Genomic DNA, 288,358 nt, shown 5'->3' with positions numbered 1-288,358 from the left:
CCTACCAAAGAACATCTACCCTCTCATGGTTGAAATTTATGCACTACCCCACTATTGCTACTTTCTTAATAGAATATATCTTATTATTCGTGGGAATTTGTTTATAAATGACTTGATTTTCTGGCTTGTACTTTGATGATGAAACTCAAACTTTTTAATTATATAATTTGAATTGAGCGATGATTTCAAATGGGTTCATTCAAATATTTTTATGATGATAATATCAATGGATTAATATGATATATTTGACATAGCCAACCCATATGAATATGACACTTTGAAATTAAAATCTTGGATACATTACAGATGCTACTAATGGTTTCTTAGTGTGACAAGAAACCACACGTAAATATTGATTTGATATAGTGTTAAGATTATATTAGACTCCATATTAAGTTAGGGTTTCATGATATGGTAAATAATTAATTTTATGCTTTGATTGTGATTATGGAACTATTTGATGAATTTATTGGAGTGTGTACATGCACAAGGAACATGTTTTTTGGTTGGTCCACATATGGGTAATGGGGTTGTATGGAAGTGTATGGGGTACCATCAAGGAGGAAAAAAAATACATGTTTCCACCTATTCTCACTTTGATCTAGGTGGATATTCGTGGCCACCCACCTATTCCACTTGGACCCCCACCATTGTACCATTATTTTTTTCTGTTTCCGTAATTATAGTACAATTTACTATTTTTGGTAGCTTTTCAGGTCCTAAACTTTCAGAGCTGTTTTGAGGCCCTAAACGACATTTTTTTTGGAAAACGAGCAAACATTAGTCTTTAATTAAGGATTCTAGTCAAAATTTATATTCCTTGGATAAATATTTCTAACGAAGTATCATGCACGTCAAACGAAGATCGTATGCCAAAGTTACCACCCCGGGAAGTTGATGTATCAATTTACCCCAGTGAGGCCCATAGTTTCGGTGCTTCATCTCCTAGGGTTATCTTTTTTTATGTTTATGGTTTCCATTGTTTCTCAATAATAAATAGACCTTCGAGCCTCATTGTAACATAGTTTAGAGAAATGTAGCCGCCACATCTCTTCTCAGAGACAAGCTACCATCGCCCGAGCTAGTTTATTTCCATTCTGTATGTAAGCATATTTTAGTTCTTTGATATTAATGAAATGAAATTTTATTTCTACTACATCTATGTGTTTATGTTTATATTTGTATTATTTTTCATTCCTGCATAAGTCTAGATCAGTCATATCAAAACGATCTTCTATTTCTATGTTTTTCTTTGCATGTCCCCAACGAGGTCAGGGTATAAGGAGTTAGGGCTCGAACTGGTTGAACCTTTGCAAGACCAGCCTCGCAAACCCTGATGACATCCCATGGCAAAAGAAAATAAAGACGAGGGAGTAGGAGATCCCTTCAAAATATTTCTCGAAGAATCCATCGAGTGACAGAGGAACGCGATGATGGAACACTTTGCCCAGATCCTTTCGCGGATGCCCACAAGCGATGCATCTTCATCCGACAACCACTTTGGAGGCATCACTCCCTTCAAGGTAAAAGTCAACTTCGACATTCCCATATTTGAAGGCCAGATAGATGCAAACGTCATATATATATATATGATTAAATCTATTGGAAGGGTATTTTTTGGTTCATGATTTTTCCAATAGGGAAAAGATTACTTTTGCACTCCTTAAAGTTTCCCCCCATGTCAAGGATTAGTTGGAAACCTACTATGAGAAGAAGGGCGAGAGGGAACCCTGATTATTTTCATCCGCACCCACTTTGAACCCTTTCCGAGATGCCATCGAGGATCAGTATTACCCTGTCGAGAGCTATGAAGATAATTACATAAAGTGGACCACACTGTGACAGGGAAGGGACCAAGATGTGTCGTAGTTCACAAATATTTTTCATACCCTTCGCACAAAGTTGGGTATCAAGGATTCTGAATTGCATATGGTACTCAAGTACTACGATTTTCTCCACAAATACATCTAAGATGAGATCCAGTTCCTAAACATCTCCTCACTTGCTACCACCTACCAATAAACTATCAATATCGAGCAGACGTTTCAACAGAAGAAACGATACTTTAGATCTGTGAATCCAAAGCAAGGGAAAGGCACCCCCAAACCATAGAACAAAGGAAAAATCCAAGGCAGGGTAACCCACGATAACCAGTCGAATCTGCAATCAAAGAACAACACCATGAAGACAAAGAAGGACACAAGAAAGTGGTGTGAGTTCCATAAGAGCCCCACTCGCAACACAAGTGAGTGTCGAGCTAAGCAGGCAATGGTGGCCAAGCTGGAGGCTTCACAGTTAGATGCATGTTCTGACTCTGAGCTAGAACCCAACATAGGAATAACAAAGGGAAGAAAATTATTGATGCGGAGCCCAGCGCCACTGTTTCCACCACCAAGATCCAGAAGATTGAGCTCGAAGATCTAGAGGAGGGGGAGCATCTCTTCCACTCACAAATGTGGGTGAAGGGTTTGTGGCTGCAATTCATTGTCGATGGTGGGAGCCAAAAGAATCTCATTTCAGCAGAGGTCGTGAAGTGGTTGGGCCTACTAACCACACCAAACCTGCAGTCGTACACCATCGGGTGGCTTCACTAAGGACGATATCTTCGCGTCAACCAACAATGTCACCTTCCCTACAACATCAAGCCCTTCACAGATGAGGTATTGTGTGATGTTTCTACAATTGAAGTTTGTGATGTATTATTAGGCCAACCATACTTGTAGAAGTGTCATGTTGTGTATGAGTCGAGGCCTCACACTGTTATTATTTATTTGGGCAATAAGTTATACAAGATACCATAGGTGGCCCGGCCTACTGTCATCTCTTTGATATCTGCTAAGAAATGCACTAAGATCATCTCCTAGACCAAAAAATTTGTTTTCTTTCTGATTCACTCTCAAAGTAAGGGGAAGATAGTGGCCACATCCATGGCCCCTAGGAAGGGTTCCTCCACGCAACAGAAGTAGGTGGATAAGGTCTTAGAAGAATACAGGGACATATTCTCATCACCCACAGGGGTAACCTTGCACTGTTAGGTAAAGCATTCAATCGATCTAACTCTCGGAGCATCTCTACTCAATGAGACAATATATCACCACTTCATTATAGAAAATGAAGAGATCAAACGACAAATCCAGGAGTTTCTGCAAAAAGGGCACATCTGACCAAGTTCCTCGCCTTGTGGGAGCCTAATTGTATTGGTATAGAAGAAGGATGAGACCTGGAGGCTTTGCATTGATTATCGAGAACTAAACAAAATTATTGTTAGGAACAAGTATCCAATCCCATCGATTGATGACCTCCTGGACCAAATCAAGGGGGGCAAGTATTTCAGCAAGATCGATCTGAAGTCTGACTATCACCAGTTTCCAATAGAGCCCGCAGATTTATGGAAGACCACCTTCGAATCCAAGGAAGGCCTTTTTGAATGGTTGGTTATTCCCTTTGCATTGGAAAATTCCCTTGCTACTTTTATGAGGCTAATGGATGACATATTATGGCCCTTCACCAACTCATTCGTGATTTTTTATCTGGACGACATCCTCATCTTTAGTAAGATTTGGGAAGAACACTTGCAACACATTCGTTAGGTCCATCAAACCTTGCGACAACACAAATTGTGTTTCAAATTGGAGAAATGAACCTTTGGCATGAGCCAGGTCTAGTATCTAGGTTAAATCATAGATGAGAAAGGTCTGCATGTGGATCTGACTAAGGTACAAGTCATTCAAGATTAGCCAACCCTTACCACTCTAACTGAGCTTCACAGATTTGTGTTCCTTGTAAATTTTTATTTAAGTTTCATGTTGGAATTCTCCCATATCACTTGGCCTTTGATTTAGATTACCAAGGGCGAAGCGAAAGCAAATTTTTCATGGTCTAAACCCCAATAGAAGGTATTCGTTGATTTGAAGTGTCGCCTCTTCTCTGCACCAATACTCACATTACCCGACTTGTAGCAGTGATTTGAAATTGGCAAAGACGCCTCCAACTATGTTATTGGTGCAGTCCTCACCCAGCACAAGCATCTAGTGGCATATCATATTAAGATACTTTCCAATACAATTCGGAAGTACCCCACCTATCATAAAAAGATGTATTCCATCATGCAGGCTTTCCAACAATGGAAGCATTACATTATGGGGAAGGAGATGGTCATCCACACCGAGCACTAACCTATTTAGTTTATACATACACAAGGGAAGTTGTAGAATGATCGCCATCAGAAGTGGTCTACATATTTGCAATAATTCCACTTGAACATTAAATACAAAAATGGAAACACAGATCATGTTGCAGACTGCCTCAGCCAACCCCCGGTTTCAAAACTAGCTACTATTCTCAACTGTTATGGCCACAAGACCTTTGGATGGCTGCAATTGTACAAAAATGATCCTGAGTTTGCCTCCACGTACTAGATGCTAGTGGATGGAAAGCAAGTTCCTGATTTCCACCTCCAAGGCCGCACATTATTATGCTACATGTGTCACCTTTGTGTTCCTTCAATCGAGTGTGCCAAGCTCAATCGGGAGGCGCACTACAGTCAGTCGCATGACACTTTACTATGGAGAAAACTATGGGCGTACTACAAAAGTACTTTTATTGGCCAAAACTCCAACTGGATGTTGGGAAACATATCAGATATTGCATTACCTGTGCCATCACCAAGCCAACCATCAAGAAGCAAGGCCTCTACACTCCTCTGACTACTCCAAGCCAACCTTGGGAATCCATCTCCACGGACTATTTTTCTATCCTCCCTTCTACCAAGCATGGTAATGACTATGTATTTGTGGTCGTGGACATATTTACGAAGATGGTCATATTGGCACCATGTAAGAAGAGTATCACAACAGAGGACACTACCAAACTCTTCTTTGAACGAGTGTTGGTACATTTTTTTATCCCACAGACCATTATATCAGATTTGGAAAGCAAGTTCCTGAGCACATTTTGGTCAAGCCTCTGGACACTATTGGACACCAAGCTCACGAAGTGGACTGCATTCCATTCCCATACTGATGCCTAGACAAAGTTCATCAATAGGATGATAGTGCACATACTTCACATGTACAACTCCAAGCATCCATGAACCTGGGATGAGAGCCTTCCCTGTGTGCAATACAATTATAATAGAGCTCTCCATAGCTCGACTAGTCGCAACCCCTTTCAAGTGGGTCTAGGATTTCAACCATTGTGTCTGATTGATGTTTCCATGCCTCATGCGACTACACAAACAAAATCCACACATGTATTGTCCGAGGTTGATAAAGCCACCAAATTTATTGAATGCATCCAGCACATCCACCGGCAATTTCACAACATCTTGGAGAAGTCCAATGCCAAGTACAAGCAGTGACATGATCAACATCAAGTGCCACACAAGTTTAAGGTGGGCAAAAAAGTTTGGTTGCATTTGCAGAAAGGACGCCTTACCAGATCCCATAGGAAGCTCAAACCACTCTAACATTGGCCTTACACCATTACCAAGGTTGTGGGTGAAAATTATTTTGAGCTTAGCATTCCCCTATTCCTTGGCATGCACCCAATGTTTAATGTGGACTGCCTTCAACCATACTTTCCACCATTACTAGACACATCAAACATTGCAGAATGACTCACACCAACAGAGCTAAACCCAGACTACATGGAACAAGCCACAATTGATCATATCATGGACACACAGATCAATAAGACTTGCCAACATAAGATCCAACTGTATCAGGCTGTCAAATACAGCCAACTCCTGCAACAAGGAAAATGGCTCACCAGGGACCAAGTTCAACACAAGTTTCCCCATCTCATGGAGGCACTCAACACAATGGGATCCATTGCTTCCTAAGGGAGGAGGACTGATGTAGGTGGATATTGGTGGCTACCCGCCTATTCCACTTGGACCCCCACCATTGTATCATTATTTCTTTCAGTTTCCGTAATTGTAGCACAATTTACTATTTTTGGCAGTTTTTCAGGTCCTGAACTTTCAAAGTCGTTTTGACGCCCTAAATGACATTTTTTTGGAAAACGGGCAGATGTGAGACAATGTTCGTAGTTTAAAGTTATATTCCTTAGATAGATCTTTCTAACGAGGTATCATGCGCGTCATATGAAGATCATATGCCAAAGTTATGACCCACGGAAGTTGATGTACCAATTTACCCCGACGAGGCCCATATCCTATAATTTTGACGCTTCATCTCCTAGGGTTAGCTTTTTGGATGTTTATGGTTTTACATTGTTTCTCAATAATAAATTGGCCTTCGAGCCTCATTTTAAAACAGTTCAGAGGCATCTAGCCACCACATCTCTTCTCAGAGATAAGTTACCATCACCCATGTTAGTTTATTTCCATTATGTATGTAAGTATATTTCAGTTCTTTAATATTAATGAAATGAAGTTTTATTTCTGATGCATCTCTGTGTTTATGTTTATATCTGTATTATGTTTCCTTATTTCATAATTCTGGATCACACTCCTTTTCTATGACCTAGATTGAAAATCTAGTGACATTTTTACTTAGAGGTTGCACATCGTCATAATAGTGGGCTATGTATTGTGCCACTCATGAGGTTTAATTGAGATGCACAAAACAGGTGAGATCATTATTCCTTAGTGATCATTAGAGTCTCGACAATGGTGACAAAGATTGAATTAATAGAGTCTCAATAGTTGCACAATTTTCTTCACCAAGAAAGTTGAATGCTTGAAGGACATGTGTAAACATGCAAACTTGATAACAATTAATAATTATCAAGTGTACATTGAAAGAAGATTGATTAAATAATATAAAATATTAAACTAATTCTTTTAGTAGGAATCAAATGAGAGAATTTTTTGGCTGACGCGTTTCGAACCAATAAGTGTGGTTCATCATCAGGACCAGATGAAGAGGCAGAGCATGGCAAAGGCTTAAATAGAGAGCAATGTAGAGACATAATTTCAAGTAAGGACCATATTTGAACAATAATGTTTAAATTATAATATTAATTTATTAATATATTATAAACAAATATTATTAAGTAACGGCTATATTAAACGGCTAGTTTTTGAAAAATAATATTTAAAATAATTTATTTACATATTAAATATTATTTTTCAATAACTAGTAAATAAATTAATTTAAATATTATTTTTCAAAAACTAGCCGTTTAATGTAGTCGTTACCTATTAATATTTTTAATAAATTAATGAAATAATATCATTATTTAATTTTTTTTCAAAAACTAGCCGTTACTTAATAATATTTGTTTTTAATATATTAATAAATTAATATTATAATTTAAACATTATTGTTCAAATATAGTCGTTACTTGAAATTATGTCTCTACATTGCTCTCTATTTAAGCCTTTGCCATGGTTTGCCTCTTCATCTGGTCCTGATGATGAACCACACTTGTTGGTTCGAAATGCGTTGGCCAAAAAATTCTCTCATGTGATTTCTACCGAAAGACTTTGTTTAATTCATTATGGATCACAGAAGCTTGAATACAGAAAATATAAAATATGTTCATCTTAGCATGCACATTTTATTTAATAGGAAAAAAAATCATATAGTTCATACATTTTAATATAAAGGGAAACAATTAATTAAATGGACAATAGTATGATTGTTCATAAAAATAGTTTAGTCTCTCATAGCAATAAAAATGATTATATATCCTCCCCTTCTCCTTAGAAGAATGGATCAAACTACCACACAAGAGAAGGAAACAAAATCTCGGTAATTTGGAAAGTTGTTTTATCCTCCTTTTCAATGATGGAAGAAGGTTTGACGTGGAAAATTGGTAATGGGGAAAAGGTGAAGATTGTCATTGATCCTTGGGTGTGATGTAGAGAACAAATTCAATTGCCTCATGAGTTGGTCAACTTTTTAAATACTATGGTAAAATTACTCTGAATCGGGTGGCTGATAATGCTCGTACATCATTGTGGGCCCAAGGTTGGATGAATACACATTAGCTCAATCTAAAAAGATAACTTTGTAGACCTGTGGCATAATTAGACCATTGGTTTGAACATATCCCATGTCCATCTTAGAGATAGAGAAGAGTCCCTAACATAGGTTCACTCTATGTTTGGAGAGTATACACCCAAATTGGGTTATTTGTTCATTATAGAAAATTGGAGACTTGAGGTGATGACCTAGTGGTGGAAGAAACTATGGAAGCTTTGTTGCCTTGTGAAATCTCGCCTATTTCAATGGTTCTTAGTGCAAAATAAGGTCCCCACTAGGGATAACTTAAAAAAAAAAAAGGAATATGACAAGCCCCAACTAGTGCATTCTTTGTAAATATGCGAAGGAAACGATGGATCACCTATTACTTTTATGCCCTTTTTCGGTTGGAGTATGGACCATGATCAAAAGCAATTTGGGGTTTGTTACAAATTGGGAGGGGGAGAACATAAATGATGCTTGGAATTTACAGTGGGATCAAGCTTCCCCAAAGGAGTATAGAAGGATTCCACCCATCATAAATTGCGGCATATGGCTCTCCCAGAATAATGGCATTTTTCAAGACAAGTCTTCCTCTCCTAATATTGTGGCGACATAGGTTTTGGCCATCCTTTCTCTCTTCCCAGATTTTGAGTCTGTGCATATTCCACGTGATGAAATTCATAGTGGATTGGGAAGAGGCTCCAACAATTATGCTTAAATTCTTAGTCTAAAGCTTCTTCTGTTATTTGTCATTGAGAAAGAATGTCATCATATACAATTTTTTGTTGATTCTATGATTGTCATAAATTGGTTCAATAAAATTCAAAGATGTCAAGTGCACACATTGTCTCCTATTTTAGAATAGACTATATGACTAAAACAAGCTTTTGATCGGATATCTTGTCATCATATATACAAGGTAAGAAACACTGCAGCAAATTCCTTATCTAAGGAAGAAGTTATACAAGTTATGGGCACTTGGAAGATCATTGAGAAGATAAGAGATGTTGTATCTAAACTCTATCACATGCCCTTCATAGAGAGCTTGTAGCTAGAGCAACAATAAGACTACATTATATTGACTTCCATTTTATGTTATTCCCTGAATAAAAATGAGGCTATTGTATATAATGATGCATTTTCATATCTTTTTGAGATAGGTCAAGGACATGATAAGGCCTCGTTAGGGGAATTTCAAGGTCTAAAATGGGCCTCCTAAGAAAAATATACAACCAAAATAAACTTTATAAGAACCAATAGGATTCAAGATGATGATGTCAACCATGGAGGATGATTCATCATTTTTGGAGTAAAAAAGTAAAAATAATAAATAATAATAAAATAATAAAACTACTTTTTCAACTTGTATTTTCAACTTATCTCCCCAAGGTTTTACTCAAATTTCGAGCAGGAGTACTCGTTGGATGAAAATTTTAATTCTCCATCCAAGGGGTACCCATGTTGCATACTTTTGATGGACCCTGCTACATGAAAAATGAGAAATACATTAAAAACGTGATTGCAATCACGTGTTCCATGTATTTCTCATTTTTCGTGTAGCAGGGTCCATCAAAAGTATGCAACATGGGTAATCCTTGGATGAGGAATCAAATTCTGCATCCAACGAGTGTTACAACTCGAAATTTGAGTAAACACAAAGGGAAATAAGTTGAAAATACGAGTTGAAAAAATAGTTTTTTCTTTTTTTCCCTCTAAAATTTGATGATGTAATCTAATCTTATTTTATTATTTTACAATTTCCTTAGGAGGCCCATTTTAGACCTCATAAATTGCGGCATATGGCTCTCCCAGAATAATGACATTTTCAGGACAAGTCTTCCTCTCCGATATTGTGCTACCATGAGTTTTGGTTATCCTTTCTCTCTTCCGGATTTTGAGTCTATGCATATTCCACGTGATGAAATTCATAGTGGATTGGGAAGAGACTCCAACAATTACGCTGAAAGTCTTTGTCTAAAGCTTCTTATCTTATTTTTTATTGAGAAAGAATGTCATCATATACAATTTTTTGGTGATTCTATGATTTTCATAAACTAGTTCAATAACATTCAAAGATGTCAATTGCACACATGTCTCTTATTTTAGAAGAGATTATACAACTAAAACAAGCTTTTGATCAAATATCTTGTCATCATATCTACAGGGTAAGAAACACTGTAGCATATTCCTTATATAAGGAAGAAGCTATACATGTTATGGGCACTTGGAAGATCATTGAGAAGATAAGAGATGTTGTATATAAACTCTATCATAGGCCTTCATAAAGGGTTTGCAGATGGAGCAACAATAAGACTAAATTATATTGACTTCCATTTTATGTTATTCCCCGAATAAAAATGATGTTATTGTATATAATGATGCCTTTTCATATCTTTTTGAGATAGGTCATGGACATGATAAGGCATGTAAATCAAGCCTTTTTATTTTTATTCTTTGGGGATGGATGTCAACGTACTTTTTGAATACACAAGGTGCATATATTGAATGTAATTTCCATTGTGATAGTGAAAATTACGATTTTTTCTTCGAAAAAAAATAAAATAAAAATAAAAATAAATAAATAAATATGATTTGGTTAATCAGAAGTCCTTAAAAAAATATTTTCTAGGATGTACATGTAATAAAAATAAAGTAAATTTAATTAACTAAAAAATAATTCAAATAAAAGTGAGTTAGAAATGGATAAAGAAAGTTAATAAATAACTAAAGTAGTAACTCCATGTGCACCCATTCAAATAGGAAATGAGTAAGAGGTCGAGGGCACATATAAAACTGAAAATATGAAATGTGTGCGGAGTTGGGTGATGAAAATTTATTATTTTGTATTTTTAAATGAGTAATTACTTGTTGCACTTGTGCATATTTTTTTTTTTCAGAGAAAGAAAAAACCAATAAATTTTCATTAAAATGAAAATTGTTTTGGCATATGTCTATAATCATCACACATAACTATATATTCAAAAACAAAACATGTATGTTGAATGAAGGACATATTACAGCATTTCCATGTCTATGTGACGACACAACAATAACCACAATGAAGCATGTAGATAAACAAGAAGTATTATTATCGTTATATGGAAAAAAGAGACACTAATCCTCTATCAATGAGGACCTATTCCTTGTATGTTGCACTAGTGCATATGAGCGATGGGTGGGTGAATAATATGATGAAGAATCAAGGGCAATTAGGTGTAGAGTGATTCTTCTTGATTTGTGTTGTGTTGTACAACAACCCCCCCTTTCTTAAAATTTTTCTTTAAAATCATAATTTGAAATGGGTCCCTTTTAAACATAGATGTGTGAATAAATTGGTATTAACTCATTATTAGAAAAACCCTCATCAAAAGGTCCAATAGAAACGATATATTCTAAAATAAACCCTTTTGAACAACAATAAAAATAGGTCTTTTAAATAATCAAAGCTTTTTATTATTATGATAAAGCGATCACAAAATCGCATATCGCAATAATAAGAAAAACATATATGAAAGGCCCATTGAATCACTCTGATCCGAAAAGGGAAATCGCTATCGGATATCGGGGAAAGGCAAAACACATCGTGTATATGAAAAGCACCTCTCCCATTCCTCCGATGAGATAAAAGGTATCGCTATCGGCAATCGGCCGTAGCAACTAATTCATGAACTGTGACACCTTCAAATCTTCTGATGCGATAAGGCGTATCACCATCGGCGATCGACAATTTCGCAATAGCATAAGTAATGTGACCTGAGGCCTTTCCTGATTGCGATACATTAAATCAAGGCGCGTATCTCGAAGCATATTAAAGATGGGCATGCATTATACCACCTTTCGTGATTGAACAATATTTTGGACTCTTATTAAAACCTTCCCGCTCACGTCACCAATCATAAAATGCGATTATCCGCCAAAAATATAAGCCACGCTTGAATCGATCATTCACCATATAAACGTTATGATGGATATTTAAAAGCTCCCTTATCATGATTGACAGGTGAAGCGGCCAATTAATGAAGCAGTTATGCCGAGATTTTCCACTTAGATTCTACCTGTGGCAGTTTCACCATAATCTTTGATTATTTTCTAATAGATATAACTCTTTCATATTGGCGCATGCTACCTATTTCCCTGTATCACTCTGGTTTTATTTCTTATGCAGAATTCCATCGAAATAACAAGTTTTAAGCAAATGGGAAAGAAATCCAAGAGATCCGCAGCAGCAGCGGCCCCTACAGTAACAGTCCAACCCACCAGTGACCCAAGACCGAGTAAAAAGGGCTTAATTTCAGACACTACATGTCTCGGTCTTGGAAATACAAGCTGGCAAAGCATCTATAATTTAATTGAAGCGGAAGAGCCTGAGGAAGTGTCGGAAGAAGCTACTGCGGGCTCGACTAAGAAATCAGAAGCCTCCCTGAAAGATTTAAGCCGACTCATTTTTGCACAGGATAGCAACTCGGGAGAAAATTCTTCCATACACTGATGTAGTCAAATGGGTGGTTGAACAAATTCCAGTTTCAAATAGAACATTTTGCAAAATTGATGAAAGAATTTTCAGTTCATTTCAGCCTGATGACTTAAGGAAGATGTATCATTTGCCCGAACCTGAAAAGAAATACAACAAAGCTTTTCTGGAGAAATTCGCAGCTGAGAACGAGACGAAATCAACCCCGATTAGGCAATGGAGACAGAATCCCGCAAAGCACAAACATGAATCATCGGGTAAGTACTCTGTGGATTCCTTGCCATCTACATACTGTTACGTTGGGGCAATGATGTGTAGGATATGGGGAATGCATGATTCAGCAAAGTTTACTATCGAAATGGTTCCTTTAATGGAAGCGGCTGTTGCTAGCTATGTCATGGATTGGGCGAATATATTGTCTGATAAATTAGCCTCTGCAATTCTTGATTTTAGATTCAATTCACGCAAAACCACCAGGACCGTTCCCCCTTTCTATTACAGTGCTTATGTTATGGATATGCTTTGCTTTAATTCCGAATACCCGGTACTTGGGTGGAGATGGACGCCACAGGACCCTAAGCCAATCCACATTTATCATCAGATGTTATGGAAGGCGCATTATAAAGACCACTTGTATCAGATCTGTAATGGTTTCATGTTACCCATCTATTATGCCATTTTTGATAAGCCTGCCCCAAGGATTTCCGAGGAGGCAGAGATTGACTTGACCGCTGTGGGGAATTGGTTCGGGGAAGACAAGTTCACATATATAAGGGTGTATGGTAGCCTCACAAGACCCCATGTCCTTCCATTGTATGTACCTGATAAGTTGTTGGCGCGAGAGTTAGCTTACCAACTAACAACAGCAGGAACATCCAAAACTCTTAGGACTTCTAAAAAGCAGTCTTGGCCTATATTTCCTTTGAGATGCGGTGTTTATACTCTACATGATTACAAACATGCGGAGAAGGAGACAGGAAAAATAAATATGCTCAATCTTGCAACCATCCCTAATAGGCAATTCGATCCACGGAAGGTTGCCTATAATGTGCTTGAACAAGCCAAACTTACAAAGTTTGATCATGAAAAAGATGAATTTGACGACCTGTTTTCTTCAGCAGAATCATTGTCTCAGGTGAAAACATTGGCCAAGATGAAATATAATGATGAAGGACTGGTAGAATTCAATAGGCTCAGAGAACAGAGGTTGCAAACTCTGCCTCTGGACTTATTGGCTACTACACCAACAACTAAGTCAAGCGAGCTTGAACAGAAGATTATTGACAAACCTCCTGCTACAGAGAAAATTCCCGAAAAGGGAAAAGAGCCAGAAAAGGAAACAGAGCAGGAGAAAGAGAAGAAGCAGGACAATGAAGTTATTGATCTAGAGGCTCAAATTGATCCCAAACTCCTCAAAGAGTGGCAACAATTTGACTCTATTATAAGCAATCCTGAGACTTCACAAGGATTCGGCACACCTCAAGTAACAGTCGATCAAGAAATGACAACAACTACGATTCCAATTAAAGGGACCAACGGCCTATCCATTAGCAAAGATGCAGAAATAATTCCTAAAGATCCATCCGATCAGATTGTTTTGCAGATAGAAGACATACCACCATTAGATGTCTTTTACAGTCCCAAACACAGGGCTGTGGTGAAAAGACAGAGGAAAAGGAGGAGACTTGATCAATCTTCCCTTTTACCAGACCAAACAGAGATGGCTAATGTGGTGTGGAAGGAGGAATTTAACCCTTCCGATGACCTTACAAAACTTTCTCAGTATGCTGGAGCTTATTCGGCAGCCACCATGGATAAGCCTCGAAAGTAAGCAATCTACTTAAGGAAAAAGATCAAACATTTATTTTATTGCAGTCACAGGTGTCTGAAGCACAATAGAAACTATCAATACAACGGCAGACAAGCAATCAATTAAATGAGCAATTGTTCAAAGAGAAGCAGAGAATAGACTTGAGCGCAGTACAGAAACAAAAGGAATTGTATGAAGCATTGTCCAGATTGAAGGCGATGAATGAACAAATGAGCAAGACCAAGGATGAGCAAATCGCTCAATTGTCACAAGAAGTAGAAAAGTTCAAGAATATTCCTCAGTTAGCAGAGTTCAGAACCGAAGCTCTACAAATCAATAAGGCATTGATTACACAGCTAAAATTGCTATGTCATAACATTTCTCTGGTTGAGCCTCTTTGTGAGATTACTACATCAATAATTGATAAATCAGTCGATGCCAGGCAGGATTTAGAACGGGCCGACGAGACCCTAACCAGCTTTCTTGCTTGGCAAGACACCAGTGAAGGACAAGCCGCAAATCTGCCCAAAATTCTAGAGTCACACAAAGACATTCTTTTCCTAGAATGGCAGTCACAACTGATGAAGGCAGAGAGAGAAACCTCAAGATGTCGATTATCTACCAGTAATTTAATTGAATTGGTCAATGACACTCTTTATCTATCTAACATGATTTCACAGTGCAATCCAGGTAAATTGACATTGACCAAAGCCTTGGAACAAACATGCAATCAAGAATTGGAAAAGAATGGAAGACTAATTGTTGGCATCCAAAGTTTAACTTGGGATGCCTTTTGGTTTTTCTTAATTAAACCATAGAGTCAGAGAGCTGCACTCAAATGTTTAACCGATGCCATCAGTTGCATGATTCCCGAGATCCATGATGCCACATATTCAGCCCAACTACATTCTCGTCTAAGTCGCCCTCCAGAATTGCAACCGATGCTTGCTATCTGCCAGCTCAAGCCAAAGGGAGATCATCCGAAACAATGAATCATGTTTCAGACTGAAGACAAGTCGATTTTGAGGAGATATTCATAATTTAGTTGTACCAATTAATAGCATTTTTATTTTGTAGTTAGTTAGCTTAATTAGTATTTATAGGCCCTTTCATGCATTTAGAAAGGGTCCTCAGTTTTTGTATAAACTCAAATCAGTAAGTCACACTATTGTGCTTCTGATTTATTTTTTATGAAGACAGGGCCAGCATTCTGAATTTTATCGAAGAAAGCTTTGATGACATGTGCTCTATTGCCTTTTGTGGAAGTGTTTCTAAGTTAGAAGAAGGAATTTGAATGCGATTGATATCGAGAGTGACCCAAATAACATATGGTACTATTATCTATGCTCTTGTGTCATTCTTTTATGTGAATCGGCATTTGTTTAATCTTGCTATCATTGGATATATGTATGTGTTTCAACAGCAATCCTTGTACTTTTCACCATTGAATGTCTAAGGATTGTTATTCTTTCAATCATATTTATGTCTATGATATATATGAAGGATAGTGTAATAATGCTTGCTTAATTTCTTTATTCAACTATTTTAATTTAGTAATTATCATATGAATAAATATCTTTGTTTGCCAATAGAGTCATCTATATGCCTGTTTGTGAATGAAGACTATCAAAAGTTACACTAAAAGCAGAAATTTCCCGGGATAGGATAGTTGTTTATAATTTTACTTTTAGATTAAATCATTCATCCATTATCATTAGATATCATAGAATCAACCACTTATCCATCTTATTTACAAATCATTAGGAAACTGGTCCCATTATTTCCAGTCGGAGCCACCACACCAAACGGAAAAGGAGCTACCTTTAAGGTCCGGACCAGGTGGTTATCCTTGATGTTGTTGCAGTGATTTTCAAGGCATAAACATTTTTGGCGCTAGAAGGAGGGCTTGAACTGTGAATGGCAAGCAAATCCAAAGCTATAACCCATTCTGAGAGTAAGTCTCCCTCCACCTCACCTCGGACCTCCCGTTTGCATGCTGGAACTCCAGTGTTCAAACGAGAAGAAGAGGAGTCAACTACCACTGCTCAAACCCACCATACTTCGGAACGATTAGATCCTGGGTTTCCTGATTATCCACAAACTTCAAGGCTTTTCAATATCACCACAGGAATCTAAGGTATCTCAAGGCAGTGAGACTTCGTAATTTAATCTACCTCACCCTCTCACCAGACTTCAGAGCGGAAAGCTCGGTATTGAACCTACTGAGTTGCCTTTACCGAAAAGGAAAAGGGAAAAAAATAATATTGAAGGATCTGAAAGTGAAACTTTCTCATCATCATCCTCCATCTCATCTTCTCCAGTGCGAAGTCAGCCATCCACTCCTCCATTACATATTGTTGTTCAATAGGGATCAGCAACTTCAACATCCCAACCTAGTCAATCCTCAATATCAACTCCTTCCCAAACATCTGGAATTTCATCAGCAATATCATCTGCTATTAGTTTTTCAATGGCTCAGAATCCATGTAATAGTCCTAGTGCGGTCACCATGCCTGCACCATTACACCCATTGCCTGATTCTCCTAAAAAATGGTTACCAAAATTTAATCCAGATGTTGGAACACAAGCCGAAGAACATATCAATAGTTTCTTGTTATCAATTAATTTAAAAGGAGTGATAGAAGAAGATGTTGTCATTAGGCTTTTCCCTTATACCTTACAAGGATCAGTGGGATCTTGGTATTTTTCCCTACCCTCTGGATCCATCACTAGTTGGAACATTTTCCAAGAACAGTTTCTTACTAAGTATGGCGATGATAGATCATTAGCAACATTAATTAATGATCTCTCGAATCTTAGGATAGAATCTAAAGAACCTATCAAGGAATTCAACTCACGATTTAATAGACTCTTGAATAAGATTCCAACCGCCTCTAAACCAAGTGAGAAAATCAGAAGCGAGTGGTATATAACAGCCTTGCCTTCAAATATAGCTATTTTCATAGACAGGGCTGCAAAACCAACTTTAGTTGAAAACATGAAAGAGGCACTTGTAGAGAAATGCATTATTGCTTTAGAAAAGAAGGCTGCTCTTGAAGATAGAAAATCCAAAAAAGTTTCTTTCAAAGATGATTCAAAGAAGAAAACCCCTAAAGATCCATATGATATGGAAGGTTTACAGAAAGTCCTCAAGACTATGTCAAACGAAATGGTCGAAATCAAGAAGCAAGTAGCGAAAACTTCAACAAAAAGGCCATTTAGAAATTTTAAGAAACCTGAACCAAAACCACCAAATACTATATCCAACACAGACTTAGATCCCGAAGAGGAAGAAGAAGATGAAGCAGTATTGTCATCCACAAAACCTGAAGAAGAAGAGACTGTTGAATGCCATGGGATGTGGGATTTTATTTTACCCAACTCCGATACAGAAAGAGAACAAGAAGCTTTTCCTGTGACTACCAAATGTAAAGGTACTCCTGAACCTCTTCAGACAACTTCAAAGAAAAGGAATGTAGGTACCACTACTACCAAAGAAAAGTTCCCACAAAGAAAGCTGCACCAATACCATCCCAAAATCAGCCATCGTCTTCAAATCTACCTTCAACATCTAAGACGTTGGTAGTTACAGATTCTATGGACTACAATATTATCGAAGATATGAAGAAAACTAAGGCAAATATTACCATGTTTGAACTTAGCAAACTCAAGCATCAATAGAAATTACTTTTCAAAGAGTTAAATGTTGTGCCTTCTTCACCTCTTCCTAATGCTATGTTGTCCAAAGCTGATAATGATTCAGGCCAACCACCTCCTGGTAGAGTCGAAGCTACTGATGCGGTCTTAATTGGGGATAGATCAAATTCTCATACTCCTCCTTTCCTCTTAACCTATAAGATCTATAATAGAAATCTACACAATTGTTTGACAAACTCAGGGGCTTCCTCTAATATAATGTCAGCTTCAGTTTGTTCAAAACTGAACATTGAACCCCAAAAGTCTGTAATTCATATTGTACAGTTGGATAGAACTAAGGTCCAGGTTTTAGGGGAAATCAACTCAGTGACTATCAGGTTATCAGCTGATCCTAGAGTGGTTCAAAGAATTGATATTTTAATCACTGATATACCTGAATTCTATGGGTTGATTTTAAGTAGAGATTGGTCTGAAAAACTCCATGGTTATATTTCCACCGATTGGTCCCATATGTGGTTACCTTATAAAGGAAATCCAAATCAGATCAAGATCGATCGAGAGAAACACATGACCCATACTGTTATTGAGTTTGAACAAGAAAATCAACCAATAGCATTTAATAACAATATTTTGGGGAACTATTCATCTGAATCATTCTTTGGCAATTTCATTGCCCAACCATCTCCTTTCCCAGTTAGTAATTTCACATCTCAGATCAAAAAATTCTCACAAACAGATAGGTCAAGATGTGTTAATATTGCTGGGGAAACTGTAAACAAAATTGTTGATAATTCTTTATTTTGGTCACTATATTTTGACGGGTCTAAATCCAGTGAAGGTGCAGGAGCAGGATGTATTTTAGTTAGTCCTGAGGGAGAGAAAACTATGTTATCATGCAGATTGGAATTTGAATGCACAAACAATACAACTGAGTATGAGGCCTTGGTTCAAGGACTTTACAAAGAAATTGGTCTCAAGGTTCAATATTTGAAGGTGTTTGGTGATTCAGAAATTGTTATTAAACAGGTTAGAAATTCAATTCATTGCCTTTCTAGTCATCTCAAACACTATCAGTCTTTGGTCCAGGAACTCATATCTCAATTTTTGGCATTCAACATTTCTCCCATCCCTAGGTCTCAAAATTCAGCAGCAGACCTACTAGCCAATGTTGCCTCCAAACTCCTTCCATCTGAAGATTACAGCCCAGATAGATTTTCAGTAGAGTTAATTTTTAGACCATCAATTCCCGATAATGTCACCAATTGGCGAGTGTTCAATCATGATGAAGACATTTTAAACTTCTTGACTTCTGACAAGTCCTACGATGACCAAATCATTGATGAAAGTGATCATGACCTTCAAATGAAAGAAAAGCAAGAGGAAAACTCAATACCAAAACCAGTGGTCAAGCTTGAAGATCTTTATGATATTAAAGACAGGTTTAAACAGGTGACCAATTCAAAACTCCAGAGTTCCACTTTAAGATTTGAATTGATAAACCTAGGTACTGAGGAAAACCCTCAAAACATCAATTTAGGACTAGGACTTTCATTAGAAGAAAGAACAACATTTATTAGACTGTTAACAAAAAATAAATATGTCTTCACTTGGAAATATGATGATTTGAAAACATACGATGCATCAATCATTCAACATACTATTCCAATGTTTTTTGAACAAAAACTAGTGCAACAGAAGTTAAGGAAGATTCATCCTAACCTAGAGAGTCAAATAAAGGCTGAATTAAATAAACTCTTGAAGGCTAAGATAATTTTTCCTGTTAGGCATTCAAATTGGGTATCCAACATGGTGCATGTTAGAAAGAAAAGTGACAATATCAAGATTTGCATCGATTTCAGAAATCTTAATAAGGCAAGCCAAAAGGATAACTTCCCTTTACCTACCATGGAGCAGACACTACATTCGGTAACTAGTTCTGAACTAATGTCCTTTTTAGACAGTTTTCTAGGATATAACCAAATTTTGGTTCATCCTGCTGACAGGCTTAAAACTACCTTTAGAACTAAGTGGGGAACTTATGCTTACCAAAAAATGCCTTTTGGACTTATCAATGCAGGAGCTACATTTCAAAGAGCCATGGACATAGAATTCAAAGGATTTCTCAATAAATCAGTAGTTGTCCATTTAGATGATATTACTGTATTTTCCAAGAAAATGTCTAATCATTTACATGACTTAAAACAAATCTTTCAACATTGTAGAAGGTATGGTATCTCTCTTAATCCAAAGAAGTCATTTTTTGCTCTTAATCAAGGAAAGCTTTTAGGCTTCATTGTTTTAAAGGATGGTATCTATATTGATCCAGACAAAATTAAAGAGATTCCTGAAATTCCATTCCCTCATAATATAAAATCCATGCAGTCATTTTTGGGTCAAATTAACTTTGTCAAAAGGTTCGTTCCAGATTTTTCCCAGATTATTTTACCATTGCAAATGATGATTAAGAAAAATTCGGTGTTTAAATGGGGACCTACAGAAAAAGAGGCATTTGATTCCATTAAACAATCAATAATTAACGCCCCTGCTTTAAGCACTCCCAATTTTTCAAGTCATTTCATGCTATATACCCTCGCATCCGCTTCGTCTTATGCAGCCGTGTTGACTCAAATTAATGATCAAAACTTCGAAGCACCAATTTCGTTTTACAGCTCAAATCTTCAAGGTGTTGAACTAAACTATTCGGAAGTTGAAAAACAAGCATTCGTTGTGTACAAAGCTATTAAACACTACAGGCCCTTCCTCTTGAAAGCTCACACAAAAGTTATAGTTCATTTTTCAGCAGTAAGACAATTACTAGTTCAAAGGGAATTAGGAGAAAAGAGAGCAAATTGGGTCACAGCATTACAAGAAGACGACTTGGAAATCAAGCCAGCAAAGATTGTCAAAAGCCAAAGTTTTTGTAGGTTGTTAGAAGGAGCATCCAACATTCAAGAACCTGAAAGTACAAAGGATACTGAAGAAATCAATCAGATAAGTATCACAAATCCTGAATCGCAATATGCAGATCTGATTTTCTATTTAAAAAATGGGTACGTTCCTTCTAATCTCTCCTATAAGAAAAAATGTGCCATTAGATTAAAAGCAAAAAACTTCACAATTGTAGATGATGTATTGTTTAGGCGAAATTATGATTCAATTTTATTAAGATGCCTAGAAAAACCTGAAGCACAAAAAGTTTTGTAGGAACTACATGATGGACCAGCAGGAGGACATTTTGGAGCTGACACAACAGCTCACAAAATCATTCACGCTGGGTATTATTGGCCCACCTTGTTTAGAGATACTCATGAATATGTAAGGAAATGCCAAAGTTGTCAAACATCCAGTGGGAGACAAAGAAAGCCAGCTTTCCCTTTGCAACCAGTCAACATTGAAAAACCTTTTGAGCAATGGGGATTAGACATCATTGGAGAAATCACTCCACATTCATCCAAACATCATAAGTATATCCTTACTGCCACTAATTACTTTACTAAGTGGGTTGAAGCAATTCCTTTGAAGACAACGAACTCTGAGGCAATTATGGAATTCATAGACCAATTCATTATTACCAGGTTTGGTGTCCCAAACGCTCTTGTTTTTTATAATGCATCTTATTTCTCTGGAAATTCTATGTTGAGTTCGTTATCAAAAGGGGATTTAAATTGAGGTATTTTACAAATTACTACCCTTAGGGTAATGGTTTGGCAGAATCCACCAATAAAAACCTTATTATAATTATTAAGCAAACTATTGAGCAGAATCATAAAAACTGGCATAACTCTTTGATATTTGCACTATGGGCTGATAGAATAACACAAAAAACCTCCATAGGCACTTCTCCATTTAATCTAGTGTATGGAAAGGAATCAGTCATACCAGCAAATCTAGTACTTCCATCTCTAACTCTAGTGCAGTTTATTGAAGAAAGTCCCTCATCTTCTATTCAACTAAGACATGACCAAATTTTAAAATTAGAAGAAGAAAGGGAAAAAGCTAGGATTATACATGCAAAACACCAGCAAATTATCAAATCATCTTTTGATAACTTCAACTAGTTCAAAGTAATTATAAGTTGGTGATCTAGTTTTGAAATGGGACAAAACCCATGACGATAAAGGAAAACACACTAAGTTCCAAAAAATGTGACTCGGACCATTTCCAATCAATGAGAAGATAGGCCCTTCTACTTTCATATTGCAATATCTATTAGGGAAGAAAGATTCTCTTCCTGTTAACGGCCTTATCTTGAAAAAATTCTTCAATTGAGGAGGTAACCCCTTCTCCCTTTGTAAATATTCAATTTTCAGCAAAATTTCTGTATATAGCTTATACTTTTTAGGATTTTAGAAAATAAAGTTGTAAGAAGCTTTCCATTGGTCTTTGCTATATTGAAAAAATTTCTCAAAAGAAATAGTTCTGATATTTGCTTTTAAAGATGGAAGCCTTAAACGAAAGGAGACTTTCTAGGAAATTAGGTAAATTTAGATTCTGAAACCCCATTTTATTTTTGTGAAATCTTCTTAAGATTCAGAATTACTGTAAGTCATTTTAATGTTTGTAAGTAGCCTAAAAATGGTTATCAATACAAAATAGAAACCGATTCAATCTTAGCATCTTCAACTCTTATCCTGTCATCCATCTTCTCTTAAGGAGAAAATTGTTCATCCCATGCATCAAAGTTTATAATTACTCAGAGTGTAATTCTAAAATATGTATGATATAAAAGATAAGAGGTCTTATTACAATCCTGTTTACCATGATCATAGGGAAATAGTTCAACTGACATTATCAATACTGCATATCGAAATAGGGTAATGGCTTATAATAATAAGACAAGGGGTCTCATCACGAGCCAGCTTGTTCAGTTAAATTACAACCAGTGAATGGCATTGTCAAACAGCTGGCCATCAAACTAGGACAATGGCTTTTTATCTTACAAAATAAGAAAAAAGGAAAAAATGATACAAAAATATGAAGACATATTTTTGGATTCATTCTTTTTAATTATACTCTGAAATGGATGGAATAATGAACGATCGAATGGTTAAAAGGTATCCCTGTCGAGACTATGGACGTTCGCTGGCAGCAGAGGCTCTACCTATGACAGAGGAGTCATTATAAAGCTAAGTTAGAAAAGTTTTTGTTTTATCATTATCAACCAATTAAGGCTAGTTTAAAACATAGAATGCATTTAATTGAAACACAAGAAGAAAATAGCAGAAATAGTTGTCATTACATTCAGAATTTATGATTACCTAGTTATATTAGAATTTTTCGCTCAGATAAGATTTTCAGATTAAGAAAGTTTAAATATCTTAACATTTCTTAGAGATAATTGTTTCTCCCAGTGAATCGCCAATTGTTGTGTTGTACAACAACCCCCCATTTCTTAAAATTATTCTTTAAAATCATAATTTGAAATGGGTCCCTTTTAAACATAGATGTGTGAATAAATTGGTATTAACTCATTATTAGAAAACCCTCATCAAAAGTGTTGGAAATAATACTGAGAGGGGGGGGGGGGTGAATCAGTATTATCACATTAATAAAACTTTTCCATTTCCATAATCAGATTCATATATGCTACTTACACAACTCCTTATGATTAAGTTAATTAATCTTCAATGAGTGCATTAGAACTTTATCAACCATATTATCAGTTAACAAATGCAGTAACATAGAATAGATCATCACACATAAGGCACACACATGAACACCATGATATAAGGTGGAAACCCAATGCGGGAGAAAACCACCTGCTGCAAGTCATCTCAATCTTCTTTAATAAGAAAATCCTTTTACAATATTTTGTACTGGTGCAGTCTTATACCAGTACGGGAGCTACAACCCCCTTTGCTCTTGTACTAGCCGATCCATTTACTAGTACGCAGGCTGCTACCTGCTACAATGCTCCAAAGATCTCCCTTAGCTTTTGTACTAGCTTAGATACTAGTACGTAGGCGCTGGCCTACAATCTTCTCTCCTCCAGGTACCACGTTTCATCAATTTTCAGACTAGATACACTGAAGCACAACACATAATCTGAAAGGCCACATTTCATCTGATTTTCATACTGGACCCAACAACAACTTTGAAGCTCATAATCAAACAACCTTCTGAATCACCCAATCATCAGATCCATACATATACAATGATATTATGAGAGTTATCAACTAGATCTAGTACATCAGATCACATGAAGATAAGTCATTTTAAACCGATCCATTCATCCAACAAAACTGAAGTTAATCATAATCATTCACTCAATTAGTGCTGTTATTTGAACATAATATCATAACCAAACATCACTTCAACAACCCAGATCATAAGAATGATAAGCAGAGATTTTAAGAGAAGTAAGCAGCTTCACCCATGTACTGCCTGCTTACAGTAAGCACCCTGCTCAACTGCATGCCTGCTTACGTACTCACCCTGCTCAACTGCTCGCCTGCTTACATACGCACCCTGCTCAACTGCTCACCTGCTTACATACGCACTGTATCCATTGAACTGCCTGCGGACCTTCGCACCTGCAACCCTTCTGTGCCTGCATACCAGCGCACCTGAAACGCTTCGTTCCTGCGTATGTACGCACTTTTTCTTTCACTGTACCTGCGTACCTCTGGGCATAGATGATTTCAAGACTTCAAGAATAACCCAGACAGTCAGATCTACATATCTGATCATGCGCCGAAGAGATCTCAATCCATCAGTAGATTCGCCTTATTTAGATCTAGACATTGCTCCCAAGAGATCATAATATTTCAGATCTAGCTCTCATAAGATGTTCAACCCAAAACATGCTCAAGCCAAATGATCTCCTTTGCTTTATATAGGAAAGCTCTTCCTCAAATCATGGATCAATACCACGAGCCGACACCATAATAACACAAAACCGTCGGCTAAATACCAAAGGTTAAACATAAGAAACCCCACGTGTTCTTTTCTCTGCCTTGAAATGTGTGCACTGGGGGTACGCACCTCCTGAACGGGATAACTGCGGGTATGTACGCACTTTATGTAACACCGACCTGCGTGTACGCACCTTATGTAAGGTGTACCTGCGTACCCCTTATTTTCTTCAATATTTGATAGCTGATCATCAATCTCTGCTGCTGACTTGAAGTACAGTGATCTATCACCTGAATGGGTTGCCATCAAGGACAACACTTTAGCCATAATGCCAACAATCTCCCCCTTTGGACTTGATGGCAAAGCTTACTAAGAACTTGCCATTTGATTCCTTTGAGCTGTCTTGCATCTATGTATTATGTCACATCTGATATCTCTTCTGTAGATTCATCTGTATGAGATGATATTCTATGAGAGGGTTGCCATCAAGTACAACACATGCATCATAATGCCAACAATCTCCCCCTTTGGACTTGATGGCAACAACACCAAATCACTCTCCCCCTTTGACATCAAGGGCAAAGGGTTATGCTCCCCCTAAGAACATGCTCTATAAACCAGATCTGCTGAAGTCTCTGAATGAACTCCCCCTTTGTATATGCCATGGTGCTCCAATCTGATAATGCTCTTTCTGAGAACAAGCTGAGATGTCTGCTCTGCTATATAGTGTTGTTCATGCTCAAGCTCCCCCTGACTGCAAAAAGATGTTCTACAAGAAGAACATGACTCTATATATCATAAATGACCTTCCTATCACCAAAAGACTCAATACATACATTCATTACAATGGTGATACATCAAAAGTTTACATATGATATCATTCATCCCAGGCATAGTGGGGAAACAAAGGCCGTTACATGACCTGAAGAGATAACTACAAAAGAGACACACTATTACATAAAGACCAATCACCTAAGATAAATATCAGCAATCAACACTGTATGATCTGCTTCATAGTATCTGTCAACATCAACTTGCATTAGTGCATGAATCTCCAAGGTATGAGAAACACCATAGCCATCCAGATCTGCATGAACTAAGAGTCATCAAATGGGAGTATCTGCATCAATCAACATATGAATGAAACCTATCATCATATAGGTAAGATCTCATCATCATCATGTCTCCAACAATGCAACTTTGAATAATCATCCATGTATCCAGCCAACGATCTTCATCCATATATGTGCCAAGAACAATAAAGACTCCATGCAAGCACCATTAGAGAATCAACCACAAATCTGATCCAAGAACCATGTGACCAACTCATAACCATAGCAAGATGAATCATAAGCATCATCACCAAGGACCATAATGCCAACAATGCATTAAGAACATATGCTCCCCCTAAACTTGTGCCATCTGTCAGATCTGATCATGCATATCAATAAGAAGTATCAAGACATCATCAATATCAAGTTAGAACCAAAACACTTCTATCCATCATATCCACACATCATTATTATTAACTAGAGCAAAACTGATCCTTCTCTTGAATCTGTCCCTACTGCCTTTCTTCAAACAATCATATACGCGACTGTGCAGTAACTAACTCGCGTATATATGCAACTTTCCTTTATGGAGTTTGCATATAAGATTCAGGACACTGAAGTTTTGTACTTTCAGCTCCCTCTGATTCTGGTATGTCTGTACGTTGTGCAGTGCCGCCTTTTTCTGACTGTACTTCCTTTTTCCTCCATATCTTCAAGCGTGATGATGACATTTCCTCCTTTTGATATGGTGCCCACACTTTGTTCCTGCATTCCTTAGCTATATGTCCAATCTTGTTACATGCATAACATCTTACATGTTTCATATACCTCCTGTAATAATCAGCAACTTTGTGACCAAACATATTGCAAGCAAAGCAATATCCATAAAAGTACCTTGAATGTGATGATCTTTTTGCATAATGGTCTTGAACCCTTCTTCTTCTACATCTAGCTACAACATGTCCAAGATTATGACATACATAATATTCAACATTATTCATAGGAGGAGTAAAGGATTTTCTTTGAGGAATCTCTTTTCTTGGTTGATGATGAGATTGATCTTTCATTTCTTCGTTGATCACTTTAGATTTCTCTTTAGAATTCCTTGCCTCACCTTGTGAACTAGATTCACCTTCAACAGATTCATGGAAACCAAGACTAGTCTTTATAGCAGGAGACCTTTGACTACTAAGAATATCATCCAAGACTTTAGAACTATCTTGAAATCGTAAAAGCTTATCCTTTTCTTCTAGTTTACCTTTCAAGATATTTACCTCAACCTGAAGCTGTTCTTCCTTTTCAAGAGATTGCTTTTTCAAATCTTCTTCAGCTTTCCTTCCTTCTTCCATTTGTTCCCTTAGTTTGAGAATATCCTTTTCTTGTTCTTCATTCAGATCCTGCGGCATTTGATGAACTCGGAAGGCACATTCTAGTTGAGATTTTAAGCTGGTGACTTCGTTTTCTTGTTTTGCAATAGCTTGGAGTAGATCTGTATTCTGCTTCTTTGATTCTTCAAGATCTCCTTTTAGTGAGAGGATTGTAGCTTCAAGATTTTCATAGTAGCTGGATCTATCTTTGAGTTTCTTGATGGTTGTGCTTCTTTCGTTGACTTCTTTTCTTAATGATGTCACTTCATGCTGCAATTTTTGACATTGGTCTTCCTTGTCCTTGAGTAGCTTTCTTACCTTGTTTCCTTCTTCTAGTTGGGCCTTTAGTTTGGTAGCTTCTTCTTTGAAATCACATTCCCTTTTGCTCAATAGATCTTGTTGATCTCTAATTTTGTCTATCAGCCTTTTAAATTCTGCCTCTATTTGATATCTTTCTTGTTCACCCATAAGAGCAAATTCAGTAGTTTCGCTATCACTTTCATCTCTTCCAAAAGGAAAGATAGCTGGAACATCAGAGGATAATATATGCATACCTGATAATGATTCTGAATCTGAAGAGCTTCTTATACCTAATCCCCAATCGATTCTCCCACTGTCATAGTTCTTCTGAGATGACTTCTTTTTCTTAGGTGCTTTCTTCTTAAGCTTCTTTCCCATTGTTCCACGGATCTCCTTCAAGCGATCAAGCTTCTATCAAAGGACCTGCTCTGATACCAATTGTTGGAAATAATACTGAGGGGGGGGGGGGTGAATCAGTATTATCACATTAATAAAACTTTTCCATTTCCATAATCAGATTCATATATGCTACTTCCACAACTCCTTATGATTAAGTTAATTAATCTTCAATGAGTGCATTAGAACTTTATCAACCATATTATCAGTTAACAAATGCAGTAACATAGAATAGATCATCACACATAAGGCACACACATGAACACCATGATATAAGGTGGAAACCCAATGCGGGAGAAAACCACCTGTTGCAAGTCATCTCAATCTTCTTTAATAAGAAAATCCTTTTACAATATTTTGTACTGGTGCGGTCTTATACCAGTACGGGAGCGACAACCCCCTTTGCTCTTGTACTAGCCGATCCATTTACTAGTACGCAGGCTGCTACCTGCTACAATGCTCCAAAGATCTCCCTTAGCTTTTGTACTAGCTTAGATACTAGTACGTAGGCGCTGACCTACAATCTTCTCTCCTCCAGGTACCACGTTTCATCAATTTTCAGACTGGATACACTGAAGCACAACACATAATCTGAAAGGCCACATTTCATCTGATTTTCATACTGGACCCAACAACAACTTTGAAGCTCATAATCAAACAACCTTCTGAATCACCCAATCATCAGATCCATACATATACAATGATATTATGAGAGTTATCAACCAGATCTAGTACATCAGATCACATGAAGATAAGTCATTTTAAACCGATCCATTCATCCAACAAAACTGAAGTTAATCATAATCATTCACTCAATTACTGTTGTTATCTGAACATAATATCAGAACCAAACATCACTTCAACAACCCAGATCATAAGAATGATAAGCAGATATTTTAAGAGAAGTAAGCAGCTTCACCCATGTACTGCCTGCTTACAGTAAGCACCCTGCTCAACTGCCCGCCTGCTTACGTACGCACCCTGCTCAACTGCTCGCCTGCTTACGTACGCACCCTGCTCAACTTCTCGCCTGCTTACATACGCACTGTATCCATTGAACTGCCTGCGGACCTCCGCACCTGCAACCCTTCTGTGCCTGCGTACCGGCGCACCTGAAATGCTTCGTTCCTGCGTATGTACGCACTTTTTCTTTCACTGTACCTGCGTACCTCCGGGCATAGATGATTTCAAGACTTCAAGAATAACCCAGACAGTCAGATCTACAGATCTGATCATGCGCCGAAGAGATCTCAATCCATCAGTAGATTCGCCTTATTTAGATCTAGACATTGCTCCCAAGAGATCATAATATTTCAGATCTAGCTCTCATAAGATGTTCAACCCAAAACATGCTCAAGCCAAATGATCTCCTTTGCTTTATATAGGAAAGCTCTTCCTCAAATCATGGATCAATACCACGAGCCGACACCATAATAACACAAAACCGTCGGCTAAATACCAAAGGTTAAACATAAGAAACCCCACGTGTGCTTTTCTCTGCCTTGAAATGTGTGCACTGGGGGTACGCACCTCCTGAACGGGATAACTGCGGGTATGTACGCACTTTATGTAACACCGACCTGCGTGTACGCACCTTATGTAAGGTGTACCTGCGTACCCCTTATTTTCTTCAATATTTGATAGCTGATCATCAATCTCTGCTGCTGACTTGAAGTACAGTGATCTATCACCTGAATGGGTTGCCATCAAGGACAACACTTTAGCCATAATGCCAACAAAAAGGTCCAATGGAAACGATATATTCTAAAATAAACCCTTTTGAATAACAATAAAAATAGGTCTTTTAAATAATCAAAGCTTTTTATTATTACGATAAAGCATCGCAAAATCGCATATCGCAATAATAAGAAAAACATATATGAAAGACCCATTGAATCACTCCGATCCGAAAAGGGAAATTGCTATCGGATATCGAGGAAAGGCAAAACGCATCATATATATGAAAAGCACCTCTCCCATTCCTCCGATGCGATAAAAGGTATCGCTATTGGCAATCGGCCGTAGCAACTAATTCATGAACTGTGACACCTTCAAATCTTTCGATGCGATAAGGCGTATCGCCATCGGTGATCAACGATTTCGTAATAGCATAAGTAATGTGACCCGAGCCCTTTCCCAATTGCAATACATTAAATCAAGGCACGTATTTCGAAGCATATTAAATATGGGCATGCATTATACCACCTTTGGTGATTGAACGATATTTTGGACTCTTATTAAAACCTTCTCGCTCACGTCACCAACCATCAAATGCGATTATCCGCCAAAAATATAAGCCATGTTTGAATCGATCATTCACCATGTTATGACGGATATTTAAAAGCTCCCTTATCATGATTGACAGGTGAAGCGGCCAATTAATGAAGCAGTTATGCCGAGATTTTCCACTTAGATTCTACCTGTGGCAGTTTCACCATAATCTTTGATTATTTGCTAATGGATATAATTCTTTCATATTGGCTCATGCTACCTATTTCCCTGTATCACGCTGGTTTTATTTCTTGTGCAGAATTCCGTCGAAATAACAAGTTTTAAGCAAATGGGAAAGAAATCCAAGAGATCCACAGTAGCAGCGGCCCCTACAGTAACAGTCCAACCCACCAGTGACCCAGGACCGAGTAAAAAGGGTTTAATTTCAGACACTACATGTCTCGGTCTTGGAAATACAAGCTGGCAAAGCATGTATAACTTAATTGAAGTGGAAGAACCTGAGGAAGTGTCAGAAGAAGCTACTGCGGGCTCGACTAATAAATCAGAAGCCTCCCTGAAAGATTTAGCCGACTCATTTTTGCACAGGATAGCAGCTCGGGAGAAAATTCTTCCATACACTGATGTAGTCAGATGGGTGGTTGAACAAATTCCAGTTTCAAATAGAACATTTTGCACAGTTGACGGAAGAATTTTCGGTTCATTTCAGCCTGATGACTTAAGGAAGATGTATCATTTGCCCAAACCTGAAAAGAAATACAACAAAGCTTTTCTGGAGAAATTCGCAGCGGAGAACGAGACGAAATCAGCCCCGATTAGGCAATGGAGATAGAATCCCGCAAAGCACAAACATGAATCATTGGGTAATTACTTCGTGGATTCCTTGTCATCTCCTTACTGTTACGTTGGGTCAATGTTGTGTAAGATATGGGGAATGCATGATTCAGCAAAGTTTACTATCGAAATGGTTCCTTTAATGGAAGTGGTTGTTGCTAGCTATGTCATGGATTGGGCAAATATATTATCCGATAAATTGGCCTCCGCAATTCTTGATTTTAGATTCAATTCACGCAAAACCACCAGGACCATTTCCCCTTTCTATTACAGTGCTTATGTTATGGATATGCTTTGCTTTAATTCTGAATACTCGGTACTTGGGTGGAGATGGACGCCACAGGACCCTAAGCCAATCCACATTTTAACATCAGATGTTATGGAAGGCGCATTATAAAGACCACTTGTATCAGATCTGTAATGGTTTCATGTTACCCATCTATTATGCCATTTTTGATAAGCATGCCCCAAGGATTTCCGAGGAGGCAGAGATTGACTTGACCGCTGTGGGGAATTGGTTCGGGGAAGACAAGTTCACATATATAAGGGTATATGGTAGCCTCACAAGACCCCATGTCCTTCCATTGTATGTACCTGATAAGCTGTTGGCGCGAGAGTTAGCTTACCAACTAACAACAGCAGGAACATCCAAAACTCTTAGGACTTCTAAAAAGCAGTCTTGGCCTATATTTCCTTTGAGATGCGGTGTTTATACTCTACATGATTACAAACATGCGGAGAAGGAGACAGGAAAAATAAATATGCTCAATCTTGCAACCATCCCTAACAGGCAATTCGATCCACGGAAGGTTGCCTATAATGTGCTTGAACAAGCCAAACTTACAAAGTTCGATCATGAAAAAGATGAATTTGACGACTTGTTTTCTTCAGCAGAATCATTGTCTCAGGTGAAAACATTGGCCAAGATGAAATATAATGATGAAGGACTAGTAGAATTCAATAGGCTCGGAGAACAGAGGTTGCAAACTATGCCTCTGGACTTATTGGCTACTACACCAACAACTAAGTCAAGCGAGCCTGAACAGAAGATTATTGACAAACCTCCTGCTACAGAGAAAATTCCCAAAAAGGGAAAAGAGCCAGAACAGGAAACAAAGCAGGAGAAAGAGAAGAAGCAGGACAATGAAGTTATTGATCTAGAGGCTCAAATTGATCCCAAACTCCTTAAAGAGTGGCAACAATTTGACTCTATTATAAGCAATCCCGAGACTTCACAAGGATTCGGCACACCTCAAGTAACAGTCGATCAAGAAACGACAAAAACTACGGTTCCAATTGAAGGGACCAGTGGCCTATCCATTAGCAAAGATGCAGAAATAATTTCTAAAGATCCATCCGATCAGATTATTTTGCAAATAGAAGACATACCACCATTAGATGTCTTTTACGGTCCCAAACACAAGGCTGTGGTGAAAAAACAAAGGAAAAGGAGGAGACTTGATCAATCTTCCCTTTTACCAGACCAAACAGAGATGGCTAATGTGGTGTGGAAGGAGGAATTTAACCCTTCTGATGACCTTACAAAACTTTCTCAGTATACCGAAGCTTATTCGGCAGCCACCATGGATAAGGCCTCGGAAGTAAGCAATCTACTTAAGGAAAAAGATCAAACAATTATTTCATTGCAGTCACAGCTGTCTGAAGCACAGCGGAAAATAGAACAGTTAGAACAGAAACTATCAATACAACAGCAGACAAACAATCAATTAAATGAGCAATTGCTCAAAGAGAAGCAGAGGATAGACTTGAGCGCAGTACAGAAACAAAAGGAATTGTCTGAAGCATTGTCCAGATTGAAGGCGATGAATGAACAAATGAGCAAGACCAAGGATGAGCAAATCGCTCAATTGTCACAAGAAGTAGAAAAGTTCAAGAGTCTTCCTCAATTAGCAAAGTTCAGAACCGAAGCTCTACAAATCAATAAGGCATTGATTACACAACTAAAACTGCTATGTCATAACATTTCTCTGGTTGAGCCTCTTTGTGAGATTACTACATCAATAATTGATAAATCAGTCGATGCCAGGCAAGATTTAAAACGGGCCAACGAGACCTTAACCAGCTTTCTTGCTTGGCAAGACACCAGTGAAGGACAAGCCGCGAATCTGCCCAAAGTTTGAGTCACACAAAGACATTCTTTTCCTAGAATGGCAGTCACAACTGATAAAGGCAGAGAGAGAAACCTCAAGATGTCGATTATCTACCAGTAATTTAATTGAATTGGTCAATGACATTCTTTATCTGTCTAACATGATTTCACAGTGCAATCCAGGTAAGTTGACATCGGTCAAAGCCTTGGAACAAACATGCAATCAATAATTGGAAAAGAATGGAAGACTAATTGCTGGCATCCAAAGTTTAACTTGGGATGCCTTTTGGTTTTTCTTAATTAAACCATACAGTCAGAGGGCTGCACTCAAATATTTAACCGATGCCATCAGTTGCATGATTCCCGAGATCCATGATGCCACATATTCAGCCCAACTACATTCTTATCTAAGTCGCCCTCCAGAATTGCAACCAATGCTTGCTATCTGCCAGCTCAACCTGAAGGGAGATCATCCGAAATAATGAATCATGCTGCTAACTAAAGACAAGCCGATTTTGAGGAGATATTCATAATTTAGTTGTACCAACTAATAGCATTTTTATTTTGTAGTTAGTTAGCTTAATTAGTATTTATAGGCCCTTTCATGCATTTAGAAAGGGTCCTCAGCTTTTGTATAAACTCAAATCAGTAAGTCACACTATTGTGCTTCTGATCTATTTTTTATGAAGACTGGGCCAGCATTCTGAATTTTATCGAAGAAAGCTTTGATGACATGTGCACTATTACCTTTGTGGAAGTGTTTCTAAGTTAGAAGAAGGAATTTTAATGCGATTGATATCGGAAGTGACCCAAATAACATATGGTACTATTATCTATGCTCTTGTGTCATTCTTTTATGTGAATCGGCATTTGTTTAATCTTGCTATCATTGGATATATGTATGTGTTTCAACAGCAATCCTTGTACTTTTCACTATTGAATGTCTAAGGATTGTTATTCTTTCAATCATATTTATGTCTATGATATATATGAAGGATAGTGTAATAATGCTTGCTTAATTGCTTTGTTCAACTATTTGAATTTAGTAATTATCATATGAATAAATATCTTTGTTTACCAATAGATTCATCAATATGCATGTTTGTGAATGAAGACTATCAAAAGTTACACTAAAAGCAGAAATTTCCTGGGATAGGATAGTTTTTTATAATTTTACTTTTAGATTAAATCATTCATCCATTATCATTAGATATCAGAGAATCAACCACTTATCCATCTTATTTACCAATCATTGGGAAACTGGTCCCATTATTTCCAGTCGGAGCCACCGCACCAAACGGAAAAGGAGCTGCCTTTAAGGTCCGGACCGGGTGGTTATCCCCGATGTTGTTGCAGCGGTTTTCGAGGCATCAACAACTTGATAATAATTTGTGGAGTCTTTTTACTTTTCTTGTTAGCTTATTCTTCTTCTTATTATTATTAATGCATGTGTTTGTACTTCATCAAACTGCTACCAAAAACATAAGAACAAGGACACAAGATGTTGACTCTCTTCTAGGGCCAAAACCTCTTTCTCTTGAGAGGAAAATCCTTTAGTAAGTTTCTCTTATTGAAGCTTCTTATTAATCAATGCCAAACCCTGGACCCTTGACTAGAATGTCCTCCAAGCACAAGTCAAGTCCTTTCTCCTTTCTACACTTTGTTCCTTGACACTTCCTTCTTCTGGCACTTTGTTCCCTAGCACTTCATCCTACTCGTTCTGGCACTTCGTACTTCTTTCAACTGTTGGTACACCTTGTTGCACTTGCTCTAGATGAGATGCTTCTCTTCTATACTTAGAGATATCTTTCACTTATGTAGACACCTTCCTTCAAATGAAATCCTTCTTGAGATGTAGGTGTAGACTGAAGTGATTGTACAACAGCCCTAGATTCTTGCATGTGTGGGAGGTTTACTTGATGTTTTATACCCTTCTCTCCTTCACTTGAGTACCCTTCTACGCTTGAGTAAGAGGCTTTGTACGCCTAGATTTAGCCCCAAACAAAGAGAGATAGATGATTGTTATTTGTTGTTGTCATAACCGCAATGACAACTCTTTGTTTCCTCGCATATGTGACTGCAGTGGCCCTAGAACAAACCTCTTAAACTCGGTTGTGTACCCTTCTTCCTCGCTGCACTTGGAGACCCTTTTCCTTCACTCTTTTCCACCCTTTCTAGCCCCTTTACTTCGTTGATTTTAAAGAGGATTGCTTGAAATTGTAATGGAGTGGACAACCTCTATATATAGAGAATTTTCCCTCCTTTTAGGCCGACTAGAAGACTGCAGGCCAACTTGTCATTTATAATTCAGATTGCTTCTTTTGTAGGTGTCGTTGCATGGAGGAGACTTGTTGACTTTTCTTGGAGGTATTCTCTTGACTCTAATACATAAACATACATGGTGTAACATGCCCTTAAGGTCTTCAATCATTTTCTTTTGACTCCTTGACTCACCTATAACACTTAACATGTGCCAGACCTATTTCAATGAGCAAGAAACTCATTGACATATATTATAATATTTCTTTTCTTGAATAAGTACAAATATCAAAAGTACATTTATGAAGATTGAACCTAGTTACATTTCCTTCAATATAATAAATTATTAGTAATTTAGTAAATTATAATTTTGCATGAATTGGACAAATGGATTGAGCCACAGAACCAATAAGAGGAAATATTTGGCTAAGAGGAAAACACTTTTTGGCACCATAATGTTGGAAGGTCATTATAACACTTGAACTTTGTATTGGTGATTATTGAAGATTTTGGTCTATTAAAAAGTGTTATGAATTGGGGATTTCTTCTCAATATTAGTGGATTCACTTTTATCTTATTGCTAGATTGATAACTTCTATACAACCCCATTGCAACTTGAAGGCTCTTGGAGAAGAAGAAAACCCATTGGAGTTGGTAGGGTGGTGAACTGATGGACAAATTTCTAATCAATAAGTTGATGCAAGGAGGAGCTTGAGTACAAGATTAAAATTATTGATGAAGGGATCGATATCAAGGAGGCATGCAATATGTTGAATTATCTTCATTCATAAATTTGGAAATTCCAATATATTCTCTATATTACAATGAAATTAGCAATATGAATTTACATAGCTTTGAAAATTACATACATTGTTAAAAGAGCTTTGTTAAAAGAGCTTGGTTAATAGCCTGATTAAAAACACATTTTATCCCTATATAATTAACATTTTCACCATAGTTTCCATGTGTTGGATTGAATACTAACCATTTTTTTTTTAAGAATTACCATCGAATTCTCAAACCTGTAGAATATAATGCCTATTAATGGTATTATGTTCAATACACAAATGCCATACATTTGTTGAAATGGAAATCAAGGTACCATACTTTAATCCTTTGCAATGAATCATTGTTGTGGACCTATATACAACCATTTTGATTATTGTAGTGTTATAAATTAGTATATTTATCTTATTTAACCTTGTATACCTCTATAGGTGGCGTGCATGACCATTGTAGCTTAATCTTTGTGGGCAATGCACATGAATGCTATAATAATTAGCTTTTAGGATTAAGTGCATGGATGTTGTGGCCATTACCTTTGTAGGATTTGTGCATGGATATTATTGTCTTTACTCTTATTGATTGTTTGCATGGCACTATAACATATATTTTTGTAGAGCATTTGTTAAATTCATAAATAGTATATAATAAATTTATTTTTTGAAATTATTATTTTTTTGTTTTTCTAAAATACTTTCAGTTTACAATCCAGGTACCTTTTTCTCTCGGCTTCACTTTGACCAAATTTTTTAAGGAGAGTAACGCAAAAACAAACTATAAATTGTAGTTTTTTACATGCTTTCTAGAGGCAAAAAAAACCAGACAGAACAAAAATCTGTTAAGACTAAGAAACAACCAATAGATGACATTTCAATGAGGAAAGGGTGGTGCATGACCAGCACCAGGATCCCTTGGAAGACCATGGTATTCATGGATGTGGAAATCAATATGCGTCAGTCGAGCTTCTATCGCATCCAACCTTTGGGTAGAGCGGAGTTGGGTTCTTTGAGTGGAAATTAATCGACCCACAATATCAACCTGACTGAACTAAACATTATTAATGTATGCAATTGTTTCATTACGATCTTCATATCTCTGTTAGTGGATCTCTAAGCTTGTTGAGATGTGTCACAACCGCTCAACAATGGAAGCCAGCGTGGGCGGTTGTTCAACATGGCCCGATGACTGGGCGCGAGCCTGAGAAACTTCGCCCTCCATGCCTACTCCACCAGCCATATCCTCTTCTATATCCATCCCGTGGTCGACTCTCCTCCTAGGCTGGCCCTGAGGGCCTGCACCGCACCTAGCTGGTCACCGGTGTCTCAGCGTATTCCCTGTCATGCTAGGCCACCAGAACTCCCAAGAAGAGAGAACACTCAACCTACACCCAAAGCTTTGGCCTCTCTAATATGCAGGGAAAGACGCGAGCACCCAAGAGATGGTGATACCACCCCCACGACAAAACCACCAAACACCATTCTAATTACCGTAAAACCTCATAGAGGGATCCTCTGCCAAATCGGCGATGGGAGGGTCTAATGCGTTGTAGCCTTCCCAAACTCCTAGAACATAAATTTGACCGAGAACAACACACTCCCAAGAAAGGAACAGTGCCAAAACAACAAAACCCAGACCAAGAAATAAATATAGGGGGTAATTGAAATTTGCATAAAGACCAATGCTTACCCAGTTACCACTTACGACCTGGTGTCGCCACCCAAGCCTGAGCACTTTGGCGAAACTGTTCACATCCCTGACTACGTTCTGAAACTCAAACACATCCAAAATGCTCCTCCAAACCCACTCTCTGGGATCCAACACAGTCCTAATCTTCACTCGAATAGAAACCCAACTGCAAGCGTACTCACCCTGGCCAATTCCCCTAGTTGCAGAGCCAACCAAACTGGCAGGCATGTGTAGGTGACAAGCCTGTGCATACTCATTCGAATTGAGACCGCGTTCCCTCGCTCCCATACCAAGAAGCACCATGATGCGAAATCTGCCGAGATGCACAAATAAATGGAGTATAACCTTCTCGAGACTTCTAACTAAGTGGCACCATTTGTCATGGCTTCCCTCCCACCGGCCATCCCTCGTCATATATCCCAATTTCACCTGCCGGAAGTCAGAGCCCGTACCTTCTGGTCTTCCACCCCCATCTGGGTCCTCATATCTTCTTCGATAATATGTTCCACTTGGTCAGACCATTCCAAAGGCCTAGAAGAAGGCCAATCCATAGAGATTGAGAGGTTATGACATGACTACCCCAATTCACAAGAAAATACGCCACTTTATTCCCAGCTCTCATCAAGTGGGATGTGATGACGTATGGCAAAGAAAGCACCAAAGATTGGATCTCATGGGAAAGAAGTTCTAGCCCCGAGATTTTGATAACCTTCTGCACTGGGGATCCATTCAATAAATTCTTGACTATCGAGATCACCAACATAGAGTTCCCCTCTAACTGGACTCTACTGTATCCTTTCCTCAACGCAATGGATAAGCCTTGGGCCAGAGCCGAAAATTTAGCAATGTTGTCGCTTCTATGGCCAAAATAACTTGCGTAAAATCACAGGGGCGCCTGACGTCATCATGAAATATTCCTCCACAATACGCAGGGCTTGGGTTTCCTTTGGAGACCCCATCAAAATTGAGCTTTGGTAAAACCACGGGGGGAGAGAGTGAAGATCTTCGGTGAGTTGCCCCTCATCTCATCGACCTGCTATAACCTGAGATTACATGAGCCTGCAAAACTTCAAGATCTTTTAGAATATGGGTTTCAAGCCCCTCCGCCTTCCAATCCTCCTCAGCCCAGATCTCAAAGAGCATCGTTTCTTTGATGTTAAACCTGGTTTGATCCCAAATCTCATCTCCAGAGCTCTTGATGTCTTTAAAAACAAGCTTGTTCCTTTCCTTCCAGAGGTTCCAAAGGAGAAGGCATGGGATCAAGAGTCAAGCCCTGTTCACAATGGGATTGTCGAAGAGATTGGATCGCTGCATCTCAAAGGTTTCCCAATGGTTGTTTTGACTGCAATCAAGGTGTCATAATAAAGTTTGGGTTTTGGTCCAGAGGGCCTCCATCTCAGGGCATGTGTTGAGAAGGTGCTCTAAGGTCTCCTCCTCTTCTTGACACATGGGGAAGAAAGATGATCCGACTACACATTTGCGGTGTAGCATATCCCATGTTAACAGGCGGCGACGAACAACTAGCCACAGGAAGCTAGCCACCTTTGGCCATAATTTACCTCCCCATAATTTATGCCAAAAGTATTGCTTGGGAATATTAGCCTGATTAGCCAGAAGATGGTAGGCTTCTTTGATAGTGAACATTCAGTGCGCCTCGTGACCCCATCATAACCGATTGTTTCCCCGAGAAGTTTGAATCCTCTGGTCCTATAAGATAGTGTTCAAGCTATTCCATTATTATTGGCTCAAGATATGGTTCCAAGCGTTATGATCTTTCCATATTCACTACTGACCTTGGGCCTGGCCAAGGTCCCAAAAATCAGTAACCACTACAACTCCAGATTGATGGGTGGACTCTTTTATGTGGGTCAAGTCTTCCTGGTTCGTGATTTTACGGAATTGATGCCATGATTCCTCCCAAAACCTCGTAGTGCACCCGTCTCTGACCTCCCAAAACATATGTTATTGTATGAACCATCTACGTTATTTAGCCATGTTCCAAATCGATTTATCCATATGGGAAATCAGATTCTATGACCATCTCCACCTGTCCCCTTCCCAACTATACTTTCTTTTACAAATCTGTTTCCAAATTTCAGGCCCTTGTTAGAGCCATCGCCACTAAAGTTTGACGCCCATGACCTGGCTAAGCAGTTCTATGTCTCTCAGACCTAGGCCTCCTCCTCCCTTTGGGAGGAAGACCTTTTCCCAAGCAACAAGAGCCCATTTTATAGCTTGTTGAGTGCCTTGCGAAAGGAACTTGCGAAAAATGGATACTAAATATTTGTAAACTATTTTTGGGGCTGGAAAATTGTCAATTGATACACCAAAAAGTTCCTACAGAACAATTTGAGAAGAACAACCCGACTAGGGAGGTTGAAAGCTCCGAGGGGCCAATTAGACAACCTGTGAGCTATCTTCTCCTTAAGCTCAGACAAGAGCGAGACCCTCAGCGAGCTCTTAGCCAAGGGAATACCAAGGTATTTCATCAAAAGGGATCTAATCTGAAGTCCTAGAAAGGTTTCTCCGGACTAATTTGTTTTTGTTGAAAAATAATATGTTAGATTTATCTCCATTAATTTGTGTACCTTAAGCTTTTATGAAGTCAACGAGGATCTAGCCCAAGGATCTTATCTCTGGAATGGAGGGTTCATGCCCCCACAACCTTAGCTCTTTGACTACCCCCTGAGACACAATTGACTTAATATATATTCCCAGGCCTTCGACCGCCACGATAAAAAGGAAGGGAGACGGAGGATCCCCCTCCCTGACACCTCGAGAGGCTCTGAAGGTATTAGAAGGAGATCCATTAATCAGGGTTGAGAAGAATGGGGTCGAAATAAATGAGTGAATCCATCTTACCCAACCAGGAGAAAAATTGAAGGCGTCTAGAAATTTGAGTAAGTAATCTCAATTTAGTCTATCATGTGCTTTTGAGAGATCTAGTTTGATCATCATCCCTGACTTTCGGCTCCGTTGTAAGGAGTGTACCACCTCTTGAGCCAAGATAACACCATCCATTATTTGAAGCCTTTCGACGAACCCCGATCGTTCTGGGTCAATGAGATGCTTCAAAAGCGATTTTAGCCTACGAAAAATCACGAAAGTGATGATCTTATAAATCACATTGCAGAGTGCAATGGGTTGAAAACCACGAGCATCCTTAGACTAGTTTGATTTGGGTATTAGAGTTAGGAAGGTGGCATTCAGACCCAACCAAATAACTTCATGGATCAACGTGATTCCTCCACAATCACATGTACCTCGGGGACGACAAAAGACCTACAAGCCTTAAATAAGTCTATAGTGAACCCCTTCAGACCCGTCGCCTTGTTACTGGGCATCTCCTTAACCAATTACTCCACCTCTTGGAAAGATATTTCCCGCATGAGAGTTGCGTTCTGGTCAGGGGCGATCAATTTTTTGATGTGCTCTGTGATTTTTTGTATAGCCTCCCTCTGATCTTTTTGATCTTCCATAAGGAGTTGCTGGTAGTATGAGATCAACTCTCCCTCAATATCCTCATGGTCCACCAATCTTGAGCCTACTGATAGTTTAGAGAGTATATATGGTTATGATGGTGATGCTTAACGAGGGCTTTGTATAAAAAGTGTTTATTCTTTTCCCCTTCCCTAAGCCACTGAACTCCAGATTTTTGTTTCCAATATTTCTCTTCTTACTTACGTCGGGCTTCTATATCCAGCATGACTAGATTTTCTGCTTCTGCAAGAGCCTCAGTCCTCCCTTGGTTTATTATTGTTGTTTGGATGTCCTCCATTTGTAGCTTCAACCTTCTTTTGTCTTAGAATATATCCCCAAACTCCTCTCAGTTCCACTGTTTGATGGAGAGCTATAGTTCCTTAAATTTGAGTTGCAGTGATTGCATCTGATTCGACCCTGGACCTGAATGTCCTTCCACCACCCTTTAACCTTGGGGAGGAAGTCTTAGTGCGAGATCCAAAAACGTTCAAATCGAAATGGTCGGTTCTTAGGGGACCTCTTGAAATCAACTTCTAGCCTAATAGGCTAGTGATCTGACCCCAAACTTGGCAGGATTGTAGCTTCAATGAATGTGTCGCTTAGCACCAGATTCTCAAATAGGAGAAATATATCCAGTATGCTCACGATTTGCTGATTTCCCCTCTCATGTTATTCTAGGTGAACACTCCATTTATTGTCTCAATATCCACTAAGTTTATGTCTTGGAACAATACAGACACTGTATGCAGTGTCCTTATCCCGTCCTTTTTCTCCTCAATATTTCTAATCAGGCTGAAATCCCCCCAAGTATTCATCTTGTTCCATGGATAAGTAAATGAAAAATTATGATCTCCTCTAGGAATCCCTCTTTCCTTCCTAGGACAGTGGGGCCATAAACCGTTGATAGCTAAACAAATTCCCTAGACTCCTAAGAAGACATTCGGTATAACCATCCAATCATCAAACATTACCCACCGAGGGTCCCATATCAGAGTTATTCCTCCAGGGCAACCTCTAGAGTCCATGGCCATGGCCACGTAGTCTGCCCAATATCTAGAGGTCAGGGTGGAGTTGCTAACCTTAGGTTCCTGCAATATTACTATTTATGTTTTTTCCTTAGTGATCTTAGCTTTTAGTTATCTCTGCTCGCCTTGACTGTTCAAGCCTCTAATATTCCACGAGACAATAGTCGTGGATTTACGGGGGATGGTTGGAGCAAATTCTCTGTAATATTGTTAATCTAACTAGATTTCAATAGAAACTCACCTGTGGCTCGAAGAGCTTCATGAGAGGTCTTGCACCCTTTTCGATTTCAGTCATTTGTAACTTGTTCTTTTGCCTCATGGAGTTGTGGTGAGCCTTTACGACAGGCATTGACCGTTGACGACTAGGCAGGGTTAGATTGGTGCCACTACCCATACAAGTGCAGGAAGTGGTGAAATTGCTCTGAAGGGATCGATTGTTCCTCCATCCTCACCGAAGTCCGCATGAATTTCTCATCAACGTCTAAGTTACCTTGATGGTCCTCTACTTCCAGAATCAACATTGTGTCAGCCAATATCTCCTTCAGGTTTGAGTCTCCAGTTGGTTCCTTCGTGGATTTGCGTTTCATGGCCGCTGCATTTTCCACTTCCATGACACTGTTGAATCAAATAGAACCTTATAACCTTATATGTCGTGAAAACCACGCCGACAACCTACAAAAACCTAAATCACCTTGTGAAATTATTAAATTGTATAGTGGTGGTCTCAAAATTTGACATGCTGGTTAAACTTTTACTTACGAATCAAGGGAAAGCCATTTGTTTTGGAAATTATCACTATAACATAATGTTGAATCCATCTAGTTTGGTTGGTTAAATTATTAATGCCTAAGTTTTATGTGATATATGCAAGTCAGATCGTTGGTTTGGATTTTGTTATTCCCATGCCAAATCTTCGGTGAGATTGCATATTAATAAACTGAACCATAGAATCAACTTCATATTATTAATCAGAATCAACTTCATATTATTAATCAGATTATATCCAATAGCATATCATTTACATGGTATTGTATTGAATGGATTTAAATTCAAATTCTAAATCACAATTCCTCATCGATGGCATCCTTTCCAACCGAATATAAAGATAGTTTGTATTGCAATCCCTTGGTGAAGAGTTAAAACTTTGGCTCTCATTTAAATTAATAATACAAACTCGGTTCTCTATGATAAGATTGTAGCAACCACGAATACAAAGTGAAACACTATATCAGGGCCATATCATAAATGTTTACAAAGATACCACCGTAACTTAGAAGGTTACTCATTGTATCTATTGAACATCTTGTATACTTTGCTACGAATATATAGACTGCATGTGTTGTTTACTCTACTATGTTGTTTTTGTTTGTGCGTGTATTGGGCATGTTATATACCTAGACTATGCATATTGTTTATTGTATTGGACACATGCATAGTCTATTGTATAAATATGACATAATTTTTGAATACCGAATATAAAAGAATGTGATAGTATGATAATAAATTTATATAGGTGCCTTATAGCATGATGATTGTATGTCTATAGTTAATTCTTAATTTTAATATAGTATTAGTGTGAAATGTATCTCATGAGGTAAATCACTATACTCCTTTATGAAACTATCATTGTATAATTCGTAATTTATGGTGTAAAGAAAATTATTTCTTTGACATAGTAATGCATGCAACTTGTAGTACATAACAATAGGCAACTTGATGAAATTATATATTTTTTTTATTTTTATATAAAGCCAAATATTTATATTGTGGAAGATCAATACATGAATTGTCATAAAGGTATAATTCAATCAAAAAAATATAGTGATAATTACAATGCTAATTATATCTTTAAGGATGAAACATATTATTTTAACAAAATAAATAAGTAGCAATATTTGGATGTAGGAATCGTAGTTTTACTATTATCACATTATTCTAGTGTTTATTATTAAAGATTATTGATCGTTGTTAACATTCATGTCAAAATGTTTAGTTAAATACAATAGTTTATAAGTAGATCTTAATTAAAAAAATTGAATGAAAATTTTATATCTAGTGACTAAATTTTAAATTTCAACTCAAGAGTATTGGTAATGTGAGAGGAGAAGTCATTCAAACCGAACATCATTTTAGCATCAATGATCAAAATCAAATAATTGCATTTTAGGTTCAAATCTCCTTATGATTGATTAAATGTTGTCGCAAATTGAACATTACATGAGAATTGTCAAACTGAAATGATGCAGTATATAAAGATTAAACTTGATGAGCAATGAAAACACTATGGAAATTTGAATATGTATACCTATGATGTTAAATTAGAACGACTTGATACTATTATATATCATAATTATATTATGGTGGAAATTTTTATTAGAGACTATATGAATTTAACCATGTGCATTGATTTTTACATCAAAAGGTATAGGAATAACTAATCTAGTAATGTGTCACAGTGACAATGTCTATATGACTAGAAACTGAATACACATATGAATATTTATAATTGGGTATCTATTCCAATCCTATGAAGTATTCATAATTGAAGTGATGCAGGAATTAGTATATAATAAGTATGTTGTTATTATTGTTGTTTATATGTTTGTGTGTGTAAGTGTTGTGTGTTATAGGCCATTTTGTCACATCTGGTCAATAGGCCTCCGAATGTAGCAATCAACATCCTTTGACCCCTTCTTTTCATCATCCTTGCACAAATCCCTGAGCATGAATCATTCTAATCCCTGAGTTTATGCCTGAAAACACATTGTTTCAATCATTTTAAGGACTAACCCACCCTGGCCTCATTCTGGACAACGTTGACTACCAAGTTTCCCTACTCTGCACCTCTGTTGATCACTAGCAGGTTTCTCGGTGTTCGGGATGAGTTGATTCTAGAAATTTGAGAAAACAAAAAAGAATCTTGAAGCTTCCTCTTCCAGAAGATTTTAGGATCTGTTGTAACCATTTACCTTGGATAAAAATTTTGAATCCTATCCTATCCTACCTTGGAGTTTTCATCCCTTATCCCTTGATCTCATCCTCCCATCAGGAGTGGATCTCAAACCCAGATTGGTAAAAGGATAATAAATCATGAACTACCTCCTTCACCTATATATTTACTTCCATCCATAGGCAAGGGGTTAGATTTTGAAGAGTGGTTCTACCCTTATGTTTTTGTTATGAGAGATAGCTTTCTAGGCATTAGGGTGATTAGAGGTGCACTTTGTGACAAGAAAAGAATAAGTCAACTTGGAGGAGATTTTCTACAATATCTACACATATTTTTGGTTGTAACTCACTCCATTTTTATTAATGCAAAGAGTTCTTTGTTTTCCTATATATGATATTATGGTTTCATATATTTCAATACCATTTTGATCTATTGAATAAAGTGATTAGGTGATGTTTCATAGATTTTGTGGATCATTGCTTGTGTTATCTGACTATTCAAGTTCTAATTATAGTGATCAGGGCTAGGATTGGAGCATTCAAGCCAAGGAAGGAGCAAAGCATACGACAAATTATAGGTAGGATTCATCCCATTATCTATTTACTTTAAGGAAACCATTAGCCTCTTTGTGGCCTAGGGAAGATACTTATGTTCGCATTCATAGATTCTGCATAACAAATTAGTGACTCTGCTAGGGAACGATGTATTCCCTTGGTGGGTTCTTTGTCCATTGTGCTTGTCTTACCTCTCCTTTATACCCTTACTATCTTATTCAATCAAGAACACAATTAGGAAGACCTTTCATTGAGTCTCAATTGCAATCCTTGTGTCAAAAATTTTCATTCTTAGACCAACGCACCCCATGGTCTTCTGACAGAGTGTTGCACCCCAGTTGAGCCTTCTTTGTGCCAGCATTTCATAGAACTGGTGCCTCCTTTGCACCTATGTTGGCCATTGTTCACACACAAATTTTCTTTTGCCTTGATTTTCTCTTTGATCAACCTTGTTCCAGTTGCTCTTCCTTGAGTCTTTAAGTGTCTTGTGGTCTCTCTAAAGCCTCCATTTGGTTTGCTTTTGTTTTAGTACCTTTGGTAAGGATTTTTTTTAAGATTTTCCTTTGTTCTTATCATTAGGTCATTTGCAAACTAATTTTGTTTGATCATTGAGTGCTTAGATGAATTGATGTTCTAGTCATCATTCTAAAAAGCTTGTTTGAATAAGTGATTAGACTTTGCATCTTAGTTTTCTTCATTTTCGAAAATTAAGTGACTTGAAAAGAAAAATCTTTTCATTGGAATTTAGGGTTTTGTGTGTGCATCCAAATTGGAACAATTGCATTTAAAAGGGAATTGAATTTTTCACATTGTTTGTCGCATATTGTTTGTTTCATACTCTTTGTCTCTTCCCTTCCTTAGATAGATTTTAGTTGAAAGAGAAATATTGCATTTCATCATGCTAGTTTGCATTTTAGGATATTCAGGTGACATTCGCGGTGAGCCCCAAAATTAAAACCTAATTGAAGATAAACATTAAAATTTATTGAATCAACTTAAGGAGCATTTGTAACATTAACGCAAACATTTAGTAATCTGGGCTAGAGACATGTTCCAACATCATTAAATGTAGGATTTGTCATTTTTTTCCAGCGTTGTATCCCTGGAGTGAAATCTCATTCCATGTACTTGAGTGTATAGGATTATTCTCCACGTACCTTTGGGTATATTGGATGGCGCTCCAGGCACGTAAAGTATATGGGAACACTCTCAGTGAATGGTTATGCATTAAACAACACTACTACGAACTACACTTCCACATACCCTTGAGTATATTTTGGAAGTCCCCTATAGGTTTCTATCCTCACCATAGGTCACCGAGTCAGCTGCCTTTTGTACTATGATACACCGAACACAACATTTGGGGAGATTTCCTACACTTAAGTTAAGTCCTTGGTTCACCAAGGTGTATATTTCAATTTATGGTTGCTTGGTTATCCTTTATGCCTAGTTTACCCTCTTTTTGATTTATTTTTGTGTTAATTTCTAAAATTTATTTTTCAACGTGGAAGAACAAAATCCCCCACTCTGTCATTCACGTGGAATGAAAAATAAGCCTCCTCTTCTACCAGAGACTACTCTTGGTCATCATCAGAAGTATAAGAAGACACAAACTACTAAATCGGGAAATTCGGGAACTACTTCTAGTCCTCTTCCTAAATCTGATCAACCAGGATCATCTTTCCCTTTGAGTACTGCATCCGAGATGACCTCTACTTTTGACTGTGAATCTGACACATTCAAAATAGAAGTGCCTGAAACCTTGTTTCATGTGGTTATTGAACCTAAATTTCCTGAGTCATATACTTTACTTCCTAAGGTTGTTGAACCTGAGGAACCTCAACCATCATCACCTGTCACTTCAAGACCTCCCCCTTCTCTTCCTTTTTCTCAGACAGAACCTCCAACCATATATCTTGGACGTGATGGTGAACCTCTTTTATACAGACTTGTAAGTATTTAAGAGATCCCACAAGAAGAGCCTCGTTCATCTACTCATGTTCATTAGAGTGGAATCCATTTTTATCAGACCGATCCTCTTCCTCCTCTTTAGACTCCAGCACAAACTCCTTTACCTAATTCTTTTGACTCACCCATGGATTTCTCGCGACAATATTCATTGGGATTGTTAACCATGACAAGACCTCATTTGACTTCCCAACCCGTGTCCACGACTATGGTTGAGACATCAAATGTTGCTTCCTCATCCATGTTTGAAACATTACCAGAGGCACATATGTATGGTGGCCCATCCGTCCCACCTGACTATCAATATTTATTTGGTACCCTCTTTGGTGTCGCTGCCAGTGCTTGGACCTCTCCCATGTCATCCATGTCGGGAATTCCAGCTGGCACTTCTCTTATGAACGATACTCAGTATGCTCCTTCTCCTCCACTTACACCTATAGTTGAACAACATACTAGAACTTATGTTAGTGGACAATTTTATCTTCAATAACCTAACTCTCCTTATGTTGGGTACCCTCCATCTCGGTTGTAGTTTCCTCCATCATCCCATCCTCCCATGGTAGAGGGGAAACCTATTGTTGGTATACCTCAAATTAGTAATTATCCTTACTACAAACCTCCTATCTTGGCATGGATGGCAGTGTTTGGAAACCTACTTTTCTCATCCAACCTAGTTCATTTTTGGATCGATTGTTGAATCCTCAACTTATGTCATCTTCATCTCAAATTCCTACCCAACGATTTGTACCTCAACAACCCCAAATACATGTAATTCAATATTTACATGTTGATGTTGCATCTCAACATATTTTGTTAGTATCCGATACCCCTCAAGTTCCACTTACCCAGCCTTTACAAGGTACCTTACAATTTCAATCGTTTAGGCAAGGTATTCCACAAATTCCAGTAGGACAAATTGTGTATCATATGGCACAACCCAAATTGAACCCACCTTATGTCGGGATGATGCAAAATCCCACGGGAAATTGTATAGACCTTATCAGGGTGTTCCTCAAGTGCCTTTTCAAGGCCAACATATCTAAACCCAACCATTCCAACCTTTATAGGGTTATCCTAGAGTTGGTCAACAAGGTTACACATATGCTGGTTACTAGAATCCTCCTTATTCTGGTGCCCGGGTTCCTCTTTATCAGAACCCTCCTTATCCAAGAATGTAAGTACTTGTTTCTGAGTATATTCCTTCTTATTCAGGTTATCCTCCATTTGATTTTAACCAGCAATTACCTTTTGTGGTGACTCTCAAATTTCTAGATCTGCCTCGACTCACCAACGATCCCATCACTCATTCACCTTGGTGGTCAATAATTCATACTAAATTGCCTTATGATATCCCAAAGTTCAAAGGGAATCCTGGAGAAGACCCGCCAACCCATGTCATGACATATCATCTGTGGTTTTCTTCGAACTCCCTTAATTATGATTCCATATGATTACGTCTTTTCCAACGTACTCTTATAGGTACCACATCTAAATGGTACATTGAGTTACTTAGAGCTTCGTTTCACGATTTCAGTTCCTTGGCTACCACCTTCCTCACGCATTTCCAGTTACCCATCTGGTATGAAACTGGAACAAAACTTTTAACCAACTTTAAACAAAATAAAGCCATTGACATTTCAGATCACATTCATGAGTGGAGGCGTTGTCACCAGTTGGTTAAGACCTATGTTCTGGATCAATTGTTAGTGAAATGGTTCATTAAATCCATGTTACCATCTATCACAGAGGATGTATCTAAAGGTGGGGTCGTGACTGAATAGCAAGTAATTTCCCGTGCTCAGTATTTGGACCTCATCTATACCCAATCTGGCACCCTCTATGAAAAGATATCAAACACTCTGAGACCTCTCACGTTGTTCCTCCTACTCATGGTAAAGAATCTCATGTTGCTAATGGCATCATTGGTTATGCTAGTTCACAGGTAGTAAGCAAACCATTTGGTGTTGCTCTCACTACTTTTGCTCAAAACTCTTCATCCAATCCTCCTGTTACTTATTCTTCTAAGATAAATGTCATCTCATCTGATAAAGGAAAATCTCAACAACAACTAGGAATCAAGAAGAAAGGAAAAGGAAAAAATAAGAAAGATTCTTCTTTGCAGGATAAACAAACAAATCAGTCCTCTGATGAGAAACAAAAGCCTCGCTACCCATGCTTGATTTGCAATGAGGAGCACTTTAATCATGACTTTCCTTACCACATGGAAGTGAATCAGTTTCTAAAATCCTCCACTTATCCCATTGTGTTGACCGACTCGTTTCCCAATCAGGAGACCCACATGGTTTCTCAAGACCCTTATTTCTCTAACACGGTTTTAGAACTTTCCTCCATGAAACATAAATATGATGTTATGGTAGCTACTCGAAACAAGGACTATGGTAATGTGAATCCTCCAAATGGTCAGGCTACTGATCAACCTACCAGTTCAGCATCACCTTCATTTGATCCTTCTCCACCCACGATTCCTATGGAGCTAACTATTATGCCTCCGAAGAGAATTATTCATAAATATTCTTTCAACCATTGCGCCAAGACTGCTCAAAATTATAACGTAGTTGAAGAATTGGTTCAGTCTGCATCATCTATGTCGACCCTTGAGGTATTGCAAAACTGCTCCACCTAGAAAAAGGCTTTTCTTTCAACTATCAGATGTGTGGACCCTTCGGATTCTGCCCTAGTTGTTTTCAGTCATGAAAACTACACCTCACCTTCCATCTCAATTATCCTTCATCATCCAGGTCATCATATGTGGCAAGAACATTCATCATTCTATTGTGGACGAGGGAGCCTCAACTTGTATCATGTCTTTGTCTTGCTGGAAAGTGATTGGTTCTCCTCAACTAAGTAAGTCACCTACCACATTGAAAAATTTTGATGGGATACATATAAGCCTTGTGGTATTATGAATTCCTTACAAGTAGAATTAGGGGGAAAATTTGTATCCATAGAAGTGGAAGTTATTGACAAACCTCTTGATTATAATTTTCTATTGGGTTGCACATGGGTTTATGCCATGGCCACAGTCTTTTCGACTTACTTATGTATGATCACCTTTCCTCATAAGGGTGGGATTGTGGGAATTGACCAACTCACCTTTTTCACCTCCAATTCTCATGCTACTGGAAGTGTCCCTCTTGTAGGGGAAACTCCACATTCTTATCAACATGTCAAGGTTGGACCGCTTAAGGATTCCTTGCTCGTTGGAACCTTTTCACTTCCTCCTCCTCAACTTCTCGAAAACTCATCTTTGATTGCTTGTATAAATATGATATCATCTTCTACCATCCATGCTAATCCATGGATTTTACCAAATGAAACTAGCATCCATAGTTTTGGCGACTAAATGTCGCTTAGCCCCATTGAACTTGATTACTAAGCCATCTATTTGGCTTGTGTAGCTCACACCTTATCTTCGATCAATTGGGTTGATTGATCATTGGATTATGGAACATATTCTGATCCATTCTCTTGTATATTCTCTAGCAATGAGAGCATCATGGAGATCGTGATTCCAAACAATGAGTCGTAGGATGATTATCACCATCGTTCCTCCTTACCGTATTCCATTGAGGATAATACCAGTAATGTGTATCTACCCAATGTCGTCGAATCTTTTACAAAGTCTGTTTCCATTCATGAAGTCGATTCCTAAAAGAATCTCTCGAATACCGAAGAGACGATACCTCTAGATATATCTATTAAATCAGGTATTGTCAAAAATTTACACATTGGTGTGTCTTGCTCTCAATACGGGATTGAGACCTATAATCCCTATTTTATGGGTTTTGTGATGTCTTTTCCTGGACCTATGAGGAAATGACAGGTATCAACCCAAATATAGTGGTGCATGAGATTAAAACGTATCCTGGTGTTAAACCAATCTGGCAGTGCCTCCATCTGGTCCATCCAAAGAAGGCTACCGCGATAAAGAGTGAAGTTGAAAAAATCCTTCGTGTTGGTTTCATCTACCTCGTTCCTCTGAATGATTCAGTGTCAAATATTGTCCCTATCATGAAGAAACAGGGAACAATTCATGTATGTATCGATTATAGGGATGTAAATTGTGATTTTCCAAGGGAAAACTATCCGACCTCGTTCATTGACCAGATCATTGATGACTACGTAGGCTGTGAAATATATTCTTTCATGGATGGTTTCTATGGATATAATCAGATCAACATTCTCCCAGTAGATCAACCTAAAAATGCATTTATTTGTCCCTAGGGTACATTTTCCTATTGAAAACTCCCTTTTGTTCTGAAGAATTTTTTGGCCATGTTTCAATAGGCAATGGATTATGATTTTCATGATATTAAACACATATTGAAACCTTATTTGGATGATCTCCCTACTTATTCTAATTATCGGGTTGATCACCTGATGCATCTTAGGGCCATTTTCTTACGGTTTAGACATTATAATATACGATTGAATCCACACATATGTGTGTTCTGCGTTATTTCTAGTCGAATTCTTGGTTTTGTTATTTCAAAACATGGAACTTATATCGATCCTATGAAAGTACAGGCAATCATCGACCCTCATGCATGTTCTTCTCTCATTCAGCTTCAACGACTTCAAGCAAAAGCTAACTTCCTGCAAAGTTTCATCCCTTATTATGCTAAGTTGACCAAAGAATTCAATCACCTACTTAAGAAAGGGGTTCCATTCCGTTGGGACAACGTTGCATAGAAAGTGTTTGATGCCCTAAAATATGTATTGGTTCGGGCATCTCTCTTATATCCCCCTGATTACCAGCATGATTATTTCTTGTATCTCACTGCTGTCATTTCTACTATAGCTATGGTATTGGTCCAAGAAGACAATGTAGGGACAGAACAACCCATATATTATCTGATTTGGAATCTGAATGATACCGAAATCAAGTATACCCACGTAGAAAAGTTGGCTTTGGCATCTGTTCAAGCCATTTAAAGGTTCTACCATTACATCTTGCTCTGGAAAACTACTGTTGTTTTAGATTGCAACCCAATGACATGCATTTTGTCACGTCAATTACTAGGGAGAAATACTCTAAATGGATCTTCATCCTGCAAGAGTTTGACCTAGAATTCATCAAATCCAAGTCAAATAAATCCTTGGTTTTCATTGAGCTTATGTGCGACGATTCTATCCGTGATGATTCATTGTTTCTGATTTCATCATCTAACCCGTGGTATGGATACATTTTGATATATCTCCAGACCCATACCTTTTCGTCTTATACCTCTCGCTCTGATCAGCAACGTATTCGATACCAAGCCAAGAATTACATTATTATTGGCGATACCTATATCGACGCAGCATTGATACGTTTTTTACAAAGGTGCCTCATGCATTAGTAGGCCAATAAAGTCCTTAATGAATTCCACTCAGGGGCATATGGTGATCATTTGTCTAGTTATGCTACCGCATAGAATATTCTACGTGTTGGTTACTTTTGGCCTACCATTTTTTGAGACTGTAATCTCGTTATCCATAAGTGTGCCAAAATTATGATCGTAAGACTTGTGCTCTACTTTCTCCATTGCATCCCATTATCGTCGTTGAACCTTTTGCAAAATGGGGTATCAACTTTATGACATGTAACCCTCACTCGGCCAGGGGGTATGGTTATATCATTGTCGCAATAGATTATTTTACTAAATGGGCTAAGGTGATGCCTACATTTAACGACATCGGCAAAACGACTCTATACTTCTTTTTCAATCACATTATCGCATGGTTTGATGTTCCGCAAGCCATAGTTACAGATCATAGAAAGAATTTATGGAATCATATAATGACTGAACTAACTGCTAAGTTGGGACTTTCCCATGAGAGTTCCACTCCCTACTATCCTCAAGTTAATGGACAGGTTGAAGCTATCAATAAAGTTCTCAAAACTATGATTCAACTTATGGTAGGGGTCCATAAATCAAACTAGAATTTACTTATTTATGCTCTCTTGTGGGCATACTGAACCTCAGTAAGGACTGCTACTGGATTTACACCCTTTCAGTTGGTTTATGGTCTGGAAGCAATCCTTCCAATTGAATGTGAGATTTTGTCACTGAAACTAGTTGTAGAACTTCTTCCTGCCACTTCTTTAGAAATGAAATGTCTTTTACATCTGAACTAATTATATGAGACACGGTGTGATGCCATTATAGCTAATAAATCTCATAAAAGACGTATCAAGGTGCAATATGACAAAAGTGTCAAGCCTCGTGTCTTCTCATAAGGAGACCTTGTTCTTTTATATGACCAAGAATATGATAAGCTAGGATGAGGAAAGTTCCAACCTATGTGGTCAGGTCCATATATTTTCAAGCATGTTCTTGCAAAAGGGGCCTATGAGTTAGTCGATTTTGATGGAATTCCACTAGCACAACCTAGAAATGGTTTGTACCTAAAGAAATACTATGCTTGATCTCATGCGTAGTAACATTGTGTACATATTGTCTATAGGCGTGTTGAGTGTGTTTACAGTGTGTCTCTTTAGATTTTCCTAAGGTTTCTATCAATCTGTTTTACATTTGGTTTGCACATGTCAGCATCCCTTGAACCGTATTTTGGTTATGCTGAGGGTGTCAATTGTAGTACTCATAACCTATCCTCCACAGTGTGGGCTACCTTTTCTCCAAATGGTGAGTTAGTGATTCTACAAGGGATTTGTATTGGTCACTCTACCAACAACATCATTGAGTATAGTGCAGTGGTTGAGCTATTGTCTGATGCTATTTCACATGGGATCCGTTGTTTAGACATCAAACTTGACACACAACTCATGGTACTACAACTTGCTAAAGTTTATTCTGTTAGAATTCTTACCATATTGCATATGTTTTTAAGGGTTTTCCTTCTATAAATACATTTCGATTTCCTACGATATGAACACATTTCTAGAAATATAAACACATTCATAGATGTGCTTGCTAATCATGTTTTAGATAGACATTTGCAATGAATGTAAATAAGTTTCAATACACATCACATCATTGAAAACATAATAGGAATATGGAAACACTATATATATATATATATATATATATATATAAAGTTTGATTTTACAAAATTTGTGCCCGAGACACATATGGCCACATGGACCATATAAAAAAATACATGCAAATATTGAAGTAGACTAATCAAAGTTCTCATTATAACAAGCCATTGCACTAGCTATCTTGTGCAATAGCCGATCAATACGTCTAGGAACTTTGATGGTGTGTTGATGAAGTCACATCAGAATCTAGTCGAGCACAGTCTTATTTATCCTATGTGTCAACCCCTCCATGTGGCACTCCAACTCTGTTAGGATCTCAACTACATTAAGATATTGTAGTGCATCCGTCCTACTGCAGCAACCTGTGTTGGTTCTATTTCCACTTGTGGTTGTTCTCATGCACGACGAAGATATGAAGCACCTATCAGTCGAACAGGCCCAATATCTCCATGAACAAATTGTCGACCCGTAAAAGGGTCTTTTTCACCTCTAATTACCTCACATTAACTTGTCAATCCAGGAACGATTTGTTATCTCAAAGAGTGTACTCAGTTTGAGGCTGTCATTTTTCAGAGTAATGCTAGTGGTATAGCGCTCAAGGAAATACAAGAGTAAATGGATGATTGAAAGAAGATCTACTTACAACCAAATACTTCAAAAACTAAATCATGCACTCGGAAAACTAAGCGATTTATCATTCAAGGGTCCAGTAACAATAACTCATCCCTTTGGAAACTGATGTAACTAAAAGTAATCAAGGAACAAATCATCAATCTGGGGACTAAACAACAAATGCCGACGCCCTCTACAATCTCAGATCGTTCTGCACACCAAAGCAACAATAACGCTAATAACAGGAAATGGAATAGCAATTGAGAAATGGAACAACAACTAGAAAATGTAACAGCAACTAAGTCGGATGAACAACAACACCATAATATACAGGAACAAGTGCAGTAATCGTATCCTACAGAAATCAAATGGCAATGTTTACAGAAAGGGTAAATCGGAAAGCAAATAGAAATGGAACGGCAACCAATTTCCAATGGAATATAGAACAGCACTTAGAGCAAATTGTAAATATACAGTACTGAAATAAATATCACACATAGCATACAGAGATATTAAGAGAAACAGTAATCTGAGTTTGATACCACAAATATTGATCTCAGTTAGAAAGGATAATGATCACAATTCATAAAGGAACGTCAATGTCAATTGAACAGCAATCGTATGAAGTATAAACCATAGATGAATACAGTAATACCAACTTAAGAATATTACAGCTCGGTTACTCTGCAATTGAACATCAACAGCTTTCGATTAAAGATAATAATGCAAACCACACACGAACTAAAGGTAATGGTACAGGAGCAAGTGTTCCACCAGGGCTGGGCCCTTAGCCTCCAAGGATACACTACTTGAAATTATTCCAGAATCACAGATGGAACAGCAACCAAATTTGTATTAAAGCATTAAAACAGAGTTACAGTGGATCACTTCTCAATGAGATTCGATGATCAAAGTTTCAAATACAGAGCAACATTACATAAAAATTAACAGTCTCTCCCGGGCTAGCAGTGCTGCCCCCTACTTATAACAGCTAAAGCGGAGATATCAAGGATGCAAAGCAGCGATCTCTCAAGATCAAAGGATCCTGAGGGATTCGCCCAGCTGTTAGTCCCCAGTTATCCAGTCGTTTTCTTGCGCCGAGTCGATATCTCCTTTTCCTTTCCTTGGTTGAGATGTTTTAATTTAGATCGTCTTGTTTGCATATGGTTCCCCGTCAAAGGGACAGCGGTTAGCTTGGCCCTGTCTTTTTCTTTGGAGCAGCAATCTTTAGTTTTTCCCGTTTCCTGCATAAGAAATGGCAATTATTAGTGTTTTCACGTTGCATATAAATCTTTATAGATTTTTCATGATTTCCCATTATCTACCTAGTTCATAATGCAAAGATGTTACGAGTTCTAAAGAAAATATGACAAAATAATCAATAAAAACGTACCTTCTTCAGTACTCCACACACCCCCCTGCTTGCCCTTTTTCATGCCCTCATGAAAACATTGTAGTTTACATGTAAGGCAGTGAGAGAGTAGGCTGGAGATGGGATCTCATGTGGTGGTCTACAGCCATGATGCCTAACTAGGTGTTCAAAAAGATGGCTTGTCTGACCCTCAGGCATTTCATACAGGGCTTGGTATCCAGGTGCAGGGTGCCAAATAATCGGACTCTGAAACCTATATCCTAACCAAGATGGCCCTGCCCTCAAGATAATTTCGCCATAGAGGTTCAAACGATCAGTGGCTAACTTAAAGTTCTCGTAATTAAATGGTTCCCTGAGTTGGATGTTCAGATTAGAGGTTTGATATCGAAATTTAGCAGTTGCAATGGCAAGGTCCTTAATGGTAAAGAAGTATTCTATCCCTTACCGATTGATTCTTGTATGAATGGGTCTTAACGCGTCAATCACGCTCGGAGTCCTCATGAGGCTCCTGTGTTTGTTCCATAATCGTAATGGATCTCTAGGCTCAGCTCTTACCCATAAGTCTAATCCATTTTCTTGTCTTTGGAAGGCATTATAGGCTTTAAGCCATTTGATTTGATTAACTCCAAACGAAATAAATGCTTGTAGTTGGATATCCCCAACGAAAGGGGTAGGGTTCTATTCTGTGTCCTGATCTAGCACAAGGTTATGCAGATAGAATTCACACAGTAGTCTTTGAACCTTTACTCCATAGTGCTTACAACAATTTATAAAATCATTAATGGTATTAATTTGTATCGGGGCTCCTGCTTTGACGGCCTTAATTTTCAATTGCAAATATTGTTCCATTAGAAACAAGGCATAATTCTTGGCAGGGGCTCTACATGCTAGGACGTCAGTGTACAAAGAGCATAAGGTATCCATCTGTCTGATAACAACATCTAATCTAAGAGTTACCTTTGCGACTTTTTCTTGTTCTTTTTGCCACCCTTCAAAGGCCTGGCTTTCAAATAAATTGACATTCCTTAGTTGCTGCTGTAATTCTTCATACTTTTCTCGACGAACCATTTGTTCGGTAAGTTTTTCTACTGCTTGTTGAGCTTGCATCAAACCCTCTCATAGGTTTACTGTCCTCGGATCGATGTCCCACATAGTGGTGGCTAGTGGAAGATTTACTTGAATCTTCCTATTGTGTCGCCTTGTGTTTATAGTCTGTATCTCTTCAGAGGATTGTGCCTCTGTCTGAACTTCCTTGTCACAGGTTGGTATATCGTCCGTTTTCACTTCAACATGGGCAACAGTGGAATGTTGTTCCTTTTTCTTTTGAACAGTAGTCTGCATTTCAACGGGCGTTTGAACAGCAGACTGTTCTTCGACAGCATTTTGAACAGCAGACTGTTCTTCGACAGCAGTTTGAACAGCAGACTGTTCTTCGACAGCAGTTTGAACAGCAGACTGTTCTTCGACGGGGTTTTGAACAGCAGGCTGAATAGGGGTCTTTCAAACTTTTTTCTTGGGGGGTTTCACTGGAGTGGCTGCATGTCTTCCCCTAAAGTTCTTTTTTCTCTCTTTCTCATTCTCAAAACCCTGATTTGCTGTCGAAGTCGGGCTATCACATTTAGCAATCTTTGTTGTTCCTTTCGTAATCGTTTAATTTCTTATGTTTCCTTAGAAGGAACAACTATCTATTTACTCGGGCCTGGACTATTATCTTGACCAATTCCCTGGTTTTCCTCTTGGGGTGCTCCTTCGCTGTTTTGTTCAGGTTTCTCAGGAGTAGAAACCCTAGCTGGCTCTTTTACTTCCTGGGTAACTTCCTTGTCCACCCCTTCTTCCTCATGCAATTCTTCTGGTGTAGTCTGGCTAGGAGTGGATTGTTCCCCTTCTATATCTTCATCATTCTCTTCTCTTGTCATACTTACATCATGAACAGAATGATTCTCTTCGTTTTCTTCCTCGTCGCACAATTCCTCGGGTGCGTTTTTATCTTGAGCGGAATGCTCTTTTGGTTCTTCCTCAATCTGAAGGCCTAGCGGGCTAAGAGGTTGGGCATATTCGTCCATATTGGCCAAAATTTTGGCCAATTCATGCTCCTGCAACGGATTATGCAATGGACTCTCTTCGTGTTGTTCTGTTTCCGCCTCCACCTGCTCAGGTTGGTCGGTCTCTTCCTCTGTTTCTCCTTCCTCATTCCCTCTCACTTCTTTCTCATTCTCTTCTCCTTCCAATTGCGGGGGTTGCTCGTCCCCTGAATCGTCTATCTCCACAGGTTGGCTGGTACTCCCTTGGGGATTTTCCAACCTCCCTCTAATCTGTGCCAATCTAACTGATTTTCTCCATTTTGATGGTCTATCTGGTGTACTGTCAGTATGTTTGCGTTTTGGCGCTGGCAGAGTCGGTGCCCCATCTATCATAGCAATTAGTTCTTCCCAACTACTCTGTTGCTGAGCAAGACTATGGCTAACTATCAGCCGTATCAGTCCATGGTGACTTACTACCGATTCCACATGTTGTGACTTTTTCATGCTTCGGGCAACATCATGAAGTAATGAATTTAAAAATGCAGGTAGGTTCACAGAGCATTTCTCTTTTAATACAGATAAGAGTTTAAGGTGTCGTGGTCTTACCACGTCTTTCCTACCTTCACAGGTGATGTAGCTCTGGATGATCTTCGCTAATTCTGCCCATGGCTCTCCTAATGCTGCTGGTAGGACTCCCTTTCCTCTGACTGTCAGGTTCTGGCCTTCATCCTGGAAGATCTTCATGATCTTTTGCAATCTCTCCTTCTTTAGAGTCCACACAGGTCCAGTGGCTAGCAGTCCCAAGACTTCTACAATTACGTCATCGGTAACTGCTATGTGTTTTCCCCTTACTGTGGAGTGGTGTTCTTGCAAGTTCTGCAAGAATTCTATTGCCACGGTCTCATTGGATTCCTGTAGACAATTAAGATAGACTAACCATCCTGCCCTTGCCAGGATTTCCCGTGCAGCGTCAGAAACTGTCAACACCTGTGGTTCTCTTCGAATTGACCTTCCTCCCATGCTTTAGCTTACTGTAAAAACGTAGAGACGGAAATGGAATAGCAGGCTATTCAACTGTTAAAAACACAAAGAAAATAGCAAAATCGCAAGGCTCGTTCAAATCTTACTAATTGTTGCAGACGGAAATATCTTCGGAACAGCAAGGCATGAAAATTGAAAAACGAGATACCGTTAAGCCTTGCTATTCATGAGTAATAGTTTGCTGAATAATAGCCTGACACGTATGTCAGCAAATTATGAAGTCAGCCCCCCCCCCCCGCAATGTGATAGGCCATCCTCGGCCGTCAAATGAAGGAGTGGCGGGCCGATCTGTTCTGGTACAGGGTCATAAAGGAACAGTGTATGCCAAGATGCCATGTTTACAAAAAGGAGCAGGTTACCGAAATCGAGGTGTATAATAGGATCGCTTAATAAATAAGAAAATGTGGTTACATGATGCGGCTAGGAGGATAGGACAGATGACGTGCACAACGAGTGTAATGCGATCACTATCTACTTTTCCCGTCATGATTGGTTATGATGGATTTTCATGTTTTTAATGGTTCGGGGAAGTGATATGCATAATCTTATTTGACAGATTACAAAGGTATAAGACAGAGAAGGGTATTAATGATTACTATTGGTGTATAAGAAATAGCTTTGTTGCCGACAGGTGTCCATAACCTTGGCAGAGTTGTTTGTTTCACCCATGGAACCATGATCCTTTTTGTATTCATAGGAAGTATTGTTGAGTGTCAAAATAGAGGTCATTATGTTGGCTTGGTAACCAGTTAAATCATAATGCCATTCACCAGGAAGGAGTGAAAGGTGGGTAGGCCAGCTCGTGATGAGACCTCCTGTTCCAAGGACTCTTTATTTTTCTGATGTGCCTCTTAGACCATATCCCTGGTGTGGTGGCCATAGTGGGAATGCCACTTCACTTTCTTCCTTATGATCATGGTAAGTTGGCTCTTGATGAGACCCCCATCCTACATTTGACAATTCAAAACATTCTTCTTTTATCTTTTTTTTGTAAAATGCTTTCTTATTTATACACAAAGGGTGGTTCAGCCCTCCTTAAGAGTAGGAATGGTGGAAGAAGTCTTAACATCTCAATAGAAAAATATAAACCCTTTGTTCTTATTCCTTAATAATGATCCAAGAAGATTATGGGAATGTAAGAAGAACCAGCATGATAAAGATGACCAATCATGTTAGTATTAGTAGGGTAATGATAGCAAGAGTGATGAATACTTGTGTCCTTCCTTCGTTCCTCTTTATCAATTCACAGCAATTTCTTGAAAAAGTAGCGATTTTATATAATTTGTTGATTTCAGTATGCTCTAGCTTTGTATCCATTGTATGAGTGTATAGCTGTGCTCCAAAAGACCTGAAACAAAAGGGACAGTAGGTATCTTTAGCCATAAGTAAAAGGAATACGAGAATGTTGTTATTTGAAAAAGGAAGTGCAAAGAAATATAAGTGTTGTTCCTTTGAAAAAAGAACAGCAAAAACCGAAAGTGTCGTTCCTTTGGAAAAAGGAACAGCAAAAACCGAACATGATGTTCCTTTGGAAAAGGAACAGCAGAAACGCAAGTGCTAAAAAGTGTCGTTCCTTTGGAAAAAGGAACAAAAAAGACGCAAATGTCGTTCCTTTGGAAAAGGAAGAGTAAAAATCAAAAAGTGTTGTTCCTTTGAAAAAGGAACAGCAAAAATCGAAAGTGTTGTTCCTTTGGAAAAGGAACAACAAAAATCAAAAGTGTTGTTCCTTTGGAAAAGGAACAGCAAAACACTCAAATGTCGTTCCTTTGGAAAAGGAACAGCAAAAATCAAAAAGTGTTGTTCCTTTGAAAAAGGAACAGCAAAAATCGAAAGTGTTGTTCCCTTTGAAAAGGAACAGCAAAAATCAAAAGTGTTGTTCCTTTGGAAAAGGAACAACAAAACATTCAAATGTCGTTCCTCCTAAAAAGAAACAGCAAAAATGAAAAATGAAAAATAACGGCTTAAACAAAAGGTGTTGTTCTTTTGAAAAAGGAACAACAACAAAAATGTTGTTCCTTTAGAAAAGGAATAGAAAAAATGACAAAAGTGCACACAAATGTTGTCCCTTCAGAAAAAGGAACAACAAAAATGACAGCGTTGTTTCTTCTGAAAAAGGAACAACAAAAAAAAAATGCAAATACAAAAATATATACAGAACAAAGAAATTATGTACACAGTATAAAAAGGTGAATCACTTAATAAATCACAGGTGAGGAAGATTGCTCTTCCTCTTGTAGAATTTGCATATCGGAGTCCTCGCGTAGATGCTGGCAGAAGGATTCCCAAGTAAGTGGTTTGCAGTATAATCGAACTTGATGGCCATTTACTTTAAAGGTATGTCCAGATCCATCAATAGTGACTAGAGTTAGGGTGCCATTATCATGTACCTTCTGGATTTCATATGGCCCTAGCCAGAGAGTCTGAAGTTTCCAGGGAAAATCCTGAAACCTAGAATCGTATAAGAGCGCCCAGTCTCCTTCACGGAAGACTTTGTTTTTAATGAGAGCGTCATGCCATTTAGCTCACTGCTATCGGATTAATACAGTATGTTGAAGGGCAGAGAGCCTGATTTCATCTAGCTCATTGATCTGTTGTAATCTATTAATCTGTGCCTCGTTTAGATCTAGGCCTACTTCTTGTGCTAGTCGCAGTGTTTGGATTTCAAATTCTATGAGAAAAATGGGTTGCTTTCCAGACACCAATTGATATGGTGAATAGCCGGTAGTGCTTCTCCATGTTGTTCTGTAGGCCCACAAGGCTTATGGTAGTCTTGCATCCCAATCGCATCTATGTGACAAAATGGTTTTTGTCAAAATTGCTTCTATTATTTTGTTGCTGCTTTCTACTTAACCGTTTGCTTGTGGGTGGTATGGAGTAGTAATTTTATGCTGGATATGATAGTTCTTAAGTGTGGAAGCAATCTTGTTACCAGCAAACTGTGGTCCACTATCTGTAATTATGTCTCTTGGAAGCCCATATCGCACAAATATATGAAACAGGAACTGTATGACAGAATCCTCTATAGCTCTCGGTAATGCTTCTGCTTCAACCCATTTGGTGACATATTCTGTTGCCACCAGAATATATGTTTTCTGGTTCGAGGATGGGTTAATTGGACCAACAAAATCAAGTGCCCATCACTCGAATGGTTCAATAACCAGTTGTGGGTTCAGGGGCATTTCATCGGCCTGACTAGGGCGTCCTGCTCTTTGACAACTATCACAAGCTTGAACGAACTTCTTTGCATCTTTGAAGATCGTAGGCCAATAATACCCTGTTTGCAGCACCTTATGTCCAGTTCTCTTATCGGCAAAGTGTCCGCCACATGGTCCGTCGTGACAAGCTTTCAAAATATCAAAAATTTCATCCTCCCGGACACATCTCCTGATGTGCATATCTGCTCCTGTATGGAACAGGTAGCCCCCAATCCAGGAAAATCGAGCACTTTGCTGGACAATCTGTTTTCGTTCGTTGGGGGTCAAATGTTTTGGTAATTTACCTACTGCTAAGTAATTCGCAACCTCAGCATACCAGGGTGTTTTAACAGTGACAGCAAACAAATTCTCATCTGGAAATTCAACTGTTGTCGCATCCACTGGTTTTGGTATTCGCAAGAGAAAGTCAGCTACATGATTTTCTTTTCCAGGTCTTTCCTTGATAGTAATATCAAATTCCTGCAATAAAATCAGCCATCTAGTTATTCTACCATTTATGATTGGTTTATTCGCTAAATATTTTATGGCAGAGTGATCTGTGTGCAAAATAACAGGATATCTAGTAATGTAATGCCTGAACTTATTGACAGCATGTATTACAGCTAGAAATTCTTTTTCAGTAACAGTATAATTCAATTCAGCAGGGGATAAATTCTTGCTAATATAATAAATTGCATATGGTTTTTTATCTTCTTCCTGCCCAAGGACTGCTCCAATAGTTGTATCTGAGGCATTTGATGAAATTTGGAATGGCAGGTCCCAATTTGGTCCTCGAAGGACTGGAGCTGTGGACACGAGCTTCTTCAAATCCTGAAAAGCACGGTCACATTTTTCTATCCAAAGAAAGTCAACATTACCTATCAGTGCATATAGAGATGTAGCAATATGTGAAAAATGTTCTATAAACCTTCTATAATAACCAGAGAATCCAAGAAAACTACGTACCTCTTTTTGAGTAGTAAGAGTGGGAATTAGAAAAATTATTTGAATTTTGTCTGGGTCTACTTGTATGCCAGCTGGTGAGATATAATGGCCTAGAATAAGTCCTTCAGTCATCATCATATAGCATTTTTCATGGCTTAAGCAAAGCCTGGTGGCAATGCAGCGCTACAGGATTTTTTCCAGTGTGTCCAATGCTGGGTCAAAATCATCTCCGTATGGTGTAAAATCATCCATGTAGACTTCGAGCCCCTCATTTATTAGATCTGAGAAAATGCTGAGGATAGCTCTTTGAAATGTGGCAGGAGCATTGCATAAGCCAAAAGGTAGGACTCTGTAGGCAAATGTTCCCCAGGGACAAGTAAAAGTAGTTTTGTCTTGGTCTTCAGGGGCAATCTGAATCTGATTGTATCCACTGAAGCCATCTAAGAAATAAAAGAATTTATTTCCTGCTAGAGTGTCTAATACTTGGTCAATGAATGGAAGAGGAAAGTGGTCTTTTGTGTTGCTTTGTTTAGTTCTCTATAGTCTACACAAATCCTCCACTTTCCATTCTTCTTTGGTACCACAACAAGTGGAGAGACCCATTTACTATCGGAGATAGGGTAGATGAAGTTAACATCTAAAAATTTTTGAAGTTCAGCTTTTACAACATCTTTCAGATGAGGATTAAGTCTCCTTTGTGGTTGGTGAATATGTCTCGTATCCTTTTCTATATAAATGTGGTGTATACATAACTGGGGATCAATTCCTTTCATATCAGGGTAGTCCCATGCAAATGCTTCTTTATGTTTCCTCAATAATTGGATGAGCTTCCTTTCTTGTTTGGAAGTCAAGTTGGCATTAATGTTTAAAGTCTTCCCTGGCTTAATTTCCACAATTTTGCTATTCAAAACAGAGGTAGTAGTTATTGTTTGATCTTGTGTACCTTTAAGAAGATCCTCTTCTAATTCATTATCAAATGTTGCTTCTATCATGTGACATTGTATGTGGGATCTGGGTTCATCTTGACTAATGAAATTATTAATGGCATCGTCTTCTATTTGGTCTTTGAAATCGAGGGCCTCTTGTATGGTTAATGGAGATCTGATATTTTCGGTGAGGTATGATACAGGATTCTTGTTAGTTTTTATTATTGTGACACTTGGCTGCGCTGGGGGGTATAAAGCGAGATTCTTAATATTTGTCCCCCTAGTAATGGTCATATTACCTTGTCGGCAGCCAATATAAGCATTGGCAGTTGTAAGCCAAGGTATGCCTAAGATCAATGGATGTCCATCCAGTCGGTTTTGGGGTTTATTATCAGAAAATTGGCCGGATACTCCTAGGAATCAATAGATACCATGACATCCTGTAGTGTGCCCTATGGCCTAACTACAGATCGATCAGCTAGTTCTAATAAAGTGGAGGTCAGTTCTACTGATGTAATGCCCAGTTTTTAACAAGTCGTGGTAGTTAGGATGTTAATTGCAGCTCCTAGATCAACAAAGGCATTTGAGAAGGTTTGACCATAGATTTGTACGGTTACTATTGGATTTCCTAGGCCTTCGTATTTAACGGGTGTTTCTTTCCCTGCTAATAAGTCAGATAAAGTGCCAACTACTTGAACTTTTGGGTTATTTGTTATTTCCTCCTTGGTTTCTTTATACATAGTTCTTTGATAGTCTTTGCATATATCAGGATGTCTTGAATGGCTTGGAGGAGGGGGATTTTTATGTACAGGTTTCGTAATTCTCCCAGAATGTCAAAATCAGGATATTGTATAGGTCGAGGTATAATTATGCATTTTGGGAATGGAGGAGAGGATGTGGTTGTTGGATCATGAATTTGTTGTTTGGTCACGTCCTCTTCTTGCAATGGTTGTTCTACGGGCAACTGGTTTTCAACTTGAACTGTTTTATCTTCCTCTGTTTCAATGATACGCACAGATCTTAATTGAAGGTCATTACACTCCTTTAGATCGGTTCCTATCTCTGGTGTTTTGATTATTTGAATGGACTGGATCGGCCTGTTATTCGGATTGGGGTTGGGTTGGGCTGGGGGTTGCGGCCTTAAATTAGACTGGGGGTTTTGTTGTAGGGCTGGCAGTGTAGGTTGAGGAGCTGAATAGTTCCTACTGGCTTATTCATCGGTCTTTGACAGTTTGTATGCCATGTTTGACTCTGTGAAGTAGGAGGAGTCCATTGTGGTGGAAAAACATTGTTTTGCCAATATGGTGGGGTATAGGGAAAATTTGGCCAATTGGGTTGGTTCGCTTGATTCGGCCATGGAGATGATGAAGGGAATGATTGCTGTGACCAATTCGGGAAGGGAGGTTGATTTTGCCACATTGAATTATATTGTTGAGAATGATATTGCAGAGGCTAGAAAGAAGAAGGTGGATCTGAAAACATACTTATTTGTCGCGACTGCCATTGACGACGCTGATTAAGTAGATACATCGATTCTGGTTCTTCTTTTGCTTCCTTGTATACTGCTTTCAATCCAGGGAGTGAGGGGCAGCTCTCTGTGGAGTGGTCTTTTGTACAAATGGCGCAAACTTGAACTGCATCTAATGGACACTTTTTGTGGCTGTGTTTCTTTCTACATATGGGGCAGAAGATTGCCAAATTCTATTCTGCTTCTTCTTGCTTTTTTTTGGCCAGCATAATATCAAGTTGTGTTGTCAGCGTCCCTAATATGTCAGTTTTAAAGTTTTCCAATAAATTTCCAATTTCTGCACGAGTTACTCCTTCTGCCGAAATTCTATTATCTCTTACAAATCGATCATGTTCTGCGAGTTTTAGCCTTTTGTTGCCTCATGAGCTCCTAATGAATAAATCAATAATGTCAGCAAAATTTTCTTGATAAATATATCCTTTTCCCATAATGTTTAATGTCTCAATCCATTGTTCCTTCATTCCCCTAATTAATGTTGTTTTTAATACATTATCAGGTAAGGATAATGATGCATAAGGAGATCTTTGAAGATTATACTGAAATCATTCAGCATACTCTTCTAATGTTTCATTTGGTTTAGCTACCATTTGAAATATTTCATCTTTTAACTCTCGAGACCTGCAATAGTCCTGATATTTTTTTAGAAAAGTCTCTTTCGTTTGATCCCAATTATTTATAACACCATCACCTAGCCCCATAAACCATCTTAAAGCAGCTCCTTTTAATGTAGAGGGAAATAATTTCAATTTCTGGGGATCGGTGGTATAGTCATATCCTCTACACAGCACATCGAATTCAAACAGGAATGCATCCGGATCTTTTGATGTAAGGCCATGGAATGTAGGGATATGCTGGAGGGGAATTGCTTTCATAGGTGCATTGGATGCAGTATCCACAATGGGGTATTGTATTGTAGACGTTTGGGTGTTAGGCTGATTCTGGGCCATTTGGTCAAATATATGCCAATAGCCTTATGGGATATCTAGGATGGTATTCCTAGGTTGTCAAGGGGAAATGGTTCTAATGGGAATGGCCTTAACAACACTTCCTTTTTCTGGGATGATGAGAGTGCCTAATGTCTGAGGGGATTCAGATTCTTGGATTTCATTATAAATGATTTTTGCAGCACTTCCCTTATCTGGGCTACTTAATGGCTGAATTACCCTAAGAGGAGATTTTGGTTCTTCAGCTTCTCCTATTTCTCCTCTTCCTTCACAGAGATTGCTAAGGTTCCCTTCCTGCAATTATTTTAGGCTGGAATTTTCAATTTCTTGAAAATCTTGCTCTTCGGTTTGACTATGGACCTCAGCAAAGGCTATAGATGGTGATCGTGTGGCCTGAAGGGAACTAGTATGCTGTCTAGAAGTAACTTTTCTAGGTCCTACTGAAGGCTGATATTCTGCTTTCTTAAGGATTTCGTCTATAAAGGTTGATCGGCCAAGGGTCACCGGCCCCCTAGCTTTATCAGGCTTGGGTAGAGGTTTGGGATTCTTTTCTAGCTTTTTCTGCTTAGTCATGCACACAAATCAAATGTTAGATTCTACCCAAACAAAAAAGCAACAAGTCTGTAGGGAAGCGGGCAAGGGAGCAGGGCTATTACATACTCCACATGCAGGTTCTTACCTTCCGTTTTTAAAACCCAGCTCTTTCCTAACAGTTTCTTACACTACTCTGAAAAAGAAACAAATGGCTACACTCTTCCCCAGCAACGGCGCCAAAATGTCGAGCGTAAAAAGGGTCTTTTTCACCTCTAATTACCTCACATTAACTTGTCAATCCAGGAACGATTTATTATCTCAAAGAGTGTACTCAGTTTGAGGCTGTCATTTTTCAGAGTAATGCTAGTAGTATAGCGCTCAAGGAAATACAAGAGTAAATGGATGCTTGAAAGAAGATCTACTTACAACCAAATACTTCAAAACTAAATCATGCACTTGGAAAACTAAGCAATTTATCAGTCAAGGGTCTAGTAACAATAACTCATCCCTTTGGAAACTGATGTAACTAAAAATAATCAAGGAACAGATCATCAATCTGGGGACTAGACAAAAAATGCTGACACCCTCTACAGTCTCAAATCGTTCTGCACACCAAAGCAACAATAACGCTAATAACAGGAAATGGAACAGCAACTAGAAAATGTTACAGCAACTAAGTCGGATGAACAGCAACACCGTAATCAATAGGAACAGGCACGGGTGAGGCGAGTAGAGTAGAGATCTATGGTTGGAGGCCTACGCCTGCATTGTATCACCAGGTGGATAGAGTACCAGTGTTGCAGTAATCGTATCCTACAGAAATCAGATGGCAATGTTTACTAAAAGGGTAAATCGGACAGCAAATAGAAATGGAACGGCAACCAATTTTCAATGGAATATAGAACAGCCCTTAGAGCAAATTGTAAATATACAGTACCGAAATAAATATCACACACATCATATAGAGATATTAAGAGAAATAGTAATCTAAGTTTGATACCACAAATATTGATCTCAGTTAGAAAGGATAACGATCACAATTCATAATGGAACGGCAATGTCAATTGAACCGCAATCGTATGAAGTATAAACCATAGACGAATACAGTAATACCAACTTAAGAATATTACAGCTCGATTACTCTGCAATTAAACATCAACAGCTTTCGATTAACGTTGATAATGCAAACCACAGACAAACTAAAGGTAATGGTACAGGAGCAAGTGTTCCACCAGGGCCGGGCCCTTAGCCTCCAGGGATACACCGCTTGAAATTATTCCAAAATCACAGATGGAACAGCAACCAAATTTGTATTAAAGCATTAAAACAGAGTTACAGTGGATCACTTCTCAACAAGAGTCGATGACCAAAGTTTCAAATACAGAGCAACATTACATAAAAATTAACAGTCTCTCCCGGGCTAGCAGTGTTGCCCCTACTTATAACAGCTAAAGCAGAGATATCAAGGATGCAAAGCAGCGATCCCTCAAGATCAAAGGATCCTGAGGGATTCGCCCAGTTGTTAGTCCTCAGTTATCTGGTCATTTTCTTGCGCTGAGTCGATATCTCCTTTTCCTTTCCTTGGCTGAGATGTTTTAATTTAGATCGTCTTGTTTGCATATGGTTCCCCGCCAAAGGGACAGCGGTTAGCTTGGCCCTGTCTTTTTCTTTGGAGCGGAAATCTTTAGTTTTTCCCGTTTCTTGCATAAGAAATGGAAATTATTAGTGTTTTCATGTTGCATATAAATCTTTATAGATTTGTCAGGATTTCCCATTATCTACGTAGTTCATAATGCAAAGATGTTACGAGTTCTAAAGAAAATATGACAAAATAATCAATAAAAACATACCTTCTTCAATACTCCACACAAATCAATAGTTGAAGTCTCATAAACATCAAAAAACACAAAAAAAAAAATTGTAAAACTTTCAAAAATTAAAATGATCGAAATATCTTATCTATAACATCCCATCGTTCACCCTCAGGAAGCACGAGCTAAGGGTCATCACAGATAATCATTAATCATTATGAACTATATATGCTTCCATCCAAAGAAGGCTGGTGAGAAACTGATCATCGACGGACCTGCATGTTAGGACACATGATCTATCCACCTCTTCATCCATGGAACCCTCAGATCAATGGGCTTGAGCATAATCCATTGAGGCTAAAGTAATGGAATCTTCTATAGGGAAAAAGAGACCAAGATGGAATTGTATCCAAAGTTTTTAAACTTTCCCTCTCTTATTTTAGACAAATGTTCTTTCATATTGATCGACACTCCCTCACTCCAGTTGAATATTGTTGGCTCCAAACACTCCACACCATACTGTATGTATGATCTGCTAGCTACATGAAGTGCTGAGATACCCATCAATCTGCCAATGATGAATAAGATCATTCTTAAAGGTAAATGGCTTACACCTTTTATGCTAATCTTTCCATCTCTAGTGGGCTTAGATCAAGGTTTGCAGTCAATAGTGATATAATCTTTCACCAGTTCTCCACCCCTTCTCCCACCTAAGAGAGAGATGGGGGCACATCTCCTGTATAAACCTGTCAGAAAATAAGATGTTTCCCAAATCTGAATGTCTGTGATGCATGAACAAGATATGTTAGGAATTCAGTTTGTTGCCTCATACCAGGAAGCCAAAAAAAAATCAACAATCCACATTTATTTAGTGTTCGGATGGTAGCAGGATCATTAGCTACATTTAAATCTTGTTCTTCATGTTCTCTTTCTCTCCAGATAAAGGCCATTTTGTGCTAATGAAGACTTAAAACATCAAGAAGAGACTCATTAGGATCCTTTCCATGGAAGAAAACTCAAAATTTTTGAAGGGAAACTGGCAAACATTTTTTGGATTTGTGCCCAATGCACCCCGAAGAGGAGAGATAGTGTGTTTCACCCCTCCCCTACAATATACCCTCACTTAGGTGCAACACACCTTTCGACCGTCTGGGCCTGTGTTGGTCCTAAAGTGAGTTTCTTAAACCCCATGGCCCTAAAAAATGCCTAAAATTTGCAAAAAAACACAAAATGAGACCATGAATTGAAAGAGAACGTTCTTATCTCCTACTTGGAAGTGACGACACTTGAAACAATCCACTGGATTGAGCACAATCAGTTGTGGAAGATCGAGGGAAAAAACTACTCAGAACTCTCACTATTGAAGGTAAATGAGAAATGGTAAATATAAATATTCATTTTGGATATTTATGGTTGTTTCTTCCTGTTGGTCTAATTTATTGAGGTGAATTAGAGCATTCATTTATTTATCAATCCGAGTTGGTAAACTTAGAAGCAAACCAAAGTATATGGAAACTTAGATTAAACTAGTGTAGAAAGTAGTTGTTTAGATTCAAATAATGGAAATGAATATTACAAATATAAACTATTTTGAAAAGAAAAGATTCAGATATATTTTATGAAAGCATAAAAATGTTTGATCCATGGAATTAGTTTACTTTAGAAGATAGAGAAGAGTCTCTTGTTCAAGAGTCTTGTTTTGTCCTTATACAATCTTTCTATAATAACATTGTCAAACATCTAAGAAAGCAGGAAAGTAAGCATATAAATGAAAGCAAATAAATAGTGTTTTCAGTTCAGTTCTTAGTTCATGGAGAAGAGTCCCCTAACTTAGGAGGTCCTGATAGTCCTTCTCACATAAAAACTAGCTACTGAAAGGAAATCAATCTTCACATAAATTTAATCTAAGAAAACATATAAGAAAGTAAATCTTGTTTCAGTTCAATCAATCTCATGGAGAAGAGGCGCCTAACTTAGGAGGTCCCGGTTGTCCTTCTCACATAAAAACTAGCTACTGAAAGGAAATCAATCTTCACATAACAAAACACACTTGCGGAAAGTAAATCACACTTGCATGAAAGGAAATAACATAAATTAAACTATGTTATAGATTTATGCGGATTGTGGTTGATGTGGATCTGTCCATTCCTCAATGATCACACATGAACAACTATCACTCCTTAAGAATCAAGCAACATTCATAACTTATAATTGCAAGAAAATGATATTATTCATGTTGAATGAATAATCATAAATCTGATGCTAATGAATAATGGACCACTGTTGGCTTCCTTTGAAGGATGCTCCTCTTATTTATACATGACTTAGGGATATATTCTCAATAAATGTAAATCCCTTAAACATCTACTAGATCCATACTTGTCTTAAATTATCCCTAAATGCTAGATACAAATCCCATGACACATCAAGATCTCCATGATCTTTCTCCTTGGAATATGGTCCACCTCTTGAGTTGAAATTCGAATTTGTGCTTGGGAGGCCAAGTAAGATCCTTCTAGAACCTCCAAATAAGCCTACACATGTCACAAAACTCATAACACATATATATATAAATGAAACCATGTTAATTTCCTAGTTTTTAATCATAAATTCACTTAAAAATACATAAAATAAATAACTTTGGAAAATGATTATTCTAACCCATATGATCATGAAGATGATTACTTGATGTAGGGTTTTAGGCTAGATAATTATGAAATGAGGGCTAAATGGTTATGAAATGATGGAAATATGGATGAAGATGGAAGACAATTTTGAGACTCAACATACCCCCCAACTGAAGTTGTTGCATGTCCTCATGCAACTATTGCATTGATTCATTTATCCATAAGTTGATCTTTTTGAAATGCTTTGCTTCTTTATGAGCTTTTGCTTGTATGGATTCTCTGCGAACTTTGCGTTATCATATTCTCTTTTGCAAAGTGTAATACATTTGATTGCAACATATATTTTTGATGGTTGGTTCTTGTGTGACAACCAAAATTTTTGAGCATTGGTTCTTGTGTAACAATACTTTTATTATTTTTTATTTTTTGTTGCATCAAAGTACATGAAAACATTGATAATTAGCAAAGCATATAATCTTTTGGAATCATACTGCAACAATAGTTGATTGGGAAGAATATGCGAGTTGGAATGAAATGAAAATGTGTGATGATGTATGAAATGTGAATATGAATTGATGTCCCTTCCCCCCAACTAAAGGTGTTTTTCAGTTTATAACAATATGAGAAAGGGAGTGAGGAATTTTCCAAAATTACTATTTTATCATTTTAAGTAATTGCATGACTAAAAATTAGAAAACAACATACCTTCACTTCCCTTAAATGTGGATGAGTTATGTTTACTGAAGAGTGTGGCTGTTGATATTGGATCATGGAGTATGTAAGCAAAGGAATTTGATATTCTACTTTGTTCTCTTCATGTTGATGACAAGATTGTGACCTTTATTGTTGTTGTTACAAATTGATTCCTGCTGCAAACTATTGAAATGACGTAGTCTTCAATCGTTAAAAAACTCGATGGTACAATTCTAGTCATGCAAATAAATGTGTTGATGTCGAGCATGAAGAGAATTCATTGGATTACCGGCCATTAATGAATGTCGTTAACCAATACGAGGCAAACTTGCCATTAATTTCAACGAGTGCCAAGGTACCAAGTACATCTTGCGAAGTGTGAATAGATGGGCTGATGTAAAGCCACTTGCAAGATCTAACGATCAAGGGACATTGATGTATTCCCATGATTGTCAGCAAGAGAACTTGTCATTAATGCATACAAGCCTCAAGGTACTAATAAGGACTCTTGCCTTGAACCTAGATAATGTGTTGATGTCGATAGGCTAAGACTTGTTAGATGGGAGACACTAATGAATCCTCCATCATCTAACGCGAGCAAAAAAAAAAAAAAAATTAACTATGGATGAAAAAATTTGCAATTGATCAAGGTTTATTTGACAAAATGAAAAAGGAAAATGAAATGAATCAGCTTTGTAGGGGAGCTGAATGGTTTTATTGTTGGGTTACAGGTTAGTAAAAGCGAGGTAGGAGAGTATAATGATTGTGAAGGAAAATGAAATGAAAATTTTATTGACTGAATGAGTACGAATGTGATAGTAAAATTGGTATCTGAGAAGCTTACAAATGGTGTGAAGGATCTGATTCGACATTCTTTATCCAAAATCATGTGCTCATGCTTGTTTCTTTAATCATGTTCTTTTTGAAAGAAATGTGGTCTTTAAGAGACACAATTTTGCTTATGATCATTTGTTTATCTTCCCGAAACCTGCAAAAAATTAGTACTTTTTATGCAATGAAATATAAGTTTATCAAGAGAGAGGTGATCAGTCTCTCTTCATCTGATATATACAAAAGAAACACAAAAATAGTACTAATAAAACAAATTCAAGAAAAATTTAATGCACTTTACCTATCTCTTACCAATTTTAATCTTTAAACCTCTTCTCCATACACTTAATGCTTTGACAATAGATCATAAATCAATTTTGCATAAGCTATTGAATTGTGTCGTTTCTGCAGCTACCAAAAATATAGATCATTGAACTGCATTGCTACTTTACAACCTGCAATTAGGACTCAAATGGTGGTTTTTTATCGCATTTGTGTTTTTAATATTTTCAGTGTTTTTATGAAATTTAAATCCTATAACTAAGCCCTAGCCCCGGTCGTATAACCCTCCATATGACCACAGGCACGGATATTGGGGTCGTTTTAACCATCCCACAAATTCGCCCGATGGTCGGCAAGGCCAGATTCTCGTACCATTCCCGATTTCTGGGCGCAACAGCTAGGTTTGGGTCTATTTGTGGGCTCGTTAACAGCAAAATTGGGTAAAAACTTAAAACAGACATATCTTTCTCATTTTTAACCAAATGAGGTAGAAAAAGAGTCAAAATGGGGGTTGTCGACAGTGTTGGATCCACTAGAGGTATAATTTTTTCTGTTTGAGCTTTATAAAGGTTTGTAATTGTACTTTTGATTGCGAATTTAGATTTATTTTCCATTTTTTATTGCAAAATTATAAAAGTAATGTTGTTCAATTGTCTTTTATGATATTCCAGATCACAGAGAGTGCAAGAAGAGAGCATATTCAGCAATATTGAAGCTTTTTATTCAATTGGAATGTGAAATTTAAAGGGAAAAACACATGGATTTGATCTCTAAATTCATATTGTGGCTCTCAAAACTCTATCTATTCTCCTCTTTTCTTAAATTTTCCTTCTCTTTCTTCATCCTCCTGCAAAATATTAGTGAGTTGGGTGGCTCTTATTGCACCACTAATAAAATATAATTGCAATTGAAATGAAAACATCACAAAAACTTGTTTTTATTTGTTAGTCCTATCCTATTGAAAAAGAAATGAAACATTCTCTTAAGTATAAGAGAATTTCCAATGCATCCATTTGCGTAACAAGATCATGAGTAAACTCATATCCAAGTTTGAAAAATAAACCCTAGTGAATTTTTGGACATGATTATGAAGATTTGATGTTAAAAATTGTAGCCTAATGACTAATTGAGACCAAATTTGAATGTGATCTTTAGGTTTTTGATCTTCTTCAACTATCATAGCACAAATCTCTTCAGATCTTGTTGTTGCAATTGGATTTTTATTGTGTTTTTTTTTTAGTGAATGGGGGTTTTTTATTTGTGGATGTTTTGTTTTATTTCTATGTTTTCTATATGCAAATGCAAAATAAACTTAAATGAAAATGCCTAAATGTAGTTAACCCTAAATGAAAAATGCTTCCTAAACAATCCTCCTAACTAGCTTACATCCAAGTTTGCTTCTCCGTCAACGGCGCCAAAATGTTGGCCTAATTTATTGAGGTGAATTAGAGCATTCATTTATTTATCAATCTGGGTTGGTAAACTTAGAATCAAACCAAAGTATATGGAACCTTAGATTAAACTAGTGTATGAATTAGTTATTTAGATGCAAATAATGGAAATGCATATTACAAATCTAAACTATTTTGAAAAGAAAAGATTCAGATCTATTTTATGAAAGCATAAAAAAAAATTATCAACGGAATTAGTTTTCTTTAGAATATAGAGAAGAGTCTCTTGTTCAAGAGTCATGTTTTGTCCTTATACAATATTTCTATAATAACATTGCCAAACATCTAAGAAAGTAGGAAAGAAAGCATATAAATGAAAGCAAGTAAATATCATTTTCAGTTCAGTTCTTAGTTCATGGAGAATATTCTCCTAAGTTACAAGGTCCTGGTTGTCCTTCTCACATAAAAAATAGCTACTGAAAGGAAATCAATCTTCACATAAATTTAATCTAGGAAAACATATAAGAAATTAAATCTTGTTTCAGTTCATTCTAGCTCATGGAGAAGAGGCTCCTAACTTAGGAGGTCATGGTTGTCCTTCTCACATAAAAACTAGATACTGAAAGGAAATCAATCTTCACATAACAAAACACACTTGCGGAAAGTAAATCACACTTGCATGAAAGGAAATAACATAAATTAAACTATGTTACAAATGTATGCGGATTGTGGTTGATGGGGATTCGTCCAATCCTCAATGAGCACACATGAACAACTATCACTCCTTAAGAATCAAGCAACATTCATAACTCATAATTGTAATAAAATGATATTATTCATGTTGAATGAACACACATAAATCTAATGCTAATAAATAACTGAAAATTGTTGGCTTCCTTAGAAGGATGCTCCTCTTATTTATACATGCTTCTCAATAAATGTAAATCCCTTAAATATCTACTAGATCCATACTTGTCTCAACTTATCCCTAAATACTAGAAACAAATCCCATGACACATCAAGATCTCCATGATCTTTCTACTTGGAATATGGTCCACCTCTTGAGTTGAAATTCGAATTTGTGCTTGGGAGGCCAAGTAAGATCCTTCTAGAACCTCCAAAGAAGCCTACATATGTCACAAAACTCATAACACATATATATAAATGAAACCATGTTAATTTCCTAGTTTTTAATCATAAATTCACTTAAAATATATATAAAATAAATAACTTTGGAAAATGAATATTCTAACCCATATGATCATGAAGATGATTACTTGATGTAGGGTTTTAGGCTAGATAATTATGAAATGAGGGCTAAATGGTTATGAAATGATGGAAATATGGATGAAGATGGAAGACAATTTTGAGACTCAACACTTCCATTATTTTATTCATATTTAATATTTTGACACACTAACAACCTATTTTTACCATGAAATAGGTATTTTTAATCATTTTTGCAATGTTATGAGCGCGTCGACAGTTGTTTGATGGATTTTTTCATGTTTTGAACAGATGATTTTGACCGAGGAGCAAACTTTAATCACTTTTTGGGCTCCGCAAAGTTACAAGAAAGGAACCCCCTAGAGTCCTCTTTTCAAACTCCAAAATATGAAAATATTGTCGAGCACTTGTCTTTTCGAACTCGTTAAAATAAATGAAAAGACGTCCACTCAGTATAAGTTTATCCCTTTTCCGAACTGAGATGGACTAACTTCGAAAAAGGAATACCTTAGTCGAACATGGCTAAGAGGTTCTCTTGGGTATTATTTTCTGCCTTTTCGAACCTATGGGACTACCTGCAAAAAGGAACATCTGGAGTTTTATTTTCCACTTCTTTTTCAAACTCTCTAAACAAGAAAAAGGTGTCGAGTTTTACTTTTGTTGGACTCATTAAAATATCAAACAGCGATGGACTCGTCGTTCATAATGAGATTGAACCATTCCTTCTCTAGGTTCATTAAATATTCTCAAAGGGATTCATCCAAAGGATGGACTTACAGATCAATCATATGTTATCCTCCTTAAGCTTGTTAAAAAATAAATAGGTACTAACTAGTATGTTCAGGGAAATTGGGAAAACAAGGTACGCCGTTTTGTTAATGGCAGCGAGTCACTCTTGAACACAACACTCTTCCACTTCATCTTCGTGGTTGTTGGATTATGAAATTTTCTTGTCTTTTGGTTTATTATACCTTTTCAAAGCCTCCATTTTTGTTTTTGGGTCAATGCTTCCAACTCCATTCAGTGTCGTCATTGTGTACAAGAGAATTCATTCAGTCAATATTTGCTATAGTACTCGTAAGCCTTCATTCCATGTCTGCCTTTCCTTATCCAGTTTTGTATTAGCATCATTCTGATCATTTTGTCTCAAATCATCATACTCGATTCGTGTTGTTTATGGGGGATACATCAAGGCCCTCTTGCGACGAGTTGCTTCCTGTAAACATCAACTCATTATCCAGGAGTTTGGCTTAGAAACACCCCTTGGTACCTTGGTTCTTGCATACATCAATGGCAAGCCTTCCTCACTCTTGGTGGTAGCTTTACATCATTGGCCTTCAACCGAAATATTATGTGTGGTGTTCGACATCAACTCATTTATTCACACCATATGGATTTTACTTGAGTACCTTGAGAGCCATTAACATTATCGGTGGTTTCTCTCATTTATGTTAATGGCTTACATCATTGGTTGATAATCAGATGGTGTCTACCATGTTTGAACTTAGCTCATTGCTTCACATGGTTAGATTCGTACATTAGTTGGTCATGTGAATGAGATAGAAGACCCTAGATCTATTTTCATCCATTCGCGTTACGATCTCAAGAGTAATACAAAATCACAATGTATGATGGCTATGATCATATAGGTGTTCATCTAGTCATGGATCCACCATTTGTCATACGTGGATGTGCCTTTTGATCATTGTACATGTAATTCTAGCTTATGTGTTGAGTATAGGCATGCCTCCCTCATCAAATATGTCATGATGTAAATGTATTGTAACAGATGATGATCTCGCTGGTTGTTCTTGATCCCAACTTGTCACAAGGTAAAGCACTTCAGTCATTAGCTATCATTTTTTACTGTGCTTTAGGGGGCAATTTGTTATTTTCCATTTTGTCACATATGGTCAATAGGCCTTCGACTAGATCAATCAACATCCTTTGACCCCTTATTTTCATCATACTTGCACAAATCCCTTAGCATGACTCATTTGAATCCCTTAGTTTCTGCGTGAAAACACCTTGTTTCAGTCATTTTAAGGACCAATGCACCCTGGCCTCTTTTTAGACAGCGTTGACTACCAGGTTTCCCTACTCTACACTTGCACTGATCACCAGCAGGTTGTTTAGTGTTGGGGGTGTTCTGATTCTAGAAATTCGAGAAAACAAAAAAAATCCCAAAGGTTCCTCTTCCAGAAGCTTCCAAGATCTATTGTAACCATTTACCTTAGATAAAAAATTTGAATCCTATCCTATCACACATTAGATTTTTCATCCCTTATCCCTTAAGCTCATCCTCCCATAAAGAGTGGATCTCAAGCCCAAATTGGTAAAAGGATAAGATTTCATGAACTACCTCCTTCACCTATATATTTACTTCCATCCATAGGCAAGGGCTTGGATTTTGGAGAGTGATTCTACGCTTATGTTGTTGTTGTGAGAGAGATATATTTCCATGCATTAGGGTGATTAGAGGTGCACTTTGTGACAAGCAAAGGATAAGTCAACTTGGAGAGCTTTTCTACAAGATCAACACCTACTTTTGGTTGTAACTCACTCCATTTCTATTAATGCAAAGAGTTATTTGTTTTCTTATATATGATGTTATGGTTTCATATATTTCAATACCATGTTTATCTAGTGAATAAAGTGATTAGATGATGTTGCATAGATTATGTGGATCGTTTTCTTATGTTATCTGACTATGAAAGTTCTAATTATAGTATTCAGAGTTAGGATTAGAGCATTCAAGCCAAGGAAGGAGCGAAGCATACGACAGATTTCAAGTAGGCTTCATGAAATTATCTATTTACTTTAAGGAAAACATTAGTCCCTTTGTCTTTTTGTTGTTCTAGGTTATTCCACCAAGCCTAGGGAATATACTTATGTCCGCGGTTATAGATTTCGCATAAAAATGTGTAACTTACATAACATGTGTAAAAATACTCTCAAAACTTGTAATTAATTACGTAACTTTCATACCTATGTATCTTGAGTATTTAAAACAAAGAGCAATGTTTACGCACTAAACATTTCATTCTTAATCAACTAATGTCACACAGGGTAGTTATGATTTGTTTTTGTTACAAAATCTTCACAAGTGTCCCTAAATTGTGCAATTTTTGTCTAGTCAACTCTTTAATGGACATAATTTTTCTTAGCAAGTCAACTCAATAATCAAACTCAAGTAAAATCAACCTTTATGTTGGATGATACAAATTGGTCTTCATAACACAACTAAGATTATAATAAGATATCATCACAACATACCACTTAGGTGTATGAATACAAGTTTGAGGTACATAGTGTAGGTCTCTCTTGTGAGATTTCCATATTTACACACACACACAACATCCATAGCTAAAAAAAAGTTGCTACCATCATAGTAATGTCACATCAACATTTAATGTTGACTAAGATGAAGATCGCACATAATCTTTCCACAACACCCGCCATGGAAAAATTGACATTATGCCCACTCAAGAGTCAAGGTTCTTTACCAACTACAGTCAGATATTAAGGAAACCCATATACGTACACTATGTTACACTCCTAAGCTACCTAAACCTCCTACACCATGTCAATTTCTCCTTTCATTGGCCAATTTACATCGAGGCATACTGCATGTGAGAATAAATAATATTATACAAAACAACATATCCTCGCCCACAATATTTAATACATGATAATTATGCATGGGAACCATCACTAGTCTCTACTCATAAATATAAGAACATGAAACAACCTACAACTCACTGACCTCATTATGAAGTTGATTGTTTGGTCACTCACAAGTCACCATTACCTCTCTTTCATCATGTGTGCATCCTTCTCTCTTACCAATGCTATGAATCTAGGATACTCTAGGTGACACAAACTAGGACCATGAACACCCCACCCCCACATGCACACACAATACTCATGTGTATTCCATGTCTCTTAACATCATTAAAAAGGCATACTTATGACTAGGTTTTGCTTGAAATTATATTCAAGTTCCACCTCAACCTCCCACTTATTCATTAAGTGGATGACATCCACATTATACATCACACATCATGTTGCATACCAATTCCAAGCCACATGCTTTGTTTCATTAAATCACATCAAATATTTTGACGCCATAAATCATGTTAGGTTGATTTTTTATGGTTAAGATGATATTAATTATAATCTTTATTTCCAATTCAATATTTAGAATTATGGCAAGTAATAGCTAAATAATGTTTGCAAGTAATAGGTAAATAATGCTAAGACTATGGTCATTGCTTTTCTCACAAACCATTAACTCTTTGCAATTATAAAATTGTGTTAAACCATAGCAAGACCCACTCATATGGTGGTCTATGTTGAATCTCCATTTTCCATCTCAATTCATGGCTAAGGATCTTAATTGGGTTTAACTGGGCTTCTTCAAGGATTTCACTACCAATCCCCTCTCATCATTGTTGCAATGTGATAGAATTATACTTTGGATGCCATATTATTTCCATAATGGGATAGATAGAAAGGAGATAAAGATAATTATACGATACTATGCACCATAAAAAAAACTACATATCTATGGTCTATTTCATTTATTTTCAAAACATAACTACAATTTAGCCTATTTCATTTCTTCTCAAAATATGTTTTACTAATGATGAATATATTGATATGCTTGAAACATGATGCTCTCAGTACTCCCTTACCTTAACATGATGCCTTTCTCATACATATGATTATGCCACAAATTTATTCTTAATTTACTAAGATAAAAAAAAAAAATATTACGAACAATTGGTTCTTCCTAAGGCTTTCTTAGTATTACTGGATGTGGTATTTTCATAAACTTTATCACATAATTGTGAAAGAGAAAGCTACATTATTTATGCAATGTTTTTTATAATAATATTCAAATGTTTGGGAAATGTACAAATATAAACAACCATTGTTTTGTACACACATGGATAATCACCACTCAAATACACAACTTTCATGTATTGGCTAAACACACTCAATGTCTAAATATTGATCCTTACTTAATAGTTCACTGACTTTCACAACTATCATAGTGTTTCAAGAGTTTACCTCGATACACGCTACCTCTTTTGCTTACTAAAGCCACTATATTTGACTTATGATTATGCCTTCTTAATATGGAATTGATATTCACAACATCTACCATATGGCCTATGATGAGAAGTTCATGGTTCCAATGAGGAAATTTACAACCAATATTCATTTATGCCTTCACCGTCATATCCTCACCCTATCAATGTTGCAATGAGAAAATTATAGAATGCTAACATGCATCATATAAGCATCATTGTTGATCACGACTTGAGAAACAACTCACAAATAGGGAGACTATATCACATGGAAGCGACCTTCTCAATGGTTTTAGACTAATGTAAAGAAGGTGTGCCAATGGATATGTCAACAACTAGTTCACACAAATGGATATACACTAACACAAATGGATGAGATTTTTTTTATCAAATGGCATGATTTGAGGTTAAATAAAGAATGGATTCTTGGTCAAAGCACTAATGATGTATTATGAAACTCATAGGCATAAACTATGATAAGTTGGTATTTATTTTTATAATCAATACATGTAGTGATTGACCAAATCTACAAGTAGGCGGAATATTTTCAAGGCTTGTTGAACCTATTGTGCGTAGAGATGAATCATATGCCACTTCAAATGTAGAAGTATCATAATAAAGTGCATAGATTTTAGAAGAACTTGGATTTGAGGATGTTATGTACTAATATTGGATCTTCACCCATATCTTTAATGTCAATAACTCTAATAATGTTGAAGTTTCTTGAAAAACCCATATTTGTAGGCAACTAGAGTAGATGAAGTTATTCAGTTGGGCCATATTCAGCTTCAAATTGGCTTTGCCTATGATTCAATTTGGGATTCGGACTCTCTCCCATCTTTACTATAACCCTAGTTCACATGGCCTTGATTCTTAATTAATATTTTCAAAAAACTAGGTTGATTACTACAATTTGAGGTGCCTCACTCTAGAGTTTTATCAAAGCCTTGTTATAGTTACCACTCCAATCAATATTTTCAGCTTTCAAGGGATTTATAGTACATTGAATGGCTATGCTCCAACATAATTTCTACATGAAAATTGCATTCCTTTATTTCTTACATACTTATTGTTTAAATCTTTAAAGGATTCTAGGGTTTCAAGGGTTTGCTAAAAAATCAATCCCTTTGTAAATTTTCTTCAATAACACCATTTCCTTTATTTTATGATTCTCACTTGAGAAGGGGAGAACTCTAAGGAGTTCAACAAGAAGCGAATCCTCCTCATAGTGCCTACATACATAAAATACACCCTATGATTTTCCTATCTTATTGGATTTCTGAATGAAATATTAACTCTTTGTGAGCACGTTGTAAAATTAAAATTAACCTAAAACAACTACTTGGCCATGTTTCAATCCATGAAAATTGAATAAATACTAATTTAAAACCTAACATGACTAACCTCCGCAAGAATATTCCATGATGGTTTAAGAAATTTCCCTTGGAAGGATCCCTTCCACTAGGGCTTGTTTTCATAACTTGTCTTGATAGACAAAGAGGTAATTTAATTGTAGGGTTCTACCTCTTTACCCTAATCTATAAGCATTGACTGACCAAGAGTGGAATTCATCTTGACTCCAAAAGCACTAGTGGATATAAGGCACTCAAACCCTAATCCAACAACCAACCATTTTTACAAATTCTTGATCTTGTATTTTATTTATTTATATTATTGAAAAAATCCAAAGATAAACAATACAAAATAAAAAATAAAGACTAGAAAAATGTATCCCTAAAAAACAAAAAGTAAATCATTGAAAATATTTTATTTATCATCTAGAAGTTAATGAATTATATTTTTGATCTAGACAATTCTCTTTGAATTTATGCCATATTAATTATCTAGAGGCCCAAGAAAAAATAATCATTTTTTTATGCATGCAAGGATTATCTAACATCATTTTGATGGTTTTGAAGGTGTCTTCACAATTCTGAAATGTGGTTACAATGATATCTTCTCAAGGATTGGTAAGACTCCTTACCCATGGTTTTGTGAGAGAGATCATTTATAGCTCCTTAAAGCCCTAGTTTCATGTGGTGTTTTTACTGCATATTAACAAAATTTGGAAGTGTTTAAAGTTGCCCTAAGTGTTTTAAAAAGCTTTAGTTTTATTAGGTCATTTTCCATTTTGCACCTTAGGTGGATTGGACCCCCTTTTTATGCAAGTTTGGGTCAAATTGTTGTAACTTATCATTACTTGAATTTTCATTGTAGTTGGGTTATAATTTCCCTTATATTTTAGTCCCTGGGCTCAAGCACCCTAGAATCCATGATCCTAGTATGTTTTCACACTTACAAGTTGCTTCATAGACACTCCAAATCTGTTATTTATTTTTTTTCTGTTTATTTGCAAATTTCCAAGTGTAGGACAGCAACAAGCCTATCCAAATAAGTTACAAATAAAATGGCGATCAAGGATAAGTCTTCTCATTTGGCATATGTAACTTTTGTTGATCATTAGGGGAATTTTGAGGTCAAAATGGGTCTCATAACGAAATAAGAAAATAATAGCTAAACCAATAAAATAATATTTACGAATTTGCAATTCACTTTTTGTACCTAAGCTCATGTAACCATAGTTAAATTAAATTGAAAAGTTGTTCCAAAATAAAAATTAATAAAAAAATTGTATTGATGTGACTATAAATAAGAATGAGTTTTTCAAGAAAAAAAATCATTATTATTGAACAACTAATGCATTTGTCCTTTGTACTTAAATAACTTAAAATATATTATAAATAAAAATGCATAAATTCTTAATTGTATAATATACTATTAATTAAAATTTATATTATTTAAATTATATAATAACATGTAATCAATATAAAACGGTAATTAACATGTAATGAATTAATATACTATATAAAAGTCAAATAATATAATATAATAAATGTAATATATTATTTTATGTATTAATTTATAAACTAGTTAGAATTGTCATAAAATTGTGTAAGAGTTTATCAAATAATTTATAAAAATTAAAGATTCATTTTTTAATTGGAACGTAATAACTTGAAAAAAACATAAATCATACAAAAATAATATACTTTTTTTCTATAATTTTAATATGTTTGTATCGTTATTAATATTATAATAATATTATTCATAGATTTGATTTATCCTAAAATTACAAGATCACAATTTTATTTTTATTTTTTTTCTCTATAAGACTACGCTAATTTATATTACAAAAAAACCAAAATTACAGCAAATTTTTACAACAGGGCCGTGGCCCTGCATCTCCAGAGAGATTTTCCCCATGATTAACCATTCAGAGCAACACTGGTGCAAAAAGGGACCAGTTTTTCTTCCTTCCGACATAACCAACATCTAAATCGACACAGTAGACATTTGAGCCGTCACAGTGGACACATAAATTGACACGGTGGACACATAAGCTAACATAGATGACACGTAAACTGACACTGTGGACATATAAACCTTCACGGTGGACATATACCCCATAACAGACAGACAAAGTGAGCAGAAAGAGTTGGACAGAGAGTAGCGTTCCTGGCAGCGAAAACAGAGTGGCTTCTGAGCTATTCCTCATCGGTAGTGTGAGGCTCATCCGTCGCTAGACCTTTGAGCTTCTTGGTTTCCTCCGTGTCTGAGCGCAGCAACCTCTGAACCGGCTCACTGGGGCCAGCCTCTTCAGCTTGAGTTGGTCGCCTCATATCAACTCTGGGAACTTGCATGTCAACCCTTGGCACCGTCAAGTCTTCCAGTTGCCCCCTGAGATTGCTACAATGCTCCACGGTGACTGAGACGATGAGAGTGTTGTTCTCCAGCGTGCAAGGGATCCGATAGCGAACTGTTGGATGCTCCACATGACCACAGTCCATAATTTCTCCCCTACCTCTTTCATTGCTACGGCCTGCTAGTCTGCTCGGAATTCTGTTCTGCTCGGAAGTTATTTCCACTAAGGAGGAGGGCGAAATGGTAGGCCTCTGAGTGGCAGAACGACCCCTGGAACCGCCGCGGCGACTACTCATCCTGAGCCTTTCTATTGGCATCCGTCGATTATCTCCCGTAACAGAATCCCTCTGAGAAATCTTACACTGAGCCAAAGAATGTTCTGTCTCTGCCAGTGTCTGCTCGGACCGCTTGAAGGAATGCGGGAAAGCGACATAGGGTTCGAACTTATTGAGCTCCATTCTCCTCGTCCGTTGCTGCGCATTGAATGGCGCCTGAACCAGACTTAACATCCCAATGAATTCACCTTCCGCATTGAATGGCGCTTGAACCAGACTTAACATCCCGATGGCTTCACCTTCCGTCAGAGTTAATGCACCAGCATCCTGGTATGTCGTGGCTCGTCCGGGCTGACAGCTGCCCATGTGACGAGCCACCTGCCTCTCACACATCAAAGACACCCGCATCCGGGGACAATTTTATTTATTTTGATTTCACATGTATAATATATATGTATAGACATTAAGTTTTAATTAATTTGAAATTGTAATAAATAATAAAATGAGATGAATATATAATTTAAAATTAAATATATAAATATAATATTTATTGAAAAATGTGTAAATACATGAAGATTGTATAAAGATATGCATTGTTTTTTTCAAAAAATATGAAATGACAATAATAATATTTTATTCAAAAAGTGTGAAATGACTTTTATTATGAGTACTTTACTTTATGACTTTAAAAGTACTTAGAGCACTACCATGGTTAACCATGAGTTTTTATCCACCATTGAGAATGTGACAAGTAAGTACCTTTAACTCAAGCAATGCCACTTCAACCATTGGGGATGATGCCATCCCCTAAAATGTGATTGGTTCTCATAAAGTGAATTTTGATTGTACATTTTCCTTAGGAGACCCATTTTAGACCTCAAAATTCCCCTAATGTTTTCCACGACACTCAAGAATCTAGTTTGAGTCTAGATATCGATCACAAACACACTCAAATGACACAACACTTCTACTTTGCACAACATAATAAACACAATAACGAATCAACCAGTACATAAGACAATTTTTAACCCAACTTTGTTATATTATAAATATTTAATACAACATTCTAGGGCTCTTGTACCAGGGATCATGGCCCTTATAATCAACCCTAATATAAGACAATAACTAAGGCGTGGTATCAATAACTATGGTGACCAATCTACCCTAAAAAAAGTAAAACTTGACTACTTGTTGATGTAGAACACTCCACAACTCTTTTCAGTCCACATACCTTGAGCACTTGTGGTTCTCCTTTGACTTCCAATCTGCAGCTCCACAATCTACCACTGCCAGATCACGACTCCTTTAGGTCATTGAACTTTGGCTAAACTCAATCTACCCTCTATTTTCTCTTTATTCCTTCAAAGATTCCAACACATAGTGTTTTCACATTGCTTCTCACTTCTGTCATATTGTTGCTCCAAAGATGATATATTTTAGGGCTTTATAGGTTGCCCTATTCTCACTGAAGTTGACCACTGAACTAGGGCTTGACAACTAACCCTCTTGGTTTCCCTTTCGTCCTTCAAAATCCAACCATTAGAGCTCCAAACACAATGCCCACTAACAGCCTTGTATTCCTTCACAAGAGGTTGTACATAGGGCACTTCTAGTAGCCTTTTAACAACCCTCCTCAATGTATACAAGTTTCCTCTAACAAATGCTCAAATAAACTAAAGAACAACCCTACACCACCTTGCAAACATCAATTTAGGAAGGACAAATACATACCTTAAGTACGTCCACTTCTATCCTTAAATCCCTGGACTTGTGTATGCACCAAATCTGAAATTTTCCGCCCTAGTTAGGGCTTCCTATAGCAACTACAAGACTGCTCCTACTCGACCTCAAATTGCGCCAAACTATGTGTTGTACCTTCCTCTTCAAGCCCTTATCTTTTCATTGTAACTCAACCACCTATACATTGTTGTTACAATGGCCTCCTACCTCCGTCTAACTCCCATATAGAGCTCAACCTTACTACAAAACCTCATAGACAAACCTTGGCCTGTCACAGAGAGATAACACCCAAAACTATGCACATAAACTTCCCAGACTTCATTCTCTTCTACTCGGCCTGATCTTTGCCTCACCCAACCTCAACCAATCTCAAGAAAAGACGCCAAAATGTCCTCCTCTTCACTTCGGCTAGGCTCCAATGGATTACAGATAGATCATGTCACTTTCTCCTTGATGTCTTTCACTTGTGATTTATGTTTGATCAAATGAGGGTCACACTTATTTATATTCTTATTTTGCACAATGACCAACCCTTAAGAGGCACCCTTTCAAGCCAAGGTGACATGATATTTATGTCATTTATCCCATCACACATAAATAAATAAAAATATTTCTCTCATTTGAGCAAACCCTTCATGGTTGCCTTAGTTTCCCTTTGCTCCATTAAGGGTGTCACATATGCAACAATGGTCAAACAATCAAAATCATGCTTGGTTTCGCGCCCACAAAGTGCTTTGTGTAAAACCCACCGCTTGGGTACTTCGCCCACAAAGTGCTTTGTGGTGCCAACACATACAAACCCAATACCTAGGGTTGTCGAGTACCTCCCAAGCTACATAAATCAACACTCACTCTTAGCAAGGGATCATCATCATCATCACTATTGGTAGCACTAACCCAACTCCTGATGTTCACCACTCCAACATACCCTGTAGAATGAACCACGCTCGTCTCAGTAGTGTCTCTACCACGAGAATATTCTTGCTTCTTCTTCTCCTAAAATGATTTCAAGCCATCCCACCATTCCTTCTTGTCAGCTATAGAATACCCCTTACTTCCCACTGACCACGCACTCTTCTTGGGTTGCACATTCTCTCTCTAAAACTGCAAACTCCCGCTATAACTTGGCTCCCTTTGAGCCTCAAGAACCTACACCTTATTCTGATTCTCATGATCTATAGGATTTCCTTTCAACTAGTATATACCATGCTCCCTAACTCTGATGACCACTCCAGCAAAGTTAGAGCCTTTGGTCCTAAGTTTCACTTCCCCATCCCGGGAAATCATTTCAAACCCCGTTTTCTCGATCACTGAGACATAAATACATTATATATGAGCTCTGGTACAAACAATACATCATGAATTCGCATCAACCAACCTGACTCCATCCTTAATGGCACGACACGTGATCCTCTGATCTCTTTCTAACTCTTGTCGCCAACCATCATGTACAAATTTGAGTCTCATTTAGTTAGAGTTTCAAGCACATCACACGAACATGTCATATGTTGTAACGCACCATTGTCCCCATACCATGCATACTCGTTGATGGCACCCAAGGAGAAATGAGATACCAGAGCAAAAACCTTTCTCTCCAACCTTCTTGAAAGTTCATCCATCTTAGAAGAGGTAGCGACACTTGTTATCTCCTTCCCCTTCTTCTTCTTCAAACAATTTTTCGAATAATGACCATATTTTCCATAGTTGAAACACTTCAGCTTACTCAAGTCCTTATTTAGGTTTCCCTTCATTCTCCTTACAAGAGCCACATTATCATCAGAAGTCTTATTCTTCTTATGAAGGTCATAATCTCGTAGTTTCTCCTTAATGAAGTCATCCCGCAACCTATTCCAGTTTAGTAGCTTCTCTTTAACGACGATTCCTTTTATGAAGGGTTTCCATTCCTCGGTGAACGCTTTCAAAACAACCCTCACCATCTCAGAATATGTAACAGTCTCACTGATGGCAGCAAGGTCCTCTTGAACATGAGACAATCGCGTCAGATACAGAGCCACTGCTTCATAATCTGCCATCTTGGTGCTCTTCAACTTATCCTTCAATACCAACAGTCGATTTTTCGTTCTTGTCATGGAATAGATCCTAAAGAGCTCTCCACATCTCATGGGCGGAGTTCTCCCTGGAAAGATGAGGTATCAAATGATCCTTGACACCATCTAGGATGATCAACTTCACCTTTGTATCCAACTCCTCATACACTTCCAACTGCTTAGGGTCAATTGGCATCTTTATCTCCTTGTCAACAAAACCATAGATCTTGGTCACCATCAAGACCAACATGATCCTTTCCTTCCACAGACTATAGTTAGACAACCCATCCAACATGTCCTCATATCGCATACCAATCGACAACATTTCCATTGTTGTTAGTTGTTCAACAACAATGGAACCAACTACCTCTTGAGTTGTACGTTGTGCACACTCTGATTCACTAGCCCTTCAAAGTAGCTCTATACCATGTTGATTTTTCCACGACACTCAAAAATTGGTTTGAGTGTAGATCTTGATCACAAACACGCACTCAAATGCCACAACACTTCTAATTTTCACAACGGAATAAACACAATAGTGAATCAACTAGTACACAAGACACAATTTTTAACCCAACTTTGTTATAATCGAATAATGACCATATTCGCCATAGCTGAAACACTTCAACTTACTCAAGTCCTTCTTTAGCTTTCCCTTCATTCTCCCTAAGAGAGCCACATTATCATCAAAAATTTTATTCTTCTTATGAAGGTCCTCATCTCGCAGTTTCTCCTTAATGAAGTCATCCCACAACCTGTTCCAGTCTGGTTGCTTCTCTCTAGCAATGGTCCTTTTGATGAAGGGATTCTATTCCTCAGTGAATCCTTTCAAAGCAACCCTCACTATCTCAGAATATATAACAATCCCACCGATGGCAGCAATCTCATCTCAAACATGACACAATCTCGTCAAATAACGCACCACTACTTCATCATATGCCATCTTGGTGTTCTTCAACTTATCTTTCAATACCAACAATAATTTCTCGTTCTTGTTCTGGAACAGATCATAAAGAGCTCTCCACATCTCATGGGTAGAGTTCTTCTCGGAAAGATGATGTCTCAAATGATCCTTGACACCACCTAGGATCATCAGCTTCGCCTTTGTATCCAACTCCTCATACACTTCCAACTCCTTAGGTTCAATTGGCTTCTTGATCTCCTTGTCAGAAAAATCATAGATCTTGTTCACCATCAAGACCAACATGAACCTTTTCTTCCACATACCATAGTTAGAAAACCCATCCAACCTGTCCTCATATCGCAGACCAATAGATAACTTTGCCATTGTTGTTAGTCCTTCAAAAACAATGGAACCAACTCCCTCTTGAGTTGTATGTTGTGCACACTCTGATTCACTGGCACTTCAAAGTAGCAATGATACCATGTTGATTTTTCCACGACACTAAACAATTTGGTTTGAGTCTAGATCTTTGATCATAAACACACACTCAAATGCCACAACACTTCGACTTTGCACAGCGGAATAAACACAATAGTGAATCAACCAGTACACAAGACACAATTTTTAACCCAACTTTGTTGTATTACAAATCTTTTATACAACAGTCTATGGCTCTTGTACCAGGGATCATGGCCCTTATAATCAACCCTCATACAAGACAATAACAAAGGTTTTGTATCAACAACTATGATGACCAATCTACCCTGAACAAAGTAAAATTGACCTACTTACTGATGTAGCGCACTCCATAACTCCATTCAGTCCACATACCTTAAGCACTTATAGCGGTGTTTTTCCTTCTAATTTGCAGCTCCACAATCTACCACTATCAATGATCATGGCTCCCTTAGGTCACTGAACTTTTGCCAAACTCAATCTGCGCTCTCACTGCTCTTAAGTCCTTCAAAGAGTCCAACACGTAGCGCCTTCACATTATCGCCCACTTTTGTCACACTACTGCTCCAAAGATGGTAGATCTTAGGGCTTTGGAGGTTGCCCTCTTCTCACTGAAGTTGACCATTGAACCTCACTGAACTAGGGATTGAAAACTAGCCCTCTTGGATGCAATTTCTTCCTTAAAAATCGAATCCTTAGAACTCCAAACACCCTACCTACTAACAGCCTTGCAGTGCTTCACAAGAGGTTGTACATAGGGCACTTCTAGCAGCCTTCTAACAACCCTCGTCATTGTACACAAGTTGCCTCTAACAACTTCTCAAATAAACTGAAGAACAACCCTACACCACCTTGAAAACATCAATCTAGGAAGGAAAAATGCATACCTTAAGGACATCCACTTATGTCTTTAAATCCCTAGACCTGTGCATGCACAAGATCTAAAAACTTTGGCCCTAGTTAGGGCTTCCTATAGCAACTACAAATTGCTCCTACTCGACCTCAAACTGCTCCAAATCCTGGGTTATACCTTCCTCTTCAAGCCCTTATCTCTACATTGTAACTTGGCCACCTTTACACTATTGTTACAATGGTCTTCTACCTTCTTCCAACTCCCATATAGGGCTCGAACCTACTATAAAACTTCAAAAACAAACCTCAGACTATCACAGAGTGATAACACCCAAAACTATGGATAAAAATTGCCCATATTCCATCCTCTTCTACTTGGCTTGATCGCTACCTAACTCTACCTCAACCAATCTCAATAAAAGACGCCAAATTGTCATCCTCTTCACTTCGACTAGGCTCCAATAGGCATGGGGGCTTCACTCAATGAACCTCTGGCATAGCATTTGCATTTGTGACATACAAAACAATACCCTTAATTTGACTACATATTGGAAAATACCTCTAAAATTAACTTTATTTAACCTCTTACCAATACGAACCCAATACACCTTCCCAATTTAAAAAACCCATACTTTCATTAGATATTGTAAGTATCCGTTTTTTCATTAACATTTTTTATACCCTTTTATATTTATATCTCGATTATAGTGACATGAAGCCTCTCTTATGACCCCACGTGCATTCTACAATGCACCTTTCTTCTTTGGATATACATTGTAGAAGAATATTAGTTCTCCCATAATTACTCAACCCACACTCAAGTACATCTCACTATGATTTGTGGCATTTAATGGTCTAAGGCACACAAAGATCAACCATGTTTCAAGAATATTGATTATGTGCATGTATATAAAATGACATATAAAGTGATCTATATGATGATCAAAAATCAATTGATGAATCTTTATGAATATGTTTGCACCAAATAAGGTGTTCAAGCACAAGTCTACACCCTCAAATGCAAGAACACTACGTACAACCAAGGTTGGGGCCCCAAATCTCAAATCCATATAAAGCGATGGGTTTTAGTCCCATCACTTAATTAATCATTCACTCACGACACATAGGAAATAGTTAAGTACAACTTGGTCTAGTATAGAGTTAGGTAAAGTGTGTTTCTTTACCGTTGTACATTTTGTAACTTACAATCCGACGGTCACGATATGTAGTGATCCGACGGTTCATTCTCTCCTCGATATTACCGACACTTGATCCGTGACCCGATTGGTCCATGATTTCTATTTAAAGCGCATGGAGGGTCATTTGTAGGGTAATCCGTGCATGAGAGAAACATATGTAAATTTTCATTCTTTTATTAATAAATTGCCTGAAGTGGCCGCGTTGGCTCAGGCCGTGGATTGTTTCCCTCTTTGAGGGTTTTAACCACGTCAAAAAACTGGTGTATTGATCTACGATCTGGTTGTGAGCGGTGTCCTTTTGGTGTTCTGTCTGAGGAACTTACTGGTGAGCTCCAGTATTGTAGCAAGAATGCTACAACTCCTGGGGCTTCCTGTCTCTCATTTTATCAACCCGGTAGTTCGTACAAACTTGGAAGCGACGGTGCTATATGCACAAGTACTAGCTCTTGTCGCAGCTGTCACTTGGTCAGCTGGCACAAGTCCGCTAGGGCTCAAGCCAACTTCTATAGGCTCTCAGAAGAAGCTTGCTAATTGATGGACGAAAGCTATTCTCAAAGGGAAGCTACTTTACTTGACAAAAATGAACTGAAAGCGAATCAAAGCATGTAAACCTAGGAAACCCTAATTTAACTAGTCTAACCTCTAGAATGCAAAGAATATGAATGAAACTTCTACCAATGCTGCTGTTACCTCTAATAAGTGAAAATGCATGGATCTAAGCTGCTTGCATCATAAAAGACATGTTTTTGTATTTTTCCTTTAAGTGTATGGAATGATTGTGATTGTGTGCTAATTAGGGTTTGGTTGTGCAGATGGGATGGAGAAGGAAGGAAAGCGTGGGACAGGTTGGGGAGGCTAGGAGAGGTCCCTAGGGATCCTTAGCATCCATCCACAGAGGTTCCTCGCATTCAGATGCTCAGAAACCGAGTGAGTGGCCTCCTACAGGATGTCTGCAGGGGATCCTACAGGATACGCAGAGATTTCTACAGGATGTCTACGAATTGCTACAGGATGACCTACCGTGAGTGTTTGAAGTGATGGGTGAGTGATGGAATGGTAGGGGGAGATGTTTAAGGTAGGAATAAGGCTGGTGATGGCTCAGAAGTGGAGGAATAGGATGGGAAATGAGTGTAGGAAGTAGGTTGGAAGATAGAGGGCTAGGTCAACAAAAGGGCTAGAGGATGGAAGTACGTGAGGAGTGAAAGACTGTGGGAGAAACTAGAGCGGAACAGAGGTCAAAGATGTGTTTGCATGCGTGATCAAGATGGAGAATGAGGTAATGGAACGAGAGAGAGCAGTGTAAATGAAACAAATGCTTATGACTGTCACCAAACCGAAAATGCATTAACCTAAACTACCTGTGCGTATAAATTCAATGAACAGCAATCCAAAACGTGAAGATAAATGTGTATGAAGCGGTGATGAAGGTGTGTGGCGCAGGTGTGAATGATATGGAAGCATCTAACATAACCGTGACTGTATTGCAGCAATCATCAAGTAAAGAAATGCGTATTTTTGGTGGTTAGTTATGGATTGCACCCCAATCTCTAAGGGAGATGACAGTGAGCCTTAACAACCTTTTTGCTGGAGCTCCAATAGATTATATCTATCCTCTGCTAACCTAAGCAACTGGAAACAAATTTACCATAAGCAAATCCTATCTAAACTCATGAAAAAGACTAATTCAACAACCTGTAATTCAAATTGCATGTGAAAATGAAAACTCAGAGTGCTAAAACGAAATGCAAACAACACTACAGCAGAGGGGATCTATGGCTCTCAGGTTGGGCCCTAACCTGAGAGCTATAGTCTCCTTAAGAAAACTCAGAGCTAGATCAAACTCTGCCTTCTTTATTCATAACTGATGTTATGCCAAAACTGGCTTACAACAAGAACTAACACCGAGCTGTGCTCAAAATTACAATAGTAATGTGAAAGTTTCAACAACCTATCAAATGCTACGGCCTCTATACTTATGCAAAACAATGATCCAACAAGTGTCCTTGATTTTAGGAGCTCGGCTGTCCAACTAGAGTTTAACTGCTGATCCTGTAGGACAGTCATAATTGCTGTTCCTGTAGAACAGTTGTAACTGTTGTTCCTGTAGAACAGCTGGCTGCTTCTAAGCTCGGAGGGGAGATGGATTGGAGCTCGGAGTTCTTGGTGGGAATCACGAGGAACGTCCCAAGACCGTGGACATCCTCTCCTAAAAACCAGCAGTGCCACCTCATTGTCTCCTTGTCTCCTTTTTCGTTGTCTTTTGCTCCCTTTTAATGCCAAAACCTGGAATCATAATGCATTAGTCACGTAGATAGAGTGCCTACCCTTCTTCCTACAAACAACATGAATAAACTAAGAAATGCATGCATAAGCAATAAAATATGAATGGTTTGAGCAAGTAGAATAGGCCAAAATGAGCCCAAATTGTACCAAAATTGGGGCTCATCATCACCCATTTGCTCATCCTTGAGCAACCTTGCTCCTGCTCCTTGTCCTTGGCCGAGGACTCGGGACCGGAACAGGCTCTTTCTTTTCCGCTTTTGATGGCCCTGCCTTCTCTGCCCCTGGTGGTGACGAGGGTGGAACTTCTTCCCTCTTTCCTGTTTCTTTGAGCCGGGCTTCGGAAGGCGATTGGCCTATCTTTCGTGTCCAGGAGGTGACCTTCGGGCTTCCTTTCTCGGGGGTGGCCGGTGTCTTAGAGGGAGTTTTCTTACTGGGTGAAGTAGGACCACTCCCTAAAGTGGTTTGGCTGCTGGGAGGAGGCTGCGACATGTCTGTTTTCATCCTCTGACTTCTCCTGGTTTCGGAAGGTAGAGGGATCTCCCTCTCCCTCTTTTTTGTTGGTTTCGCCGGTGTACTGAGGGCGGCCAGCGCAGCTGCCGCCTCCTTCTCGAGAGGATCAGCTTTCTCTCCCTTGCTTTTTACTTTCCCGGTGCTCCTTGTGGAAGGCCCTTCCCTTTCTATTTTCAGGCTTCCTGTAGAAGACCCCTCTTTATCCACTTTCGGCCCTCCTGTAGAAGACCCTTTCTTTACGAGCTGTGGGCTTCCTGTAGAAGACCCCTTCTCTGTTTTTGGGCTTCCTGTAGAAGCCTTCGTCTGCTTTCCTGTAGGCGTAGTTCTTGGGCTTCCTGTAGAAGCTTGTTTTTGTTTTCCTGTAGGTGTTGCTTCCGGGCTTCCTGTAGAAGCCTGTTTTTGCGTTCCTGCAGATGCAACTCTCACTACCTTTTCTTGCTTGGCTGTATGGATTTTGCTTTTGGCTTTGACTGCAGGAGCTGACGAGGTGCTTGGGCTGGCAGGGACCACCTCGGTTTGACTGCCCTACTTTTCAACCTCTTTTCCCTTGCTGACAGGATGGGGGTGTCCTCTTTTGCTCTGTCATCCTTTCCCTCCTCCTTCTCCTTTCGTTCTTTCTTCTGTGTTGGAGTCGGGATCTTTTGGCTTTTCCCTTTCTTATTCTTGGCTACTGGCTCTTCTTCCGCACCGCTAGAGGACCCCGTTTCTTCAAGCAACATTTTTATGTCCCCTTCTCTTGTTAAATTCCTAAATGATTCCCATGCGAGGGGGACCTTATATGAGTGGAGAGCATCCTCCACAAGAAGCTTGATTAGCCCATGGTGGGCTACCTGATCTGGTATACCATCTTTGAACTTTGTAGCGCACTCAATCAAGGATTGTAACAGGAAATAAGGAATGCTTAATTTCTGCTCTACAGGAAGATTGATCCGGTGTCTTAATTCGGTAAGCAGCCTGAAATGATATGCATACACGATGCTGTAACGACCCTCACAGGTGATATATTTCATGATTTGCAAGCTGACTTCGTTCCATGGTGGCAACAGGCTTGTCCTTCTCACCCCATTTTTGTCCTCTGTGAATGATTCTTCAAGTGGGAAGAACTCTTTCTTGGCTTGCTGGCTTAGCTTTCGTTCTTCTTTATCCCACGGGAGACCCATAGGAAGCTCAGTGATTCTGCTGATAGACTCCGGGGTGATCTTGAAGCTTAGGCCTCTGAAATTGACTGTGGCCAGCACCTTGGATTTTGGCCTCAGGGCCTGCAAGAATTCCTCGGCCACTTCCTCATCGTACCCTTGCAACTTATCACAAAAAGACATCCACTGTGCTCGTGTAAAAAGCTCTACCACGGCCTGATTTCTCCTCAATTTTTCTGAATCTGTGGGTTCTTGCCTGATAAATCCACCCGGCATGATGCACAATTTTCTTAACCGGAGGTGGTGATGGTGGAGGAGTGTGAAGTTTCGGTGACAGAGTGCATAACAATGCGTATAATTCACAAAATTTTACAACACAGTCTAACTACTTCAACAATCCTGTAGAATGACAGTATAAGTCTACAGACAGCAATTTCACCACTTTCTCTATACCCAGACAGTAACTGACAATTCTACCACCTTACATGACCATTTGCATGAGAAGTCTAGGGTTACCTCGTTACTCGGCCACCTTTTTTTTACGTGAACACCCGCGTTCTTGTAGAAGACTGCGTTCCTGTAGACTGCGTTCCTGTAGAACTGTGTTCCTGTAGGAGCAGTGCGCAAATTTCGGGGAGGACTGCAATTGGACTGCGGTTGAGGTGCGCTTCACCGGTGTTCTGGTAGCCGAAAGCTTGGCGTATCAACGTGCCGAGGAAATCAGAAGAGCCACTCGAGTTTTGAAGTGGAGGTTGATGAATACATGCGCATAATCTAGCCGATTAGATTTTGAATCGGCGCAGCTCGTGGCGCGGGGGGTGAGCTGTCCCCGTCGGACCGTTGGGCGACGTCACCCATCATTTGCCTGCATATTCACTCGCTGCCGCATTCATTCCCACAGATCTGCCGCCGCCCTTTTCGGTTAAACTCGGTTCTCGGTTGATGGGACTATCTTCACGTGCGTGCTGCGTGTTTTCTGTGTCGTGGCTGCCACCCGATCATCCAACTATACCATAACTAGCCGACGTGGCCAGTCAACTGGCCTTACGGCCGCTCAACCATTCATTTCTACGCCATGCAAACAAATCAAAGTAATACTCATGCGATTTGATGGAAGGAAGGTTGAGACACTTACCTGCGCGCGTCTGCACACGATTTTCAGTTTTTGGACGACGGATCTACCTGCTGCACGCGGCTTACACAGACCCGGAAGCTCGGGGTTACAGGCTGCCAACGCTGGAGTGGATGGTTTTGCTTGCATGCGCCCGCGTTTCATCTCGGATGGCGGTGCTGTGGACGGTATTCACTCGAGCAGGTTGAACTGTTACAGGATCCCCGCGAGGGGTCTCGTCACAGTCCTTTCTCCTTGGGTGCATGCTGCACGATGGCGGTTCTGGCTTCTCGATCACGATCCCAGCGCTCTTGATGCATATGGTATGAGATCTCGTCATTTGTTACCTTTGGAAATGGCTTTCCCGCGAGAACTCATCGGTTTCCTTTGTTGGTGCAGGGACTTGGCCGCATGTCGACACGGGTGGTGGAGCAAGGTAACAGCGTCGTGCATGGGCCCAAAAGAGGCTTGCATGCGTCCACACCAACCCGTGGTCATCAGATCTGTTCATGAAACACATTCTGGGCCATTCTGAGCTTCTACAGGAAGTTTCCTGTAGAAATACAGAGCTTCCTGTAGACAGGCAGCTCTTCCTGTAGAAATTTGCACCTTCCTGTAGAAACTGGCACCTTCCTGTAGAAAATCTGTGTCTTCCTGTAGGAGACTCAATTTATAATTGAAAGTGCACATACCTTGAAGAACATAAGCACTCTTGGAGGAGGTGCTGGTGAGGTGTCCTGGCTGCATGATAAGGACCTTTGACCTTGAGTTGAGAGGCTTCCTCTCCTCCATAGAACACCTGCAATCTGCATGCAAATAACTTATGGATCTTGTTTTTTTCTTTTTGTTTTTTTTTTTTCTTTTTTTTTTTTCTTTTTTTTGAAAGATAGCAGGGGCGCCTCAATGAGGTTTTCACCCCTACCACCTGCCTTAAGCGCCTCAGAGAGGTTTTCACTCAAGGATCTTTATCTCTTTTTTCTTTTTTCTTTTTTGAAAGATAGCAGGGGCGCCTCAATGAGGTTTTCACCCCTACCACCTGCCTTGGGCGCCTCAGAAAGGTTTTCACCCAAGGATCTTTATTATTTATTTATTATTATTTTTTTTTATTTTTTTTTAGATTCTTCAGGGTGTGCCCAAAGCAGGGGCAGGACCCTTCTCTATGACCAATACTGCCTTCTCCATTGTTTTGACGAACTCTTGTCTTGAGGGAGGCTTCCTGTAGATCTTCAATCGATGCCCATTGACAAGCATGGGAATGGCTTCCTCATCAATGGTTCGAATGAGGACAGATCCATTGTCATGACACTTTTCCACTGAATATGGTCCCAACCATCTGGTTCTCAACTTCCCCTTGAAATCTTTGTATCTGGAATCATACAACAAAGCCCAATCTCCCGGCTGAAATTGCTTGTCATGGAGATGTTGGTCATGCCACACCTTCCTCTGAAGTTGAACCACTTCTGAGTGAAGGAGGGCCTGCATGCGGTGCTCATCCAGTCCATTCAGCTGCAATAGCCTTTCTTGTTGTGCATGGCTGAGATCTAGATCCAACTGAGCTGCCATCCTCAAAGTGTTATACTCAAACTCAATGAACAGCAAAGCTTTCTTCCCATAGACCAGCTCATAAGGTGTGAAGCCGGTGGTGGTCTTCCAAGTGGTGTTGTAAGCCCATGTGGCCTCAACCAGGCGATCTGCCCAATCTTTTCTGCTGCTGCTCACCACTTTGGTCAAGATCCCTTCTAATGCTCTATTGGTGACTTCCACCTGCCCATTTGCTTGAGGATGATAGGGGGTGGAAGTCCTATGCTTGATCTTGTGATGAGCTAGTAGATCTTCGACCATGTTGGAGGTGAACTGGCTCCCTTGATCAGTGACCAGCTCCCTTGGATAGCCAAACTTATAGAAGATGTTCTCTCTTAAGAACTCGACCACCTTCTCTTCTGTTGCTGCTTTGATTGCTTTAGTCTCTGCCCACTTTGTCAAGTAGTCAGTACACACAATGATGTAGGATCTCTGCCTCGAAGAGGGATTGATTGGACCCACAAAGTCCATGCCCCACTTCTCAAATGGCTCAAGAGTCACTTGAGGTTGGAGAGGCATCTCATCCCTTTGGGTCGGTTTCCCCATTCTTTGGCATTGGTCACACTGGCTGACATATCTTCTGACATCTGGATGAAGTGTGGGCCAATAGTAGCCTGCCTGCAGGATCTTGAAGGCAGTTCTCTTTGCTGCAAAATGTCCTCCACAAGGCCCATCATGACAGGTGAGGAGGATGTCAAAGACTTCCTCTTCCCTTACACAACGCCTTAAGATCTGATCGGGGCCAAGCTTGAACAGGTTGCCCCCGATCCAAGTAAATGAGGCACTTTTTCTGATGATTCTGCTCTTCTCTTTTGAAGAGAGGTGCGGAGGGAATTGAGCTGAAACAAGGTAGTTTGCTATATCAGCAAACCATGGAGAGAGTACTGAGATAGCAAACAGATGCTCATCAGGCATCTGGTCATCCACCGTCCCATCTTCATCTGCAGACAAATCCAATCTAGACAAGAAGTCAGCAACAACATTTTCTCTACCTGGTTTTTCAACAATGGTTAGATCAAACTGCTGCAATAAAAGTAACCATCTAATAATACGAGCATTCACATCTGGTTTATTCATCAAATATCTAATAGCAGCATGGTCAGTATGTACAAAGGTCTGGTAACCAGTAATATAATGTCGGAACTTGTTTAATGCATGGACCACAGCCAAGAATTCCTTCTCGGTTACAGTGTAATTCAGCTCATCTTTGGACAAGTTTTTGCTAACAAAGTAAATGGCATATGGAAGTTTCTGCTCAACTTGTCCTAAAGCTGCACCTATGGCTTTGTTCGAGGCATCAGTGTGGATGTGGAAAGGTAGGGCCCAGTTTGGACCTCTCAAGATTGGTGCTGACACCAACTTGTCCTTTAACTCATTCAAACTCTTCTGACAATCGTCAGTCCACTTAAACTCCACATCTTTTGCCAACAGACCAAACAATGGCGAGGCTAGCTTGCTGAAATCTTTAATGAATCTCCGGTAGTATCCTGCTAATCCCAAGAAACTCCGGACATCCCTTACTTTTTGAGGAGGTGGAACCCTCTTGATGAGAGCAATTTTGTTAGGATCCACCTGCAATCCTTGGGAAGAAATGGTATGGCCTAGCACGGTCCCTTCAGTCATCAGGAATTCACATTTTTCAGGACTGAGGGACAGGTTCATCTCAATACATTTGGCTAGGACTTTTCCCAAGTTGGACAATGCTTCCTGGAAGTTGGCCCCATAAGGAGTAAAGTCATCCATGTATATTTCCACTGCATCATGGACCAACTCCGAGAAGATGCTCAAGACAGCTCTCTGAAAAGTAGCAGGAGCATTGCATAGCCCAAAGGGAAGGACTCAGTAGGCAAAGGTACCCCAAGGACAAGTGAAGGTGGTCTTATCTTGGTCTTCCGGGCTGATTTGGATTTGATTGTACCCGCTAAACCCATCCAGGAAAGAGAAGAACTTCTTTCCTGCCAGTCCATCCAACACTTGATTTATGAAAGGTAGAGGGAAATGGTCTTTCTTGGTAGCTTTGTTCAGCTCCCGGTAATCCACACAGATTCTCCACTTCCCATTCTTCTTGGGAACCAACACTAGAGGGGACACCCATTCACTATCTGAGATGGGGTAGATGAATCCGGCATCCAACAGTTTCTGCAATTCTTCCTTGACAATGTCTTTAAGAGCTGGATTCATTCTCCTCTGAGGTTGCCTAACCGGTTTACAATCCTCTTTGATGTATATATGATGAGTACAGACCGAAGGATGGACTCCTTTCATTTCCTTATAGCTCCAAGCAAAAGCATCTAGGTGGTTGGCCAACAGACTACACAGCTCCTTTTCCTGAGAAGGAGATAAGGAGGAGCTGATCTTCAATGCTTTCTCAGGGCCGAACTCCACATTCTTGACTCTAGGAGTAACAGGGTTGGTTGTACAGAGATCCACCAAGGTGCTAGCTTGGGCATTCTCCACCAATTCCTCTAAGGGTAGTGTACTGGAAGGTGGATTCTGGATCAGAGTCTCAATCAAGTCATCCTCGGTTGGGGGGTTTCTTTTAGTGGTATCTAGGGTACACAGAGGTGCTGCATACACCTCGTCTTCTTCTCCTTCCTCCAACCAGAGTGGTAAATCATGCTCTAAAGAAGGTTGGGCAGGAGGGTATAGGACTAGCTGCTTGGACATGGGACCATTTTTGATGGTCATGTTTCCTGCCCGACAACTTATGTAAGCATCTGCAGTAGCTAACCAAGGCCTTCCCAAAATGAGAGGATATCCAGTAAGCTTGGCCTTTGGTTGCAGAACCAGGAAGTCTGCAGGGTATTCCCAAGAATCAATGGAGACCATGACATCCTCCACAATCCCTTCGGGAGTCACGGTGGAGCGATCTGCTAATTGCAGTACTGTCGAGGTCTTTCTCAAGGAACCCTGAAGATTGAGTTTAAGCATGGTATCCCTGGTCATCACATTGATGGCCGCCCCCAGATCAATCAAGGTGTGGGGGATAATGGTGCCATTGATGTGAACATCTACTACAGGACTTCCAGGATCTAAGTACTTTGGGCAGATGACTTGTCCTAGCATAAGGTCAGACAGTTGTCCTATGACATTGATAGTTGAGGCATCTTTCTTCCGTCTGCCTGGGTGTTTGAAACACTTCTCCTTAACCAAATTGTTATATATTGGCACATCCTTGATGGCTTGGGGAAGTGGGATTTTTACACACAACTGCTTGAGCTCACCCAAAAGCTCATCTTCTTCTGGGTTAGGTTGTGTGGTGGCTGTTAGTCTCTCAGGAAAGGGTGGAATAGGCTTTGGTTCACTCTCCTGATGGTCTTCCTCATCCTCTGGGGGAGGAGGCTGGCGATCTGGAAGAGTCTTTCCAGATCTAAGATTGATCTCCTGGATCTCCACAGCATAGGTAGGGCATGAGGTTTCCCCAGTGTATACCTACTGGGCCTGTCTATTGTTGGGGTTCGGGTTCGGTTGAGCAGGCATTTGAGGTTGCCTTGGAGGAGCAGGAGGTAATGGTTGTGGTTGAACTGGAGGTGGAGGCAGAATGGCAGGTGGAGTGTTGTACTGAGGCCTCCACCCCGACTGAGGTGCATTCCATTGAGGCTGTGGCTGGGTATGTGAGTGATATGGATGAGAAGTAGGTTGAGTGGGGTACTGAGGTGGATAAGACCATGGAGGAGGCATGGACCATGAAAGATGAGCAGGGGGACCCTAGGAAGGCATAGGAGTTGACTGGTTGGGGTTGTAATAAGCTTGAGATGCCCCTTGCATCCCCTGCTGATAAGGTCTAGATCCTTGTGGCCTCCTTTGGTTGAGGTAATAGAGAGGCTCTGTGGGAGCTTCGGTCCCTTGGTACATGGCTTTAAACCCAGGTAAGGTTGGACACTGATTTGTTGGGTGGTCCTCCTCACAAACGAAACACACTTCAACCGAATGCAATGGGCATTCGTTCTTAGGGTGTCTTCTGGTGCACCTAGGACAGAAGACAACCAAGGCTCTCTCAGCTTCTTCTTTCTTCTGCTGGATCCTGAATGTGTCCAGCTGCATGGCAATGGTCTGTCTCACCTCGCTCTTAAGATCTTCTAATTGGTTTGTAAACTCATGTTTGGAGAAAGGGACACCAGTGGAGAGGAGATTTCCTCTACCTCGTTTCCTAGCTGCCCTGGAATGATTTCTAAACACAGTCTTGATGTCCTCATAAGGCAGTTGGTAAATGTCCCCCCCAGCTAACATGTGAAGGGTGTCTAAGAGATCTTCAGGGACTCCTCGGAGTAGAACCAACTTGAGGGATTCAGGGTCAAGTGTGCACCTGGCCCGCTTATAGCTAAGTTGGAACCTCTCCTCATAATCCTCTAAAGACTCATCACTCCCCATGGTCATCCGAAAGATCTCTCCCTTGGTTTCCTTAGACCTACAGTAATCCCAATACTTGGTATTGAAGGCTTGCTGCATCTGAGCCCAAGTAGCGATGCTATTCCCAGGTAATCCCATGAACCAGCGTAGTGCTGCATCCTTAAGAGTGGAAGGGAAAAGCTTCAGCTTTTGCTCATCTTCAGTATAGTCATAGGTTCTACAAAGGACAGCAAACTCAAACAAGAAGGTATCAGGATCCTCAGTGGTCAGTCCATGGAAGTGAGGCAAGGCGGAGGGGCTAATGTTCTTCATTTTCATCTCTCCATTGGTCTCTCGGATGGGGAAAGCTCCTTCTATTCTCTCATCTTCTCTTCTATCATCAGCCATGGCTTCAGATGGAGTGGTCTCTAACTCTTCTTCTTCTATAGGGTCTTGGTATATCTCAGGATGTTCACCTATAGGTTCCTCTGGGTCACTGTCACCAAAGAAGAGAGAAGGGTGACTCAGTGATGTGGTGGGGGTGTTTGGTAGGAATTTGCCTGATCTATCTCGGTTCCTACGAGGCATGAAATGGAAAGGACTTTTCTCTTTTTTTTTGAGTGCTTTTGCTTTTTCTTTGGTACCTGCAAAACTGAAACAGAGTGATCTACAACTAACTATATTGCTCAAATGAAATTTGCGGAATTGGAAAGCTAATCTAGGAAAGCAAGAAATATTAATCTAGGAAAGCAGGAAATATTAATCTAGGAAAGCAGGAAATGTTAATCTATGAAAGCAGGAAATACTAAGCTAGGAAAGCAAGAAATACTAAGCTACTTTTGCAGAATGGAAATGAAATAAACTACTGAGCAGAAGTAAGAGTACGAAAGTAGAAGAAGAGAAACAATTACTAATACTCTGACGCTTCCCCGGCAACGGCGCCAAAAAGATGGTGAGCTCCAGTATTGTAGCAAGAATGCTACAACTCCTGGGGCTTCCTGTCTCTCATTTTATCAACCCGGTAGTTCGTACAAACTTGGAAGCGACGGTGCTATATGCACAAGTACTAGCTCTTGTCGCAGCTGTCACTTGGTCAGCTGGCACAAGTCCGCTAGGGCTCAAGCCAACTTCTATAGGCTCTCAGAAGAAGCTTGCTAATTGATGGATGAAAGCTATTCTCAAAGGGAAGCTACTTTACTTGACAAAAATGAACTGAAAGCGAATCAAAGCATGTAAACCTAGGAAACCCTAATTTAACTAGTCTAACCTCTAGAATGCAAAGAATATGAATGAAACTTCTACCAATGCTGCTGTTACCTCTAATAAGTGAAAATGCATGGATCTAAGCTGCTTGCATCATAAAAGACATGTTTTTGTATTTTTCCTTTAAGTGTATGGAATGATTGTGATTTTGTGCTAATTAGGGTTTGGTTGTGCAGATGGGATGGAGAAGGAAAGAAAGCGTGGGACAGGTTGGGGAGGCTAGGAGAGGTCCCTAGGGATCCTTAGCATCCATCCACAGAGGTTCCTCGCATTCAGATGCTCAGCAACCGAGTGAGTGGCCTCCTACAGGATGTCTGCAGGGGATCCTACAGGATACGCAGAGATTTCTACAGGATGTCTACGAATTGCTACAGGATGACCTACCGTGAGTGTTTGAAGTGATGGGTGAGTGATGGAATGGTAGGGGGAGATGTGTAAGGTAGGAATAAGGCTGGTGATGGCTCATAAGTGGAGGAATAGGATGGGAAATGAGTGTAGGAAGTAGGTTGGAAGATAGAGGGCTAGGTCAACAAAAGGGCTAGAGAATGGAAGTACGTGAGGAGTGAAAGACTGTGGGAGAAACCAGAGCGGAACAAAGGTCAAAGATGTGTTTGCATGCGTGATCAAGATGGAGAATGAGGTAATGGAACGAGAGAGAGCAGTGTAAATGAAACAAATGCTTATGATTGTCACCAAACCGAAAATGCATTAACCTAAACTACCTGTGCGTATAAATTCAATGAACAGCAATCCAAAACGTGAAGAGAAATGTGTATGAAGCGGTGATGAAGGTGTGTGGCGCAGGTGTGAATGATATGGAAGCATCTCACATAACCGTGACTGTATTGCAGCAATCATCAAGTAAAGAAATGCGTATTTTTGGTGGTTAGTTATGGACTGCACCCCAATCTCTAAGGGAGATGGCAGTGAGCCTTAACAACCTTTTTGCTGGAGCTCCAATAGATTATATCTATCCTCTGCTAACCTAAGCAACTGGAAACAAATTTACCATAAGCAAATCCTATCTAAACTCATGAAAAAGACTAATTCAACAACCTGTAATTCAAATTGCATGTGAAAATGAAAACTCAGAGTGCTGAAACGAAATGCAAACAACACTACAGCAGAGGGGATCTATGGCTCTCAGGTTGGGCCCTAACCTGAGAGCTATAGTCTCCTTAAGAAAACTCAGAGCTAGATCAAAATCTGCCTTCTTTATTCATAACTAATGTTATGCCAAAACTGGCTTACAACAAGAACTAACACCGAGTTGTGCTCAAAATTACAATAGTAATGCGAAAGTTTCAACAACCTATCAAAGGCTACGGCCTCTATACTTATGCAAAACAATGATCCAACAAGTGTCCTTGATTTTAGGAGCTCGGCTGTCCAACTAGAGTTTAACTGCTGATCCTGTAGGACAGTCATAATTGTTGTTCCTGTAGAACAGTTGTAACTGCTGTTCCTGTAGAACAGCTGGCTGCTTCTAAGCTCGGAGGGGAGATGGATTGGAGCTTGGAGTTCTTGGTGGGAATCACGAGGAATGTCCCAAGACCGTGGACATCCTCTCCTAAAAACCAGCAGTGCCACCTCATTGTCTCCTTGTCTCCTTTTTCGTTGTCTTTTGCTCCCTTTTAATGCCAAAACCTGGAATCATAATGCATTAGTCACGTAGATAGAGTGACTACCCTTCTTCCTACAAACAACATGAATAAACTAAGAAATGCATGCATAAGCAATAAAATATGAATGGTTTGAGCAAGTAGAATAGGCCAAAATGAGCCCAAATTGTACCAAAATTGGGGCTCATCACTTACCCTGTAAATTCCTACATGGTATCAGAGCTATTTGAGGGCCGCGTCTGTTGGTGATCCAAATCTGAAGCCGGTAGAACTGCATCCGACTTCCGTTTCCTAGATCTGTTGTTTCTGACTGCTTTCGGGCCAAGAGGACTGCTCTGTTGTGTTTGGAGCATCTGTTCCAGTGAGGAACCCCTTTCGTTTCACGTGAAAAGGTTTCCGGTAGCCCTAGCTGCGTCATTTTTAAGATCTGGAGGTATACAGTGTTTATTTGCAGTTTACTGTTATTTTCTCTCTGTTTATTTCAGTTTCGGTTTATTTAGCCTTTTTATTACCAGATCTATACCTTTCATTTCTGCGTATGCTCTTTGCCCTGCGACTCTGTGCGATCTAGGCAAATCAGAAACAGAAAGGAAGGATTTTTCTCATGCGTATGCTCTTTTCCCTGCGCCTTAGGGTGATCTCGGAAAATCAGAAACATTGAGAAAAATATTTAGTTTCCGGCCAAAGCTAACTTTGAGCCGTAAGGTTCATTTTTGAAATTATTTAGTTTTTCGGCTAAAGCTAACTTCGAGCCGTAAGGTTCGTTTTCTTTGCATGTCCGTGTTGGGTTTTGTGTGTTTTGTTTTGTAGGGAAAAAGAGCTTTCTCAAAGCAAGCACGCAACCCAAAGAACCCCCCCCCCCCCCCTCTCTCTCTCTCTCTCTCTCTCTCGAATTTTTTGTATAGATCAATTGGTTCAAAGCTATTTTAAGAGAGTAGAGGTCTTGGGTTCAAGTCTCCATTTTGTGGGGGCGGACTTTTTCATTTCCGCACATTCCCGCACTTCGTCGGCAACTTCAACAACTTTTTTTTCAAAAAGCCATAACTTCTTCATCCGGAAGCCGTTTTCAGAGCCGTTTTTTTTAAACCAGCCTAATTTTTCGAGATCTATCCATTGGAACACTTATTTTCAACATATTTAGCTTCAGTTTCCATTAAAATGGAAAGTCAATACCAAGTTACCCTTGACAGCACCAACTACTTCCAATGGTTGGCTTACATTGAGGATTTACTTAGAAGTAAAGGTCTCTACAGAATAGCCTCAGACCAAGAAAAGAAACCTAAGGATGAAGAGAAGGCTTCTAAATGGGAAAATAGGCAAGATCAAGCACGTGGATTGATAGGGATGTCTATTTCTCCAGATCTTAGATTCCATATTGCAGAAATTGATACTCCTGATGAAGCAATGAAACAAATCAATAAAGTTTTTGGGATTAAAATTGAAATTAGAGCCCATCATCTTGAAAATGAGTTGCTTACATTGGACCCTAATAATTTTTCTTGCATTGAAGATTTCTTGTCCAAGTTCAAGACCCTTAGATATCTTTTGGAAGGTGTTAAAGTTAAGAAAGAAGATAGTAACTTTATCTATTCCATTCTTACAAAGTTGGGACCAACCTACTCTGTGTTTGTTTCCACCTTCCATTCTACAAGAGAAGCCTTCATTTCTCAAGGAACAGACTACAAGCCCCCTTCCTTTGACTCTTTTTGTGATTCTTTAATAAGAGAACAAGAAAAACTCTTACACCTTGGTCTTCTTAATCTTGGAAACTCTTCCAAGAAAGCGTTAGCCGCCCAGCAGCAACCAAATTCCAAGAATCCTAAGAAGTCATATCCTAAAAAGAATGGTCCTAAACCAAACAAGGGTCCTAAGCAATTTCAGCGCCAAAATGAAAAATCATTTCAACAAAATGATAAGACAAATAAAAACAAAGGGAAGAAGACTGATAGACATTGCAATTTTTGTAATCGAGATGGCCACTTAGAATCAAAATGCTTTAAGAAGATGGAAGCCTTGGAAGCAGCAATGAAGAAGCATAACATCCATTTGGGGCAATCTTCAACTTCAACTTCATCTTCAGGAATGGCACTTTCTGCATGTGGTTGTCAAGCATCTCGGTCTGGCTATGCATTAAATGTATCTTCTTCTTCTCATTCTCATGAGTGGCTCATTGATTCTGGAGCTTCTTATCACATGGCCAAAAACAAAGCCATGTTTTCTTCTTTAAATGATTGTAACACCAAAAATATATATGTTGGTGATGATAGATCTCTTAATGTTGTAGGGACTGGAACTGTTCATCTAGACAATGGTCAGTTTAATGATGTATTATGTGTTCCAACCTTACCCTGCAACCTTCTATCTGTATATCAGATAACTCATTCAGGTGAAGGTAAAATCGTTGAATTTTCACCTCATGATGTTGTAATCAAGGACTTAAGAGATCCTAACATATTTTGGCTACTGGCATTGATGATGATTCTACAAGGTTGTATAAGTTTCACAACTTTGGGTCATCAAATCTTCCCTCAGTATTTGTTGCTCATAACGATGAAGTGAGCAAACTTTGGCATGAGCGATTTGGTCACTTAAACTATCGCTCCCTTCAGCATCTATGTAAAGAAAATATGGTGACAGGTCTTCCTATGGTATCTTGCAGAGATGGTGTTTGTTCCGGATGTGTACTCGGAAAACATCATCGGGACAGTTTTGAAAAACGTGCCTCTTGGCACGCCTCAGCCCCTTTACTGCTTGTGCATAGTGATTTATGTGGTCCACTTCCAGTTGTGTCATTCTCTGGCTGCAAGTATTTCTTAACTTTCATTGATGATTTCTCCAGACGCACTTGGGTATACTTCTTAAAACTCAAGAGTGAAGTATTTAACACTTTTTTGGCCTTCAAGGCTTTTGTTGAAAAACAATCTGGACATCAAATTTTTAAGTTAAGATCTGATAATGGCGGAGAATATGTTAAAAACACATTCATCAACTATTGCACTGAGAATGGAATTCAAATGCAACATACTGTTCCATATACTCCACAACAAAATGGTGTAGCTGAAAGGAAAAATCGCACCTTAAAGGAAATGGCTAATTGTATGCTACAATCTAAAGGACTTGGTCTTAGTTTTTGGGCAGAAGCAATTAACTGTGCAAATTACATAATAAATCGCACTCCTACTAAGGCTTTAAAGAATATCACTCCAGAAGAAGCATGGAGCTCAATCAAACCAGATATAAGTCACTTTCGTGTTTTTGGAAGTGAAGCGTGGGCCCATATTCCAGATGAAAAGCATAAAGCTTTAGAACCTAAGAGTGAAAAATGTACTTTTGTTGGATATTCTGAAGATGTCAAAGGCTATAGACTTATTCCATTTAAGTCCAAAAATGTTATCATTAGAAGAGATGTAAAATTTGATGAAAATATATCGGCCTGCGAGCCTAGTCCGACGGATGTGCCACCTCTCCCTATCTCTTCTACCTTTGAAAACATTTCTTCTTCAGATGATGAAAGTGAGGATGACAATCCTCCCCCACCATCTCAGGATCCTCCTTCAGCTCCTGAGCTTCCAAAATGGGTTCGTGCTACTCGAGATGCAGCAGGTGATCGTGTCGGTGATCCTACAGATCAGCGACGCACACGTTCTCAGTTCGAGAGAGCCTCTTCTTTACTGGCTCAAGCTCCAGTAAATTATGATCCTGACACCTTTGCAGAAGCTTCAGGCCATCCAAATTGGGAAGCAGCTATGAATGAAGAATATCATTCATTATTGGCAAATGATACATGGGATCTTGTTCCTCTACCAAAGGGACGAAAACTTGTTAGATGCAAATGGGTTTACAGAACCAAGTATGGACCAGATGGGAAAATTGATAAACATAAAGCTCGTCTTGTTGCTAAAGGTTTTTCACAGGTTGAAGGCATTGACTACACTGAAACCTTCTCCCCTGTTGCCAAAATGAACTCTATCCACCTTGTTCTTTCCCTTGCTGCCTCTTTCAAATGGGAAGTCCATCAGATGGATGTTAAATCTGCCTTCTTGCATGGGGACTTGCATGAAGAAATCTATATGGAACAACCCATTGGCTTCATACAAACAGACTCCAGCCTTGTATGTCGACTTAAGAAATCCCTTTATGGTCTCAAGCAAGCTCCTCGGGCTTGGTATGCCAAAATGGATAGCTTTCTTTTAGAATCTGGCTTTTCTAGGTGTCATTCTGACAATACTGTCTACACCAAGAAAGTGGGAAACTCCCTTATCATCCTTGTTCTTTATGTTGATGATCTTATCCTTACTGGTAGTGATCCCAACCTTATAAACCATGTGAAGTCTAGCCTTAAAAAGAAATTTGAAATGACAGACTTAGGACACTTACACTATTTTCTCGGTCTTCAAGTCTTGCAATCCAAGGAGGGTATTTCCCTTTCCCAGTCCAAGTATGCTTGTGATATTCTACGTCATTTTCACATGGAAGACTGTAAGCCAGCCCCTTCTCCCTTTCAGTCTGGAGTCAAACTTTCAGTCACTTGTAATTCTCCTGAAGTTGATGCTACCTTATACCGTCAACTTGTAGGAAAACTTTTGTATCTAACCCATACTCGTCCTGACCTTTCCTTTGCTATTGGCCTTGTTGCTCGGTTCATGCAAAACCCTCGTGAAAGTCATTGGAAAGCAGCTAAAAGAATACTTCGTTATGTTCGAGGTACAGTTCAGTTTGGGATTCATTACAGTGCCGAAGCAGCTCCTCTATTGGTTGGTTTCACTGATTCCGATTGGGTTGGTGACCCTGATGATCGGAAGTCTACTGCCGGTTATGTGTTCACTCTTGGTTCAGGACCTATTACATGGGCTTGTAAGAAACAAGCTGCCATTTCTCTTTCATCAGCAGAAGCAGAGTATCGTGGTGCCGTAGAAGCTAGTAAGGAAGCCTTGTGGCTTCGTCAGATTCTGTAAGAGTTTGGCTTTCAGCAGCAGCATCCAACTACACTTTGGTGTGATAATCAAAGTGCCATTCAGCTATGCAAAGATCCAGTCCAACATCAGCGCAGCAAACACATTGAACTGCACATGCACTTCATCAGAAAGCTCATTCATGACCATGTTCTTGAAGTGCAATATTGTTCAACAGATGATCAAGTTGCAGACATCTTCACAAAGGCTCTCACAGAGGCGAAGTTCACTAAACTTCGATTTATGGTTGGAGTTCAGGAAGCTGTCACTAAGGGGGGATAGGCTCTAGTGCCTCCTCCCTTCTCCTATTGTGTCATATTTGTAAATCCTTCAATCCTATCCCAAGTTGTTCTTAAGGGGGGATGTTAGGATATTCTGACACATAGGAAATAGTTAAGTACAACTTGGTCTAGTATAGAGTTAGGTAAAGTGTGTTTCTTTACCATTGTACATTTTGTAACTTACAATCCGACGGTCACGATATGTAGTGATCCGACAGTTCATTCTCTCCTCGGTATTACCGACACTTGATCCGTGGCTTGACACGCGATTGGTCCATGATTTCTATTTAAAGCGCATGGAGGGTCATTTGTAGGGTAATCCGTGCATGAGAGAAACATATGTAAATTTTCATTCTTTTATTAATAAATTGCCTGAAGTGGCCGCATTGGCTCAGGCCGTGGACTGTTTCCCTCTTTGAGGGTTTTAACCACGTCAAAATACTGGTGTATTGATCTGCGATCTGGTTGTGAGCGGTGTCCTTTTGGTGTTCTGTCTGAGGAACTTACCCTGTAAATTCCTACAGGGGCCCCAAATCTCAAATCCATATAAAGCGATGGGTTTTAGTCCCATCACTTAATTAATCATTCACTCACTACCTCTCAAGCAAGGGAACTTATTACAACCTATTTGGGTCTTTGGATAGGAATAAAGAGAGCAACATGCTTGTGTGTTATTGCAATACATATCTAAGAATCTTGTTATACTCATGCATTCATGGTGAATTACGATGGACATGAACAACCACCCTTATTTATAAGTAACAACCTTTCTTTTTGTGGTATTTATAAATTATGAGCAATAGACAAGCAATTTGCTTTTTTTTTGCCAAATGTTATATATACAAACTATGATATAGGAACACTAAACTAGATGAAAGATTGTCTAGTCTCTACAAGAAAATCTTTTCTTTCATTTACCAAAACAAAGCTTTAATGGGATCCAAGTTGCTAAGTCAAATAATTGTATCGTATTCATAAGAATGTGTGCTTGATTAAGTACTATATTTTATGTTGTGAATTTCCTAGTTCACTTATAAACTAATGCAAAATCTCTAGCACTAATTGAATGTGCATTCACACTCAACAACATATAAAAGAAAAAGAAAAAGAGAAAAACTCTAGCAAATTCTAACGACAAATGGCATTCACATAGAGACTACCTTATTGGAAGTTACACTCAACCTTAAATTATCACCCTCCCTTCTTCAATCCTCTAGCATGGACCATTCCTTCTTCAATGTGAAATATTGCTCTAATGTTGATCTATAGATGATGTGACTATGACCTATCCATCTCATAAACATGGACTCGTGGAATTAATTAAAAAATTGTGTTCTCTATCAAGTTCAAGGCTTCTTTTCCGACAAGGATGAATGAGTGGCTCTATTTGGTCAAGACTAGTTGGCTTGGTTCACTACTTGTATTGCCAAGACTGAGGATTGTTCAAGAAATGCAAGAACCCTATATTTAATGGAAAACAACTAAACAACTCTATTGTGTTAAGTTAATAAATGTAGTCTAATTTTTAATGTACGTTCATAGCACTTCAATCCATCATTCCTCTCCTCATTCACAATATAATTAATTGATGAACAATTGCCTAGCATTGAATTTGTTGAATTAGTCAAACAATTGTTTGCCCAAAACGTCTAGTCGTAGCTTGATATGAGGCAATAGATTTATGATCTAATATTCTAGGCAATAAAACAACATTGATTTAATTGAAGAGACCACTTGGCAACTTGGGTAATTTCTAATTTGGGCAATGTGTAGCCTTGAGGGAAAATTGCTTAGCTACATCTCACATACACAAGTACATTGTCATGACCAACATCATGATAAGCAAGGAAAACAAATTAAGCACCATAAGCATATCCATCTACCATCGCCTAGGGCATCAAATCACGTGAAAAAAAAATTCTCATCAATACATCCAAGCTCCTCCAACAACTACTCCAAATTGTAAAATATCATACAAGCTAAGGGGTAAACCGATCTATTATCTATAATGTGTTTATTGTTAGCAATTTCAAGCCATGTCAGCCATTTCACTTGGAGTAATCCATTCCATTCACACATTTAGAGGTTTCCATTTCAGAATTTTATCCTTCTCTTTCTGAAGATGTTTTTCTTGATGTCCATATCAAGACTAGTAGGTGCCATCAATAAGGTGTATACAATTAAAAGAGAAAACACACAGAAATCCAACTTATATATATTGATTATTGTGACACGAGACATACATGTTAATTTGCATTAGGTTGTATACAATAGAAGACACAAATCCGGTTTTTATAAAACAGAACATGGAAAATGCAAATCAAAACTTAAATCAAACAATTGGAATGAAGGTAGCCCGAACCACAAAAACAGAAAATCGAAACATTAAGTATTTATAAGTATGTGTGCATAATCATGTCTACACGTAATAAGTGGCCAAGGTTCATGGGCATAAGGTGTGGATGCAATGGCAAAGACTCTTTTTTGAAGTCAGGGAGCCTCTTGGTGCATGGGAATGGGAGGTTGGAATATCATGAATATTTTTTAATAAATATCTCATTCCAACTAATCAAGTTGAATAAAGGAAAAAAGTTGAATACTTATAAAGATGTTACACTATATCCCAATAGAAATTCATATCATATGGATTGTTTAGACTTTGAACCATGAAGAATCTAACATGCTCACAAAATATTTGTTTTGCAACCCACTATAGAAACAAAGATCCTAACATGTAAACCATGTAACATAAGTACTTTTTTCCCTACATTGGCTTAATAAAAATATCGTGTCTTGACAATAAACGACACTGATTGGTTCGAAATGCGTCGACAAATGAATCTTGATGTGATTATCATTGAAAAAGATTTCTCAGAAACTAGATATGGATCACAGAAGCCTAAATTTGATCAATAATAATATAGTTAGGGTCATAGCCTAAACAAAGACCAAGTTGATAACTATGAACACTTTGTATGTGGCACACATGCTCTATTAGAAATATCTTTTCAATAATAATAATATAGTTAATATAGTTAAAGTCATAGCTTAAACAAAGAACAAATTGATAACAAAGAAACCCTTATATATGGAGATGTGAGACATGTATACTAACAAAATCTTTTTAGCAAATTGTTAGTTGGAACCTGTAAGTTGTTCATATAAAATGCAAAAATAAATATTTATAGCCCAAGAAATGAAGATGATATCCTCTTATTTATAAGATTTTAATGATATGACAACTAAGATATAACATTAAACATCTCCAACTTTAACTATTTAAGGTAAAACACGAACCTTATTTTAACATGAAAATACAATAGAATTTTAACTCTATACTAATAAGCTTTGCAATTCTCAAAATCTGATAAAAGCACTACATATGGAATCATTATGATGAACCTTCTTATTGTTGGATTACAAAATTATTTTGGAAAAGGATACAGAGATACAGTAGAAAGTTGACAAAAGAGGGAAATCCAAATTGATATCAAAATTTTCAAATTTGATCATACCATCTAGTTACACATAATCCCAAATTTAGTAATAATGAAACAAATCTCCTACATTGCTTTTTATACAACTTCAATGGATATAATAATTAACATATGCTTTCCCCTTACGGGTCATATGTTCAATTCCAGTAAGGGTATATGTTAATGTGATCAACCTATTGTTTGAAAACAATAGTATGGTGCTAGCAAAATTCATTCTTTGCTTATAAAGCTGAATGATGAATTGTATTTGATTGTTCCCAATGATGAATTCATTCTTTGTTTATAAGTTGAATGATGAATTGTATTCAGGTCCAAAATTGCTCCCAAACACATTTCACTAGGGCAATTCAAAAAAATAATCCTCAACTGCACCAAAATTCAATTCCCAAAGTTTCATCATGAACTCTTCTCAAATCAAATTTTGCTTCAGTAGTTCCAAAAAATAATCCTCATCTTCACATGCAATTCCCAGTGTCATAGTGAGCTCTTATCAAAACCATTTCCCTTATCGAAATTATTATCATTATCAATTTACTTCAATTACCATCTTTTAACATCAATTAACAATTCAAATTGACTTCAATTACCATCTTTTGACATCAATTAACAATTCAAATTGACGTCAACAGAAAAATTGTTGACAAAGAAAAGACCTTCAAGGAGACAAAAAAATATGATTATTAATTTAACTGAAAATTATTTAAAGTACTAATTTAAAGCAACTATAATTAACAAATCAAATTGACATCATTTTAAGTAATAATTCAAAGCAACTATAATTAACAATTCAAATTGACATCAACAAAGAAAAGTTGTTGATAAAGAAAACCCTTGAAGGGACACATCTACAGGGAAACAATTGTTGATAAAGGAAAATTCCTAAAGATCGATTATCCAAAATATTATTTTTGAATAACCATTGTTTAATGTTTTACGTTTTGAAATTTGACTAGAATTCAACAAACCTTTAGTCAGATTGTGAATTTTTGTTATTTAAAATGCATAAGTGGATTCAACACCCTGTAAAATCCCTGAACCACTCAAATTATGAAATTCACAGCTCAAACTTATGATTCTAACACAAATATCTTTAAAAAAAAACACCAAAACATAAAACAAAGAGTACAACCCATCGAAAAGAGGAAAATCCATAGTAAATCCCTAATTTACAGTAAGTATCATGCTCGAAAAAGGAAGACGCCTACTATATTTTGAAAAATAGGGAGTTTGATTGAGACATATTTCGAAGGAAAAAAATGGTTTAATTTTGAGACAATAATCCGAAGAGGCCATAATTAGCATCTTTTAAGTCGTGTGGTACGTCACTTTTAATAGCTCAAAGATGAATGAAATTTACAATGTGATCACAACAAATGGGTTTCTTTCAAAAATCTCATAGAGTTCGGATCAATCTAAGTTTATTATTATTTGCTAAATTAAACGCCACGACTAACTTGGACAACGAATAAAATAAACCAATAACCTCACGTACTTGCAACAACAGAACAAGACAACATCACATTTTGCAAGTTGAACCTTTTTGCTAGGAACCAAAAATGTGACGTGATAACAGAACGAGACAACATCACATTTTGCAAGTTGAACCTTTTTGCTAGGAACCAAAAATGTGACGTGATAACGTATACGAGACATCATCACATAAACAAGCTAGATAATTTGTGATGAGCAAGTTGGATAACCAAATTCATCAATCCAAATGACTAACACCCACAATATGTTCCTACAAGCAAATTATTTTATAGAAATGGTGCCCTGGATCAAAATGTGGTGAGACAAGATACCCACAACATGTTCCTACATGCAAACTATTTTAAAACAATAATGAGATTCCCTAGCTCTCAATCTGGTGAGACGAGTTCTATTGTCACATGAGACTTTCCTCTTCATTAAATCTAATATAGATAAGCTGATTGGATGCCCGTTAAAAACAACTGTTTACAGAGACAGCTCTAAGAATGAACCCAGAAGAGCCTGAACCCAAGTAAATGTTACTGCATACAGAACAAATGAACATATTAACATCCACGATATAAATTTTGCCCCGATAGGGAATAAAAGCACGATGAAACTCATTCCAAAAAAGATATATTATAGAACATGGGTGAAAAGCTAACATTTACAAACACGTTGGATTTAATAGCAGACTTATGGAAGGATTATTCTTATTGACAAATGTAAGTCGGCAAAGAGCAGAGTTTAATATACAAATTACAAAAAGGGACAAACGATCCGTCAAAAAACCAATGAAATGTATTGTGAGAACACCCTCATCAATTGTATCCAATTAAGAAAGGGACAAAAGATCTCTAACATCGGGAGTGAATTTACAGAAATTTATCTTATATTTAAACAAAAGACCGTTAATGGAACCCCTCAACAGAATTACAAATTGTTCCCATGTAATTTGGTAATCTTGAATAAAATACTAATGTGATCAAACACATCGCAAACTTCAATTCTCCATGTGTTTTGAGTTTTTGACAGATAAGTAAAATAAAATATTGAACTGCTGCTATAATATTTTTGTGGCTATTACTAATCCCAACTAGTAGAATTTAAGAGTTTTGAACTACCAAAACGAAGACATACACTAGCTTACAAAGACAGACTCCGCTGTAATTTGCACAGTGAATAGAGGACACCTATAGCTTCCCGTTTTCCAAGTGGAAATGCTCCAGACTAATTTACCTGCTGATAATTTCCATATGCATAACGAGCATAACTGTACATATTGGGATCCTTGTCCGTAACCATAATAAGTTCCATTCCATTGATTTGGATCTCGTTGTTGGGGTTGAACACACCCAGCAGTCTGCAGCTACAACAATATAAATCCTTGTCCGTAACCATAATAAGTTTCATTCCATTGATTTGGATCTGGTTGTTGGGGTTGAACCCACCCAGCAGTCTGCAGCTACAACAATATAAATCCATCATATGAACTGACATCAAGAATAATCACTTAAGCAACAACTGTACCATTAAAAGCACACACTTGTTTGTTTGCAGGACTTCGTCCCCAAGAAAGATGAATGGCTTGCTGACCAAGAACTGTACCATGTAGCATTTGCAATGCTTCCTCTGCAGAAGTCCTGTAAATGGAATGATTTTGTCAAAAACAATACAGAAATTAAACTATTAAAATTTGAACCAACACTGGTTTCTAAAATTTCAGATTCTACGTGAAGTGGCAAGCTTATGCATGTCGAGAAAATGAAGAGTAAAAAGCTACATTCTAATGCTTTGCATTGTAGCCTGACATGTTGAAATATACTATACAAGAAAGTGTGCAATAGGTGCTTCAAAATCTTCATAAGCAATACCTGTTACTAAACTGGACAAATTCACAACGTTTGCCCACTGGTATTTTGACATGCACAAGTTCTCCAAACTGGCCAAATAATGATCTCAGCATTTCATCTGTCACAGTTGGGTCTAAGCCACCCACAAATATCTGTCCAAAAGGAAAATAGAATAAGAATATAAAGTAACAAATTCCTTGAAGAAATGAAAGCATGCAAAGAGACAAACAAAAACAGAGGAACGCACAGTTGTATTATTTGGATCATTATCTGAGGCAACTACTTGAGGAGGAACTGTCGCTGCTGCAAACAAAGCACTTGTGAGGGGTATAGGACATATATAGAATAAATAAAGAACAACAAATACTAAACAGATGATATATCTCAATAAATTATCACATAGCAAACCCTGCATTAATAAATAATCACATAACATTTCATAAACAATAAACATAGCCAGAATTGATGGCTAAAGAAACTATGCTGAAACGAACTAGTAACCAGGGTGTAATCAGTTGCCACCAATGACAAGCAGCTTGCTAAAATCCTTTACAAAAAGCTAAAATAAATTATGTATGACAGGAATATCAGGCATGCATTAGGAATGGGTAAACATAACATAAAATAGTAATAATGCCAACATATGGGCAGCTATGTTTTAGTTTCACAAAACCAAAGGCAACAAAGGACAAGACATTTTTTCCCTGACCAGTGTGAAAATTCAGAAACCCGAACCCTATTGCAGCAACTAGAAAGAATTCTCCTAATTGTTAAATTAATTTTTAACAATTTATTTACAGTTTGCTACAGCAAATACTGAATCAATATCACTGCCACCTACACAAATAAACTGCGGAAGAAATACACGCTAGAAGAAATCCTAGCACACACAAATTTACACAATTATTTTTGGACCAATGTCACCGGAAAAACCCAGTAGCTGAGGGTTTTATTACTATGCAGCAGTGAAATAATCTGAGTACAACTGGATACCGAAACTGGCAATCCTACAAAGAAAACTGACAAGAAAATCTAGTGAGGAATTTCCTCACTCCACAGCAAAATCCGGGCTCTAACCTCAGTGCAAATTGAGTTGTCCAAACTAGCTCTACGTAGCTACTGCGTCCGCAGTCACTTCTACACTCAGCTCAAACCAGCCTCTCCTCAAGTCGTCTGCTCTACTGTTGTCTAGGAAAATGTCTCTCCTTCCCTCCAGAACCACTGCCAAGCTTCTGGCACTGAAACTCAGCTTTCCCCAATAGATTTGAAATTGTCTCTAGAGGCTACTGCGTTGCTTTGCATCAGCCTCACTGTGGCTCACTCGCTTCTCTGCAAATGCACTCACCGGAACTAGAATCCTTCCTCCAACTTCATTGTCCCTGCCCCTCTCTCACTGCTTCGATCTCACTAGCTCTCTCTGTGGCAACTGATTGCTACTACTCTGGAAATCGATCTGCTCATGAAATCAAATTGCTGAAGTGATTTATCCAAGCCCCATCGACTTCTTATAATCCTCTGTTGAGACTTCAACGGCCAAGATTAGATCTTAATCGATGGCTAGGATTAACTTGAAGTTGATCCGTATGAGTTTCTAGAACATTCTCGCCTTAACTTAATTAATTCTGATTAATTAGTCATATTCCCTAAGTTTAGACTCATAAAATATTTAAAAAATTGACTAATAATCTAATTAAGTAATTTCTAGGTGGAAATTCCATAAACGATTTCTGGGTTTTGGAAATCTCATGTATATTAGCCTCTTCACAAGATTTCAAGTCTAGAACACATTCGATGCTACAAAAACTAACACTCCCTCTTAGCGAGGAATGCATTTTAGAGTTACTGCCACCTGTAGCAACACCCTATCTCTACATCATCTCTTGTTACGTTGTTGATGTTTGGCTTTTGTTGCCCACCAACTACTGCGCAATTCTGATATGTGTTGCTGCTGACCTGCTGAACTGCTACCAACACTGCATCTGCACTACAACTCCCTCTCCACTGTTGTTATTGCAACTGCAACATATGCAACTGAAAATCATCCTAAACACTGAATCAATTATGATCAGTATGATGCATCTATCACCCGAGTTTCTGGCTGCTACTAGTATCTGCACAGTCACTGAGGAATCTGCACTACTGATGACTTTGCACTGCTGCCAACTCTACATTGCGCTCCCCAGCATTTGACTGCTACTAGACTCTGCATCTGTCACTCTGACATCTGACTGCTACTAGACTCTACATCTGTCACTCTGGCATTTGACTGCATCTACTGCCATTGATCCATCCCACTATTGAAATACTGTCAGCCCCCGTAGCAAGGCACTAATCCAAGAGTTGGACCTCCTCAAGGATCCTACCCATCTGTAGCACTCTAGGGCTACAGCACCAAGTCACCCCACTTCACTCCTGGGGATATGTCAGCAAACATGGCGAAGTCTTCCTCCAACCTGGAAGAAAGCCTATCGATCTTTGTTGATATTGCCTATTGGTCCCACTTCTCCTCTTTGTCCTTCTTCCTGAGAGGACACTTGGCGCTGTAGTGACCAAGCTCACCGCATACAAAGCACTTGACCTTTGACAGGTCCTTCTTCTTTCGCTGCTCCCCCTGTCCCTCACTAGGACCCTTCGATGCAAGGGCCACATTCTCCTCCTTCACCTACTTCGATCCACTGTTGTTGCCACTGATGGAGTTCTTCACTAGAGCTCGTCTCAACTCCTACTGCAAATCGGCCCACATCCTGTCCCACCTTAGCAAGGTGTCTCTGCCCAAGATACTTTGGACAAATATTTGCCACTCTGAGACACTGTTAAGTGCCAATCACACTAGCTCCATGGGTTGAGGCGCTGCCCCAACAACTACAAGTTGGTGCCAGATCTCCTGAATCCTGGTGAGGAAGGGGTCTATGCCTTCCCCCTTCTGCATCCTGGTGCATCTCAGCTTCTCCTCTAAGTACATCTTTCGTTGCTCGGAAGTGCCCTGGTACAGCATGGTGAGAGTCTCCCACATTTCTCTGGCAGTCCCTTTGCCAACTATGTGTGAAACAATGTGATCCCAAACACCATCAAGGATCAACCTCTTCGCCCGCGCCATCTCCTTTTTGTACTCCTTCAGCTGATCTGCATCCGTGGGGATAGCTACCACTGCATCTATAAATGGCTTCAGGCCATATTCATCCAGAAGGAAGGACATCCTTGCCTTCCAAATGACATAGTTGGAAGCACCATCCAACCTGTCTTGATCACGAAGCCCAGCAATGGCCATCTCAAACAATGTCGAAAATTTCCTCTTCCCTTCTGCTCAGCGGCTGCTCAGTTATTTGCACTCCCTACTAGAGTGAGAAACTTTGCACACAACGATTGTTGATTTGCAAGGGAAATCGAACTTCTTGAGACTAGAAGTTCCCTGAGGAAAATTTTCCCTCAATGTGTGCTCTTCTTCCACCCGACACTAGTTCTGCTCTAGCAACTGCTGCAAAACTACTGCATCCAGCTAGAGATCTGCTCTGCGAAAAATATTGGTTGCTCCCTCTGCCTCTAGAATCCCTCAATCTAGAGAGATCGAATTTTTCTGTCCCTCTCTCATAAAAATCGATTCTCCTCAAGAAATTCGACCTCTTGACCAAGGTGATTGCGCTACCTCTTGGGTTTCACTCTGCTGCCCCTCAACGAATAGCGAAACTCTCTCTTCCTTCACTACTAAGCTCTCTGGTTGATCATTCAGCACTCTGATACCATGTGAAAATTCAGAAACCTGAATCCTATTGCAACAACTGGAAATAATTCTCCTAATTGTTAAATTAATTTTTAATAATTTATTTATTGTTTGCTACAACAAAATATTGAATCAATCACATTGCAACCTACACATATAAAATTGCGGAAGAAATAAATGATGCAGCAGTTGAGGGTTTTATTATTCCCTAATGTCCCCAGAAAAAACACAACTTGGAGAAATCGATGCAGCAGCTGAGAGTTTTATTATTATGCAGCAGTGAAATAATCTGAGTACAACTAGATGCTGAAACTGGTAATCCCACAGAGAAAAACTAGCAAGAAAATCTAGTGAGGAATTTCCTCACTCCACAGGCAAATTCGAGCTTTGACCTCGGCTCAAATTGAGTCGTCCAAACTAGCTCTTGCACACCTACTACGTCACCCTAGCACAGTCACTTCAGTGCTCAGCTCGAACCAACTTCTCCTCAAGCCGTTTGGTCTACGGTTGTCTAGGAAAATGTCTCTCCTGCTTCTAGAACCTTTGCCCAGCTTCTCCTCAAGCCGTTTGGTCTGTTGTTGTCTGGGAAAATGTCTCTCCTGCCTCTGGAGCCTCTGCCCAGCTTCTAGCACTGAACCTCAATTTTCCCCAGCAGATTTGGAATTGCTTCTAGAGGCTACTGCGTTGTTATGCGTCAGCCTCACTATGGCTCAATTTCCTCTCCGCAAATGCACACACAGGAACTGGAATCCTTCCTCCAGCTTCACTGTCCCCGCCCCTCTCTCACTGCTTCGATCTCACTGGCTCTCTCTCCAACAACTGATTGTTGCTACTCTAGAAATTGATCTGCTCATGAAATCGAACTACTAAAGTGATTTCTCCAATCCCCATCGACGACTTCTTATAATCTTCTGTTGAGACTTCAATGGCCAAGTTTAGATCTTAATCGATGGCTAGGATTAACTTGAAGTCGATTTGTGTGAGTTTCTAGGACATTCACACCTTAACTTAATTAATTCTGATTAATTAGTCATATTCCTAAGTTTAGTCTTAGGAAATATAATAAAACTAACTAATAATCTAATTAAGTCATTTCTAGGCGAAATTTCCATAAACGATTTCTGGGTTTTGGAGATCTCATGTATTCTATCCTCTCCATAAAATTTCAAGGCTAGAACACATCTGATGCTACAAAAAATAACCAGTAGAAAATTAGGTTTACATCCAACTAGGCATGCCCTCAGCCTTTTATGCCAAGATCCACAACAATTACACTTCCAAAAAATCAAATATTGGCTTATATGATCGAGCATTCATACGTTGCACCATCCATCCACAAAATATTAATCTTAGATTAAATTAGCCTTTAAATTTTGAAGCTAGCAACATCTTGAGGGGCTCAACAAATAACCCATGTTACTGGAAATTCCACCCCTAGGCACTGGAAACATGACTCAAAACATTCATCACTTTTCAAATTTGTTGGTAACTCCTCTTTTGGCTTTATTTCCAAGTTTGAAATTCACAAATGATGCTTGTTGGACATTGAATAAACCAGCACTCCCTGTGTGTTTCTCAACATGGATTAACCACCTCGTGTGGATCCTTATCTTTGGCGATGTGATCGTTGACAAACACCTACAGGTTTTGGTGTAACGGCAATCATGATTCCCAACAAGTAGTATCAAAGTATATGTTACAAGTTCGATCCACACCCGTCTTGCGCTGGGGGGGGGAGATTCTTGCAAATTGGATAAACCATTGCTCCCAGTGTGTTTTGCAACATGGACTAACCACCTTTAGTGGATCCTTTATATCTCGTGATGCAATCGTTAACTAACACTTGCAGTCTTTGGTCTAATGGAAATTGTGATTCCCAACAATGGTATCTTGAAATTTGCATGTCTAGAGGCAACTTGGGGTAGTTATTGCAGAGATGACCCAAGTTCAAATACTGGCAAGCTATCAACTACCTTGCAAGGGGTCTGCCATTTTACAGGGGCATGTGGCCTCACAAATGTAACCACAATTTGTGCCAAGCAATGTTGTTGCCTTGTGATAGCATGCAGGCAATTAATACATAATTTTCATTGACCTAACTAGTACCACTAGTCGCTCAGAACTCAAGGTTTACCTTTCATATCGTCCTGAACTCACACTACTTGGAAAGAACAATTTGTAGCAAGAACTATTGTTGCCTTGTTGTAGCATGCAAGAAATTAATACATAATTTTCATTGACCTACCTAGTACCACTACTCCTTGCTCAGATCTCAGGGTTTACCCTTTGCATCTTCTTGAAGTCACACTACTTGGAAAGAATACTTCAATGCCCTCCTCTCCCCCACAATACTATTGATTTTTTAGTAGCTTAGGAGGTACTCCAAGCCCTAGGTTTCAGGGTTTGGAGGGTGGAGCACCACAAGAGTCACTTGTGGGCTTGGAACCCAAGGTTGGGGTTTTGCACCCAAAGGAGTTGGGCCAAAACCATGATGAATTTGAGCATGAGAAAATTTGAGGTGATATGGGATGGCGTGGCGAATCCAACGCTTCGAAAATCACTCAAATCGAAGCTCTAGAGCTTGAGATATGAAATTTTGAATGAAACTGTGGGTTAAAGTGGCACAAAATGGAGGTCAGTTTGACAATTTGAAGTGCCACAAGTCATGTTTTAACACCACATAGATTTGTATATATATGAGTGACGTTGGAGGTCACTTCACATCCATCCAAGTGCAACATTCATTGTGAGAACATTACCTGTGGAAGCCACAGCACAAAGAAGAGAAGGTCGAGGTGCATAAGGGACAGTTTTGGGTTCTTTTGTGTGGTTTTGACAGGGTGAGGAGCAGGCGCAGCAGAGGAATCTAGGTGTATCTAGGCTCATTTGGTTCAAGGTTAAGATGGTTTCTCACAGTTTGATTAAGTCGCAATCCCTGTAGTTGTCACAGAGGTACTGCAAGCCTATGTTAGGCTTTTTGGGAGGGTCGTAAGGCCTATTTCTCAGTGCAGAAGAAGAGGAATAGGCAGCGTGGGCAAGGAGCTAAGGAAAGGAGGGAAACCGTAGTGAAAAAGAGGATTGTTGTAGTGCTTTGAGAGGGCTATTAGGGTCTGCGTTGATTCCCTAACCAGAATGTTATCCTACAGCAGTTGCACCAGCTCACATGTACAGGTATGTTGTTGTTTTCTATGTTGAATTGTTGTTGACTGGATGGTGTCCAAGTGTGGACATAGTAGCAGCCTGTGGGAGCCATTTGGAGGGCTTAATTTGGTGGTTAGAAGCCTCTCCTAGGAACAGATCTTGCAATGGAGTATTGGGCATCATTGGACTGGTGGAGGGCAGCGCGTTGATAGCCCAAAGTAGCCCTTGACAAGCAGCCATAAAGTGACGTTGACAGCTGAAGGTTGGGTGAAGATTAGAGCCTAATGTGCAGCACCTTGATGGACGAAAGTGACTGCTAGATTGGCATATTGGAGCTTAGATGTTGACCAGCCTAGAAGAGAAGATTGGATCAACCCGTGTTCATTGTAGCAAAAGCGAATTGCAGCAATGATATGTGGAAGCCCTCTTGGAGACTCTGTGTTGTCTCTTGATAGAATAAGGGGCAACTCGAGAGCAGAATGGAAGCAAAGGACCGGCAAGACGAGATACTACGTAGAGACTACAGCGAGATTGTCATTGTATCGTGTATCCCTTGTATGGGAAGCCCTAAATTGTTGTATTATATGTTGATTTAATATAACGAAGATTGGGTTGTTGTACATATTTGTACAATATTTTGTAAAAAAATTGTCTATACTTGTGCATGTGTGATTTACAGTTTTATATTGTTCTGCTATGCAAAGTAGTTTTGTTGAGATTCTTGGTTTGGCAATGCCAGAGATTCTAAGATTCTATCCTAGACCCAAGATCGTGGAAATTCAACACAACACAATACAAGGGCCAGGGTTCAGCAGATATACAACACAACAAGTTCAAATATTGGCAAGCTATGAACTACCCTGCATGGGGTCTGCCATATTATAGGGGGCATGTGGCCTCTCAGATGTAGCCACAATTCGTGCCTAGCATTATTGTTGCCTTGCTATAGCATGCAAGGAATCAATACATAATTTGCATTGACCTACTTAGCACCACTAGTCCTTACTCGTATCTCAGGGTTTACCTTTCATATCTTCCTGAAGTCAGACTGCTTGGAAAGAACAATTTGTACCAAGAAGTTGTTGCCTTGCTATAGCGTGCAAGCAATTAATACATAATTTGCATTGACCTACCTCGTACCACTAAACCTTGCTCAGATCTCAGGGTTTACCCTTTATATCTTCATGAACTCACAATGCTTGGAAAGAATACTTCAATGCCCTCCTCTCCCCCACAATACAAGGGCCAGGGTTCAACAAATATACAACACAGCAGGTTCAAACACTGGCAAGATATCAACTACTCTGCATGGGGTCTGCCATATTACAGGGGCATGTGGCCTCTCAAATGTAGCCATAATTTGTGCCAAGCATTATTGTTCACTTGTTATAGCATGCAGGGAATTAATACATAATTTGTATTGACCTACCTAGTACCATTAGTCCTTGCTTAGATCTCAAGGTTTACCTTTCATATCTTCCTCAACTCAGACTACTTGGAAAAAACAATTTGTACCAAGCATTGTTGTTGCCTTGTTGTAGCTTGCAAGCAATTAATACATAATTTGCATTGACCTACCTAGTACCACTAGTCCTTGCTTAGATCTCAGGGTTTACCCTATGTATCTTCTTGAGCACACCCTGCTTGGAAAGAATACTTCAATGCCCTCCTACCCCACAATAAAAGGGTTAGGATTCAATAGATATATGACACAACATGTTCAAATATTGGCAAACTATCAACTACCCTGCATGGGGTATGCCATATTACAGGCGCATGCGGCCTCTCAGATGTAGCCAAAATTTGTGCCAAGCATTGTTGTTGCCTTGTTGTAGCATGCAGGCAATTAATACATAATTTGCATTCACCTACCTAGTGCCACTAGTCCTTGCTCAGATCTCAGGTTGTACCCTTTGTATCTTCCTGAAAGATTGAAGGTACATTATTCACTAACTTCAAGATTCTCATGATTACCTTCACAATTAATTATTACAATAAGGGTTGTGTACAAGGACCTTACCATGCTTTGAATCAGAGATAAGCTTACAATGCTTTCAATGCATTGCACTTTTGTTTCAATATGAAAGAACAAAAAAAAGAAAAAATTAGAAAAAGAGAAGGGATGTGTCAAGAAGAAATTCAACGAGATTCTATCAAAGAAGGAAGAAGAAAATTTGCACTTAAAAGACCTGAACCAAAGGTTATTGGAACAAATCAGAGATCTAAAAGATGAGAAGCTTAAAAGTCAAGACATTGAAAATAAGGTTGATGAATCAGAAACCAAAGAACTCTTACATCTGAGAAACCATAATCAAAGTCTACTCACTCAAATTAAGAAACTTAAGGATGATAAGCAATCATTAAAAAACAAGTTAGAAGAATTACTCACGAAAGAAGTATCAAAGTCTTTAGACGTAACAGTCCAAGTCGAAGAAAAGGAAACAAACACAGATCCCATTAATCTCACAATTCAGACAAATCCAAACCCAACTGAAGTAAGGATGTACTCAGAAGTTGCAGTTCAAATGATGAAAAACCCAGGTGAAGATTTTGTAACCAACTCGACAACATCAAAACCTGAAGTAAGTCTCAATCTTGCCACACACATGATAAGGGAAAGACAAACTCCTTATCTACATCTGAATCACAAAAGCAGACATTCCAATCAGTCTGTATATTTGTATCTCTCAAAATCAATCTGTATATCTGTATCTCTCAAAACAAAAACAACAAACTTATGTTCAGAAGGATACTGAAGTGCGCACAATTCAATGCAGTGATAACGATTCATCACAAGTTTCTAGTAATCGAAAGATTCCACAAAAGATTAATTTAGGATGGTTAGATCATTTCTCCGTGTGACAATTTTATATATCACTCCAAGGATCATATCAACTTATATCATCGAAGATCACAGTTCTCAGATGAGAAGGCATTCGAAACAGAAAAAGAGATCAAGCCTTATCATTAACAAGCTTTGAGGACAAATATTTTTGAAGAGGAAGACAATGTTATGAATAAAATATATTAAATATAAATAATGATAATAATTGTAATAATGATTAGTTAATTAGTAATTAGTGTTGAAAAGGCATGTCTAAATGGGACATGACTTTCCATGAAGAGGCACTTGTCTAGTATATAAGCAGGCCCCTCACTCTCATTTGTATCATCATTCTTATTCATACAGCTTAATATATATTCTTGTATCTCAATGGATATCTACATATTCCAAGTCTTCTAGAGTATTTAACTTGAAGAACGAACTTTGTCCATTCCAAACATGCCCCTAGAATAGTAAAAAGAAAAACTGAAGCTACATTACTCACTAAACTTCTCATGAATACATTCAGATATGTGTAGACCAGAATCTTAACCAATGTTACCAGACTTGGAATTGGCAATAAATCGGCGAGGCAAAAGAGCGAAGAGTTTTAATTGGATCAGGAAAAAATCGGCAAAAAATCGTTGAATTCATTAAATAAAAATATACACATATATCGAACAAAAAAAAAAACATTTTTCATTAATATTCGGTAAAGGCATGTCCAAACAATGCATAATATCAATAGATGTCCAAAATATCATGAATGAATAAGTATCTCATATATGTTATGAGTCCAAACATGATCCAAAGCACTAAGTCTTGACTCCTGAGTCCTAAGTTCTAACCAGTGACTACATAGTACATAGAACCAAAACTTAGAAGCATATGCTTCTAAAAGCTTACAAAATACTGCATACTAATCAGAAAAAAATCAGCAACTAAGAGTCTAAGACTCTTAAGAGTGAGAACTAGAAGCAATTCCTTCCACTCCTTCGCTTGCTTGACTCTCAAAGTTCTTCAAGTCATGAAGGCTTAAAAGAGGAGGCTCCTCTAATTGGACCCAGTCTGCCGCATTTGTAGTTTGCAAATCTATCTCTTCAAGGTTGATTGGTGAATGCTCCATACCTGTCATTACCATGAGACATTGAAATGTGAATTAAAGTTTCACTTTGAAGTTTGAAGTTTGAACTTTAAAGTACGAACTAGATTATGAACCCTTCAAATTCAAACTCTCGAGTCTCACCTAGTATTTGTTTGTTGCGAAGTCGTAGATTGTAATGGACAAATACAAGGTCATTCAAGCATTTTTGTGTCAATCGGTTGCGCTTCTTAGAATGTATTTTCTCAAACATGCTCCAGTTGCGTTCACAACCTGAAGCACTGCATGCTTGGTTTAAGATTCGAATGGCAAATCTCTTCAAATCTGGCGTATCACTACCAAAGTTTTGCCACCAAATAGTAAATGCTTGGTTTAAGGGTTTGTGAGTAGAAGTACTAAATAGTAAAAACTTAAAAAGAAAAGAAAATTTAATAAAACATTTAACATACAAAATAAAGTTTAAACAAATTTAATGAATTGATGAAGCCTTCAAGCTGGGTACCTGGCAACATCTTAGACCTTTCTCTTATAGCACTAGTATAGGCAAACAATTTAGATGGCGCCCTATAATCTTGTAGTTGGGAAAAGACACGACTTTGATGTTCTAGATCCAGTGTTTTACAACCTGCCCGTTTCGAATCCGAATCGGCCGTTTCGAACCGAGCCAGCACCAAAATCTTTGACCCGGCCAGCAACCCGGCTCGGTTGACCGAGTCACATATGACTCGGCCGAGTCATATGTAACTCGGTCAACCCGGCCGGGTCCGTTATGACTCGGCCGAGTCAATGAACCTACGGCTGGGCAGCGTAAAAGATGAAAAAAATTCACTTTTTATGTGATTTTTGAAAAAGTTAAATGCAGTTAATGGATTCTAAAGGGTAATGCAGTTTGAAGTGGTTTGATTTGAGGTATCTTTGAAGTATAAGACAGTGCGCTTGGCTTTAAGATTGGTCTTGTACATTTGTTCCCTGCATATTGGTAACTATCTTGCATAAGGGTAGACAAATTTTCTTTGACAGCAATCTAATACACAGTCCCTCGTTGCAGAATTTTCAACACATATCAGATCTGAATATCAATAAAATTGAGCCCTAGGAGCAGTGCAGAGAGTGGATCTTATGATAGTTTGCTCTTTTCTCATCATTCTTGTCACGGATTAAGCTACAGTAGTCTAATACTTGGTGACAGTGAGTTGTTTGAGGCATTTGGAGAACCTTTGAATATTGCATAAGTTCTCTCTGGCCTGGATAGCTTTGTTTTAGTTGCATCTCATTGGTCACTTGTTTCTAACTGTTAAATCATAAGTGGAAAGCTTCCCAAATAAGTGCATAACTAAAGCATTTGCTCTCTTTGTCTCAACTGTCATTATTTCATTAAACAGTTCTGAAGTGCTTCATTGGTTAATATTGATTGGTTGGGCATTTCCCACACTGAAGTACCTTGGCAGTTTGCATAATAAAGGTTCAATCTATTGTGTCATCTCATTGTACTAACATTTTCCTTACAGCAGTTACCCATCTTATGACTTGGCATTTTACTTACAAGTGTTTCTAATTTATAACTTGGGCATTGTTATTGAAGGCACTGGTATCTTAACTGTTAAATGAAAATCTTGAAGTGTCTAATCTAATCAAGATCTCTAATACATTGCTCATTAATCACACTTGCGAACTAATTATAATCAAGTTCATAAGATAGCTAAGTGTATCTCCTAGAACTTGTTGGTCCCCAACAAGTCTCCTAGTTCATGAGCCTACTTTGATCATAATACATATGTTGTCTTCCATCTATATTATAATGCTGTGTGTTTGGAAACATGAATGAAAATCTTTAAAATTATGTTTAAAATATTTAAAATTATGTTTTTTTATAAAAAAAATAAATATTTAATGTATTTTTTACAACGACCGAGTCATTGAAATCGAGCCGGCCGAGTCATTACCGAGTCGGAGTCGGAGTCGGAGTCGGAGTCGATCCTCGGCCGAATCGGAGTCGGAGTCGGAGTTGTAAAACACTGTCTAGATCAGGGAAGCACCTTTCCATGCATGTCATAAGTCCTCTGCCAACCTCCCCATCCTCATTAAATTTGCTCTTATCATAAAAATAGTGGGTTTAAGAAGTACCCAGCAGCGTGTAAGGGGGAATGCAATTGCCTATCCCAACATGCATCTATAATATCCCAAAGAGACATATACTTTGTCTCATCATCCCCATATCTTCTTTTGATGGCCTCCTCTGCGAGATCCATCGCCTCATAAATGTAACCCATAGCGGGTTTGTCACCATCAACCATCCTGAAAGTTCAAGCATTCAAATTTAAATAAATATGAAACATTGTAAATAAAAAGAAGCTTGAAATGAAATTTAAAAAATGAAAAAGTTAAAAGACTTGAAGTACCTGAGAACTCTAACAAGGGACTCCGTCACAGCAATAATCTCTTCAGCATCTTTCCAGAAACCATCATTAAACACAAGTGCAACAATTTTGATGCCTTCAAGGGTCTTGGAATGTTTAGATGCCATCCACTCAGGTCCCAAGAACATCCTCTTCAGAGTTATCTTTTGCTCAACCACAGATTGCAAAGATATGATATTTGTTGCAAATCTAGTCACTGCAGGTCGAACAATTTCTTTACCTTCAGTGTATTTTCTCATCGTGTTTAGGACAATAGTGTGGTTGTATCGGTATTTGGTTATGGATTTTGCCTTCTCCACAACCTCATGTATCCAATGAAGCTTACCAATGTCCTCAAGCATTAAATCTATGCAATGGGCAGCACAAGAGGTCCAAAAAATAGTGGGGTGCCTAATCTCAAAAAGTCTACCAGCAACCATATAATTAGTTGCATTATCAATGACAATTTGTACAGCATGTTCTTCTCCCACTTCTTGAACGACTTCCTCCATCATTTCACAGATAAGTTGGGCAGTCTTAACCTTGTCTGGACTCTGAAGCATCCACTGATTTGAGAAACATTTTGCCTGCAGGACAAGATACAAGGAAATTTATTAAAGTTCTATTCCTCTTATCTGTCCATCCATCACTCATGATGGTGCACCCTATTTCTACCCATGATGAACGAAACTCGGCTAGCACAAGCATGACATCTTCAACACTTTCTAACAACATATCTGTCCTAAGGCTCTCTGATGTAGGGGCTTTGAACCCTGGACCCGCAATAGCAATTGCATCAATCATAGCTTGCCAATAAGGATTTCTGGCACAGTGGAAAGGTATGTCAAATAGTACCAAAAGTTAGCAATGGCCTTCCTTCCCTAACTATGGATATTTTTTTTTCCAACCAGTGGCATCCAAGGTAGGTTGGGAACCGGGTTTTGTGCGAGGAGCAAAAAAGGTGTTTATGTTTCCACCTCCAGTGTTGAAGGAAGGACTCGTTTGGCCTTGAGTTTGACTTGGCCTTGGAGGCATGTGTGGGAAACTTGGGAACGGCATTGAGGATTCAACAGAGTGAGGTGACAAGGGGCTAGTGGTAGAAAAACCATCAACTCCAAGAGTTCCTATTTCACTATTTTGTTTTGCTTTTTTGGCATTATGCCGACTCAACATATCAATGGTCAAGGTTGCTTGGTGTTTGACATTATTGTCAACCTTGTTGCAAAGACCTATATCATGGCCAAGTATTTGTGCAAGATGGAACTTGAATCTATAAATGCCTCCACTACATTTCGCTTTGCAAAATTTATAAAGGAGCCTGGGGTCTCCAAGAATCTTGTCACAATAAGCCTAAGCAAAGTCCTTCTCCCTCGGCATTGTTCTTGTTTTGGACTTGTGTTTAATTTGTGGCTTCTGTTAAGATTTGGAGTTATGGCTTCTATTTAATTTGTGGCTCCTGTGAAAGACAATAAAAAATCAAATTTAAAAATGATCCAAAAATTTAAAATATGCTAGAAATCTAAAAAATTAAATGAAGACAGATGTCAGTAAACATATATATTATAGAGACTATGCAAAAGGCGAGTGAGGATCACTGTTATGGAGCAGTATTCTAATGTACTAGGAGATAGATAGGTGTGAGGATCACTGTTATGGAGCAGTATTGGGGATCACTGTTATTCTAAAAAAATAGAAATGTTGCCTTTCAATAAAACCAGGAAAACATATTGATTGATACATGAAATGCTTTATCTTCTTAGTATACTGAAAGCATTCCAAATATAACCACCAAGATTGGAGTCTTGGGAAGCCTATGCCCTCCTCCAAGGGCTTCTCTGTGTTACTTCTCTCAAACTTAATAGAATAAAAATTGTGGGTGACTCTCATAATATAATTCGACATCTCCATTTGGCCTCTTTCCCTCAGAATCTCAAATTAAAATCCATATTCAAGAGAATTTATTCACTGCTAAATTGTCTAAGGGTTCACTCAGTGCATCACGATTCACGTGTGAAGAGATAATTGGGTTGTGGATCATCTTGTAAACAAAGGGATCAGTTTGGATAAGGCACCCTTATGGTTAATAATAGGGTGGGATATCGAGTCAGCGTTATCACACTTTCTATAGGAAACTGTCAAAAGCATCAGAGTTGTGAAAGTGTTGTGGAGTAGTGGACAATCGTTACCTGAAGCTTCGGTGTGTCTGCCGTTCGCAGGAAAACAACGAGGTAAGGAAGAATTCCCGTTCTGATTACGGCATCAATTGGAGGATTAATCTCTGCAATTCCCGTTTCCAATTCCCATCGGCTTCTCTGCGAGTCTGCGGCGTCGAGGACGGTGGAATGGCTCTGCGGCGTCGAAGGTGGAATGGCTCTGCGGCGTCGACGGTGGAATGGCAACAATCCGATAAAGCGACAATCTGAAACCCGATAAACCCTAAACCCAAAACTGGTGGGACTCAGCAAAATCAGGAAAATCGGAAAAATCGGCAGACTCGGGAGTCAAACTCGTGTTGACCACGAGTCAAACTTGGTCAACGCGATTTGACTCGCATAGTTTCGGATCGGATTGTTTCACGAGCGATTAGATTGGGAATCGCGAGTACTCGCTGATTCCTGTTACACTGATCCTAACCATAGGTCATTTAGGTAAACCACACAAAAATCATTAATAATAGAATCAGCCTAAGTAGCTCACTGCACTGCACATACAGTTCTTGTGAGATCCTTCCAAAAAAGTTCTTTCACATTGAAACCTTTTTCTTTGCTCTATCTAATTTCCACACATGGAAACTCTCACAAATTTGACTTGTCGGTTGATAGGAATATCATGTATTGATAATCTTTTACAATGACAAACAACAATCCGCTCTAGCTCATATCACCTACCTTCCTATGTAAGAGGATCTCCAAGCTAGCTCATATCACATAACTTCCTACACAAGAGTATGCAGTTTTCATGTGTTGTGTAACCTGTAAAGTTAACACTAATAAGGTAGATGATTGGATCCAAAGGATCTAATAAAACCTAATAGATGTAAGAGTAAATGTCAGGAATCAACACAAAAGATGAAAGATGCAATGTAAGATATACAATAACTTCATTAAACCCAATTTCTTACATCCTGTTTGAGAAGTTTGCAATACCAAACATTGCCAACTATTTCAACTCAATTTAGACAGGCATCCACCAAATAAGGTGGCATCCACTTGGCTATACTGACACAAAATACAAAAATAATATCGAAGCCTCCCATTTCCTTACATCCAGTTTGAGCAGTTTATAATACAAAACACTACTCAAGCACTGTTCCAGATACATCTACAGTAGCCAATTGTTTCAACTCAATTTAAATAGGCTAAGTTATATGACAAGACAGCCACAACATGAAGGTGGCATCCACTTGACTATCCTTTACAGAAAATCCAAAAGATAGTCTCAAAGCCTCTAAACTGTTAATTAATCATTCATGACAACAAAATACCTATGCCAACCATATACCATATCTGCCTACAAGATGCCTTGAATGTTTGAAAATCTTTTATAAAGATGCAGAAGATGAAAAATGAAATGGACAATGAGCAATTGGGGAAAAAAGCTTATAAAACTTTTAAAAAAAAGAATTGAACAGTAAACTTTCTATCAAAAATGAAGGAAACAACCATATTAAAACAGGAAATGGAGAAAGTGACTATATAAACAGGATTTCGGTAAAGGAAAACTAACAAGGTGGACAACTCACGAATATACAAGAAAAAAATTGTTCGACGGTAGCATAAAATGCTACAAAAATGTCAAATGAATGACAAAATAGTAGTTCATTACATAAACAGTAAAACTGACCTAAGTGAGGCCACCCACTAAAAGGACGCTTTTTTTGTGCTGAATTTTGTTCCAGACCCCTAACAAAACAGAGCCTCTTGGCATCCTGCTTTGAGACAACATCAGTTTTATAAGCTTTTGTTAACTTTGATCTCCAATTAAATTTTGCCCAATTTCAAAAAGGAAAGGAAAATAATTGGAAGGAAATGACTTTGCAGATCAACTGAAGCAACCACGATGGTTTCTCTTGAACTAGTTAAAATATAAATTAATTCCAAAGCTTAGCAAAGTTGGCTTGTATAGAACTCACTAGTTTTAAAAACTTCTGATTTTTGGTAGCATCGGATGTGTTCTAAGTCTCAAATTTTGCAGGGAGGCTTAGACATGCATTCTCCAATACCCAGAAATTGTTTTGGGAAATTCCACTCGGAGACAATTTTAATAAAATAATTGATTATTTTTAATGGGACCCTAAGTCTAAACTTAAGAAATTAAAATAATTAATGGGTATTAATCTAAATTGTGGGTGTAACTTTTAGAAGAAGACGAGGATCAAGCCAAAATGATCTAAGCCATTGATTAGAAGTTAATCTGGGTCGTTGGTTGTCCAACAGAAAGATATAAGAAGAGACTTGAGGGGCACTTGGAGACCATACCGATAATTGATCAATCAGATTGAATTGCTGAGGCTACAACAGCGCAGTGATTTCGAGGTGATCACGCAAAGAGGGGCAGAGATAGTTTTTGGTTGGAGAATCTTCTCCCGGGCCAAGAATACACCACAAAAAGGCAGAGGAGGCAACACAGTGCCCAGTGAGGGTGATGCAAAGCCACAAAGGGCTTACGCAGAGCAGCACAATGTCTTCAGTGCAGAAGTCCGAAATTTAGCTAGGAGTTCGATGCTCTGAGCCGAGAGGGCTGAAGTCGAGGCCCCTTAGAGCAAATCGATCCAGTAGAGGAAGTGACGCAATTCCTCAAAGGCAATGACACAGGCCCACGCAGTGATTGTGTAGGGACAACGCAGAGGTAGACAGAGACTTGTTGTTTCAGTTGTCGGATCAGTCGGGACTTGCAGTGTAGAGTGAGGTAATCTCACTAATTCTTCTGCCTAGTGAATTTCTCTGTACTGGATAGACAGCAAGGCATCCAGAGTTTGTATTCAGATTTACCATTGCTTAATAATAAAACCCTCAGAGCTGTTGCACCAGTTTTCCTGCATTGGGTTTTTCTGGGGACTTTCGTCCAAAAATAAAGGTGTCATTGTGTTGTATCTATTTCCTGTTCAGTTTCTTGTTTCGGCATATTATTTTAAATAGTGAATGTTGCAGTTGTATTTACTTCGATATTTACCATAGAACACAGTAAATAACTTGTATGATTAACAAGTAGGAGAAGTAACATCAATTTGCTGCAGTAGGGATTCCGGGTTTAGGAATTTTCACAAACCTCACACATCACCTGACCAAATTCTAATGTAATTTTAAAAATCTCTTAATCGAGTATTAATGGATTCAAACATAACTGGAATCTATACAAAAAAGCAACTGCAATACCAGCCAGCTTCTAATTTAGAAAGGAAAGTACTCAGTACATAGACTAGAGCCTAAAGCTACACAGCGCAGAGGCAAGAAAAAACAGATCTGATCCTTATCAATGGAAAACATGAATTTTTCCAACCAACACAACCATTATTCAGCATTCTAGCATCTGCTACCAGACTAATAAAATATTCAAAAAAATCAATACATTTATGTATACATTTGCACAACTTACGTTTAGGATATGGTTGCTGAAAAACTGTGGTCTTCTTTGTTGTGGCAGGACCTATTCGCATAGGTCTTGAGGAACAAAACACCCCATTCATCTCTGTCATAGCCCGAACTTGCTCATTCTCATCCCCAAACCTTACAAACCCATATCCTTTTGAAAGGCCTGTAACCCTATCAGTAACAACCTTGGCTCCTTTTACAGTTTGATATCTAGTTTGGAATGTCTCTTGCAACAAATAGTCTGTCACATCAGATGCCAAATCTCCAACAAATATAGGATAATCAGGTCCAATCTCAGGCCACTTTTCTCCAATGCCAAAGGTTGCCCAATTTATCCTGTAAAATTGTTCAGTGTTGGGCATCTGTGCACCATTGTAAGTTTGCAAAGCTCTCTCAGCTCCTGCGTGGCTTGCAAACTCCACAAAGCCATAACCCTCTGATTGTCCAGTCTGTTTATTGCGAATAATTTTAACAGAAACAACCTGCCATTGACAACATGATTATGATCAAAACAACTATGTATCCAAACAAACATTTCTGATAATAAAAATGCAAATAATATTCAGTAGATTTTAAATTTGCATACAGAGTACAATGAGATAGGAAAAAAGAAGTAAAAAGCATAAATTACAATTAATATACATAGTCTAACAATGTCAACTCAGAAGTTAGCAACCCCAATCACCTCAAACAACTCTACAATGGCAGTGGCAGGGTGTTGCCTCAAAACAATGGCAACAACAATGGAGGTAGTTTTTAAAAATATCAAAGACTTCAACGGAGGTCTCGCCACCATCATCACTGCTCAAGGACAAATTAACAACTGAGACACATGACTGGACCCTCACAATTGTAACAACAACCAAGGACAAATCTATAGCCCCATTCATATTACCATGGTGCATGACTTCTCAATATTGGATATCGCAAGTCAAGAATTTGCTGCAGAGAATAGAATTTCTTGAGAATGAAAACAAGCAGCTCCATTCAGAGGTACTAGACCTCAAACAACAGGTTTCTGAAATGAAAAAGCATGAAAACATACACACATGAAAACCAATTGTAGACTCCCCGACACGCCAAACAGAAATCTCAAAACATAAAAATATAGCAAGAGATGAGATCACAACAAACCCTTTTTAAAAAAGGAAGATGAGATCACAATAGCCTCCCCCACTCACCATGGTGAAAGGGGTGGTACAAACAAAATTGAACATCTACGAAGCCCTGGAGCTTAATCTTAGAGTGCATGGGCTCCCCTTCCCATGGCCCCATCAAATCCCCTACAGATAGTTCCCGAGGCATAGGAATGTGATGTAGAGGCAGAACCATGTCTAGAAAAGAATAGAGAAGTGGGAAAAAAGGAGAAGAGGCCAGCGCAAGCATTACTAGCCAATGAAACATCCCTTAGGGTAAAATGTTGGAAAGAGCACATGACAAGGTCAGTTGAAGAATCTTCATTGCACTCTTCAATCCATGGTTACAAATATTTTCATTGTATGGAGCCAGTTATTAGTGGCACTACATATTAGTCCCATCAACAAAGGAAGAGACAAGCAGCAGTTCTAGCCAGCCATAGAATAACAGTTCATCATGTTCTAGTTGCCTTGGAAAGGCTTCAGGATCATCTTGAAAAATTCTGTAGCAGTTTCATTGAGTACTAAAGCCTTTAGTTTCTTATTTTACCATAACACATCAAGAAAGCGTATCATAGGATCTGTTATGCCAATAAAGCAAAATGAGTCTATGGGAGGGGAATCTCTTGGATCTGGTAGAAACATAGAATGTGAGGCAGTATTACACTCTAGAGTGACATATGACAAGGGATTTTATGCTGTGCCTGGAGTTAATATAGTTGGTAACCAAGTGGAAATTAGATTTCCAAACATGGGGGATATTTTTGTTTGTGACATGCCTGGAAAACATAGTGGATTTATATTCTAACTAGTATTAGATACACAAAAATTGCTAAATTATCAGCAAACCCTATTATCCTAATATTGTTAGTTTGACTTTGCAACCAACCTTAGTAATTGTGTTAGTTTTAGTAGCATCGGATGTATTCTGGCTGTGAAACTTGGTGGAGAGGCTAGAATACATGAGATCTCCATAACCTAGAAATTGTTTCTGGAAACTCAACCTAGAGATGACTTAATTACATTATTAACCTATTTTTTAATGTTTCTTAAGTCTAAACTTAGGAAAACTGGTTAATTAATCAGAATTAATTAAGTCAAGGTGAGAATTCTCTAGAAACTCACATGGATCGACTCCGATATGATCTTGGCACTTGATTAAGTTATAATCTTGGTCGTTGGTGCTCCAACATAAGATTATAAGAAGAAGTCGATGGGCAATTGGAGAATACATCTGAGCAGTTCGATTTCCTTGGCAGATCGATTTCCACAGAGCAGCAACAATTGCCGAAGAGCCAAATATCGAAGCAAAGATAGAGAGGGGTAGGGGCAGTGATTCAAAGGAAGTTTTTCGGATCTAGAGAGGCAACAGTGATTGACAGAAGTGATCCACGTAGAAGCAACGCAAGGACTGCACAATAGTTGAAGCAGAGTAGTTTGATTTAGCTAGGGAGGAAGTCGATTCAGCTTTTAGAGGCCGGGAAAGCCTTCCAAAGGGCTAGAGAGTCACTTCCAGCAACAAAGGCAGGCAAGACAGCTTGCTTGGAGGCTAATCTAAGCCACGCGTATGAGAGGCAGCGCAAGGACTGCGCAGAAGGCCTACGCTAGGGTTTGGACGGCTAGTTTTTCAGGAGGAGCCAGTGCCGGGATTGCTTGTGGAGTGAGAGAATTTCTTCTCTAATTATTTTTGTCAGATACTTGTTGTTTGGATGGGCAGTTGGGCATCCATAGATTGTACTAGGATTTCGCTGTTGCACCGGTTTTCCCAAGTTGGGTTTTTTGGGGACATTTGTCAAAAAAAATTGTCATATTTTTATGTGCGCTAGATTTTCTCAGTTTCCAACGTTATTTTCTCCCGCAATTTTATTTGTGAAGTTTGCAATAGTAAATTATTCGTTGCTTGTATGGGTGAACAAATTGTTAATTAATTTACAGTTTGAAGAATAATTTCCAGTCGCTGCAATAAAATTTTGTAGTGAAATTGTCTGAGCTACGGAATAATTTCGTAGCGTTGAAAATTTCAATTGGTATCAAAGCATAAGTAATCAGCCAGGAAGCTCAGAAGCGAAAAAGAGAATTATGTTGTTCAAAGTGAGCAGCAGGTCAAAATTCTTAGAGGTTGCGCAATACCCAGATTGGCAGTTTAAATTGTTGGGGCATGAGTTCGATTTTTCAGTGCAGGTTGGCAAAAAAATTCGATTTGCCCTGGACAATGATTCCAACAGTCAAACAGGGGAGCAGCAGCAGCTTAGATTTTCACAGAGCAAATTTCTAGTTGGACACAGGGTTTTGCAGTAGCAAAATCAGCGTCAGGTGGAAGAGAGATTGCACACACAAAGGGAGATTTCTCTCATAGTGTTTCTAGCCAAGAAATCCGATTTTTCCGGCTGCAGGTGGCAGTAGCGGCTAGCAAAGCTGCACATTCCAGGAGGGAGTGCGAGTAGCAAAGAAACAGCTGAGCATACAAAGAGGGAGTTTCTAGACCAGTTTCAGAGATGGCCACAGTTGGGCTTAGAGATCAGGATAGGTTGGAGGGAGCCTCCAACTATGTCATCTGGAAGGCTAGGATGTCCTTCCTTCTAGATGAATATGACCTGAAAGCATATGTGGACAATGTTATAACAGTAGCCTAGGATGCAGAACAGCTGAAGGAATACAGACAGAAAGGAAATGGTGAAGCCGAAGCAGATGATCTTGGATGGAGTCCGAGATCATATAGTCTCGCATATTTCTAGCAAGAATACTACCAGGGAAATGTGGGTAGCTCTCTCCACGCTATATCAGAGTTCTTCCGAGTAACGAAAGATGTTTCTCCAAGAGAAGCTGAGAACCATCAGGATGCAGAAGGGTGAAGGCATAGATCCCTTCCTCACTTAGATTCAGGAGGTCCGAGATCAACTAGCAGTCGTTGGGGAGGCACCCCAACCCACAGAGCTTGTACGATTGGCACTAAACAATGTCTCATAGGACTGGCAAGTGTTTGTCCAAAGCATATTGGGTAGAGATACTTTGCCTGGTTGGGACAGAATGTGGGTCGATCTACAGCAGGAGGAGTTGAGGCGAGCTCTAGTAAAGAGCACCATCAGTGGTAGCAACAACAAGGTAGGGAAAAATGAGAAGGAAGACGAGAATGTGGCCCTAGCATCTAAGGGTCCCAACCAAGGGCAAGGGGAACAAAAGAAGAAAAAGGACCTGTCAAAGGTCAAGTGCTTCAAGTGTGGCAAGTTCGCTCACTACAGCACGCAGTGTCCTCTCAGGAAGAAGGACAAGCAGGAGAAGCAGGACCAACAGCCAACATCCGCGGAAATAGACAAGCTTTCCTCTAGGCTAGAGGAAGAGTTGTTACGTTTGCAGATACACCTCCAAGAGTGAGGTGGGGTGATTTGGTGTTGTAGCCCCAGAGAGCTACAGGTTTGAGCAGGGTCCATTGAGGTATCCTCCTCATGGATTATTACCTTGTTGCACGGGCCAACAATATTCAATAGCAAGATGGATCAGTGTCAATTGATGCAGTCAGATTCCAGAGTGATAGTTGCATAATAGTAGTCAGGTGTTGAGGAGCACAGTGTAGTGTTGGCAGCAGTGCAAAGTGGCACAGTGCAGAGTCAGCGGCAACGCAGATTCTTCAGTGACAGTGCAAAGGCTAGTAGTAGTCAGGACTCGAGAGATAGATGCATCATACTAAATACAATTGATTCAGTATTTCGGATGCTTCTCAGTTGTAGTTGCAATAGCAACAAATGAGAAGGAGTTGCAGTGCAGATGCAGGGTTGGCAGCAATATGGCAGTGTCACCAGCAACACGGATGCAGCATTAGAGTTGCGTAGTAGTTGGTGTGCAGTAGCAGCCAGACATCAACAGTGACAAGAGTTGGTACAAAGATAGGGTGTTGTGGCAGGGTGTGCAACACTAGAGTCTAGAACACAATCCTCGCTAAGAGGGAGTGTTAGTTTTTGTAGCATTAGATGTGTTCTAGCCACAAAACTTGGTGGAGAGGCTAGAATACATGAGATCTCCATAACCCAAAAATCGTTTCTAGAAACTTCACCTAGAGATGACTTAATTAGATTATTATCCTATTTTTTAATGTTTCCTAAGTCTACACTTAAGAAAACTAGTTAATTAATTAGAATTAAATAAGTCATCGACTCTGATATGATCTTGGCCCTTGATTAAGTTTTAATCTTGGTCGTTGGTGCTCCAACAAAAGATTATAAGAAGAAGTCAATGGGCACTTGGAGAATACATCTGAGCAGTTTGATTTCCTTGGCAGATCGGTTTCTAGAAAGCACCAACAATTGCCAGAGCCAGAGGTCGAAGCAAAGACAGTGAGGGGCAGGGATAGTGATCCGAAGGAAGTTTTCCAGATCAGGAGAGGCAACAGCAAGTGACAAAAGTGATCTACACAGAAGCAATGCAAGGAATGCACATTAGCTGAAGCAGAGCAATTCGATTTAGCTGGGGAGGAAGTTGATTCAGCTTCTAGAGGCCAGGAAAGTCTTCCAAAGGATCGGAGAGTCACTTCTAGCAGCAGAGGTAGGCAAGATGGCTTGCTTGGAGGCCGATCTCAGCCACACGTGTGAGAGGCAATGCAAGGACTGCATAGAGGGCCTACACTAGGGTTTGGACAGCTAGTTTTTCAGGAGGATACAATGCCGAGATTACTTGTGGAGTGAGAGAATTTCTTCTCTCTAATTATTTTTGTCAGATACTCGTTGTTTGGATTGCTAGTTGGGCATCCATAGATTGTACTAGGATTTCACTGTTGCATAATATTAAAATCCTTAGTTGTTGCACCAGTTTTCCCAAGTTGGGGTTTTTCGAGGGACATTTGTCCAAAAATAACTGTGCCATATTTTTGTGTGTGTGCTAGATTTTCTCAGTTTCCAACGCTATTTTCTTCCATAATTTTATTTGTGAAGTTTGCAGTAGTGAATTATTCGTAGTTTGTATGGGAAAACAAACTGTTAGGTAATTTACAGTTAGAAGAATAATTTCTAGTCGCTGCAATAAAATTTCGTAGCGAAATTGTCTGAGCTATAGAATAATTTCGTAGCATCAAAAATTTCACAAATTGTTGCCTCTGTCCAACCAACCAAACTTTGTTTGCGACAATGCTTACCACAAAGGTGTTTTGATGTTGCAAACACACCTCATAATTGCCCCTCTAGCACAAAGCCCACAGAGGTGATCTAATGCCCAGATCATGCCCCAGCCTCAATAACCTGCCACAAAACTCCTTGGAGAAGGTTATGGATGTGATGACATTGCTCTTGAATCACCCCACATCACCCCAAACAGACCTTTTCTACCTAGACCGAACCTCAAGAGGGTTTAGAGGCTCACTGCTCTCAACAGAACTTTGATTTAACCCTAAGTGTGAGCTACTGCCATCAAGGATCCTTCTGAGGTAGTTGTTGCCACAATAGGGCTTATTTCAACCTTTCGTTGTCACATGGGGGATGAATGAACTTCAGACCGAACCTCAAGAGAGTACATTGTCGAGGATTTAACCCTACAGCAACTATGCTACCACAAGAAGATGCTCAAGATGGGACACTACGTCAAATATGATCATAAAAACCCATGTTGCCTCTAACTGAACCTCAACCCAATCTCGCTACCTCAGAAAACATTTGGATGATAATTCACTACCCAAACAGATGCCAAATACCCTTGCTGCCATGCCACAAATAGATGAATGTTGCCTCACTGATTGTCTCAGGAAGTAACCCAAAGTTTGTTGTGCTCTCGATACTCCAGAGGATAGATGCCAAATACCCTTGCTGCCACACTACAAAAAGATGAATGTTGCTCACTGATTGTCTTAGGAAGTAAACCAAAGTTTGGTGCACTCTCGATACTTCAAAGGAAAAGTTCACCAAGGCCCCAATCTAAGATAGATGAGTTATCCCAATCTTCATTAGGCTTCACCACTTCTATTGTAGGGGGGAGAACCTTGACCAAATCAAAGAAACTCTCTTCATCTTGGCCCAATCAGTCTAAAACAAACTTGGCCCCCAAATCTTAGAGACATAAAGACAAACTAATTATTGATGGGAACTATTGTGATGAGAACGCAACGGGAACAATCTAGAGATGGGGGTTTTTGTAAAACATCCTATCTAGAGATATGAATGAGACACGACAAGTGTGGCTCCCGATTGTCACCATGTTCGCTATGCTCAGGAACGTAACTCAGCAGGTGTGGCTCCCGAGTTTGGCCAAGTTCGTTGCGCTCTCTACTCCCATGATCCTCCCGCCTATTTTTGGCCTTCGCTTGTCCCATATATGCAATAAAAAATACCCTATAATATATATAATACAATATAACATTAAAAAAATAATAAATAAATAAATAAATAAAAACTTTTAACCCTTGTTATACAGCCAATATATTATTTTATGTTTTTCTCATATTTTATACCCCAATATGAACACACGTGATATGGTATTGCCTTGTCAGTGAAGCCACTCTGCCAATAGGTTGCGGCTAGATCAGATCAATTTCTCCTTGATGTCTTGCACTTGTGATATTTGTTTAATCAAATGAGGGTCACACTTATTTATATGTTTCTTTTGGGAAATTACCAACCCTTAAGAGGCACCCTTTCAAGCCAATCCAACCTGATCTTTATGTCATTTAGCCCATCACACAAATAAAAAATCATTTCTCTCATTTGAGCAAACCCTCCATGGTTGCCTTAGTTGCCCCTTGCTCCATTAAGGGTGCCACACATGCAACAATGGTCAAACCATCAAAATCATGTTTGGTTTCACGCCCACAACTTTGGGTGCAAAACCCACTGCTTGGGTACTTCGCCCACAAAGTGCTTTTGTGGTGCCAACTCACACAAACCCAGTACCCAAGGTTGTGGAGTACCTCCCAAGCTACATAAATCAACACCTTTCCCTCACACTCCTAAGCATCAAAGGTAGCCATTTATTGGGTATTTTAAGTGAGTTTTGTATGTTGGTTTGTATTTTCTACAATTATCATTCATATATCAGACTTAATATTTTGTTTTGTTGAAATATGTAACTAGGTTCGGTCTTCATAATGATATATATGTATTTGATGTAATGAGAAAAATAAATTTGTTATTGTTTTCTTGAGGCATGGGTCTCATGCTCAAGAAGAATTTATTTTCTACGTCAAACTCCCATTGAGAGCTTCTAGGGCTTATGAGACATTATCATGTATGAAAGACCCTTTTAGGGCATGTTACATTTTGTAAGAAAAATTATTTGAGTCAAAATCAGGTCAAAGGACCCTCCAAGACCTTGTCAAATTGCAATGAACAAGTCGGCCTAGAGACAGTTGCAAGTCGGCCTCAAATCATTGTCAAGAAATCCTATATAAGGAAGGACTCGGCCTCATTCAAGGACACACTTCTCACACTTGAAGCACAATCACAAGGAAGAGAAAGGGAGCGAAGAAAAGAAGGATGAAGGAAGAGAGGAAAGGACGAAATTTCTGAATTGGTTTTTGGATTATCTCTCTACACATGTGAAAGAAACTAGGGCACATCCTACTGCTGCAAATCACAAATATAGTCACCTCAAGAAGACTAAATTAAGGCAAAGAAGAGATTTATCTTGCAAGCAAAAATCACTAAGAAATTAGCTCAAGTCTAGCGAAGGAAAAGAAGGGTTAAAAGTTCCCTAATCTTGTCACACGTGTGAAAAGTACAGTCAACCACAGGGGACCGAGAAATGTGGTCAAGGAAGGTGAATACTTCAAACTAGTATTGCAGAGCCGAGGGTTAAGGACAAAGGAGAAATGGCAGCAGTATCAAGAAGTTGACTTTGACTTGAGGCAAGGATTGATTTGGTCTTGGAGGGGTTGTTGGTCAAGGGTCTAAGTATTGGAATTCGCCAATTAAAGATTCTATAAGAAGAAGAATTCTCATGGGTTTTCCTCTCAACTTTGGAGATGTTTTTGCCCTAGCTGATCGCCTATATCTTGTGTCCTTTGTCTCATTGTTCTTTATGGTTTAATAGTTGTTTGATGAAGAAAATATTAATAACAATCAAGAGAAAAGAAGAAGCTAATCAAAAGAAGTAAAAACACATCACAAACAGTTATCATCAAAGAGAAATCATCCTTACACTTGCTACCCCTAGATTTCTCAACATGGTATCAGAGCTAAGGTGACAAGTCAAGGAAACTGTAGCTTAAATGAAGGGCACTCAAGGACCGAAGCACTAGAAGATCGTCAAGATAGTCCACTCATCTCAAAGACACTACAAGGACAAGGATTACAACATCATCTTGAAGGAAGTTACTAAAGAAGACCTCAAAACCCTAGTTCGTTCAAAGAAGGATTCTATACTTGAAGAATTCTTGGGAACCTCGCACAATCATCACCTTGAGAAGGAGACCTCAAAGACCCTACTCAAAGCAAGGACTACAAATTGGAGCATCTTGAAGCTTCTACATCAAAGAAAAATCAAGGAGAAAGCATTGTCTTCATCATCAAGGAACCAACGTGATCTCCCTCTCTTTGAAGGATCACTTTTGAAGGAAGACATCTTCTATCATTATGATCATCATAAAATCAAGAAGGCAGCAAATTGTGATATTGTCATCAAGGTGTATCTTCACAAGTAAGTATCTTTATGTCCACATCTTAATCTATCAAAATGTCTTTTTGCAAGGAAAGCAACAAGTTGGTTGGGGCATCAAACTTTCTTGCATGGAAGAAGAGGATGGATTTGATCCTCATAGAAATGAAGTTGCAGAACATGTTACGAGCTCAATCACTAAACCTCCAAAGGGAGAAGCTCAAGCATTTGCAAAGTATATGAAAGGGGAAATAAGGGGACAAAGGATTCTCATAGAATCAGTTAAAGATCCCCTCATTCCCTACGTATCAAAGTTAGAAACGTCAAAAGAAATATACGACAAACTTGTGGAGTTGTTCTCCGTAACCAATGCAGGGGAAGTAATCTCATTAAGACAAGAACTCTACAAGATGAAGATATCAAAAGAAGAAGGAATAGCCTCATACTTTATGAGAATGTCATAAATTAGAGACCAACTACAACAGTTGGGAGAAATAATGTTTGATAAGGAAATGACAACTATAGTGCTCAATGCACTACCAAAGGAATTGGTCAACTTTACATCACGCATCTATGGAAAGAAGGAGGCTACCCTGTTCAATGAACTGTGGTCATTGTGAAAATTGAAGAAACTAGGCTAAAGGCAAAAAGTGATGTAGGATCAAACGAGCAAACACAAGCATTTGTTTCCATGGCTAAGAAAAAAGCGAAGTTTGGGAAGTTTGGTCCTCAGAAAAGGAAGAAGAATATGGCCAAGGTCCAATGCTATGGTTGTCAAGAATATGGGCACTGTTGACCACTGGAGTGGCACCTGATGATTATATGAAGACTCCATGCCCAAGGATGATCCAAAGGACACTTGTACCATCAGATATTGTCAGTCAACAGAGTTTTTTAACTCCAAGGTCCAATGCTATGGTTGTCAAGAATATGGGCACTGTTGACCACTAGAGTGGCACCTGATGATTATATGAAGACTCCATGCCCAAGGATGATCCAGAGGACACTTGTATCATCAGATATCGTCAGTCAACAGAGTTTTTTAACTCTACTTCTATCTTCTCATCATCTTTCTTGTACCTAGATTCCACACGCTACGGGGAATTGTAATAAGTGATACTAGTAATGATGAGTTTTGAGTCTATAATAGGCCTAGGATGTTGGGACTCGATCAACAAACAAGTACACTTTGGAGTGTTTTTCTTATCTGGTTAATTATCCCTTCTTTTTCAGAGGCAGATAATTTTCTAGGTTTTTCCACTCACATTTCACCCCAAAGCCGGGGTGACGGTTTGAAGGTTGAACCCCTAACACATCTTAGTGTCTAGAGTCGATGTATATTACCATACTAGATCACACAAAAAATTTCGTGGAATTTGGTTAGGTCTAGGTAGTCATTTTTTAATTTTTTAGATTTCCCGCAGGTCAAAAATTGCAAATAAAATTGTATTTAAATTGTAATAAGTGTAGTTTAGAGAAGTTGTATGGGGTATGAGTAATCAAAATTACACCTCTCGCCCTCAACTTTCTACTATGACACACTTTGAGGGGTTAATAATGTGTTTTGGACCCTCAAAACCCACTTTTCCTAAGTTTAGTGGGAAATCTGACAATTAATTAAGTCAGAAATTAAATAAATGGAGAAAAATAAATATCCACACATGCTAAATGTTGTGGAAATGAGGTGGAAAGTTATGGGGGAGTTAAAGTGAAGTCCCAAGGTGATGTGGACTCCTAAAATCAAAGAAAAGACGTGCTCAAATAAAATCGAATTTAGGGCATTAAATGAAAACGTTGCTTGGAAATTCGAATTTGTGAAGTTAATGCACATTTGGGAAGATTTGGTGGTGTGGGAAATTGTCCCCACATGGGTTACCACCCATATACACTTGTCAATCCACCATAAAATTCGAATTTGGCACATAAGGGAAGACGAAAATGATGTCCACTTGCCAGAATTCGATTTTTACACTTGGCATTGGAGCTCTATTCAACAAATTCGAATTTCTCTTCGGGATTGTCACCTCATGCTACTTGTTTAATCACTTCTACATTGGCATTGGCTCCAATGCCATTTGCCATTGTCATTTTTCATTGGGATTTGCTCCCAACTCTCTATATAATAGGGCCATGGGCTCTCACATTGGATCTTATTGTTACTAGCTATTGTGCTTGCGAAAGTGCTACTGCCTTGTACACTTTCAGAAATATCAATAGACATTGGGGTTTCATTCATGAGGTGTTCCTCCTTTTCGAGTGTGATGAATTGTTGAGCATTGGTATAATTCCTTTCACTTGTGTTTTGATCTAATTTGCTTCCATATGCTCTTGTATATTTGTTAATGTAGAGCTATCTTGCATTGACATTTTATTTAGAAGCATGCTCTAGGTATAGAATGCCCTAGTTGGTTTTAAATAAATATCTAGAGTTTTTTTATCATTGTTTATTGCTAAATCTATATGGAACTAATTCTTGATTGAAGTTTTGTAGAGGGAACATCTTGTTGGGATTACAGAATCAAGCATGAGGGGAAGTCTTTGGAGAGACCAACCCACTATTGATACATTCTTAAAGGAGCTCTCATTTATTCTTTGAACCTCCATAGTCTTATCTTACAAAGTGGTTTTGCAAGGATTTCGGCACATAGCTTGTACACAAGCCGAGTACTTCTAAATCTAAATCTCTTTTAAAAAAACATTGTACTTCATTTCTTTCATTCGCTATCTAAGAGCTTGAAGATGGCTAAGCAAAGACGAGAGTTTACTCTCACTCTTTAACTTATCCTTTTATAAATTAAAATTGTACATATACATTTTATCTCGTTGATTTTTCCATTAATACTTAATTTATTTTGCAGCCATTGTTTGGATTGTTTGCTAACTCTTGTGTGGCAGGTTTGAAAAGCAACTTCCCGCAACATCTAACAAGTGTTTGCAGGACCTTTGGCAAGTGTTGGGGGTTCGATTTCCAAGGATGGCATGATCCCTTTTGAGGCTTATTTTGGCCAAGTCGAGCTCACTAGAGGGCTGCCCATTTTCCTCTTTAAGCCGTGAGCATTTGAAGGAAACTCACACCTTGTTTCCCTTGCATAAGTTTTGTGATATCTTGTCACTACTTTCTCAAATATGGAGGTCTAGTGTCCAAGTTACAAACAATTATTGTGAGGACTCTCCTTGAAGTATAGTTGAGAACTTTGAAGGGCCCTCTTCTCAATGTAATATTAATAAAAGATCTAACTTGCTTGTGGGAGCTTGGGATTTCTCCCATGGTATCCTATCTCCCCATTTAGAAGGGGGCTTCTCTTGGGTGGATTGACATTTGCATGGTTTAAGCTTTCATACTTCATTCACTTACATGCATGATTTAATTGGGAATTGACACAACCTCACTATCACATTTCATTAAGTTAAAGTTTGTTACAATTTCACTTGAGCTTTGCATTTTCTTTCTCATTGTTGCTTGGAGCTACAAGCTTACACTTTACTTTAGACAATTCATCCTTTACATGCAAGCAGTTTATATTCATAACAAACTTTGATTCGTTTCCATTTACCTTGGTAAATTGTTTCATGAGCACTTGAATACATGCTTCAATTTTATGCTACATTGTTAACTTGAACATTGGAGCAATTTATTGTCATTGTCTATTTGAAACAAATTTTACTTTCAAGCAAATTACTTGTATCATTTTAATCCATTGACGAAACACATGCAACACTTGTAAGCTAATTTTATACCTCCAATTGAAGTTATAATTGCAACTTATGTTGAACACTAATTCATTTTCAAGCATTGCAAATCAATCTCTTTGAAGCATTTGCATGTATCATTATTTTAAATTGGGGAATTAACACAATTCGCATTTCATCTAGGCATTTTAGTGTAGGAAGGCCCCAAGCCTCATTAAAATTTTACCTCCAACGAAGTAGACATCTTAGGAATCCTCTACTCTTCTATTGACTCCTCACTATGAGATCCATATCATTGGGCAAGGGTGAGGTCTGAGGATTGAAAAACTAAATTGTAATCTTGTTGTAGAGCTAATTAATAAAATTAACCAAGAGCACTTTCCATTACTTTTACTTTACTTGTCTCTTGATGGTTTGAGTTTTCATATGCAAAGTCTATTCCAAAAGCAAGTATTGTAATCATTTCAAACAAGTGTTTTATTTTCATGTTTCAAGTCTAATTGCATATTGATGTCTTGGTTTAGCACTTCCTCTCTTTTACAATTCCAAGTTAATTACTAATTTTTGAGTTTTGGCAAGAATGTTTCACATGTTTTGATTTATAAAGTTGATTCTCTCAAAAGCATTTTGTATCTTACATATCTTGTGCTAACAATTCTTATTTACATTTCAGGGTTACTTTGTTTTCTCTTTTGAGAGCATTGCATTTTACTTTGAGCAAATATATCTTCAAATTGTTAAGCAAATTCCTTATAAGGCACTGGTTTTATGGTTTTTAATCATATTAATGATTGGCATTGTTATTTCAAGTTGCTCACTTCATATTTGCCCATAAATCCTTAAAAGTAATCCATTTTCACTATAACACTCTCCTAGAAACTCACGTCTTTTAATTTCACTTTTCGTTAGGGACCACCCCCCTTAGCTAACCTAGGAGACAGCTCAAACGGAGAGAGTTGGGATTAGTGTGATAGCCCCTTATCTGAGTTCCCTGCCACCAACCACACCTTGTAGGGTTGAAGGCTTTTTCTCACTGACTTGTAGGCGGCAGGGTCAACAAGCACTACAAGAGAGATTGTCTCAAACTCAAAAAGGACAACAACAAAAGAGGAAGGGAAGAAGCCCATATCACTGAATAAGTGGAAGACGCTGAAAAGAAGAAATCAAAGAAGCAGGAAGTAAAGAATCTCTACTATGATTGATAGAATCTTCTCCACTTGGTTCTTTTCAAGTTTTGTAAAGTATAGCTTTCATAGTAGAAAGCATTAAAAGCATGGTAGGATGCATCATTGTAGGAGATGGCATCATAGCACACGATGGAAGCAAGAGCTCATGAAATCAAAAGAAGCTTGAAAGATAGCTTTGGTAGAACACTGTGGCACTCATCATTAGAAGGAAGTAGCTCTTGGTAACCTCATTAGAAGCAAAAGTAGTACTTATGTGCAGAAGGAAGTCATCTAGTGTAGAGCTCATCATACATCGTTGGAAAGGAGCATTTGCAGGATAAGGATAATAAAGATCCTCCATTGGAATCTTCATTAGAAGCTTCATCTCTTGAAGAAGCAAGTGTCTCGCTAAAATACCACCTTGGACGGGATTCACTATTTGGAAGAATGATGGTATGATGATGAAGGAATGCAGCATGTCGAGATGGTTGAAATACTCTCAATCCAAGAAAGGAAGCTACTAAAGGAAGTCTAGATGACCAAAAGAAGAAAAGAGGTATTTGTGCATATGTTTGATAACTTAAGTCATATCATCATATAGTTGCAGATAACTAGGATCAATACTCTACCTCATGAGTATGACCAAAAGAAAGGGTTTTCTTCTGTGGGAAAGATGCATTGAAGGCATGATTCACATATTGACCAAATGAAATCAACATAATATGTCCTCATATGAAATATGAGGTGATTGACAAAGACGAAGGAACTATGATTGGAAGTTCCTGGGAAGCAATATGTGAATAAAGAAAACAAGAGATCGTGAAAGATGCAACTATGGTCACCTAGAAAAGGCAATCAACATCCGATGACTAGAAGAATTGGCCATGATATCTCCATGGGAAAGATACGAAGACCTTGGGAAAGTCTGGAAAGAAAGAAGATTCTTGACAATTGAATATCTTGGAGATGTGTTAATATATATGTAGGATGTTGATGTTGCAACAAGCAAATGTCATGATGAAGGGCCATCACAAAAGATAAGTTATGATGTGATGTTCATTTTTTTTATTTTGAACAATATATAGATGGGCTAATACAGGGCTACCAAAAAGGAGTCGTGAATGTCACCTACAACTAGTACTCATGTGGAGGATGAAAGATCCTTAAGGAAACATGATAAGGAAGTGGTAGAAGTATGAAAAAAAAGCAAGATATGGTCTAGTAGATCACTTGTCGATGAAAGGAAGGATGACATGATTGACATGGTTCGAGAAGGAAAGTGATGGATGGTCGATGTCCTACAAAGAAGTCCCAAAAGATGAAGGCTCCATAATATTAAAATGAAATTCATGACATCAAATGGAGGAGCTCTACAAGTAGCAGAAGGTGCCATGATCTTCACCAAAGGCAAAAAGTTGTTATTGAAAGCAAGTCCCTGGATAAGAGGGAGCTTGGACAAGTCCCTGGATAAGAGGAAGCTTGGGTACATTCCTTCATAAGAATGGGTATATCCTCCCTAGTTGAGAGGGAGATATAGGTACATCATTCTTGTCTTCACTTGGGAAGAAAGAATGGAGGATTGGGTAAGAATCTCGCATCTGATACTCTTTGAGGATGTGGTAGGGCATCCAAGATAAGAGTAGTCATAGAGGACCAATATTCTTTGAGGACTGGGAATCCAAGATACGAATAGTCCTGAAAGGACATGCCCTGTGAACACCCGAGTGGGGTATGTTCCTTGAGAGATAATGATGATGGTGTTTATAAATCATTGGTCTTGCCAGCATTGTGCTTTGATCTTCTGGAGAGATAGAGTTGTTAGTCAAGGCCTTGCTATGTGACAATGCTGATTGATATGATGCTATACAGATGGGTTACCAATCGCCTATATCTTGTGTCCTTTGTCTCATTGTTCTTTATGGTTTGATAGTTTGTTTGATGAAGAAAATACTAATAATAATCAAGAGAAAAAAAGAAGTTAATCTAAAGAAGTAAAAACACATCACAAGTTATCATCAAAGAGAAATCATCCTTCTATTTGTTGCCCTTAGATTTCTCAACGTGTTTCAATTAATTCCTAACCTACATCATGCTTAGTGCTTTTAGGCACTACTCTTTTAGAATTGTTGGTGAAGTGTGTGTAGATTGGGATACCCTCTGTGGCATTGTAGGAGTTGGCCTAAAGTGAGAGGAGATTGTGTTGAGGTGACAATGGGTGCATCTCCTATATGCTTATTGCTTGACCAGACCTTGTCGAAACTAATAATCTAAGTGGTACCAGGTGTCGCCCACCATGGCAACTAACATGTGGTAGGTGTCGTTATCACACCTCTTTACTCAGAGCTTGTCAGAGATATTACTTTATGGGGACAACCCTACATCCTCCCTCATCCACCCCACATGCTTACCATGAAAGGATCTCAAAGTTATTTGAGGGCCCTATTTCAAACTCATATTCAAAATCCTACTCTACTTTGGGCTAAGGCTAACTGAGTCAACGAAAGCTCATAACCCCTTGAATTATGTATGGATGTACCAAATCTAATTATATTATATGTTCAAGTGATCATTCTCATTCTTATTAAAGTGATTTGCCCAAGGGCACCTATCAAACCTTGTGCTCTTTTCTAATTGGGTTTTCTTTCCCTCTAGTGCAATTCCTCTCTTTGGTTTATCTATCTTCAAGAATAAAACCAACCAAGTGCTAGTAATTTTTCTCTTATTGTAGAAGTAGGGTTTTATGAAAAATCTGTTCAATTCTCTATGATGTGAATCTCAAAAATTACTTGGCATTATCTTAAGTTCATATTTTCCTATTTTGTAATTATGGCAAGAAATAGGACTACTTGAAGTGGCCAATGTCATTAGATCTCCTGCAACCACTACCTCTAAGATCATGTGTTATATGCTCAAATCCTTTTTATGTAGACCTTAAATACGGCTAAGTAGGGGTTCAGAGTCCAGACCATGTCATCGTCAAGGTATCATGGTCGAAGTTATTTATGAAACTTGAGAAAATGGAAGGACCTAACTGAGATGGTTGCTGTTTAATTTGAGGGAGCTCTAGGTCCTCAAGGTTCTTTCCCCAATTCCTATCAGTGTTGGGAGATATATATGGAGATTTAGCTAAACAGTTCACAAATTTCATTCCTTCAGAGGGCTTGTGGTTACAGTACTCGGTTGCACATGAGCAACTCATATTGAATTCCACCTCTATTAGTTTTCACTTAACTCAAATCGCTTGGTACTAAATGATTGTTTCCAAAGTTTTAAACTCTCGCTTTATGTACCCTTTTTGAATTTTCCATTTCCATATTATCACATTTGTTACCAGGCAAGAACACAAGCAATAACAATAGGAAAATGACCAACCAAGCAATAACACAATGCCAAAATTCAGCTAAACCTAATTGGCAGCCATGAAAATTTCCATGTTCAACACAGTTTTAGGACGTCTCACCAAGCTTATGATTGTACCTAATATTCTCATGCTCGAAGACAATTTTTATCCTTCCTTTAATTAAAACTTGGTAACCATTAATTTGCATTACCCTTCTTACTGCTATTCCAACAATCCTAATTAATGCCATACGCTCATAGCCAATAATCTTTGCAGGCTTTTGGTACTTATATGAGCTCCTCACTCTTTACGATGGTTATATATCCTGCTTGAGAAAACACTTCTTGAAGCAAGTATTCTATTTTCAGTGAGTCCGTATTATGTTAAATGAACAGGTCTCTCTTAACTGCTTCTACATACTTGAACGAGAAAATCTTAGTGCATCTTTTCCATACTTGGATATTTTTAGTTAAATTTGTTTTTCATTGATCATATGGACTATTACAGAGCCCACAAATCTCTTCTATTTCTATGTGGCCACAAGATTCTCCTAGTAGATTTTTTCCTATTTAACAGTGCTAGAAAAACTTGGAGATTGAAATCTACTTGAGTTCAACTTGTTCTTCATGTAAAAGATATGACATTCTAACATAGCAAGCTAATATTGTAGCGAATAGACCCTCTTATATCTACAGATCTGACAATAATCCAGCAGAAATTGCAGGGATGGGCTGAGTTCTACCATGATCCAAGGCTCATGCATGGTGGAACAATGCCCTTTCGGGTTTTGCCCAATTCTTGATTGACCTAAATTATCAAAAATTTGAACACAGTTCCTGATCAATGGAAACTATAACTTTCTGCATCACCCAATTATCGCAACCAGACACAAGTTTGCTACAAGATTATACAGTTGCTGTTCTACACAGGTGACAGATCTGTACACAAACACACTGATCAAAATTCCAAAGATTATAAGTGTCATGGTGAGACTCCAGCAGTGATTAGCAGTCTAATACAGCTGTGCATCTGCTATTTTCTGCAAGGTTATTTAAGCAGAAAAAATAGTCCAAAGAATGTACACCAAAACAAATTGTAGTAATATTTTGCTATTATCAACCAATCAGACACAATGATGGAACACAAACTACTTGAAAAATGTTATACTGTGATATTTTAGGCTTTCTTCATGTTCTTCCTGAAGTTTTCTTTATCTCTCTGTCCTGAAGATGAACTGCACATTGCATGTCCAAAATGTCAGCATCAATTTCTCAAACACAGTAAATCCAAAAACCCACAATATAAATACCATCCTTAGTTATTATGGAAATGTGAAGTTAGGACACTGCATTCCTCAATACATAAATACAACTAGGGCCGTTACCTTACAGACACAAAAACCTCTCAAAAAACAAGGCACACTCACCCCTAATACATAAACAATGTTTAGTACTAGGCAAACAGCCCTACAATTGTAGCAAACATAATTCAAAGAAAATATTATGGATCACTGACACCTGAGATTCAATTTGGGGATATATGTATATGAACAGACATGATGCTACTAAATGGCTTTGATGTTATTAGACTTACAATGCTGTTGTATGGTGTACCTCAATATCATTGACCAATTCAAAATAATATGGGAATCAGCGATCACCAATCTCTCTCAAGCTACTATCACTGATATGCATGAGCAGATGTTTGGGATGAACTGAACTATGCCTATAACATAACCTGAGAAAATATTCAAGAACCAACACGATGCTCTTGAAACTCATGGACATCCATGCATAAAAACTCATACTTATTTTGGACCTCATAGTCAGCTGGTTGGCCAATCTCTGTGAAGCCACTTATTGCCAGAATACTCAAAGGAACAGCTGGGCTGACCTACCCAGCCAAATCTAAATGTTGCAGTGCTTCTCATATGTGATATCAGACTTTGCAATCTTTATAGTAGTAACTGCAATTTAGAAACTAAGCTTAATTAAGATAAAGCCACTAAATGAAGCAGCTTATTTTTCTATTTCTATTACAGCTCCTATAAGAAAGAAAAGAATTCTCCAAAAGCTAGGTCCAAGGAAAACATACCTTCTGGTAGCAGATATGCACGACTTTTGAGATCCTCCTGTTCGGATATAATTAGATCTTCGCATTGGCTTCTTATAAGACATGGCTAGTTAGTAGTTCCTTCAAATTTGTGTATCTTTTGTCTTAGTTAGTTCCTTCACATTTGGGTATCTATTGTTTTTATGCTTCTCTGTTTCCAGCTTTCAAGTTCAGATCCTCGGTATCAGAGCTTTGACAAAGACCTTGCGACTGTTATCCTGGCACAATCAGTGTAATTAGTGTGTGGTTTTTACAAATAAAGAATCTTAGATACCTGCATATCATTACATCAACAAAATAAAATATCTCGAGTGGCTGATTTTTATAGATAATTTTTTAGCAGACCAGAGCATTGTTGCTGTGAATCCTGTAGAAGGTACCAGTGTACCAGTTGTACACTATACTCCCATTACAAAAGTTCAAGCTGTTAAAGTCATTATAGACGAAGTTATTAGTATCTGAACTTGTATAGCCAGAGTTAATAAACTAGCTAGATCTTCTGTGATTGGCACTGCAAGAGGTTCTAATGTTTCTGCTTCAAAAAATACTGTTCAATTAAACCTAATCAGCACTTACTAGTATGTGGTTTAAAAAATAATAAAATTGTTTCACTGCATCACAACACAGAGGAAGTAAATAAGAAGCATTAATGTTCTTATTTCTGTCATTAATAAAGTAGAAGATTGACTTGTCTATGAATACATTCCATCATTTGTATCATAATGATCTATCACTTTAGTGAACATCAAAGTTATCAGTACCAGCACAGGAACCAGACCAGTATCCACCAGAAAACCAGATCAAGAACTGGTCTACTAAAATATAAACAAAATATACAAATTTTAATATTATCTGTACCAGTGTTGCAAGAAGCGCCCCCCCCCCCATGGTTCCAAGCCCCGAAGCGTGTCCCGTACGGAAGCGCCTAGGAAGCTTGGCCGGAAGCGGCGCTTCCGAATTCGGAAGCGCCGCTTCGGCATTTTTTGCCGCTTCCTGGACTTTTCGGAAGCGTGGCGCTTCCGAAGCGCCGAAGCGCGCTTCGTACGGCGCTTCGGGCGTCGGAAGCGTGGCGCTTCGGAGGGGGAAGCGTACGCTTTCCGTACGCTTCTGGAAAAGCTTCCGGAAAAGCGTTTAGAAAATCGTTTTTTTTTTCAATTTTTATTTTTATTTTTGGTGAGTTTGCTTGTTGGGGGTGGGTCCACCTTGGGTTAGGGTGACGAATGAAGGCAAAAAAAAATATAAATATAGTAGATGCTCCCTCATGGTAATGTTAAATTCTTAAAGTAAAAGTGACATTCTCCTTTATTTTTCATTTTCATCCTTTTACTTAAATTTTTAACATTACCATGAAATGACTCAGGATGTTTGAGAGTGGTTCCAGCCTCATTGGACTTCATATGGAGAAAATAGAATTTCATATCCTATTCAAAATTCAGCAGACTTAATAGTTTTCAGGAATTCAGGATCAATGGGATTGTGGCATTTCATTAGATTATATCAAGTATGAAGGTATGCGATTAGCATTTAATCAAGAGCACCAAGCCCTATATGTACCTAGTGTTGGTGGTGTTAATTGTTGAACTCCTTTGTCACGTGGCACGCCCTTAGCAAAAAATTACCTTTCAATCAAGTCAAAATCATCGATCAAGCATCTTAAGCTTTTTCTACCATATTTTAAGTCTTGAGTTAGGTAGTTTGATCAAAATTGGGCAATGTTGACTAATATCCTTAGACAATCGAGGTAGAGGCAAAGGCTAGACAAGAGGAGAAGAATCTAGATTCTAAATGGTTGATGCTCGAATAATTAATCATTAATGTACAATGGATGCCATATCTATCTTGATTTATGCAAAAATATGCATGTTTTCATGTCTTCTACAATTAATTTGCTATTTGGGATGTTTGTTTTGAGTATAAATGCAAAAAAATATAAAAATATATATATATATAGCAGATGCTTCCGCGGACGCTTCGCTTCCTAGATTTTTGGAAAATGACGTTTCCGCGATTCCGCTTCCAAAAAACGCTTCCGCTTCGCTCCCGCTTCGTGCAACATTGATCTGTACCTCAATGATCTTTCACTTTAGTGATCATCAAAGTTACCAGTGCAAGCGGAGGAACCATACCAGAATCGGCCAGAAAACCAGATGAAGAACTGGTCTACTAAAATATAAATAAAATATACAAATTTTAATATCATCCATATCACAATGATCTCTCAGCCGACCTCTTACAGCCTTAAACTTGGTGTGAATTCAAGTCGTTTCTCTTGGAGCTGTTTATGGGCCATGACTTCACAGTATGCCGCCATTAAAGATCCATTTGTCATGTTTGAAAAGGGTTTTGAACCTTTGAAAATATATGAGGTGGCTATGTGATGTATTTTGAAGCCCTGTTCACCCACATGAAGGCCCACCTTGGAGTATGTTTGCACACATGTCATGTAGACAGTCCACTTTCAAAACTTATTTTGACCCACATGTCTACATAAAAGATTAATTGGGATCCTGATCCCATACCTTGTTTTGAGGAATAGCCCTTATGGAGGGCTTTTTGTGGTGATTTCAGGGCTTGTGTGTCCATTTGTCTGATGACATGGAGGTTAGAGTATTGAAACCAGATTGCCCGCTTTGGAGAGGTTTTGGAGGTTGTGTGTGTTTTGGTAAGTCCCTTCTTGGACAATACTATGAATTTTGGGGTAACCCACTTTAGAGGCTTTGGATGAGCAGATCTGAAGACTTCTGGGATAAGTTATGCAGTTGAAGGGCCTTTTGAGGCTGGGCATTGCACCAACACCCCCTTTTACTCCTTCATTTGTGAAGGGTCATCTTTTGAGGCCTTGTGCCCCTGATTTTGGACAAGTGGCAGGAATGCCCATAGAATTGTGTAATTTAGAATTAATCTGGGAAGAGGGCCTTTTGCCCCTCTTGAGGCTAGAATAGGGGGTAGTCATAATTTCTCTTTTTATACATGCTTGTAACAAGTGTTACTGATACTAAGTGTGTGAGCCTTGAGTGACCTATTAAACTCTCTCTCATTGCTAGCTAAGCTAGTGCTACAATGTATCCACCAGTACCCTCAGTTAACTTCCTAAAATGCTTAAACCCTTCCCCTGAAATATCATTAATTAATATTTTTACTAAGTATTTAAATTAACTAACATTACCTAACTCTCCCACTAATTAAGTCCTTAATTAATTAACCCTAATTAAGGAGATTGACTAGTTGGGGTTAATTAATCACAATGTGCAGTAAGTAAATAATGTTAAATAACTAAAGAAAAACCATATGTGTGTCTTAGGGCCCCCAATTGTTACATAACATAATGCTTTAATACTAATTATAAATTAACACTATCAACATGATGTTAATTAATCCAAGGTAAAATTAATAAACACTAATTATATCATATAATAGGTAATTAATATTGATTAATTAACGTTGTATTAGTGAATCATTATCTTACTCCCTTACATTAATCGTCATTTAATATCATTTTATTTAAGCCCATTAATGTTAAGATTAGTTAATCCACAAAATTGAAAATGTTGATAACTTTATTAATATCAATATTGTCAATATCAGCATCGGGATAAAATCTTAAGGGTATGGAAAACCAAAAAATCGTAAAAATCAAGAAAATATCAATAAAAATCGACAAACATTGGCAATATGAAGATACCCACCAAAACATTGGTAAAAAATGGCAAACATCGTCTAGGCCAAAAAATCGCAATTCCACGATTTTTTCGCAATAAAATCACGATGTTTGCAGAACTCATTAATATCAACCTTATACCTTTGTAAATATATACAATGTTCCACCAAGACTCCGGTGCAGGGAGACACACAAGGGGGACGTGTGGGAGTACCCTCAAACTTTAGGGAAATTTCAGGGGTGTGGGGGGACATCAGGGTATATAATTTTTTATTTTTATATATATATATATATATATATTGTTGGGTCCCTATAATACTAGTGATTACCCCATTACTATTGTAGTTATACCCCTTATTTATATTGTTGTGCCCCTATTACCCTCATATTGTTATTTCTGTGCCCCATAGAATCCCTCTATTGTTATTTTTGTGGCTTTATATTATTATTGTTAGGTCGGCTGGATTATATTGTGACTCCTTAGACTCCTATATATAAAAAGGAGGTTTTGTCATTTGTATCATCCAAGAATTGTTCATTTATGTAATGTAAAGGAGGTTGCCCCCTCGAAGAGGCTGAATTCTAAGGCGTTGATCTTTCTTTTCTATCTTTTCTTGAGCTGGTTTCATAACATTTGGTATCAGAGCTTTGAATTCTAGGGTTTCGCTGCTCCAAACAGGTCATCGTGGCATTTTCGCTATAACATTTTTTCTGTCATGTTTCAGAAGTCGCAAAAAAAACCCATTTGAGAAGAAATTGCGCTGAACCTTGGGTCCGAATTTCAGATCTTTTCGCGCGATATTTGCGGAGATATGCTCTGAGGAAGTTGGTCTTTTTGCAGACTCCTGAATTACATTCAAAACAGGTGACCTAGGGAAAATCGTCATAACTTTCTCTCTAGGGATCGGATTGAAATTTCGTAAGAAGGTACAGAAAGAGGACGGACTGTAGTTTCTTGTGTATCTGTTTCAGAACCAAAGGTCGAAAATTGTACACGTGGCACTTCATACAAGTTCACTCTTCTGGAAAGGTCTATAATTAGGTCATCTTGGGAGATTGTGCATAACTCTTTCTTGGAGAATCCAATTTGGATCAGACTGGTGGCATTGGAAGGAGGACACAGAGAGCTACTACAGGTCACAATTTCAGAACTAGATGATTGGAAAGTACAGAGATACATCAGAGGCAATATCAAGCTCCTACAAAGTGAAAAAAGGTGTGTAGATTTTTTTAAATTTTTGCTTAAGCTTGGTTTGAAAATTTATTTTGAAGGAATTCAAAGGGCATAGTAGAGCATTATTATCGGTAACTGATGCCCCGAAGAAAGAAAATGCAAACACCTAGTAAGGAACCTGAAAGCTCTAGCATGACTCATGAAGAAGAGGAAGAAATGCAACATGATATATCAAAATTACAAAACCAAGTGTAACAATTGTCCCTTGCACAAAAAGGAACAGAATCTAAGATGGATGGTTTAAAGAAAGATGTAGAAGCTAAGATGGATGGTTTAAAGAAAGGTGTAGAAGCTAAGATGGATGTTTAAAGAGAGGCGTAGAAGCTAAGATGGATGGCATGGAAGCTAAGATGAATGGCATGGACGCTAAAATTGATGGCATGGATGATAAGATGGAAGAATTGAAAATAAACATGAATAAGTTGCTACAAGAAATGGTCACTAAGGGTGAAAGAGTACTAAAGGAAACTCATGATGAGAACAAAAGAAATGTTAATCATGATTCCATAGACTCTAATGTTGGATCGAAGACTCACCATGTTCCAAAAATCGATATGAGGAAGTTTGATGGCAAGAATCCCGCCACATGGATACTACAGATGGAGCAATTCTTCGATCTCAATAATGTGCAAAACACACAAAAGGTACGTATGGCAACTTTATATTTGGAACCAAATCAGTTTGTATGGTATCAATGGCTTTGTTCTCGTAAACAATTTATCACTTGGGCAATTTTTACGGAAGAATTGATAGCACATTATGAGGATACAAAAAGAAACACTTTTTTTAGCCAATTGATAAGTCTCAAACAAAAGGGTTCAATAATGGAGCACATTGAGGAGTTCCAAAAATTGAACATAAGGGTAAAAGATATTCCAGAGGAGCATAGGATTGATGTGTTCATAGGGTCTTTAAAGGATAATATCCAACATGATGTTCGCCTTTGGGAACCCGATTCATTAGAGAAGGCATTCAAGTTAGCAAGAAAAATGGAAAGCAAAATTATGGCAACCAGGAAGCATACCACTCACAACTATAAAGACGGAAGTGTTGTTGCCCCTAGTCTTCCACAACCTATAAGGTTGACACCACAACAATTGGAAGAAAAAAGAGCAAAAGGGCTTTGTTACAGTTGTGATAGCAAATACACTAAAGGTCATAAGTGTGCTGAGAAGATATTATTCTACATAGATTGTGAAGAGGAAGAAGAAAAGGAGCAAGAAAGGTCAAAAGAAGAAGATATACTCCAGGAACAAAGCCTAGATGAAGAACAAATAAATCCGACCATATCTTGTAATGCATTGGCGGGAATTACCACTCCTCAAACCATCAAGATAGAAGGACAAATCAAGAAGAAAAAGGTAATAGTGTTGATTGATTCAGGAAGCACCCACAATTTTATTCATTGTAGGGTAGCAAAAGAATTGAATTGCTTCCTATATCCAGCACCAGAGTGTCAAGTGATGATTGCAAATGGAGGAACAATAAATTGTTCTGGAAAGTGCCATAATATCAAGCTATCCATGGGAGAATATGTATTGACTAGCCCAATGCTTTCCATTCCAATGGGAGGTGTTGATGTTGTACTAGGAGTCCAATGGCTACAATCCTTGGGTACAATAGCTTTTAATTTTCAAGAATTTTTCATGAAATTTTCTGTGGAAGGAAAGGAAGTTGAATTAAGGGGTATTGCAGGGAAACCAGGAAAGATAATCAGCTCTAATGGCATGACAAAGCTTCTAAAAAAGGAGCAAAGAGGTGTAATTGTACAATTATGTTCGCTAGATGTTTCCACATTGGAATCATCTATTTCTCCAGATCTCCAAAAAATCCTGGACAATCATTCCAAGGTATTTGAGACTCCCAAAGGTCTCCCACCTATGCGTGACCATGATCATGCTATTCATTTGATTCCAGGAAGTGTTCCTCCAAACATCAGGCCGTACAGATATCCCTATGTCCAAAAAAGTGAAATTGAACGTATGGTTGCAGAAATGCTAGAGGCTGGGATAATTCAACCGAGTCAAAGTTCTTTCTCAGCTCCAGTAGTATTGGTGCACAAGAAGGATGGATCATGGCGCATGTGTCCAGATTATAGGGAGCTCAACAAGCTCACTATTAAAGATAAGTTCCCTATTCCTGTCATTGATGAATTACTGGATGAATTGCATGGATCAATTTACTTCACCAAGTTGGATCTTCGTTCGGGATATCATCAAATCAAAATGAAGATTGAAGACATTCCGAAAACAGCATTTAAAACTCATGAGGGTCATTATGAATTTTTGGTCATGCCTTTTGGCCTTACCAATGCACCTTCAACATTTCAAGGTTTGATGAATTCAATTTTCAAACCATTCCTTAGAAAATTTGTGTTAGTATTTTTTGATGATATACTAATCTACAGCAAGTCTTGGAAGGATCATGTTGAACATGTTGACAGGGTGCTACAACTATTGGAGGAGAAACAATTATATGCAAAAAGATCCAAATGTTTCTTTGGAGTCCAGGAGGTGGAATATTTGGGTCATATTGTATCTCATGAAGGAGTTAAGGTAGACCCTAAAAAAATTAAAGCCATTAAGGAATGGAAAATCCCCACATCCATAAAGCATCTGCGAGGATTTCTTGGGTTGACAGGGTATTATCGCAAGTTCGTTAAGAATTATGGGAGAATAGCAGCACCTCTAACAACATTATTGAAGAAAGATTCATTTTCATGGACTCCGGAAGCAACAAAGGCCTTTAAACATCTTAAAGAGGCAATGTGCCAAGCACCGGTCTTAGCTACACCGGACTTCACAAAAACCTTTATTGTGGAATGTGATGCTTCAGGAAATGGAATTGGTGTTGTTCTAATGCAAGATGAAAGACCCATTGCTTTTGAAAGTCGTCCAATCAAGGGAAATTTTTTAAGCAAAGCTATTTATGAGAAGGAAATGTTGGCAATACTCCATGCACTTAAGAAATGGCGACCCTACCTAATGGGAAGACACTTCAAGGTAAAAACAGATCATGATAGCCTTAAATACTTTTTAGAACAAAGATTATCCTCTGAAGAGCAACAAAAGTGGGTCACAAAGATGTTGGGTTATGACTTTGAAATCATCTACAAAAAAGGGAAGCAAAATGTGGTGGCAGATGCACTCTCAAGAAAGGATGAGGATATGGAAGCATTGCTGTGTGCCATTTCTATTATTCAACCAGATTGGATAAACGAAGCAAAGGAGGAATGGAAGAATGACGAGGAAGTGTGGGCACTTATTCGAAAGCTACAACAAGATTCCAGTACTTCTGATACATTTAGCTGGCAAAATGATTCGTTATGGTACAAAGATCCCTTATACCTCTGTAAGAATTCCCAACTAAAACAAAATAAAACAAAATATTCTTATGGAATTGCACACTTCTCCCTTAGGAGGGCACTCAGGATTTTTAAAAACTTACCACAGGGTTAAGAAGGAATTTTTTTGGGATGGCCTTAAATCAGATATTCAAAAGTTTGTGGCGGAATGTTTGGTTTGCCAACAAAATAAAGTTGAAACAATTAAGACACCGGGTCTATTACAACCTTTATCCATTCCAAGCCAACGTTGGGAGGAGGTTTCAATGGATTTTATCACAGGTTTACCCAAGTCTGAGGGAAAGAGTGTCATCATGGTGGTAGTTGACAGACTTACCAAGTATGCACACTTTTGTGCATTATCACGTCCATTTAAAGCCAGTACAGTTTCTACTGCATTTATGGAAACAGTTCAAAAGCTACATGGAAACCCAAAGATTATTGTAAGTGACAGAGATCCCATTTTCACTGGAAATTTTTGGACAAAATTATTTTCTTGTCTTGGTACTCAGTTAGCTCATAGCTCATCTTATCATCCTCAATCTGATGGGCAAACTGAGATAGTAAACAAATGTTTGGAAGGATATCTTCGTTGCTTTGTATCTGATAAACAGACACAATGGGTCAAATGGTTGCCTCTGGCTGAATGGTGGTATAACACTTCCTTCCATACAGCAACAAAAATGACCCCATTTATGGCACTTTATGGGTACCAACCACCATCCATCACATCATATTTAAGAGAAAATTCTAAGGTTCAGGGAGTGGAACATCACATCGAACATCAACAACAAGTCCTCCAACTCTTAAAGGATAACCTCGTGTTGGCACAAAATAGAATGAAGCAACAGGCAGATCAACATCGCAGTGAAAGAAGTTTTGATGTAGGTGATTGGGTATTCCTACGGCTACAACCATATAATCAAATGTCCCTAAAGCAAGCTAAGAAGGATAATAAATTATCACCAAAGTATTATGGTCCGTACAAGGTGTTGCAAAAGATTGGTACTATGGCATACAAATTGGAGCTTCCTGCAGCGTCTCGATTGCACCCAGTTTTCCATGTTTCATGTTTAAAGAAGGTTATAGGCGACAAGCTCCCAGTTCAAACAATATTGCCAGAACTTGACGAGGAAGGAAAAATTATATTGGAACCGGAAGCAGTCACAGAAACAAGAACTCGACAGCTACGAAATCGATCAATTTCAGAGTATCTTATCAAGTGGAAGAACTTATCTGCTGAAGATTCCACATGGGAGGATGAATATTTTATGCAGAAGTATCCAGAACTACTCAAGCGTTGAGGACAACACTTTTTTGAAGGAGAGGGGCATGTTGGGTCACTATAATACTAGTGATTACCCCATTACTATTGTAGTTATACCCCTTATTTATATTGTTGTGCCCCTATTACCCCCATATTGTTATTTCTGTGCCCCATAGAATCCCTCTATTGTTATTTTTGTGGCTTTATATTATTATTGTTAGGTCGGCTGGATTATATTGTGACTCCTTAGACTCCTATATATAGAAATGAGGTTTTGTCATTTGTATCATCCAAGAATTGTTCATTTATGTAATGTAAAGGAGGTTGCCCCTCGAAGAGGCTGAATTCTAAGGCGTTGATCTTTCTTTTCTATCTTTTCTTGAGCTAGTTTCATAACATATATATAATTCAAGTTCATATTCATTGTTCAATAATGAAAGCATAAATATTAAATAGACTAATAGTAATATGGATACCAATACATTGAAAATTGAAATTTGATCCACACATAAAATTTAAATTCATAATTGAATTAAATAATGACATACATTGATCCATCCTCATCATTCATTTTGATACATACATCATTCATATGACATACTCATTATTCATCCATACCATGAGATTCAATAAAAAAATTCAATAATGAAATATTCAAATACATTGATCCATATCATTCATCATTCTACAATCTACATTGATTTAAAAATTAAATTCATCATTCATCATTCTAGAATCTAAATTGAAAGCAAAACATACTAGTATATTACCATATACCATATACTATATACTAGATATTGAAGTTTTGAGGGGGGACGCCCAGACGCACCCCTTTTGGGGAGTCTCGTCCCCCACATTGGGGAAACGCACCCCCTTGCGTCTCCCCAAGACTCCCCAAAAAGGGTGCGTGGGGAAATGCACCCCCAGTAGACTCCTCATCCCAAGTGCATGGGGTGCGACGGGTGTGTGCACCTGACCCTGGGGGACGCATCCCCATGGAACACTAAATATATGCATTAACCCATTAACACATTAAACCATTGCCTCTACAATCGACTCTTTAGGTCATGGCTATCCATCTAGGGATGAAAGGGGTGTTGGTCTTGTTGCCGCAAAATCTAGCAAGTCTAGTGAGGGGATTCACCAAGCAAGGACCAGACTCTATGAGAACAATGAGGAAGGATTTCCATTGACACTTTAGTGACCTCCCTGTTGTTGTTTAGTGGGATTTCAACCAGAAGGGAGGCTTCCCTACTATGGTTCAAGGTGACTTATTTTGGAGGTCTAAAGGTAGATAGAGGGCTTGGAAGCACCTAAGATGACCAAGATATTCAAAGTTAGGGTTCAAGCTCTCTAGGGTTAAACTTGTGGCAAGGCTGCTATAAGTTGAGGTTTGATTGATGTTCTTTATTAGGACATGCAATGGCATATAGCAGCCTTAGAAAAATCCTTGAAATGATCTTCAACAAGAAGGGAACCAAGGATTTCCAATAGAGTCTAGGGAAAATGCAAACAATAATGTTTTAGGGTTGTTAGATGTGTAACAACAATAAATAGGGATGATGTCAACCCTATTTGGGCATACAAGACAGTTTATGATGCTAGATTTTGCTTTACTAGGATTTACACATACTATCCTACAATTAAGAGCCACTCCCATGCAATAAAGTTACACTTTACATAGAAAGATGCCATTAAAACCCTAGCAAATGCCCTAGCCATTTAGGAGAAATAGGGCTTAAGAGAAATTTAATTTGATTTTAAGGTTATCAACACACTTTAGAGACTAGTGCATTAACCTACAATGGGCAAATAAAGTGTTAAGGGAATTAAATGCCAAGGAAGGACCTAGTTGAAGTAAGTGCATCCACTTGTAAAACCCTAGTTATTATTCTTGTGAGGGAAGAAATTAATTATAAGATTTGCACATAAGTAGTTACCTTATGGGCTATGAAGAAGATAATTCTACATGCAATAATGAAGCAAAGTTTCACAAATAATAAGCATTTAGTCATGGAGCAATAGAAACCCTACTTAAAACATTTAAAGCATGCAAAATATTAAAAAATAGCAATAAACTTACAAAATTCTTCCACAATATCTCTTCTTTCAATCCTAGAATAGTGTCTCCAAGCCAAAAATCACATCCAAGACAAATTGCATACCAAAAAGATCACATTATGCCTAGATAGTGAGTAACAATCAAGTTGCACGCTTCTGAGACGCTGAATTCACATGTGTGAATAATGAAGTGAGGAGGAGGCTCTCTTTCTATGATCCTTCCTCCACTCACTTTACAAATAAAAATAATTAAAATCCCTAAAGACAAGTTCACTTTTGTTAAAATTGGCAACTAGGGCCAAACTCCATGTGGGTCATCTTGTTTATGGCAGCTGATATTTTTCATGGATTCCTCTCATTGAGAGGTGAGGATTGATCTAAAGAATATCCGATTCCGATAAGTATTCATGGAGATATGAATTTATTTGTGTTATGGAACAATTCGTCAAGGTCGGCCAGCAACCAAATAACCCCCACATGTGGTCAACGTTTTAGTATAAAAGGAGGTGACTTGATAGTCATTTGTACACACACTTCACTCTTGATTTCTCTCCACTTGTTTTGGGTTTAGTGGAAGAGAAGTCTAAGAGGAGGAAGCCCTAAACGCAGGTCTAGAAGGAGACCCTATTCGCAGTAAAAGAAGGATGCCCTAGCTGCAGGTCTTGTGAAGGTTTGGCCACAGTTCAAAGGGAGATCTAACATGCCTAACAGTTGTCCCTAAACGTTGTCTTATCATACCCTAGATGCCCTAATCTATACGATGTTTGAGACAACCCTTAGACGCTGGAAAAGAGATGTCTAAAGGATGCCCTAACCAGCAAAAAGGGACAGAACAGCATGGTGTTTTAGGGTTGTTTCTAGGGTATGTTTGAGGGCCGAATTGCTATGAGGGAAGGCCGATAAAGCTCCCTAAAGGGCTGAGTCAAGGAGAGGCTGGTTCAGCCTGTGTGGTGTCTTGGGTGCAGAATTCTTGAAGGAAAGGTAGCATATGGTGTTGTAGGTGGGCCGCAGGTCCTAACTCTCTTTGGAGGGTAGCGTGGAGTTGTTTAGGGGCTATCTCTGCCCAGGACAGCAACCAAGGGTGCTAGCACCTCTTCAAGACTAGGCCGCAACAAAAGGGAGACTATTTGTGTAGGTATTTAAGGGATGTTGCAGCATGCACATGCCCTAACTAGGGACAGCAATACAGCAGACTTGGAGCAGAAGTTGTGTCAAAGATTTGGCCTTTTTTGGATCAGTGTGTTGAGTAGCCATGGGTACATGATGCATAGTCTGAGTACATGTTGTATAGTGCAGCATAGTGCACATAGGAGCAGCAATGCATAGCATGTTGTACAGTGTAGCATAGTGCACATAGGAGCAGCGATGCATAAGCATGGTGTAGATTAGTGTTGTTGGATGCAACAATGGGACAGCACGGTAATGGACATATAGCAACAACAAGAATGTATTGCAGCACCAGGGTGATGAGGTATTGTAGCAGTAGGATGATGAGGTATTGCAGCATGCATTTGCGCATAGTGCAATGAAGAGCTCAACATAGTGCAGCAAGTACAGTGATGGGTACAGTCATGATTAATGAAGTATGATGAGATGCAGCATAGTGATGACGGGTGCAGCATGATGATGAGGTGCAGCACAATGATAGGTGATGGATTCACCTTGGAGAATCAGTGGAAGCAGCATGTCTTCAACTGAGTTCAGCTACCTCATGTATCATCTTCTTAGAGATGATCTATGCTCTTATTTAGATAAGTCAAAGTGTTGACTTCTGTTGTATATCTACTATCTCTCTCTCTCTGCTGAACTATTGAAGAACATATAAGAAGAATTGATCAAGGTTTTCCCCACATTGGGGTTAGTCCCTAGCTAGCGCCACATCTTGTGTCCTCTTGTCTTGGCTTGTCTTCTGCAATTTATGTTTATGTTCTATCAGCAATTTACTATTATGTTGATGTGATTGCTAATCTGGAAAAGATATTGAGCTAACTGTGAAAATTGAAATAATTTGTTGTAAGCATAGAACATACCTAAAATTAACATGGTATCAGAGCTGAGGTGAAGACAAAGCCCAAGCAAGAGTGAAAGAGCAATTACCGAAGACAGTTGGGAAAGGACAAAGCCTCAATGGATTCCTCATCCCTCTTTAAATTCACCAAGGGTGAAGTCGAAGCAAAGAATATTATCAGAATGGCGCAGCGAAAGCTTCTGATGGCCTAGCTAAAGATCACTTCAATGGGAAGTCTGGATCTAAGGGTGGAAGGAAAGGCAAATGCCTTGTTTATAATAAGTTCGGCCATTATGTGAAGGAGTGTCCGAATCGTAGGGACACATCACTTGATGATGATAACAATCATTCTAGGGACATCTTCAATGATCAGAGGAATGATAGGTAATGCAGGTCATCAAGGAAATAGCCGACTCTTCAAAGAAAGCAAGAAACCCCAAGTATGAAGAATCAAATGTTGTTTCTGATAAGATAAAGAAGCATTATCTTACATTGGCCCTCTCCTCCACACTCTTTGGGAATCTGGCTTATTGATTGTAGTGCTTCAAGGTACTTCATCGGATAGAAGGGTGGTCTCTCTAATTTGGTAGAGATGGAAACAATCATGGGATTATACTTGGAGTCAATGCCACCTATCCCAGAAAGGGTGTAGGGAATGTCACCTCTCAATTGAATGAGGGTAACTCGATTCATTTAAAAGAAGCTCTTTATGTACCTGATCGCAAGAAGAACCTAGTGTCCATTTTGGCAATGGAACTCAAAAGTTTCAAGGTGGCATTCCTCGATGGAAAGGTACGTGTTTAAAAATAGAACTTTCAAAGATGCTTTTATCCTTGAGTTCAGAATTGGCAATTTGTATCAAGTTGCAGGAAGTCCATTGGGGACCATGCCAGTGGACACATCTCATCTATAACATCGGAGGTCTGCTTATTATGGGGCCCTACCCGATGTGAGCTAGAGGGTGACAAGGATGCCTGAATTCAAGAAGAGCATGAAGGTACATGTCCGAGATGTACCAAAGGAAAATCTTACAAGGGGACCATTCCCCTCATGTAGCAGGTCCACAGATTTGGAACAATCCGAGGGGTTTGAGATTCATGATCGAGAATCTCATGTATGTAGGTGGAAGAAAGCCCTATATGGCTTGAAGCAAGCACCCTAGGCTTGGTATGAAAGGATAAACAACTATCTGATGAAGTTGAGATTCACTAGGAGTGAAACCGATCCAAACCATTGCTTGAAATTTGTGGATGATAGACCTCTCATATTGGCACCTTATAAGGACAACCTCTTTCTAACAGGTGCAGACCCTCTCATTTACAAAAGTAAGAAGGAATTGGATTCCGGATTTGGAATGGTGAACTGCAAGCCCGTGACTACCTCGATGGATCTTAACTTTCAGAAGTTGTGGTAGGGATTCCAGATCTGACTTGGGAAATGCCTCTGAGTTCCATAAACTCATTCTAGCACTGATGTTCTTGGTGAACTCTCGTTCGGATATATGTTTTGCAGTTCGCATGTTGAGCTCATATATAGTTGAGCCTCACTAGATTGGTGCCAAGAATCTTTTGAGATATCTTCAGGGCACAATCTCTCATAGATTGAGATACACTACTGGAAATATGAAGCTGCATGATTATTCAAATGCTGACTGGGCAGGCAGTGTGGAGGATCGCAAAAGCACCTGTGAGTGTTGGTTCTCTTTGGGTTCTGCTTCGATATCCTAGATGAGCAGGAAGCAGAAGAAGGTTGCTTTGAGCACCTCTGAGGCCAAAAACATAGCTACGAGTATGACCTCGTGTGAAGCTGCTTGGTTGGGGAAGCTCTTCAGTGAGTTGTTTGACACATGATGGATACCATTGTGATCTTCTGTGACAACTGTTATGAATATAATTCATAACAAATAAATAAATGTAAATATAAATAATCAAAAATTGATTATGTTAAATAGTCATTAAGTTAAGTGAAAAGGCATGTCTAAAAGACATGCATAATCATGAAAGGTCACCTGCTTAGGTATAAAAGCGGGGCCTCATTATAACATTCATATCAACTTATACATTTTATATATATTAATAAATTATTATTACAAATACTTGTGTGTATTTTTACATATTAAGTTTTCAAGCTATCAGTTTTTGTGCTTCAGCATAGTTTTTATGCTTCAGTGGTATCAAAGCCATGGCACACGATATAATCACGCAAGTCTTTGAATGTTGTTCGTCACACAATGTGCTATTACATTCACGTCCTGAATGCATTGAGCAATTTAGTAAAATTCAAGAAGCATTTCAACGTTTAGAAAACTCATGTGCAGAAATTTCAACATGTGTAAAGAAAAATTATGCAGAGGAAGACAATAGCGACAGTGAAGAAATGAAACAAGGTGAAGCATTAGATAATTATAATGTTGAAGATGAGAATGACAGATATCAAAATGAAGATGTTGCAGGAAATGATCAAGATGATGATGCAAATGAAGAAGATGATGATGAGGTTGTTGTTATTATATCTAAAGAAATAACAAAACCTCTGTCAGCAGAGGCAGCAAAGGCAGTCAACAATAACATGAATGAAACCAAAAATCAAAGTGGATACGTGACAACTGGAGGTGAAAGCAAGGAAGAAAAAAATGAACCTCTAGAAATTATTCATGAAGAATCACTAAATTCTGCAAAAAATCAAGTTATGACAATTCCATATTATGATGAGAATATAGGTGTTCTTAAAGATAAGGATGAGCCTACTAGCGGGAACACTATTGAAGAAACTGAAAAATATGATGAACATGGAATTAATGACATTCCTTTTCCCTTAAAGGATGGGAAGGAACAAAAGCAATTTGAATTTTTTACAAATGGTCTTGATAAAGAAGTTGATGAAGTAGAATTGAAGAAAGTCTTGGGTAAAGTTGGTAAAATTAATTTAATACAAATGTCTAAGAACCCTCCTTCTCAAGATAATAATAATAACAACACAATGTTGAGTCCAAAGTTAGGTCTCAAGGTTATTTCCGCCTACATTAAAGTGTTGAGCACCAGAGATATGACAGATCTCTTGAATGAATTGGGTTTTAATTACCAAAACTTTTTAGATTATTACAGTCCAATTTGGAACTTTGAGGAAGGGAACAAGTATTGGGATGAAGCAACTTCTTGGGCACCTCCCTTTCATATTTTGAAGCAAATGGTTCAAGGATGTGTAGCTGATGCAGTTTCCTCTGGAAACATTTTTGCAGATGCTTTGCTGCAACATATATATCGTTGGTCTTGCAATCCACAGTCAAAGCTACATGATCCAACTCTTCATCGAGTTCTACAAAAGGTTATGCAAAAAGTATTTGCTCTACTAATAGCAGAATTCTGCAAACTTGGGGCAACCACCATCTATGCAAGTTTCTCCAAAATCATTATTGATACAGGGAAAGTGAATGAAATAACAACTCAAGGTTATTGTGAATACCTTCTCAAAACCCTTCAAAGTAGGGAACTTTTTGAATGGATTGAGCTAGAGCCTCAGTGTTTTTGGCACTCTTTTTTATTCATGGACCAGTATAACTATGGGGGAATTCAGGAAAAGTCTGTCACCTTCATTAATATCTTATCTGCATGCAGTCATGCAGGCTTGGTGGACAAGGGCCTTCTATTCTTCAAAACACATTCTTCCAGCGCCAACCCTAATGCCAATGGAGAACTCCGCCAAGATGAAGATGAATCATCAAACGTGCATGTTAGTGAGCCACACGTTCCTGTACCACCTTTGAATGACAATAGTAAGAACGAAGGGTTGAATTGCCAGGCGGGTGGCATTTTACCTCCCATGTCAGGAGAAAATCCAAATAAGAAAACACTTGTGTTAGACTTGGACGGAACTCTGGTTCACTCCGCTTATACACCAACGCCAGTGGGCTATGATTTTACCCTATATCTTGAGGGCAGCAACAAACCCCTGTATGTGTCGAAAAGGCCTGGCGTGGACATATTGTTGCATAAATTAGGTAGCACAGGGTTGTATGAGATTGTCGTCTTCACGGCAGGACTGGAATGCTATGCAAATGTCATTGTTTCCCCCACGCTGCTCCCCCGTTGTTTGTTGCTCCCTGTGCTCGACATACCTGCTCCCCACGCTGATCCCCCATTCTCGACATACCTGCTTGTTGATCCCTCGTGCTCAACGAAATTATGTCGTGGATCCTTCGTGCACATACGCAAAACGTAACTCCCATCATTGTCTACAGATAAGACGATTCGTTCACTAAACGGTGATATGGGGAGACTAGATAATAGGTGATTGTTGAACGGTAAATGATACATGGTGACCAATAGATACGGTGGGTGGAACGATGTTACGTGGGTAGTTACAAGTATTCAAGCTATAATATTATTAAAATAATTAATTAATTTGATTATTAAAAAAAATGAGTTATTAAAAAAAAGAAAAACAAAAATATAGTTATAAAAAAAAAAAAAAAAAACTATATTAAAATATCATTATTATTAAAAAAAAAATATATATATATATATATATTATTTAAAAAAAAAAATCGATAACCCTTGGACTCAAATCAGAGTTACCAACAAATCATAGAAGATGAGCTACCAATGACGCAGTCAAATGAAGAAAGTATTAGCGGTCAAGTGAAAAGAAGACATTCGTGGCAGATAAGAGATCAAGTCCTTTCATCAACAAGCTTTGAGGACAAAACTTCTAAAGGAAGGGGCTATGTTAGGAATATAATTCATAACAAATAAATAAAATAAATAAATGTAAATATTAATAATCAAAAATTGATTATGTTAACAGTTAAATAGTCATTAAGTTAACTGAAAAGGCATGTCTAAAAGACATGCCTAATCATGAAAGGTCACTTGCTTAGGTATAAAAGCAGGGCCTCATTGTAACATTCATATCAACTTATACATTTTATATATATTAATAAATTATTATTACAAATACCTATGTGTATTTTAACATATTAACTTTTCAAGCTATCAGTTTTTGTGCTTCAGCATAGTTTTTATGCTTCAACAACCAGAGGGGGATTTGATTGTTGAGGAATCCCGTGTGTTATCATCGCTCCAAGCATATAGACATCAGGTACCACTTTATCTAGGATATGGTACATCGATGAGCAAGAAGGCTCCATCGCATTGGGACCGATGTGCAAGTCGCAGACATTCTATCGAAGCCCTGAGGAAAGGTCAAATTTGTGACTTTCCATAACGACTTGGAGTCGTTGAGAGACCCTCTTATGACGGTCCTGTATGATGCATGCATTGAGTTCTGCGAGCTCCGGGGGGCTTGGGGTACTTCTTGGAGCGACAAGCGACCATAGGGGGACTCACCCTCCCCTAGTGGTGCGTTGTGTACAGGGTGAATGGTTCAGCCTTCCCCTGTGATACCCCGTGGCGACTTGTGGACAGGATGAGAGGTTCTCCTGTCAAGGCATCCTACCCATGCAGTCTGGGACTCATGGGAAGTAACTCTCATTTGGCCAATGAGTAGGAAAATGGGGTTAGGGACCATAGTAGTACCGATGGACGCATCGTGTATCTACCGTACTCCCTATGCTAGGATGACTGACATTGATCTGGGATCAATTGGAACTGACTTCGGATCAATCAGAGTGATATAGCTCACTCTCTCTTGGAACTGATCTGGGATCAGTATGAGTGGTCTGAGACACTCTCTTGATATTGATCTGGGATCAATGAAACTGACTTCGGGTCAGTATGAGTGGTTTGAGACACTCTCTTGTGATATTGATCTAGGATCAATGAAACTGACTTCAGATCAGTAAGAGTGATATAACTCACTCTCTTTTGGAACTGATCTAGGATCAGTAAGAGTGGTATGACACACTCTCTTCATATGGGACTGACTTCGGGTCAGTAGAGAATGGTATGAGACATTCTCGATCAATATTTCTTCTTCACGGTTCAACAGAGCAGAGCAGAGCAAAGCAGTGCAGGGCACTGATGGCAGAGATAGTACAGTCTAGCAGATGGAGTTCTCCCTAGTTGAAAGGGAGTGTTAAAATTGGAAACTAGGGCCAAACTCCATGTGGGTCATCTTGTTTATGGCAGCTGATATTTTTCTTGGACTCCTCTCATCGAGAGGTGTAGGATTGATCTAAAGATCATCCGATTCCAATAAGTATTGGTGGAGATATGGGTTTTCGCCACGGGTTCTCACCACACGGGTGGTTGGTTCCTCCCTCTAGCATCAAAGCAAGCAGCTGTGGGTTCTTTCCCAGCCAGTTAAGGAACAATTCGTCAAGGTCGGCCAACAACCAAATAACCCCCACGTGTGCTCAACGTTTTGGTATAAAAGGAGGTGACTTGATAGTCATTTGTACACACACTTCACTCTTGATTTCTCTCCACTTGTTTTGGGTTTTAGTGGAAGAGAAGTCTAAGAGGAGGAAGCCCTAAACACAGGTCTAGAAGGAGACCCTATTCGCAGTAAAAGAAGGACGCCCTAGCTGCAGGTCTTGTGAAGGTTTGGCCACAGTTCAAAGGGAGATCTAGCACGCCTAACAGTTGTCCCTAAACGTTCTCTTATCATACCCTAGATGCCCTAATCTATACGTTGTTTGACAGAGCCGTTAGACGCTGGAAAAGGGATGTCTAAAGGATGCCCTAACCAACGAAGAGGGACCGTGGTGTTTCAGGGTTGTTTCTAGGGTATGTTTAAGGGCCGAATTGCTATGAGGGGAGGCCGAGAAAGCTCCCTAGAGGCTCGAGGCAAGGAGAGGTTGGTTCAGCCTGCATGGAGGTGTCTTGGGTGCAGAATTCTTGAAGGAAGGGCAGTGTATGGTGCTGTAGGTGGGCCGCAGGTCCTAACTGTCTTTGGAGGGCAGTGTGGAGTTGTTTAGGGACTATCTATGTCCAGGACAGTAGCCAAGGGTGCCAAGTGCCAACACCTCTTCAGGACTAGGCTGCAACAAAAGGAAGACTATTTGCATAGGTATTTAAGGGATGTTGCAGCAAGCAAATGCCCTAACCAGGGACAACAATACAACAGACTTGGTGCAGCCGCTGTGTCGAAGATTTGGCCTGTTTTGAATCAGTTTGTTGAGCAGCCATGGGTACATGATGTATAGTGTGAGTACATGTTGTACAATGCAACATATTGCACATAGGAGCAGCAATGCATAGCATGTTGTACAGTGTAGCATAGTGCACATAGGAGCAGCAATGCATAAGCATGGTGTAGATCAGTGTTGCTAGACATTGTTGCAGCAGTGGCACAGCATGGGTAATGATGGACATATAACAGCAGCAGGAATGTATTGTGGCACCAGGATGATGAGGTATTGCAGCAGCAGGATGATGAGGTATTGCAGCATGCATTTGGGCATAGTGCAATGAAGAGCTCAGCATAGTGCAAGAAGTACAGTGATGGGTACAGTCATGATTAATGAAGCATGATGAGATGCAACATAGTGATGATGGGTGCAACATGGTGCAGCACAGTGAGGTGCAGCATGATGATGAGGTGCATCGCAATGATAGGTGATGGAGTCACCTTGGAGAATTAATTGAAGCAGCATGTCTTCAACTGAGTTCAGCTACCTCATGTATCATCTTCTTAGAGATGATCTATGCTCTTATTTAGATAAGTCAAAGTGTTGACTTCTATTGTATATGTACTATCTCTCCCTCTCTCTCTCTGCTGAACTACTGAAGAACATATAAGAAGAATTGATCAAGGGTTTCACCACATTGGGGTTTGTCCCTGGCCAGCGCCACACCTTGTGTCCTCTTGTCTTGGCTTGTCTTATGCGATTTATGTTTATGTTCTATTGGCAATTTACTATTATGTTCATGTGATTGCTAATCTCAAAAAGATATTGAGCTAACTGTGAAAATTAAAATAAATTGCTCAAGCATAGAACATACCTAAAATTAACAGCTTTTGAGTGTTCCACAAAAAAGAGGTGACAAGCCAACCTCATAGCTCAAAACAAGACAAACATGCCATAAAATCCCACACGTGTGAGAATAAATGTTTCAATAACATGGCATCAACCTCCAAATGAGCTCAATAAGACCTCAAAGTGTGAAGCAAGGGCTAAAAAGTGCTCCCTACTCAAAGACGCACTCAAGGATCATGTACAAGCCATCAAAAGTATCTCCATACCAAGACGTCATACCCAAAAGGTGCCCTACATCACCCTCACAAGAGAGAAAGGGGTGACTTAGCCTCAAATATCTCAAGCGTTGGGGGCTCCAAGGTGATGTGCAAGCCCTCCCTTGTCATCTCAAGGATGACCATCATCATCTAGGCTTTGGATCAAGTGATGCCCATCAAGCAGTGTCAAGGCCAACTTGGGGGTACCCTAGGTCCACTGGGCACATCATCAATATCTCCATCACTTGGCATCATAGCCTCAACGTTCCAACATCTGGGGATTCCTTTGAGTGTCAAGCATCATGTGGAAGCAACAAATGATCCAACGCTATGTTCTAGGTGGGAATCATTGCATCATCAAAGTCAATCTCTCTCTCTCTCTACACTAAATGGTATGGCTTCTGCTCTATTGAGGAGGTGAGGCAATCACCTCTAAAATCCTCTACTATTGTGATGTGGATCGCCTCACAAAACATCCTCAAGATCAAGTGTAAATCAATCATAACGTAACTAAGATCATAGGTGCATCATAGTGGACCATACTTAAAGTTAGGGACACGATACTTCACACAAAGATCACCATCAAATATCTAACTAGACCAAGTCTCGTATAGGTGTTCCCTCTCTTATGTTTGGGATGGTTAGGTATGTTGACCACACTTTGTCAACAATCCAAGAAGCAGAGTACAAAGCACCAGCCAAATTTTTTCAAGATCAATGTCATCATTCAGCTTCCAGTTTTATCATTGTAAACCCAATTTTTGAAAAAATTATTGTAAATGATGCTAGTATGACCATCAAGCCATGTAATAACACCTAGGTAACCCTATGATTTTTGTCAAAGGATTTCATCCTAAGAAGTTTTTTAACCTCCCCGAATTATGTGTGTTTGTAAACATAGATAATCAACAAACTTTTTCTCGTTTATGAGAGATTCTTCGGCGTAAATCACATGATATTTCATTTGTCGACGCGTTTCGAACCAACCAGCATAACTTGCTATTCCTGATCTGTTCATTCAACTTGTCCTGACGATGAACCACACTGGTTGGTTCGAAACGTGTTGACAAATGAAATATCATGTGATTTACGCCGAAGAATCTCTCATAAACTTGATATGGATCACAGAAGCCTCAATACAACAAACTTTTTCTCCTAGTTATAACCCCAAAGCTAGAGTGGAATTCGTTGACAAGGTCTTAGGTGAGTCCTAGTGTTTATTAAATTTATGTAAAAGTGTGTTTAGGAATAATTTGAGTGCATGGTTGCTCATAGTTAGACATCATGGCTAAATTATTTTATTATACACACTTGGTTTCATACAAGATCATATTGTATCGTAGAATTGGGTAGTGTCATGAGGGTTTATGTCTAAATGTGTTTTCCCCTTCTAAGAGTTGAATTAATTTGTAATATCTTGGTGTAAAAAATATTTTAGTGCATGGTTACTCATAGTTAGACACCACGGCTAAAATATTTGAGGGTGGAAAAAATAATTAATCACCTCTAATCGTTAAATAAAAACCCTAAGCCAAAAAATTAATTAATTTTGAGTCAAAAAATAATTTGAGAGAAAATAAATTCTCTCCAAGTGGAAAATAATAAAAAATTCGTGGGTCAAAAAAGAATTAATTTTTGGAGGTCCTCCACCAAGGGAAAAATGGAATTTTTTAAGAAAATTTGACCCCTTGGACCTTGGTGGTTAAGTCAAAATCAAATTTTTGAAGATATTAGTCCAAAATATTAATTTTTGGATTAATAAAAAATAGTTTTTAAGATAAATTCGAATTTTTCCTAAAAAATAAAAAATCGACGATGGAGATTAAAAGAAGATCAAGCTATTTTCAACGGATGAGATTATTTTGACGAGGATCAAGCCAACTAGTCGTTATTTCCACTTGGAGGGGTTTATTTCTCTCTCATTTTCTATATAAGGAAGCTACTAAGCTCCTCTTGTCATCTTTGAGTCTGGATAGTCTTGAAAATCATTTGTAACTGAGCGAAGCTCTACTGGATGTTTTTTGCACTTAATAAAAAGTCTTTAGGGTTCAATTCAAGGTGTATCTCATTTGTTGATCTATGGTATTCGTTGGATGTTTATTTGATATGCTTTGAGCTATAATATTGTTGATTATTTTTCAATTCTTGCATGACGGAACATCTATTGGTACAGGTATATTGCCTTAGGTGTTGGGTGAGAGTAAATACTCTAGATCTAGTGAAGTCTAGCAAGTATTTCCAAGCTTATAAATCTATTTTACGAATCAAGTCCCTCTTGTTTAATAATCTACCATGGGAAGTGCATTGTTACAGGTTGCTCCAGCCCTTGGGCTCCAAGTTCATAAACTGTGAGGGGATCACACCTTTGTTTGGCTCCAGTCTTAATCTAATGAATTTTCTATGCAGGAAGGTTTTGCTATCACACAAAAATTTTAAAATTCTATTTTCTCAAAATTATTTCAAGTTTATTACTGGGGGTTTAAACTTTAAACATTTAATCTGCTAATAAGAGCAAATATTTTAATTTTGTAAATATTGTGAATATTTGTAAATAAATCTAACCCTTGTTTATTTTTGAAGTTTTGTAAATAATTATTGGGGTTTTGGGGTTTTATTTCAATTTTTGTATATATTGGGCTCTTGGGTCTTCTTTTCATTTGTGCAGGTGATAGCTCAAGGGTTTGAAGCAACAATTATTTTTGGGCTATTCATTCAAGAGAGGAAAGTTGATCTAGGCCCTTGAGGGTAAGATCTAGTCTCTCCAGCGTCCAAAAACCCAACGCTCAGTCAGAGAAGGAAGCCACTAGCCTTTGAAGGCCTTTTCAGTGATATTTTGCATTTTGCAAGGGTCTGAGTTCTCTTTGGGGTAGCCACTAGCCCTTTTAGGGAATTTCTAGCCTGGTTGTGGGCTCTTGGAACCCTTTCCTCCTTTGTCACAACTCTAGAAGGGCTCCTCTTGGTGGTTGCAGCCCCTTGGGGTTTCTACCCAAGCAGCAACCTTTAGAGGCTTAGCCACAGGCCCTATAGGCCTATTTGGGTTAGTCGCAACCCTTAGAGGGCATTTCCCTCTTGGCCGCAAGCCCTTGTGGGCTTGTAGCTCTAGGCCGCAGACCCAGGAGGCCTTTTCACCCGAGCCGCTAGCCCTATTGAGCCTTGTTTCCTCATCGTTCTGTATTTTTGAGCAAGTTGTGGGGTTTGGCGTCATATTTTGGACTAATTTCTGTGATTGCAGGCCTAGGGCATCGTTGGAAATTATTTTCAGTTGATTTCTATTGACTTGGATCATAAATTTTAAGTTTATTTGGCTAACAATTGGTTTTGCAGATTATCTAGCCTCTTGGGCAAGGGTTTCAAGGGCCAAAGTTGTCAAACAAGCCATCAACCAGCCCTAGAAGCCCTAGCTTTAATCACAAGAGGGCTGATCCATTTAAGTCAAGGCTAATACCTGTGTTGCAGAGGTTTTGTTTAGAAGAGCTCTAGTGCACTTTGGAAGGTCGACAAGCAAGGCCTTAAGGCCAAGGGTTTGCTCTCTAGCCCCAATTTTCTCATTTTTGTTTAATGATCAGATCTGATATTTCCTAATAACAGCAGTAAAAACTCTGAATACACACCCTAAACAAGCCCTAAAAATCATTGGCATAAGTCTACATTCACTTCACAATTAATCTCAATTGATAAGAAAGACTTATTTCATGATTTCTATGGTTTTCTAGCTAATTTTGGGTAGCTGATATAAGTATTTCTGAGTCTGATCTGAATACTTCTGAATCTGATATAAATGTTGCAGCAGTGAAGTTTATGAGTTTTGGTGCTAAAGTTTTGATCCAAGCAGTCCTAACACACATAAGAAGTCATAATAAGCTTGGTTTGGCAAAGTAACATAAGTGGTTTTGCTCTAAGTGGTTGAACTAATCATTGTTGTCTTGCTGGTCACTCTTTGCATTTTGCATCATTGGCATAATTTTGCATCTCAAGATTTACATCTAATTGTGCTCTAATAAAAATCAACTTCATTCGTGAAGAGAATCTTATTGCACATCTCATTGTGAGGCTTGAATAATTGTTAATGCTCTAAAGGATCATTGCTCATCTTGTTACATTTGCATAGTACATTTCACTGTTAGTAATCTCATCTCAAAGAAGAGTAACTCTACATTTGCATTTTATTGATATCACCTTGTTGCATCTTACTCTTGCTAGTAACCTATTGTTTCTAATTGACAGGTAACATAAGGAATTGGTTGCTAATTGGATAAGAGCATTATCTTGTTTAAGACTATGTTGCAGGAAACGTGGGGTAGGAGGGCGTTTCCGTACGGAAATGAGTACGAAACGCTGAAACGCGTTTCAGGGCCGTATGACCCACGTTTCAGCATTTACTTGTGTTTTTTTTAATTTGTTTTCTAATCTATTCTTACGTTAGCCTAGTGACTTCTAGTTGCTTCCAGATGCCTGTCTAAAGTTATAAAGTGAACTTTTGCCTTAGTGTTGATATGCAGTTCATGGTAATGTTTAAGAATATTCTGCTTTATTTTTCATTTTCATCCTTTTACTTAAATTTTTAACATTACCATGAAATGACTCAGGATGTTTGAGAGTGGTTTCGCCCTCATTGGATTTCATATGGAGAAAGTAGAATTTTAGATCTCACTCAAAATCCAGCAGACTTATCTGTTTTTCAAGGTTTCAGGATTGGGGGTATTGCAATGTTTCCATTGGATTTTATCATGTACTAAGGTATGGAACTTGTATTTAATCGAGAGAACAAAGCCCTCTATGCAGGGGAGACTCCCAATAATCAAGAGAATGTAGGGTACTAGGGTATGAAACTTGTATTTAATCAAGAGCACTAAGGTCATTCGACTATGTAGGAGGAGACTCCCAATCAAGCACAAGACAAAAAATTAGAAATTTCTCGTGGCTGATTTTGGATATTTCTATTTTCATTATGTGATTATTCATGAGTAAATGTGATGTAAATTTAGATATTTATAGTTTATGCATTGACAATTGACAATTTTATCATAATGTAATAAATTAGAATGTATCATATATGCTTTATGATTGCACATATCTCTTAAATGTCCTAATATATATATATATATTCGCGTTTCCCCGTTTCCAAAATTTGGGGAGGTCGTGTTTCGTATCGCTTCCTGTTTCGGAAACTCGTACCCGTTTCCCCGTTTCGTGCAACCTTGGTTTAAGAACATTGTGATCTAAGCTTAATCTTGTGATATCATCCACTTTGAGTAGTTTTGTGATCTCAATTGGATAATACTATTGTTCATTATATTGAAGGATTCATTAATTTGGTGATCCTTGCTTCTCATTGGCTATCTATTTAGAGTATTTATCAAACTTTAAGATTACTAATCATTGGATAGATCTTGAAGTGATTTGTATTTGAGCATTTTGTTGATCTTGTTTCATTAGCACATTGTTAACTGAGATTGTCCCCAATATTGCTCTCTACGTACTTTATGCATTTGTATTGAACATCCTAAGTGTTGAAATTTAACTTAAAGTACTGAAGAATCATCTAACAATCTCATTTAAGGCATTCACTCATATCTTGCACTTCATCCTAGGATTAGTTGTGCATCAATTAATTCACCTCCAAGCATAAGCTTGGTTGATAGAAAGGTAGGACTACCTTTCTCACCCAGCTTGTGGTGTTTAGACACTCACGTGTGGTTAACACAGTGAAGGCCACGGTCCCTACAGCGCTAGAGGCATTCGCGTGGTTAGAACTCTAGGGGAGGTATTGTTAATAGAGCCATTGCTCTCTTCCCCTGAGTTTCTCTCCACAACCTACATTTGAGACTATCTTCAAAACAGTTGAGAGAAAGGAATCACTTAGAATAGGCATTTAAACTAAAATTAACCAAGAGGTTGCATTTCACTTAGTTCTAGGTGTCACATCTCATATAGGATAGCTTTTCATCCTAGTAGCAATTGTTCATGCGGTAACTTGGAAATTAATCTACATTGTGCAAGTAATTTGACTCCTAAGGCACTGGTCTCATACTTAAGAAATTCTTAAGTCTAATCAAACTGTGCAAAATAATCTTAACTTGCCAATCATTTTCAACCAAGTTGCTAGGCTATTCAGTTGTGTCTCCTGAACTCATTGTTTCATCCATAGGGACTACCCCCTTAGCCTGCCATAGGGAGACAGCTTAAACGAAGAGGGCAGGAATCAAAGTGACAACCCCCACCCTGAGTTGTTGTCGCATTCACATGTACAATTTGAGCAACAACAAGGTGGATAACCCCATTAGGTGTTTTCAACCCCCAAGGGGAAGTGATACGTTCCAGGTCAACCCATCAGTCCATAGGTGCAATTGTAGACGGTGATAATAGAGTGGGCAAGACTTTAGGGCCAAGTGACCAGCGAATGGTGGTCCAACATACCGGGTGTATAAATGTAAGGAGAGAGCAATCGTGGAGGCATGAGTTATCCCTTTCCTTGGCCTGTTTTTCCACCCCTCTGGAGCACTTTTTACTTTTTTATGATAATGCTTTGATACGGTGCATAGCTCAAGAGCCCAAGCTTGTATTTGAGAAATTTATCATTTATTACCCCCTTAAGATGAGCTAGTTTATCACTCATCAGGGTTGGGACATTACAAGGGTTTCCTTCTATGTGGGGAGCATCAAGTGCTTTAGGAACTAGGTGATTGCTAATGAGGTGGGTAGAGCTTATGTTAGGCTTTTTCCCACGTGCTAATTTTAGTCCCAACCATATTTCCCATTTTTCCATTTTCTTTTATTGTGGCTTTCTTTTATTTTTCATGCTTTTCGCTGCATCAACCTTCAGGGCAATGTTTTCTAGCCTAGACCTAAAGATAAGGCTGAGAGAGTGTCAATCCCCATGACCAATGACCACTTGCCCAAAGAATGGATGTGGAATAGAGGGAATGATGGTAAGTGGTAAGTATGAAACCATGCATGCTACTTCAATTAGAGCCTCCCCAGTAATGGCCTTCCTATAACCCTAAGGCCTTAGAGGAGTTCCCACTAGACTGGGATCAAAAACTAACCACCTTGGTGAAGTGAGGGAACAAAAATACAGTGAAGATCAGTCAATTATCCATATCGCCCCTAGATTCATATTAGTATGCCCCAAAACAATAAGCAAAAGCACATGATTGCAAAATGGTAAAGGTACCTGTCGATGGATGACCCACCTTCCTTTAAAGGAGCGATGCCAAATGGGAGAAAATATCTGATCGAAGCATATATATAGAGGGTCCATGGCATCATGGCAAGCATTGATCAATAGGGTCGTTGGTTGGCTAGCTAGTTGTCCAAGGAGAAAAATTTCTCCTATGGGGTTACCCACTTTTTGGTGGGTAATAGGTCCTTGCTTGCTTGATTTTGACCTTAATCTTTATCTTGATATGATCTCAATGACTCGATGACCATAAATCTAGTCAAAATTGAGAATTTAAACACTACCACTTTGACCAGTAAAATTTATGTAACCTTGCCTTCCAAAGTCAGGTGTAAGTGTCAAATGAGGATTTCTAACATGATTCATTCGTTTACATTGAGTGTGATAACCATCATATATGAGAGCGAGGGATGGGAGAGTTATTGGCTTTAGGGTTTAGGATAATGATTTAACCCCCTCAATTAAAAAAAAAAAAAATATATATATATATATATATATACACAAATAATTAATAGATCCCCTCTCCCCCCCCCCCCCCCAAAGAAAAAGAGGAATTAAATAAAACATGTACATTGTGGTCAGCACAAAGCCCTGCATGAGAACCACGTGCCTTCCCCACCTCACCCCCCAATGGTGAGATCTCACATAACCCCACCACACTAACCACACCAATCATTTCCTTGTATTTCATTTAGGTTTCGAATCGAGGTCCATCAAGGACCATGGGTTCATGGTCACTCAATGTGTAGTCAAGCTCTTTGTAGGCTTGGTCAGGCTTAACTCCTTCTCACATAGTGCTAAGGGTAGGGTTTCTTAGTCCCTTCACAAAAGCATGAGGCTTAATCTCCACTTGCAGGTTTTGTTTGTCTTAAGAGTTGAAGAAATTTCAAGGTTGCTTTAGGACTAGTGCACAAATGCGCATATGGGTTTTTGGGCCCCAAATTTTGAACCTAGTTGCTCTAATACAATGTGTGAGGCCCCTTACCCTAGGCCTAAAGACTATAATTAATCCATATTAAATATAACAAAAAAAAAATTGAGAAACGACAATTTTCTATTATATGTTGATAGTCTATCATTTTCACATATATATAATTTTTTGTTTGTTTGTTTCTACAACATTTATATATACACAATTGACATCCCCCTAGTGGGCAATAACTCCCTGCCTTGATGGGCATTCTTATTTCCTAGGGTGGCATGCAAGCAATATGGAGGTGGACCTATTAAGACTCATGACTTATGGGAGCACTTATTGTTTAGCCTTGTAAATCCTTTGTTGTACTCTTCCTCTCATTTTTCCATTCTCCTAGCACATCTTTTTGTTCCCCACATGGACCAACCTCTTGTGTATGACCACCTCTTTGGCCATGGCCATCATTCTTCATGGCAATCTCATAGATCACAATGTTTTCGCACTCCCTATGACACGTCCCACATCCTCCAAGGGAGCAAAAGGGTCCGTTGCATCCTCCAAGTCAAAGCACTCCAAATGCCCTACTGAAAGTTCCTTTTACAACTTCAGGGTACCTTCTAAAGGGGTTGATTTCATCTTTGGGGTAGTCGTGAGATTGAAAGAGGTAACATGGCACATGTGTTGAGCATGTGAGATGTCAAAGCAAGTCAAGGGCATATCATGGACCAAAGACAACTCATCTTCAGACAAGTTCAAGCCTTACTTCACACAACAAGCAACCAAATGGACCAAAGTCAAGAATGTCATCCACCTTTACTAGCCAATAGAGCATCTTAAATTTGAGAAATATTGAGGCAAATTAGGAGGTCGTTGAGATCTCCTAGCAATCCAAAAATTATCTCAAGTCAGAAGCAAGCAAGAGGAAGTCTTAAATGTAATGTCCTAGGGTAATCTTTTCCCCTGGGGTTTCTAGTCTGGCTAGGTTTTTACTCAATAAGTTAGAAAAGATATCATAACAGTAATGCACACTCATTTATTCATCTAACAGTATGTATCATTGAATAACATCGAGATTTTCAATAGCAATAAATATCTCCCACAACAAAATATTTTTAGCAACATGGTAAGTTAGGGCTAATTGCCCAAGACAACAATTCACCGGGTTTGCAAACCAGTCTTGCAATTTTCCAATTCTTTTGTGCTATGCTATTCAACACAAGTGTTACTACATTACTATTTAACGTATTGTTCTAAGCTCAAGCGTCGGATGTACCTTTCGTAACTTTTGTTGAACTGGCTTGGCCCCTTCTTTTATCGGAATCACATACTAGATAATTTGTGTCATAAGTTTTAAGTTCGTCATACGTCCACGCGAATACATCTCAGTATTGCTTGAACAAGCGGATAAAAACTTGTCACTCCTGTGATGTACAACAGGTACCAAGATTAACAAACTTCAGATCTTTTTCTATTCCCAAATTGATCTGCTCGTGCGACATCGTGGAACTATGGGTTTTAGCATTAACAAGTCCCCATAAACGGTTCTGCGGGTCATACAGCTTTTCTAGTGATACCACGCCTTTCGGCATGAGATTTCATTTGCTTGAAATAGTTGCATCCTGCAAGGTTCTTTTGTGTTCGTCTTCATCGATTGTTGAGTCCTTGAAAACATCAGAGTTTGCCATGAAGTGCAATATCTACTAGTCATCATTGAAGATGCATAAATTGGTGATATTATCAAGGATGGATGGCTTATAAAGAATTTCAACAGAAAAATCGTCCCTTAACGGTGACAACCTAGCAACAGCATTTGCCAATGCATCTGCAGCTGCGTTACGCATTCTAGGAACAACAATAATATTAAAAGCTTGGAATTGCGAAATCAAACGCCATACCTCTTGTTGATAGCTTTTAAGATGAGGTGACACACAATGTATGGTATCACGTACCTGTCGCACAACAATTTTTGAGTCACCTACTACTTTTAGGATCGCAACGTTGAGGTCAATGGCTCTCTACAAGCCCAAGATAAGTGCCTCGTATTCTACAGTGTTGTTCGTGCACTCAAATTCCAAGTGGCCAAAGATCAGATGTTTTCTCTGCAGTGAGTCTATTAAAATGAAACCAGCTCCAGATCCCTCTTGCGTTTTGGAACCATCAAAGTACAAAGTCCACATATCATATGTACAAGGACTGGGAACTACACTAGTACTATTATTACTATCACTACTAATTGTACAAATGTCATTTTCACCAATTGGACTAGGAAGGAGCTCCAATTGTGCATTTGGTGGGACTGGGATGGCTACGCAATCATAGTTTTTAAAACCAGAACCGATGACCGGACCGGTCTACCTAATGAACCGGTTTACCGACCGGAACCGGTCTAACCGGGACTGGTTTGGTCTAAACGAACTGGTTTTAAAAAAATACTTTAAATAATTAATTTTTAATGAAACAAAACTATTTTTAAGATGTAAAACCATGATTCCAAGCCAATAGAGACAAAATATGCAAATTTTGCTCATTTATCTACCATGTAAAGGTGAATATATCAAAATGGCACCGAGTGCAATACATATCATCGACAAAATAGCAAAATACATAAGAAATGAGGCTCTAAATCACCTATAAAGTCCAAAAACAATGCTGCAAGCTATGAGGCCATTGGCCTACTACAAGTCTACAGTGTACACATGATCAATCATCAAGTTTATCACCACTACTAGACACAGGATCATCATCAGGAGCTACATAGACATCATCTGGTTCAGAGTCTGAAGATGCCTTAGCCTGATCTGCAACCTCAGTATCAATGCCACCAATGACAATAGAAGTGGACCTAATGGAAGCACGAGTTTGTCGACCTGCATGACTAGTGCCTTCCATTGGTTCTTTGCCTTTCCTTGATGCCGCTACTGATCCTAGTTCTGATGCCACCACATAATTTCCGTCATCCCCTGCTAAAGCCATGTCGATATCAAAATCAGCCTCAAACACAGGTTCTTCAGTCTCCACCCATTCTGATGTTGGATCAATATCGTCCAACACAATGGGATCTAGATCAGGAGTTTTGCTCATCATTTGGAGCTCTGATTGCATTTATTGTTTACCCCCAAACCATGAAATCCTGAAAACCATTAAGTCTGCTGAATTTTGAGTGAAATCTAAAATTCTAGTTTCTCCATATGAAATCCAATGAGGTCGAAACCACTTTCAAACATCCTGAGTCATTTCATGGTAATGTTAAAAATTTAAGTAAAAGGATGAAAATGAAAATTAAAGGAAATGTCACTTTTACTTTAAGAATTTAACATTACCATTAATTGCCAACATTGTTAGGGTTGAAACACCCTTAATTTCCCCCCAAAACCCCTGAAACACAGTAAAAAATATGTTTTTTTAACTTTAAGATGGGCATGCCTAAAACCGGCCGGTTTCGTCCTAAACTGGCCGGTTTTCACCGTCTAGAGCAAAAAAATGGAGAAATGGGCATTCAAACCGGGTTTTTTGGCCGGTTTAGACCAGCGGGCTTGCTAACCGGCCAGTTAGACCGGTAACCGATTTTTAAAAACGGTTTTTAAAACTATGCGCAAGATAGCACCCTAGTTGAGTTTCCATGAAGCAATTCCCAAAGATAAGTTCTAAGAAAGCCACTGGTTCATTATGTCCATTCAAGGTAGTAACAGTATGTTTCATGTATCTTTCTGAATTCATTCAGATCTAATTGTTTCTGTCCTTGTGTGGAAGCCATAAATGTGACCAATCCATAGCAAAATACCCTTGTAGCTCGTTGGACCAATCTCTGCTAAACAATACTCCATATGCTTCCGGAATGTCCACAATCACTATGTTGATACAATGGTGGACTCGCTCATCGGATGATAAACGGTTTTTAAAACTATGCGCAAGATAGCACCCTAGTTGAGTTTCCATGAAGCAATTTCTAAAGATAAGTTCTAAGAAAGCCACTGGTTCATTATGTCCATTCAAGGTAGTAATAGTATGTTTCATGTATCTTTCTGAATTCACTCGGATCTGTCCTTGTGTGGAAGCCATAAATGTGACCAATCCATAGCAAAATACCCTTGTAGCTTGTTGGACCAATCTCTGCTAAACAATACTCCATATGCTTCCGGAATGTCCACAATCACTATGTTGATACATTGGTGGACTCGCTCATCGGATGATAAACGGATAATCACATCTCTGAGTTCACCAACTGCATGGACAAGAGTCTTGTCCAACTGAATGATTTGTGCATCTGTTTTGTCCCATTTTTCATTGATTTTATTGGCAACAGATAATGGCATTATGTTTATCGATGCACCGGAATCAACCAAGCAATTGTGTACATTGAAATTGAAGATTTCAAAAGTTAACAAAAAAGGAGGGCAGAGTGTATTTGCATCCATTGTCAAAGAATTAAGTACGGATTCGAGGGAACCAGAGGACATACCAGATCCCTTATCTGAAGAAGCATCATTACCTGCGATGAACTGCCCAAGTGTGCGTAAGAGGATGTCTGGTTCGTTATCTTTGTTAGTTCGAACATTGAGATATTTGTGTGAGCCTTCTTCATGTCTTCAATTATATTGTAATCCAAAGTGGGACAAATTGCCAAAGTGTCTAGGGGCGTGACTTGGTTTGTGACTTCTGAAATGTTGGTCTTACTCTTACTACTTACGAAAGCACTTTTCATTGTAGTTGCGTTCCCAGACTTGCTCTGAGTGTTCTGTGCTGAGATGACGAGTGGACTGATTCTTCTTAACAGATTTTCTTTGAGTTTTTGCTTCGTCAACTCCGCTCTAGTGATCGGCCCTTGGCTTCTCAAATTGTATCGGTTGGTCTGCTTCTGGGTCGGACCATCACTCGAAGGTTGTTTGTCGGCCATACTCTTTTGGGTTGTGAGTATGCAATTGAACATGTTTACTGCGTGCCCCACACTTGGAGTCTCTTTGGTTGCAGCAGCTTCTTGCTTTTCTTCTGCAGGCTCGCTCTGCTCATCAGCGATTACCGCATCGACAAGATGCGTAGCAAGAACGCTCATGGCATTTTTCCATTGCGAGCATGTTTTCTCGAAATGATATTCTTGATGATACAAACAGTATTGGTCTATGCCCATGCTTTCAATATTCAATACAACGTTCGAACTTTGCGCAGACTTAGTCGGTTGGTTGTTGCTACTGCTGGAATTTGCAGTCCTTCTGAACGGGTTGAACTTGGGAGGCTTGCTGCTCACGGTGGCCTCGCTTGACCTTTGTTTCAGCGCTACCAACTCATTTGGCCTTGCTTACAGAGGCCTGAGTCCTTTTACCCGTGTCTTTGGAGTCTTTGGTTGGTTCATCATCTACAATGACTCCAATTGCACACAAGTCCTTTTCAACCGTGATTGCCTCTTCATAATTTTCTGTCAAAGTATGTTTCGTAGTTCTCTTTACAAACTGCGCAATGCTGGTTGGCAAGGCAGAAGTGTAATAATCAATGGTGATGGAGTCATGAGGTTTAGTGTTTGTTGGGAACTTATTCAGAATACGGTTAAACCTCTTATTAAAATCTTTCACTTTTTCCTTTTGCTCCATCTTAAGACTGCCCAACTCCTTCAACATGGTTGGGGTCTTGTCATCAACAAACTTTTCAAAGAAATGTTTCTTAAACCCCCTCCAATTCTGGATGGAATTCAAAGGAAGATTATGATACCACACAGTTGCTCTACCATCTAAGGTACATAGAAACAATCTACATGCAACATCATCATAACGTACCTCAAGTGTTTGCAGATGTAGGTAGAAGTTGTCTAAATGATCCTCCACCTTTATTGTTTTGTCAGGGTCGTACTTTGTTAGGAGCTTTTCCGGATGCCTTGGCATCTTGTGTAACACACCCGGTAGTGCAAGTGGGCCCTGAGACATCCAATCCAAATCTTGGTCTACCATGTCTTCATCGTTGTCTTCCTCTTCTTCAGTATCTGATTGGTCTTCTTCTTCTTCTTCCTCTTCTCCACCCACCCGTGGAAAGTATCGTCTAAGAGCACTACGTTATCACCATCACCACCGTTGAAGGTTGGAGGTTGTTCTAGTTTTTCCTTGTTTTCTTCAGAGTCTGCTAACTCTTCAAGGGTGGCGAGAACGAACTCTTCAACTGTTGAGACCACTATCCCAGTGGGGGTGGTTTGATTCTTCTTCGAAAAATATGGAAGAGTTTCTATTCCGGGTATCAATCCAATAGCTCTCGCAAACTTTCAAGTGATGGGGCAGATGACCCGGAGATGTTCGTATGTGAGTTCATAAGGCTGTGCAGTCTCGGGCTTAGAAGAATTACCAACTTCAGGAATGTGCGCAGGGGAGTTGTTGGGAATGTACTGCCTTTTACAAGAGGAAGTAAGATTGGGGTTGGTGGGGTTATCAGCCATAAAAGTTTGGTTGCCCTCCTTCTAGGACCAGAAATGTTAACGATGCTAGACTCACCAACATTCAAGGGATCTCCCCGATATGAAGTCCCAATTAGACCTCACACTGTTTGGTGTAAGAGTCCCATCCGATATAAAGGCTTGGTTGTCAGATCCTTAAAGATTTGCCTTGGCTCTAACTGTCAACAAGAGAGAGGGACGCAATGGTGCCTTCGAAAAGCATGGTGTGCCTGGTGAGTGTTCAGTTGTAAGTGTGTCAAGGTTCTTCTACTGCGGAGAGGGGAGAAAAGTGAGCCTCTAAGAGAGAGGTAGTAGTACCACCCAAGAAGAGACACACATGAAGCGGAAGGATCCACCTAACATTCAACAGAATAGTCCACAGAGGATGCAACGATCGTTACAACCAACAAATGAAGAAAGGTTTGTCTAATATCCTGCAGAATAGTCCATAAGGATGGGACAACAATAACAACCATTACAGCACATTCTCAATAAGATAAGTACTAAAACAACCGAAATAGTTCAACTATCTTAGCACATGTGAAAGAAAACATGAAATACAAACATTCACATAATAGTCTTACAAACATTCATAATCCATGCATGAAGAACGTGTTGGCCTTGAAGGCTTTTGTTATTAAGTAAAAGTTCTAAGACACATGTTTACAATGAACATCACTAGCTCCAGTAGTGGAGCATTGGAGCCACTCCTTGCTCCCCAAAAGAACTAGCTTATCTCTCTAATGCTTTGCGGGAGGAGCCAAGGTGAAAAGTCCTTTGCTCATACAATGAGGGAGTATATATAACCAAGGGGTGATGCTTCCCCTTCCTTGTGACTCTTTGACTACCCTCATGACTATTTGACTTCCTATGACTTTTCAACTTTACATGACTCTTTGTATTCCACACATGTCCTTTGGACTTTCACTTTACAATACATTTCTAAAACATATGTTACATCATTGGCCACAAGGTGTGGCATGTGACTACTCATGACATGACATGACACTGCTGACATGGACTGCATGATGATGTGGAAATGTCAAGCTACTGTGTTGCTGAGTGTTGAGTGTTTGCTTCTTCTTTTCACCTTCGTATGACTTGGTGATAAGGAATCTTCAATGATCTTAAGTCTTGAGTTGCAATCGCAAACTGATGTCCCTTTTGCTTTTCTTGATTGATTAGCTTGTGTGTTCAACTACAAGTGTGTCTTTCAGCAAGCTTCCCTCCTTCATCTCCTTCTTCATCATCTTGCCATGGTGTGATAGAGTACCTGCATCTGCAATTCACTCATGACGAGACGACATCAGTCTAAAAACCCCCTAGTCTAAGATAGTGCATTTTGATCCATTAACTGAGTCGGAACCAGGTGACAAGTCAGGAGAGAGGGCTCAGTGACTGCGCAGTTCAAGAAGCCAAGGGTGAGGCTTGAGCTTTAAGACTGCGCAATGCACAGTTAAGGTATGACTGAGGGGAAAAATTACACAATTCTGGGAGCCAGTGGGACAGGCTAAGGGGATAAGCACTGAGAGGGCACATTGCGCAGTTGTGGGACACAAGGGAGGCAGGGCTACTGCGCAATTGCGCGGTTTAGAGGCTCGAAGAATGAGCTTGAGGCTTGTGATTGCTCAGTGCATAGTAAAGGCTAGGCTAGGAGGAAGGATTGCGCAATTCTGAAGGTCAAGGTTGGAGCTTGAGCACGGAAACTACCTAGCGCAGCAGTCCTAGGAGGCGAGAACTGCGCATTGCGCAGTGCCAAGGGGCTAGGTCACAGCTACAGGACTGGAACTACGCAGTGCATAGTTCCGGAGGCCGAGTGAAGCCAAGTTGCTTAGTCGGGAAGCCTTCTCAGAAATGGCGAAGTGTAAGACCAGTTAGACTAATGTGAACAATGATAAGACTTCGGTTGTGATCTCACACTTAGAATACTTGACGACACAACAACAAAGATCACCCATGACCCATGAACAATGCATTTCCCTCTGTGTGACAACTTTACGACCAGTTACGACAAGTGTGACACTTAAGATAGACTTTGACACGACCGTGAAGACACTTGTGCAACAGTGCTTAAAACTTTGTGAATGAGTGCCCTGACAATGAACCACACTAGATGGTTCGAAACGCGTCGACAAAACTCTGATGATGTGATTTTTACAAAAGTTTTCTTAGGTGTTTACATAGTTAGCACAACTCATATACACAAAGATAGACCCTTGAAACCATCAGAACAAGCTTCTACACATCGTGCGACAGCCAATCATGCCAAAAGACAACAGTTTACTCAACTTGCAAAGGGGAGCAAATTACCTCAAGAAAGCTCATGAAATGAGTTTCGGTGTTTGCGACGACATTATGCAAGACCAAGGAAGGCTCTAAAATTGAGTGTAAGCCAAAATTTTGGAGGGTGTTGTAGCAGCTACAACAGGTTGTTCCAAGTAAACTTCCTCCTTAAGCAAGCCATGCAAGAAAGCAGTCTCAACGTCCATTTGATGTAGGCTCCATCCTTGAGTGGCAACTAGAGCAATAATAGATCAGATAGTGATATATCGGGCAACCGGGGCAAATATCTCGTCATAGTCCACTCATTCCTTTTGAGAGAAGCCTCAAGCAACGAACCTGGCCTTATGTTTTTCAGCACTCCCATCAGCTCTATGTTTAATTTTGTAAATCCATTTAGAAGTGACCACAGACTTGTCCTTAGGTCTAGGCACCACATCCTAGACATCATTCTTCATGATCAATTCGTATTCCTCATTCATCGCATCCTTCCATACTTGGTGCTTTACGACTTCTTCAAACATGCATGGTTCAACTTGAACAATAGTACTCATAGCAGCCAAATATCCTTGGTACCTGTTTAGCTTCTTACTTTCATGAAATGTCCCTCTTGGAGCAATATGTCTTTCAACATCTTCGAGAGTATCTTTGAGCCATAGAGGTCGTTTCCTTGAGGTAGAGGGGTCACTCGAAGGTGGATCAATAGGATCCATCAGACCATGAACATCAGGCATATGCTTATCCGTTGAAGGTTCATCTTGTTTTTCTGCAACATCATCATTGTCCTTCCTTGGAATGGGGAGATCTTTGGCTTTCCCAAGGGTAGTATCTTCATCAAAGGTGACATCACGACTTACTTCCACATCTCTTTGACCAGGTACATAGATTCTATATGCTTTCGAATTTTCACTGTAGCCAACAAATATACCCTTCTTCCCAGAAGCTTCCAACTTGTTCCTTTTCTCTTTAGGCATATGAAAATACATAGGACAACCAAATATTCTAAAATAAGAAACATCAAGTTTCTTACCAATGAAAACTTCCTCGGGTGTCTTGAAATGCAATGCTTAATGTGGGCTCCTATTTTGAACATATATAGTAGTGTTGGTAGCTTATCCGCATAAGAACTTCGATAGGCCTTGATCATGGAGCATGGCACGAGTGGCTACCATGATAGTTCGATTCTTCCTTTCAGCAACGTCATTTTGCTCAGGAGTGTATGGCACAGTAATCTCCCTCTTAATGCCAGCCCCTCTGCAAAAGTCATTGAATTCATTTGATTCATATTCGGTTCCATTGTCGGTCCTCAATATATTGATCTTCTTCCCTGTTTGATTTTACATCAATGCTTTGAAAGAATGGAACCATTTGAACACTTTGTCCTTCTTCTTCAAGAAATAGATCCATGTTTTGCGTGAGAAGTCATCCACAAATATTGCATAATATAGGTATCCTCCCAACGATGTTACGGGCAACATACCAAATAGATCAGAATGGACCAATTGAAGAATATCGGTAGTCTTGCTTTCACTAGAAGGGAATGGTCCCTTTGTAAGTTTCCTAGTTGCACAACCCTGACAAACACCTTCATGGTTCATATTGAATTCAGGCATACCTGTGACCATCTTCCTTACCCCAGGTAAGGCTTTGTAATGTAAGTGGGCGAACCTCTGGTGCCATAGCTCAGATTGAAGAGAAGTATCGCTTGCCAAAGCTCCCAATGGACTTCCTCCAACTTGATAGAGACCATCAACCCTAAATCCAAGAGTAAATGCATCTTTAGGGTTTCTTTGCCAAATATGTACCTTTCCATCAACGAACGCTACTTTGAAGCCTTTATCTTCCATTGCAGAAATAGACACCAGGTTCTTCTTCAAATCGGGCACATACAACACTTCTTGTAGATGAATGGTTTGACCTTGATTCAAGTGAAGAGTAACAGTACCTATCCCTTTCACAGGGTAGGTGGAATTATCTCCAAGTATGATCTCCAAATTAGTCTTCTTTTCAACCAAATTTGAGAGGGCCTCCTTGTACCCAGTGAAGTGCCTTGAGGCTCCACTATCAATCAACCAATGATCCAAAGTATCCGGAGGAGAGGCAATAGATAGAGCGGAAATAAGATAAAACTCATTTTGTTTTTCTACAACATTACTTTCATCATACTTGGTATTTCTTGTCCTTTTGGGAGGTCAACCATTTCCATTTCGAGCAGCAGGAGCATTCTTTTTTTCTTTGTTGTTGAACTTGTTGTTCCTTCGATTTCCATTGCCTTTGAAATTGTCGTTGTCATTGTCATCATCACTTGGAGTATTCTTCTTGTGAGGGCACTCTCTAGCATAGTGGTCGAACCTGTTGCTATTGTAGCACCTTCCTTTTCTTTCTTCTTTGAATCCCTTGTTGAATCCATAACCCTGTCTCCTTGGACCAACATTATTTTTCCTCTTAGCATGAGCAGAGAAAGTAGTAGCTTTATTTCCATTTGAGGGCTTGTCTCTCTCCATCATCCTCGTCTCCTCTTGAGTGCATTGAGACAATAATTCATCGAAACCAAATATCTTGTCATTGTTGAGAATGGTGGTGTTAAACACATCCCATGATCTTGGAAGACCTCCAAATGCAATGAGAGTGAGCTCCCTGTTAGTAATAACTTCTCCAATAGATAGCAAGTAATTCTTGATTTGTGTTATTCTGATGAAGTAGGATTGAATAGACTCCCATTTATCCATCTTGATATCCTTCAACTTGTTTTTGAGAAAGAGGATTTGATTTGCATTGTTCACTTTGAACATCCCAACCAGCTTATCATATATCTCCTTAGAAGTTCCCAAATCAGAAATATAGGCAACCAAATGCTTTTGAATAGAGTCGATCAAAATTTTCTTTGCTTTGACCTCACCTTTTCTATACTTCGTCTTAGCAGCAGTCGATGCATTTAAAGGAGGTTCCACCACTTTTCCTTGTGTAATCACTTAGATTGTACAGGCACAGTGCGACAACGACTCAAGTCGGAGGCTGTCACTTTCATCCCTAACTACTCCATTCTAGTTATCTCCCAACAGCAGGCTATGGAGTGTAGTCCCTATGGAAGATGCAAATGAAGGACAAGATGGCAACCAACGAGTCTGAGAGACACAATTGAATGGCCTAGCCACTTGGTTGATTTAGCAAGATTTATAGATTAGATTATATTTAAATGTGAGACCAGTGCCTTATTGTTAAAATTGGCAACTAGTGCCAAACTCCATATGGGTCATCTTATTTATGGAAGAGAATATTTTTCTTGGATTCCTCTCGTCGAGAGGTGTAGGATTGATCTAAAGATCATCTGATTCCGACATGTATTCATGGAGATATGATTTTTTTTGTGTTATGGGACAATTCGTCAAGGTCGGCCAGCAACCAAATTGCCCCCACTTGTCCTCAACGTTTTAGTATAAAAAGAGGTGGCTTGTTAGTCATTTGGACACAGAAATATAGGCAACCAAATGCTTTTAAATAGAGTCGATCAAAATTTTCCTTGCTTTGACCTCACATTTTCTATACTTCGTCTTAGCAGCAGTCGATGCATTTAAAGAAAGCTCCACCACTTTTCCTTGTATAATCACTTATAGATTGTACAGGCACAGTGCGACAACGACTCCGGTTGGAGGCTGTCACTTTCATCCCTAACCGCTCCCTTCTAGTTGTCTCCCAACAGCAGACTATGGAGTGTAGTCCCTATGGAAGATGGAAATGAAGGACAAGATGGCAACCAACGAGTCTAAGAGACACAATTGAATGGCCTAGCCACTTGGTTGATTTAGCAAGATTTATAGATTAGATTATATTTAAATGTGAGACCAGTGCCTTATTGTTAAAATTGGAAACTAGGGCCAAACTCCATATGGGTCATCTTATTTATGGAAGCTAATATTTTTCTTGGATTCCTCTCGTTGAGAGGTGTAGGATTGATCTAAAGATCATCCGATTCCGACATGTATTCATGGAGATATGAATTTATTTGTGTTATGGGACAATTCGTCAAGGTCGGCCAGCAACCAAATTGCCCCCACTTGTGCTCAACATTTTAGTATAAAAAGAGGTGGCTTGTTAGTCATTTGGACACACACTCTTCTTGTGATCTCTTCCTCTCCACTTGTCTTTGGGTTTTGGTGGGAGGAGAGATCCTAGGAGACAACGTTGCCTTAATGAAGAGATGTCCTAGATCTGAAAGCTGCCCTAGGAAAGAAGGATCTACGCAACCCTAAAAGAAGATGACCTAGCTGCTAACGATGCCCTAAAACGCAGTGATGGTGACGTTGTTCTAAAACGCTGTCATGGTGAAGCTGCCCTAAACACAGTCATGGTGATGCTGTTGTAAAACACTATCATGGTGAAGCTGCCCTAAAACGCAATCATGGTGAAGTTGTTTTAAAACACTATTATGGTGAAGCTGCCCTAAAACGCAGTCATGGTGATGTTGTCCTAAACGCAGTCATGGTGAAGGCCTAAACACATTCATGGTGAAGACCTAAACGTTGTCCATAAAAGATCTACACGCTGCCTTATCTAGGCCCTAAAAGAGATCCCTCATATGTTGTTCTAGGTCGTAGTTTGAGGAGGGTTTTTCATGTGCCCTCACTGTTGTGAGTGCAAGCCCCAACCGCAGTCTTATTGGCAGGACCATAGTCTTTACCTAGCCACAAATAAGGAGAAGAGTTGGCCGCAGTCCTAGGGGATCTCTAGTTGTCAAAGAGTGTAACCAGACGTTGCCTAAACATTGTCCTAGTGGTGTCATAACAGCAAAGAAAGAAGGGGCATAATGCAGTCCCTGGAGAGGCTTGTCTCAACCCTCATGATTGTGCAGCAATAAGAGGAATACATTGTTGTTCAAGGGTAAAGATAACTCAACCTTGCTGCTGGGCTAGGCCACAGGCCATAGCCAGCAGCATAGAGGACTGAACATAATGGAAGTACAGTGCAGCACAATGGACAGTATGGTGCAACACATGATGTAATAAGATGTAGCATGGTTGTATTGTCAACATCAGCATGGTTGTATTGACAGTATGTTTAGATGCAGCATACTTGGATGGATGCAGTAAGATAAATGCAGTGACTATTGTGGGCAGCATGGATGCAGTTCAGTGTAGCACAATGGTACAGCATGGTGATGATGGGCATGTAGATATGCAGCAGCTAGTTGATGATGAGTACAACATGATGATGCGAGCAGCTCAATGATTGGGTGCAGCACAGTGTCAAGTGCAGCATAATGATGAGGTGCACCACAGTGATAAGTGTAGCATGGTAATGGAGTCACCTTAGAGGTTCAGATGAAACAGTATGCCTTCACCTAAAGATTAGATCAGCTAGCTCATTATGTTATCTTCATGGTGAAGATCTCTACTCTTATCTTGTCAAGTCGAAGTGTTGACTTCTGATGTATATGTACTATCTCTCACTCTGCTGAACTATTGAAGAATGCATAAGAAGAATTGATCAAGGGTTTCCCCACATTGGGGTTTGTCCCTGGCTAGCGCCACATCTTGTGTCATCTTGTCTTGGCTTGTTTTCTGCGATTTATGTTTATGTTCTATCTGCATTTTACTATCATGCTAAATGTGATTGCTAATCTGGAATTGATGTTGAGCTAATATGGAAAATTGAAGTAAATTTGCTCTCAGCATAGAACATACCTAAAATTAACACTTACGGTATCAATTTCTTGCTTTATACCAATTAGAGACCAAGCAACCAGATGAACAACCATTGCTTAAATGAATGACTATCCTATATGCTATGCAAATCCTAAGACCGAGGTGTGATGCAAGAATATCGGTTACTTTTAATTATATGCATGTTCTAGATGATTCCTTCCTTTTAACTATTTTGAAACTAGTCTCTAGAGTTGATTGTGGGATAGAAACCAACAGGAACCAAGCAAAGGCTTGATTAACAATACCTCCCCCTGTGTTCTAACCATCTAATGCCTCCGGCGTTGTAGAGACTCTGACTCTGACGACTACAAGGTCACTGTGTTAACCACTAAAGAGGTGCTAAGTTCCTCAAACTAAATTGAGAATGGTGGTCCAATTATTTCTATTATGTGATTCAAGTACTTGATGTTGATTATCTTATAACAAGAGTACTCAACAATATATTGAAAGACAATCTTAAACAAGACCAAGTGCTCAATGATACAAGTGCCAACAATAAACAAGAGATCTTCTCACAATAATTCCACAAAGATGTTGACCAACAAGTGATAATAATGATAGCAATTTAGGAAACTTAGAGCACTTATCCACTTAACAATTAGCCAATGATTTCCAATACAAGATGCCAATAACAATTACTTGAGACAATTAGAAATCTTCCAAAATATTCCAATGATGATTCCACAACAAGATTATCAATGATCTTATGCCAATATTACTTAATGCCAATTATCAAGAGATGCTCAATTAGATTAGAAGCCTTCAAGTTATTTCAATTAGCCAAATTCAAAAATTTCTTAGGAGACATTCAATGATATTCAATCCATGATTAAATGTTTTTGTGAGTGAGTCTAGTGCAAAGTTAATGACCTTTAGAGATTATGAACGAGCTAACAATAGACAAGCAAATGTTAGATTCCAAGTAACCAATGCTAGCAACCTTCTTCACACTAGCACTTAAAACCATAAAACAAGTAACAATTAGAGTGTAAAACAATGAAAGCACTTAAGTAACTCGTATCCCAATGTTAAGATAGATCTATGAAAGCAGTGGACAAATTACAAAAGCAGTGAACTTCCAATGTGCTAACTTATGCCAAAATGTGTCAAACAACTTATGTATTGATTTTAGGATAATTTAAATGAGATTTTATCATTGTTATGAAGATATTAAACTGTTGTAGCAAACAATGAGAAAAAATGAGGGTTAGAGGATCAAACCCTTGGGCCTTGGGCCATGAAGTTCACTTGCCAAACTTGCCCAAATTTTGTCAATGACTGGAACACCTACAAGCACTCAAATTTATGCCAAATACCTCTGCAAAAAACACCAATATTCAATCCTGAAATCAAATGCTCGATCAAAGATGGAAAGAGGGCAAATGAGGGAGTTGGATGGAGAGGGTAGACGGAGGGCTGGAAGATCTAGCGAGGGAAGGAAGGCCTTTTCAGGCCTACACCAAGGACAAAGGAGGCAGGTCGTGGGCTTCAGGGCTTACAACCAAGCCTACAAGGGCCAAAAAACACCATGATATGTGGAAGGAGGGCGGGTCGAGGCCCTTAGGGCCTGCGGCTAGGCCTTGAGGCCCTTAAAAGGCCCACGACCAGGGATAATAGGGCTGAAAGCTAGGGTTATTGGGCAAACAAGGGCCACGATGAGACTAGGAAGGCTAGACGTTGGGCCTAGATGCCTTGAAAATTTACAAACCCTCACCAAAATCAAAATTTGCTTCAAATCTTCAATTTCACTACAAAATCTTCAGTGATTGGGCCTACAAAAATTCTAGAGACTAGATCTTACCATCAAGGGCCTAGATCTAGCTCTAACCCAGCAAGTCTTCTTGAATATCACCTACACAAATGAAATCAAAAATACCTGAAACCCTAATATATGCAAAATTTGAAAACCCCAGCTGCAAAATAAGGGTTAGAAAATAAAATTATTCTACAAAAAATTATTTAATTTACAAAATTACAAAATATACAATGCTTGAAAAGAATTTTTGGAGAAAAAAAAATTTATGAAATTTGACAATGGCTAAATGTATTTCAAAAGATAGATATCAACCATAGCCTTAGTGAAGTAAGAAAATCACATAAAAGATTCAAAGTCCAAACAATGTCAATCTATGCCCACAATCTCGGAACTTGGAGCCCAACGGTTGGGAAACCTACAAACTCTATATATTTTCTTAAGGAAAAACCGTTAGAACATAAAATGAATCGGATCACTTAAGATAAGCCCAAAACTTACAAATAGAATGTTCCTATCATCTACAAATGAAATAACGATTTAGATAATATTCAAGCACAATATAGGAAAGCACATACCCAGCACATAACACAGATCAATGAGACAAAGACACCATGAATTGTAGCCCAAAGTCTTTTATTATGATATTCAAACGTTCCCAGCAGAAAAATGGCTTCACACCAGCATTTACAAAATTACATTAGACCAAAGATCATCATGATCAATAGAAACTCAATAGCCTTCTATTTATAGTTAAATTCATCCAAGTGGAAAATAACGGCTAATTGGCTTGATCCCTGCCAAAATAATCTCAATCGTTGATAAATCTTTGATCAACTTGTAATCTTTGCCATCGAAAATACTTATTTCTGAGTAATTTTCAAATTTCTCATTAAAACCATTTTTTATTAGTTCAAAAATAATTATTTTGAACTAATTTCCTCAAAAATTTGACTTTGACTTAACTACCAAGGTCTACGGGTCCAAATTTTCTTGAAATTTCAAATATTTCCTTGGTGGGTGACCTCCAAAAATTAATTTCTTTTAGACCCACGAATTTTTCCACTTGAAGAAATTAATTTCTCCAACATTTAACTTTGAATCTAAATTAATTAATTTTTGGCTTTGGATTTAATTTAATTTTTGCCAAAAAATATAATTAATTGACTCATGGGGGGATTAATTATTTTTCTACCATAAAATATTTTAGCCATGGTGTCCAAGTATCAAGGACCATGCACTAAAATATTTTTTACATAAGATTTTACAAATTCAACCCTCAAAGTGGAAATACATGTTCGTTATATACCCTTATAATATTTACCCAATTTTGCGACACGATATGATCCAAGTAAACCAAGTGATTTGTAATAAAATAATTTAGCCAATTAACTAAAATTATTCCTGTTACTGCTTAAACTAGCAGAGGGTCTAAAAGGGACTCCTAAAGGGTCACTTGCTATATCAATGGCAACAATGGAAACATAACCCACTGTCACCTTAGGTAATACTCCCTACTCTTTATAGACTTTCACCGATGGGAGGAGACCCAGTATATGGAAAGTCACTTGTGAAGGATGAATCAACAAATGGATGTGAAGTGACCTTAATAATCATTTTCCTAGAAATAGGTTAAGAATAGAGCTTACTTTTTAAGCAAGGTACAAAGATTTCTAGGATAAGGAGGTGAGGATTTGAGGGTTAAGTTGGGGGAATATGCCTCGTAAAAGAGTTTCACAATCCGAAAATCCTTATTGAACTTGATTTCCCGAGTGCTTCTTGAAAAAATGACTTTTCAAAGGTGTGGAACCACACAGGACCAAGTGGACCTAGCCTAGCTTAAGGGGAGAGAATCTAGCAACCAATGATGTTCTTAACCCAGACAAAGAAAGGGAAAGGATAAAACCAAGAATTTCCAATTAAAAGTATCAAATTGATCCTAAGAGGTGCTAGCCTAGGAAATACCATGGCAAAGTTTGAAATCAGAGCTAGGGCTTGGGTTATCTCACAATTCCACCATCGGAATAGCTTCAAAATTGGAGGAGGCCTTGAGGACACACCAATTCAGTAGAGACTAGGCGATCGAACTTTTTCTTGGGCTATTTTGTCGAAAAAGTGATGCCCTAGGTGACCCAACTTGGCTAGACCTAGAAGAGAGAGGGAAAGGTGGAGAAAAATGTTCTTTGAGTGATCACCTATTGGAGGACCAATGCCTTAATCCCTTGGGGAGAATGGAGTCTAGGAGAATGATGAGAAAGGAACTTGTATTTCAGTCAAGGAGGCCTTAAGGACTACTTCGCTTAGCCTTTAGGGCAAGAAGAAGAGACCTCAAAGCTTTTATACTTTGCTTGGCAAAAGAGATGGCTTATCAAGATAAATTCACCGGTGGAATTATCCCTAGGAGATTTCATTCACATACATGGCCCAAACATTGAGAGATGCTATATAGAAACAATAATTCCACAAATTTGCAATTATGCAATGCAGCAATTAGCCCTATTATATCGAAAAACCCATTCAATGCATATGACAAAAGTAAAACAATAATAGCATTAAAAGTGCGTACTTACATGCAATAGAACATATCCAACCATCAACAATTTGACAATAAAGAAACTCCAAGATAAAATACTCCAATCCAAACATCAAAATTCATCAATGCTCCAATTCTTCATCCTCGAAAAGGTGCAAAATTCTCTAAAGAGAATAGTGATCCAATTCAAAGTGATGATACAAAATGAATTCATGTCTCTCCTATTTATACACTTATTAGGAGTTCAAATTACCTAATTTGAGCCTACATTATCCCATCAAGTAAAATAATGTGCAAATAACTATCTATTGGTGACAAGCCCACCAAACTAGCTCACAAACAAAATAATAAGCCTCCCAAGAGGTCGAACAATCAATAATGCATGTCGTTGGGCTCTCTGAGGGGCCTGATGAAGTCCATAATTGCCAAAATGATGAATTGGACTTCCAAAAGTAATGGACAAGGGGTTGGCCCTTTTTTCTCCACATAATAAACTCGTGGTGCTCCCAATTGTTGTGAGAGCACACAAGTGATCTCATGGGTCTCCAAGTAAGTCGAAAATGCATGTAGACCATCTATAAGGGCTCAGATGATGGTGTAAGTGATGCCTCGTCAACATACAAGTCCTGGGTCCTCTTCCAAGTGCATGGTACAATTGTGGGGCTGGTTGGGCAAAGGTAAACCAAGTGCATCTTCATCGTCCAATAGATGAATCTCAAGCAATCTCTAAAAATCTCTGGGGATCCTGGGAATGTTGTCTATTGTCGTGGAGGCCCATGGCTCTCAACACACTTCCTACATGTGCCAATGTAGCCCTCTAGAGGGTTAGGACCCCGTATAGGGAGACCAAACCCAAGATGGAGACCACCTGCAATCTTGCATAAGATCCAATGCATCCCCTAGCCTTCTAGTACAACAAGTCATCAAGGAAATCAATTAAAAGAGCTTACAAACCTTGGACAACAGGTGGGGACTTCATAATGGCATGCCCTTCCATAATGGGCTTTGGCATGTGCTAATGTCTGCAAGCTCCAAATGGGGTTAACCAAGTATCCCATTAGGTGGTTTCTACTTTCTAAAGGGGATAATATGTCCAAGGTACATCCTTTAAAAGGTGGTGGCAAGTGATAAAGAGATGAATAGAGTAGGGAATGAAAAGGGGCAGCCTTGGGCCACACGCTGGGGTACAAGGGTAGCTAGAAAAAGGGAAGCCCACACTTGGGTATATAATGTATAAGGAAAAGCATTCGTGGTACATGAGGTGCCCTGACCTTGAGTTTTCCGCTCTTCTTTATATGCCTTTTGCCTTTTTATGATTTTTCTTTAATTAATTGCCCGGGCCTCAAGGAGAGCATGATGTGTGAGATATGGCAGTGGATAGCCCCTTTAAGGTAAGGTGGTTCATTGCCCACCAAGGGTTGGGTCAATCATGGGTTCCTAAATGATAAAAGAGGCTCATCTAGGGCCTGTAAGAACGAGGGTGATGGCCATGATGATGGGATTGAGCTCATGTATTGGCTTTTGCCCACTTGCTAAATGTGTTTGTCTCAGCCATCTTTTGCATTTACTGCTTCATTGTGGAATTATGTTTCTATATAGCATATCTCTATGTATGGGCCATGTTTGTGGAACAAATTGTCCTAGAGATCAAAGTTATCTTGATAAGCCATCTTCATTTGCAAGTGAAGTATAAACGCTTTAAGGTCACTTTCTTTTTTTCCCCAACATTGGACGAAGTTGCCCTTAGAGCTTCCTTGAGCTAGAAATGAGATCCTTCTTCATAATTCTTCCTGACTCCATATCCCCAAAAGGAATTAGGCATTGATCCACCATAAGGTGATCACCCTAAAACCTTTTTATTCACCTTTTTCCCCTCTTTTCTAGGTCTAGCCACGCTGGGCCACCTAAGGCATCACCTTCCCGACAAAGTAGCCATAGAAAATTTTCAATCTCCTAGCATATACTGCGTGGGTGTGTCCTCAAGGTCTCCTCCAAATTTAAAGAAATTCTGACAGTGAGATTGTGAGATATCCCAAGCCCTAGCTCTGAGATCAAACTTTGCCCTGGTGTTCCCTAGGCTAGTACCTCATAGGATTAATTTGACACCTCTAAGTGAAAACTCTTGTTTTGATCCTTTCCCCTTCCTTTTCTAGGTTAATATCATCATTGGTTGCTAAACTCCCTCCCCTTAACCTATGTTGGGTCCACTTGGTCCATGTGGTCCCATACCTTTGAAAAGTTAATTCTTCAACAACCACTTGGGAAATCAAATTCAATAAGGATTTTAGGGATTGGGAAATTCCTTTACAAGACACATTCCTTATACCTAACCCTAAATCCTCACCTCCTAGAAATCTTTGTACCTTGCTTGAAGAGCAAGCAAGCTCCATTCTTAACCTCTTTCTAGGAAAAGAATTATTAAGGTCACTTCACATCCATTTGTTGATTCATCCTTCACAAGTGACTTTCCATATACTGGGTCTCCTCCCATTAGTGAAAATCCATAAAAAGTAGGGAGCCTTAGCTGAGGTGACAGTGGGCTTAGTCTCCATTGTTGCACTTGATATAGCAAGTGACCCTTTAGGTCCCTTTTAGCCCCCCTATTAGTTTGAGGGGTAATAATTCCCAAATCACTTTTATAATAGACTCGACTAAAACACTAGGACTCACCTAAGACTTTGAAGATAAATTCCACCCTAGCTCCGGGGTTGAGGCTGAAGGGAAAAATTTTGTCGATCATATATGTTCAGAACCACAGATAGTCAATGAGAGAAAAAACCTCATAGGATTAAATTCATCGCCAAAATCATAGGCTTACCTAGGTTGTTACATAATTAATGGTGAACAAGCATTATTTACACTATAATTTTGCATAATGGGTTTACAATGACATGGCAGATTGTTGGTTGATGATTCTAAACTTTGAAAAGAATTCCTTCAAATCTTTGGATCCTGCATCCTTGGAATGTTGAAAAAATGGGTGCAACATCTGGCTCCATATGGGGACACATCGCTTCAATGGAGCAATGTGAGAATCCAGAATCTTGTAACCAACAAAACAGAAGTTCATCAAATAGATATCCGCTCAAAATCAAAATCATCATGCATATATAGAATATCTGCTGGAATAGAAAAATCTACTCTAACAATCTGAAATGTAAAGACATAAAACATAAGTGCATAAAAAAAAAACTAACTAACGACAAAAATGAAAGGAAGTAGGGTTAGAGATACTATATAAAGATGCCCCATGGCATCAGATGTCTTCAACATAGTGCATATTGAGCATCTACCTACTTTCTGGCAAGTTTCTGAGTTGCTTCTCGGATGTGCCATGATGAATTCTGAAAATGCTAGGACTTTGACTTATCCGAATATCGAGTTGCTCTCGGCCATCAAACGCATCAAACCTCTTCCTTCTTCTATTCTACCTTTTACTTTTCTTCCCAGTGGGATGTGACGATAACAATACGACCAATGTAGATTCTTTGTCTTGATCTTGAAAATGCTTCGATGAAAGATCAGAAGAATCTGAAGTATGCCCAACCTTATTTTGAATATACTCGGTCAAAGGTGGCACATAGGCTTGGTCTTTCACAATTTATTTTTAAACCAAGGCACATCTAGTTAACCTGTCCTTAATGGGGCAAGTGATCTACTTGCAAAGAGATGAGAATCGCTCTGGCGGACTGGGAGGCTTATAAAGCTTATTGTTTCTTTCATTACCTGATCTATGTTGATAGTCCTGCACCTGCGATCTTTCCATCTTTTGAATCTTACTCTGAAGAGTGATTTGTTCAATTTCCATGGCATTCATTTGATTAGAATGCTCAACCTTTATAGCATTGATTTCCCTGGCATGGTCTTCTTCCATAGTGATCAAACGGTCTTGCACGGCTCTCATCTTATTAGAATGATTAATTTCCATTGCCTGAATTACTTGCGCCTGATCCTTTATTACTTGTGTGTATTATGCTCTCATGATGGACAGTTGATCAGCGTGATTGCTTTCCATGGTTTTCATTTCCTCAGCATGTTGCTCTTCCATGGCTAATAACTTGTTCTGAAGATTGACATCCCTGTCTTGCATGGAGCTCATTTCTTTCTTATGATTTTCCTTTATGGTGCTCAGCTCCTCAACACGCTTTTCTTCTATGGCTAGCAATTTGGTGTGCATGGATTCCATTTCCTTGGCGTGATCTGCAATTAATCTCTCTTGATTAAGTTCCATGTTTTTCATCAACTGTGCTTGACTGAATTGCATGTCTTTAATCATTTGCTTTAATTCCTTGATAAGATGCTTATCATTTTCCTTTTCATCATCAATATTAATTTGATCCTTCGTCCTTGCCCTTCCACTATTGAGGATTCCTCTTGCAACGGCACAAGTGGATTCATCATGAAAATGATCACAAGGTCCGCAATATGGCAAAGGTTGATGCGACACATTCTCCTGACCCCCTTCAACGATAGTTGGGTCCCTTACAAGGTCATCTTTCTTTATACTATAATTAGCGGAAGGTGAATCCTTTTGATCTCCATATCTATCCTTAAAAGCATCGACGATGGCTTGTAAAGAATCAAAAGAACTGTCAGGGAAATCACAAAACCAATCTCTAGCATCACCTTCCAAAGAAAGGGAAAAGAGTTGCATCTTGACGTCTTCATGATTGTATGCAGTTGCATGAGCATATCTTGCCAGAAAAGTCATGAACCTTTTGATGTGGTTTGTAGCAGTGGTTGCATCATTACCCGTGAAAGAAGGTAATCTGTCAATAAGCCTTTCCGGAATATCATGAGGAATGTTAGTAAATACAAAGGGGCGAACAAGTCATTCACGATGACTCGCTTAAGGGGAAATGGAGCAAATGGATGTCAGAGAGATCCTTGTTCAAGAAAAACAATAAATCTACAAAATGTGAGGTTCTAGCAAAAACTCTTGCAAAAAATGAAAGACATGGAGTCGCCACTTGAACATGAATCTATCTCCGAAATCCAAAAAACCAAAAAGTTAGTCAGGGAGAAGCAGATGGATATCAGGAAGGGCTTCCTATCTGAGAAAAATAGATGCTTACTAAAACGTAATTTATTCAACCAAGTTCTGAGAGCGAGGTTGACCAAGCTACCAGGATTTCTTCTAGTGTAAGCTTTTGTGAATGGATGAATAAGTGGAGTCGCCACCCAAACAAGAAACCAATCAGAATGTCTAGATGCTAAAGGTGTGGATAGAGAAGATGAAAGGATTAGTGAGAGGAAAAAAGATAAGGTGATGAAAAGATGAAGAGATAAGGAAAAATGGTGCCATAAAATGTGGCGTTGATGGGATACGAAATGATGAAAGATGAAAGATTGAGAAGATGATGTTGAAGCGCCGAGAATGAGAGAAACTCGTCCCCGGAAACCAGTGTTGTTAAAATCACGATATTATTGCTTTATCGCGATTTTTTCTCGAAGCCGATATTATCGCCAGTAATACTCGCGATTTATTCAAAAAAGCGCGATTTTTTCCCAATTTATCGCCAAAGGTCGGGGCAGCGCGGTTTTATAAGGGATGCTAAATGTTCGAAATGCAATTTTTTTTTGGAAGAAACAAATAATTTTTGAGCGGGGCAGCTTAATAATCAAGTCTAGGCCCTAGTATTGATATGCTATTCTTGGTAATGTTAAATTCTTAAAGTAAAAGTGGCATTCTCCTTAATCTTCATTTTCATCCTTTTACTTAAATTTTTAACATTACCATGAAATGACTCAGGATGTTTGAGAGTGGTTTCGGCCTCATTGGATTTCATATGGAGAAAGTAGAATTTTAAATTTCATTCAAAATCCAGCAGACTTGTTAGTTTTTCAGAATTTCAGGATTGGGAGATTATAATGTTTCCAGGTGACACCACCTGCCCGGGCTACCCCTGCCACCAGTAGAGGACGTGGTCTACCTCCTAGAGTCCTATAGCTGCTACTTCTAGTTCTTCAGCTTCTAGAGCATAGCAAACTCCACTGCCAACTCCACCAGCACCAGCGTCTACATCTAGAGGGAAAGGGAAAGCTGTGGCATTTTCTCGCAAGAGGGGCAGAGGAAATCAATAGGATTAGACTTTAGTTATTTTCTTCATTTTATTGTATATGACATTATGACATGATGAGATACATTATTATATTTTTTGTTGATATTTTGAGGCTGAGTTGGGATTCAGGAGTCAGGACTTACTATTCAGGACATGATTCAATGTTATGTGTGATTTTAGCACTAGAAATGATATTAAACATCTTATATATTAGTTCTTTTATCATATTTATGTGTCAATGTATTTATTTTATGTTGTAGATGGTTTAGATATTAAAAAAATTGAAAAAAAAATGAATATTTTTGTACCAAATGATTTATTCTCGATTATTTCCCGATAATTACAATTTTTTCCGATTTTTTCTTCGCGCCGATATTATCCCGATAACTATTAATGCAACATTGCCGGAAACGATGCCAGAAAAAGTTGAGGCGTTGCTGGCTCAAATGAAAGGATTGAAGGATTGGGAAAATGATGTGAAGGAAAAAATGCTGCAACGCCTAGGTCCAACAGCAGGCTATTGGGGGTGGTCCCTATGGAAGATGGAAATGAAGGACAAGTTGGCAACCAACAAGTCCGGGAGACACAATTGAATGACCTGGCCACTTAGTTGATTCAACAAGATTTATAGATTAAATTAGATTTAAATGTGAAACCAATGCCTTATGGAGTCAATTTCTTGCCTTATACCGATTAGAGACCAAGTAACCAGATGAACAATTGTTGCTTAAATGAATGACTATCCTATGTGCTATGAAAATCCTAAGACCTAGGTGTGATGCAAGAATATTGGTTACTTTTAATTATATGTTTATTCTAGATGATTCCTTCTTCTTAAATCTTTTGGAACTAGTCTCTACAGTAGGTTGTGGGATAGAAGCCAACGGGAAGCAAGCAAAGACTTGATTAACGATACCTCCCCTTGTGTTCTAACCACCCGATGCCTTCGGCAATGAAGAGACTGTGGCTCTGAACACTGCAAGGTCATCGTGTTAACCACTAAAGAGGTCTTAAGTTTCCTCAAGCTAAATTGAGAAAGGTGGTCCTATTATTTTTATCAACCAAGCTTTAAGTGCAAGACTAGCGTAGAATGATGTGCAAGGCTTATGAGTGAGCCTTGAGTTAAGATTGTTTATGTGATTCAGGTACTTGATGTTGATTATCTTATAACAAGAGTACTTAACAATATATTGAAAGACAATCTCAAACAAGACCAAGTGCCAACAATAAACAAATGTTCTCACAATAATTCCACAGAGATGTTGACCAACAAGTGATAATAATGATAGCAATTAAGGAAACTTAGAGCACTTATCCACCTAACGATTAGCCAATGCTTTCCAATACAAGATGTTGATAACAATTACTTGAGACAATTAGAAATCTTCCTAAATATTTCAATGATGATTCCACAACAATATTATCAATGATCTTATGTCAATATTACTTAATACCAATTATCAAGAGATGCTCAATTAGATTAGAAGCCTTTAAGTTATTTCAATTAGCCAAATTCAAAAATTTCTTAGGAGACATTCAATGATGTTCAATCCTTGATTGTATGTTTTGTGAGTGAATCTAGTGCAAAGTTAATGATCTTTAGAGATTATGAACGAGCTTACAATAGATAATCAAATGTTAGATTCCAAATAACCAATGTTAGCAACCTTCTTCACAGTAGAACTTAAAACCATAAAACAAGTAAGAATTAGAGTGTAAAACAATGAAAGGACTTATATAACTTGTATCCCAATGGTAAGATAGATATATGACAGCAATCGACAAATTACAAGAGCAATGAACTTCCAATGTGCTAACTTGTGCCAAAATGTGTCAAACAACTTATGTATTGATTTTAGGCTAATTTAAATGAGATTTTATCATTGTTATGAAGATATTAAACTGTTGTAGCAAACAATGAGAAAAAATGAGGGTTAGAGGATCAAACCCTTAGGCCTTGGTCCTTGAAGTTCACTTGCCAAACTTGCCCAAATTTTGTCGATGATTGGAACACTTGCAAGCACTCAAATTTATGTCAAATACCAATGTTTTAAAACTCTGACTCAAATTCGGAACCGGTTGAGGGTTGGCTCTGACTCAGTATCGACTCGACCAGTCTTATTTCAATGACTCAGTGGTTGTGAAAAATACGTTAAATTTTTTTTTTAGAAAAAACATAATTTTAAATATTTTCATTCATGTTTCCAAACACAAATCATTAGAATATAGAGAGAAGACAACATATGATCAAAGTAGGCTCATGAATATATCTATTATATGAAAATGGCACCCAGTGCATTGTCCAATACATATAAGATATAAAGATCAAAACAAAAGCACATAACCAAGGAGGCTCTAAATGGCCTCTACAACAAAAGTAAATTGTAAAACATCACTAGTCACCAGTACTACTAGCTACTGCTAGAGAAGCCAACATCATCTGGCTCAGACTTTGAATCAAAGTCAAACAAGGAAACCCATGGATCCTCATCATCATCATCATCATCTCCAACTGCAACTGTAAAAGTAGTAGCACTAGCAAGCGCAACGGCTGCACGCTGAGATAGACGAGATATGCGCTTCTGTCGTGGCTGATTGGAGGAAGTGCCTGCAACTAGAGGACTTGGGGTTGGGCTTGGTAAAAGTGAATTTGCATTCAATTGAACATTATGTTCAACTAATGCCTTCATCTGTAAATCCAAATCAAGACCAATATCCTCATCAAAATCAAACTCTGTTGGATGACTCTCCACTACCGAATTTGATGCTCAATCAATATCTTCCAACACATTGGGATCTGTATCAAGTCTTGTGTTCAGCAATTGGTTGCATCTTAGTTGGAGATTGTATTGGACATGAACTAGATCATTTATCCGTTTTTATTTCAAACGGTTTCTCTTCTTCGTGTGAATCCTCTCAAAGACAGACCAATTGCGCTCACACCGAATAACATTGCAAGTTTGACTCAAAATAAGGATTGCAAACTTTTACAATTGAGGACAATGGCTACCAAAAGCCTCCCACCATTGCGCTACAAAAAACATAGTTGTCTAATGAGTTAGCTCAACAAATTATATCCAACTTTCAAATTATAAACAATTTAACAAAATAAGAATTTGAAAATTGAAATTTTTTTTACCTGGCTCATCTGCTTCCCTTGCAATCCTTGCTAGGTTCTTGCCAAAAATACATGTGGCTCTGCTAAAACAAGTCATCTATCGGTGTATCTCCAACTGATCACTCTCCTTAGGCACCATGCAGTCAATGCAGCCAATCAATCCATCTCTAACCTCCCCAGTCAAAGCTTCTGCCTCCAGAGCTTTATAATGATACCTTGGGTTCAGAAAAAAACCCAGTTGCATGTATAGGGCGATGGAGTTGATTGTTCCATCTTTGATCAATGATTTCCCAAATGGGCCCATACTTAGCCACTCTATCCTTGTATACTGCCTTTATTTGCTCCTTTGATTGATCCATAACCTCATAAATGAAGCCCATAGCCAATCTTTCCCCATCCACCAACCGCAACCCTTAACCAGTGGCTCAGCAACTTTCGCAATCTCTGCTGCATTTTTCCAAAATATTTCTTCATTAACTTTCTTTCTCACATCTTTGCCATCTTGTTTGCGAGACCATTGACATTCATTCCATTCATCACTAGAAAACACCCTTTGCAAGTTTCTATGTTGGGAAAGCATAGATTGCAATGTCAAAAAATGAGTTGCAAATCTAGTGATGGTAGGCCTAATAATATCCCTGCCCCCTGTGTGTTTCCTCATCTGGCTCAAAATCCATGAGTGATTGTCAATATATTTTGTTATGTTGTTGGCACGCTCTACAGTGTTTCTGACCAAATCAAATTTGCCAATATCCTCAAGCATGCGGTCTATGCAATGTGCAGCACATGGGGTCCAAAAAATGGTTTTGTGTTTTTCCTCTAACATTTTACTAGCAAGAACATAGTTAGAGACATTATCTGTGATGATTTGAACAACATTAGCCACCCCCACCTCTTCAACAACCTCATCCAAACGCTGAAACAACAAGTGTGCATCTTTCACCCTATCAAATGCATCAACTAATTTTAGAAACATGGTTCCCTGTGGGCAAAAGATAAGAAAGTTTATGATGGTACGGTTCCTTTGATTAGTCCATCCATCTAACATGATGGTACAACCTATTTTTGCCCATGAGCTTTTGAAATACTTCAAATATTCATCAATGAAGGAAACTTCATTTTGCAAAAGAGATCCCCTTAACTCATGCATAGTAGGGCCTTTGAAGCCCTTTCCAGCAGCAAATATGGCATCAAACATAGGTTCATAATATGGTGAACGAGAAACATTGAATGGGATATCAACATCATACCACCATCTAGCTATGTAATCATAGGCAGTCTCTCTCAATTCTTTCTTCCAATGGTCATCTAAAGTGGGTTGCATTTGACCTCTATTAGCTTGAGGACCATGTGCACTATCAGAGGGAGAGGAGGGTGTGAAATAACTTTTGATATCACCCTTTTTTTCATTTTATCCTTCCCCTTTTCTTGAATAGACTCCAAATAGGGAGGAACATAGCGAAAGGGGTTGGATGCATCAATGCAAGGGATAGATGAAGAGCCCTCATATCAAAATTGGTGTTGGAAGCCATCATTTGTTTTATACTCCTCTTCCAATTTCAGCCTCTATTTCTTTTTTCCTAGCTTTTTCTTCCTCAAACTTCTCAAATTTATCTAGCAACTCCTTCCTAATCTCCCCAATTTGTGTTGATGGTGCTTCACATGAAGTAATTTGGCCTCTAACACCAGCCAAGTGTCGTTTCAACTTATGAATGCCCCCTCCACCCCCCTTAATTTTTCTATGACAAAATTTGAAATGCATTTGATTATCAATCATTTCAGCTTATGCCCAAGCAGCATCTTTCATTCTAGGAGCCATTTTATGATATTTGGACTTGGAAAAGAAAAGAAAAAATCTGAAAATGAAAACAAAAAAAAACAATGCTTCAATGTTCATTTCTTTTACAAAAATTATTCTTTTCAATTTCCATATTTGCACAAAATAAAACAAGCAAAAACAGATTTTAGAAGTGAAAAAAAAAACCTCTGGGCACAAACCACCTCCTTAATGTTGCTCCAACAAACCAACTCATCAATGTTGCTCCAATGGCTACCCAAAAAGCTCTTCACTGCTGCTCCAAAAACAAACTCCACAACTCTTCACAAATTCTCACAAAAATGCAATGAGATCGCTGTGAGGAAATGTGAGGGGTGTGGGTAGCTTTTATAGGCTTGGGAGAGGTAGATGGCCTTAAAGAAAACCTAAAACCAAATTAGAATTATGTTTAGGGTTTGTTTTTCCCTCCAAAACATTTCGCTGGGCATCTTTGGGCGTCGCTAGCCAATTCGGCCGGTCTAACTTGGACTCGGACGAGCCAGCCAATTTGTTACCGAACTGGTCGAGTCATCGATTCGGCCGATTCAGTAACAAACCAACCACCAGACCGGTTTTTTTGCCGAGTCGGACCAACCAGGGGTATGGCTCGGTCAGCTCAGCTAAATCCAAGCCTGCTCAACCGTTTTAAAAATAGTGCCAAATACCTCTGCAAAAAACACCAATATTCAATCCTGAAATCAAATGCTTGATCAGAGATCGAAAAAGGGCAAATGAGGGAGTTGGACAAAGGGCAGACAGAGGGCTGGAAGGGCTAACAGACTCCAGAGAGTAGGGAAGGCCTTTTCAGGCATGCAGCAAGGACAAAGGAGGCAGGTCGAGGGCCTTAGGCCTTACAACCAGGCCTACAAGGGCCAAAAAACACCACTACAGAGGGAAGGAGGGCAAGTCGAGGCCCTTAGGGCCTGCAGCTAGGCCTTAAGGCCCTGAAAAAGCCCATGGCTAGGGATAAAAGGGCTAATGGCTAGGGTTACTAGGCAAACAAGGGCCACGCTGAGGCAAGGGAGGCTGGACGCTGGGCCTGGAAGCCTTAAAAATTTATAAACCCTCACCAAAATCAAAATTTGCTTCAAATCTTCAATTCACTGTAAAATCTTCAGTTGTTTGCCCTACAAAAGTTTTAGAGACTAGATCTTACCCTCAAGAGCCTAGATCTAACTCTAACCCAACAAGTCTTCTTAAATATCACCTGCACAAATGAAATCAAAAATACCCAAAACCCCAATATATACAAAATTTGAAAACCCCAAACCCTCGCTGCAAAACAAGGGTTAGAAAATAAAATTATTTTACAAAATTAATTTACAAATATACAAAATATACAATGCTTGAAAAGAATTTTTGGAGATTTTTTTCTATGAAATTTGACGATGGCTAGATATATTTCGAAAGATAGATATTAACCACAACCTTAATCAAGTAAGAAAATCACATAAAATATTCAAGGTCCAAACAAGGTCAACTTGTGCCCACAATCTGTGAACTTGGAGCCCAAGGGTCGGGCAATCGGCAAACCCTATATATTTTCTTTAGAAAAAATTGTTAGAACATACAATAAATCGGATCACATAAGATAAGCCCGAAGCTTACCAATAGAATGTTCTTATCATCTACAAATGAAATAACGATTCAGATAATATTGAAGCACAATATAAGAAAGCACATACCCAACACATACCACAGATCAATGAGACAAAGACACCATGAACTGTACCCCAAAGTCTTTTATTATGATATTCAAACATTCCCAGCAGAATAGTGGCTTCACACCAACGTTTACAAAATTACATCAAACCAAAGATCATCATGACCAATAGAAGCTCAATAGCCTTCTATTTATAGAAAAATTCCTCCAAGTGGAAAATAGCGGCTAGTTGACTTAATCCCTGTCAAGATAATCGCAAACATTGATAAATCTTTGATCAACTTTGAATCTTTGTCGTCAAAAATACTTATTTTTGAGGAATTTTCAAATTTCTTATTAAAACCATTTTTTATTAGTTCAAAAATAATTATTTTGAACTAATTTCCTCAAAAATTTGACTTTGACTTAACCACCAAAGTCCAAGGGTCCAAATTTTCTTGAAATTTCCAATATTCCCTTGGTAGTGGACCTCCAAAAATTAATTTATTTTAGACCCACGAATTTTTCCACTTGGAGAAATTAATTTCTCTAACATTTAATTTTGACTCTAAATTAATTAATTTTCTAGCTTAGAATTTAATTTTATTTTTGCCAAAAAAATTAATTAATTGACTCATGAGGGGATTAATTATTTTCCACCCTCAAATATTTTAGCCATGGTGTCTAAGTATGAAGGACCATGCACTAAAATATTTTTTACATAAGATTTTACAAATTCAACCCTCAAAGGGGGAATACCCGTTCGTTATAGACCCTCATAATATTTACCCAATTCTGTGACACAATATGATCTAGTAGACCAAGTGATTTGTAATAAAATAATTTAGCCAATTAACTTAAATTATTCCCAAATCACTTTTACAATAGACTCAACTAAAACACTAGAACTCACCTAAGACTTTGACGATAAATTCCACCCTAGTTTTGGGATTGAGGCTGGAGGGAAAAACTTTATCGATCATCCTTGTTTAGAAACACAGATAATCAATGAGACAAAAAAACCTCCTAGGATGAAATTCGTCGCCAAAATCATAGGCTTACCTAGGTTGTTACATAATTAACGGTCGTATCAGCATCATTTACATTATAATTTTGCAGAATAGGTTTACCATGACATGACAGACTGTTGGCTTATGATTCTGAACTTTGAAAAGATTCCTTCAAGTCTATAGATCCTTCTTCCTTGGAATGTTGACAAAATGGGTGCAACACCCTGCACACAGTCCAATACCTCATGCTCCTCCAAAGTCAAGTCCAAAGTCATTTTCCATGCATGATAGTCAAATTTGTCATTGAGCTTGTCTCAGTCTTGAAGTAAGATGTAGAAGCCATTGAAACTTGTCCAATAGTTTGTCCAACTAACCTCTCTTAGTGATTGTTTTTCTCTCTCTTGCTTGGGCTTTGTCTTCACCTAGGCTCTGATACCATGTTAATTTTAATAAACAATGGTATGTTCTATGCTTAGCAAAATTACTTCAATGTTCCTTTAACAACCCAATGACAATTTCCAATTTAGTTTTCCAATAGCAATCACATTAACTATAAATCACATTGACAGTAACTATAGAACATGAATAACAAAACGCAGAAACCAGCCAAGACAAGAGAACACCAGATTTGGCAGACGCCAAGGAAAAACCCCAAGATGGGGAAAACCCTTTGATCAATTCTTCTTATTATTATATAAAATGTTCAGTAGAGAGAGTACAAAAAGTCAAAGTTGACTTGACAAATCAAAGTCAAAATATCCTTGATAAATCTGCAGTCAATTGTAGTCAAATTCAGTCCTAAGTTCTAACCAAAAAGTCAAAGATGGTCAACGCAACAGCAAAACATCCCCTTTGAAGATCGGTCAAAGGTCGTCAAACTCGGTCAACTAAAGTTACCTTTTGCGGTCGAGGAAGGTCAAAGTGCACGGAAATTCTCAGTTTCTGTGCCAAACAGTATGGCCTACCAAAAACGAAATTTTCCCACAAAAATCGCAGTCAAAGGATGAGTCAAAGTGTCTGGTCAACACTGGTCAAACCCTGCAACAGCGCTGAAATTTCGGACCTGCAATCTACCCAGAAAATTCGTCCTCCTTGCCACGTGTCAAAGAAGAGATATGCCCAATAGTTATACAAACCAATGAGGAGAGAGAAGAATGTGTGAGTGAGTGAGGTACCAAATGACGTTGGAGGTGTCTTATATTTATACAAGTCGTTGAGGGTGAAGTGACATGTCTCATGGGCTTCATGAGCCTACATGATGATGTGACCAACCTGGATAATTTGCACGTGTGGGCTTGACCTCGAAAACATATTTTCCCTTGTCCAAATTTGATGATCTTTAGGTCAATTTTGGTCCTCTCAAAAAGAGGAATTCAATGCAATCATCATGTCCATCAAATGAGTTGTCCAAAGTGGAATTTGGCCCTAGTTGCCAATTTTAATTGTTGGAATTTCTAAGTCTATCTATTAGAAATTCTTCTTGTACTATCTTGATTATTTCTTCCTACTTGTTCAGTTACTTAACAAGTTATTTACCATGTAAATACTGAAAATAAGTACAAGTACAGTATCAACACATACAGATCATAAACTAAAAGAAACAAGCACACAAGTGACACTGTTATTTTTGGAACCCAATGCGGGAAAACCGGTGCAACTATTCAGAGAGTTTTATTATTATGCAGTTTTAGAGTACAACCAGTGTGCCAAAAATGGCTCACCCAACATAGAATGCCCTCGGCAGTAGTACCTCTCAGTCAGAGACAGATATTCCGGCTAAATCACCAGATGAACGATCCCACAACAACAATACAGCTTTCAGCTGCTCTGCGTCACCCTGATAGGGACTGTGTCACCCTATCCAGCTCTCCAGCTCCAATCTGTCCCACAAAATCTTCCAGCGCTACCTCTAGGGTCTGTGTCAGCCTCTCTGGCCCAACCTCAGCCTATCTGGCCCAGCGTTAGCCTCTCGGGGCTCTGCGTCTCCCGCGCTGGCCCTCCTCGGGCTCTACGCAGCTCCTGGTTGCCTCTGCATGGCCTCTGGCTGCCTCTGCGTGGCCTCTACCTAGCTCTGCGTCAACCCTCTCTCGGCTTCTGCGTTGATGCTTCTGGTAGTGACTATGCCTCTCTGCTATGTATTCACTGCCCCTCAGCTACAACTCAGATCACTTCACTCAATTTCCTCAGCAAACCCTGCCCCAGAAAATCGAGTCCTTGATCTCTTTGAGTGTATCCTCCAACTGACCCTCAAGCCTCCTCTTATACTTTTCTCGTTGGTCCATCAACGGCTGAGATTAAATCTCTAATCAACGGCTAAGATTAGATTTGGCTTGATCCATGACTTTTGGACCCTTCTAACCTAGTTTTATATTAATACCCATTAATATTTTATTTTTCCTAAGTTTAGACTTAGGAACTCCATTAAAAATATTAATTATTTTAATATCTCCCAAACCGGTTAGATTCTGCCCAAACCATTTCTGGTCTTGGAGATCTCATATGCTTTAGCCTCTCTACCAATTTTCGCAGCTAGAGCACATCTGATGCTACCCCAAATCAACACTCCCTCTTAGCGAGGATCGTGCTCAAGTAATACTCCTCATTGAGTATCACCCTGATCATCTAGCATCAGTCCCTGTGCTGATGCTAGGTCTCCCCGCCCAACATCCTTTGTAGTGCTGCATCATGTACTGTTGCCCATGGCCCTTGGCCTTGTTACTGCCACTACTGCATTCGTATGGCAGCTCCCTTTGCATCCATGTTGCTGCCCATGGCCCTGCCACTACCACTGTCGCATCTACGGTGCATCCCCTCTCATCATGTTGCATCCTGCTGCCCATAGCACTGTTGCTGCTAACTATTGCACTGCAACTCAGTTACTGAAAATTAAGTAACTGATCCTCCCAATTCTGACATCTCTGTCAGGCTAGAAACACTCCTGATGTTGAAGCTCCCTCTATCGCTGACAAGTGCTCCCTCCACTGACCTTTGCGTTGCTGCAACAACTCCATGCATCTCGCACTACTGCCTCATGATGTCCCGGGACTCCTGCACTATAGCACCCTCTACCACTTCATCCACATCCGTCTCTACCAACATTTGCCATTCCTGCTACTCCTCTTTGGGGCTCCCGTAGCAAGGTATAATCCAAGAGGTTGGCTACCTTGAAGATCATGCCCCTCATCGCCTGTAGTTCGTCTAACTATAGCTCAATGTCTCCCCACCTCTTCTCTCGATGTGCATGAGCACTCATGGCACAATCGTCATCAGTCTCCACTTCCTTCTCCGCCTTAGCTAGCGCAGCCTTGGTCTCAGAAGCCTCTCCCTTGCTCTTCTTCCTAAGACACTGGTTCGCATAGTGACCTTAAAGCACTTGACCTTGGAGAGGTCCTTTTTCTTTCTTTTCTCCTGCTTTCCCGCAGATGCGAGAGCCACATCTTCTTCTTCCTCCTTGATTCTGACCCCTTTTCCGCTACTCCCCACCTTGGACACCCGTCTGATCTCTTCTTGATGAAAAGGAAGGCTCGTCCTGCCCAGTATGCTCTGGACAAATACCTCCCAATGCACTAAGACTGCGTTCAATGCGGTCCTCACCATCAGTTCCTAATCCGATGTAGCCCCTGTGAAAGTTAGTTGATCACAGATCTCCTTCAATCTACTAAGGAAGACATTAATATGCTCTCCCTTCTGCATCTAATATGACCACAGTTGATTTTCAAGTAACATCCTCCTCTGCACAGAAGTATGCTGGTACAATTTCTTCAAGGCTTCCCACATCTCATTTGTCGTTTCCTTCTCAGCAATATGTGGCACCACATGATCCTTGACACCATCAAGAATGATGCACTTTGCCCTGGCCATTACCTCCTAGTACTTGTCATTTTTAGCTAGGTCAACCGAGATCGCTATCGTTTTCAAGACGAAGTGTTTGATTCGATACCTGTCTAGAATCAACAAGATCCTGGCCTTCCAGACTATGAAATTTGAAGCTCCGTCCAGTCTATCCTGATCTCTTATAGCCCATTCACTGCCATTTCGTTGCTCCTTTTTCGACTTTTTCAAGTCTCTCTACTTCTGATCTGGAAGTTCTCAGTTTGACTCCCTCTAAGCCTCGATTTCCCTTTTGGAAATCCCTCTGCCAATCCTCCGTAGTAACTCCCTCCTCCTTGGTCTTGCCCTGTTAGGTATTGTTCTGACCACAGTACCCCACCAGCGTTGCTCCGCAACTTACCCACAGCCTCCTATGCCCCAGCGGTCTAAAGGTTAGAGCCTCTAGGCTCTATGCAATCCCGGCATCAGCACAATCTGCACCTCTTGGCCACAACATCGATCCTTCCTGGCTGAGAAAGATGACTAGGCACTGCTTAGGTCAAGTCTGCTCTTCTCTACCTCAGCGTTGATCCTTCTCTTGGCTCGAACTGATGAGCAGGCTCTCTGCATCACCCCTTTCTTGTTGCTTTATGCTAGGAACAGCTTCTGTCACTCGGGACAGATGTTTCCGTTGTTATTGCTCTGCTCGGCTAATACCTTCAATTATGTTGTGATCTGCAACCACGCTCTGATACCATGTTGGAATTTCTAAGTCTATCCGTTATAAATTCTTCCTATACTATCTGGTTTATTTCTTCCTACTTGTTCAGTTACTTAACAAGTTATTTACCATGTAAACACTGAAAATAAATACAAGTACAGTATCAACACATACAAATCATAAACTGAAAGAAACAAGCACACAAGTGACAACGTTATTTTTGGACTAATGTCCCTAGAAAAAACCAACGGAGGAAAACCGGTGCAGCTATTTAAAGGGTTTTATTATTATGCAGTTTCAGAATACAACCAGGGTGCCAGAAATGGCTCACCCAACACAGAATGCCCTCGGCAATAGTACCTCTCAGTCGGAGACAGATATTCCGACTAAATCACCGGATGAACGATACCACAGCAACAATGCAGCTTTCTGCGGCTCTGCGTCACCTTGATAGGGACTGTGTCACCCTATCCAGCTCCCCAGCTCCAATCTGTCCCACGAAATCTCCCAGCGCTGCCTCTACGGTTTGCGTCAGCCTCTCTAGCCCAGCGTCAACCTCTTGGGGCTCTGCGTTAGCCACTGGAGCTTCTACGTCTCCCACATTGGCCCTCCTCAGGCTCTGTGCAGCTCCTGGCTGCCTCTACGTGGCCTCTAGTTGGCTTTGCATCAACCCTCTCCCGGCTACTACGCTGATGCTTCTAGTACTAACTATGCCTCTTTGCTATGTATTCACTGCCCCTCGACTGCAACTCAAATCACTTCACTCAATTTCCTTAGCAAACCCTGCCCCAAAAAATCGAGTTCTTGATCTCTCTCAGTGTATCCTCCAACTGACCCTTAAGCCTCCTCTTATACTTTTCTCGTTGGTCCATCAACAACCGAGATTAAATCTCTAATCAACGGCTAAGATTAGATTTGGCTTGATCCATGACTTTTGGACCCTTCTAACCTAGTTTTATATTAATACCCATTAATATTTTATTTTTCCTAAGTTTAAACTTAGGAACTCCATTAAAAGTATTAATTATTTTAATATCTCCCGTATCGGTTAGATTCTTCCCAAACCATTTATGGTTCTTGGAGATCTCATGTGCTTTAGCCTCTCCACCAATTTTTGTGGCTAGAGCACATCCGATGCTACCCCAAATCAACATTAACAATTGGGGATCTTGAGGTGGCAGCTTTTGATTCTTGATAAACCCTCCCACCCCATTATCTTCCAATACTATTGTGATCCTTTCCTTCCATGAGGAAAAGTTAGAGGCTCTCTAAACAGTGATTTGTTCTCAGTGCTTGGTATGCCATTCTCCTTGTCCAAAGAACTGATCTTCACAAACTGATCTATGTTCTTCACAAATATGATCTCCTTACTGTTGGTCCTTACGTTGTTCTCTGCTTTGATACCATGTAGATTTTCCATGAAATTCTGCAACTACTTGAATGAACAATTTGAACTAATGACAACTATAAACTCAAAAATTCTTTTCACTAAGACACGGAATTTCTCAACTCACATAAGCAGCAAAATACTCATAGAGATAAAAAACACAGTCACACAATAACACAATAAATTTCATGGGAAACCCATCTGGGAAAACCTACTTCTTGTTGTGGAATTTATTGATAAACTTGAACAATTAGATCTCTTACAAGGCAATCTGATTCAATAGAAAACACACTCGTTCTCACTGCTTACACTTATCTTGCAACACCCTGCAAGCAACTCAACCCAACTCCTACTTCCTTGCGTAGTCTTTGCCCCTATTTCCTAGCGCAAATTGGGTCCCTATTATTTATGAATTACCTCCTAAATCCTAGAGCAAACCTACAACAAGAAAGACTCTCTATCTCAACATATTGGCTCCTCCAAAATACGTTTTCTCAACAAGAAGCTCTCCTCACACAAACTCGTGCAAACAATAATGATACGAAGATGTGCCTTTGTCCTCCTTTTAAGCAATTTGATCGATGTTATATCTGGCAAGTATAAACTTAGAACACGAGTTGAGTTGACTTGTTAAATAGCTCGAACCGACCTCGTCCTTGCCTCAATTAGAAACTGAAGCTCCCACTCGTCCTCTTCTAAATTTAAACTAGCACTTGGATGTCCACTTAATTGTCTCTCTAAATACGCGCATGAATTTCTTTGCTTCATGAACTCATCCATCTACTCGAACTCGTCCATGCTAAAAGAAAGATTGATCGTGGTCTACCTTCACTAAGGCACGAGTCAAGGAGACCTCCCACGCTACCATTTTCAACATGAGTCTTGATAATGGCCTCTTGTAATATGGTAAGTTTGAAGGCCTTGACCTATCCGTGTAATGGTGTTGAGAAATCTAGGACAAGAAGTGTAAGGATGATTTCTCTTTGATGATAATTGTCTGTGATGTGTTTTTACTTCTTTAGATTAGCTTCTTCTTTTCTCTTGATTATTATTAGTGTTTTCTTCATCAATCAACTATCAAACCATAAAGAACAATGAGACAAAGGACACAAGATATAGGCTATCAACCAAGGCCAAAACCTCTCCAAACTTGAGAGGAAAACCCACGAGAATTCTTCCTCTTATTGAATCTTCAATTGACAAATTCCAATACCTAGACCCTTAACCAACAACCCCTCCAAGACCAAGTCAATCCTTGCCTCAGGTCAAGTCAACTTCTTCTTGATACAACTGCAATCTCTCCTTCATCCTTAACCCTCGGCCCTGCAACCCTAGTCTGAAATTTTCGGCCTCCTTAACTGCAATTCTAGGCCCTCTGCAGTTCACTGTACTTTTCGGACGAGTGACAAGATTAGGGCACTTTTAACCCTTCTTTTCCTTCGATAGACTTGGGCTAGTTTCTTAATGATTTCGGCTTGCAAGATAGATCTCTTCTTTGCCTTAATTCGGTCTTCTTGAGGTGACCATATTTTTTATTTATAGCAATAGGATGTGTCCTAGTTTCCTCGCATGTGTGGAGAGAAGCAACCCAAAAACCAATTCAGAAATTTCGTCCTTTCCTCTCTTCCTTCGTCCTTCTTTTCTACGCTCCCTTTCTCTTCCTTGTGATTGAGCTTCAAGTGTGAGAAGTGCGTCCTTGAATGAGGTCAAGTCCTTCCTTATATAGGCTTTCGTGTCCATGATTTGAGGTCGACTTGCAACTTTCTCTAGGCCAACTTGTTCATTGCAATTTGACAAGGTCTTGGAGGGTCCTTTGACTTGACTTTGACTCAAATAAGTTTTCTTACAATATGTAACATGCCCTAAAAGGGTCTTTCATACATGACATTGACTCATAAGCCCTAGAAGCTCTCAATGGAAGCTTGACCTATAAAATAAATTCCTCTTGAGTATGAAACCCATGCCTCAAAAAAACAATAACAAATTTATTTTTCTCATTACATCAAATATATATATATATATGTCATTATGAAGACCAAACCTAGTAACATATTTCAACACTTCCTCTTAACTAGGGAGGTATTCATAATCCATACAAGGTACTTGGACATTCTCAATCTAAAGAATTCTCATAAGAAGAGTCAGATTGGTAACCCATTTGTATAGCATCATATCAACCAGCATTGTCACATAGCAAGGCCTTGACTAACAACTCTATCTCTCCACAAGATCAAAGCACAATGTTGGCGAGACCAATGATTTATAGACACCATCATCATTGTCTCTCAAGGAACATACCCCACCCGGGTGTTCACAGGGTATGTCCTTCCAGGACTATTCTTATCTTGGATTCTCAATCCTCAAAGAATATCAGTCATCTACAACTAATCTTATCTTGGATGCCCTACCACATCCTCAAAGAGTATCAGATGCCAGATGCTTACCCAATCCTCCATTCTTTCTTCCCAAGTGAAGACAAGAATGATGTGTCTATCTCTCCCTCTCAACTAGGGAGGATATACCCATTCCTATAAAGGAACGTACCCATTCCTATAAAGGAATGTACCCATTCCTATAAAAAGAATGTACCCAAGCTCCCTCTCAACCAGGGACTTATCCAAGCTCCCTCTTATTTAGGGACTTGCTTTAAATAGCAGCTTTCTACCTTTGGTGGAGATCATGGGACCTTCTATTGATTGTAGATCTCCTCCATTCAATGTCATGAATTTCATTTTAATATTATGGAGCCTTCATCTTTTGGGACTTCTTTGTAGGGCATTGGCCATCCATCACTTTCCTTCTCGAATCATGTCAGTCATGTCATCCTTCCTTTCATCGAAAAGTGATCTACTAGACCATATCTGGATTTTTCTTCATACTGCTACCTCTTTCCTATCATGTTTCCTTTAGGAACTTTCATCCTCCACATGAGTACTAGTTGTAGGTGACATCCACAACTCCCTTTTGGTAGCCCTAAATTAGCCCATCCAGATATTGCTCAAAATCAAAAATGAACATCACATCAGAAATTACCTTTTGTGATGGCCCTTCATCATGACATCTGCTTGTTGCAACATTAATTTCTTGCATATATATTGACACATCTCCAAGATATTCAATTGTCAAGGGTCTTCTTTCTTTCCAGACTTTCCCAAGGTCTTCATATCTTTCCCATGGAGATATCATGGCCAAATATTTTAGTCATGGGATGTTGATTGCCTTTTCTAGGTGACCATAGTTGTATCTTTCATGATCTCTTCTTTTCTTTATTCACATATTGCTTCCCAGGAACTTCCAATCATAGTTCCTTCATTCTTGTCAACCAACTCATATTTCATATGAGGACATATTATGTTAATTTCATCTAGTCAATATGTGAACCATACCTTCAATGCATCTTTCCAACGGAAGAGAATCCTTTCTTTTAAACATACTCATGAGGTGGAGTATCTATCCCAGTTATCTGCAACTATATGATGACATGACCTAAGTTATCAAACATATGCATACATACCTCTTTTCCTCTTTTGGTCATGCAGACTTCCTTCAGAAGCTTGCTTTCCTTGATTAAGAGTATTTCAATCATCTTGACATGATGCATTCCTTTGTCATCATACCATCATTCTTCCAAATAGTGAATCCCATCCAAAGTGGTATTCTTAGTGAGATACTTGCTTCTTCCAAGAGATGAACCTTCTAATGAAGATTCTAATGGAGGATCTTGATTATCCTCATCCTGCAAATGCTCCTTTCCAATGATGTATGATGGGCTCTACACTAAATGACTTCCTTCTACCCATAAGTATTACTTATGCTTCTAATGATGTTACCAAGAGCTACTTCCTTCTAATGATGACCGCACAGTCTTCTACTTCAGCTATCTTTTAAGCTTCATCAGCTATTGCTTCCATCGTATGCTATGTTGCTATCTCCTAAAATGATGCATCCTACCATGCTTCTAATCCTTTCTACTATGAAAGTTATACTTTACAAAACTTGGAAAGAACAAACTAGAGAAGATTATCTCAATCATAGTAGAGATCTTTTACTTCCTCCTTCTTTGATTTCTTCTTTTCAACGTCTTCCACTTATTCAGTGATATGGGCTTCTTCCCTTCCTCTTTTATTGTTGTCCTTTTTGAGTTTGGGACAATCTCTCTTGTAGTGCCCATATTCTTGACAACCATAGCATTGGACCTTGGCCATGGCAGCAAATGCTTGTATTTGCTCGTTTGATCCTACATCACTTTTTGCCTTTAGCCTAGTTTCTTCAATTTTGCACAATGACCACGGTTCATTGAACGGGGTAGCCTCCTTTCCATAGATACTTGATGTAAAGTTGCCCCATTCATCTGTTAGTGCATTGAGCACTATAGTTGTCATTTCCTTATCAGACATTATTTCTCCCAACTCTTGTAGTTGGTCTCTAATTTCAGACACCCTCATAAAGTATGAGTTTATTCCTTCTTTTTTTGATATCTTCATCTTGTAGAGTTCTTGTCTTAATGAGATTACTTCTCCTGCAGTGCTTATGGAGAACAATTCTACAAGTTTGTCGTATATTTCTTTTGATGTTTCTAACTTTGATATATAGGGAATGAGGGGATCTTTGACAGATTCTAAGAGAATCCTTTGTACCCTTACTTCCCCTTTCATGTACTTTGCAAATGCTTGATCTTCTTCTAGATTTAGTGATTAAGCCCTTAACACGTTCTGCAACTTCATTTTCTATGAGGATCAAATCCGTCCTCTTCTTCCATGCAAGAAAGTTTGACGCCCCAACCAGCTTGTTGTTTTCCTTGCAAAAATACATTTTGATAGATTCAAATGTGGACAAAGATATTTGTGAAAATACTCCTTGATGACAATATCTTCAATTTGTTGCCTTCTTGATTTTATGATGATGATAATGATAAATGTCCTCTTGATGAAGATGTCTTCCTTCAAAAGTGATCCTTCAAAGAGAGGGAGATCACCTTGTTTCCTTGATGATGAAGACAATGCCTTCTCCTTGATTTTTCTTTGATGTAGAAGCTTCAAGATGCTCCAATTTGTAGTCCTTCTTGCTTTGAGTAGGGTCTTTGACGTCTCCTTCTTCTCAAGGTGATGATTGTGTGAAGTTACCAAGAATGCTTCAAGTGTAGAATCCTTCTTTGAACGAACTAGGGTTTTGAGGTCTTCTTTAGTAACTTCCTTCAAGATGATGTTGTAATCCTTGTCCTTGTAGTGCCTTTGAGATGACTAGACTATTTTGATGATTGATGCTCTTGATGATCTTCTAGTGCTTCGATCTTTGAGTGTCCTTCTTTTAAGCTACCCTTTCCTTGACTTGTCACCTTAGCTCTGATACCATGTTGAGAAATCTAGGGCAGCAAGTGTAAGGATGATTTCTCTTTAATGATAATTGTTTGTGATGTGTTTTTACTTTAGATTAGCTTCTTCTTTTTGCTTGATTATTATTAGTGTTTTCTTTATCAAACAGCTATCAAACCATAAAGAATAATGAGACAAAGGACACAAGATATAGGCTATCAGTCAGGGCCAAAACCTCTCCAAAGTTGAGAGAAAAACCAACGAGAATTCTTCTTCTGATAGAATCTTCAATTGACGAATTCCAATACCTAGATCCTTGACCAACAACCCCTCCAAGACCAAGTCAATCCTTGCCTCAAGTGAAAGTCAACTTCTTCTTGATACTGCTGCAATCTCTCCTTCATCCTTAACCCTTGGCCTTGCAACCATAGTCTGAAATTTTCGGCCTCCTTGACTGCAATTCTCGGCTCCTTGCAGTTCACTGTACTTTTCGCACGTGTGACAAGATTAGGGCACTTTTAACCCTTCTTTTCCTTCACTAGACTTGGCCCAATTTCTTAGTGATTTCGGCTTGCAAGATAGATGTCTTCTTTGCCTTAATTTGGTCTTCTTGATCTGACTATATTTCTAATTCACGACAGTAGGATGTGCCCTAGTTTCCTCGCACATGTGGAGAGAAACAACCCAAAAACCAATTCAGAAATTTCATCCTTTCCTCTCTTCCTTCATCCTTCTTTTCTCCGTTCCCTTTCTCTTCCTTGTGATCGAGCTTCAAGTGTGAGAACTGTGTCCTTGAATCAGGCCGAGTCCTTCCTTATATAGGCTTTCTTGTCCATGATTTGACGCTGACTTGCAACTGTCTCTAGGCCGACTTGTTCATTGCAATTTGACAAGGTCTTGGAGGATACTTTAACTTGACTTTGACTCCAATAATTTTTATTACAATATGTAACATGCCCTAAAAGGGTATTTCATACATGACAATGACTCATAAGCCCTAGAAGCTCTCAATGGGAACTTGACCTATAAAATAAATTCCTCTTGAGCATGAAACCCATGCATCAAGAAAACAATAACAGTTTTTTTTTTCTCATTACATCAAATATATATGTCATTATGAAGACCGAACCTAGTTACATATTTCAACAAATGGTTCAACTAGGCCTTCTACGAAGAGAATGACCCAGCTTTGCTCCAAGAGGTTTGTTACCATGATTGTTGTTCATTCAAATTCTGCAATGTACTCGTCTGGTGTCCCTGTCTGTTTGATTTGTGCCAATTCTCTGAAATGTATGTCAAAATCCCTTTCATCAAAACACTCCATCAATCTATGGGTGAAGTCCATATAAGATGTTACGCTAGAGTGTCCCAAAGTGACCAATCCATGGTGCCACCATTCATGTGCTTCCCCTCCCAAATGTAAAGTGGCAAATTGGATAGCGTTTATTTCCTACATGGGATTAATTCGAAAATAGGTGTCCAACTTTTATACCCAAGCCCTTGCTGAGTTTTTTGATGACCCATCAATAGAGGGGATGGACAGCTTTAATAACTTGTGCATCAAATCCCGATTTCGTTGTTCACTGGGTATATTTTGGTATTTGATGTTGTTGTATTCTCAGAAAGATGGGGTTGCTCGTGTATTTTCTTCTAGTGTTTCATACTCCCAAAAGTACTCATTAAAAAGTCCATCCTGCTCCCTCGCTCCTTGAGTTGTCATTGTCCGATTATCTAGAAATTGGGGAAGGGTTTGTGACTTCTTCCACTAGTTACCCCATTATTTGCTTAAGAGACAATATTGGAAGACCCAGGATTGTGGTTGTCGTTCCCTTCAGCACCAATCATATTACCAACATTCAAATCATTGTTCCCTAAACCATTTATAGTTTGGACAATGAGTTACGTCATTTGTTGCTCCCCTTGGGCTAACTGTTGTTGCCCTTGTACATATTAGTCATTCGTTGCTGCTCCAGAATTATTGTCTGCAAGAGATCACCAAGCTCTTGTCCTCCTTGCCCTACTCTATCTCCCATAATTGAATGATGGGTGTTCCTTTTTCTTCTAACTGTAACGTTGAGAGTATCCTCTGGAAGCATACAAGGCTCATGCACTCACAAGTTGGCACGATGCACAGCTTTGATACCACTGTAATGTCCTAGGGCAATTTTTTCCCTTAGGGTTTCTAGCCTAGCTAGGGTTTTCCTCAATAAATCAGAAAAGATTTCATAAAAATAGTGCACACTCGTTAATTCATCTAATAGTAAGTATTATTGAATAACATCGATATTTTCAATAGCAATAAATATCTCCCACAACAAAATATTTTTAGCAACACAGTAAGTTAGGGCTAACTTCCCAAGACAACAATTCACCAAGTTTGCAATGCCAATATTCAGTAAACCACTCTTCCAATTTTCTAATTCTTTTGTCCTATGTTATTGAACACAAGTGTTACTACATAAAGCTACTATTTAACTTATTGTTCTGAGGTCATAGCAATAGGAGCCCAAATCCTCTCTCTGTGAAATGCCACAACCTAGAGTGCTGACTGTGGGGAAGTTATCCTCAAAGGCGACAACAATGGGGATGAATCATTGTTACAACTATCGCACTTCCCAATTTGCTTGCAAGGTAAACTGCCTAGTGGACATTCCGCTATCCAAAACTACCTGGAAAACCTTTGTGCTCAAAGGCGACCTTCACAACCTTCGTTCCACATAGATCCTCTACTCCCTTAGTGATCGTTTGTTACTTAGCACACGTGTAGGAAGATAACTTGTGATCTCCCTTTATTCTACAATTACCAAAAAACTTCCTACGACTATAGACTGTCACGAGATTCTTGTTTTAACTCGTTCGCAACTATCAAATCCTTTTTGTGGTTACACACTGTGATGGGTTCCACTATCACCGGAAAGGCTTTGTTGGTTCATCTTGCTTCACACCCCCGAATTACAGTTTGGAGACAATTGACATAATCCTTGCTGACCTAAGATATAGGAACCGTAGATGGAACCCTACCTCAACCTTACCTTTTCAAGGTGTGGTTGTTCCAACCAAAACCTCACTTGATTACCTTGACTTCGCTCTGCCACAGAGGGTTAATTCTCAACTCCAAACAATCCGACGTGAGCGAAAAACAATCTATTCAGTCCCGCATCCTTAGAGTATGATCATTATACGCTTCAAGATAGCCCGCTATCCAAGGAGTTTTCTTCATGAATCCTGTTACCCAAGACTTGCCCAGTGTCAAAAATACCTTCGCAGGCTTTGACCAGATAAATACCACATAGAGTTGCTTCCTGGCCAAAATAGATTCGGATTTGCTTCAAAGAGTATGCCGACCCAAAACAAGATAAAATCTTCGATTTTTAAACTGAACCAAACTGCTCCAATGACCTATGCCAGAACAAGAGAAAGGTTGACTATGTAGGGTGGGATTACCTCCACTGAAACTAGTCAAGGAAGAGAAAGGGGTCTTAAAACCCTCAGAGCCTCAAGCTCAAAGAAAAACATAGACAAATTAATCCAATTCAATGATGATCAAAATGATTCTAACTCCCTTTTATTTGTAGATTTTCTTGTGGGTGTTTCTCCTCAATTAATTGAGAGGGGTTCGTGGCAACCCTGGACCTTGTGCTTTTTTGCCCCAACAGCCCCAAAAGTCACCCCATGTTGCCCAAACATTAGATAATTGGGGTTTTCCCCTTTATCAAAGACTATAGCCTGTGGGGATTGATAGGCTGCTTTGTCCCTTGGGGAAATTAATCCATTGGAGATATTACATTAAAGCACACTTTGAAGCATCCTTTGGACCAAAAGGAGAGATGTTGTCCTCATTTTCCTAGTCGTTGGAAGATTCCAAGCCCTCAAGCAAGCAACATTGAGCAAGAAAGACCAAGTGTTTGGCCTCCCAAGCAGTAAAGGGGTTATTTCAACGAAAGTCAAGCCAATTTTTTATGGAACATTGTACCTTTAGGCCAAATTGACCCTCCATTTTGTCAAATCCAACTGTCTTTGATGAGACGTCTCACCTCATTGGAGGGTTTTAAGCAATGAAAAAGAAAATTTTGTAATTTGACTTAGTCTCCAAACATATTGTGGATAACAAGTCCCCTTTTTCGGGAGCAAAAGGAGGGAAGACATTGAGAGCCTCATCTATAAATAGAGAACTCCCCCTCCTTAGCGATGTTGATTTTTTTGTGTAGCATCGAGAGGCATTCAATGTTGCACGAAGCGGGGATGTTTTTCGGAAGCAAAGCATCGAAAGCATCATTTTCCAAAAATCTAGGAAGCAAAGCGTCTCGGAAGCATCTACTATATATACTTGCATTTATATTAAAAAAAACATCCAAAAAATCAAATTAGTTGTAGAAGATATGAAAACATGCATATTTGTACATAAATCAAGATAGATATGGCATCCATTGTCCATCAATGATTAACTATTCGAGCATCAACCATCTAGATTCTAGCAATTACAAACATACATCAAATTTTTAAGCATATCATAAAACATTCAAATAACTTATCTAGCAAGTGAGAAATTGTCAACATGAGTCATGTCCAAAATTCAAATAATATTGTTTCCAAAATATACCACCTAGACACCACCAAGTACACACTAAACTAGGAAGAGTAAGATAAAAAAGTTCAAATTCACAACAACTCTAACCTATGACAAAAGTAAACTGTGAATATATCTACTAATCTCTCCTTCCACCACGAGCACTACATGAGCCTCCATGTGGTGGCAATGAAGAAGATGGTCGCTCGGGCTGTGGAAGTTGTGCAACTAATGAAGATGAAGCCCCTGTTGTTGGTGTTGAAGAATGAGGGAATTTGGGGTTTGCACTTACCTCTTTAGCTCTTATACATGGCATCCCTTCTTTACTCCTCCAAGCTCCTCCTCCTTCACTCCTCCTAGCTCCTCCTTCACTCCTCCAACCTCTCCTCAAGCCTTTCTTCTCCAAGTTCTCCTAAGATGCAAGAATGAGGAAAAGAGAAGGTGAAATGCCTTTTTAACCCCTTTTATCCTTTCCCTAACTCACCATGAACCCACCCCCAACGCATGTTAAATCAAGGAAAAAAATTAAAAGAAAAGAAAAAAAAGTGGGCCTCCCGCGAAACCGCCCGTCGCCCTTAGGAATTGTTTGAGATCCGCAGATCGAGCCCACGTGGTTCAAAATTTCCAGGAATAGCCCCAAATCGGTGGAACCACAGATCCAAGGTGGATCCCTTTCTAGATCCACAGAATGGGCCCACACGGTTCCAGATTTCCAGGAATCGCCCCAAAATGGCAGAAACACGAATCCAAATTTTCAGATCCGCGGTTCCGGCCTTGCACCCTTAAGGGGGGAAGGATCATGCAACATTGGGTACACCTTGCTAAAGGAAATCTCCAAGTCGACCTAAGAGATATTAAATAAATTTATTTTTTTGGAGCAGCATTTGGCTCAAAAGGACAAGTCGATCCCACCATGAAACGGTGTGTCCCTTGAGCAAATTCACACCCATTCGATCAGTGTATATACATGATGTGACACTTCATTTTGCTCAATTCATTCCTCACATCTTTTCTCTCCTAGAGCAGTCGCACGTGTGACAGAAAGAGGCCGAGTTGACTAGAGTTTGACCAAGTTACAAGAGGGTAGTTTGACTGCAGTCAACCGCAATTGACCACAGCAGCCGCAGAGCCAAATTTCACTGCAAAGTTGACCACAAGTCCAAGTTTGACCCAGATGGTTTGACCACAAATTTTTGGGCAGTTTGACCAACATTGACTTTTGACTATTTGGGATAGTTTGACCATCCTTGACTTGCCAGAGTTTGACTAGATTTGTCTGGTATTTTGTCTTGGGGTATTGGCGCAGATTTCTAAACAAATTATTGATTTGTAAACCTTGTTGAAGAATAATTTCTCCTAAGAAAATTCAACAAGCAAATGGTTGTGAATTGTTGAGAGTGTTTCTCTTTCTTGATTGAGGTAGAGGATTTTTCAAAGGCAAATTGTGGATAAGTAAAGACTACTACAAGGCTAATTAGAACAATCCATTTGAAGGGAAACTATGTCACTTGAAGATAAACGTCTAAATTTCTACTCACACATCTCTCTTGTTGGTGTAAGGTAAGATTTGTCTCTACTTGTTGGGCCACGCCCTAAGGCTTTCAATTTATTTTGCATCATAGTTGATCTATTGGTTGAAGGATAATCCCTGAGTGGAATCCCTTATGGTAGGGCTTGGTTTCATAACTTGTTATTGATTAGGCTTGAGGTGATTTAACTTCTAGGGTTCCACCTATAGTCCTAATCCACAAGCATTGACCAACCGACTTAAGAGGGGCATCAATTTGACACCATAGCTCCAGTGGAGATAAGGCACAATCCTTATTCCAACAACCAACCATCTCTTCTTTCAAAATTTCTACAATTGTATTTTATTTTATTAATTCAAAAAACCCTAAAAATAGAAAATATTAAAAGTTCAAAAAATATTAAAATATATATATATATATCAAAAATAAAATCTAAATAGGTGAATCTCTTCACCATTTTGTCTAGAAAATATATGACGAATTATTTTTTGCATCTAGATTCTGTGTCTTGAAATTTGTGCCTCCTTGGAGATCAATAAGGCTAGTTGGCTCCTTTTTTAGCATTTAAAGGTTCTCGAACATCTTGTTGAGGGTTTTCAAGGTGATTTTATCAATCTGATTTTTTCTTCAGCACTTACAGCTCAAGTTTTGGTGAGATCCCTTGCCTTGGGATTCATGAAAGGTTATCTCCAACCCTTCTAACCCCAAGTAACATTTCTGAAGTATTTTAATTGAATATTACTTACCTTTGAAAGTGTTTTTAGTTGTCCTAAGCATTGCAATGCATTTCATCTTGATTGTGACACTTTCATTTTTCAGCCCTTGGTAATAGGACCCCTAAAACTGTGTGATGATATCTAGATTTGAATAACTCTTTCAATACTTAGTGTTTTGAAGTGCTAGTAGGTTCATTTGATTGATATTTCAATATAAAAGCATCTCCAACCAATAGCCACAAGTTTATTTCACACTATAGGGCTTATAGGAGGCACCAAATAGGGCATTTGCTTGCTGGTTTCTGCAGAATTGCAAATTTAGAGGTGTATAACAGCAAGGTAAATTATCATTTCCAGCCCCAAACCAAGGTAAACTTCAAGGCTTTCAATTTCGACATTGGTAAAGGCCTTTATACTCAATTTTGGTCCTTTGCTCAAGGTTATTTCATTCATAAATTGAGTATTTTCTTTGATTTGATCAAATCTTATTTGTTGTTTTTCTTTAAATCCTAAGCTTCATATTTGAGTATTTGTAGGCACTGATCATTCTAAGACTCTTGGCGAAGCTTGTTTAGCCTGGAATACCACATGGCATTCTAAGAGTTGGCTAAAAGTGAGAGGAGAGTGTGTTAAAGTGACAATGGGTGCATCTACTGTGTGCTTACCATTTGGTATCATGTCCAGACCTTGCCAAGCCTACCAATTTGAGCGGTAACATTCCCCACGTTGTTTGGATTTGCATTGATGAGCTAGAGTCCTTTTTGCATGAACACATCCAGGAGGGAGATTGATGCCTACTCCCCCATGTCTTGATATCTATCTTACTTTTCACCAACGATGTGATCCCTCTAGCCTCATCCCTTGCAGGGTTGCAAAGACAGTTGGATGTCCTGGTTCTCTTTTGTGATGTTCAACAGTTGACAATTAAACTTGTACATACACATACTTGGGGGTACTCTTCATCACTTGTACATACACCTACTTGGGTGTACTCTTCAAAGGAACTCGTTTCATCCTATACCATGCACTCCAACCCCGAGTAAATAAAGGCTATGGATGCCTTACCCTTCTTGAGAAACAGTGTTTCCATAACCACTTCCAAGATATTATCATCCAATTTGTTGTGAAAATTCCTTAAACCGGAATCCCTACTGTAGCAATTGATGATATTTCTCCTACTTGTTAGATTTACATGAACAAGTTATTTGCAGTTTCTTACGGCAAACATTGAAATACATATATTGCAGCCTACACCATTTAAAATAATATGCCGAAACAAAAAACTGAACAATAGAGAGATACAACACAAATGACACAGTTGCTTTTGGACAAATGTCCCCAGAAAAACCCAATGCGGGAAAACTGGTGCGGCAGCTCTGAGGGTTTTATTATTATGCAGTAGTGAATCTGAATACAATCACTGTATGCCCTCGCAACAATCCAGTTACAGAGAAATGTCAATGATAGAAAGATAAGTGAGATTACCTCACTCTATCACTGGAAATCCTAGATGATCCAACCCTTGAGTGAACAACCCCTGGCTACCTCTGTGCAGTGTTTGCGTCAGCCCAGCGTCTCACTATCTAGGAACTGCGTCACTCTTCCCAGCTGCTCGATTTCTCTCTAGAAATCTGACTTCTGCTCTCCCAGTCTCACACCTCGGAATCCAGCCACAAAAATCAATCTCCCAGCAGATTTTCAAACTTCCTCTAGGCTTTTGTGTTGCCTCTATGTGGGCATGCATAGCTCTGCGTCAGCCTCTCTGGCTCTGCGCTGCCATTGCTGGATCTCCCTTTGTCTTCTCTGCTGAGTATTCTCCGACCAGGAAGAATTCCCTGCCCCTCACTGCAAAAGCTCACTTCGAATCTCTCTCCAGCAACTGCTCTGCTTCAGAAATTTGATCTTTTGAACTCTCTCTGTGTGTTCTCCAAGTGCCCATCAAGCCTTCTCTTATAGTCCTCTCATTGATCAATCAACGGCCCAAATTAGCTTCTAATCAATGGCTAGGATCGTATTGACTTGATCTCTGCCTTCTTCTAGAAGTTACACCCACCGTTTAGATTAATACCCATTAACTATTTTAATTTCCTAAGTTTAGGCTTAGGGTCGCATTAAAAATAATTAATTATTTTAATAAAATTGTCTCTGGATGGAATCTCCCAAAACGATTTTTGGGTATTGGATAATGCATGTGTGTAAGCCTCCTTGCAAACTTTGAGACTTAGAGCACATCCAATGCTACTAAAAATCAACACTCCCTCTTAGCAAGGAATGTGCTCTAGCAATGCAACTTGTTGAAGCATCACTTTGTTCTGTAACATCTCCTTTTGCGTTGTTGATGTCTAACATCCTGTCCACCAACTATTGCGCAAATGTTGCATCTGTACTGCTACTGATCCTGCCACTATCAACATTGCATCTGTACTGCAACTCCCTCTTAATTTTGCATCTGTGTTGCTGCTGGCACGACCACTGCCAACTGCTTCTGCACTGCAACTTTCTCCAACTGTTGTTGCTACTTCATCAACAACAGAAAAGCATCCCAAATTACTGAATTGGTGTTCAATATGATGCATCTCGTTGCTGGAGCCTAATTGTTTCTAGTCTCTGCGCTGACCCTCTGAAGCCTCTGCGCTGCTGCTTGACCTCTGCTCTGTGCCATCTACACTGCTACCAACTCTGCTCTACACTGCTCAGTCTCTGGCGCTACTAGCCACTGCAACTGTCACTCCAGCACTCTACACCAATTGACATTGGTCCATCCTGCTACTACTGACCTGGGCTCCCGTAGCAGAGAATTGATCGAAGAGGTGGACTCCTCAAGGATCCTGCACATCTGTAGCTCTTTCGAACTACAGCTCCAAATCAGCCCACCTCCCTCCTGGAGGTATCTCGGCTATCATGGCGAACTCCTCGATCTTCGCGGGTGCAGCCTTCGGATCGTGTTTCTCATCTTTGTCCTTCTTTCTCAGAGGACATTGTGTTGCGTAGTGACCCATTTCACCACATCTAAAGCATTTGATCTTCGAGACATCCTTCTTCCGCCTCCGCTGCTCCTGTTGTCCCTTGGATGCAAAGGTTACATTCTCATCATCCTCCTTGGGCTTCGACCCACTGTTGTTGCTTCCATCAAGCTTGCACTTGACTAGATCTCTCCTCAGCTCTTCCTACTTGAGAGCTACCCACATACTATCCCAGTTTGGCAAAGTTGCCCTGCCCTGGATGCTCTGGACAAAGGCTTGCCACTCTTCTGAGATTGAGTTTAGGGCCAGTCTCACCATCTCGGAACCTTGAGCTATAGACCCCACAGTTGCTAACTCATCCCAGGTCTCTTGCAACTTCGTGAGGAACGGATCTATGTGCTCCCCCTTCTGCATTTGCGCAGATCTCAGTTTCTGCTCTAAGTACATCTTCCGTTGCTCGGAAGATCCTTGATACAGCGTTGCCAAGGCATCCCACATCTCCTTAGCGGCCCCTTTGCTAGCTATGTGACAAACCACGTGATCCTTTACTCCATCAAGGATCACCCTCTTGGCCTTCACCATTTCTACCTTGTACTTCTTCAACAGATCTGCATCTGCAGGCTCAGCCACCACGCTATCGACATAGGTCTTAAGAGAATGCTCATCTAGAAAGGAATGACATCCTTGCCTTCGAGATAACATAGTTGGATGCCCCATCCAACCTGTCCTGATCTCTCAGCCCATTGGTTGCCATTTTTGCCATGAAAATGTCGAACTGCTCCTCTCAGTTGCTTAATGTTGTTGCTCAGCCAATAAGAAAACAAATTTATTGGCGAGAAGTCTACAAAGGAAAAATTCCCTCACTGTGCTTCTCCTCTCTCTTCTGACTATTTTCTGACCAGTGAACTACCTGTAGAAAAACTGCGTGACGCATCCCACCAGCTCTTCCTCACGCTGAGGCTCAGCGTTGCTCCCTCTGCCACAGCAAGATTTCGATCTAGAAGCCCTTCCTCTCTGTTGACTCACTCAGAGAGAGACTTTCCTCGAAAATTCAGCCCTTCTGGCTTGAATAGTGCAATTGCTCTGGGGATTCGAACTGGTGCCTCCTGTAGCTATTTCGATCTCCTTTGCATTGTTCTTCTTGTCTCACCTGCACTGCTCCGATCAATGTTTTAAAACTCCGACTCCGACTCCGACTCGGCCGAGGGTCTACTCCGACTCGGTATCAACTCGGCCGGCTCGATTTCAATGACTCGGTCATTGTAAAAAATACATTAAATATTTATTTTTTATAAAAACACATAATTTTAAAGATTTTCATTCATGTTTCCAAACACACAGCATTAGAATATAGATAGAAGACAACATATGATCAAAGTAGGCTCATGAATATATCCATTATATCAAAATGGCACCCAATGCATTGTCCAATACATACACAATGATGATATAGAGATCAAAACAAAAACACATAACCAAGGAGGCTATAAATGGCCTCTACAACAAAAGTCTGTGACCAGTACCACTGGCTACTGCTAGAGTTGCCAACATCATCTGGCTCAGTGTTACTTGGAAGTTGGGAGCAGGAGCGAAAGTGGGGAGCGAGAGCGAAAACGGGAGTGGGAGCGACATTTTCAGAAGTTACTGGTTTGGGAGCGAATCCCATAGGAGTTCGACAACCAATGTCACTAACATCAAGGTACATAGAGGGATTGGTGCTCTTGATTAAATACGAGTTCCATACCCTAATACATGACAAAATTCAATGGAAACATTGCAATCCTCCAATCTTGAAATCCTGAAAAACTGATAAGTCTGCTGGATTTTGAATGAAATCTAAAATTCTACTTTCTCCATATGAAATCCAATGAGGCCGAAACCACTCTCAAACATCCTGAGTCATTTCATGGTAATGTTAAAAATTTAAGTAAAAGGATGAAAATGAAGATTAAGGAGAATGTCACTTTTACTTTAAGAATTTAACATTACCATGAAATTTGAATAGCATATCAATAGTAGAGAGCATTTGAGTGTGTTAAATAGGGTTTGGGAGGGGGAAATGGACCCCAAATAACATTTAACTAATTCATAAAACACATTGGAGTTCAAACCAATCAGCAAACACTTCAAAATTTCATTAAAAAAATGTCAAATCGCTGTTTTGATGGGGTTACAGGCCACTGGTTATGACTCGGCCGAGTCAATACAAAAACGGCCGAGTTGGCCGAGTCAGCGATGACTCGGCCGAGTCATGGCTGACTCGGCCTACTGAACCGTTTCTTCCACCGAGTCACATTTCTGGGCAATGAAACGGATCAACTCGGCCGTTTCCGTTTCGAATCGGCCGAATTTTAAAACTAGGGCTCCGATACCATGTGAAAATTCCTTGAACTGGAATCCCTACTGCAGCAACTGATGATATTTCTCCTACTTGTTAGATTTACATGAACAAGTTATTTGCAATTTCCTACGGCAAACATTGAAATACATACACTGCAACCTACACCATTTAAAATAATATGCCGAAACAAGAAACTAAACAATAGAGAGATACAACACAAATGACACAGTTGTTTTTAGACAAATGTCCCCGGAAAAAACCCAATGCGGGAAAACCGGTGCAGCAACTCTAAGGGTTTTATTATTATGCAGTAGTAAATCTGAATACAATCACTGGATGCCCTGCCAACAATCCAGTTATAGAGAAATATCACTGACATAAGGATAAGTGAGATTACCTCATCCTATCACTGGAAATCCTGGCTAATCCAGCCCTTGAGTGGACAGCCCCTAGCCACCTTTGCACAGTGTCTGCATCAGCCCAGCGTCTCACAATCTAGGAATTGCATCACTCTTCCCGGCTGCTCGATTTGCCTCTAGAAATCTGACTTCTGCTCTCCCGGTCTCACACCCTGGAATCCAGCCACAAAAATCGAACTCCCAGCAGATTTTCGGACTTCCTCTTGGCTTTTGCGCTACCTCTGCGTGGGCTTGTGTAGCTCTGCGTCAGCCTCTCTGGCTCTGTGTTGCCACTGCTAGATCTCCCTCTATCTTCTCTGCTGAGTATTCTCCGACCGGGAAGAATTCCTTTTGGATATAATCCATGCCCCTCACTGCAAAAGCTCACTTTGAATCTCTCTCCGACAGCTGCTCTGCTTCATAAATTCGATCTTCTGAACTCTCTTTGTGTGTTCTCCAAGTGCCCATCAAGCCTTCTCTTATAATCCTCTCATTGATCAATCAACGACCCAGATTAGATTCTAATCAATGGCTAGGATCATATTTGACTTGATCTTCGCCTTCTTCTAGAAGTTACACCCACAGTTTAGATTAATACCCATTAATTATTTTTATTTCCTAAGTTTACACTTAGGGTCCCATTAAAAAAATTATTTATTTTAATAAAACTGTCTTCGGGTGGAATTTCCCAAAACGACTTACGGGTATTGGAGAATGCATGTGTCTAAGCCTCCCTACAAAATTTGAGACTTAGAGCACATCCGATGCTACCAGAAATCAAAAGTTATCGCTCCTAAATACTCTAGCTCAGCCCATTGTACTATATGGTCCTAAGATGTGGGGTCTTGGGTTACTAGAGTCAAATTGGTCTTCAGCAAAGAGAATACAGATGACCCTCCTTCACCACATCATCAGATGTAAGCAATTAGTCACCTAGATGATCATCCTTGCAAAGTTTGGAGTGTATCCCTTACTTGGCCTATTGTTCGTCAGAATCCATTGCCTCCATGAGTTCTTTGGCTCGTCCTCGATGTTGCTATGTTGATGTCCCAAATCTTCTAACATTTGTTGGCATTATGATTGATCGTCTTCCCCCTTTTAGATATTCCCTAGAGGCACCTGGTCACCTTCTACCTACACAACAAGAGTTGAACATGTAGAATTTCCACGATCTTTGGTCTAGGTTAGAATCTTAAAATCTCTAACGCTACCAAACCAATAATCTCAACAAGAACTACTTTGCACAGCGGAAATATAAAGCAGTAAATCACATATGCACAAGTATATAAAAAATTTTAACAAAATTGTACAATAATGTACAACCCAATCTTCGTTATATTAAACCAAATCTGAATAATACAACAGTCTATGGTATACAAGATACAATGACAAACTTCGTTGCAGCTTCTATGTCGTATCTTGTCCTGTCGGTCCTTCACTCCCATACTGCTCACTAGTTGCCCCTTAGTCCTTCAAAGGACAACACATCGAGACTCCAGGAGGGCTGCCACCTAACACTGCTGCAAGTCACTTCTGCTGCATGTACACGGGCTGATCCAATCTGCTCTCTAGGCTGGCCAATTCCCGAGCTCCAATCTGCCAGGCTAGCAGTCACTTTTGTCCATCAAAGTGTTGCACTTTCAGCACCAATCTTCAACTCTTCTTCATCACTTCAAGATAGCTTGTCTAGGACTACTTTGGACATCCACACGCTGCCCTCCAATACTCCAAAGATGCCCAATCCTTCACTGCAAGAGCTGCAACAACTCCAACACTTGGCTCCCACAGGCTACACAACAATCTGATCCAAAACTGGTCAAATCTTTGACCCAACACCTACAAGAACTATTGCTCCAAGTCTGTTCTAATGTTGTCCCTAGTTAGGGCATGTGCACGCTACAATAGCCCTTAAATACCCACAAAAATAGCCCTTCTTTTGTTGTGGCCTAGGCAAGGTGAGGTGCTCTCATTGTGGGTTATTGTTCTGGGCACCTTGCAGCCCCAAAAACTCCCTTGCTGCCCTGTTTTGAGGTGGTTAGGGTTGCGGCCTACCACAGTCCTTGTTGTTACCTAACAGCCCACCCAAACAACCTCTCCTTACCTTGTTTCTACCCCCAAAGAGACTAGTGTTTGCTCCTGTTGAAGCTCGGCCTCCAATCCAGCACTTCGGCCCTCAAAGTTCAAACAATTGCTTGATCACCCTAAAACGACCCTTAATACATTCCCTCTACCTCGTTGTTCTGTCCTCCTTATTGTGGCCCTCAACAGAAATATTCCCTCTCCTCTACGAGCTTCTCTCTTGTATTGTGTTGCACTTTTGGATGGTCTAAATGACCTCCACTCACCTCCTATTTATACACAAATAGAAGGGCTCCACGAATTAATGAAGGGTCATGTCTATTGGACAAATTCTCCTCAAGCCTGCATGACTTGTCTTGTCCAAATATTAATGACAACTTCAAAAATTCATATCTCCATTTCTGCAACTCAGAATCGGATGATTCTCGTTGTGTTAGATTTGTCTCGCCAAGAGCTATCATCCTCATCCATCACATGTCAAAATGTGCTCATGGTTTTCGCCCAATTCCCGATGGGTGCAAAACCCCTACCTTGGGTTCCAAGCCCACAAGTGACTCTTGTGGCGCTTTATCCTCCAATCCCTAAACCCTAGGGCTTGGAGTACCTCCCAAGCTACTCAAAACTCAACAGAACATGATCATCAAAGAGGACATCTACAGTGAGTTTGCGAGGATTACTTAGATCAACCCTTAGGGTTAGTTACATCCAAAGATAGCTCTCCATGTTGAGCAGTTCATGATTATGAGACATGGGCTTATTATTGGACCTCTTTATAGATATCGCCACCGGATGCACGAACTTCAAATACCCTTGGGCCAATTTAGAGTTGGGTCTTACAAATTACAAGTCGAAACTGACCATCAAATTAGTTGCTTAGACAAGATCTGCTAGTTGTTCCATCTCCATGAGGTAGACACTAAGGAGCACTTCATCTTCCATTTCCCAATCTACTACAAGATCTGAGGACAGTTCCATTATCTTTTCTGCAAGATATAGACACTTGGCCAATTCTTTAGGTACCTGGACCAACGATGCTTGGTTGTATATATGCAGGAGACTCCTCATCTCCGTGCTTCCACCCTTCAACCACATCCACTCCAGAAATCAACTTCTACTCAACAAATTACTTCCTTTTTTATGGTGCTCCCGAAATCAGGGCACGGTGCACCAAGCAGTCAATGGAGATAGATGATTCCAAATCAGTGAGGACACAGGGCTCTATTCTTGTCTCAGTGAGATCCCATATGCACCACCAAACCAGATTGCATTCCAATAGATAGGACAATCACCAATCAAGATCTTCCATACCTAAACAATGGGCCCTTCTTTGCAGACAACAACATAGTATTCACTAAAGCTCCTAGCCCTACTATTCTTCTAGACAAACATCTATAATAAGTTTTCTCCATTCAGCCTTGCCTACTAGGAGAGAGAGCTCTAGTGGTCCAAGATAGCCTCGTACAACTGGTATCATAGACCAATGAGCTACTCATCTTGTACATCCTTATCCTAGGCTGCCTCTTCATTCTTTGGAGTTGGCCTTCTAAGGTTTTAGATTAGAATGCTCTTTCGCTTCCTAATTTTCGTTTTATATATGAGCTACTTTAGCACTCCCACTTTGTATTGACATCATTGTACAAAACACAATCCCATTGACCCACCTTTGTGGTCATCTGTTGGACATTAATACATTTATCTTATCTTATCTTATCTAATACCAATTAAATGAAAAAAGTTCATTTACTAGCAACCATCCAACATAAGAAGGACAAACAACAAAAATCCATAAAGGATAATTAAATAACTAAATAAGATAGCAAAAAATATATGGCAATTACAATAACCTATGTGATAGTATAGAATTATATATACACATTGACAAGTCACAAGGTTAACAAGACATGTCCATTCATTAAGTCATGTCTTTACTTAGGATATGTCACTTTATATACTATTTATTTTATTATTATGTCCATACAATAAATATCCCAAGGAAACCCACTAAGTACTTCCCCTCATTCCAAAGATGGTACCCAGGGTAAACCAAATTCTATAGAAGCTGAAGGATTTGTCAACATAGGGCTCGAGGTGATTATGAAAATATACATTACTCATTAAGAGCTCAATATGTCACTTGTAGGATTTGGACCTAGGTGGGGGGGGATAACAAACAATTCTCCCAACCACCCAAGGTAAACCCTATTTTAAATACATATTATTATATTGTATTAAACAATAAGTGTGGGAATCACAAGCTTCTTAGCTTGTGAACCTAGGGAAGTGAAACCCAGTCCTTAGCTAGACCTTCCACAATGCCCTCAACAACCTCATCTTTCTTTGTGTTGAGGTTAGTTTGTCGGGCATAAACAAAAGTGAAGTTGTTGAGGGCATTGTGGAAGGTCTAGCTAAGGATTGGGTTTCACTTCCCCGAGTTACCACCACCCTTAAGAAGCTTGTGATTCCCGCGCTTCTTGCAACACCTCCAGCTCCAATTTCAAACCTCAAATAATTCTCTCTCATCTTTCTTTTTAAGGATATCAAGAATTGCTCAAGTGGTAAAATGACAACTTCTGGCCCCTGGGGTATATATAGTGAAAATTTCCACTTCTTGTCATGTAATTTTGGCAAGGTTGGCTGATTTCCCCATTAATTTCCTTCCTTCGCAAATTGCATCTCAGTCTCACTCGATTATAAGAATCAATCAGCTAACCATATTTCCATAGTGGGTTCAGCACTAATTAGACCTAGGGCACAAAAAAATGTTGTAAACAAAAAAACAGACCTAGATAAGCACTAAATCTCCCATTAAAAATCTGGAAGAAGAGGCAAATCTAATGGACATTGGAAACCCTATGCTAAATCTTGAAAATCAAATAAAATGCAAGCATAAAATACATAGCTAAGAAAACAGAAATGGTAGATTGGATTCAATCCCCACTCCACAATAGCTCAGATAATGGCAATGAACACACTAAATCCCCCCTGTTAGCTCAAGGAAAGACGGTGACAAATTCCTTTGCTCTCAATCCCTACCTCTATTTTTCAAAATGAGGGGAAAAAAAGCCAAAAATCGGGCCTTAAAGCATAATTGCCATGGACAAGATGATATTTTCCATTGACCCACTATATTGTGAAAAAATTTCGCAATATGATTGCCGATAAGAAAATATCACAATATTTAAGGGCGGTATATCATTTCCTTTTAAATTGGGTGATATATCATAATATTTAAGGGCAATAATACCATTCCCTTTAAAATTGTGTGACATATCACCATACTTACGAAGTTATTGCGATATTAGTGATCACTAACATAGCATGTTATCTCTAAACATCATAAGAAACGACGCTAAAAGGATAACCTAACAATACCTCATGATATACTTGTACAAGTTAGGGTGTGCGATAGAACAGATAAGAAATATGGACGATTATATAGAATTGTTATGTTATCATTGTTCTCAGCCAAGGGATTGGAAGTGGTAGACTCTAAAGACCTTAAAAGTGCAGAGATACTGAATGCAGGTGGCTTACTGGATTGCAGAGAATCGAGATTGGGACTTTCTTGGCCACAGAACATCTAGATAATAACACCATGTTACTTGATCAAACCTATTTGAGGAAGACTGGAAAAAGCAGTGTGGTAGAGTGTGTAAAGCCAAAGTGGATCTAGATAATAACACCGTGTGACTTGATCAAACCTATTTGAGGAAGACTGGAAAAAGCAGTGTGGTAGAGTGTGTAAAGCCAAAGTGGACCAACAGGCTCTTGTGGTCTGCTGATATTGTTACAGGTATGCAGGCTCCTAGACAGGTCTGGGGATTCCACAATGAGCATATGAGATCTGCAATGGGACAATCTGCTCCATACGACTAGCAAGACTACACAATGCAATAGGTTTGGGTGCTCTATGCTACATAGTAGGATTGCAGTGCCTGCTACAAGCCTATAAACCGTACTGCAGACCTGCAGCTTCTATATAGGGCTTGTGGGATTTTGCAGCAGACATGTGACTGCTATGTTGGCCTGACAGATTCTGCTCCAGGCTCGTATTCTCAGTTGTGGATGTCCAGGTCCTGCATTAGGCTTGTGGACAATGCAACAAGCTTGTGTGTCATGCAGTGAACCAGTGGACTTCACTGCATGCCTCTGGGCCTTGAACCGGGTAACACTGTTGCCGAGGACCTGTGAACTCTGCTATATGGTAGCATGATATAGAAGAGACGATGCCTTTTTATACCAACAATTTTGTCAAAATATAGGGGCAACTTATATCTAAATTAGATGAGATTTGTCTTGGTGGCCTTCTGATAAAAACGCCAAACTGATAAATTAGGCCAATGTTGCACCATATGTGAAAAAATGTATAGTGCCATGGTATAAATGTCAGCAAATATTAACAATTTCAAACCCATACTCTTGTAATTTCTTTCTAGAATTTAAAACTTACAAACAATGAAACAAAATTTAAACATTAAAAATCTAGTATTCATTTTACGGTTTACCTCTGTTAAGTTGCATCAATAAGCGTGTGCAGAGACTTGCAACCGACGTTTTTGACTTGTGCAGCATTGTGCAAATTGCGAGGACTATCAATCATCCTCCACCGTCTCGTACGATTCAAAAAGCCTGTATTGCCAACATCTTTTCTATTTGTTCATTTTTTTTTATATTCATTCTGTATCCTTTCATAGAGTCTTTTCAATGCGCTATAGTTTAAAACAGGCTTCTCAGAAAAGTTTTTCTTTTCACCATCTTCAGCATTGCTAATAAAAGCTCTATTCATTTCATTGGCAGTGGAGTTAATCGGCATTGGGAAATCATAATAATCTAGCTCGTTTTCCAGCAGTCTGTAAGCATCGTCAGGTCTGCCTGCTAAGCAGAACCCATCAACAAGCAAACCATAAGTTATTTCATTCGGCTCAAATCCTACTACCTTCATTTTCGTAAACAGGTCAGCAGCCAAATGTACATAACCAGACTTGCACAAAAAGTTTACAAGCGTGTTTAATGAAACAGTATCAAGTCCAAAGCCGGCACTATGCATCTTCTCGAGTATCTTCTCTGCAGATTCCATATCCCGTGCCTTGCAAAAGCCTTGCAACAGGACATTATATGTATAGCGGTTGGGAGCCACACCATTCTGGCACATCTCGTTATACAAGTTGCATGCATCTTCGAATCTACCTGCTCTAAAAAGTCCATGAATAATGGCAGTAAAAGCAACAACGTCAATCAGACAATTTGCTTTCAAAGCATTCCTGAATAATTTCATGGCCTTATGGACTGCTCCGGCCTTCATAAGATTGTCAAAAAGTATTGTGTGAATACGGGCATCAAATTCTGAGCTGTTCTCAATGATACGTTGATAGAGATTAACAGCATCATTCTCCCTACCCACTCTAAGAAGCCCTGTCATCAATGCACTATAAGTATACCGATCTGGCACATACCCTCTATCCAACATATTGGCATAAAAGTCCAGAGCTTCGGATAGATAACCTAACTTGCAAAGACCACTGAGAAGGAAATTACAGGCGATGGTATCGAGTGGGAAGTCCACTTTTGGAAAAAGATGCAATACCGAAATTAATTTTCCTGACTTGCAAAGACCAGATACGAGAGTGGTGAACGTCACCGAATCCGGATTTAAGCCCCTCTCATGCAGCTCATAAAAAAGAGATATTGCATCATCATACCTACCTTCTTCGCAAAAACAATGAATGAGTATATTGTACAGAACTAGGTCAGGAACATGTCCTTTTGATTCCATATCGTCCCAGAGCCTCAGGGCCAGGCTGAACTGGCCAACTTTCCAAAACCCACTGATCAGAGAAGTATATGTGACCACATTAGGGCTGCATCCACCACTTTCCATCTTAGTAAAAAGCTCATGGGCTGCCTCAATCTCCCCTGCTCTACAATGCCCATCTATCAGAGAACTCCAAGTCATAACAGTAGGAACATAACCAGACTTTATCATTGAACCCACTATATGCAATGCCTCCATCGTCTTCCCATCCTTGCAAAGCCCATCAATGAGAAGTGCATATGTCCCCAAATTGGGCACGTATCCTCTTCCCACCATGGATTTTAATAGCCTCAGAGCTTCACACAGACTCCCCACTTTGCAAAGCCCATTGACAGCAATGGTGAACGTGAAAAAATTCGGAGACGGGATCGACCCAAACATAGAAGATGCCATGTCCACACGATTCGATTTGAACAAGATATCAAGAATGGCATTCTGAGCAAGAATGTTGGGAATACAACCATAACTGGGTATTTGATTGAAAGTGTCGAGAGCTTCTTCAACCATACCTGCGTGGCTGTAGATTCTAAGAAGCACAGTAACAGTCTGTGTATTGATGGGGCAGCCGATGTCTCGTAATTGTCCGAGAACCCCATGTGCAGTCCCGCATCGACTGATGAGCTTATTCAGCGTTTCAGCAATATGGGTGCAGGCATCAGGCGTGTGCTTGTAGCCGGGTCGGTTTCCGAACCAGATAAAAAGGTTTAACGCCATTATATCTGATGAGCAATCTGTGAGGACCTTCTTTACCACCTCCGAAGTGATTTTAACTGGGAATTTCTTCCACATAATAATCTCATGTAACCCTCTGCTCTTGTTAAAACCCTAGTAATATAACAGATACTTCGTACCCATGAATTGAGTTCGGCTCTCATTGTTTCATTGTCTTCGAATTTCTCTATTGAAATAACGTTACCAGGTGTTGGAATGAAGTATCTGCATGAACCAGTACAATTGAAATTGTGAGCAAGAAACTAACAAACCAGAGTAGCAGCGTCTGGTGTTTACTAAAATATAGGTCTGTGCTTCGCTTTCAAAATGCGAAATCACTACAAGGATGTTTCACCATCGAAATCCAGAACGAGTCACAATTACTACGCAAATTGTATTTATTTGTGGGAGAACAATACAATTTCAGTGAAGTAACGGATGGAAATGATGATTATTAGTTAAATTATTTTAATAAATTTAACTAGCAATTGTATTAGATGTGAGTAAAGGGAGGGAGATGATGATTATTAGTTGAATTATTATCTATGAAGAAGATTATAGATTAAAAAGGTTGTGATATGTCATGTTATGAATTGTATTAGATGTGAGTAAAGGGAGGGAGATGATGATTATTAGTTGAATTATTATCTATGAAGAAGAGTATAGATTAAAAAGGTTGTGATATGTTATGTTATTTAATTATAATTCATTTTGAGTGAAAATGAGTTACAATCACCCAATTTAGGGTATGTGTAATTGTTTTTTCAAGTGTTTAATTTTATTTAATTTTAAACATTTGAATTATCTTAAAGCATGTAATTGAATGACGAAACTCTAGAATTTGTGATGTATTGAACCGAATCTTAACCAAATTAAATATTGTGTTGGTGACTAATGCAAAAAAATGTGTTGGAGAAAGCTACATGCCTAATAAGAAAGTCAAAATACAATAGTAAAGCTTGTCAAAATCATTGTTATTATATCATTTAAAATGTTTCCAACTCAATACCATGGAAGTTAAAAATTATAACTGCCAAGTTATAATTGACATGATTAGTCAAAGCAACAATATTAAGTTGTCAACGACACTGATTATATATCATTAAAACATTGTCAGCTCATTAGAATGCAATTTAAAAATTATAATTTATTAGTCATAACTTCTTATGCAGGGTAATGCATAGACAAAATAACATGAACATTAAGATCCTAAAGATGGGTCATGTACTTGACCGAAGTTTTTTTAGTGATTAAAATTATATCTAGGGGGAGTGAATTTTGCGGTGAAGCGCTCTGCTCTCGCCTTGGCAATTTCAAACTCTGAGCATGCCTTCTACCTTTGGCTCTCGGGCCTCCTGCTCCAGGGCTTGCTGCCCTCGACTGGTCCCTGATGGACCATGCGGAGCCTCCTCCTGAGGGTGCATCGATTCCTGCCTCAACTACCGAAACTTCAGCTCAGCTGGGAGAAAATGTGGAAGCCTTTGCCTCTCTGATCTCCTCCCTAGGACCGTCTCGTCCCAGGTCATCCATATAAAAGTTTGTTAAGAAGATCGATGAAATACTTGAAATAATTCTTCCTCCCTCCCTTCCTTGTTGCGTAGCTCTGTCCCTCTCTGAATGTGGTTTGGTGGGTCAGTTTACTGGACTCTGGCCCTCTCCCTATTCAGTTCTCAAATGGGTGGAAAGAAACTGGGCCTCATCTATCATGGGGAAAATCTCCATCAGGTTTTGTGGAAGAGGTTATTTTACCTTCCACTTTGAATCGAAAGAGGACAAAGATTTAATCTTCAGAAACGGACCATATTTCATGGATTCAAGATGGCTTTATCTCAACAGATGGACTCTGGACTTCGATCTAGAGTTTGACATGCCAAATGCAGTGCCAGTATGGGTGAGGCTTCCCCATCTTCCTCTACATTGCTAGGGAGATGAATCTGTTAAAGCAATAGGAAATGCAGTGGGGAAATATATCGACAAAAGTGAGCCAAAGGAAAACATGCATGCCTGCGCAAGAATATGTGTGGAAGTAGATCTGGGGAAAATACTTCCGGAAGCAGTCAAGATCAAAGTGGATAAACAGGTTCACCTTCAACAGCTAGGTTATGAACAAATTTTGTTCAAATGCAAGGTATGTCATGAATATGATCATTTTGCAAATAGATGTGCTAAAAATCAGAATTAGAAGAAATAGAAAACTAGGAACCAAAATGGGAGCAGGTCAAGAAGAAAAAGTCAGCAACCAATCCCAAACCCTCATCCCATCCTTCTTCTATCTCCATCCTCCCATCCTCGACCCTCCCCCACCTCCCTCCCTCCTTCTCGAATCCTTTTCCTTCTCCTCATAAAGCTCCCCCCTCTCCTTCGTCATCTTTACCTCCTTCTTCTATCCCCCCCCCCCAGCCCCTCTTCGGATATTTTGGCTTCTAACCCCTTTAGCTCTCTTGGGGACCTTGATCTTCCCTCCTCCCCTCCTTCCTCCACTCCTCTCCTCCCCTTCCCCTCCATTCCCTCCCCCTCCTCTCCCATCCTCTCCCATAGCCCTTCCCATTCCTCCTTCGACCGAATAATCACTCAAACCATCTCCAAAGATCTCCTCTCCTCCCTCGACCACCCTAAACGGGCAGGCAGAAAATCCAAGCAAGAAATCAGAGATGAAGCAGTGGCAAAGGATATGGCTCTGGGCACCCAACAACCATTGGACACCTTTCTAGAAAAAAACAAGGAGAAACCTGCTCAACCCAACAGAGGGAAAGGTCCCTCTACCCTCAACTCCAAGTGATAATGAATATAGTCTCCTGGAACTACAAAGGAATGGGGAGTATGCCAAAAATCAAGGCAATGAAAGACTTAATAGTGTCAGAGAATCCTGATATTTTTATGATCCAAGAGACAAATATAAATGAAAAGGAAATGGAAACAATGATTCAAAAAATGAAAAACTACCAAGGAACATCAATCCCAGCAATAGGAGCTTCAGGAGGGATTTGTACATTATGGAAAAAACGGAGAAGTGGGAGCTGATTCAGAAACAAAAAGAGTTGCATTGGATGAAAATAGACCTAAAAAACAAAAAGACAAAGGAGATATACTGCATTGTTAACATTTATGCCCCAAATCATTATAGGGATAAGGAAGTCTGCTGGGACACCTTAAAAAATCATCTATTGCAGGTCCAAAACAGAGGCATAATAATAGGAGGGGACCTTAATTTGGTACTGAATGTAGAGGAGAAGTTTGGTGGGAAATATAATGCTGATCCATCAAGGGAAATGGTAGAATCTATCATGGAAACTTGCAGATTAATGGACACGCCTCCTAGCAATGGGAAGTATACATGGAGTAACAAAAGAATTGGTAAAAATAATATAAAGGAAAGGCTGGACAGATTCCTAATCCAAGACACAATAGCCACCTCCTTCAGTGAAATAAAATCCAAAATCATTCATAACATTGCTTCGAATCACAAATCGATGGTACTTTCACTTGGGTTATTAGAGAACTTTAGCCCTGTTCCTTTCAGATTCAAATCCATTTGGAACGACGATGAAGAAGTTAAAAAAATCATTGGAGATGTTTGGGCAAATCAAATCATTGGCTCTCCTAATTATGTCTGGGAAACTAAACTTAAATCATTGAGGAAAGAGTTGAAACATTGGGCAAGGAGCAAAAAAATAGAAACACAAAAAAGAAAGCTAGAAATAACAGAAAAAAATAGAGAGGATCCAAGTTGAAAAAGAGCAGCAAGCGGAAATGCAACAGAGTCTATGGTAGGAAAAACAAGCGTATTGGGAATTGTATAGGGAAAACGGAGTGGAAGAAGAAGAGTGGAGACTAAAGTCCAAAATTTTATGGCTTAAAGCAGGCGATAAGAACACAACCTTCTTCCATAATACTACCACGATCAGTAGAATGCAAAACCATATTGACAGAATTATGGATAATGAGGGAAAAGAAGTGAGAGGACAAGAGGAAATAAAGAAGGAGGCTTTCAGATATTACAAAAATATGTTATCATCCTCAACAACAAATAGTGAGTATGAAGAATTTCTACAGCATACCTAAAAAAAAAACCAGCGATGGAGAAAACAATGAATTTACAAAAGAAGTTGAAGAAAAGGAAGTGGCTGCTATTATTTGGGATCTACATCTAGATAAGGCTCCAGGTCCGGATGGGTTCCCTATATCCTTCTATAAAAATAATCGGAGTATCATAAAAAACAGACTTGATAAGAATGATCATAAATGTTTTTGGGAAATTCAAGATAGGAGGGCTCACAAATTCTTCCTTCCTTGCTCTAATTCCAAAAGAACCGAATGCTAGCACTTTTAGCAGGTTCAGGCCGATCTCTCTATGTAACTCCTCCTACAAATTATTACAAAGATTCTGGTAAATAGAATAAAAGCAATGCTCCCATATATTACCTCAAAAAATCAAGGAGGATTTGTATCAAAAAGACAAATTCTTGACAATATCCTAATTGTCCAAGAAGCTCTGCACTCTAGCCTTCTTAAAAAGGAAAAAGGTATGATTATAAAGCTTGATATGGCAAATGCCTTTGATAGGGTCAATCTGGACTTCCTTGTGGCGGTCCTTCAGAGATTTGGTTTCTCGAAAAAGGCAATAGATATAATTAAGGCTTATATAGTAAGTCCCTGGATTTCTCCATTGATCAATGGACGATCAAGTGAAATTTTCCAAAGTTCAAGAGGGCTTCGTCAGGGCTGCCCCCTCTCTCCTTTCCTATATATTATAATGGCAGACTCTCTGACGTGAAATCTTGGGAAATGCAGACAAGAGTGGTCTATCACAGGTCTCTCAATCTCTCCTGCAGTAAAAAGCATAAACCACTCTCTATTTGCATATGACACCTTGGTCATGGGAGGGGCCTCTTGTATAATGGCAATAAGAATAAAAAAGGTGTTGAACAATTTTATGGAAGTCTCGAGTGGACTTCTAAATAATAAAAAATGTAGAATATTTGGATGTAACTCTCCTCTTCGCAATCTACAAAAGAAAAATCAAAAATTCTGGAAATTCCCTTACAAGAAAAATGGAGCCACTTTCATAATCTAGGCCTCCCTATCTCAAAAGAAAATCTGAAGACTGAGATATGGAATAAGTACATTAAAAAAATGAAAAAAAAAGGTGCAAAACTAGGGAATGAACTAGCTAAACATGGCAGGAAGAGTGGTATTAATCAAAGCATTACTCACAACACTCCTAATTTATCAGTACGTAACAATACTAGCTCCGGCAAGCAGACATAAACAAATCGAGCTAGTAATCAAGGGGGTTCCTATGGCAAGGAGGTAAAGTAGAAACAAAGAAGCACAATTTAGTGAAATGGGATGGAGTAACACAACCCTATGAGGAAGGCGGTCTGGCTATAAGACTTCCTGAGACAATGAATTTGGCACTGGGGGCAAAATTAAATTGGAGATTTATAAGTGGAGAGAGTTGTTGGTGGAAGCAAATCCTCGAAGCAAAATATATGAACCATAATAGAATCCTATTATTAGAAAAAGGTTTCCCAATAAGGCTGTGTTCCTGGATCTGGAGTTTGATTAAAAATACCCTTCCCCTAATCAAAGAAAACTCCTCTAAGATCCCTGGGAATGGTAGACTCATCAAAATATGGAAGGACGGAATAATGGGAAACTAGCCTATAGCTTTCTAAGAAAATCTTCAAGACCTAAGAAGGTGGATGAATTCAAAAGGTATCAGTACGTTGGAAGACATCTTTATTTGGAGAGATGGAGATTGGTAGGACTGGAGAGTCCACAATCTTCCCCAAGGCCTTGTCCCTCAGTGGAGATCACTAATCTCACATATTAAAGGGGCTACCCTATTGAGCTTGGACTCAAAGGAATCTCTGTGTTGGGATCCTGATGGAGGAGTTTTTCCAGTCAAAGGGGCTACGTAACAATACTAGCTCCGGCAAGCAGACATAAACAAATCGAGCTAGTAATCAAGGGGTTCCTATGGCAAGGAGGTAAAGTAGAAACAAAGAAGCACAATTTAGTGAAATGGGATGGAGTAACACAACCCTATGAGGAAGGCGGTCTGGCTATAAGACTTCCTGAGACAATGAATTTGGCACTGGGGGCAAAATTAAATTGGAGATTTATAAGTGGAGAGAGTTGTTGGTGGAAGCAAATCCTGGAAGCAAAATATATGAACCATAATAGAATCCTATTATTAGAAAAAGGTTTCCCAATAAGGCTGTGTTCCCAGATCTGGAGTTTGATTAAAAATACCCTTCCCCTAATCAAAGAAAACTCCTCTAAGATCCCTGGGAATGGTAGACTCATCAAAATATGGAAGGACGGAATAATGGGAAACTAGCCTATAGCTTTCTAAGAAAATCTTCAAGACCTAAGAAGGTGGATGAATTCAAAAGGTATCAGTACGTTGGAAGACATCTTTATTTGGAGAGATGGAGATTGGTAGGACTGGAGAGTCCACAATCTTCCCCAAGGCCTTGTCCCTCAGTGGAGATCACTAATCTCACATATTAAAGGGGCTACCCTATTGAGCTTGGACTCAAAGGAATCTCTGTGTTGGGATCCTGATGGAGGAGTTTTTCCAGTCAAATCTAGATATGCCTCCTTACATTAGTAAGAAATAGTGATTGGGATCACTAGAGGGAAGCATGGAAAATAGAATCTCTGCCAAAAATCAAAGTATTAACGTGGACACTCCTCAAAGGCGATATCCTTACTGTTGATTATCTTAAAAAGAAAGGTTATGAAGGCCCTTTACGTTATGCAGTGTGTCAGAAAAGTGAAGAAAACATCCAACATCTCTTCATGGGATGTCGCTTTGCTCATCCCTGTTGGCAAGAACTCGTAAGACCTCTAGGGGTAAGTATTCAGCATTCGCTGCTTCTGCAATAACTCCTAACAAATTGGAAAAAAAAAGTATCCTTGTACTTTAAAAATCAAAGAAACAATGAAAAGATATTGGTTGAGCTTGCCCTTAATGTGCTGGCAAATATGGTTAGCAAGAAACCAGAGGATCTTCAAAGATCACATTCCAAGCAACAAAACAATGTTGGCTAAAACTTGGAGCATGACAATCGAGTTCATTGACTCCAAAGGAGCTAAAGATATAGATATCAAACATATGCAGCATGAGGGAAGAACCTAGTTAGAATTCGTGATCATCAAGCAGCAAAAAGAAAACACCAACAAATCAACCATCAGTAGATCTATTATTAGCACTCAGAGTTGGAAAATCAGAATTAAAAAAGAGGATTTTAAAGCATGGTCAGAGAAATTAAATAGGCCTTGCTTATTGTATGATGGAGCTTCTAAGTATAATCTAGGCAAGGCTAGAGCTGGAGGTCTCATCTTTGATCCAAGAGGAATAAATCCCATCACTTATGAATGGGGACTAGGAGAATTATCCAACAATAGGGCAGAAGCATACAGCCTCCTCTTGGGAACAAAAATATTAAGGCAACAAGGTATGCAGAACTAAGTCATAATGGGGGATTCGTCAATAATTATTCAATCTATGGTGGAGAGAAGAAGCCTCAAGAACCGGATTCTGAGTCAAATAATCCAAAGAGTGGAGAAGTCACCTTTAGTCATATCCTAAGAGAAAATAATGGTACAACTGATATGCAGGCCAATTTAGTTGTCAATTGTCCTATGGGAGAATCCAGAATTGATAATGAAACTGCTCAAAAATCCATCCCATAGGACTTCAAGTTGTCAAGTGCAGAGAATTGCACTCAAGCTGAGGACATCAAGGTGGGCATCAGTCGCCTCAATACAAAAAGCTAGAACTCAAAAGCATAACAGAATTAGGAAAATCACAATGTACAACCAACATTGTCAGTCTCTGTCGATCAAGCAAGTCTCATCTCCTCAGGATCCTCGCGAAATGAACAAATTATCTATCCTGTAGAGGCCCTCAGCACAGCTATATAATCTTCCTCTCTCAATGCTTGTTCCCATCTCTTCGTTGCTTTTTCTCTCTATCTTTCTCTTGTCCTCGGGCTTAGTTCTGTCAAGTCCCAGATGCAGCTTACAAATTCCCTGCATCTGTCTATGCGCCCCTTGGGTGATCGAGATTATCCTCTCTGATATTGTCTGGCCCCTTCCTTTCACACAGCTCTAGTGGTATATGTTTCTCATCTTTGCATTGAGCTGGCGGTTTCTACCTCTTCTCCCCCTTGCGCAACTCTAGTGGATTGTGCTTCTCCCCTTCGCGCAGCTCTTGTGGCTTATTTTCTTGCTTCGACTATTGGCTTATCGGAAGGGATGCCTTCACCTCTTTGGTCGCTCTATTTCCTATGCTCTCCTTTATTCTCCGCCTAGTCACAGAAGAAGCTCTCAATCTCCCTGCAACTATCACTGCACTCCTTTGGTCTTGCTTATCCTCTATATTTTAGTCTTGCCTCTCCCCTTCGCTCAGCTCTGATGGTTTTCGTTTATCCCCTTCGCACTAGTTTGGTGGTATCTGCCTCTCTTCGTCGTGCAGCTCTGAAGGTCTTTGCCTCCCCTCGCGTAGTCCTCGTGGCCCGTGCTTCTTCCCTTAGCGATGCTCTCGTGGCTTATTACAAGTTTCGACTCTTGGATTATTTCATTTTCTCCAAAGAGAGCCTCGTTTGGTGGTGATCCTCTATTCTCCCCTCAGAGGAAGTTGTTAATTATTGGTGGCCTGCCTTGTGGAAAAATCAACATCTATTCTCATGTGCTTTCTGCCTCTTCTTCTCCCTGCTGGAAAGAATGCCTTCATCCCTCAGGAAAACTGGAATAAAATACTCTGGGAAATGTACCTAAGTGCGAGAGTTGCGCTGTGTGTAGAGCCAACAAATTCATGATCGAACATATAAGAGAAACGATAAAGGATTATAGATTTGAAGCAAAATCTGAGAACTCATTATTGAAGATACAAATTGCAGACCTTAAGCACAAATGCAAGCATATGGAAGAACCAATCAACTATTTGAAGAGTTTACTAATTAATCATATGGGAGAGAACTCTAACTATCAAAGCAACAAGGATCTACTTCCGTCTCATTATGAACCTTGAGTCAACAAAAAATAGTCTCCTCATTTCTGCTCTTCTTCTCTCTGCAAAGCTCTTCCTCCAATAGTTTATTATGTTATGTAAATGTATATTCATGTTGAATCAGTTCGTAGGTATTTATAAGGATAGTGCAATCAATACTCTCAGAATCAAAAAGGAAGGGCTTGGAAGATAGGGAATGTTTGCCCTCTGGTTTTATTTTGGGTCGCCCTTCTCCATTTTGCATTGATGTAATGGGGGCTTGCCTCCACTTTTCTTTTTTGGAATAGAAATCCAATAACTGACTCTGTTAAAAAAAAATAGGCCACGTACTTAGTGAAATGTATGTCCATAAGAAAAGTTCATGACAGGGAAATGAATTCTATCTCTATTGATGTTTTAAAGGAACTAAGTACATTTTGTATAAAAATGCAAATGAAACCCACTACTCGGTGAGACAACCCGACGACCCATAAACATGTTCGTACATATATGCTAAAAAATAAATGTTATTATATAATCTTAAAGTTGTAATAATTTAAGGTCGTTAATTTTCTATGTGTAAATGATATTTAAATAAAACATAACTTTTATAAAAATTGATATACAACTCATTAACTATATTTAATATAAAAATGAAATACATTTATATTTATAATTAAAAGCTAAATTCATCCCATAACATATTTATTTTGAAGATCAATAAATTGATAATATTAATTAAATTGGATATATCATATATATCCCCCTAATTGGAGTGTCAATGTTGATGAGATGAGGATGTTGGGAGTTGTGTCCACCATGTCACAATTGTAATGTGCATTAAAAGCATGGAGGGGTTTGGCAGGAGCCCATTCAAAGTTGTATCTTGGTTTACAATTCGTAGCATCTTTATACGAGTGTGAAAATGGAGGATTTCAATATTGTAGGAGCATGTTAGAGTGGAGACGAGGGTTGGACATTGACCTCCATTTGTTGGCTAATTATCGGTTCTGAGGAAGGGGTGAGCTTGGTACTCTGGAGTGGGGGTATGTCACAGCAAAGCTTCAATGGTGTTGGATATTGCTATCAATTATGAGGCTTCATGATCAAGGGATCAAATTTTAGCTCAAAAATGAAAGTGCCCAGAAAGTCTTGAAACTGGCGTCAAGTCGAAGTGCTCGTCGTTCTGAATCTAACCACATTCTTTTCACCTCAATCTAACACCGTATGCTCAAGTTGTGGCGCGTTAACCATTTGGCCCAACAACATTTTTTTAGTAGGTGTGTTGACTCGGTGACTGTACAGTGAGTCAGTGTGGTGATTGTGCAGGATACAAGCCAACCACAGGTTGACACTTGGCATCCTCTGGTTTGTTGATAGCTAGTCGATTTGGTTGTGGTGTTTCTGCGTGGACCAATGAAATGGTACCACATGGCCCAGTCATGGGCTACCACGCAGCACTCCGGTGGCATGTTAAAAATTTGGCATGGCGGGGCAAAGGTTCGGGAGGTTTGAACCCCTGACCTCTAGTTCATCAATAAAGCGCTCTACCAACTCTTCCATCAGTGGGTCTTAACATATGTAGTTGAGAACCACTATTTAAAGTTTATATGGTGTGTGTTTGGGAGGAGGGGTTGGGCTACCAGCCCCAGCCCCCGGCTACATCCTCAATATATGACCATAGTGCATGAAGGTATGGGGCTCGGGGACCAATCCCGTCCCCTGGTCACAAACTCTCACATGACCACAGACAAAGCCACTGATGCACAAATGGAGAGGGGGCTTAGGATTAGCCCCTAGCCCTCTGCCACATGAACCTATGACAGAATCGTGGCAAAGTCTAAAAGGCATTAGACGGAGGGTGCAGAGGATTAGCCCTGGGATAAGGGTATATGGACCTACACAGGACCACAGGATCCAAGCTTAAAACACTAGTGCAAAGGCGCTATGGAAGGGGGTCAGCCCTAGGTCCTTTGGACCCCAATGTGTCTAGAGCGTGGAGATTTTTGGGGCTTGGCAGGAAGGGTGGACGGTTAACCAAACCCTTGATCCCGTGGCACCTTACGTGACCACATGCCCATTGTTTAAGGGCTAGGCGGCGGGGCGGGAGTTAAGGCCTAGCCTGCAGCCTTATGTGGCCTCTATGACCACATTTTTCGGTCTTAAGGGGCTATTGACAATTTAAGTTTCCTACAAAATGCACCAGTGGATGGTGAAAATGTCTCTTTGTTAGTGAAAAACAGGGCAGATTTGCAAGACAGTTGAACTATTGGTCTGATTCGTAGGACAGTTAATAGTAAAACTCATGGGAGAGCTTGGAGAACCATATCTTTTTGAGTTTTTGACCAAATTGAGCTCAGAAAGAGTCCATTTAGGGGTTTTTGGATGTTCTGGATCTAATAGTGACATCTAATTTCTATTTTGAGCACATATAATGAGCCCTTTTGTAGGTTGAAGACCAAGGGTGTATGGATCAATCAAGTTTTTGAAGTAGTTCTAGAAGGTGTTTGAGCATGGAGAAGGCCTTGTAGGGTTTTTCTCACCTTCAGAAGTCTACTGCAGGAGATGTTACTTGTAGGGTTCAGCTCAGGTTTACTTTTCTCTTTATGTCATGTTGAGGGAATTTTTGTTTATGTGCTTAAATGATGAATTGAAGTGCTCAGATGCTCATTTTAGCTCATTTCAGTTGGAGTATGGGGTCTTTGTAGGAGATGCCTTATGTTATTGCTATATGTGACAGTTCTTTACAGGAGAACATTACCTTGTAGGGGTAATAGCCACATGTTTCCATCATCAAACTTTATGTAATCCCTTTTATACTGAATATATGGAGCTATCTAGCTATGTTGGTAGGCTTGGAGATGTAGTCCATGAAGGGTGAACTTCGTCAACATTTTTTTTGTTATGTTGTTCATTATGTCTGCATGAGTTATGTGCTATTATGTTGTTTATGATAAGTTTACATGTGAATACTAACTCGTGTCTTGAAGAGGCATTGGAAAAACTTGTTTTATGCCAAGACCCATTTTACCTTGCAAAGCATTAGAACGATCCTATTTTATTTTATTTGATTGTGGAGAAGAGGAAAGTGAACACCTCCTCCATTTTCAAATCAGGTTGGTATTAGAGCACTAGTTGACCAAGTTGCAAGAATGGGCAGCAAAAAGAGTCTCCAAGAGCTAGAGGATCAGAATTTGGCTCTTTGTATGGAGAACATTGAGTTGAGAAGGATGCTAGAGATAGCTAAAGAGGAGAAGAGGCATATGCACCTACATTTGCAGCATGTGCTTGAAGAACAAGTTGTTGAAAGTTATACTCTTGCTCCAACAAGAGAAACTTCCTTTCTCTATGTCTTTCTCCTATCCCCGGGCTTAGTTTCGTCAGGTCCCAGATGCAACTTACAAATTCCCTGCATATGTTTATGCGCCCCTTGCGTGATCGAGATTATCCTCTCTAATATTGTCTAGCCCCTTCCTTTCGTGCAGCTCTGGTGGTATATGTTTCTCCCCTTCCCGTTGGGCTAGTGGCTTTTGCCTCTTCTCCCCCTCGCGCAGCTCTGGTGGATTGTGCTTCTGCCCTTTGCGCAACTCTGGTGGCTTCTTTTCCTGCTTCGACTGTCGACTTATCGGAATGGATGCCTTCACCTCTTTGGTCACTCTATTTACTACACTCTCCTTTATTCTCTGCCTAGTTATAGAAGAAGCTCTCAATCTCCCTGCAATTGTCATTACACTCCTTTGGTCTTGCTTATCCTCTCTATTTTAGTGTTGCCCCTCCCCTTCGTGCAGTTCTGGTGGTTTTCATTTCTCCCTTCGCGCTACTTTGGTGGTATCTGCCTCTCCTCCTTGCGCATCTCTGGAGGTCTGTGCCTCCCTTCACGCAGTCCTGGTGGCTCATGCTTCTTCCCTTAGCGCTGCTCTGGTGGCTTATTTCTAGTTTCGACTCTTGGATTATTTCATTTTCTCCAAAGAGAGCCTCGTTTTGTGGTGATCCTCTGTTATCCCCTCAGAGGAAGTTGTTAATTATTGGTGGCATGTCTTGTGGAAAAATCAACATCTATTATCGTGTATTTTCTGCCTCTTCTTCTCCCTGCTGGAAATAATGCCTTCATCCCTTGGGAAGAATGGAATGGAATCCTCTGGAAAATGTACCTAAGTGCGAGAGCTGTGATGTGCGTAAAGCCAACAAATTCATGATCGAACAAATAAGAGAAACGATAAAGGACTATAAATTTGAAGCAAAATCTAAGAACTCATTCCTGAAGAGACAACTAAAAGAGAAGAGGAAGGAAATTGCAGACCTAAAGCACAAATGCAAGAATATGGAAGAAATGATCAAATATTTGAAGAGTTTACTAATTAATCAGATGGGAGAGAACTCTAACTATCAAAGTAGCAAGAATCGACTTCCGTCCCATTATGAATCCTGAGTCAACAAAAAAGAGTCTCCTCATTTATGCTCTTCTTCTCTTTGCAAAGCTCTTCCTCCAATAGTTTATTATGTTATGCAAATGTATATTCCTTTTGAATAAGTTCATATGTATTTATAAGGATAGTGCAGTCAATACTCTCAGAATCAAAAAGGGAAGGGCTTGGAAGATAGGGAATGTTTGCCCTCTGATTTTCTTCCAGGCCACCCTTCTCCATTTTGCATTGATGTAATGCGGGCTTGCCTCTACTTTTCTTTTTTGGAATAGAAATCTAGTAACCGACTCTGTTAAAAAGAAAGATGGGCCACATACTTAGTGAAATGTATGTCCATAAGAAAAGTTCATGACATGCAAATGAATTGTATGTCTATTGATGTTTTAAAGGAACTAAGTACATTTTGTATAAAAATGCAAATGAAACAACAACCCACTACTCGGTGGGATGACCCGACGACCCATAATATGCTAAAAAATAAATGTTATTATATAATCTTAAAGTTGTAATAAGTTAAGGTCATTAATTTTCTATATATGAATGATATTTAAATAAAACATAACTTTTATAAAAATTGATATACAACCCATTAACTATATTTAATATAAAAATGAAATGCATTTATACTTATAGTTGAAAGCTAAATTCATCCCATAACATATTTATTTTGAAGATCAATAAATTGATAATATTAATTAAATTGGATATATCATATATATCCCCCTAATTGGAGTGTCAATGTTGATGAGATGAGGATGTTAGGAGTTGTTTCCACCATGTCACAATTGTAATGTGCATTAAAAGCATGGAGGGGTTTGGCAGGAGCCCGTTCAAAGTTGTATGTTCGTTTACAATTCGTAGCAATTTTATACGGGTGTGAAAATGGAGGATTTCAATATTGTAGGAGCATGTTAGAGTGGAGGCGAGGGTTGGACATTGACCTCTATTTGTTGGCTAATTTTCGGTTCTGAGGAAGGGCTGAGCTTGGTACTCCTGGAGTGGGGGTATGTCATAACAAAGCTTTAATGGTGTTGGATATTGTTATCAATTATGAGGCTTCATGATCAGGAGATCAAATTTTAGCTCAAAAATGAAAGTGCCTAGAAAGTCTTGAAACTAGCGTCAAGTCAAAGTGCTCGTCGTTCTGAATCCAACGACGTTCATTTCACCTCAATTTGACACCGTATGCTCAAGTTATCACGTGTTGACCGTTTGGTCCAACAACAAAATTTTTAGCAAGTCTGTTGATTGGGTGATTGTACAGTGAGTCAGCATGGTGATTGTTTAGGGTACAAGCCAACCACAGGTTGACACTTGGCATCCTCCAGTTCATTGGTTGCTAGTTGATTTGGTTATGGTGTTTCTGCGTGGCCAAATGAAATGGTGCCAAGTGGCCCAGTCATGGGCTACCACGTGGCACCCCAGTGGAATTTTAAAATTTTGGCACGGTGGGACTGAGTTTCGGGAGGTTTGAACCCCTAACCTCTTATTCATCAACAAGTGCTCTACTAACTCTGCTATCAGTGGATCTTAACATATGTAGTTGGGAACCACTATTTAAAGTTTATATGGCGCATTTTTGGGAGGAGGGGTCGGGCTACCGGCCCCGACCCCCAACCGCATCCTCGGTATATGACCATAGTGCATAAAGGTATGGGGCATGGTGATCAACCCTGACCCTTGGTCATAGACACCCACACGACCATGGACAAAGCCACCGGTACACAAATGGAGAGGGGACTTAGGAATAGCCCCTAGCCCTTTGTCACATGAACCTGCCACAAAACCATGGCGAAGTCTAAAAGGAATTAGACGGAGGGTGCAGAGGATTAGGCCTGGGACAAGGGCATATGGACCTATTGTACTATGAAACAACCCCCCCATTTATGAATAACAATAGCTAAGGTTAGAGATATAAATGGGGACCCTTTTTAAATTTTTAGTCTTAGGATAATAAAACCTAACTCTAAGAAATTGCCTTAAAAAAATCTTGCAAAACAACCCAAGGATGTGATCCTCATCACAAATCGCAAATCGCGCTTTTCCATGTGATGATCATAAAACACCTTTAAAACATTGCGATGCACGATCCATCCTCCCCTATGATATCTCGATCAAAAGCCTTTTGTTATTTCGCAAATCACACTTCGCAAAAATCACGAGTAATTAAGCCATGCCACTACGACATCTAGTAACGATTTGCGAAATGCGATATTACGACAATCGCAATTCACCTTATTGAGCAAGCAACACTATATTGCATCCTTTTAAAGATTGCGATGTGCGAATAAGAGCAGTAAGCATGTGAAATAATTGCATTTTAATATAAAAACGAACGGATTGATAGGTTAATAAATGTTTAGCGGCCCGAGGAGAGGTAATGATTTTCCAAGTTATGGGTAGTTAATGTTGAGTATCTCATTTAAACCTTTCTCACGATCCAAATTCATTTTAGAAAAGCTTTCAGTCTTAATTGCCCGACATCATTTGTGCTGATATATCTTGTCCATTTCAAGCAAGCTACAAAAGACATGTCATTGAGGAAGGTGATGCAGAAACAGAAAAAGCAGAGCATTGTTGAATCCGAGTTTAAAGAGATGGCTCCTATATTCTCTGATACAATCTACAGTGCTGATGGAGGAGCAACAGCTTGGGAGGTCATATACAATAGACTTTAGGACGAGTGTCCCAAGATTACTGTTACAAGAGCAACAACTGACTCAACAAGACCTTCGGGACTTGAATTCAAGGATGTTGCATGTGATTTCCTTCATAGGATAGGAGCAAGGGATAAAATACTCCCATACACTGATATGATCATGTGGGTGGTCGATAACCTCACCATTGAAGATAGGCAATTCAGGATTTCAAGAATGGAACTCATGGGGTCATTCAGAGCGGAGGACCTGAAGAAAATGTACCATATACCTAACCCTCAAGATATATATGACATGACATACGTGGCCAACTTCGCAAAGAAAAACCAAGACCCCTTCAAGTTGATTCAGGGTTGGAGAGTATTGGACAACAAATTCAAATTTGACAAATTGGGTATGTATGTTATAGCCTCTTTGGCAAACCCCTACAACTATGTAGCTGTTATGTTATGTAGACTATATGGGTTACCCAATAATTCTAAGTTTTCCATAGAATGGATTCCTATCGTTGATGCTTGTGTTAATTCCCACATCATGAATTGAGCCACCGTCCTATCTGATAACCTAACCACCATCATTATCGAATATGGACAGAAGAGATCCTCCGCTCTAGAGAACCTTCCTTCGTTCTATTTTAGTGCCTACATTATGGACGCCATCTGTTTCTGCACTACATTTCTGACCATGGGTTGGAAATGGACCTTACAGGACCCCTACCCTATCCATCTCAGTCATAAGCAAATATGGGAATCCCATTATATACCCCATTTCTATAAAATATGTCATGTTGTTATTTTGCCCCTGCATCAAATAATTTTCAATAAGAAAGCCCCCAAGTTTTCCCAAGAAGCCGCTATAGACCTTCTAGCTGTCGGCAAATATTTTATTGAAGAATGGTTCACCTATATTAGGGTTTTTGGTAGCACAACCGACCCACATGTCCTTCCTTTGTATGTTTTTGATAAATTGTTGGCAAGGGAAATCACCCACTAGACTGTGGGAAAATCCCTAACTAAAGTTCTCAAAGAAAGCAAGAAGTTATTATGGCCCTCTTTTCCTGCCAAGTGTGGTTCTTTTTCTTTAGCAAATTTTAATCATGCGATTAAAGAGTCAGTAAGAATGGAAGCCCTTAGGCTTCATACATTACCGAAAAGGCAATTTGATCCAGACCAAGTAGCATATAACATCACTACTGCAGTAAAGCTCAAGCCATATAACCATGAAGATAACGATTTTGAAGACCTGTTACAATCGGCTGAATCCTTCGAACAAGCGTTTGAATGGGCTAAAGCCAACCTGAGCCTTGAAGATTTAAAAAAAAATCGGGAATTCAGAAATGAAAGGCTAGCAGTAATTCCAATGCACTTGTTGAAGATCGAAGATAAGCATGTGCCCAGTGTGACTGTTAACAGTGAAGGACCTAGTTCTCGCATAGAATCTCAGGTGAATACTGAGAAAACACCAGATACAGGGAAGGCCCAAGACACAGATAATACAATAGAGTCCAGCAGGAAGTGAGCCAAGAAACAGGCTATTGGCACCCCACCTAAAGAATTAGTTCAGAGGTCAAAAGAAGTAGTTTGGAGAAGGAGTGGGATCAGTTTAATAAAAAGCTGCAAGAGTCCAAAAATGACAGATACCCAAGAAACAATGGAGTGTCAAAATCCTCTGCATATTCAGGAGAATATAGACTTTGAGTCTATGGACGAGCAGTCCAAATCCATGGATGAGCAGGCGACAACATCCCAACAAACTGAGATTATCCCTACTCTGCCCACATCAGAGATCATCTTGAAAGTGACTGAAATCCCTCCACTTGATGTTTTCTACAGCCCGCTCCACAAGGTTGTAGTAAGAAGACAGAGGAAAAGGAAAAGGGTAGAAACACCCGAGCTCCCACCTGGAAATGAGCCAATGGACATAGTTTGGAGGGACATTCCTTTCAACCTAGCTGAGAACTTGACTAGATTGTCACAGTTCACGGGAGCATATGCAACGACCACCATGGAAAAAGCTACTGAAGTCTCTACTTTGTTGAGAGAAAAGGAGGAGAGGATTGCACAGCTCGAGCAGCAGCTCGAAACAAAGAAAGCAAGTGTGAACAGGCAAGCAGCTAAGCAGCTTGCCCAATTGCAATAGAGCATGGAGGTCCTGAAAATAAGCCATGAAGCCGATATATCGGCCAAAAACATGCAACTCCAAGAATTATAGCAAGCCATGGAAATATATAAGGAAGTTCCTACTACCAAGGAGTTCATTAAAGAGGCGTTGGAACTGAATTCCCTCCTGATGAAACAACAAGAGCACTTCTGCCAAAAGATGTCACACATTACTCCTTATCTAATCACTAGCGACTAGCTAATAAATAAGGTGATCGACCAGAGAACTGAGTTTACTGATCTAAACACTAGAATCTCAGAGTTCATCGAATGGCAGGAAACATAAGACAGAAGGAAAGCCAATCTGCCTGAGATTGAGGAGACACACAAAGACATTCTTTTCATGGATTGGGACACGAGAATCAAGAAAGATGAGCTAGCAGTGGCAAGGGCAGCTGGGGTATCGAAGAATATAATCAAGGTGGTGAACCACACTCTGTTTGTCACCAACCTGGTAAAGGAAGGCAATCTAAAAGAAATGCCCGATTTAGGTGCTTTGCATAAAAGCTGGCAAGAAAAGGCAGAGACTCAAAGGGAAGCAATCGCAAAATTGACCAAGACTGACTGGGATTCATATTGGCAATACCTTGTCAAGCCGCACAGCCAAATCATGACCCTTAACTGCTCACTTCATTCGACTCAGCGGATGCTGCCACCTCTCACCGATGCGATTTTCGCAGGACAACTCAGGACACATTTTGGGGCACCTCCTCAACTCAAACCAATGACTGATATATGCGATTTGAAGGACAAGCTGGCAGACAACAAATCATCATCTTAGCCTCTACTCATCAAGCCACTGTTTATTTTTAGAGTTAGTTAACTAGTTAGGAGGAAGGTTGTTTGAAACCTCCTCAAATTTTTATATAATCTATTTTTGTACATTAGATAGAATAATATTTATACCCTTCTCATGCATTTAGAGAAGGGTCCATAATTTTATTAAAAACATTTGCAAACAATGCACTTTTGTAAGTTTGTGAATGCTTTGGTGAAATTATGGAACATGATCGTTTCTTTTAGATATCAAAGTACTTTCCTTTGTTGATGCATTATTGTGTTCTTGGGAGATAATTTGATTTGAAGAAAGGAGTTGATCCATGTCATTAGTCAAATGAGCAGAACTTCGCACATATGGTACTATTATCTTGTATGATTGATTCTGTTTTTGTTTAATTAGTGACAACACTTTACTTTCATGAATTGTATGTGAGATTTATCCTTTCTGTTAAGCGTTAATTGCACTATTGTATGATGCCTAGCTGGAATTGTTGATTTTCATATATAATTCATCGTATATGCGGTATATTTTATAAATTTCTTTGACTAACTACTTAGTCAAAGAAATTATCTTTATACGTTATTATCTCTGTTTATGCATGATTGATCTTTATTATCACATGTTAAGCAGATATATTTGTAGATTGCATACCACACAAAAATACCCGGGTTTATATTAGAATAAATTAGTTTAGAGATTTGCATGATAGAATAGGTCATTTAGATTATCATTATTCTATTGCAATCACTCGTGAACCACCCACTCTCATCTTAAAACCCACACTGGGAAATTGGTCCCATTATCCCCAGTCGGAGCCACCACTTTAAACGGAAAAGGAGTTGTCTTAAGGTCCAGACCGGGTGGTTATCCCCCATGTTGGGGCAGCAGAATTCTGAGGCCGCGACAGGACCTACACAAGACCACAGGCTCCAGGGTTAAAGCGCTAGTGCTGAGGTGCTATGGAAGGGGGTTAGCCCCAAGTCCTTTGGACCCTAATGTGATCGAAGCGTGGAGATTTTTGGGGCTTGACAAGAAGGGCATGCAGTTAACCTAGCCCTTGATCCTGTGGCACCTTACATGACCACACGGCCATTGTTTAATGGCTAGGCCAGCAGGGGCGAGCATTAAGGTGCAGCCTGCGATCTTATGTGGCCTCTATGACCACATTTTTCGTTCTTAAGGGGCTATTGGAAATTTAAGTTTCCTACAAGATGCACTGGCAGATGGCAAAAATGTCTCTCTAATAGCGAAAAACAAGGCAGATTTGCAAGACAATTAGACTATTGGTCTAATTTATAGGACAATTAATAATAAAACTCATGGGAGAGTTTGGAGAGCCATATCTTTTTGAGTTTTTTACCAAATTGAGCTCAGAAAGAGTCCACTTAGGGGTTTTTGGATGTTCTCGATCTAATGGCGACCCCTAATTTCTAATTTGAGCACATATAAGGAGCCCTTTTGTAGGTTGAATACCAAGGGTATATGAATCAATCAAGCTTTTGAAGTAGACTTCGGAGAAGGCCTTGTAGGGTTTTTCTCACCTTTAGAAATCTACTACAACAGCTGTTACTTGCAGGGTTCAACTCAAGTTTACTTTTTTCTTTATGTCATGTTCAGGGAATTTTTGTTTATGTGCTTAAATGAGGAATTGAAGTGCTTAGATGCTCATTTTGGCTCATTTCAATTGGAGTATGGGGTCTTTGTAGGATATGCCTTGTGTTATTGCTTTATGTGACAGTTCTTTACAGGAGAACATTACCTTGTAGGGGTAATAGACACATGTTTCCATCATCAAAATTTATGTACTCTCTTTTATACTTAATATATGGAGCGATCTAGCTATGTTGGTAGGCTCGGAGATGTAGTCCAGGAGGGGTGAACTCCGTCAACAAATTTTTTGTTATGCTCTTCATTATGTTTGCATGAGTTATGTCCTATTATGTTGTTTATGATAAGTTTACATGTGAATACTAACTCGTGACTTGAAGAGACATTGGAAAATCTTGTTTTATGCTAAGACCCATTTTACCTTGCAAAGCATCAGAACGATCCTATTTTATTTTATTTTATTGTGAAGAAGAGGAAAATGAACACCTCCTCCATTTTCAGATCAGGTTGGTATCAGAGCGCCAGTTGACCAAGTTACAAGAATGGGCAGCAAAAAGAGTCTACAAGAGCTAGAGGATCAGAATTTGGCTCTTCACATGGAGAACATTGAGTTGAGAAGGATGCTAGAGATGGATGAAGAGGAGAAGAGGCATATGCGCCTACATTTGTAGCATGTGCTCGAAGAACAAGTTGTTGAAAGTTATACTCTTTTGCCAACAAGAGAAACCTCCAGAATGAAACCAGTATGTGGTCATGGTTCAAACAGTGGTTATGTACCTGTTGAAGGCTTGAAAATATCTACCTACAACATTATAAGGGAGACCACCCGGTCGGGAACTTAGAGCAGCTCCTTTTCCATTGAAATGGTGGTTCTGAATGGTTAAACTAGGTCCAATTACCTTCTCTCTATCTCCACTGGCTTAAAATATGACTTTCACCTACTAATAGAGAAGAGACATCAGATCAACCCTCTTGTTGATAAGGCAAGAAAGTGATCCTTAAGTTGATATGGGGCTTAACCAAGCTACAATGAAAGTTTGTCTCTTTGAGAGAAGACTTGATGCAAACTAATATGTAGATGCAGAACTAATCTAAAACATGAAAACCTATCCCGAACTACAATGGGATAGCCCTCTCCTAATCTGAGAGCAAGTTAACTAAAACAGGGGGAAAGAACTGGCACAATTCATCATGTGATTTTGTATTAATTAAAGGAAGTAGTTCACATTAACTAGTACAAGTGAAAGTAAAAATAAACCTGCAAATGAATAATAAATAGTTATTAATCACCATGGGAATACTTCAATGAATTAAGATTGATTCTGATCTCATTCTACCCTACAAAGATAGCTTTAACAAAGTTTCAACAACAAAATGTCAATGACGCGGTAATAGTGCGTAATATCAAATAAACATAATATTGTTTAGAATAAAGGTCGGAAACAAAAATGAAACTTTAACAGTGAGACAATAATCTTGCATTCTCGTAATAGTCCTCAAGAATAAGAATTAATTAAAACTATGTCAAAATTTTATTATCACAGTTCCGAGAGTAGCTCTGGCCCTTAATGAAAGTGCTTGCAATAGTGCAAAGTCCCTTTAATGTGGGTCCTCTCACAGTGCTTGTAAATTATAGAGCTTTTATATAATGGTTTGATTTAACACTCTAAAGTCTTATAAAAAAAGTTTGCCACATTATTATGAATCAAGATTTTGACATCGGGGTAATTCTAAAAGGGTTCCTATGATGTCAAAGCCTCAAAATCTCTAATATATAATAGCCATTTGTTTAATGATTAAGGCTTAAAGCCCATGCACACTTCTTGGTCTCGAGGGCTATTTTATTCATTAATCTAAATAATTAAGATGTTTAAAACAAAAAATTATTTACAAAGTTTATTAATAAACAAACTTTATCAAACTTACGCAAACTATAAAAATAAAACAAATGTATATAAAAAGAAAATTAGACTTGAAATGAAGTAATCACACTCAAAGCCTACATGAAATGCAAAAAGGGTCCCATGTCTATTATGATAGAATAAAACAGGTGTGTTGTGTTTTCACTACAACAGGACCATATGAGGAAGATGATATGTACATTTTGCAAGCATCTTCAAGAAGCACACCGTATGCCAGTTGATAAGAGTCGGTGGCTAGATTCATTTGCAATATCATTGTCGTCATCATTAGAAGTTGAAAATATGAATGGAAAGTTTAAGGAGGTAATTAGCATTTCAAGTACAATTCCTTATGTTTATTTGCATAACACCTCTTTTGCAACGTTTGAGCAACATACCAAAGGCATTGGTATGAAGTTGCTTTCCAAGATGGGTTATGAGGGAGGAGGCCTCGACATAAATTTCCAAGGTATTACCAATCCAATTATGGTTGAGGAGATACCAAAGTATCAGGGATTGGGTTATGGTCAAATGGAGTTTGGAGAATGCGCTAAATGGCTTGAGGCACATCGACCATCTGATGATGAGATGTCACCACCTTGTGACAATGTTCATTTGTCTCCCAAGTGAGATGAATACTTGAAGGGACTTGCATGTCATTGTCCACTCCACTCTGCCACTGAACGATGTTGGAAATTACATCCAGGGCTTCGTTCAAAGAAATGAAAGGAGATTGTGAAACATAATGCAACAGAAGCAAGAGGCAACAAAGAGGACTCACAACAATCCTAAAGAACCTTCAAGACAAAGATGATGCAAGAAGAGAACCCATAAGCCTAGGAGAAGCAGAGATTGGGTAGACTTGTTTGTAAAGTTTCTTTGTAAATTTGTAATTACTTATTGTTATTTACCTGTTTAGGTACTTTTGTAAAGTGAACAATAATTGTCACTATGTGCAACAAGTATGTGTTTTCATTGATGTATTTATTGGCTAATTTATCCATCTACATGTTCAAGGACTTTTGTGAATGTACAAGATTGTCGTTTAAAGTTCATCTATAAGTTTGTCATGTACTCACAGATGCAAGTATTCGAGATGAAACTTGTGTGAATATGATTTTTGTTTCAATATGACTATGTTTTGTAGGGAAGGCCAATTATATCATTGAAATTTTACAAGAGTGTACTTTTTATGTACAAGCTCAGCTTGAGGATGGTAAAGCAAGTTTATGTTGCTTCTGATTTCCAAGATGGATTCAAGTTTCTCTTCAACAATTTAACTTCAAGATGAAGTTGCTTTTGAGCCGTGAAAGTTGAGATTAAAGAGAATGTTCAGATTCCACTCATCAATATTTTTTTCCTGCATCAATGATAAGATTGTTGGCTCAATTCTTAACATGACAGTAGGTCTTCACGAAGAAGATAGATGAAGTGCCTTGATTGGGGCTTGAAGGGCACGAATTGAAAAGTAAGCATTTTGAATTGAGTTTTTGGGTGTTTTTGAGTTTTAGCCTCACTATATTGACTAGGGAAGTAAACTTTTGGAGTCCAAAAGTTCCTAGTGGTGAGGTGTGATCAAGAGATCAAATTTTAGCTCAAAAATGAAAGTGTCAAGAAAGTATTGAAACAGGGGTCAAGTCAAAGTGTTAGTCGTTTTGAATCCAACAACGTTCATTTAACCTCAATCTGACACTGATGCTCAAGTTATCGTGTGCTGACCGTTTGGCCGAACAATTAAAATTTTAGCAGGTCCTATTGATTGGGTGATCATACGGTGAGACAGCATGGTGATTGTGTAGGGTACGAGCTGACCACAGGTTGGTACTTGGCATCCTTTGGTTTGTTGGTAGCTGGTCGATTTTGATTGTTTGTGGTGTTTTTGTGTGGTCCAATGAAATGGTGCCACGTGGACCAGTCACAAACTGCCATGTGGCACCCCAATGGCATGTTAAAATTTTGGCATTGCAGGACTGAGGTCCAGGAGGTTTGAACCCCTGACCACTAATTATTAAACTAAGCACTCTAGCAACTCTGTTGTCAGTGGGTCTTAATATTTGTACTTGAGAACTAATATTTAAAGTTTATATGACGTGTTTTTGGAAGGGTTGGGCTGCCATCCCTAACCCTCGGTAGCATCCTCGGTATGTGACCATAGCACATAAGGGTATGGGGTCAGGGACCAGCCCTAACCCATGGTCATGGACTCCCACATGACCACGAATGAAGCCATCGATGCGCAAACGGAGAGGGGGCTTAGGATTAGCCCCTAGAACTCGATCACATGAACCTACCACAAAATCGTGGTGAAGTTTGAAAGGCATTAGATGGAGGGTGCGAAGGTTTAGCCCTAGGACAAGGGCATATGGACCTGCACAAGACCACAGGCTCCAGGTTTAAAGCGCTAGTGTGGAGGCGCTATGAATGGGGGTCAGCATTAGGTCCTTTGGACCCCAATGTGACCGGAGTACAGAGATTTTGGGGTTCGACGGGAAGGGTAGGCGGTTATCCCAACCCTTGATTTCATGGCACCTTACGTGACCACACGGCCGTTGTTTAAGGGCTAGGCCGGCGGGGGCGGGCGTTAAAGCCTAGCTCGTGAACTTATGTGGCCTAGATGACTACATTTTCGGTCTTAAGGGGTTATTGGCAATTTAAGTTTCCTACAAAATGCACAAGCAGAGAGTGAAAATGTCGCTCCATTAGCGAAAATCAGGGCGGATTTGTAGGACAATTAGACTGTTGGTCGGATTTGTAGGATAGTTAACAGTAAAACTCATGGGAGAGCTTTGAGAGCCATATATTTTTGAGTTTTTGACCAAATTGATCTTAGAAAGAGTCCACTTGGGGTTTTTGGATGTTTTCGGATCAATGGTGACCTATAAATTTTGATTTGAGCACATATAAAGACTATTTTTGTAGGTTGAAGACCAAGGTTGTATGGATCAATCAGGTTTTTTAAGTAGACTTCTGGAACGTGTTTGAGCATGGAGAAGCCCTTGTAGGGGTTTTATCACCTTCAAAAGTCTACTGCAACAATTATTACTTGCAGGGTTCAACTCAGATTTACTTTTATTTTTATGTCATGTTGAGGGAAGTTTTGTTTATGTGCTTCTATGAGGAATTAATGTGCTCAATGCTCATTTTAGCTCATTTCAGTTGGAGTATGGGGTCTTTGTAGGAGATGCCTTGTGTTGCTGCTTTATGTGAGAGTTATTTTTAGGAGAACATTACGTTGTAGGGGTAATAGCCACATGTTTCCACCAACAAACTTTATGTACTCCCTTTTATACTGAATATATGGAGATTGTCTAGTTATGTTGGCAGGCCCACAGATGTAGCCTAGGAGGGGTGAACTCCGTCAACAAATCTTTTGTGATGCTCTTCATTATGCCTAGATGAGTTATGTGTTATTATGTTGATTATGATAAATTTACATGTGAAGACTAACTCATGACTTGAAAAGACATTGGAAAAATATGTTTTGTTCCAAGACCCATTTTACCTTGCAAAGCGTCAAAACGAACCTATTTTATTTTGTTTGATTGTGGAGAAGAGGAAAGTGAACACCTCCTCCATGTTTAGATCACTTTAGGTTCTGTGTTAGACTCGTGAAGGTGCTAATTGTTTTATCTTGCGTAAATTTTTTATTCCCTATCTAGGTAATTTTCTTTGTGGGTCTTTCAGTATCTGAGGAGTAGGTCTTTGTTGTTGGGGTTGGTTCATGAGTTTGTTAAAGTTCAGTGCTTGGCAGAGGTTCGAGGTCGAAAAGTCATTCTTGTTCTTTGAGGTATTTGTTTTGAGGGTTCAAGTCTTTGGGGTTCCCTGAGATATGAAGTGTTTGTTGTTTTCTGAATCCAAGGGTTTTTTTCTGATGAAGTTCATCAAAATTGTGTAGGGTTGCTTAGTAGTTGGTTGCCCTGCTTTGTTTTCATATTGTATCTGAGGTCTTGTGTTATATCTAGGAATATTATGGTGTTCCATGGTACTTGGTTGTGGGGCATATGCTGAGGGAGGTGAGTCTCCAATTGTCCCTCCTGTCAATTTAGTGGAATCTGAACCATTCGTTTGGAGATTTGGTGATGATTTAGTGGGATTATGGTTAGGATATCAAGTTGGTGTGTCTAGTCTCTTTTCTTGTTATTTTGTAGGTCATGGTATTTATAATAGGTACCCAAAGTGTTCCATCTCTTTTGCACCTATGTATCCTAGTGTTATAAATGTTGAGGAGATGGCAATGCATCTTTGGGATAGTGGACCACCTACTTCAATGATGTTCCACCAGAGATGATACAGGAAATCTGGGTGCTAGAGAATTAAGTTGGGATTCAACGACAATCCTATTTAGATTCATAGCTCCTTGAGAATGTTTCGAAGTAAGTTCCAAAGGTTTTTCCTAGACAAGCTAGATTCCCATGTGGCTCACATAAAGGGTTACATAGTGAGTGAATGTGACAGTGGAGATCTTACAAACCCTTGAGGTTCAAGTACTCATGTGTTGACCATAATTTCCTCCTTAGAGAATGATTAGAATTGCAGCGGGATTGAAATCTTGATGGGTGTTCATGTTTAACAACTATATCCATACTATGGAAAGCACATTAAATATGTGTAAATATTTTTAATCATTTTATTTGGGTAATCATTAAACAATAACTTTAATTGTTTTGTAAAAAAATTGTTTGGATAAAATTTTATGTTGTTTAACAACTTTTAAACCAACAAAATTATAAATTAAATGATGGTAAATATCCACAGGTTATCTGTAGGTATCAATTCATAATAAACATCAAAACACTTATACATCTCCCATTACTAAAAAAATAAATCATAAAAGCTAAGTAAATTAATTTTTTTATTATTTCATTATTCTAAATTGTTATTATTATAATTATTAATGTGTGGAGCGATGGCGACCGTTCCGATCTGCGGCTATGGTTAGTTCTGTTTTTACCCTCTGTTATTGCTAGTACCATTCCTAGGGCTCGTTGTCACTCCCTGCTACCTATTGCCTCCGTTTGCGCCCACTGCTAATCCCGTCAGTTACAGTCGCCCCGATATCGCTACAGCATGGAGGATATGGATTTTGAAGCGGTTGACTACTCTATTGACCCTAATCCCAACCAGCCTATCTTCTGGTGACCTAACCCTACGCCGGCCCTAACCGCTCACTATAACTTGTCTGCTTCATTTCGCACCAACTCGCCTCCTGTAGTTACCTTACTGGGGACTTCCACCTCTAGCCTCCCCTTTGCTACCCTCTCCATCGATTCTCCAGAGCTTGACTGCCGACCACTCTCTTCAGCGACCCTTCACCTGCTCACTACTTGCTCCCCCTCCTCCCCGCCCTTCGAAGCCTCGTCGCCTAGTGACCTTTTCCGTGCGACTCATCTCACTTCCTCATCTGGGACTGACCATCCAGATGTGCCCGTGTAGCAGCCCCCGGAGCCCCGTATCCCTTCCACCATAGAGGGGGTAACATCCTCGGCTTTACCATCTGGGTGCTTCGAAACCCCGGTAGTCAAGGTTCGACACACCGCTCAGTGTCTTTAGCAAGAGATCGAGGGCTCACCTGGGCTCAGGGAAGGATTTCACCCTCAAATTCGGTGAAGGCCTCAATATGGGTGAGGTGGTAATCACAGCTGGAAAGGTTCTGATGGGTAGGGTTAGAAGTCGAGCCTACACTGCGGAACATCTTAGCCATTGGGTCAAAGAGATCTATGGCAATACCTTCAAAGATCTCCCCGAAGTACAGATTTTGCCCCATGGCTGGTTTGCGCTACATTTCTCTCTGGAGGAATACACCAACTTGGCCCTCTCTCGATACTGGCACATCGAAATGGCCCCGATCATGCTGAAGCGTTGGAGCCCGCTCTTTGACCATGAACAAGAGTAGATTGGGGCTGGGCCATTATGGGTTAGACTACCCGGCCTCCCCTTGCAATATTGGTCTGAAGATGTTTTCGTCTGCATTGGGAATGCTTTGGGCACATATTTGGATTATGATAAGTCCTACATTCAATCCAGGAATAGATCTTTAGCCTGCATCCTGGTGCACCTAGACACGAGAGAAGGACTAGAGGAGAAAATCACTCTACAATGGAGGAATTTCACTAGAATTCAAATCTTGGATTACGAGGGTGTCCCATTTAGATGCCGAAGGTGCCACAAAGTGGGACACCTATTCAAGGAATTCCCTTTGGTGCGTAAGGTCATGGATCCTCCTATGGGAACAGAAGGTGCGGCGGAAAAGACCACTGCATCCATCCCGGGCTTGACTCCACCAGCTGATTCGACAACGATCGGAAAGGATCCTTCATCCCATCAAGCTACTTCAAACATCCCTCGTCCTCCCTCCCCGCCGATGACCAGATCACGGGCTGTTGTAGAGGATGCTCACTCCTCGGGTACTCCTCCTTCCCTGACCTCTATTTTTAATTCTTCACCTGCATTTTATACATTTTATGTGCACTCTACATCTGCATTAGATAACATCCTCTCCTCCATCCCCTGTCCCCTTATCCCTCACTTGCCAATCTTCTCCGCCACCACCCCATCCTTTCCCCCCGCCCCCTCTTTCACCCCTACTCTCCCCTCTGATCCGCCCCATCCCTACAATCTTAGGTCTCGTCTCCCTTCATCTGGGAAAGGCCTCTCCCCCTCTGGACTGGGCCTGATCTCCTCTTCTCTTCCCCACAAATCCAACCGTGACCGAAAATCACATCTATCTAAAGCTATTTTGATTGTTGGGGCGAAAGTAGACTCTGGTAGACAATCCTCTCTTAGAGCTACGAACGCCCATGCACATCTGCCCAAATGAAGTGGCTCTCTTTCAATTGCAGGGGCATGGCTAGCTCACCCAAAAAGCTAGCCCTCAAAAGACTCTTTGAATTCGAGTCTGTAGAAATCATTTTCTTACAAGAAACTTTGGGAGAGGCTGACCTTACCTCCCGCACTCTTGGCTCTCTGAAGCCTGGCTGGATCTTTCAATCCCTGGATGTAATAGGGCGATCAGGTGGTTTGGCCCTGGGATATAACCCCCGCACCATAAACCTGAGGGCCTCCTCGGGAGGGGATGGATTCATTGGTATGGATATTTTTTCATCTGAACTGGGGATGGACCTCCGTATAATCAATGTATATGGGCCATGTAGCAGAAAAGCCTTTTGGAATCGATTTCTAAACTTATCAATCACCTCCTCGGATAACCTCATCATAGGTGGTGACCTAAATTTTTCCATTTTTTACGGAGAATCCTGGGGGACCAATGCACAAGTGGATCTGCTTACTGAGACTATGGGGATGCTGCTGGATCAACATCATCTGATGGACATTCCTATGATCAAACCTCTCCTTACTTGGAGAAATCAAAGAGTGGGTACGGCTGCATTGGCTAGGAGACTTGACAGATTCCTGATTAAGGACTCTTTGATTCAAAAACTATCCCTTTACAAACAATGGGTGGGATCTGGTGGTATTTCGGACCACTCCCCCATATTTATGGAGATTTCTGGTCCCCAAAAAAAACCAAGGGCACCGTTCAAATTCAACTCTACCTGGCTGAAGGACCCATCTTACATCCAAATGGCTAAAGATTTATGGTGTCTTCATCCGCCATCCAGGGGCAAAACCTGGGTAAAAGGCTTCTGCACCAACCTCACTGTGCTTAAAAGGCTCTCTGTTGAATGGGCCAAGGAAAAAGCCAAGAGGGATGACAATACCCTCGCTGAAGTTGAGCTAACTTTGGCTTCGCTTTTGGATGACCAGAACAGAGGTGTCACATCTGCTGAAGCAAAGACCCATCTAATTGAACTGGAAAATAAGAAAGTCAAAATACTGAAGGATCAGGAAGAAACCTGGCGACTTTGAAGCCGTGCAGTCTGGTTACAAGCTGGAGATGAGAACACCAAGTTCTTCCAAAACTATGCCAAGGGAAGGAAAGTCACCAATACTATCTGGAATATGCCCATGGAAGATGGAAGCATGGCATCTACTTTCAACTAACTCTCCCGCCTGGGGAATATGCATTTCAGACACCTCTTTATGGCCCCCCGAGAAGCTACCATTGTTGAAATTGTCCGAATTGTAGGACACTTCCCCAGATTTGTGGATTTGGATTTGACCGAGGAAATCATTTCTTCTGTCACACGGGCGGAGCTAAAAGGAACATTGAAATGGTTCAAAAAAGATAAGGGTCCATGTCTGGACGGCTGGACCATCGAATTCTACCTTGCTTTCTATGAACTCATAGGACTTGACCTACTTAAGGTGGTGGAAGAATGCAGGACTTCTGGGCGTATGTATGAGGCCATTAACTCCACTTTCATTACCCTGATCCCTAAATCCGACTCCCCTGCATCCTTCAACGATTTCCGCCCCATCTCCCTCTGTAATTGCTTATACAAAATCATAGCCAAGATCCTTGCAAATTGGCTTCGACCCATTCTGTCTCATCACATCTCCCCTAAGCAATTTGCTTTCCTTCAGAACAGACAAATACATGAAGCTATTGGAACTGCTCAAGAAGCCCTCCATTCTATCATGCACAAAAAGCTTAAAGGAGCCATCCTCAAAATTGATCTTGCCAAAGCTTTTGATAGGGTCAGTTGGCTTTATATCAAAATGATTCTCACCCATCTGGGCTTTCCCCCTCCCTTCATCGACTAGATCATGTGTTGCATCAACTCGGCATCCTTCAGTGTCCTCATTAATGGCTCAACATCGCATTTTTCCATGCTGAGAGAGGCCTTCGGCAAGGATGCCCACTTTCCCCTATACTATTCCTGATTGTAATGGAGGGCCTTAGCAGACTCATTGCATCAGCCAAGAGGGATGGACGACTACATGGGATGAAAATGAATGACCACTGCTACCTCACCCACCTTCTATTTGTTGATGACAACCTCATTTTCCTAGATTGCAGCCAGCATAACTCATCTACCTTCCATGACATCCTCAATCTCTTTGCTATGGCCACCGGCATGAAAGAAAATCACTCCAAATCTACCATCACCCTCTCCTATACTCCCCCCCGGGAAGCCATAATTGCTCATCAATTTTTCCCCTTCCAACAACATCATCTGGAGGATGGCCTCAAATACCTGGGGTTCTAGCTCAAGCCCCACTACTATAGAATTGTGGATTGGATTTGGCTTGTGATTAAAATTGAGAAGAGGTTGAAAAATTAGAACCATAGGTTCCTCTCAAGAGCAGGTCGCCTTGTCCTCATAAAAATCTGTCTTGGAAGCTACCCCCGTATATTGGATGTCATTGGCTTGGATCCCTAAAGGAATTCTTGCCCACATTCAGAAGATTTGTTGCAGATTCCTTTGGAATGGATATAAAGAGGGCAAGCCATATGCTTGGGTATGATGGAAGAAGATCGTTCTACCTAAGAAATGGGGTGGTTGGGGACTAAAATATCTCTATGTTTTTTCTCATGCATTAACAGCCAAGATGGGATGGTCCTTGTTCACTTCGCAGAATCTCTAGACCGAAGTCAAATATCACAAATATATCTGGCCACACCATCTTAGAGCGGGTCTTGCTCGGAAAATCAATGAAGGAAATATGGCTCATATAGGCATGGATCCGTGGACTAGTGGGGCAACATGCATCAGATTCCTCCAGAACATATACGCTTCCTCAACCAGAGGCACATCACGATGATCGCCCAGATAGAAGAAATGGAAAACAGCTCCATCTTCGAATAGGCATGGTTATCTGCTCGACACCTGGGTATTCCTGAACACTGGCAACAGACCTGGGAAGGATATATAAATGCCCTAAATGAAGCTCATGTGTGCATAAAGGAGGGCCCTGATGAGCTCATATGGACCCCAGCAGAACATGGGAAATACTCCCCTAAAGTGGGCTATCCAAACCTCCTCTCTAATCACAAACCACCTGATCTTTTGAATTGGTTGCAAAAGATCCGAAAGCTCAAAGCGCCTCCTTAAACTAGACTCTTTATGTGGAATGTGCTCAACAACAAGACACCTACTAGAGAAAATCTCATGCGCAGATCTCACTATGGGCCGCATTGGTGTGTTCTCTATACACAGGCGGAGGAGACAAATGATCACTTATTTCTACACTGCCCAAAGAGTGTACAACTGTGGCAACAAGTTTTACATCTCCTCTCCAAGCAGGGCAGATGGCATGGCCCCTCGATCCCTGAAGCATGGAACAACTAGATCGCTATGTATCAAGACAACAAAACACTAAGTCTACCTATTCTCATTTGTTAGACGATTTGGCTGACTAGGAATGGTATCATTTTTAAAGGAACACAAGCACGATGGCCACTCATAACAATAAAGATCATCGCTGCCTACCGTGAAATCCCGAAGGAACCCCATCCTACCTCAATCTAATCACATATTGATCCAAAATGGATCCTAAAACCTTTAAGTCTAAGTCTTTAATACTATCGGAAAACACTATCATAGAAGAAAAACCATGAAGAATGGTGGAAAATAGAGTAAAGCGAAGGTTGAAGTATCATTTAATCAGAGCTGTTGGATCAGACCGATCAACGGTCCAGGTCAAATCGACGGATCGCATCGGAGGGTTCGGCGATATCACATCGGCAAAGTGTATCGGGGACGGCTCGAGGGGAAATGCTATTGCGATAGGCGACATAGCGCGAACCGTTGATTGAGCGCGCATATCAACAGCTGTGATTACACCATCGCATCACAGGTTTCCAAGGGAAGGAATTACCAAAGGCCCGAAGACTATGCGATATGCGATTGCGATATATCGCATCGCAATATCGTATCACAAAAATACAAGGGGGCGAAGACTCATAGCCCATGCGATTTATTATAGCGATCAAGGCAGACCCGAAAGGGTTTATAAATGCGGCTCTATAAAATTTGAGTTTCGATATAAAAGTGTTTTTTCGGGATTTTTCTGTGTATTGGTGTATTTCCGTTATAAAATCGAAATACAAAGGAGACATGGCATATGGCGCTACAGTGATAAAACACAAACCCGAAAGGATTTATGAATGCAACTTTATATTATTTGGGTTCCGTGGTAAATGGTATTTCGGGCAGGCTTCAGGTGATAAGTGGTATTTGACGGGCTCCGCTCGATCCCATACACTGACCGACACGTAGCACGCAACAAGGAGAGAGAAAACCACTTTTTCGGGCGGGTGATCTCCATGCAAGTAAGTCATCCAAAATGCACATTAGCCGTCAGATCAAATGGTCGCAGATCAACGGTGCAGAATGCACGAGTAGGTTGGATGATCGGGATGGATGTGAACCGTCGGATGAGAACAGATCTACGGTGTGGGATGTCAAAGGACTGATAACAGACGAGGCATAGTAGCCATTCGATTCCTCCGTTTTAGAGTTTTTCCTGTGTATTTCTCTATGTAAACAAAGAAGCAATTCTTTGGGATTTTTTACCACGCCAGTGTTTTCGTTTGAAAATAGGTGGCCACCATACCTTAATAGTTTTACAATGATTGTTTAACGCTCGATAGGGAGTTGAACAGACAACGGCCGAGAGCTAAAAATCCCAAGAATGTAGATGAACGGACAGATCGGAGAGGCTTAAAAGCAACTCTAGGGCAGACAAAGAGGACAGAGAAGAAGAGAGCGGAAGATAAAGCAAAAGACAAAGAGCAAGAAGGAGCAGTTGTGTACTCTTGTAGACTTGAGGATTTCAAGGGAATCCCTTGTGTTTTGCCACTGTTGTGTTGAGACTCTATTCGAGCTCACACTTGTAATCATATGCTCTTGAAGACAAAATATATAGGTCGACACTGAAAGCTTGGACCAGGAGACGTAGCCAGGAAGTCTGGTAAACTCCTTGATTATTTGTTGTGTTGATGTGTGCGTTTATTATGTTCATTGTCTATACTATTCACAATCTTTTTGATTCATTGCACTAAATAATATAGGCATTCCTGCACATGAGTCTCCAATACCTTAATATTGATTTAAGATCTCATTATCATATCAAGTGGTATTAGAGCATTTGGTTTTGGTTTTGTTAAGATTAGACAAGCTTGTGCTGGATTTTGAATGCTAACTAGATTAAAGCTCAAACTAGGAGAAGGAGAACTTGTTGAGGCTAATCTAGAGATTGGAAGAGTCTATTCTCAAAGGAGAATGGCAGACGAAACTCCATTGGGATCAGAATCTCAATTTATAGAAAGTTTTAAGACACTCCAAGCCATGGTGGAAGAGATGTATCTGGAATTTAAGAAGGGTTGAGGTGAAAGCACTTCAACACCTAAACCAGACAAAGGAGCAGAGGAACCTTTTCTAGTTGCCCCTCTAGAAGGCAAAGGGAAAGGGGAAATGCCTCCTCCACCATCTCCTCCATCATCACCTTCATCATCCTCATAATCTTCTAGCTCCTCTAAGAAGAAGAAGAAAACTTAATCAAATTAGATGTGAAGTTTGATTTTCCAATTTATGATGGAGAACTCAATGCAGAAAAGCTAGATAATTGGATAAGACAAATTGATGTATATTGCAGGGTACAGAACGTTGATTCAGAAAGGAAGAAGATTCAGCTGGCTAGCCTTCGACTTGGAGGAACTGCACTAGTATGGTGGGAAGGCAAGACACAAGCTGATCTGCAAAAACATGGTAAAATCATTTCTACCTGGAATGAATTTGTTTCTGCTATCAAAAAGCAATTCTATCCTTTAGCTTACATGCAACAGGCAATGATGAGTTGGAAAACTCTTCATCAGTTGAAGGGTCAGAGTGTACAAAGTTATACTCAGGAATTCAGAAAGAGAGCTTTAACTCTAGGTATATCATTAGATTCACCTAAGACTTTATTGAAGTATATAGGTGGTCTTCATAGCTATTTAAAGCATACTATTCTCATGTTTAATCCCACTAGCTTGGATGATGTATCAGTTCAAGTCACACATCTAGAAGCTAGAGGTAAGAATGTAAACCCAGAGGTTGTGGGATCATCTAAATATTCTGTAAGCAAGAGCAAGGAAAAGAAGAAACTAAAATGGAAGGAGAGGAAAGAAAACATTGTAAAGAAGGATAAACCTTCATGCACTCATTGCAAGAAAGAAGGACACAATGAGGCACACTGTTGGTCTTTGCATCTAGAACTAAAACCTAAGAAGTTCAGAAGAAAGGAGAGAAAGAATGCAGCTGCTATTCAGCAGGACTTGGGATCAGATTCAGGCGATGAAACAACAGTTACAGCCACAGGTATTAAAGGTAAAGATTCTGAAGCATCCACAAGTAATTATGCACAATTTGTTGATAATGAAAGTAACGAGAGGGAAATAAATGAGCTTTTTCGTATTAGAGTAATTTCCAAGAACAATAAGATTGATAGTTTGTTTGATAGTGGATCACAAGTAAATTTGATTTCTGAAACAATTGTAAAGAAGCTGGGATTACAAACAAAACCTCATGAGAAGCCATATCCATTAAGTTGGGTGTGTGATAAAACAAAGCTACAAGTAACAAGACAATGTAAACTTAGGTTTGCTATTGGATCAACATTTGTAGATGAGGTTGAATTAGATATAGTTCCATTGGATATATGTGGTATTGTTTTGGGAAGTCCATACTTGTATGATAGGAAAGCTATTTTCTATATAATTGAGAATAAGTATCAACTCACTAAAAATCGAATAGAATACATTGTAAGAGCTCATAAACTCAAATATAACTATTCTCTCATAAACTCAGGACA

At 39.2% G+C, this 288,358-nt stretch overlaps 1 pseudogene across 1 annotated transcript; it reads right to left on the bottom strand.

Moving 5' to 3' along the window:
- Positions 1-118,175: 118,175 nt before the first annotated feature.
- On the bottom strand, positions 118,176-250,265 carry LOC149159148 (polyadenylate-binding protein RBP45-like; annotated as a pseudogene). Its single transcript, XR_016261742.1, has 9 exons — positions 250,109-250,265; positions 157,635-157,870; positions 157,438-157,506; positions 137,645-138,122; positions 119,116-119,171; positions 118,890-119,020; positions 118,562-118,658; positions 118,399-118,474; positions 118,176-118,332 (listed from the first exon to the last, which is right to left on the bottom strand). The product of XR_016261742.1 is annotated as a polyadenylate-binding protein RBP45-like (transcript).
- Positions 250,266-288,358: the final 38,093 nt, after the last annotated feature.

Source organism: Pinus tabuliformis, chromosome 5_2 (genome assembly GCF_031772625.1).
Source record: "Pinus tabuliformis cultivar Carrire ecotype Pingquan chromosome 5_2, CPIR1, whole genome shotgun sequence".
NCBI classification, from domain to species: Eukaryota; Viridiplantae; Streptophyta; class Pinopsida; order Pinales; family Pinaceae; genus Pinus; species Pinus tabuliformis.
This window is presented reverse-complemented; position numbering and strand designations above follow the sequence as displayed.